The sequence below is a fragment of the Lepisma saccharinum genome, chromosome 30, assembly GCF_977018435.1.
Source record: "Lepisma saccharinum chromosome 30, izLepSacc3.1, whole genome shotgun sequence".
Taxonomy (NCBI): domain Eukaryota; kingdom Metazoa; phylum Arthropoda; class Insecta; order Zygentoma; family Lepismatidae; genus Lepisma; species Lepisma saccharinum.
In genome coordinates this window covers 36,406,662-36,653,673 of record NC_139258.1, presented here as the reverse complement: position 1 = coordinate 36,653,673, position 247,012 = coordinate 36,406,662, and the positions used below count along the sequence as shown (strand labels likewise).

The following is a 247,012-nucleotide window of genomic DNA, read 5'->3' as shown; positions in this document are numbered from 1 at the left end:
GTTTGACGAAATATTGCTGAAATTTTGTGATATCTTTGCGAATAGTAATGTTTGTAGTGATTTGAGGTACATTTTATTGTCAATATTTTTTCCATATTTCTAACTTTAATAAATACTTACTTTTACATATTTAAGGAAAATATACTTAATTTTACATATTTCAACAGGTTTAATTCACAAATTGTTCATATTTCATAATTGTGAAATTGTTCAATAATAAATAAATTATGTGGCTCCAACAGCATTTCAACTCTTGGCTCCAGCACGTGTTCTTGTAGAAATTGCATAGAGGAGGCTGTCATTTTTGCTGCTTAATGCGATGCATATTGTTTTCTGTTAAAATTGCCATGCTTTGATGGGTGACTAAGTTCATAGCAGGGCCGGCGGAAGGGGAGGGCGAACCGTGCCACCGCCCAGAGTGGCAAAATTTGAAGAGAAGAAAAAAATAAGCCTATTGAAAACTGTGGTCGAGCGAGATATTCTTTTGCACTTAATAGTATTGAAATAGCATAAGAAGTCTCATTATTTATTTTATGGTTGAGTCTGCTGCCACGCACGTGTAAGCAGTAAGAATAAGCTTCAAATTTGCTCCTGCCATGTAATTCATCTGCTAAGAGGATGTTACAAATCTTAAGAACAGATTGAGACAAGAGAAATGCAAATTTATGATTAGTGGGAATGAATGTACAGGTAATTTAGAACCTTTTTTTTAGAAAGCATTTAGCGATATTATTTTAATGCTAACAGAACTTAACCTAACTACGAGAGCATTTATGTTTATTATTAGAAGAATGCTAAGTGACATAATCTTAAAACATTTTTGTGAAAGTAATCGCTACAACTTCACAGTATGTATTACAGACTTAATTGCATACATACGAGGGTCACTATTTATATTTTGAGCCTTGGCAACACTGATTGAAGTTAGGCGCAATTTGACGTTTGCACGGAATCGTCTGGCATTATTGACCATAACGTACTTCAAATGTTTTGTCAATAGCTTGATTTGTGTTGTTTGTGTTGCGTTGGAGATTGCGCGACAACAATAAAATGGAATTAACTCGTGAACATTTTCATGCGATGATTTTTTTACGATTTTCGATGTGGATTATCAAGACAAGAGTGCATCGATCAACTTACTTCCATATTTGGCGATGAAGCCCCATCCTTTGCCACTGTGAAACGCTGGTATAACGAATTTAATCGTGGCCGCCATTCGCTCACCGACGAGATTCGCGAAGGTCGTCCAAAATCAGTTGTTGTTCAAGAAAACATTGATGCTGTGCAAAACCTAATACTGCAAGATCGTCATGTGACATACTGTGAGATTGAGGCAACCATAGGCATTAGTTCCACCAGCATATATAAAATATTACATGATCATTTAGCTGTGAGAAAGGTATGTTCTCGTTGGATCCCACACAATTTGACAAAAACTCAAAAAGACGCTCGCGTCAATTGGTGCAAACAAATGCTCAATAAATACAATCGTGGTGCTTCAAAAGACGTATATAAGATTGTAACAGGTGACGAATCATGGATATATGCATATGAGCTGGAACGTAAACAGCAGTCGACTGTATGGGTGTTTCAAGATGAACCCAATCCAACAAAAGTTGTTCGCGCTCGAAGCACATCGAAACAAATGGTCGCCTGTTTTTTCGGGAAAACTGGTTGTGTGGCAACTGTGCCTTTAGAGGAACGTAGAACAGTCAACTCTGAATGGTACACAACAGTTTGTTTGCCAGAGGTCTTCGGTCAAATACGGAAAACAAACAAACGCCGTCGGATCATTCTTCATCATCACACATCTCGTCTAACAACCAACTCTATGAACAGTCAAAAAGTCGAATTGATGGGTCATCCACCGTACAGTCCTGATTTGGCACCCAATGACTTCTTCTTGTTCCCGAATGTCAAGAATAAATTGCGTGGACAACGATTTTCGTCGGCGGAAGATGCCATTGATGCGTTCAAAAACCATATTATGGAGGTGTCTCAAGAAGATTGGAAAAACTGCTTTGACAAATGGTTCGAACAAATGCGAAAGTGTATTGACCATAAAGGAGAATACTTCAAAAAACAATAAAGCAGTTTTCAATGCCAGATTCCTGTTTTTTCATTGTTAGGCTCAAAATATAAATAGTGACCCTCGTAGCATGATGAAATCACGATAAGACAAAGGACGAGTCTGCTGCCACACACATCTTTTTTGAGGTTCCAGCAGAAAAAGAACGTGGCAGCAGACACTACCTTATTTTATATTTTGATGTTTTACTTAGGAATATATTGATTTTCAATTTCCCGTTCAAAATGGAGCGGCATCTGCCGCCACCACCCAGGGAGGCAAAATGACTAGCGCCGGCCCTGTTTCATAGCAAACGAAAAATCCGCGCAGCTTATTGTCTAGTGGCAGTATATGTACATGTTATTGTTGTGGAAGCCGGCATCGTTTGTAAATGTACAACAAAGGCAACCGACTGTCGCCGATCACAGAGAGGATATAATAATACTGCTTGAGGAGGAGTGTTGTGGTCCAATTGTCGCGGTTAAACACTTTGGCATGCTATTATCTGCCGTTGCAGTTCCGTACCAGTGTATACGGGTTTTGGGAGTGAACAGTTAGAACGCCACCAGTGCATTAATGCAATGAAAAACAATATATTTTTTTATTTTGTTTGAAATCACTGAAATAAGGAATCGTATGAAGAAGTCTTCTTTGCAGCATTTTTGGTAATTTTACGTATGTGTTAGTTCATATTTTGCAATTTTTAGTCCATATGTATGTAGCTACATACAAAGCCACTTATTAGTACATATTAATCCTAGTCCTGGTATAATGCATGACGTTTAAAACTCAACGTTAGATAGACCTGAATTGTCTAATTTTCTTGTTGTACATAACAGCTGTGCATCGGCGCACTGCAGCGATTTTTCTGTCTGCTCCATTAGCAACACTGCTTCTTTAGTTCTGTCGCGCATCGCACGGCAGAAATATCTGTGCTGGACTCTATATAAACTTCACATTCACCTCATTCAAGCGCCAAACACGCATCCTAGTAACATATGATTGTGATCGAAGCGAGCAAGAATATCTTTAAATCCATTCCTTTGAAGGCTTTCAAGATTATTAATTTAATGGGATGTCAATACTTTCTTAAGATCCCGAGATATTTAGTCTTTTCCAGCTTCCCCTTTGGCACGTTCGGGGTCGAAAACGTGTGGATATCATATCGTTAAATGCAGTCCCCAAAATTTTATTTTCGAACTCTCTCTCCACTACAGAAATCTCTTGACAATTTGAGATTTCACCAAAATTTCCATGCCGATTTTAGACTTACTGTTGATATTGAAGAGTTGATTACGCCTCCTCCAAAAAATTAATTCTCAGTCTCCACACATGAATTTCCGCAATAGTCTGTCTAAGACAATAGTAATACACAAGAATTGGATACCCCCTCAATTTAATGCTCAATCTGCCTCTAACTAAAATACCCGCAATAATCTAAGACCTAGAGTTGGATACTGTTCCCCCCAAAGTTTAATTCATAATCCCCCAGAACCCCCGTGTCAATTAAGGCCTAATATGTAAGAGTTGGATATTTCTCCCCCCCCCCCCTTCGAGAATACCCCTAAACACTTTCTTTTCTTCATCTAATGGATTAAATATGGTGCATTTAAGGTGTAAAATTTTACATATATTTTGGAAAAAGATATAAATGTTGAATTTTATATTATTTGAAGGGACCCCCCCCCCAAAATCTCGATAGCGCAACCTGCGCCACAATTCCCCTGACCTACTGACCAAATAAACATACGATACATATGTTACAAATTGTCAGAAGTAACATACATGAAGAACGTTAAAATTTGAACAATAACAATGTTAAAGCAAATATGATACTATAATGTAAAAATAACATTAAAAACAAAATTGTTGATGCGCAACAAAGAAAATAATAATAAAAGCAATTTATGAGTGATCAGAGAGGAAAAAAATGTTTTGTCGAAACCTGTTTCATCTCTCTATTTGTAGATTAAGTTGACTTTTTTGTAGAGTTGAGCATTCTTGTAATTCAAACGTCCTCAATGCAATAATGGCATTCAGATGGCCGAGTTTTTTCATGACGTCCGCTAGATTTGTAGAAATTGTGACAAAACCCGAACTGTTCCAAACTCCCTTCCCGTGAACAAACAAGGACAACAATAATTTGCCACTGGAAGAGTATCCAGTTAATCATTTTACAGAGTTGTAGTAACTTTTTTTTAAATGCTTGTGTACGATTTCGTTTTTGTTTTTAATTTGGTTAGGGTAGGTCTTGGTTTGCTGTCTTTTCTGTAAAGTTCAATGAACTAAAAGCTTTCGTCTTCAGCCTGTCGGTCATACAACATTCTCAACCCTACTCTCGCAACATTCGCTTTCTTGTCGTGCCTCTGCGTGCGCCTGGTCTTGGGGCTGTTGGAACAGGTGGATGCGAGCTGTTCCCTCGGAAGCTGTTTCGCAGTATTTAGCCAAAGCATTTGGCAGCCAATTAACTGTAGAAGATTTTTCCAGCTCGTTATGAATGTCAGACGCAATTTTGCAATGAGATTAGGAAAGTATAGACTTACTACACTCAAAACTATCACTACGATGCAATTAAACTTAAGCACATAGCAAAAACTCGAAGGAAAATGAATTCGCTGTCTCTCGTAGGGAACAGCTATAGAGTTCAGCTTCCATGGAGGGGGAGGTGGCTGGGAAGTGGGACCATGAGGATCATTTACCTTCGCGCGTTGTCGGAAATACTGGGCGTCAGCACTATTAGAGGGTGGAATGACGAGGGTAGGTGAAGTAAACAAACGTCCAGTCACGGTGAAAGTTTTCTTCGGCATGTTGATTTCGGGAGAAAGAAGTGTCCTTATTATGTTAATATAGATAATTAAAATAGCTTCAATGGGCGATAAGTAAGAGGGAACAGCCTGTTCCCTCTGTTCCATGGAACACTGAAAATCACCTTAACTGATCTTTAATTACACTACCCAGCATGATTTTTGCGGCAAAGCATGTCATAAGTGATTTTAAGAAAATAAGGTCTCCTGATTTTGGAAATGTCATTGGTTTGTTTGTATCACGTCTAGTTTTCATGTTGATTGCCATTTACTGTCTGAAAGTGTGTCATTGCAACTCAGTATTGCTTTGCAATAACAGCGAAGGAAAAGTAAGGCCCTTCCATTTGGGATAGGGATGGTTTGGCACGAGCCCCAGGATCATATCAGTGACTGCTACTTTTGCCTGTGTAAAACAGCTGGATTTAATGAGAAAAACAAGGACAGTATTGTGTACCCGAATTTAAAGTCTGCGATGAGACCCTTTCCTCATGGACCAGAAATTCCAATACCTTCACCTACTACCAGTTTACCTGACTCTGAAGCTTCCTCAAATTCCAAAAACAAGCAAGTTGATATCCACCAGCCACAGAAGCAGTAAACCCAGAATTGTTTAACCAGGTGGAATTGAGTAGTGTGATACGAGACCTTGGTCTCAGGAAGGAAGAAAGTGAACTGCTAGGGTCACGATTGAAAAAAAAAAATCTTGCGCCTGGAACTACCTTTTCTTGGTATAGACATAGAGATAAGGAGTTCAGGAAGTATTTCAAGAAGGAAGATGAACCTACTGCTGTGACATTCCAGGACTGATAGAACAGCTGGTGAGTGAAGATTACAAGCCGGAAGATTGGAGACTGTTTGTGAATTCCTGTAAAAGGGGGCTTAAAGGCTGTACTACTTCATAACGGCAACATTCTAGCTTCGATACCTTTGGCACATTCCTTTTCACTAAAAGAAAATTTCATCACGATGCAAACTGTTTTGGACAAAATCAAATATGACAGCAGAGCTAGGGACACACACTGGTCTACACCTACCTGGCCCAAGAGACAAGTGTTGACACCGGGTGTAAAAAATGTTACAAATGCTGCCTTAGTTGACCCACAAGAAGTTATTTTGCCACCGCTACACATCAAACTGGGAATCATGAAGCAGTTTGTTAAGGCCTTGGACAAAAGTAGCCCCTGTTTTCAGAACATTGCAAGCAAGTTTCCACATTTATCAGATGCAAAGGCATTTTTGATGGGCCACAAATTAGAAAGTTTCTGAAAGACCGAAACTTTGAACAGACGATGAATGCCATTGAGCTTGCTGCATGGATTTCAATGAGGGACGTCATGACGAAGTTCCTAGGAAATGTAAAGGATGAACAGTACGAAACAATAGTGAAAATAATGTTGGATCGCATGAAAGTGTTGTGGTGTAGAATGAGCCTGAAACTGCACTGCCTTCATTCTCATCTTGATCACTTCCCGGATCAAGTGGCCGCGGTGGCTCAGTTGGTAACGCGTCTGACTACCATGCTCAAGGTCCCGGGTTCGATCCCCGGCCGGTTCAAATCCGGGAACTTTTCTAACGATGGAAGCGGCCCCGGCGCCCACCCAGCGTCGAATAACATGGGTACCTGGGGGAAACCCTGGGGGGTAAAGGCGGTCAGGGGCGTGATGCTGATCACATCACCCCCACTCACGACCGGATCAAGAAAGTGTGGGGCGTTACCCCCACACCCCCTATACGCCTTCATGGCGTGGTGCTATGCACAGGGGTGCTATGCACTATGCATCACTTCCCGGAAAATCTTGGGGCTGTTAGTGAAGATATGGGAGAGAGGTTTCATTAAGACATCAAGGAGGCAGAAAGAAGATACCATGGGAGGTGGGATGTACCAATGATGGCCAACTACTGTTGGTGTTTCAAAAGAGATGGCAAACATGCAGCAGTCAGACGCTGGGCAGCCTGGTGGTCATTCCAAGGGAACATCTTGGACTGTTCACATTAAGGTGAGTACTATTTTTCCCTGCAATAGCATTTTCTGGTGTTGTTTTACACAGTGGCGAAGCGTGGTGTTGCTGGAAGGGTAGGCACAGGCGTGTGAGTTTGTGTTGTTATGGGTGCGACTTTTTTAAAATGTGACCTTTGAAGTTATTTTTCAAAATGTAACAACATATTATTGCATCTATCAACGAACCTGAATAGTAATTCTTGATGTGTGCTAACTCGTAAATCGTATTTCTTGATTTTATTGTAAATTGATGCTTTAGATGTAATTCGAGTGGCAGTCATCAATCTTCTGATGACCATTCTGTCTTCCTATGTCCGGTAATAGGTTTTTATGCTTATTTTTGTAGCATTCCAGAGTAATACAAGTCATTATTCCCCTTTCTCACTTCACACTCACAACAATGATATTCAACCCCCGTAGCGGAATGGTTAGCAATTCACGCTACGATGCCAGGGGTCCTGGGTTGGAATCCCGGCCTGGGCCTGGATGTTTCTGAGTGTCAGTTCATCAATTTCATCATATCATCACTCATCCCCATCTTCGCAAATTAACCAAAAGTGACACCAAAAGCGAAGTGTATAAACCAAATCAATTTGTCTGTCTCTCAGGAACTCACGTTTGTAGATGATGCTATATTTTACCATTATGCTAAACCCAGGGTGCTAGGTACCAACGAAGTTCAAATTTTACTACGTTTAGCACATTTATGCTTGGGTTGGCATCACTGCATGAGGCCGGACTCACTGTGTCCATTTCAGGTGAACGTGCCCCTAAAATTATGCTATCCCGCATGAATCACATAGAATGTTATGGGACCAGCTGAGGCCCTCGGAGAAGTGGCTCGACATGCGACGGTAGAACCCCTGGCAGGGATGGAAATTTGTGGAAATTATCGTAAGGCCTAGTAAACATAACGTTATAGGTAGAAATGGACAACGGATTTGTGTTCCGCGACCCAAAATTAGTTAAGATCACTTATCACACCTTTTGCGGCAAAAAATAAATTTCAAAATGCTGGGTAGTGTTATTTTTATTGAGAACTATTTCCAGGTCATCAGTAAAGTGTTACAATAATGGTTACCAACTTTAAAATAATTGGATTATGGTTCGCAACTACCAAAAAAATCTTTGCTTATCTCCATATTTTCAGTTATTCCTATACATTAATGATTAATGAATGTAAGATTAAAAGAAAACAGGTAAAACAGAACACAAAATATCACCTCATTAATCTTAATTTGAATTCAAATATTTTTACATTGTTTTTCTACCATGGTAGGATAATTGTGAAGTTAAGAAATGATGAAACCTATTAAGAGAAATGATTGGATTTTAAACTGGAACACCTGAATCCATAGGGATGTAATGCCAACTTCTATAATGCGAGATATCTGATTTCAGAGGCTTGCCTACTATCGGATTAAAAATTATAGATACTAGAGTTTGGACTCCAATTACAAATTAACCAATAGACCTACATAAAAACGAGTTACATCAAAATTTAGCTTATTCAATTCTGCGTTAATCTATGCTAGCCAATTGTTTTTCAAGTATGCCTTCTATTTTTTATCATCCTGAGAACAAATAAGGTCCATTTTTTGAGTTTTGCAAACGATCGCTATCTTTGAAATTCTGTAAATCAAAAACGGTTTGTCCGATCATTATGAAATTTTAGTAGGGTGCAGGCAGATAAGTTTTAAACAAAATTATTAATTTTCAGGTTTTCAAAGTTTCTCAAAAAACCGTTATTTTCAATTTTGCCAAACAACTTTTCTTGGTATTGGGTAGTCCTACAAATACAATATTAGTATTGTTTTAATGCTCTTTGCATTTGTTTTTAATTCAGTGGAGTAAAGTTGTTCATGGAACGTGGCAACATGGCACACAGCGATGTCCGTTGAATAGCGGAAACTGCTGGTGGGTGCTGCAATTCAATGCTTGCTGTGTTGCCATGTTCCATGTACAACTTTATTCCGCTGAATAGAAATCTGTATAAAATCGGTTTCGCACTGTGATGCATTTAAAAACCAATGCAAAGAGCTTCAAAACAAGACTAATATTGTAAGACTAATACCAAGAAAAAGTTGTTTGGCAAAATTGAAAATAACATTTTTTTGAGAAATTTTGAGAACCTGAAAATTAATAATTCTGTTTAAAACTTTTCTGCCTGCACCCTACTAAAATTTCATAACAATCTGACACCCGTTTTTGATTTACGGAATTTCAAAGATAGCGATCGTTTACAAAACTCAAAAACTGGCCCTTTTTTTGTTCTCAGGACAATAAAAAATAGAAGGCATACTCTAAAAACAATTGGCTAGCATAGATTAACGCAGAATTGAATAAGCTAAATTTTGATGTAACTCTTTTTTATGTAGATCTATTGGTTAATTTTTAATTGGAGTCCAAACTTGAGTATCTATAATTTTTGATCCAATAGTAGGTAACACAGTTTATATACTAAAATCTGGCTACAATCTCATTTATTTCTAATACTGTTTTTGAACAGTAATTATGCTTAATTAATTCTGTCCCAAGTTATTCAGCAGAAAATTTTAGGTTTTGGTATATATCCTATATATATAACACATGTCCTATATATGACAGTAAAATTCAATTGAACTCCTGATTTCCATCTGGGTTTGAAGTTTTAGGTTCCCCATTCAATTTAACTTAGTAGTTGTTTGTGGGTTTTCAAAATATAATCATCAATTTTACCAAATGAAATTGGTGGCTATATATCGAAAATGCATGGACCAATTAATCTAGTTAAGTTGAATTGATTTTCTTCATCCACTACTCCCTTGCCCCTGTCTAATGCATCGATAAATATGCAATGTCTCTGGGAAGTCCTTATGCCCTACACTATCTCTACAGGTGCATCTGAAATGAAATTGTATTAAATTACTTCATATAGCACATGGCATTATTGCCCAATCATGATTTCCTTTTTAATGTTTCCATGGGAGAGATGCATATGTGCATGAGTGTGAGCTTAATCAACCTTTACCTCAGTGTTAGTGTGCACACATAGACAGAATTTTTTTTCTGAGAGGTGCCCAGATTATGCTGTAAGCATATGATATAGATAGATCATGGCAGGGTGTAAGGGGTGATCTTTCCACGTAGTACACCCTGGACTGCATTTGCAGACTAACGAGGCTCTGGCGTCAGGACCTACAGCCAGTATAATCCTCTGTAGGGCTGTGTGTGTTATCCTGTGTCTTGTCCTTATGTGTGCTGAGTGCCCCTTCACAGCCTCAGCTTTGAACAGAAGTAAGAATATTTTAGTACTCTGACATTACAGTTAAGTTATAATAGTTATGGTAAGGGGCTGCACCCCATATAATGTGATGGGTGCAAAATAGCCTAAGCACTGATGAACCCAAAATTTTAAATTCATTCAATATACATCATACCACTGGAAATATAATGCGCAAATTTTTCTACATGTTAATGCAGCCTCAAATAATGTATATAAACATGTGTGTGTGAAATATTCACATCAAGACAGTAACAAGGGCTTGTTTTAGGGTATATTTGTGGTCAGACAAATCAATCGTGACTAGGCCTTTAAACCACTGTACTCCACCAGGAAATGAACCCAGGACCCCTTTGATTATAATATGATAACATTAGCAGATTTTTGCGAGATAGAAGTAGTTCTAAGTTACTTTTATTAACAATGATTACAGAAAGGAATAAGCTTGACAATTCATTTCGCCAGGTGAAATTGCCACAAATATCGAAAGTTTTTTACCTATATACCCTCCCTTGTGGCGTCAGTACTAAACTTCAAAATAATACAATGGTATCAATATTTTAGAAATACTTTTGGGAATTCCAGGTTGAAATGGCCACCATTCTTCTGTTGAGCAGAGGTTGCAAGTGAGAGTTTACATTTACGAGCATCCTTACTCATGATAGGCAATTTACCAAATGCAAATTATGTTTTGTTAAGGCTCCACCTCACGTGAAGAGAAAACAACTCATGTCAGCCATTTCAACATATGCACCAACACCAAAGTGAAGGGGCATCAAGGCTCCGCTCACGCGCACCCACAACTTTCTTGAAATGTTACAAAGGAAATAACGCTTGGAGAATTATGTCATGTGCTGCCTTGCCACACAAAGTAATCTAATTTCATTACTTTAAAACTTTAAACTATCATCTGTATAGATAATTTATAGATATATGTACATCCTGGACACACTGTACATGTTGGTTTGACTGTTATGCACATACCCTCCACTGTCTTGGTGCGGACAATTACTTATTACTGCAACAAACTCATGGATTAGCTCACAAATTGACAATATCTCCTCAAAATCATCCCATCTCAAATCAGGTGGGTTGTTATTTAAGCACCATCAATTTCTTTGAAAAAAATATATGTATTGGCTGTGTGTGTTACTTTGAAAGAAAGTAACTGTTATTCATTTTGAAATGTAACTCAGTTTCCATTACTTTAAAACATAACTATACTCATGAATGACTACAGGATTTTTTCCAAGTGGAGTGAAAAAACAATACACAAGTGCAGTCACAAACACACATGCCTTGATGCATGCATGCACATAATATGTGATGCAAAGCTGAACTATTATTTCACAGATTGCATAACAAGATGCAAATGAACAGATTGTAAAATTCAATATCTGGGCAGCACTGACAGAAAACAACTATTTTATTATAAAATTAAATAATATGACAAACGTACACATTAAACAAAAACTGTTCTACACTATAAAGTGATAAACACCAACATGGAGTTTGAAACATTTTGTATAAATTTTACGTACAGAAACTACAAATTATCTACTTGTGTATCATTCCTGGTTTTCGACAAAGAAAAGTTACAATGTTCCTATGGCAGTTGCTACACCAGGAAAATGTCATTGCAATATTGTAATAAATCTACAGGATGTCCAACAAGTTCTTCATTATAGGTTAAATCATAGAACTTGCTCAATATGACCGTCTACAAGTTCTAAACATGTATGGAAGGAACTTTATATTATTTCCAATGCAGTGTAGCATATTGGCGGTGATTTCAGGACACGTTTGCTCGATCTGCATTCGTAGATGTTGCAGATTACTAATCTTCACTTTGTATACCTGTTGCTTAAGATAACCCCACAAAGAAAGGTCAAGTGGATTTAGGTCAGGCGACCTGGGAGACCATTCCCTGGGTCCTCTGCATCCTATCCGTCGATCAGGGTAGTTGTCACTTAATGTATATCGGAGGTTACGTTTGTTCACTTCTCCATTTACATAAAAGTTTGCCTCATCGCTGAATAGCACTTTTGTGAGGAATATGTAATCTCTGTCTATCTCATCAAGGAACCACTCACATATCCATCCTATGGTTCAGATCATCCTCAGACAGATTATGAAAACTTCGAGCTTATATGAATGGAAATTCTCTCTTTCAAGAATATGTCTGGCATGTTTAATTCCTTACTTGTCTGATGTAGGGACTGGGTGCACTGGCTGGAACTTTGCCACAATTGCTTCACGAATTTCATGGGAGGGGAGGAGGATGGATGTCCATATCCTGGCAAATCATTGTCTGATCCCGTTGCCTTGAACTTCTCCAGCAATCGAGAGACTGTACTTTGTCTCACACCTCTGCCCGGATGACATCTGTTAAATTCCTGTGCCACTACTCTCTGTAATCAACCCTCATGTCTGCACAGTGAAATGAGCTCAATATGTTTGTCCTCCATAAGCATGATTCACCTAAAAACAAATAAATGCAATTTTTTTGTGATTTTGCCTATGATGCAGAACATGTCCGACACCTGTATATAGGAACACTGATCATTTGCATCATGGTTTTGCCACATACAATACCAGTGGCATGCCCAGGATTTTCAAAATGGGGGGGATTATGTATAATTGATTAGTAGTCAACCTCCATTTTGCCATCTTTTCCTGCCTTTGACATTCTTTCTTAAGGAATACTGGGCCAAAGGGGTGTTTATGAACCCCACCAACACCCTTTGGGCATGCCACTTTACAATACCAGCTTTTGCTTGCCTGAAAAGTTGTTAATGAGGTACATTTTTTTAACACCATTTACGAAATGCATGAACTTTTATTTTTCAATTGTCTCCATTTATACAGGATGGAAGTATTGCAACGAAAAGCAACATTATTGTCTCTTGGAATGCAATACTGGAATTCATACACAGGATAAATAAGGACACCTTGTAAAAATTTTCTGCTGTGGAAATCTGGTAATTGGAGGAGCTTCTACAGAAGGTCGATCCGCGTATATGTGTCCGATTTTGAACCGTCACCCCTGTGCACAGAATCGACCGATCCAAGCGGTTAAAAGCATGGGAGGACGGTTAGAGCCTGTAGTATCGTGGCACTATCACGAGTGTGTGTTGTGTGCATCATGGCTCCACAGGTGAACTGTTTTTGGGAGGGGTACGTAGTTGCACTTTTCCACGCCAAATATTCGGTGTCAAAAATTCAGAAACAGTGCAAAGAACATGGATGTGCCTTGGGTTTGATGACCATCAAGAACATAATCAAGCGGCATAAAACCCTCGAGGTTCCAGCTATTCAGTCGCCCACCAGGGGGACGAGGAAGGGAGCTTGCACTGCAGTGATGCCACCCGTGTCTTGGAAGCTGCATCGAATGGCACTAAAGGAAACCTCCCAACGCAACGTGTGATGACCACACGACTCCACGTGGCCCAGTCAACTGTGAACCACACCCTGTGTGATAAATTAAACCTCCGGAAGGATTTAAAAGCCGTGAACATTTCCTCAGTGAGGCCTATCGGTGTAAGGTCTCATCACATACATCTCGTTCTACTAAGAACTTTCTGCCACATATGGCGACAGACATCGGCATTCGGGGAAATTTCATTTCACGATGTACTGGTGAAGTCACCGGGTGCGAGTCCCATGAATTTCTGTGGGTTTGGTCTACTGAAACGGGCACTTTCCTCTCATCGTGTCACCACTCTCCGGGGCCTGTTGGAAAGCCTGTCAGGAGGAATGGCAGAAGATTCCACTTCCTGTACTTCATCGTAACCTCCTACAATGGAAGTTATGGTGCAGGGCTATTGCCAAGACACACGGTGATCACATTGAGGCCAACCGATGGTGATCCCGTGGATTTTCATAAGGTTAGTGCTAGTCCAAAATCGGACACATATACGCGGTTCGACCTTCTGTATATCACTCCCTACAGCAACAGCCATGGTTTCAGCAATATCAAGAAGTTTGTGAAAGCAGTTGGTGGCATCTGAGCAGTGATTTTCAAGCATATCCAACATATCTACTTGAAAAGATCTAATGACTTTACTTTGCCTGTAGAGAATCTGCAGGTAGTTCTAAAATAGCACTATTTGGCCATGGTGTGCACTGTTTCTGTAAATGCACCAGATGGTACTGAAGAGTGTAAGTAATGAGTACTTGTCCACTTAAATATCTACCGGAAGCCAGATGTTTCAGACAATCCACTATTTCCGGAGAGTTCTTAGAAATATTCTTACACTTTTGTTCTTTGCAGACGAATGTGTTACACAGAAGAGAGGCTCATTAGGAATAAGGTTACTTTCACAAAAATAATTAATGATATTTGCATTTTCAATCTATGGCAACCATTTGTGTAGTTAATAACAACATTTAGTTTATGGCTAGCATAATGAAAAATGAAACTTGAGTTGCAATTGCCTATGCATTAAGTTCCTGTGCTGCCACGAAACCAAGAAATTCTTCTCAACCTTTGGGTTCATTTAGAGATGAATCCATAAATCTAATTCTTATGGACAGCTGCTCTATGCCAGAAAATGTAGAAGCGCGTGAGGCTTATTTGCTACCACCAACAGTGGTTTCGGCAGCTAACAATGATCATAACAGAGGCCACATTTGTTGCTCACGCATGTTTGCTTCAAAAACCACTAGCAATAGAATGGAATACAAGAGAGATGCAAGGAGTAGTACAGTCAAACAAAAAGTGCTTCTGGTAACATACAGTGGTGAACTGATGGTCTAAAGAAGAAAGCAAGCAATGCAGTACTCCGAAAAGGGGTGGGGGTTAAATAAATTATACAGCCCATTGCCTTAGTTTTTCTAGGAAAGATAGAGCATTTTAAATAATAATAATAATATATCACCCAACTGCTCTCTCAACAGCCATGCTTCTTAGTTCAAAATTCTTGGTCACGTTATTGATATAATAAAATACTTTCTATTATTTACAGCTTCCCCTACACAATTTGAAATAGCCATGTGAAATGGAAGAGAACACTCACTTCAACCACTCGATCTTCCACACAAATGCAAAATGTTTCGAAAACCTCCCAAAGTAACAGAAAAGTGATACCAACCTCGTAAAATTTAGTGTTCATGGGAGAGTAAAAGAACTGACATTAATTAAGCTTTGGAATAATAGGTCATTAAACAGGAAGAACATGTATCATATTTAAAAATAGTATTTCGAGTTCGATAGCATTTAGTTTTTGCTCTTTGCAGGTCTCAGAAGAGAGTTTCATTGATTTCTTTACGTAAGTTTTATCGAAAAACATCAGTTTATTTAATTTGTTTGTGTAGAAATTCGCGATACATATCATGTAAATTATTTGGTAGTTGTCAACACTGGTGTAATTTGAGATGACTGAGGCATGAGGGGGACAACAACCAGCTGTTCTGTAGATTCCAGCACTCTCCAGTGTCGGGGACACCATATGTTTGTCTTCTTAACTAGGGCTACCATATTTTGAAATGCGAAAAAGAGGACATTTTCTTCGAAAGCCACCCACACCATCAATTTATTCACAAACACGAAAACATTACATAAATCACACAATTTGAGAACTTTCTAGCTACATTGGAATCAGGAAATAATGATTTTATCAAGCTTGATGTGCAGTCCATCACTTTATAACTTTTGTGATGCTTAACAGTATGAAACACGAAAGAACCTTCTGCAGCACTTACTTTATCTTCATGTTCACTGCCAGGTTTCGTGAAAAACTGAGTCAGTTTTGTAGATGAAGCTTCACCTCTGACGGCTCTTTTGTGCTTTTCGCACTCCACGTGTGCTTGCAAGTTTAGCCCTCTTTTGTTAGCCACAGCCACATGAGTACCAGGTTTACAAACCATACACTCGCCTTCAAAATCATCTCTACCACGTCTAAAGCATGAATACTTTTCTTGTAACTCGTTAGTAAACTTGCACTTTCTTTTAGGCATATTAGTAGCTTACACCGTGTTCGCAAACTCTAACTTCCACTTCGAAACACGAACAAACGAATGACGCAGAAATCACATCGACCGGAACTTGAAACTGTAACAACAAACGACTAACGCTTAGCGCATCATCCAGTACCGCCAACATCAGACGTTTAATGATTCGAAAAGTTGTAACTTCGTGATCTCTGACCTATGATGATTGGATAAAAGTAAAAATCCCGGACATTTTAACAGAAAGTAAAAACCCACCCGGACGCAAATTTTAGGGTCTGAAAAGAGGACATGTCCGGGAAAACCAGAACGTATGGTAGCCCTATCTTAACCCCTGAACATCAACATTATTGAGGTTTTACAAACTGTGAAGCTTAAAGTAATGCTTTAAAGTTTGTCTACATGGAATTTGGAAGAGTTATAATAATTTATTTCAATAATTCTTTGATTATAATAAAGCAAATATTCATCTTTGAGATCATGTTAACACTTATATGCTTTCTGCTAGTAGCGCCTGCTTTCTGCTTGGCTCGGTTGTTTTCGAAGACAAGCCGAAAAGCTCCGAAAAGCAGAGCTTTTATTAGTGGTTTGGGGACCGTACCTTCACCAGCATCTACCCCCTCGCCATATGATACTTCAGGAACGTTAGTTTCCCACGTGGTGGCTGCAAGCAGAGAGTCTGCTGCTTGTCAACGGGCTGCTGAGAGAGTTGGCGGCAGTAAAATTTCTCGAAATCCATTGCGATAGAAACTAAAAAGGGCACTCAGCATTAAGTACATTAAATAATATGTTAATAGTGCAACCAGTGCTAACATAGACAAACCATACATCAAATTAAAAATTACATCCAAAATTATATTCCAAGTAATAAATGTTATGTGTAAATATTGCCATTTATGAAAATGTTAATTTTGAAAATAAACTTCTGTTAGCTCAACAGCTTATAAAAATTATCCCATTTAAAAAATCCAGAAGGATGGAAATTGACCCCCTTGCCCCACCTTGTGAACAGTCATAACACTACTTTATTTTATTCTCATTAAGCTATACTGAACTCCACATGTTTAAATTTAAAAATAGAGATTAAGAAAATTTGAAGTATACCTTTAGACTTCAAAAAATTACATCTTACTAAACATTTACTAAGAATAAATGCATATGTGAAGATTTTCTTATTTATATTAACAAATTATATTTTTGTTCATTACCATTATATAATTTGCATATATGTACCATTAAGTACATTAAATAATATGTTAATAGTGCAACCAGTGCTAACATAGACAAACCATACATCAAATTAAAGATTACATCCAAAATTATATTCCAAGATTATATATATAATTTTTATCCATTTGCATATTCCAATATATGCAAAAAAGCACATGTACAAGTATTTCTTAATTCCTTAACAAAAAATGTAACTGAGCTACAGGTACATATTTAAAAAAATTAATTAGTAACATTACCATTACTCAAAAAGTTATTGTCACTTGTAATGCAGTTACAAGTAATCTTTTACTTCTGAAAACTGGTTGTAAACAGATTAATTATAGAGAACTGTATAGTTCCTTGATATAATTATGTTTTCCTTCTATCTCTTATTTTCATTCCAGATGAAGATGAAGAACTACCTGATGAGTTGCCTGCTTGTTACTTTCCCCCCAAAATTGAATAGAAGTGTACTTACTATTTTACTATAATTTGTATAAGTACAAACTTTAAAGTTGTTTTATTGTAGTTATTTTAAACTGGTAAAAATATATATTAAAAGTATGGTAGTTGAAGATTAGAAAAAAAATAATAGGCTAAGAGAATGTCAAATTATTATTTTGCAGTATGTAATATAAGGCTTACTCTCCCCAATCCTAAATTTTCATTCTCTCCTCTCACTACAAGAATATTCTTTTACAACTTTGCAAACTAAATGTGGATTAAGTGCAGTTGTGCATCAATGAGTAAAATGTCAAAATGTTAGAATTGTTGTCTACTTTGAGTAACAATTAAAAATCCACACTAAACACAGAAAAAATGTTCATGCAATTCCATTTTTTAATGTTTTCTTCTGTAATTATTAAGTATGAATCAAAATGAAATTTTTACTCCCCTAGAGTATTAACAATATGAAGTAAAAATCCTGTGTCACAGCAACCCTTCAAGGACCAAGGCCTGCAAAGAGAATTTACTTTGCTTGTCAGGGCATCGAGTCCCATTACAAGTTTTTTTTTAGGCTTTTGAGCCCAGTCTGCATTCACGTAGCTCTCTAGTTACTCTGAGAATGCTAGAGAGATCCTTCAGAGAATCGAACCCAGGACCACTCACACCAAAGTTGGGAGCTCAACATAGCATTTACCAACATCACTGATACTGAACCTACCTGCTGTAAAATGATCTTCAAAAATGATTCACTAAATTTATTAATCAATGTACACATATATATTAGGCATGGAAAAAGAACATAGATATTAAATATCTATTTAAAAAATCGCAGGAATTAAATTTTCATATTCATAAAATCAATAACAAAAAGACAGAATAATTCACCTAGTGAAAATAGTGGAATGGTATAATTATTGGCAAATTTGCAAGTTAATTGAAACAGCTTTATCACCTAAACTGCTCCAGTAACAAATTAATCTGTCATATCTATGTAATTTTCCATGCAAGGTTTGCATTGAGTTGCTCTTCTTTTCAGATCTGGGGCTGCATCATTTATCGCTGATGAAGATTCAATAAACTAGGATGCGAAAGACAGAAAGAATAACAGCAACAGCAGGAGACATCGTTCTGCAAATGGACAATGATAAGTATTCAAAACTTATTTCTTTACATTTTTAATTATGACATTTTACCCTCCAGAGGTAATAAAGTTCTATGTTAGTTTTAATATTGTATTTAGTTATTTTCAGTTAAATTTATGTAGAGAAAAGCTAACTTTGGCGAGTTTAGAGTGGTAGCAAACCACTCACATTAGTATGTGTTGTACTTTTCGTGTATCTTTCATTCTAATTTCAGGGTGCCTGTCCGACAAGAAGTTAGTAACCTGTTAACGTCTGGATGCTTCCAGCGCTCACCTTGAGAGCGGGGTCTGCTATAAGGGCTGGTGGGAAGGGGAATAGTAGCCGATCTCTAGATGAACACTGGGAATAGTTCATCTGGGGGTTGGCAGTGTTGCAATGTCTCCTTTTCAGACAGACACGTTGCCATCTTTAACTTTATTCTGTTTATTAAAGTTTGCTTTCTTTTTTCAGGTTAAGTTCTACCACTGCGACTATCTTCGAGTTCTGGCTGAAATTTGGTGAGTATTTTTTTTAATATTTTGTTATTCTTATTTCAGGGTGTCTGTCCGACAAGAAGACAGGTGACCTGTTAACGTCTGGGTGATTTCCGGCGCTCACCTTGAGAGCGGGGTCTACTATAAGGGTAGGTGGGAGGGGGGAGAGTAGCCGATCTCTAGATGAACACCGGAATAGTTCATCTAGGTGTTGGCAGTGTTGCAATATCTTGTTCTCAGACAGACATGTTGCCATCTATCAATCTATTCTGTTTATTGAAGTTCTTTCTCTCTTTTCAGGTTAATTTCTACTACTGGGCCTATCTTCGAGTTTTCGGTGGAATTTTGGTGAGTATTTTTTAACATTTTGTTATTTTTATTTCAGGGTGTCTGTCCGACAAAAAGACAGGTGACCTGTTAGCATCTGGATGATTTCCGGCGCTCACCTTGAGAGCGGGGTCTACTATAAGGGTATGTGGGAAGGGGAAGAGTAGCCGATCTCTAGATGAACACCGGAATAGTTCATCTAGGGGTTCGCAGTGTTACAACATCTTCATCTCAGACAGACACATTGCCATCTTTAACTTTATTCTGTTTATTAAAGTTGATTCTCTATTTTCAGGTTAATCTCTACTACCGCTGTGCCTATCTTCAAGTTTTTTCTGGAATTTTGGTGAGTATTTTTAATATTTTGTTGTTTTTGTTGTTACCGTCTTTCACTTCATGCTGTGTATTACAAGGTTCTTCTTTTTTGCAGGTTGAAAGAGTATGTTTGTGACAGAGCATCATAGGAGGAACAATGGTGAGTATAATGTAAAGTATTTATGTAGTACTTTAGTTATTACATATGTTTACAAATGATCACGTCACAATTACAAGCAGGCAACTCATCTTCCACATGAAGTGAATTTGGAACTTTCTTCCCAACAAGTATGCAGAACAGGTAACTACAATTACGCCTGATTATAAATTTGATGTTGTATAATCTAGTAAAAAATTATTGTAAAGGTATTGTAGTTTGACTGTTTGCAATTACTTAAAACAATAATTAATTTCTCTCCACATGCAGGTTTTGAATTCTCTTAGATTTGTCAGGGTAACATTGCTTGCCATTTGACTGTGAGTATCATCTCATGTGATGAAATATCACAATGTTACACCACGCTAATGCATTAACAATCAATCTTGAATGTCTGTGTTTTTTTAATCAACATCTGCCATAAACGCTCAATAGGTACAATTACAAACACACACATGTACTAATCAAACCAATTTGGTACATGCCAGAGGCGAAGATATAGTGCAAGCAATGCAAGCACTGCTTGCATAATTCGAATATCATTTAATGTACTTAATGTTCTAACCGTATTTAGTTTCCATCGCACTCGATTTCGCGAAAAAATGCGGCCGCAAACTCCCCCAGCAGCTCTGTAGCAAGCACCAGCCTCAATGCTTGCAGCCGTTCTGCGGGAAAATAAGGCCTCCGAAGGAGTCACATGGCGAAGCGTGAAATTTTGGTGGAACCCGTCCACAAAGCTTCTACAAAAAGCTGTGCTTTCCGAGCTTGCGTGATTCCCGAAAATAGCCGAGTTCAACCGAAAGCAGAAGGATTCATCTATGGGTACGTTGCCAGCAAAAAACTAGTAACGAATATTTGTCTTCATGAACACGTAAACAAGATCGCAAATATAATAATAATTGTTAGTCATAAAATAACTAAAAGAAGTTATTATCACTGTTCTAAATTCCATATATATCATATTATATTACAAATTATTTTAGATTTCGCGAAATATAAAACGCGTAAAAAAAGTTGACATTGGGAGTTGGGGCAGTGGAATTTCTGCACCCCCGTGAAGAGTTTTCTCAGGGAGGGAGGGAAGATCGGACGGACCTTGGTCCCGCACCCTGCTTCCTGGTCGGTCCAGCTCAAATTACGCCAGAAGTGATGACCACTACCAGTGTTTGCAACTGCCAAATTATTTACGCAGTAATTCAAGTGAGCTCTTTCACAAATTTTACAATCAATAAATTGACTGCTTTTGAATAAAACTTGGGGTGAAAATAAAGCTATCTGAGAAAGAACTATCTACTGATATTTGTACATGGCATAGAAGTAAATCGTATACATTCTGCATTTTATGAGCACAAGAATATGTTTTAATGATTGATTGATTGATTTGTTGTTTTAAGTCCACTTTATGCACAGTAAGGCTAATCGGGACTGGACCTACAGTTTAAAATGGGATCTGAAACACTTGTGCCTCCACCGGGTATCGAACCCAGAACCCCTTGATTACAAGGCGACGACACTACCACTGCGCCATCGGGGAGGCCCGAATATGTTTTAAGTTCTATTATTATGACGCAAGTGGTGTTCCCAGGGTCTTTTTACGGTCCACATTTTGTCATCTTTTCCTTCCTTTGACGTTTTTTCTTAGATATACTGGGCCAAAAGGGGGTTATGTCTACCATCCACCCCCCCCCTTCACCCCGGGCACGCCATTGAATGACACTTTATTACTTAAATATTAATGTACATACTCGTTCTGCTGAAATGATTCTGATTCCTCCGCGTAATTTTTATCTCCAAACTGATATATCTTTCCTTTGTGACGGATAAAATTAAGGAAATAGGTTGGTATCACTTTCTGTTGTTTCAGAGATTTTCAATTTGATCTTGTGTGGATGCTTGCATTTGCAGTTGTGGAAAGCACGTGGGATAGTGTGAGTGTTTGTTGCTTCGTGTTTTGTGCTGTGAATTTATCGGAATGAACGCGTATTTAGGAACGGTTGATGTGAAGTGCGGGTGTATTATTGAGCAATTGAAAATTGCTTCGTTTAGCTCGAGAGAGATAAGTGTTAAAATGAAAATCGTGGAAGGGGGTCGACCAACACCAAGAGTTTGAAATTTATTGTGGTGAGTACATCGTCTATGCATGTGTTTCTTTGCTTTGAAATGAATTTTTTATTGTTTGTGTTTAACTTTTTATTTAGTGTTTAAGTTACTCCAATGCGGTTTTAGGGTGCCCAAAAATACTAAATTACATCATGCAGCGTAAAATAAACAAATGATTCCCATTTTTTTTTATCTAAATCGGTTTGGTCACCGTTTGACCATATTAAATAATAATGAACAAATAAAGGTACTAATAAGTAAGTAAGAAATTCCGTCTCCCTTTAGTCGTATGCGGAAAGTTCGCATATGCAAAACGTTTAATATCATATGAATAACGTTACCTGGATTTTTTTAAAAAAGTAAATGTGACGTTTGCGGATCATATGGTTTATTTTTAGTACAGTCACTTTATTACGATATTTTGACAAATCCAGCGACTGGGTAAATGAGGCTATAAACCTTGAATCTTTCCCCTCGGCATGTCGTTGTACTACATGTTTTGTTGTACTGAAACATTGCTTGCCTCCTTCGTAAGACTACGCTTCGCTACTGGTACATGCTATACACCATGGTGCAAATTGCAAGGAATTGGCAATATATTATGAATATGAAAATAACATTTAACAGTTTTAGACAACTTTCAATAACAAGCAAGCAATTGAAACCAACTATAGCATGGAGCACATTAAGTAACTGCACTTTAAAAATAAGTATGGTATTACTGTAAACAATTACAACTTGTTTTTCTCACCATATGACCTCATACAGTTTCATGCATTTGCGTCTTGTCGAGTTTATTTCCAAAAATGAGCGAACTTGAAAATTGTTAATATCTGTTAAAATACAATTGCAGATTTTTGAAGGATCATGTCAATTTATGCATTTTATCTGCAATATGAGTAAAGTCTTACAGTTTTTTTTCCCCTGGAGATCTCAACTACCAACAGTACCTCTTCTACTTCTCCCAGCTGACTGGCAGAGGAACATGGCTGGGGGCATGAGCGTATCCACAGGGGAGGGGGGGGGGCAAGAGAGGGCAGTTTGATACTCAGTGGAGGCATGTAGTGGATGGGATCCCACTTTATACTGTAGGTCCAGTCCTGATTAGCCTGTCTGTGCATAAAGTAGACCTAAATCAAAAACTTAAAAAAAAAAAAAAACACATACACACACACATAAATGAAGCCGTTTACATGTAACTTAGTTTCTGAACCAGAGGGGAAATAAAGAGGCTGCGGGTGCAGACAACATTGGTATCATGGAAGTTAGACTACAGTAATACAGTAATGTTAGGTGTCCGGACACAATGTATGGATATGCCCGTTTCATACCTATCAATAGGGACCTCCCTGATGACACAGTGGTAACATCGTCACCTTGTAATGAAGGGGTCCCAGGTTCGATACTCACTGGAAGCACATTGCACAGTGGTTTGGATCCCACTTGAAACTGTAGAGCCAGTCACGATTAGCCTTTTGTGGATAAAGTGGACTTAAAACTCAAAATGAATTATTTATACCCAACCAATGCAATAAAACGGCGAGATGGAATGAGATTTTTTTTCTGCTACTGAACTATCATCAAGGCTTTTGCTCCCCTCCCCCTAATCAGAGGGTCTGCACATGCCTATGGCTTGGGGATATGTTTTTATATTTCAGCCACTGCTGTGCCCCTTGAACATTCTCTACAAAAATGAATTCTCCACTGACCACCACTACCCCTAACAAGAAAGGAAAGTGTTGCTGAGAATGATAGGGGCCTTCAGAACAACATCCACCTAAGCACCATTTGTAATAATGTGACAAAATAGCAATAAAAAGAGCCACAAATCATTGGTTTAGGAAAGATGACAAAGACAAAATTCAGAAGCTTCTGGGAAGATACACTTTTGTGTATCACACTGAAATTATATGACAATGAAAGGAAACAGGATATATGTATTCCTCCCAACCACACAGGAAAGACTCAGTATGACATATATTCAGCCTCTTTTTGATCAAGGCATGATTCATTTCCTGGCAGGACATGGACTGTATGAGATTCACCTGTCTAAGATAAACAAAAGTGGGAGTGCATGTTATCAAAGAGAGATTTGCCAGAGCACAAGCTTTCACTTGTCCATGTCACAAGATAATTCTGCTGAGACAAGAACGACCAAATTGAAATGTAAAATACTCAATTAGAACATTTGGTAAATTTCTCGTATCGGACAAACGGATTTCTTCAAATTTACAGGAGAAATTACTTACAGAATGCATTTTCTTTACTTGTGGAAGTTCGGGGAAGTGGTTTCTCGCATCGTTCATTGAATTTTGCCGGTAAATCATCTATTTTTCGATATAAATGTGTGACCGATGCACAAAAGCTCTTGCGTCCATTTGCTTCCATTGATGATGTAATCCTGGTCAGTGTTTCCAAACACGTGTTTTTGTAACTGATGAAGATACGTTTCCGCAAATGGTTTGTGGGGCTATGTGTCAATGGTTCGTGCGGCTATGTGTCAATGGTTCGTGGGGCTATGTGTCAATGGTTCGTGTGGCTATGCGAGAATGGTGTGTGGGGCTATGCATATTTTTTCTAAACCAATTTTTAACTATTGTAACCTAAACGTGACCCTACCTAACCTAACCTTACCGGAAATGGTTCGTGGGGCTATGCATCAATGGTTTGTGGGGCTACAAAGGTATTTTTGGGTGCAGTGGGGTGGAAACACTGCATGCCGAGTATAGTAGTGAAACTGTGATCGCCATTTTGTGTGTTACCGAAGGCAAAACGAAACGAAGAAAACTTACTCAATATGTCTCAAATAGAGCTTATTTCCGTGAAAGAAGTGAAATGTCACCTTCAGCAATGTTTCTCAATGCAAAATACCTAAGTACGAATATTCAAATTAAATGAACTAGCAAATTTCAGCCGTTTGTCCGATACGAGAAATTTACCGAACATTTTTTAAGAAAATAATCAATAAACTTACTGGCCTTACATTAAGTCCGTTTTATGCAGAGATAGCCTAATCATCACTGGGACTACAGTTTAAAATGGGATCTAAACCACTGTGTTAGTGGTACAGTCATGTTCAAAAATTCTGTCGCATGGATTTTTTCTAAGTCCAACGTCTTACAAAATTATGTTGGTAGCTCTGAAACAAGGAAGTGTTGTGAAATATACGATCCTCCAATCAGAGTGAAGTTCGATTCGGAGGAACAGGAGGCGTGACTCACGGTCTTGTCCACAGGAAGTTCAACCAATGCAGCATTTCCAAATACGAGATAACGTCCCCATTGGTTAAATATTGTTTCAATAATGCGAATCGGCAGAAAGATTGCGCAAAAGTTTACTTTGTCGTTTTAATTGCCTTTAATCGTTTCAAATTAGTATTAAATTTTCCCAATTATAGTTCACGAGCTTAATATAATGTATTCATGTATGTGTTTGACAATCATATATCACTCATTAGAACAATTTTCACATTGTTTTCACTACGTGAGATGACATTTCATTTACATTTACGATAAAATAGTGGTTTGGGTGTAATAACAGTTTTCATTAATTAATTTAGAGATGCATTTTTATTTATTGAGTTAATGATTAGGTTAATTCGTTATTTCTCGCGAAAAGAGGGAACCACAGCTGAAAGAAAATACACAACTTGTATTATTGAGGTCAAGAGTTCGTTTTAACATCACTTTTTGCACACATACGCTAATCACGACTCGGGATACATTTAAATTGGAATCTGAAACATTATGCGACCTGACTGGAACTCGGAAAAGGACACACTGATTACAAGACGTCGATACATTACCACTTGGTCTGGCGAACGCCAATAATAATGAGGGGTTGTGGGAGTGGGAGACGGGTGACGGAAAGTAGAAAATAAAAAGTATTTTGGGGGGTATTTAATGTTATGTTTATACACATACAAACCTAAGAAAATATTTATTTTGATACATGTGTGTGGGGGGGGTGGGGAAGGGGGAAAAGAGAGGGACAGAAAGATATTGGGAGAGATGGGACGAGGAGGTGATTGTGGAAAATGTTTTATTTGACGTTCAGTAATAAAAACAATCAAATCAATGATGATTATCTTATAAATACCATATTTAATGTAAATTTGTTTTAAAAATGGGGGCGGGGAGCTGTTTGTTTTACGTTCAGTGCAGGATAAGAAGTGGAGACACATAGTGGTTCGTATCTCACTTTAAACTGTAGGTCCAGGCCCCATTAGCCTATCTGTGTATAACGTGGATTTAGAATTCAGTAGAAAATAACGTCGATCTAGTATTTTGGATTTTAGATGCCTTGAGACCACTAAAATTTCCAATTCTTATAATAAGAAACCTGTCCTCATATTACCATTTTGAAAGACAGAGAGTTAGTTGTATAATCTTTCGTTGTTAGTTTCAAAGAAGACTAATTCAAATAGTAACAATGGGAACGAATCAAGATTACGAAAAGTTTTTGCCACCGTGGGGATTTGAACCTACGACCATTAGAGTGACAACCCAATGCGATAACCACTACCCCACGAGTTCGTTCCTTCTTACGGCATGATTATGAGTTAAGACCAATTCGTTCAATATGCATTAGAAATATAATCCCCACCCGCCTCTTTCTAAACAACACACCCAAACGCTCCTTTGTAGCAAATGAAATAAAGGTGGTATGAATGTCACAAAACATTTAAGCAAAATATTTACGATGCAATCGTTTTACATTTGGCACATCTCGTTACAAAATCTCAGCACATCACCATTCACTAGTTATACGAATTGAATATTGATTCACTTCACAGTTCAATGTGCAACAATAGTTTCGACTCATATCATGTGAGATGTAAACTCAATTCAATTCTCTCATTGTATGTAACTTGTATGTTGAGCTCATGTAGAAATATCAATTATGAGCTCTAAGCTAAATTTGACGCTACAATCGCTTGATCAACTCTTGCGTCTCGCTGCCAGACATTCTACGTTCCTGTTTGCTCCAGGTCGCTTCTGCATTTCATTATCATTGTTTTTACCTCTGTTTCATTCTCATCGTCGTTATAAACATACGTAATTTCTACTGTTTACAGTAGACAGAATCTACTGTTATCAATTGTAGTACTCTACTGTGTCTCTCGGAAATCTAATCAAAATCAATGATTTCCTACTGAACACTTTCAGTAGGCCTAATGTGTAATTACAGTTGAGGAACTACAAGTGAAATATTCTCTTCAGTACTACATGTAATATTGCATGTAGTGTATTTGAATTTGAATTCAAAATTTTGGGTGCGTCAGCACTTAAGCTATTTTGCACCTGTCACTTTATACGGGGTCCAGCCCCTTACCAGAACTGGTTGGTTGGTTGATTTGTTGTTTTAAGTCCACTTTATGCACAGTAAGGCTAATCGGGACTGGACCTACAGTTTAAAGTGGGATCCGAACCACTTGTGCCTCCACCGCCCTTACCAGAACTAAAATAACATAACTGTAACGTCGTGTTGTAACTAACATATCAAAATATTCTGAATTCGGTTAAAAGCTGAGGCTGTAAAGAGGCACTCAGCACCCACAAGGACAAAACACAGGACAACACCGAAAATTATACTGGCCACGGGGCCAGTCGCCAGAGCCTCGTTCGTCTGCAAACTGAAGTCCAGGGTGTACTACGTGGAAGCAACAATTGGGTGTACATACTTCGTGGAAGGTCATCCCTTACACCCTTGTAGTGTGTTTAGCTCAGCATGTTAGCTGTTAATATAACTTTTTATTCCTCCTCACTAACAATTTGTTTTTATATCTATTTAAAATTTAAACCAACCTCACTTCCATGTAGTACACACTGAACTGCATTTTGCAGACTAACGAGGCTCTGGTGACTGGACCTACTGTTAGTATAATCTTTGTAGGACTGCGTGTGTGTTGTCCTTGTTTGTGCTGACTGTCTGTCGCTTTACAGGCTCAGCTTTTAAGCCAGGTAAGGATATTTTAGTTTTCAGACACGCTTTTATTTTTGTCATGATAAGGGGCTGGACCCCGTATAGCGTGACGGGTGTAAAATACCCTACGTTTTTAAGCACACAAATTGTAATTCAAATTTAAAAAATCTTAACATAGATGTTTCAAAACACCTATTGATCTACTGAAACCAGTACAGTACTGCAAGTGAAATTAATTTATTCAGTATAGTGTATAATATGTTAAGTTTAATATTTTGGCTGTAAATATTAATTTCATACCCCCTTATTATTTTTTGTATGTATATTTTTTTTGAAAATCTGAACACAGTAGATGTTTCAAAACACCTATTGATCTACTGTAAACAGTAGACAAAAGTTTCATTGGAGTAAGTAGAAAAGAGTCATGAAATAATACCCAAAGAAGTCAACCATTATGAATTAATGTTACATACTTGTTTTTATTTCACTTTCCAAAACCTAGGAGCTCGAAATAATACATGGCATGCGATTTACTAGACAGTCTGCTTTTCTGTGATTGATTTGTCGTGCCCAGTCGGGGATTACTTCCGTTCAAGGTAAAAGGGGAAGGGGTAGAAATCCACCACAGTACCATGAAGTAACATGTTCACACGCATCCAATACAACTGATAAGGGTCCACCTGACCTTCGAAGTGTGGGGAAACACGTTTCACGCTGGTTTCCAGAATGCTGTGGCTAAATCTGGAACTAACGGTGGAATAAGAAATAGTTTGTAACATTTAACAATGACATTTCGCATTTACAAAATATGAGATATGTAGACTTTGATTTATTTATTATAGTAGACGGTAGAGAATTACTTACCACGAAAGTCAAGTTCTAAATTGCAGACATCAAAATCTACTCCAGGTTGTAAAATACATTTGTGATAGACAGCAAATAGGTTAATAAGGTTTACAAGATTGCTAACGACTCTTAAGACAAACGTTCAACGAAGGTTATTGGGTGAGAAAATGGGAAATTGTTAAAAATAGCGGCCTAGTTGAGTGAAGATCGAAGGTTCGAATCTCTTATAGAACCGGCTATTTTTTTACACTAATTTTTGGTGCATAATATATTTAATGTATTGTCGACATTTATAAGAAACAAAATATGAAAACTCTCCTCCTCCGTAACGGTGCGGTCTAAGACTCTGTGCTTTGGACTCTGACTGCAGCGGGACGGCATGGATTCGAGTCGTCCTGGGTTCTCGGCCTGTTATGTGTATAGGACCGGTGGCAACCCACCATCGTGAGGAAATTGGGGAGCTACGAGTAACTGGTGTAACCTGGTTTCAGATATCTTCTATAACGGCTGAGGGTTCGACGTGCTGACCAACGTCACCTCGTTGCCAGTTGAAGATAACTCTAGGTAGGATTGTGGAGGGGAGACTGACAGTCGGGAGATAGCCCATGGCCCTTCGAGGTTTTAAAATATGGAAACTATTCCTTCCGTAAATCTAATTTCTCGTCATTGTCAGGTGAGATTTCTTTTCTGTATGACTCCTGCAATACTAATTAGTTCCTAAGTAGAATAATGAGATGGACAGAGAGATATTAAATTATGAGTTCACTGTTTAAAAAATAAGCATTAACACATTTTTATATTCACATACCTCTTTATAAATTCCTGAGCACGTCACTACAAATGAACCAAACTAGTGCACTAGAGCCTTGGCTTGGCGATACCTATGGGGTATCCTACAATTACAGTCAAACCACAACCTCAATTCTCAAAGCTGTAGCCTCTCCATGTAAAACGATTGCGTCGTAAATATAGTAGATTTTGCTTAAATGTTTTGTGACATTCATACCACCTTTATTTCATTTGCTACAAAGGAGCGTTTGGGTGTGTTGTTTAGAAAGAGGCGGGTGGGGATTATATTTCTAATGCATATTGAACGAATTGGTCTTAACTCATAATCATGCCGTAAGAAGGAACGAACTCGTGGGGTAGTGGTTATCGCACTGGGTTGTCACTCTAATGGTCGTAGGTTCAAATCCCCACGGTGGCAAAAACTTTTCGTAATCTTGATTCGTTCCCATTGTTACTATTTGAATTAGTCTTCTTTGAAACTAACAACGAAAGATTATACAACTAACTCTCTGTCTTTCAAAATGGTAATATGAGGACAGGTTTCTTATTATAAGAATTGGAAATTTTAGTGGTCTCAAGGCATCTAAAATCCAAAATACTAGATCGACGTTATTTTCTACTGAATTCTAAATCCACGTTATACACAGATAGGCTAATGGGGCCTGGACCTACAGTTTAAAGTGAGATACGAACCACTATGTGTCTCCACTTCTTATCCTGCACTGAACGTAAAACAAACAGCTCCCCGCCCCCATTTTTAAAACAAATTTACATTAAATATGGTATTTATAAGATAATCATCATTGATTTGATTGTTTTTATTACTGAACGTCAAATAAAACATTTTCCACAATCACCTCCTCGTCCCATCTCTCCCAATTTCTTTCTGTCCCTCTCTTTTCCCCCTTCCCCCCCCCCACACACATGTATCAAAATAAATATTTTCTTAGGTTTGTATGTGTATAAACATAACATTAAATACCCCCCAAAATACTTTTTATTTTCTACTTTCCGTCACCCGTCTCCCACTCCCACAACCCCTCATTATTATTGGCGTTCGCCAGACCAAGTGGTAATGTATCGACGTCTTGTAATCAGTGTGTCCTTTTCCGAGTTCCAGTCAGGTCGCATAATGTTTCAGATTCCAATTTAAATGTATCCCGAGTCGTGATTAGCGTATGTGTGCAAAAAGTGATGTTAAAACGAACTCTTGACCTCAATAATACAAGTTGTGTATTTTCTTTCAGCTGTGGTTCCCTCTTTTCGCGAGAAATAACGAATTAACCTAATCATTAACTCAATAAATAAAAATGCATCTCTAAATTAATTAATGAAAACTGTTATTACACCCAAACCACTATTTTATCGTAAATGTAAATGAAATGTCATCTCACGTAGTGAAAACAATGTGAAAATTGTTCTAATGAGTGATATATGATTGTCAAACACATACATGAATACATTATATTAAGCTCGTGAACTATAATTGGGACAATTTAATACTAATTTGAAACGATTAAAGGCAATTAAAACGACAAAGTAAACTTTTGCGCAATCTTTCTGCCGATTCGCATTATTGAAACAATATTTAACCAATGGGGACGTTATTTCATATTTGGAAATGCTGCATTGGTTGAACTTCCTGTGGAGAAGACCGTGAGTCACGCCTCCTGCTCCTCCGAATCGAACTTCACTCTGATTGGAGGATCGTATATTTCACAACACTTCCTTGTTTCAGAGCTACCAACATAATTTCGTAAGATGTTGGACTTAGAAAAAATCCATGCGACAAATTTTTTGAACATGACTGTACCACTACACCATTGGGGAGTCCCTGGCCTTACATGGAAGAACACACACAAAGACCACTCATAGGAATACCGCCACAACGAGAATTGTAAGTTGCACTAAGAAGATTTACAAGACCACAAAATGTCAGGTCTGCAAAGGAGGAACCAACAAGGTAAAAGGATGCAGAGCACCACCAGAGGGCATCTCCAGAAGAAAGTATTGCATCACGTCAATGGGAAGACAAGAAGCAACAAATAGAAGAAGAAAAACGAGGTCAGCAAGATTGGTGGATACCAGGAATTAATGAAACAACTATTTTTGAACCAATATGTAACTGCATGTAACAATCTGTTTCCTACACTATTATAAGTTGACATAAATGTATCCATAAATAAACAAATATATGCTTCTTACATATATATATAATCTTGTATCACTTATGTATTACTCCTGTATCATGTAAACAAAGTCTCACTACACCTACACACACTTTTCACTTTCCACCCATAATCCATATGTAATTTCTTTTGCAACTTAACATTATACTATGAGCTATCTCATTTCATACTCAATTACTAGTTAATATAATTTTATACAACTTAATATCATAATATTTAACCATGCCCCTAACATTCTTTTTTTTTTTAAGGATTATAAATCAGACCTGTTCAATCACTGTTATCATCACACTATTATTGTATTGTATCTATTTATTTTTACAATGTATCACAACAATCAATAAATAAAACATGCACAAAAATGGGGCAACCGATAAACTGATGCCCTGGTTTATATATAAAGGCATCAGGGCATCAAATGCATGGGAATATGGGTTTCTTCATTTTTAATATTATTATTATTTTATCTTTCTTGCAAGAATTGAATCAATCACATAAACAACATTGTAACCAACAGTCTTGCCAACTGAGACAGAAGGGATATTAAGTGTTTTTGGTTTTGAGAATATGGAAGTGACGTTTTATGAACTGATGGAAGAGTTTTCTGCACTGTGGAACTTCCTACTTGAGGAAAAATGTGTAAGAGAAAACAACAGGGCTGATTATTTTACGGTTTCTGTGCCATTTGGATTTTGATGGATGCAACGTTTTTCAAAACCGGTTCAATTGGTAGCATATGGTAGCCACATGGCTCTTTAAGCCTTATCAAGATTGTGAAATAGATATGGTCTGAGCTTCTTTTAGGTTTGTCCGAGCTGTAATCTAATGCTACAATACTCTGTGGAGAAGGCGATGGGCAGAGGTCGGTGAAATAAGATAAGAACTCCTGCAGTTCCTAAATAGATAGCCTGACATATTTCTGTGTTGTGGAGGAACCAAATATCCTTTGAAGAATTCCTGGTCTTGCTCTCTCTGCATCCCTCCCACCGATCTATGTCCACAACATCTTTCTCTGGAAAATGTGAAGCTTATGTAAAAGCAGCCTTTGTTCAGATGTGCATTTTGGCAGATGATCGAGTTGAAGTTTGGTGTTGTGTTGGCCAGTTATGGTCAGTTATCTGGTGCATCGATAACTAGTGAAAAACATTGTGTCTGTTGACCACCATGTTGTATCATTATTAATATGTCAAATTTGTTTATGAAAAGATGGTTTCAAATTAAGAGCGAAGGAACAACCAGCACAAAATACATCTTTTTGTAGGTAAGCAGTAAAATAAAATTTTCCATGATCATTTACATGAAAGGAAGCTATCCATACAGCACATACATATCCAGGAGACGTCTAATGGATGTCTTCTGGATCAGTGGCGCAGGAACGGGGGGGTACAGGGGTACATTTTACCCCCCTAAATTCTTGAAGGGGGTACTGTACCCCCTAAATAAGTAAATCGAGTTGTACCCCCTGTACCCCCTCCCTTGGTAATTTGACAGCAGACGCAAGGTGCTACTGTTAAAAGAACCTATTTTCAGTTTGCCCAATAAAAAAGTGTATATTGTTTACAACTTATAAACATTATCTTCCTTACCACAGAAATTCAAACCATTCTAAACTTATTCTACTATTGAGCGACCTCAAGGAAAAAGCCTTGGACGAAAAGCCCCCGCTCAGCTTTCCCTTCTTCCATTCAGCTCGGGCCATAAGGAAACATGGTCCACTCTGCCTCTCCCCTCCTCGCGGGAGTACGGTGCACAGGAGTCGCGGGTTTGCGGAGGTTGTTTTGCGTGTGGTTCCACCATACATTGTGGTTGCTACTAGTTAGTTCATTGACCTAAGTTCTTGGAAACCTCTTTAAGGAGATGAAAATTGTTTAAAATGTGTGTGGAACGATGGAATCAGATTTGCTCTCAGAAAATCACGCTCCAGACAAATGCTTCTAAGGGGGGGGGGGGGGTTACACTTTTCTAAAGAAATGGTCGCATCGACTCGAAGATAAGATACAAATCTTCATCAAAAGGGTATATAACTGATCCCTTTTTCTTTTGAATATTTGAAATGGAATTTTCCAAAACTAAATACTTACACGAACGAGATGAGACACTACAGACCAACTTGGGGGGGGGGGGGTACAATGTACTGCTGTACCTCATCTATATTTTTCATATCTTTGTAAGGGGTGTTCGGAAAACTATACTTAAACCTAAATATTAAGAGATTTTGAGAATAGAGTCCCGATTAGCCTATCTGAGCATTAAGTGAATCTAGAATAAGTTTTAATGACTTCCGACCGAGTGGAAACCGAAACAAAAATTAACACAAACAAGAACGAGAAGGACCTCGCCACACAGGAGACGAGATGAGGCTGTGACAATTTTCGACTCATCGCATCGCGATATCATTCCTAGGTGAAATGAAATTTTTCCTAAACATTTAAACAAGGTGCAATTTGCGATATTATCAGAGGGGGGGATTATTTTTACCTATGTATTAGATATACATATAATTGGACATTAATTGCTTAAAATCTAATTTTGGTATCGAATGCAACACAAACACAACGCCATTTTAAGTTAAACCCTAAAGTCAATCTGTAAGAAAATTACATTAGTCAGATGAATGCACGAGATAAATGAAACTCACTGCAGGTTCTATTGGTAGATTTTGGATTGGATTCGCAAAGTCTTTGAGTGAGATGAGAATGTTTAATTGATTTATTTGGTTTATTTTTCTTCGCATTTCTGCCACTTTTCGCTAATCGCAAAGATGAGGATGGGCGATGATATGATGAAATTGATGAACACTCGCATGTCCAACCTGGGACTTCTGGCGTCATAGCGCGGTAAGCTAACCCCTCCGCCACGGAGGCCAGCGAGGTGGCAATGTGTTTTGGATTTTCTTTGTAGATGCGAAAATCTTTTACTGTGACGCGCACATGCTTTTGCTTACATTAAAGTTTACCTTTTCACATAAACGAGAAATTGACATGTCACCCTAAAACACACGCATGTATCTGCATTTAATACTACTACATATGAAAGGAAACCTTGGGCGGTTCTACATATTGTCCACCAAAGATTGAAACGAAAAAAGACAAAACATTTTGAGCGTATGCCTTTCGTTGCTTCCTCTGACATCTGAATGATTTCGGTTTTGTATATGTAATGACTAATAATAGTACTTTCAGTGCGTGAAGAGTGTCATGTACAGCTAATTATATAACAAATAAATGCTTTGTCAAATGTTTCACAAATATTTCAAAGTTAGACTTCTTACGAGTTGATCGGGAACCATCTCAACTCAGTTTCTTTCTCTTTTAATACAACGCCCTACAGATGTCTGAGTAAATACTAAATACATGGCTTCTAAAAGACATTGGATGTGGTACACATCTGCCATAAATTGTTTAAAGATATTTTTATGCGTAGCTATGGGACTTTAATATTACAAACAACTGAAGTGGAACTCTATAAGTATGATATATTCAATAATGTGGCCTTTATATCCAGTGGGTGGGAGATGATTATTCCTGGTTGGGGTGGCTCAAGATCCTCCTCACCCCCTTTAATCTCAACCTGCATTAAAATGAATAGATGTATCTTTGTTCGCAATTTTCATATTTCGAACTCCTGATTTTCCGTTCCGCTAAATTCAAATAAGGCCAGAACGAAGTCCAGAGCTTTATATGTTTCAGAATTGTTATCTGGTTTTAAAATCTGTTTAAAAAAAACAAATTCTAAGAAAAACAAAGAAAAAATAGTTATGCAAATTGTGCATTAAATAACAGGACATTCGTGTGTGCTGTTCTAAAATAGAATATTTCCCATGCCTTCACATTATACCTAAGTATCAAGGACGTATTTAGGAGGGGGTCCGGACACTCTCCCGAAAGACTTACCAAGAAGTAAAAGTAAATAATCAAAATATAATTGTTTAGCATTTGTTATATAATTGATGGTTATTTCCGCTGAACTTATTGGAAGGCAAGGAATTTGGCTCATACGGCTGTGAAGGGTTCCAAAAGATTTATGCACACAACTAATGATAATATCCATAAAATATTAATCAGAAACTTTACTTTTCATTAATTGGATCTAACTCCTTGTTTGTTATTCAATAAACATTCAATTATTTTTCCATTTGACATTAAATTCCTTGCAAATCTTGGCAATCTTAACTACACATAAGCTAGATAATGAATATATGCTTTTATATCTCTATTCTTTTACTATCTTTTACCTATTCATGTAATAACAACAATACAATATTAATTAACTTACATATTTAATTAATATTTTAATTTAACTAAATATAATTATTATAATTATAATAATTTATTGTTATTATTATTGTAACACTTGGTTGGACCCCCAAAATGTATTTCTAGGTGCAGTAGTATGTGTGTTTATATATATGGGAGGCTGAATTTTGTACCCCTTCAAATGAAAAACGTTCCTGCGCCACTGTTCTGGATATCCATGCTGAAATTCTGGATATCCATAGGATGTCACAGAATGTCCAGTAGACATCCATAGGATGTCCCCTGGATATCCATATGTCCGTCCAGGGGACGTCTATAAGATATCCAGGAAAGACGTGTTTTGGACATTCTCTGGATCATTTTTGAAGATGTTTGGACATCCTGTGGATCATTTTTTGGATGTGTTTTGGACATTATATGGATGACTTTTAGACATGTTTTGGACATGAGTTCACTTGATTTTCTGGATATTTTTATTTCATTGTGGATAAGGATATATTCTGGACTAAAATTGTACCTAATCTGGACATTATGCTGATATTTTTCGCACATACTTTGGATTTGAAAAGAACATTCCTGGACTAGATTTACACAAATCGAAGACCTCGAGTACACATATGCTTATAACAAGCACTCTGCTCTCTCTCTCTCTCTCTCTCTCTCTCTCTCTCTCTCTCTCTCTCTCTCTCTCTCTCTCTCTCTCTCTCTCTCTCTTTCTCTCACTCACCCACACACACACACACACACCCCACCCCCCCCCACACACACACTCACACTCACTCACTCACCCACCCACTCACTCACTCACTCACTCTCACTCTCTCTCTCTCTCTCTCTCTCTCTCTCTCTCTCTCTCTCTCTTTTACCCACACAAATTCACATACACACGTGTCTACACATCCCAAAAGTACTTTGTATTCACACACATAAGCATAGTAAGCAGCGCTTATTCTTCATTGCCATGCAAGCAGTGCTGGATGTACAAGCCGCAAACCCCGTAGTGCAGGGGGGGGGCATGCAAGCTTTTAGAGGGCCCTCAGCCATTGACATAGTAGAGGGTTTGTAGATGCTTATGTAAGAAAATAAACGTAGTTACTCATGGGGGTACAGACAAAAATACAATATAGAAAACAAATTATTTCAAGTATGAGCCTTTACAGTTTTGCATACCATACAAGGATAAAAAGAATTAGTGCATTTTCCTACACCCTTCATCCTCTCAGTCTACTTTCACATTCATGCTGCTTGGGGATTCACAAGCACCGTCTTTCATTTCCATTCTTTCACTACACTTGCACTGTTACCTGAGTGATTCCTAAATTTTCTCTGATTTATTTATATATTTAGTACCCCCCTTTCACACATTTTCGCTTTCCCCACTGAGCATCTTTGCTCTCTTTGCCCAGACATAGTGTAGAAAAGTTCCCAGATTCCTTATTTGCACCTTCTCCCCTCTCGGTCTCTCTCTCCTAATAACGGTTGTCAATATATTCTCAATGTTAGCTTTATTTATTTCCCTGATATATTTTTTTCTTGCCTCCCCTGTTTCTTTGTACTGGAGGAGAATGTGAAATTTCATCTTGTCTTCACCGCATAGCGGACATTATACGCTCCCGTCCTCCCGTTTAAGTTTAACTTGTGTCCATCCACCCAATCTGAACCAGGCCAATCCTACAGGTAAAGGTAAAGTTAAAGCTCCCTGTGCCATGAAGACACATGTATGTGGGGGTAGAGCCTCATATATTTTCGATGTTGGCCATCTTGGAGGTGATGTGATCAGCACTATGCTGCGGCCGCCTTTACCTCCCCGGGTACCATTTAATTTGAGGCTGGGTGGGCCCTAGAGCCGCTTTTTGTCGGGGCAAAGCCGGAAAAATTCCCCCGGGTTTCCGACGTGGCAGTCAGACTAGAATCATATCAGGCTAGAATTTCACAAGAAAAGTTGTGGTGAAGGTTTTTTCAAGCTATCTTTAATCAGAAAAAAGTTATGACTGCATGATTGTAATGAATGTATCATAATCCTGGTGTGAAGAAACAGTGTCATATGTACATCACATCACCCCGTTTTCATTTAGAAATTTTGAGTTGAATCAATATGGCGAACGTCCGCTTGGAACACACCAATCTGGTTCCTTCTAAGCTTAACCTGTTTCTATCATGACCAATTGTACCCAGCCTAACTCGCTTACTTTTTATAGGGGGTGTTAAGGGACTTTTGAATCACTGTGTGTGTGTGTGTGTATATATGTGTGTGTGCCAATGCCAATGCCAATGCTTTATTAACATGTTTTTTGTAAGTATCGGGACCATTGTGCCCTTGACTTACTATCATGTTCTTACAAAGTAGTGTATATAAGACATTTTTCTTGCTATAACCCGGGTCGACTGTCGGCTGGGATTTGGACAATAGTTCATCTGTATTATTTTACTAATTACAAATTGTTGAGTTCCTTGTTATAATTTTGCATTGACAGAGGAAGGAAATAATCACTATTATTTTTCAAACCATACAATAGTTCGGTGCACTGATGAAAAGTTCTAATCACAAACTACATTTTGCACATCACTTTAAGACACAAAACATAAAATAACCACATAGAATAATAATGATGATAACAATATATAAGTAACAAAAAGTAACAAAAAATCACAATCGGTGCTTTTATAGCTGCACTATCAAGGAACACTAATCTGCTTCATTGAAAACAGTACTTTGAAGTACTCATAAACAGAGAGTATATGTAACACATAACATAATAATACAATAGCATATTTTGAATTTAGATTTGTTCAAAATTTCGGGGCATGGAGTGGGACATCCGGACCTGTGGTCGAGTTCCAATGCCCCGAACCGCTGGATTTGGATGCTGTTGGATCTGGCTCCAGAAGTTGTAACACATGGCATATATAGCAGATTGAACATAATCTAGTTCAAGATCCTCATGGATTTGTAAGATACGAGTATCTCGGCTATGGCCAGTAATAAGTCGAGCAACATTATTCTGTATAATCTGCAATGTCCTTATGACTGAAGGTCGGAGATGACCCCAAGCTGGTGCTGCATACAGGAGTGTGGGACGTACCATCATCTTATACACATGCAAGCGAGTCGTCAGTCCCAAGGTAGGATTTCGGAAAACTGGGTACAATTGTCCAACTCGATTTTGTGCTTTTGCTGTTGTGTGTGTGTGTGTGTGTGTGTGTATATATATATATATAAATGTGTGTGTGGGGGGTGTGGGTGTATGCATTTGTGTGTAAGGGTAGGTAGGTAGGTAGAGGGGGCCATTGATAATATTTTGCAGGGGGCCCAAGATTTGTAGATCCGGCACTGCATGCAAGGCAACATCCTCATGCAAACTGCCGTTGTGTTCGAGATGAGACACAAAAGAAAGCCTCATGGCAACTTTCAAACCTGCTTGGCGTGCATGCGTGACTCGCTGAAAAGACAATGGGCCTACGGGCAATGCAATTCCTGTGGGAATTCTGTACGATTTATTACTGCATAACAGAGTTTGAGTGCTAACATAATTGAGACTAGTCTATGACTGAATCTTTACATGGATATCAAAATATTTATGTGAAATTTCTGATAACAGGTGGTCATAATACCACATATCTCATGAATATACAGAACGGGACATCCACAGGACGTCTTATGGACGACCACAATATCCATGGATCTGAATTGGACATTGTGAACGTCCCTTGGAGATGTGTGCTGTATGGGTTTTGTGGTAAAACCGCCAAAATTAAAAGCTGAATAACAAGGTGTTCGATTTCCAGAGAAGCACATACATCATCCTTCATTCATGATTATCATATCCTTTAGCCCTTGCGCAAACGTTAGAAACATATGCAATGGAAATCACCCCTGTGTGAACATATACATTTAAAACAGATTTCTAACGTTGGAAGCGGCCCCGGCGCCCACCCAGCATCGAATAACATGGGTACCTGGTGAAACCTGGGGGGGTGAAGGCAGTCAGGGGTGTGGTGCTGATTACATCACCCCCACTCACGACCGGATCAAGAAAGTGTGGGGCGTTACCCCCACACCCCCTATACGCCTTCATGGCGTGGTGCTAAGCACAGGGAAACACTTTACTTTTTACTTTTTAAATATTGATCACACAATACTGTAACACGTTGCACTGCATCTCGTGTCACACAGGCTTCTTTTTTTGGGGGGGGGGCAGAGCAGATCCTACAGAAGGGCAAATCAGGCAGTCGCCCAAGACCTAGCATTTCAGGGTGCTCCACACCAGATAAAAATAATTGATTATGCACAATTTATTGCAGGTTTATATGGCCCTGGTGGTTTCCATGAATCAACTAATCTGATTTTTCATAACTTCATGGATTGTTTTGACGTATTAAAAATATCCAGAATTATTGAGAACATACTGCAAACAAGTACTTAATAAAAATCGTGTTCAAATATTTCAATCAAAAATTATTTATTTTTAATTTATGTTTATGATTAATTATAGAGTGAAATCAGGGAGTGGTAATTGTGATAGCTCAGCTAAGAAAAATCATAGAAAGCTTTGGTAAAAAACATTGTTTTCAGTACATTTCAAGCATTATTTAATGTTCTGTGCCTTTTTGCATCATCTTTAATGAAAATGGCTGAAATTTAAGGCCAAAATTGATATTTAATTTTGAACAAAAGTCAAAGTTTAGATTTTTTTAGTAGGGAAGTAATATAGATAAAACATATGCATCCAAAGTTTTGGCAGAAAATATTTGAGCTCTGCTACTGGTTTCTCCTAGTTAAAGCTCTTTGAAAATGCTCGATTTTAATTTTTTTTATATAATTTCTCAATCTCTGATAAAGAAAACTAAAAAAAATGATATTTGCAGCATAAAGTGTACTCCAAGAAGTACCTGTAAGAAAAATCGAGATTGATATTCAATGGATAACAAAATTACAACAGGGAGAAATTAATCAAACTCCTTCAAATTTATGTTATTACTTACAAAGAAATATTTACTTTTTAATAAACTACCATGGAATTATAATTACTGTATTTATTAATTACATAATGTGAATGGCATGTCTGTTAGTAGCTATTATGAATGAAAAGATTTGTAAGGCATAGATTTGTCTGAAGAGGTTAAGACGTGAAAGCGGAGACCATTAGTGGAAAGCTGCAACTACTCCAGTAGCCAGTCTTGATCCCTTGATTGATCTGAATTTCCGAATTAATGTTTTTGGCAGAACTAGCAAAAAAAATATTAGGGTTCCAGGAAAACGTCAAATCTGATATCTGACTTTTCACAAGATATCTTTCTGATTGTGTGTACAAACATCTATCCTTAGAAAATACAAATTACATTTAATGTTGAGAGAATTAATAACCCCTTTATCGTCATTACCAGAACTCCAAATATAATTCCTTAGCAGGCCACTTGATTTACATCATAATTCAAAATGTTGATGGGATGCAGCTTGGAAAGTAAGCAAGACACCTACATCTGTGTGGTATTTCTAGTTGTGAAGGAAAGGGATTCAATTGTAAAAATTGCTTGTGTTAATACTTAATGGAATCATTTTATAAGAAAATCAATGAAAAAAATAGTTTTTTTTTTCTGTGACTTTTCTAATGTAAAGAAAAAAAGATTTATAAGAGAGAAAGAATGCTAGCACAAGAGGGAGGGAAGGAAGCACTAATGGTATTACGCAAGCAAGTAAACCTGTCCAGAGAAACCTCTGCCGTATACATCTTTTAATTCATAATAGCTACTAATGGATTTACTATGCCAATTGCATAATGTAATTATTAAATACAATAATTTTCATTGCATGATAGTTCATTAAAGGCAAATATTTATTTGTAACCAATAACGTAAATATAACTTTTTTTCTCAATTTCCACATTATCCAGGGACTATTAATATCGATTTTTTTTACAGGTACTTCTCAGAGTACACTTTATGCTGCAAATATCAAGCATCGTATAAATATATAACACTGCAACTTCCACAGGAACAACCAACAGTCACAGCACCATGGCGAAGTGCATGCTAAGATGCCTGCCTCAAATGAAGAAGCAGGCAGTGTATTATGGTATTAGCAAGCTCACTACTCTCTCTTGTTCTCAACATAGTTGTCTTACCTAAGTACAATAGTAATGAAAAAATGTAAACTCAATAGGAAGCTAATAATAAGCTTCAAAATGGCTATGGAAATTGCTGGGATAATGGAATCCATAAAACTAGGTGGGGAGTAAAAATAAGACTAAATTGCAAGTGATAGTGAAATTAGATATTCAAACTAATATGAATGAACATATAAATATTACATGGAGGGATTATCCTGTTTTACCATAAAATATATTATGTAACTTTCTTATATTTCAATTAATAGGCTTTGAATGAAACAGTGGGCGATTACTTTCTCACTACTTTTCATCCAGAAATATTTATTGTCTTTCAAGAGGTAAATATTAAATCTTGAGTATACTTGCTCCACAAGAAATTATCAAGCTTAATAAATGTAAAGTTATGTGTAGTCTATTATTAGCAAGCAGTATTAATTTGACATTATCCAATTTCTAGTGCTTTTAACTACACTTATTCAAGCATTAAATACCTTATAAGGTAGCAAGCAAAAAAAAAACCCTCCCCGGTTTTGGCACCCCTGCCTGTAAGAATGTTCCTGTTTTGCTAGAGACAAACAAGAAACCGCAAACGTTTCTGGTTTTATTTCTGACCCTTCGGTGCACTAGGTGTTATAATGTCCTGGTCAACAACGACGACCCTGTGTGCTTCTCTAATAACCAAAATGCTGGCTGAGAGGGTGTTCCATCTTGCTTCACTTTCCTTTTGCTTTGCAACAAATGTCAGCAGTACAAAATAAAGAACAGAAAGTGTCATGAAATTTATTTAACTAATTAATTTAGAACTATTGATACATTTGATGATACATTTTCTTGGCCACATGTAACTGAATCTAAAAACAAATTTGAAAGGCACAGTCTGCACTGTGTATTTGATTTGATTTAATGTTCACTTTATGCATAGAAGGATAGTCGGGACTGGATCTACTGTTTAATGTGGGATCCGAACCATATGTCTCCACCAGGTATCCTTCATTGCAGCGTGACAAAGTTACCACTACACCATCGGGGAGGCCCTGCACTGTATATCTAGACATTAAGGAGATTTCAGGAACAACCTCATATTGTCATGATATCTGCACAAACAAAGTTGTATGAGCATCAGGCAAGCATTTGACATAAGATGGTCTCAAGCTACAAAATTTGGACATGCCACATTTTATAAGAAGATTCTTTCATTGTTTCTTCAGGGTCAAGCAATTGAAAATAAACAATTTGAATTTGATTTTGAATTTTATTTTCTTCCATTGACCCTTGATTAAAAGGGCATGGAAAACGTCAAGATACATAATGAAATAATAATTAGTTAAGTACATCATAACAAAAAAGAAGAAACATTGTGTAGTACATTACATCACTACACCAAAGTAAAAATTAAAAAATACACTTCATTACACTACAATAAAAATAAAAACACATTATCATTGTTGCATGATTGAAATAAGAATACAATTAAAATACATATTTTTTAGTACATTGGCCTTGTATTGTCTTGTTCCATGAATTCTCTGATACTGTAGAGAGCTCTCTCTGTCAAATATTTTTTTATTGTTTGTATTTGTTTATCTTTTGGAGATATCAGTTTTATGTCATGAGGCAGCTGGTTGTAGAATATTTTTCCGGCATTCATTGGTGATTGTTTTGAGATATTGAGTCTGTGTTGGTTCTGGTAATAATTATCTTTCCCCCTTGTATTGTCGTTGTGTAATTGCTTATTTTTAGTCATGCTTCCAGTATTTAGAACAAACAAAGTATTTAGCCTTATAGATGTATAGGGAGTATATTGTCATTATTTGTTTCTCCCTGAATAACTCTTTTGTAATACTGCAATACCTCCGAAACAATTCTGAGTGAGCTACAAGATACCATGTACATATTCTTGATAGGCTTGTCCATTCGTCTGTTGTAGTCAACAATCAATAACCGTTAAGACAATCAATAACCATTAGTTAAGACAAATAATAACCGTTAAGACAATCAATAAATCTCAAGTTCTCAGAAACAACTAAAGATGAAAACAAAGTTCACGGACAGAAACTCTAGGCTTAAATGAAGTTAATTTAAACCTCACACAATATAAAAGATCTCGATCAGATTGAATGTCGTATTAATAACTTAAAACAATCTAAAGTTAAACCTAACACTGTGGATGAATGGTTATCATGGTGCGATACGACTCCAGTGGTCCAGGGTTCGAATTCCGGCTTCGGAATGGGTGTTTTTGTGAATATTCCTTCAACAATTTCATCGAATCATTTCTCATCTTCATCTTCGCTATTAGCCAACAGCGGAAGAAAAACGAATGGGAATAAACCAAATCAATCAATTAATCAATCGATAAATATCTAACCTTCAAAATCGACGACGCACATAAATCTAGGAAGAGGGAATTTGGTTCTTTTAAAATTAGGCACACACAGGAGATGTACTACGTAGATTTTTCAGCGAGAAATGCAGGCTTGACCAGTACTCGAACCCGTGTCTCTGGCATACCGTGCCATTGCTCTACCACTGTGCTAGCCAGGCCGGCATGGTAGAACAATGGCACGATATACCACAGACCTGGGTTCGAGTCCTGGTGAAACCTGTATTTTTCGTTGAGAAATCTACGTAGTGAATTTGGTGTTCCGAAAGATATAAAGTATTAATTTAATTGTATTTAGAAGCTTTTCTTGATTTGTCTGTCCATTTCTCTGCTGATGGCACTCTCCATTCGATATCAATTGACTGCTAAAAGCTATGGTTGACATTTGGGAGCCTTTTGAAAGGGTCACTCCTTACACCCCAAGAAGAAAAGAAAAGAGAAGCGAAGTGAGAAGAAGAGAAGACGATAAAAGATGGAAGAAGAGAGGAGAGGAGAAGGAAAGAGCAGATAGAACATGAGGATAAGAGAAGAACGAAGTGAGGAGAGGAGACGAGAAGAGACAACGGAAAGAGAGGAAAGAAGAAAAGAGAGGAGAAGATAAAGGAAGGGAAGGAAAGCAAACATTCGCACATAAACGTTTGACTTTTGCAAGGTTTTAAGGCATAAAAATTAAGCCTTCAGCTTCTAAGGTTAATTTTGGCTTTGGTTGGTACAGATCAACGAGGAATTACACTTAGGTGCTAAGTTAGAAAGCTGAAAATAAATGATCTGTTCTTAGGTAAACTGAAGGGCAAATAGTCCATACGTATTTCTACTAGAAGAGATGGAAAAGTTGAAGCGCCGTTGTATTGAACAGCCGCCTTCGAGTATTATCGACACTCCATTAGAAAAAAAAACGAAAAACATTACACCAATTTAATATTTGAAATCCTATTTAGGTAGAAAAAAATATTTCAAATAAACTTTTGACGCACAGCTGTTGATCCTTGTTACCTAACTCTATCTTCTGGTCCAAGGTTGAACTTCCGTCATGTGGGAAACTTCCAGGGCCCTGTAATATACTTTTGGTACAGGTAGATGTCGGTTTAAAGCCCCACAACTGCGTCAAAGTCTCTACCATCTGTGAGGGCCTCTATTTTTAAGTTGGAAGAGGGACGCAAGGCCGTTTGTACCTTACAGCCTTGCGCCGGAGAACCAACCAACTCAAAGCAGTCGATTGTATTGCAAAATCCACGTTTTCATGTTCAAGTCAACGGGTCTTGTAATACAACATAAAAATAAAACAAATCTTCGATTTGAGTCTGCAAATACTAAACTATATAGATCTAAAGTCATGATCTTGCACAAAACTCTTGGAATATCACTTGATATAGTACAAACTTGAGTTACCTGGCAGACCCAAATGGAATAATTGAGAGTGCACTTACACAATAAGTTGCAGACAACATTTGCCTGAAGTGACACAGGAGAACATCATGATGGTCGACTGTGGACAGTTAAACCAAAAATAAGGATATCAATATATGTGCCAGCAACTTTCCCATTGCTGGATATGAACTGAAACAATTAGGATAATATCCAATGCACATTCGGAATTTGAAACAATAAATATGGAGAACAGATTGACTGTAAACATACTGTAGTAAGCTGGTCACTGTTACCCCAGTATAAGAACAGTGGGTGCAGAGTAAAATGTAGGACCTTCCCAATAGGGTGGTGCTCCAGAGCTGACGAACCAATCCCAGTTCGGAGAGCCTTCGTGTACTATCACACCTAGGGGCACGTGAAGCCTCTCATAGGTGGAACTTCCGACGAGGACTCCGAGCCGAAAGGGAAGGGTAGGGGGTTCGAGTCCCCCACATCGCCTGAATGGGAGAGAGCTCCTTCCCCTCCCCTTTCGCACTGGGAGGAGTTCCAGAGCTCGTGGATAGACGGCGATTGGCAGGGGGAAGCTATACGCTGTGAAAGGTTTTTGGCCAAGTTTCGTCACTTTTACAGGCATATGCTTTTTGGGAACGGTCCTACAATTTTACTTTTCACCCGATACAAGAGGAATTTGTCCCTTTCCCCTCCCTCATGGGTATCTAATTGTGGGAAAACTTGACTGTAACCTCTAGGATTTGGTAGAATCCCTGAACTATACATCGTTGACAAATGATTGATTAAACAGTGATTCTTTTAGGGCAAGAAATGTCTGTTTTTCCTCCAAGTCACTTCAGGCATACCCTGTGTGCTGTCTTTTAAAAATTATTACTCTGACGGTTTTGTACCTGCTTAGGGGACTGTCAGCTCCACATGGACTCGATGCGCTGAATAGACACATACATTGTTCCTCAAAGTTTTCTTTAACTTTAGAATAACATTAACACTTTACATAATCGCATTCAGGCAATTTGCTTAGAAATGCAAATTATTTAACTATTCTCTGTGTTCGTTTCTCACCTCCTAATCTAATAAATTAATTAATTAACTAGCTTAATGGAACTGAAATTAGATAGTTGTTGATATCGATGTCCCTGTTCGAGCGAAAATATTTCGAAAACAACGTAACATCACTGACCCATAAAGCTATACTTATAGACTATCCTGCAGCTCCTAGTGCCTCTTGCATTGGAAATCGCTTCTATCCGTACTGTTCTTGGAGGCCTGCCATTAACTCAGGATTAAAACTAAACAAAATATGGTTACCTTAGATAAAAGTAAAATAAAATTCTGTCGTCTCTACCGTGTGATGTGTCAATGTAGTTGCATAGGTATTAAAATGTATTTCAACAATACATAATTATTGTTGAACGTTTCAGTATTGTTTTGCTCCATTATTTGGCTATTTTTGACATTTTTCAAACTCTGGGTAGATTATATTTTTTGAGCGTAAAGTATGCAACGCTTGAGATGCAATTTTGAGCATTTTTTTAAAAAAAAAAACTTCCTAAAGTACAATTAGGAACCATGAATTATAGTGGTATAAGCTGAAATACAATACGTGGAATGGAAGGCTGTGAAATAAAATAAAAAGTACAATACGTGGAATGGAAGGCTCTGAAGTAAAATAAAAAGTTTTCTGAATGTTAATTAAGCACACTGTATTACAAGAAACTTTTAAAAATTTGAGAGATTTGACATCAGCGACGTTGCCAGAGGGTATCGGCTCAGAGTTCTTCTTATTATTATTAGGTTTAAAACATTTTGTTATCTGTTATATTGTGTTTGATATTATTATTACATAATCAATCTTGAACCTGGCACCCTACAAACAGGGTTACGAACAATATTTTGTGAAATGAAAGAGAGGATATTTTTTATTATTATTTTTCGAAAACTTCTTTTCTTGTTTTTAGTTAATCTGTTAACTTACATTTTCCTTTTGGTATCTATATTTTTTAATGTAATTTAAAAAAGAAACATAACTGCAAAGCACGCTAAATCATATGGACGCTATACGACACCACGTTGAATCGGGCTTCTTGGCGTAGTGGTCGCTACGACTACAGGAGTCCTGGGTTCGAATGCCAGTGACGTCCCTTCATCAATTTCATTACACCATCACTCATCCTCATCGTCGCGAATAGCCAAAAGTGGCAGAAAAGCTACGCTACGTCCCTTCCGGACGCCCATGTATCTGTATATGTAGTATTTTACATCTAGCTTACTGCTCCATGCGCAATTTATTCTATATGTATAATAATATTGACAAGGGATAGGTGGCAGAGCAGTCCTTTGCTGAACCTCGCCCGCTTAATAAAGAAAAAATTATTATAATAATAGGGCTAATATCTAAAAGAAGTTAATGTCCGGGGAAAAGAGGACGTGTGTTAATGATTCTTGTAATTATTTCCCCTTACGGAGTCAGCTGCATTTTTGGGGGCTGTGGCCCACCCTGAACCCCATTTTTATATTTATAATAGCCGACCTGCGTGGCCGAGTGGTTATCACAGCGCGTTACGACGCCAGATGTCCCGGGTTCGAATCCATAGGCATGGATGTTCTTTGTGATGTCTCTTCATCAATTTCACAAGTGGAACCTTGAAAACTCAAACCTCAAGATCTCTAATTCCTTGATAAGTCGAATTTTTTGTAATCCCCTTGAATTGTCCATAACACTCAATACTAATTTTACCTCAACAACTCGAATAAAACCTTGATAACTTTTATACAGTGTATGGGATGCAGGCCCGTAGCAAGGAAGGGGCCAGGGGGGCTGAGCCCTCCTGGAACTACCATCAGCCCCCCCTGGCACTAAGGTCAGCCCCCTTGACATTAGGTAAAGCTATTTTGCGTAATTCGTTTACAGTGAAAAGTGAAAATGTAGACAGGAGATATTATTTCCCTCACAACTTTGATGAAGGATAAATTCAGGGAGCATGAACAGCAGCTATTAGATGCGTTCATCTCATTTATAAGAAGTCTTAAGTAGCGGCAACTATTTAGGAGATGTCTCTTCTCTAGACTTCAGAAAGTTTCTTCACAGGGGAGCTTCTTTATCTGTACCTTCGTTGCCCCTGTTGCAACCTCCCATTTATACAGAAATTCCGCATCTGCGTCAAAGGTTAACAGCTCCCAAGTTTTGGGAACGAAGGGGAGTTATATTGTTTCGTCTGGGGAGTGGAATGTACAGTAGACCCTATGATTGAATATTGTCCATCTCTTTCTGTGTAATATAAATATCTGTATCATCAAACGTATGGAATGTGTAGTGAGGGATGATTTCAGTGGCAGCCAATTAACACTTCAAGTGATATTTTAAATGATATAGAAAAATGTAGTATTTGTGTGACATTTCTAAACTTTATGTAACTTAATGACCCCTTCCTCCCCACAAATACACACCTAATTTACCTTCATTTAACGTTGTTAAACTTTTAAAAAATGGACTTGATTTACAAAGCCCCTGATAACCCGTGAGCCCCCCCTGGAGATCAATTCTGGCTACGGGCCTGATGGGATGCCGTTGAAGCTCAATAACTCGAAGGTAGGCTATGAAAAACCTCTATGAGTCGAAGTTAAATTCTAATCACCTCTATAAGTAACTCTTAAGTTTTAGTCGCACGGACCTCAATAAGTCTAAGTGTAGGGTGCGTACGTACAATGTCAGGTGATCAACAATCGTGTCGGGACTTGAACTCCCCCACCCTGCCTTGTATGTAACCATCATTGTTAATGTGCTTACTGTGCGGGCCGACGTTCAGAAGGGTAAGTAAACTTTAGACCTCTATAACTCGATGCCCGGTGGTGGAACAAGTGGTTCGGATCCCACTTTAAACTGTAGGTCCAGTCCCGATTAGCCTTACTGTGCATAAAGTGGACTTAAAACACAAACTCAACTCAACTCAACTCTATAACTATTTTCGCCCTCAATAACTAGAACCTTGGCAAGTCGAAATCCTTGATATCTCGATTTTTTTTTATTTTCCCCCTCAAGTTCGAGTTATCAAGGTTCTACTGTATCACCACTCATCCTCGCAATCAGCCAAAACTGGCAGAAAGGAGAAGTTCAATTAACCAAATCAATCAATCTCCGCTTTCGCAATTCTTTTTCTTCTTTGTCAATTTCATCTACAGCATTGTGTTCCTGCCTCCAAACATTCTATTAGAGTACTGCAAGGTACCAATTTCGCTCGCTCGTCCTCGATCGAGTCTGTCACCCTCCAAATATCATTTTAATGTGAAAATAATCGTAGACACATTGTATGTAATATATCCATCTTGGTTGTTTCAGCGTACAATAATATTATATTTGATATACACGAGTTCATTGCCCACGTCGTATGAAATGGAATTATTCTGTTTATCACTGTGTATTGGTAAGATAGAGTAAACTACATTTTAACATGGAAATGATTTCTATGTTCACTGTTTCAATTTTACTGAGTCTTTTACTTCACGGTCGATATTTGAGGGCCCACTGCCACAGACAAATTAAGGTTATACGTATACTACTGGGCTTCGAGTGTATACCGCTCGTTTTGCCTGTTCGAGCGTTATTCCCTCGACCGAAGAAGTTCTCAATTCCGTACGCTATCTAGCGTCGTCCGTGCGAACTATTTGGCGCTCGAACGAAATCCTCTTCCTGCAGCATTCTAATCTGTGTCGTCACCACGTAATGTTTCCTGATGCCTTGAGCTCCTTTCGCTCATAAGCTGTCAGAGGGTGAAGGACAGACATAAACGTACAATCAAGGTTAGCTCTCCTCTGTGTTCCTTGCAAAATATTTCCTTGAGGTCTCACATAAAACACGTGACGAACCAGCAGGTTTATTGTGGGAACGGTGAAAGCGACAAAGGAATGCAACAATTATATGGCGGCGGAGAACAATGGACGAATATGTTACTCCATCTTATCATTTGGAGGCTTCATTTTCATCCGACGTGTATGTTGTAATGACTAGCTGTTATGTAAACAACCATTGTTTACAAGTTTAGATTCATAAGTGATATGTGCCTCCCCGATGGCGCAGTGGTAGCGTCGTCGCCTTGTAATCAAGGGGTCCGGCGTTCGATACCCGGTGGGGGCACATAGTGGTTCGGATCCTACTTTAAACTGTAGGTCCTGTCCCAATTAGCCTTACTGTGCATAAAGTGGACTCAATCAATCATAAGTGATCTGTACACTGGTATCTTTACGATTTCATTTATGGTGCTAAAGTGTTTTTGTGCAAATTTATTCGTCTCTAGTTAAGTGGGGGCCTCCCCGATGGCGCAGTTGTTGCCTTGTAATCAAAGGGTCCCGGGTTCGATACCCGGTGGTGGCTCATAGTGGTTCGGATCCCACTCTAAACTGTAGGTCCAGTTCCAATTAGCCTGACTGTGCATAAAGTTGACTTAAAGCACTAACTCAATCAATCAATCAATCTAGTTAGGTGGGGTAAGGAGGCTCTGAGGGGAAGAGCCAAAAAAATCAAAAGAGAAGAGATTTGGCGCCCTGTGAAATCTTTGAACGTCCCTTCTATGGGAGGGGTCTGGATGAAATAAAAGTAATAGTGTCTCCAGGTTTTTATTATACAGGGTGACAGAAAAAACGGGAAATTTTGAAAAGCGTAGCTCGCAACACTGCGTAGTTGGCAGCACTTGAGCATCAGACAACGCAACCTTGCCATTTAGTAATCATGGATCAGTGGAACGGTCAACATCGTGCTTTCGCCATAAAATTGTTATCTCTCGATTTGGTGACATTCCCTGGCCACCAAGATCCCCGGATTTGTCCGTATGTGATTTCTTCTTGTGGGGCCACCTTAAGAGTCAGGTGGGATGGCACGAATTTCGTCCTTAATTCATTGCTTCAATTCATTCCTTGTTCTTGGCCGAGTGGTGAGTGGAGAAGGTTACATAATTTAGAACTACGTAATTTGTATTCATGTCCAGATATTATTAGAATAATTAAATCAAGAAGACTTAGGTGGGCAGGCCATGTGGTACGAATGGGAGAGGAAAGAGGAGTTCACAGGATTCTTGTTGGGAAACCCGATGGTAAGAGACCTGTAGGAAGGCCAAGACGAAGATGGAGGGACAACGTTGAGATGGACCTAAGGGAAATCGGTAGGGATGGAAAAGAGTATATAGAACTTGCTCAAGATAGGGACAGATGGAAGGCCTGTGTTGCTGCAACCATGAACCTTCAGGTTTAAAAAGGCTAAGAGAGTTAGTTAGTTAGTTACATAAATATTTCGGAAGCGCGAGGCCCCTCAACCCTTAGCTTCCCAAGTCGATTTCGCTTGTAAAAAGCCTTCCTTCCCAGCGTGTTTTCGCCGCGAAATTTGAAATTCTACATTGCTGGTAATATTTTTTTTCTTGGAAACTAAGTTGGTTGGTTGGTTGATTTAGTGTTATAAGTCCACTTTATGCACAGTAAGGCTAATAGGGACTGGACTTACAGTTTAAAGTGGAATCCGAACCACTATGTGCCTCCAGTGGTATCGAACCCGTGACCCCTTGATTACAAGGCGACGACGCTACCACTGCGCCATCGGGGAGGCCCTAGGAAACTAGGTATCCTAGAGTTACGAATCATACGTGGTTTTGTTCAGAATGGATCAGACTATAGGCACAAATAATAAAAATGGCAATTGTATATTACTGTTTAGAAGAAGAGGAGGAAGAAAACGAAATAAATTAAACTTTTTAAATAAATTTGAAAAAGGGGGGGCGAGGACAGAGCCAGGACTGGCTGGTTGAAAGTAATGCACATGGATTGCACATGTGTAGCAGTCTGGTAGAGAAAAATATCCGCCTGTCTTCCATAGAGTTGGATATTTTTTTTTTCAATATTATCCAACACGCCTCGTACATACAGGAAAGGAAGCAATTCTGCACCGCTGGAAATGAAATTACTTCTGATACTCAGAGATCATGTATAGTCATGTAACAATAATAACATGCACTGAAGAACATTATTGGACCTGCAGGTAGTCAGAAAACTGACATCTTGCATGACGTTACGTCATGACACGTCATGGGATATAGTACCATGCGGGAAGGAAACTACCTGTATGGGACATACGTTGTCCCATACGGGAAGCGTATTTACAAACCCTATAGTGCTGCAGAACCTCCAGATAGATTTGACTTCTGATTGGCTGTCATTTCGGAAGTTAATAGACTACAGTGTTCCTTCAAGTTAACGCTAGATGGCATGACAGTGTAGATTTCAGATATCCATCCTAATAAAACATGAAACTCCTTTAAACGAAAGATGATTTTTAGAACATTTTTAGAATTATTGTTTTGAAAGAAGAAAAGGCAAAACTCTTCTTGAAGTGAATGGCTTTCCTATTTAAAGTCACATCATTACAAACATTGTAACTACTTATGATCACAGAAACATAATTATTATTCAACAACATTATGCTTCTAATTACTCACTGCTTGGTACAGTGGGATGAGTATTACCGTGCAAATTGTCCACCACCATGTTCGTTCACTTTATTAGACCCAATAAGAGCTTCGATAATTAAAAGAAAACTCAAAACAAGCTGTTGACAACTTCTGCACCAGCATACATAAAAATTAATCGCTTAAAAACACACAGAATGTAAGAAAAAAATAATGAAAATAATCATGGACAATTTGCACGGTTATACTCATGGATCCCACTGTACATTGTTGTGTAGGACAGAAATTGTATTTTTTAGCATAAGTTATAAAACGTCTCCCATAATGCAGAAATTACATTACAAGCACTTTCAGAGATATTCAACATTATTATTTTACATAGGCTTCATTTTGATTTTATCATCAGAAAACAATGCAATACCATTTTTAACATTTTTTCCACACAAATATATATTTCTTAACATTACTTCGACATTTTGATTACAAACTTAGTTGAAATAATCACGAGTCTAATTTTTCCATACTTTTCCTGTAAACAAGCAAGCAAGGAACGGTGGACACTGAACATAAACACTTCCGGACGCGCACCGGGAAGTAATCAAAGCGCGAGGTATTGTGTGATGGCACGCGTTTGTTAGAACCTGTCCCGTTTCCCGCGCTAGGGATCGCTCGACAGTTTCGGTGCCAATGAGAAACGAGGAAAAAAATCGTCTGCTGGACAGCGAGGAGCGAATGGAAGCCAGAAGAGAGGCGCTTACGTAGACGCTGTTGCCACGTTGAGTAGTTTAATTGGCTGCCTGGCTTTGACTTTCCCCAGCAAAGAGAAAAGCCAGCGATCAGCTAGCGCGGGAACCGGGACAGACAATTAACAGTTCCTCTGGTTTAACTTGGGCATAGCTCTCATCGTTAGCCTTTAGTTCTATTAAGGTGTTCTTCGCCTTAGCTTTAGTCGGTGAAGGGTGTAGAACAATCTCTCAGAGTGTTGTTATAGGAAGATGTACGAAAGTGCTCGAGACATGGCGCATATGAAGGCATTTTCGTCCCGTAACGTCTCGCTTGTTTACGCACATATCTCTAGCATGTAGACAATTATATTTACATTGCAAAACGAGTACTAGCCCATGTTATAAGTGTTGTTCAAAGTTGTTCACGCGCTATCTCGGCCCAGAGACAAAAAAAATTCATTGCGCTGAACAAAATTTTCCATGGTTTTAATTGGTTACTCCCATTGTAATGTTATTCCAAAATGAAGATTTCTTTCAGATGAAAATTGTCATGACTCTCTGCAAGGTTATGTGTCACAGACACTTGTGGAAATATCCTCCATGAATCGACCCAGGTTCGAACCCCGCCTGGGTTCATTATCTTCTTCGCGATTAGCCCAAAGTGGCAGAAATGTGAAATAAAATAAACCAAATCCATCAATCAATGCGTCGACCAATATTTCTAATAACTTGGCAAAATTTCGGGAGAGAGCCAGGTCCGATTCATGTCTGGCTACGCCTGTGGCCTCGGGTATCGATAAGGGTTTATTATATAGTAATTTACTTAGAGTATAAAATTACATTCCTCGAAGGTCAATATTTAATAAAAATGCCAGAACTCCTACCAAGGCCGCCCGCAGGATTTTTTCTCAGGGGAGGCAGAGTCCTCAAAGTGAGGAGGACGTTGGGGTGACGCATTACTCCCTAGTTAAGACAATTCTCATAAAGCATCATATATTAAAGACCACTTAATTTGCTGCCTTTCATGGCACACCTCGTCCATGTTATCACGCTACAATTTCACCAATCGAATCTTTCTAGATATCTCAGGATGGGGAAAGTGCCCCCTGACTCCCTCTGCGGGCGCACTTGGCTCATACAAATCTGTTGAAATTGCGATTCTTCGCGAATGGTGGGAGTGAGGGGTTAGAATTATAGTTCTCTACATCCAAGGCCAGTCAATCTGGTAACAAGTGTCCTACCTGTAACTTTTAAAAGGGCGCTTCCCATCGAGTGATCAGTGCCCACGATCGCATTTGTTCTAAGTTCTGAGTTGATACAGGTAAATTGTCTCTTCTTAGATAAACTTGATTGATTGATTTGGTTTATTATACTTCGCCTTTCTATTACTTTTGGCTAATCGCGAAGATGTGGATGAGTGAGTGATGATGAAATTGATGGATGGACACTCACACAAAGAACACCCAATGCCAGGCCGGGAATCGAACCCCTGCCGTCGTAGCGCGCTGTGATAACCACTCCGATACAGAGGCCGGCCTTAGATAAACTGAAAAACAAATAGTTCATACGCATTTCTGCTAGGAGAAGGAAGAACTGAAGCGCGTTGTCTTGTGCAGCTGCCTTCTCCTCCCACTCGAGTATTACCGACACACCATTGGCTGTTGCAATGTCGTCAATGAAGTAGGAAAACTTCGATTAATTATTTGAAATCTTATTTAGGTAGAATAACATTTTGCAAATAATCTTTTGACACAGCTTGTTACCTAATTACATCTTCCGGTCCGAGGTTGAACTTCCTTCGTGCAGTAAACTGCTAGAGCCCTGTAATGACACATATAGTTTTGGTACAGGTCAAAGGCGTGGCGTGCATGCAACCGGTGTTACGGCAGGTAACAGAAAAATGTAAAGAAATTAAAAGTTTTTTTCTCAATAAAATAACAACATTGTTAAATAAGTTAACCGACAGCGTTGCAGTTGAGTGCATATTGCAGATGACATTTTTTCTGCAGCCGAGAAAAGCGAAGAGACAGGCCGTTCCGGTACCCTCAAGAGGCAACAAGGGAGAAGAGGGCGCCAATGCAAGGGAACGGCGGGGAAAGACTTGAGGAAGCAAGTGTGCTAGGGGGTTATTCATATGCCTGTTTAGGGGCCCTGTTGCCGCTGCGGCCTACAGGATCAGCAAGTGTTGTCACATTGGATTTCCAGAAAAAAGCTAAATCCCGCCTAAATCGGAGATACTACTTCTCTGAAGCAACAAGAGCTAGACTGCAAAGCCAAAGCTGGATTTAATTACAACTGAGACCGTTTAGTAATAGACGAAAAGATAAGTACTTGATGCGATTCTTGATTTGGACAAACCTTGCTCCAAAAAACTAAGTTGGCAACAGTAGTACGTACATCTGGACTTCCCTTCCACCGCTGGAGGAGGGGAATTCTGTCGTCTGCTCAGCGCAGAAACGTCAAACTGACCCGAATGTGTGGTTCTTCTTCCTCTTTCCACCTCTTTGCAAAGAAACAGACATGGTTGAAAAGGATCGACTACTATTCACTGGATTTTCGCGGTAACTCTCTCATGAGTGGTAGTTCTTTCTAGGAGTGATTGTGGCTAAATAAATCATTGAGCGGATTGAAAAAAAAATCCAGATGAAAGGCATGTTTTTTTGGAGGGGGGGGGGGGGTAGGGTGGAGATGATAACTTCTGATGACCGGTAACACTTTTGAAAAAGTCACGCCACGCCACTGGTACAGGTAGATGTCGGTTTAAAGCCCCACAACTGCGTCAAAGTCTCTACCATCTGTGAGGGCCTCCTTTTTTCAGTTGGAAGAGGGACGCAAGGCCATTTGTACAGTTGGGAGCTGAGAAGACTGCAAGGCTGAGGAATGCGAAACTGACCTGCCTGTTGTCGCCTTGTGCAGCCAGCTCGTCTTCCCTTCAGGGTGGCAGCGACATAAATAAAAAAGGCATAGTACGAAAAAGCATTGCAAATGAATGGAACATATTACATAGTAACAAGTGAAAGCAATACTAATAATGGAATAAAACTTCACAAATCAAAGCAATCTGCTTCCAACGTGACTAAGAAAGTAAGGGTGTGTGCGTGCTTTTTGTGTATTTCCTAGCGTCTTGTTAATGCTTCTTTCCTGGACATGGATCAATTAATTTTAACTTATGCAGGGTAGTACATTTTCTCCCTCGTTTGTATTTACATTTTGGTATGTAGCATCGCTTTTCTGCAACTTTCGGATTATGGAACATGAAGTTGTAATGTCTCAGCCCCATTGATTTATCCACCAACTACGCCCTAACACCCATGGGCGTCCGCAAGGGGGGGGGGGGGCAAAAGGGGGCCACGCCCCCCCACCTGCAAAATGAATGTGTACATAAAAATTATATAATTCACACATAATTTCATTTCAATCACAGTAATTTATGTTAATTATTATAAATTCGTTGAAGAAACATGATAATTTCAGGCTGAAACAGTGTTTTTTGAGGAGGCATCACTATTTTAGATGAAAATATGTGTTCTTTGCCCCTCACTGGAAAAAAATACCTTGCTTGCCCCTCCCTGGAAAGAATCCTGCGGACGTCCATGCTAACACCCCACACAATTTTTATAAAAGGACAAATTTATGGTCATTTTGTCTCTAAGTATACCTTTTCACACACATAAACACAAACTTACACCCCTCAAATAAAAAATAAATCTGAATAAACCTTTGCTCAACCCCCGAGTCGACTTTCCCTCTTTTCGTTGCATGTTAATTCTATTGATAGTTAACCTTCAGCGACCTAGTTTACTAGATATAGTCTGCTCTATACATATACATTTACTTATACACACACGCCAGAACATTCAATCCATTTTTAAAACAAATTCATTTCGGAAAACACGGAAGAAGTGTGAATTCCTATGCCGTTGCTGGTCTTTGAGATGTCCCGTGGCTGACATCATCCGTGGAGGTTCAAGAATGGTTCCGAACTTTTCCGAACGCCAGACTGCACCTCACACTGTAAGTCCCGATTCCAATATCAGATTCTCACCCTTTCCTACAGGGACTTCTGCATGTCTGGCAACACTGAAAAATTGAACACCAAGTCGAAGCTTCCCTCCCCACACTACCTCCCCGTTCACCCCCGAACCTCACCCCGCACTGGCAGTCTTCTCAGCTCCCAACTGTACCTTGCAGCCTTACGTCGGAGAACCAACTGCAATCGACTCACACGAGTTGACTGCATACGTATATAACAAGATCCACACTTTCACATGTAGGAATGGAGATCTTGTAATACACAAATTTTCTCTTCACTTTGAGTCTACAAAGACTAAAATGTAAAAATCTAAGCTCATTATATTATATAAAGCAGAAAATTACTTAATGTAACCGACAAACTTAAGAAGCTACTTCACAGACTCAAAGTGAAGAACTGTCTGCTTACAGTGCTAAGTCAGACATATATATGTTTACAACTACTTCATAATGAAGGTAAAAAATGTTATAATAACTCTAGAAGACTAGTTCAACCAGAGAGGTACAGCCTAAATCTTGGTGTCGGGGGTCCATAGTACTTAAGCATGAAATAGCTTTAGTTCACCTTGCTACCCTTCAAAATACATACATCACAATTGGTCAGGTAATGTAGGTAAATGTTTTAACGGCTTTATTAGGTGTTTTTAGTAAATTACAACCATTTAATTTATCAAGAGTAATGTCTGAGGCAAAGTTCGCCTGTTCACGTTCTTGAGCCACCCAACAACGTGTGGTGTTCAGCTTGTGTTTTGAAGTGTTTGTAAATGAGTAGGAACATTTAGGAAGAATAATGTGATGCTACATTTATAGGAATATCTGGTAAACTGTATGAAAAGAATGTGGTAGTGTAGAAAGGTACCAGTATTTGCCTGAAGTGACATAGGAAAAACTCAGGGTGATGGACTCCGGATATCAATATCTGCCAGCAACTCTCCCAAAGAACCCAATTTGACCCTAACATTTAGCTTTGATGTCATACTCGCAAGTTCATATTTGGAACTTATAACATTAAAATAAATACATATTGACTGTAATCATATATTGTTACCCCAGTATAAGAACAGTGGGTGCAGAGTAAAATGTGGGACCTTCCCAACAGGGTGGTGCTCCAGAGCGGACGAACCAATCCCAGTTCGGAGAGCCTTCGTGTACTATCACACCTAGGGGCACGTGGAGCCTCTTCTAGGTGGAACTTCCGACGAGGACTCCGAGCCGAAAGAGAAGGGTAGAGGGTTCGAATCCTCACATCGCCTGAATGGGAGAGCACCTCCCCCCCCCCCTTTCGCCCTGGGAGGAGTTCCAGAACTCATGGATAGACGGTGATTGGCAGGGTGGAAGCTATGCGCCGTGAAAGTTTTGGACACTTCCACAGACGTATGCTTTTTGAGAGCGGTCCTACAGTTTTACTTGCTATCCGAACTACCAGAATTTGTCTCCCAGCCACCTAAATCGCGAGCTGGAGAAATCCTATCCACAAGAACAAGATCAGAACCATTAGGCTATCTTGGACTCCTTTAACTATACATCGTCGAGTATAAACAGAGATTATTTAAGCTATCAAGGGAATTTAAGAAAATTACGTTTTTATTACTTGAAGCAGATTATATAGAATTATATTTCCGTTCAGAGAAAAATACTGCTCGTCAAATGGGAATGTTATATATGGGACAGGAAATGACCCTATTTAATCCAAGTTACTTCAGGCAAACCCTGTCCCTATGAGTCAAGATTACTCTGAGCAATGGAAGTGCAGATAAACTGATTAACTATAGCTACCGTAATCAATCCTGTTTAGGAAGCGAGATACACTGGCTATGAGACTAGATGCATCGACTAGAGTTGTTAAACATTAATAATTGCAATTAGAGCAATTTGTATGTGCTACATATAAATTATTTTATATTATTCTTTGTGTTTCTTTCTTTCCTTATAATTCCATGCACTTATGTTTGTTTATAAAATGTACCTGTATAAAATTGAAATTATCGTAATAATATAAACTCTATTAAACCATAATTTTACATTTGCATCAGTAACATCGGTCAAAGGGATCCTAGAAGGCGGATTTATAAAATGCCGAGACTAGATCAACTCAAAAATAACAAATACACAAAGCAGCAAGTCGCATAAGACAGTACATACTGCAACCGGCTTAATGGAACACAAGTCACGCAGTGTCTTCGATGGACAATATCCGGATGGGTGACCGTCGCAAATAAATCTAGTAAATCACTTAGGACAAGGGAAGAAGAAGAAATACAAAAACTTAATAATTAATTGTTACCTTAAATAGAATTAGATTATAATCCTTCACCCTTGTGTTTAATCTTTCAGACGAATGTTACTATAATAGGCTTCAATAATGCATATAATTATTGTTGAATGAATATTGTTGTGCTGAAAAGATGAGAATCTTAGACCACGTCCACGCTGACAAAGACTGTACGTAATATTTTCTACCCATTATCCCCGGCAATGGACATATGAATTTTTGTCTGACATGGATAGCTTGAACAAATGTTCTGGCCAATGAATTGGGGCAGTTTCTTGTCCACACTTTAACAATGAGAAATATATCCTTATTCTTCTTGGTTGAATAGTTATCGTCTTTTAAACATGTGAAGTGATACATTGTTTACATCTCACGCGGCCGCCATTACATCTACACGTGACTAGAGGCAGGCCCGTAGCTAGAATTGATCTCCAGGGGGGTGCTCACGGGTTATCAGGGGGGCTGTAAATCAAGTCTATTTTTCAAAAGTTTAACAGTATTAAAGGAAGGAAAATTATGCGTGTGGGGGGGATGCGTGGGGCGGGGAGTAGGGAGTCATTAAGTTATATGTATATTTTTGAGACCATACAAATACTACATTGTTTATATCTTTTAAGATATAGCTTGAAGTGTCAATTGACTGCTACTGAAATCATCCCTTACTACACACTCCATACTACTATTCATGATACAGATATTTATATCACACAAGAAAAATGGACAGTATTCAGCATTGTGCCTAGCGAACATACCACCCCCGGGCCGAAACAATAAAACTCCCCTTCGATCCATGTTGACTTTTGACGCAGATACCGAGGGATTTGCATGACGACGTGTCCAAGTTACAAGTTTCTGTCTAAACGGGAGGTCGCAACTCGCAACAGGGGCAGCGAAGGTACAGATAAAGAAGCTTCCCTATGAAGCAACTTTCTAAAGTCTAGAGAAGAGAATATTCTATATACTTGTCGCTATTTAGACTTCTTGAACGAATGTAATAGCTGCTGTTCATGTTCTGTGAATTTATCCTTCACCAAAGTTGTGAGCAAAATAATATCTGCTGTCTACATTTTCACACTTCACTTCAAACAAATTACACAAAATAGTTTTACCTAATGTCAAGGGGGCTGACGGCAGTGCCAAGGGGGGCTGACGAAAGTTCCAGGGAGGCTCAGCTCCCCTGGCCCATGCCTGACTACGGGCCTGCCTAGAGGTCGCTTCTGATTGGTTATGCTACGGAAATGGAACGGGTTCTATCCTTGAGAAATGCCATGAAATATCCCATGGCATCTGAAATGCTATAAAATTTCCCACTTTACACGGTAGCTTTTTGGTCATGGCATAAGTGTTAAGAAAAATGCTAGGAAAATACTTTCGTCTAAAGCGAGCCCATGGCTTCAAGACTGAACTGCGACACCATTCTCGAAGTATGCTCGCTTCAAGTACGGTATTGCATCTTTCGGATACGGCCTTATAATTTCAATGCAACGAAAGCAAAGTTGTGTTATGGAAGAAGTTCCTAGAGGCCAGTTGACCTTTCCGTTTTACGTTTAAAAGTGAAGGAGGTTCCTAATATGCGAAAACGTGGTTGCCGGAGGTAATAACCTGTCAATGAACCTGTTCCTGTTCTATATCAGCAGCTTTCCTATCGAGCTTTGTTTCCTCCAGTCAAGGAAAGCATCCATTTAATCGTGACTTCTTCATTACCTTAATGTTTATACAAACACATCTCGATTCGTTCTTTGCACGGAAATGCAGAAGTGAAAGTACACAGGGAAGGTCATGTCTGACACTCCTTGTTCACAACTGCTGAAGATACTTGAAAATACTTCGGTCAGCCTTTAGAAAGCTACTAAATTGTTGTTATAATTTCTGTAGCCTATTGCTTTTACGTAGCATTTCTGCATGCATATTGCCAGGCACGTACCTAGAAATATTTTTCGGGTGTTTCCGAACCAAGTGTCTCATAATAATAATAATAACATTAAACTAATTAAAATAGTATTAATTAAAATACCCAAATTAATTCATATTATATTTTTTACATGAATAGGTAAAAGGACGGTATAAAAATAGTTATGTAACATTATTCATTATTTAGCTTACTTGCTGTTAAGATGGGCAAAATTTATAAAAAAATATATAAAAGATGAACACCTGCCCTGGCAAGGAAACTAATGTCAAATAGATAAAGAATTTGAATATTTATTGAATATAAAAAAAGAGATGTTAGATACAGTTGACGAGAAGTAAAGTTCCTGGTGATATTTTATGAATGATACGTTGTAAGTAGTAATAAATCTTGCATAAATCTTCTTTCGTACTCTCATTGAAAGTCGTGTGATCACAACATAATCCTCTCCTAGTAAATTTGGCGCAAATACCCTCTATTTAAAAATGAAAGTATAGTAGTGTCATTATTTAATTTAGTTATTGTACTATTTCATTATACGAGGCGCATCTAGAAAGTAAGTTTCCCTATTTTTTTCCCGTGAAAGTAAACATATTGAGCCGTGTAAATTGCGCATGCGCATCAAAGCTAAGACGTATCAATCATATGCCAGGCGGACAGATCCCGCCCGGCGCCAGTAGCGAGGCAGCAGTGGTCCAAAGCGGAAGCTCGTATTCCTTCTCCCGCCGAATGCCAGTAGCGAGGCAGCAGTGGTCCGAAATGGAAGCTCGTATTCCTTCTCCCGCCGCATGCGAGATTCGGTCGGTGATAAAGTTCCTGAATGCACAAAGCATTGCGCCAATTGACATTCATCGTCAGCTCTGTGAAGTCTATGGGCCGAACATTATGAGTAAGCAGATGGTGCGTTCGCTGGTGTCGGCAGTTTTCGGAAGGTTGTCAAAGTGTCCGTGATGAAGAGGGCAGTGGGCGTCCGTCCCTCATCACTGATGATCTGGTTGAGCTGGTGCGGCAGCGCATCGTAGAGAACCGTCGCTTCACGATTACGGAGTTGAGTAGCCTTTTTCCGCAGATATCGCGATCCGTGTTGCATGAGATTGTCACGCAGCGCCTGCTGTTCAAAAAATTGTATGCCAGGTGGGTGCCGAAAAACCTGACACCCGAACACAAAATGAAACGTTCAGGAGCAGCACTGACATTCCTGCAACGGTACCATGATGACGGCGATGATTTCCTCGACAGGACCGTCACGGGCGATGAGACGTGGATTTCGCACTTCACCCCGGAAACCAAGCAGCAGTCAATGCATTGACAGCATAGTGGATTTCCGGTCAAGAAGAAATTCAAACAGACGCTGTCGGTACAGAAAGTGATGTGCACCGTGTTTTGGGACAGGAAGGGCATTTTGCTCATTGACTTCCTCCCCAGAGGTGAAAAGGTGAACGCTGACCATTACTGTGAAACACTAAGGAAATTGCGATGTGCCAGAAGAGAAGGCCGATAGATTCTTATAGTCATGGCCATGTTTCCCCTGTAATATGGCGTATCTTGGACGAAAGATTAGGGATGAACTTTCTAAAAGTGTTCAACATTCCCATGTATGAACGTAGCTGCGAAGAATTCTGTGGTACTGGACAGTTAACCACTGCGTCCCAATTCTTCTCAGATGGAATAATTCCATCTTTACTAATAGTGTATCCGAGATACTCAACTTGAGAGGCAACAAATACACATTTCGTTAAACTTGCTTTTACGTTATGTGCATCTAACTTTGATAGTACAGCACATGTTCTATTGTAACACTCACGTTCCGAAGTTCCACCGATGATTACATCATCAAAATAAAAGGAAACACCAGGAGTATCTCCTAATAATGGCATGCTTACTGCAGGTGTTGTGCTCCTCCATGACAATGCTCGTCCACAAACGGCTCGGCGCACAGCAGCTGTTTTGACGGAATTTGGCTGGGAGTTGTTTGATCATCCACCTTACAGTCCTGATCTGGCTCCCAGCGATTTTCACGTTTTCTTGCACCTCAAGAAATTCCTGTCCTGCGGTGAGCGTTTTGGCAACGACGAAGAGCTGAAGACGTCTGTCACACGCTGGTTCCATTCACAGGCGGCAGAGTTCTACGACAGTGGAATCCAAAAGTTGATACCACGATACGACAAGTGTCTCAATTCTGGTGGTTGCTATGTTGAAAAATAGCTGAACCTTTGCTGTACCTGTTGCCAATAAATGGTTTCCTGAAACGGTGTTGGTTTTTTTTAAAAAAAATAGGGAAACTTACTTTCTGGATGCGCCTCGTATATTTAAAAATGAATGTTATATTGTATTTAATAGTAAGATTGCAATGCAAATTAGTTAAATAAAAAGTTCTAATTTAGAGAAGTGACAAGGAAAAGGAGCTGGTGACAAAACATAGAATAATTTCAAGCTTATCTGCATCCTATCTGTATCTCTGTGAACTGCAATCTATTCCCTTTCTGTTTATGGCAGGTAGATATACCCAAGTCTAATAATTGATAATGAAGAATGTGTAATTCCTGGATTGTGCGCGTGTATAGGATATTATCGAGACATTGTCTTTGTCTCGTCTCGAGTTTTTAAATATCTGTCTCGTTCTTGGTCTCATATTGATTTATAAACTTTCATCTAGATCTGTCTCGTCTCGATTTATAAATATCGATACTGTTCTCGTCTCGTATATATTATACCCATAGACAGCATATGCCACAGTGTGTCACCACGGTAACTTTAACAACGCAGATAGGTAACTGAGGCAAACAGGTTTTCTTGACAATGTTTTTCTATTTGACGCCTTATTTTGACGCTACGAACCCTCAAAAAACGTAACCGCACTCACAATTGCCACCAATAGATTCACTTTGCAATTACTATGAATAAATATGTGACTTATCTATGAATATTTGCTTGCTGAAGAAGTCCTATGGAAGAGAAAATTTGGTTTGTGTTAGTCTCAATTGTGATTGAGAACTTTTAGACATAAACTCTCGTTCTCATCTCGATTTTCAGGAGGCCATTTTGGTCTTGGTCTTGTCTCGTCTTGATACCAACCCCTTTGAGTATTATAGTTTCTTACGACAGAAACTTAAAATATGTGTTTGTACGTATTTTACACGTTTATAGATACTTTGCGGTATTTTACAAGCGAAGTAGAAAACCTTTTTATTCGTCAACCTTGGTATTGAGTTAGATTCCCAATACAAGCATATTGCACAGTGATTCGGAACCCACTTTCAACTGTAGGTCCAGTCCACATTAACCTATTCGATCAACGTGTACTTAAAAACCATGTGTATACGTACAGAAAAAGCTTGTCTCCTTTCAGACTTTATCGTTTCATTTTACTTCCTAAAATAAATACCGAAAAAGCACTTTCAATTAGTAATTTTATTACTCATTTCCTCAAAATGGAAACTAATTGAGATATCATCACAAATACCGTTCCCCTTCCTTCGAACTACTTTGGCGTAAGCTGCGTTCCGCTTCCCATAATTATCAGCAAACCTAGTAATTTATCGCACGAGTAAGCCGAGGAACACCGTAATCTTTGCATCCTGTTGGCATGTTATGCGGAACTTACTACACAGAGATCTCATCCTACAGCAAACATGAGAGAGATGCATTGCAATTACGTATATGTATCACAATGCAACGCAACTGGGACATTCTATCATCCTAAAAATATAAATGATAAATGAGACATTGTGTACTTCGTGGGTGATCTGAAGGAACCCTTTTCGTTAGTATTCTATATTTATTTGTTCAAGTGTATGTTGTTCAGTTTTGAGTAGTTTCCGGTACAGTATGAAGTTCATTTTCCGTTTCGAAGCCTCAGAAAAAAATATTTTGTTTACCCTGTATGTATGCAGACATGCAGCACAAATTCATGGTTGCCACTGTCATTTATTTTTCTGTTGGATAACATAAAGATCGATAATATTCTTCAGAAACAGCATGATGCCAGAAGGTACCGCCCAAGTTCCTGGGTTCGAGCCCTAGCCTTGGGGCTAGTGGTCTTTGTGACGTCCCTCCATCAGTTTCATCTAATCATCTCATTCTCATCTTTGAGATTGACCAAAAGTGGCAGAAAAGCGACGTAAAACAACCAAAATACAAATACAGTCATGTCCATTCATTATGTTGAACGCCCTGCTTTATTTTCTTACATTAAATAAGGTCTTCTTACAATTTGTCTAAATGTCTTCACACTCCGGAGGTGGCATGGGTCTCACAGCCCGTTTATAGAATACTAAAACTTTTGTCCAACAGAAAAGTAAATGTCAGTGGCAACCCTGAATGTATGCCGCATGGATGTGGATAGAAAATGCAATTTTTCGAGTGCTCGTAGCGTCAAAACGTGGTCTCAACGATCAAAACATTATAGACAAAAGTTTATTGTCTTGATATCTTCTAAGAGACGTAAAAGTTTATCGATGTTGCACGTGGACATCTTGCATGTAGAATTTGATTCGCATTTGACATACATGAATTATTCATTGCTTTGAAGGGGGTAAATTGATGTATTCAATACTTTTTTAATGCAACTCAAATGTTATTATTAACTATTACTCCAGTATGCTCATTCTAGTGATCCCTGGGTTCATTCATGATATAGTCCTAAAAGTAAAATTAATAGGAATAAGAATCTGAAATTTTTAATATAATTTGTTCTTTATTTTTATTAATTCTATAAAGGGGGTACACCATCCCTCAACTATGAACAATTACACAAACTATCCCACCCGTATGCTACCGTTACGAGCTACGGTATTGCGCCAAAATTACAATAACATTGATATTTATGAAGATTTTTGGAGGATGTAGTGGAAAGTTTGGAGTGTTGCTATGTGTGAATAAATCACTGCTTCATTATCATCATTTTGACCATAGACGCATTCCACACCTATTCTCAAGACTGGAGCAAAGAAGATTTTCCCTCCCGCGCGTAAGCAAACAACAACAAATAAAGCTCGATAAGTAAATTAAGTCCAGAAATAAGTCTTAGCTGCGCAACTTTTCCAGCTAAGTAGCAGCCGTCATTCCGCACATTCGGATTTTCAGCGCTGACTTCAGCGCTTAAGCATTTTCATTCGGATATTCACCGATGGATTCAGCGCTGAATCCATCAGATTCCACCTCTTTCACCACAAACAGGGTCTGGTGCAAGCGGTGGATTTTAGGAATTGTGGGTAATTGTAGTCTGCTAACGATAAGCTACAATGGCGTCGATGAGAACGATGGAAGTGAATTACGGGCCAGAAATCTACAGAATAAATGTGTGTGTTCTGCCATTGCACTTGTAAGTAGAAATAAACCTTCCTCTTCCTTCGTACTATCTTTAGTTGTTCTTTTAAATTCATTCAACAACGGTGTTTCCAAAAGAACCGAAGCAACAGCCGAAACTGCAGAGAAAGAGCAAGTGTAGCCTCCATTTTGAAACAATTTGTGATGAAAATTCGAACGTTAAGTGGCGGAATAGGCGATGACGTCAACTGAAACTTCAGCGCTGAACTCAGCGCTGAAAATCCTAAGGTACTGATAGATCTGCCCTGTCCTGGGGCCAGATCAATCCAACCTTGAACATACTAGCTATTCCTACGGAGGTTAAGAACCTCAATCAGGAGCGAACAACTGTCTCTGTCTAAAATACGTAGGTTAGCTTATTGCAACCGGCCAATTGAGCCCTGTTATGGCCCCCAGAATCGGAAGGGGAACGTCTTCACGTTTTTAAGGAAGACATAATAGTGAACTTTAGTAAATTTTACCTTTTAGTAAGAAATGGAAATGTACTATACCAAATCTGTTCTGGTTTACCAGAATATACCTATACAATTAACAGAAACCATATAACCAGATTTTTTTTTCGATATTAGTATATCAACAGACAATGTTAACATATAACGCACATTTCAAAGTATGTGGAATAAATTACAATTCACGCATAACCAAATTCACGAATCAAGAAGAAAATAACATAAACAAATAACTCATTTTTACTACTAATTCTTCAATTACTAACTTCTAATCCATCCAATATATATAAAGCCCCAATCCCACCACTCACTCACTCACTCACTGACATAAATGTTCTCCATGAAGGAAGCCCCGGAGGCGAAAAACGCCCGATTACGACCCCCCATGAAATCGTCCCAAAAGGCCGAGAAAATTAAAAAATCTCTCAATCGGCCCTTCCTTAAGGGTGAAAATGCCCTTTTCTCACGTCCTTAGCAACCGTTGCCACGGGCATTTCTTTTGCACACATTGTTTCCTTCAATTCCTAATTGTCCAGCTACATTATATTTCTCACAGATCAATAGCACACAGATGAATGAACTCATGGTTTTGAAAAGGTGCCTGAAACAAGTGTGAAATCTACATAATAAGGAGTTTCAGCCCAGATACAATTACGTATATATTGTTATACTCAATGCGTAAATATCTGCATCGTGCTTGTTTCAACTAAATGTTTTGGGGGTATAATGACATGCAATTCCTTAGAGCTTGCCGTGCTTGTTGTTCACCATGGAAACGGACGTTGCTAGGGAACTTAAAGAAAGTTTATTTTCACCCCGAATGCTACTGTAAGGGAATTATGCTAGAGTTTTCGATTGATTGATTGATTGATTTGGTGTTTTAAGTCCACTTTGTGCACAGTATTAGAGTTTTCGAATTTTAAAATGTGAGCTTCAGAATTCATTGCAGAGGAGAGATAGAAATTTGCGAAGAATGAAGGAAAACATTTCTTTATTTCAATTAAGTTTAAGAATGTAAAACTGACTACAGAAGTAAAATGTTACTTTTCCAATTTAGTGTCCTATTGAATTCGTTTACATAAAACATCTAACTAACTATCCTGAAACTGTTATTACTTACCCAGCTCATTATTAAGAAAGAAACCAATAATATTTTGATTATTTGTATAGTGGAACCACGAGCAAAACAACCTGCGCAGACCCGCGGCTCCTGTGCACCGTACCCCCGCTAGTAGGGGAGGGGGAGAGTGGACAATGCTTCCTTATGGCTCGAGGTGGAGGGAAGAAGGGAAAGCTGCGCGGGGACTTCTCATCCCAAGGTTTTTTTCCTTGTGGTCGATCTATACATATTACAGCGCATACACACATAAATTTACGTTCAAAACTTTCGAAATAAGCGAACCACGTCGGCGAGCGCACGAGACGTGGCCACAGGCCACGTCGAAAGTGCGCGAGTCCAATATATATATAGCCCCAATCCCACCACTCACTCACTCACTCACTGACATAAATGTTCTCCATGAAGGAAGCCCGGAGGCGAAAAACGCCCGATTACGACCCCCCATGAAATCGTCCCAAAAGTCCGAGAAAATTAAAAAATCCCTCAATCAGCCCTTCCTTAAGGGTGAAAATGCCCTTTTCTCACGTCCTTAGCAACCGTTGCCACGGACATTTCTTTTGCACACATTGTTTCCTTCAATTCTTAATTGTCGAGATACATTATATTTCTCACAGATCAATAGCACACAGATGAATGAACTCATGACTTTGAAAAGGTGCCTGAAACAAGGGTGACATCTACATAATAAGGAGTTTCAGCCCAGATACAATTACGTATATATTGTTATACTCAATGAGTAAATATCTACATCGTGCTTGTTTCAACTAAATGTTTAGGGGGTATAATGACATGCAATTCCTTAGAGCTTGCCGTGCCTGTTGTTGTCCATGGAAACGGACGTTGCTAGGGAACTTAAAGGATGTTTATTTTCACCCCGAAAACTACTGTAAGGGAATTATGCTAGATTCTTCGAATTTCAAAATGCGAGCATCAGAATTTATTACAGAGGCAAGGTAGGCAAAAGAGGGGAATGACGGAAAACAGTTATTATCCAATTACGTTCGAAAATGTGAAAATGACAAAAGAAGTAAATATAACATTTTCAATTTAGTGTCGCAATTTAATTCGTAAATGCAAAACATCCAACTAATTATCTTGAAACTGTTATTACTTACTCAGTTCATTATTAAGAAAATAGACAATAATAGTTTGAATATTTGTACATTATTAGAGCCCATACACACATAAAGTTACTTTCTAAACTTTTCAAACTTATACATATGTTCCCCATCATCCAATACAACATGCAGACATTTTAAAAGTCATTAAGATCTATGAAGAGCCCCATCTATAACATGATTGCGACCACAACGTGGCCGAAGGTCACGCATGCGAGCGTACAAGACGTGGCCTTGGCCACGTCGAAAGTACGCGAGTCCAATATATATAAAGCCCCAATCCCACCACTCACTCACTCACTCACTGACATAAATGTTCTCCATGAAGGAAGCCCCGGAGGCGAAAAATGCCCGATTACGACCCCCCATGAAATCGTCCCGAAAGGCCGAGAAAATTAAGAAATCGCTCACTTTGCCCTTCCTTAAGGGTGAAAATGCCATTTTTTCACGTCCTTAGCAACCGTTGCCACGGGCATTTCTTTCGCACACATTGTTTCCTTCAATTCTTAATTGTCGAGATACATTATATTTCTCACAGATCAATAGCACACAGATGAATGAACTCATGGTTTTGAATAGGTGCCTGAAACAAGAGTGACATCTACATAATAAGGAGTTTCAGCCCAGATACAATTACGTATATATTGTTATACTCAATGCGTAAATATCTACATCGTGCTTGTTTTAACTAAATGTTTAGGGAGTATAATGACATGCAATTCCTTAGAGCTTGCCGTGCCCGTTGTTGTCCATGGAAACGGACGTTGCTAGGGAACTTAAAGAATGTTTATTTTCACCCCGAAAACTACTGTAAGGGAATTATGCTAGACTTTTCGAATTTCAAAATACGAGCATCATAATTTATTACAGAGGCAAGGTAGGGATTTGACGGAAAACAGTTATTATCCAATTACTTTCAAAAATGTGAAAATAACAAAATACGTAAATATTGCATTTTCAATTTTGTCGCTATTCAATTCGTTTATGCAAAACATCCAACTACTTATCTTGAAACGGTTATTATTTACTCAGTTCATTATTAAGAAAATAGACAATAATAGTTTGAATATTTGTACCTTATTAGAGCCCATACACACATAAAGTTACTTTCTAAACTTTTCAAATTAGCGAACTTGTACACATGTTCCCCATCATCCAATAGAACACCATCTAAAACATGATTGTGATCACAACGTGGCCGAAGGTCACGCATGCGAGCGTACAAGACGTGGCCAAAGGCCACGTCGACAGTACGCGAGTCCAATATATATATAGCCCCAATCCCACCACTCACTCACTGACTCACTGACATAAATGTTCTCCATGAAGGAAGCCCCGGAGGCGAAAAATGCCCGATCACGACCCCCCATGAAATCGTCCCAAAAGTCCGAGAAAATTCAAAAATCGCTCAATCGGCCCTTCCTTAAGGGCGAAAATGCCCTTTATTGACGTCCTTAGCAATCGTTGCCACGGGCATTTCTTTTGCACACATTGTTTCCTTCAATTCTTAATTGTCTAGCTACATTATATTTCTCACAGATCAATAGCACACAGATGAATGAACTCATGACTTTGAAAAGGTGCCTGAAACAAGGGTGACATCTACATAATAAGGAGTTTCAGCCCAGATACAATTACGTATATATATTGTTATACTCAATGCGAAATTATTATCTACATCGTGCTTGTTTTAACTAAATGTTTAGTGGGTATAATGACATGCAATTCCTTAGAGCTTGCCGTGCCTGTTGTTGTCCATGGAAACGGACGTTGCTAGGTAACTTAAAGAATGTTTATTTTCACCCCGAAAACTACTGTAAGGGAATTATGCTAGACTCTTCGAATTTCAAAATGCGAGCATCAGAATTTATTACAGAGGCAAGGTAGGAATTTGAGGGGAATGACGGAAAACAGTTATTATCCAATTACGTTCAAAAATGTGAAAATTGAAAAAGAAGTAAATATAACATTTTCAATTTATTGTCGCAATTTAATTCGTAAATGAAAAACATCCAACTACTTATCTTGAAACGGTTATTACTTACTCAGTTCATTATTAAGAAATTAGACAATAATAGTTTGAATATTTGTACCTTATTAGAGCCCATACACACATAAAGTTACTTTCTAAACTTTTCAAACTTATACATATGTTACCCATCATCCAATACAACATGCAGACATTTTCAAAGTCATTAAGATCTATGAAGAACCCCATCTATAACATGATTGCGACCACAACGTGGCTGAAGGTCACGCATGCGAGCGTACAAGACGTGGCCAAGGGCCACGTCGAAAGTACGCGAGTCTAATATATAAAAATGGAGGTATGTGTGTGTTTGTTCCGGCATAACTCTCGAAGGCCTGGAGCGATATCAACCAAACTTGGTACACGTATCACTTGCAATCTTGAAAGAAATACTGTAGTGGTATGACACCCCTGGCAGCCCTAGGGGTGGGGGTAGGAAGGGGGTGACGTAAAAATAATCGAAGACGACCGATATTAGTGTGGAATCCATAGTTTTCAGTGTCTCTAAGATGAATAGTGACACTCCCAATGCCGTTCAACTTCAAGACACTCCTGGCACCCCTAGAGGGTTGGGGTGGGAAGGGGGTGACATGTAAAACGACCGATATTAGTGTGGAATCCATAGTTTTCGGGTTCGCTAAGATGAATAGTAACACTCCCAATGCCGTTCAACTTCAAGACACCCCTGGCACCCCTAGGGGTGGAGTGGGAAGGGGGTGACATGTAAAAATAATCGAAGACGACCGATATTAGTGTGGAATCCATAGTTTTCAGTGTCTCTAAGATGAATAGTGACACTCCCAATGCCGTTCAACTTCAAGACACTCCTGGCACCCCTAGAGGGTTGGGGTGGGAAGGGGGTGACATGTAAAACGACCAATATTATTATGGAATCCATAGTTTTTGGGGTCGCTAAGATGAATAGTGACACTCCCAATGCCATTCAATTCCAAGTTCATTTTACACTATAGTTAGAATTCATTATTTTCCTGTCTAATAGAAGATTTGGATAAATAATTACCCAGGCAACACCGGGTAATCAGCTAGTTAATTACAATTAAACTCTATTAACCAACTTATAACTGATCATATTCTATAAAGCCTATATTAACAAAATTAATTACCGTTCTGGCTCCTAGAATGGGTTAACATAAATTTAAATGTTTAAAACCTCACAAACAATATCGTACTACCATGTTTTTATAATAATATAATAATAATAAACAGGAAAGAAAAGAGAAAAAAGGCGGGTGAATCGTTTACATTCAGAGAAACCGACGTCCTGGTATATTTTAAGGAACCAGGACAGTAAGCGCATACCCTCGAATGTATGCGGGTGGAGGCGGCCTTACTTCGGGAGTTCCCCTCCTTTATTCATATTCCTACAGGATTCCATCTCAACTAAAACAAATGTACAGTCACCGGCAATACAAATGTAACACCTAGATCCTGAGGTACTCGCTTCTCTGCAAGGTGTTGTGTGGGTTGCATAACTCTACGGCAAAAAAAGGATTTTAATAGCAAATCTTCAATGGCAACTTCTACCACCGCCATGGAGTTAGACAACACACATAACTCCTTGCAGGGAAGCAAGTAATTATTTCAAGATCTACAAAAAAAACCGCCCACCGCTCAGGAGAAGATCCCTGACGGAAGTCAAGTGACGTAGTGGCAGACGACTCCACTATTAGGGTTGGGGGAGTGCACCCTGGGTCAGAAACAATCGCTGTGATCTCGCTGTAAGCTTTAAGGCTTTACGCTCAAATCACGGTCCGCGTACGGTCAGGGGAGTATCCACATTAGAGGTAAGGTATGATCATCGTCAATGGTGTTGATTTCTTGACAGAGTACACCTACTTATTATTTTCTTATTATTTTAAATAAAGAGCCTGCCGATTGTACTAACTACAATGTTTAAGATATTTTCAACGACGGAATTGGCTGTTACAGTAGGCTACTAGCGTTCGAAGCAAATGGAAAAGAAAAAAAGAATTGCGAAAGCGGAGAACGTTTATTTGCACTTAAATGTGCAAAGCTACAAATGTCAACAATGGTAAACATTACTTTGTCGGTCTAGGTTTGGCATGAACATTCTCTGGCTGATTGTTTCATATCGACACTGTTGATCATTTCTTTTATTCGAACGTTTCCAACACAACACGGCTAAATAATGTATAACTACCATAACTCTTACAACACCACGAAAAATCCCAAAGAAATCACAATTAAACACCCACGCACAAGCACTTCCCCGACAATGACCGCAGCGGAAGACTTCCTGCTACCCATAAAATCTTCAAATAGACCGGTCTTCCCCTGTCCCTCTGCACGCCCTCTCCCCTCATTTGGGGATCTTCTCGTGAGCCGTGAGCTTTAGTTGTCCCATTTTTATTGCAGGTGACTATACTTAAAAATTTACAGGCCGGCAAACGCATTAGGGAGAATAATGAAACTCAAACAGCGTCGGAAGGTACAAGTAACGAAATCTTTGAAGTTTTATTATTTTAAACGTTCACTTTATGCACAGATAGAATAACCAGGACTGTGCGTACAGTTAAAACGAGATCCTCAGTCAGGCATTGAACTCAGACTGCCCCCTCACAATATATTCCCGCCCGCCTTCTGCATCCCCATCCAGTTTTTCCTGCGCAGCACATGAATATTTGAAATAAATATTCAATTAGTCCATGAACTTGCACATGGTTAGATTTCCAAATGGCGTATATTTCAGAATTTTGGTTTCCACACAACCAAGATCCCGATTAATTCCTGTCCAGTGGCGCCAATTTTTGAAAAATAGATTTGTTGTATAAATTTATACAATACATAACACAAATCATAAGCCCTTGTCCTCCATTATTTTCGTAATAACAACATGTCCAAGGGTAGTGTAAACAATATGGAACATTGACAAGGATTTTATTTCTAAAATGTAATAACAATACGAGGCAAATTATTGGGTAGGCTAGAGTTCCACAAGCACATATACTACGTTGGCGCCACTGTTTCTGTGCATAGGTGAATTTTAAAAAAATGTATAAGGAACATTTATGTGCGTAAACTTATACATTTTCTCTTAAATGTTGAGCTTTAAGTCTGGTAGAGATGTATCCAATCGATGATGAGTTCAGGCAGGCCCCTCTCAAAGACATTTAAATAATTAAATGTGTTAATGTGATGTGCTCCTGCTTCTACAGGAACATGAAAAATAACAAGATCTATTGGGAGAATATGAATACCTTAAGGTTGAAACCAGAAAGCAATCTTTTTAGAAGTGTCTAAAATTTGTCTACATCGGCAGAAAAAAAGTGAATGCGGAAAGATAGTGTCTTTATAAAGGATCAGCCACGTTTAATATAATCCTAAATATTACAATTAAAAATGTGCATTACTGCTTTTCTCCCTTTCTTTTCCATTGAGAAAGCAATAATTTTGTATTTGAATTGATTTTATTAAGTCCGATTTATGCACAGGCAAATCGGGACTGGACCTACAATCCGAACCAATGTGCAATGTGTCTCTACAGAGTATCGAACCCGGGATCCCTTGATTACAGGGCGATGAGGAAGCAGTAAGTGCTGGTCGACTGAGAAAGGCCTGTCCTCTTTTACGCCTGTGTCTGGCATCGCCATACCTCTACGAAACTCTCTATAAATACTGTGCCCCTACAGTCAAATTGCTCACTTCCCCACCAAACCTTTATCTTCCCTCCCCCGTCCCCAATACGTATAAAAAGACAGCAATAATTTACATATTCATTTGAATAGAGTAATTTACATACGAAAAGTGCTTCAGGAGGCGTATACCTTTATGAATAAACAAACAATGGGAGGTGAATGGGGAACACGCAGCTGTATGAATTATCGATAACTTGTCGTCAAAATTAACAGTATCTTGAAAACAATAAAAAGAAACTTTTAATACACGAGTCAGGTCTGAAGTAAATTTTCATTAGCACCTTTGCCTATTCATACATCCGAGTTGGGAAGAACAAAGAAAATATTACAGGAAACTGCGCATTGGAGGGAAATAATGCCTGAACAATCACGGCCAAGGGAAAGATAGCGTCATTGCCTTGTAATCAAGGGGTGGAGGCACAAGTGGTTCGGATCCCACTTTAAACTGTAGGTCCAGTTCCGATTAGCCTTACTGTGCATAAAGTGGACTTTAAAACAGCAACTAAAACCAACACAAACCAAACAACCAAGGGAAAAAACAACAACGAATTGATGTCAAGTTCGAATGCTTCAGTGAACCAGTGTAGAAAATAAATAGTTATTATCGTTCTTTAAAGGTTGTAGTGAAGTTAAAAGCCTTGCTATTTTCAGTTACTACACGTGAAGGTAATTTCGATGATATTTTGTTTACAGATCCTCTCGATTACAATCTCACGTATTTTCTTATCAACTCTTAAGCTTAACAACTTTAGTGTTTTCATTGTTCTTCTTCCATTCTTGTATTTGCTCTCTTTGTCACATCAAGCACATTTTTTTATGTTTATAGTTCGTTCATATGTAATTGTCCGTTTCAAGCTTTTCTAAGCATGAAGACTTGATGAGCAAGGAATTTCAGAACACAAAAATGGAGGATGAAGCTTGAAGGTTTGATATTTTACGAATATCAAGTCTTCTTAAGGCCTTCATATTCGTGAAATTGGCTCGTCATATCCCATGAAATTTTACAGTCGCTAACAATTCATTCAGTGTATCATGCCGTTATTTTATTGGTTTAAATTTTTTACTCACGGCAGCTTACAAAACTGACCAAGAGCGTCTGTCATTTGGTGAAGTCAACTCCTCACATGTAATATTCTTCTCTGATCCATCTTCTGTATTTATAATCTTTACTTTCCTCAAAGCAGCGGCGGCTCCAGGATTAATCATCTAGGGGTGCTGAGAGGGTGAGGGATGAATTTTGGGGGTACGATGTTCAAAATATGGAAAACATTAAACATGCATGCATTTTTTCTCGGGGGGAGTAAGATTTAATTTCTTTCCAGAAAATTATATTTAACCTTCATTATTGTTGCCATTGTTATACAAATCTTAAAATTGAAATTCAATTGAAAATACTTTGGCGTTGGTGCGAAGTTCAGGCTTGAGTCCACTATTTAAATAAAAACTGGATTCACCTTATATCCTTTCCATAAACATCTAACATTTTGTTTATAAGCAGTTCGTTGTCTTTTTGTACTTTTTGTACTGTATCAAATCCGGGACTCCTTGATTATAAGGCGACGATGCTAGCACAGCGCCATCGGGGAGGCCCACAATACGAGTATGTTCTGATATTTTTCCATGGATAGTACTACTACTACTAATAATAATAGCAATAACAACAATAATACTAATAATAAGCATCCGTGGCTATTGTTCTATTTTTTTCTCTATTCTAGGCACTAAAAATACCCAAATAGGTAACAAAAGGCACTAAAATTTAATATGTAAAACGATCGATATTAGTGTGGAATCCATATTTTTCGGGTCGCTAAGATTAATAGTGACACTCCGAATGCCGTTCAACTCCAAGTTCATTTTACATTATAGTTAGAATTCATTATTTTCCTGACTGGGATAAAAAAAATCCCCGGGCAACGCCGGGCAATCGCTAGTATATCAATAAACGTTTCCCATTATAAAGAATAACTCTTGAATATAACAGTGTCTGAATCATTTAATAGACTTGGATTTCGGTATGTCGCAGGTTAAATTTATGAATATGTTGAAGGGCTTTTCATGGTTTAATAATGGATTATTAGGCCTTCCCGATGGCGTAGTGGTAACGTCGTCGCCTTGTAATGAAGGGGTCCCGGGTTCGATACCCAGTGGAGGCACATAGTGGTTCGGATCCAACTTTAAACTGTAGGTCCATTCCCGATTAGCCTTTCTGTGCATAAAGTGGACTTAAAACAACAATTCAATTCAATTCAGTAAGATATACGTACACGTATGCTACATGTGTGGGGGAGGGGATGCAGGAGGGAGATGCGGTGAGACAGAGGACGAGAGTGTGTTAGTTGTGTATATCTTGTAAATATAAATACATGAACGTAACTTGGGGCCTAAGTTTGGGGGGCAAAATCAAACTTGTGACCTAACTTTGAGGAGTGGTCAGAATCAAATTTGGGACTTAACTCTGATTGGGGGGGGGTGCAGAATCAGACTTGGGACTTAACTTTGGGGAGGGCAGAATCAAACTCGGAACTTTGATGGCAGAATCAAACTTTGGACTTAACTTGGAGGTGCAGAATTAATAAGTTGTCCATCTCATAAAAATAGCATCCATAACTATTTTGCTAAATAGGTTACATTTGGGCACTCGAAAAAAAAATACACTTCAGTACTTTTCTACTCAGACCCCAAGAGGTTAACAAAAGTATCGTTAACTTTAAAATTTAGTAACCTTAAAATTTTGGGTAGGGGGCAATTGCCCCCTTGTCCCCATCAAGTTATGCCTGTGTAAATATTATAATGTTATGGTAGCTTCTGCAATTTTGACTTGTCTCTGTTGAGAGTAAATAAAAAAAACAATTACAGAATGTAAAAAAAAGGTCCTAAATTGTGTTCAATCGAGTGACAACTGTGGACTGTCGACAGTCTTTGATGTGGATTTCTTCTGCCTTTCTGTGAGGGTAGTACTTAAGGAAACGAAGGCTTATAATAGCGGAACCGCAAGAACCACGAGCGGATGCGTTTTTCTTTTTGGTCTCACGAAAACCAATTCTTCCGTGCAATCCAGTACGACCTTGTCGGATGCGTGAAGGGGCGCTGAACCGTAACAGGATGCCGATGGTTGCCTTCCACTAGCCTTGGACAACCGCGAACCAATAAGAACTAACAGAACCACGGGCGTCGTTATGTATAAGCAGTGGGATATTTAAACCTTCTCGTATAATATCTATTAAACTAAAATTTTAAATATACAGAAACAGTAAAACTTCCTGTAGTATTATATGGATGTGAAACTTGGTCCCTTAAATTAAAAGGGGAACATAAATTAAGAATATTTGAAAATAAACTCCTTAGAAAAATATTTGGACCTAAAAGCGATGAGGAGACAGGTAAGTGGAGAAGGTTACATAATTTAGAACGGGATAATTTATATTCATGTCCAGATATTATTAGAATGATTAAATCAAGGAGACTTAGGTGGGCAGGCCATGTGGCACGAATGGGAGAGGAAAGAAGAGTTTACAGGACTCTTTGGAAACCTGATGGTAAGAGACTTGTAGGAAGGCCAAGATGAAGTTGGAGGGATAACGTTGAGATGGACCTAAAGGAAATCTGTAAGGATGGGAAAGATTGGATTAATCTTGCCCAGGATAGGGACAGATGGAAGGCTACTGTTGCTGCACCCATAAACTTTCGGGTTTATGAATACTAAAGAGTGAGTTAGTGCGATATTTTAAAAATTTCTATTGGGGCAAATTATACTACTCTTGAAGCATCGAGGGAAGAGACTATGTAAATTATAAGTATAATTAGCTCCCCCCCCACCATACAGCCAAAAATTAGCAACCAAAAGGGAAGATGCAAAAACCAGAGGGGAAATTCCCTTCACTCCCTTCAAATTCCACCGTGTTCATATGTAAGATATTGGCGTATTATATGGTGTGTACCCCCAAAGACTCAAAGGTAACGTATCACCGCGCTACGACACCAGGGATCCCGGATTCGAATCCAGGCCTGGACCCAAAAGTCGCAGAAAAGCGAAGTAAAATAAACCAAACCAACCAATCAAAGGTAACGACGCGAAGGTGCAGTGTCCTGCTGACAGTACAACTTGATATCTTCTCTTTTCTTAGAAATTATTATTATTTATTATCTTAATAGGATTGCAATTAAGCCATACAATATTTCCTTTGAACAATATTAACACAAATAATGGCTTGATACTCGCTGAATGTCCAAGATGACGAATATTTGTATGGAACATTTAACATCAGTAAAGTGTACTCGCGTCTCAAGTAAATTCAAGAGCACTTCTCAGTCATCACGCCGCATCCTGTTAAGCTGCTAACATGAATATATTTATAGGTACGTCTGAAACACATTCTGGAAGCAATTTCCATGTAAAAAAAATAATAAATTTGACAATTGCCTACAGAAATTAAGTCATAAAAATAATAACGATAATGATAATATATTACGGTTATTAACAGTTAACATTTGACTTATAGCCTATACACATTTCATTGGTCTTCATTAGAAACAAGATAGATAACGGTTAATGAATTACGATCTTCCATCTCATTGCATGCATGTAACAAAAGATTTTATGTTTCAAATGAGGTGTTGTGGATAAGAAGCGCGAACTCAACAAACGTACATTGTGAGGGAAATGCGTTTCAAGTTGTCAGGCACAGTGCGAACTCCAAAAAACGTGGTAAGAGTAGATCGGAATGTTTCCTGCGTGATTTCCAAAGTAGTTTGTTCAGTTTTCCCCTTGCATCACAACTTTAAACACATTGCCCTCACAATGTACGTTTGTTGAGTTCGCCCTTCGTATCCGCAACGCCTCAAATGTTAGTTACTATGTATACAGCTCTCATGGACTGTACGATACGCATTCGTTACATAACTTGGTTATGATATTAACTCTCTAGAAAAGTGTTCGGGATCCGCCACTGTTTTTTTAATTCTGCTTCTCTATTCTGCTATTCTACTCCTCTTCTATCTCTAGTAGAGGAAGTGCCCGGGTTCTGCGCCCTCTTGTGAGGAGCTGAAGTGAGGAGCAGTGTTGCCAACTCCTCACTCGAAAAAATCACCAAGGTTTTTGTTTTTGGGTATAACCTAACCTAAAGCAAGGAGCTGGCAATCTTGCTTGAGGTATTTTCTCGCAGTGTTGCCAACTCCTCACTCGAAAAAATCACCAAGGTTTTTTTTTCTTGGTCTAACCTAACCTAAAGCAAGGAGCTGGCAATCTTGCTTGAGGCTTGTCTTACAGTGCATAAAGCAAGGTTGCCAACCCACTGGTACTTTTGCCATAGCCTTTTACAAGAAAAAAAAGAGAGGGAAGAGTTAAACAACCGACAGCTTACCCACAGCCTTTTTTGCTCTAACCTAACCTAAAGCAAGGAGCTGGCAACTTTGCTTGTGCAATCAACCCGGTTGACCGCCCTCAAGTGGAGATCAGCGTTGCCAACTCCTCACTCAAAAAAAATCACCAAGGTTTTTTTTTGGTCTAACCTAGCCTAAAGCAAGGAGCTGGCAACTTTGCTTGAGGCTTGCCTTACAGTGCATAAAGCAATTTTTGCCAACCTACATATACTAAACAAGGAGAGCCGGCACTGCCGTAAAAGAGAGAGAGATGGGTGGATGGCAATGCAGTATGTGTGTGCGTGTGTGTGTATAATATGTAGCATTATTAACTAGAGTGTGTTGGCAATTTACTTACAACTAAAAAAAAAATAGAAATGCCAACGTTAGTGTAAGATGAAGAGAGAGAGAGAAAAAACTTATAGCTGGGAACAGTAATGAGCGAATGCGCCATATCGTAATTTTCCAACTCCGTATATCACAACCTTTGTAAACCCCTCTCTCTCGGGGGAACGACGTGCCGCGCACACACACACACGCACACACACGCACGCACGCACACGCGCATATGTATTGTAACACAAACAAACAAACAAAATAATAATTGTTGCTGGCCCCTATAACCTCGCCAGGGTGCGTGGTGCCCAACCAAAAATGTAAAAGTTTTCTAACGGCTGCGGTTATAGATTACCGCACCTCTGTAGAGTTTCACGTGTTTTTTTTTCTCAAACTTCTTATATATTTTTTTAAATTTTTTTACAGGGTTTATTAAAGTACATATTTGAGGAAAACAACGCCACCCATATATAAATAAACCCCTCAAACTAACACTAATTAGAATTAGCCTACAAAATTTTTCTCGTAAGGTATTTTTTTTGTAAACACTCTACCACCAACAGATCACATATAAATAAACATACCCCCAAAAAAATGCGCTCCATGAAAAGTTGCCCTGTGTGCAAGATAACCATATCAAGCCAAAATTTTGCAAGACATTGTCGTACCTGCGCACCTGGTAAGCGTGTAACCGCTAAAAAATCATGCCCCAGGTGCGGTATACCTATTACTATTAATAATTTAAAGAGGCATATAACATCATGCAAAGTTGTCGTCGGAGCACCTGTTCCCCAACCGTCGACCAGCTCGACCAAGAGGAAAGCGGAAGCCGACTCGCCACCATCCGCCAAACGCGTCAAGTCTGTGGCGAAAGCGAACCAGTCTGCTTTCCAGCGGTTGTTAGAAGATTTTGTCATCACTTCGGAGGGCTCATGCGACGTGCGTAGCTTTTTGGAGGAGAAGCGAGCAGAGATTATTTCCATCCTCGGTGATACGCTTGCAACGCACTCCACCAAATTCTACGCATCGCTACGTTGCCAGTACAAGAAGCCGTCCGATGAAATTTACAGCTTCTGCCACAACACCAAGGCGAAGACGCTGCATCTGGCGGATGTCGACAACCTCGAGGTCATCTACAACCAGTTTGCCGATGAGCTGGTGGCAAAACAGGAGGAACATCAAGCTAAAGGCTCGGGGGGTTCGCTGTGTGGCGAGCCTCACGAACTGTGCGTCAAACTTTGTAAGTTCATACCTCTCTCCGCCTCCAGCTACGTCCCCTTACCACCTACTATTACGGCAAAGAAGGCCGTCCTGAACATTCAGAACAGTGACGCCAAGTGCTTCGTATGGTGTGTTCTGGCAGCGTTGCACCCAGTTGAGCCAAAAAACCATCCACACCGAGTTAACCACTACCTACCCTACGAGTCAGAGCTGGAAGTTGCCATGGCTGGGATTGACTACCCGGTAGAGGTCCCGGACATTCGAAAGTTCGAGGCTCGCACGCGGTTGGCTATCAACGTTTACGGTCTCACTGACGAAAATGCGGTGTACCCCATCCGGGTGAGCGACGTAAACGTTGATGGTGCGCAGGAAATTCACCTTCTGCTCATCAAGGACGAGACCCATCACCACTACACTCTTATCCGTTCCCTCTCCCGGTTGGTGTCGAGCCAACAGAGCAAAGACAAAACCCACGTCGAGGTGTGTCGCAGGTGCTTGTCAATATTTCATAATCGAGAACAGCAGGATTATCAGCGCATCAGAGGCCCCAACATCGCTGCAGAGAAGCTTGCCAGCCACAAGATCTACTGCAATGCCAACGAGCCGGGTGTGGCAGTCTTGCCCAAACCTGGCACTGTGGAGCGTTTCCACATGCACGGTGCCATGGTAGAGCATCCCGCTATCATCATCGCGGATTTCGAAGCCTTCCTCAAACCCCTGTCCACTTGCGATCCTGACCCCGAAGTTTCTTCCACCACCCCTTACCAACTCCACGAGGCCTCGAGTTATGCCTACGTTGTGGTGCGACGTGACCAGCACATTGCTCCCGAGCCCTACGTGTATCGCGGTCCCGACGCAGCCAAACACTTCCTCGAGAGGATGGTTGTCGAGGCCAACGAGATAGGGAAGGTACTGTTGGCCCCCAAGTCTATGCTCCCACTGTCCCCCGACGATCAGCGTAGACACGACGAGTCCATCGCTTGCCCTGTCTGCGTCAAGGAGTACACCGCCAACAACCGTAAAGTCCAACACCACGATCACTTTAACGGTAGGTATGTTGGTCCTTGGTGCAACGGATGCAACCTCATGGCCCGGGACCCGCGATTTATCCCTGTGTTTTTTCATAATGGCTCGGGGTACGACTTCCACCACCTGATCAGGCATCTTGGATACGACAACAAGGGAATCAACGTTCTTGCCCAGAACGAGGAGCGTTACATCAGTGTGAGCAAACGAGTGTCGATCCCAGGATCACACTCTACCGTCGAACTTCGCTTCCTCGACTCCCTGAGGTTCCTCCCGGCCAGCCTCGATGCTCTCGCAGGGAAGCTTAGCGACGAGCAAATGCTCATCACCTCCGGAAACTTTCCGAAATTGGACGCCGGCCTCTTCAAGCGTAAGGGGGTCTATCCCTACGAATATATTACAGACCCTTCCAAGTTCGCGGAGACGACGCTACCTCCCCAGGCGAAGTTCTACAGTCAGCTGCGAGGCTCGAACATCACCGACGAAGAATATCACCATGCCCAGTCCATGTGGCGCGAGCTGAGCTGTCGAACTCTCGGGGACTACCACGACGCCTACCTCAGACTTGATGTGACGCTCCTCGCCGACGTGTTCCAGACGTTCCGTGCGACCGCCATGAAGATCTACCAGCTGGACCCTGCCTACTTCTACAGTCTCCCCGGACTGGCGTGGTCAGCCATGTTTCTGGTGACGAAGATCGAGCTGGAGCTTCTTTCGGACGTGGACATGATGCTGTTTGTGGAACGTGCAGTGCGGGGTGGAATGGTCCAGGTGTCGCAGCGACACTCGCGCGCCAACAATCACCACATGGCCACCGGTTACGAGCCCTCACAGCCGTCCAGCTATATTATGTACACGGACGTCAATAACCTCTACGGGCACTCCATGATGCAGTCACTCCCCTTTAGAGGCTTCGAGTGGGCTGACCCTTCCAACTTCGACGTCGAAAGCTTCGACGATTCGGAACATGGGTTCTTCGCCGAGGTGGACCTTGAGTTCTCCGAGAAGCTGCAGGATTTGTTCAGCGATCTTCCCCCTGCACCCGAGTTCAAGTGTCCACCCGATTCCAACCAGAAGAAGCTCGTCATGGATTTCGAGCCCAAAGAGCGTTACGTCCTACACTACCAGAATCTCCGGTGGTTGATGCAGCGAGGGGTCACGGTCCGCGCAGTTCACCGCATCCTCAAGTTCGAGCATTCTCTGTGGTTGCGTCCATATATTGAAGTCAACACCAAACACCGCACTGCAGCCACGTCCGAGCTCGATAAGGATTTCTTCAAGCTTATGAATAATGCGGTGTTTGGCAAAACTATGGAGAATGTACGGAATCGCATGGACATAAAATTGGTAACGAGGAAAGCACAATGTCGCAGGCTCGTAGCAAACCCGTTATTCAAATCGAGGACCATTTATAACGAACAGCTTGCTCTGGTGCATATGAGGAAGAGTGAGGTGAAGCTCAACAAGCCAATTTATGTTGGTGCCTCAGTATTAGACCTGAGCAAGCTGCACATGTTCGAGACGTACTACGACATATTACGTCCACATTATAGCCACAACATCTCGCTTCTCTACACGGACACGGACAGCTTGGTGTACCACGTCCACTCAGCCGATGCATACAGGGATATAGTCACGGTACCAGCTTTGGTTAACCTCTTCGACACCTCGGGCTATCCCCAGCCGAACCAGTACGGCATCCTGCCCCGAAACAAAAAAGTACCTGGCAAACTCAAAGACGAGAAGGACGGTGATGTAATTCTCGAGTTTGCAGGTCTTCGCGCCAAGGCCTATGCCATCAAAGCCGAGGGCAGCGTTACCAAGAAGGCCAAGGGTGTCGGCAGACAGGTGGTTCGGGAGCATCTCGCATTCGAGGACTTTGTCGATTGCCTCAAGACCAGGTCGTCGGTTCTAAGAGAAGAACAGCGCATCCAGAGCGTCGACCATATCATCACCACAAACAAAGTTAGAAAAATTGCGCTGGATCCCAACGACGACAAGAGGTGCGTTCTCGAGTGTGGTATTCACACATTGCCGTGGGGGCACTATCGCTTAGCAAAAAGCAAAACCTGCAACATATGTCCATCTTCAACAGAAGATTCATAAAAACAAAAACAAACAAAAAAAAAAAAACATTTTGACTGTCATTACAAAAAACTTTGACTGTATTCTTAAATAACCAGCATGCCTATGAATTTGTTCGGTTTCAAAAAACAGATTATTATGGAAACCATACCAGATCATGAAGTCTTACCTTCCGTGTTACCTAAACTCAACGGTCTGTTGATCATTCACCTCAACAGCATTTGGACGAAACTGAATGACGATGTGGGCAAGATGTTTTATGTTTTTAATAACAATTTAGATTTCTACGAAATTCCGATCGACGGGAAACTTCAAATCACCGTGAATCCGGAAAACGCAGGCGAAATCAAAATTTCTACCGGCAAGAACATTTTTCGAATCAAGCACGACAAGATGCTTTCTAACATTACGTACGATGTGTCTGCAGGAGATTATTTTTACATAGAACTCCTCGGAGATTACGACAAACTTATTCCTCTCTTCGTAGAATTACGAATCGTCTATCCTATTATAAATAACCGTTAACCAAAAATGCCTAACGACATTTTCGGCAACACCAAGCGTGTAGACCATGCAGAAGAGATTCTCATGTTGGACATTCGAGTTAAGAAGTTGAGGACCGATTTGATCGCTTTGCAGGAAACCTTAAACAAAAGTTTAGAGTCGGAAATCGCTACGCTCCAAACGCAATGTCTCGACCCCATTCTGAAAATCGATTCCGAACTGAAGACGCTGATAAAAAATTATGTCGACGTACCTTCTTACGACAACGTTCAAAATATACAGTTGAGCGTGGATTCGCTTCAAAATGATTTGGCCAAATTACAGCAATTTCAATCGAAAAATGAAGATTTGGAAAAATTGAAACTCGAAATCGAAGAACGAACTTCCGCAATAGAAAAGAATTTCTCTGAACTTCAAACCGTTGTGAACGATATAGACGCAGAACGCTTGCACGTCGTCGTTTCCAAATTACAAGAAGAGTTCACCAGCACGTTGGAAGAAATTAAATCCAAGTTGCAGACTTTGGAAGATACAATGACGAACCTACCATCGTCGGACGAACTGCAGGTCATCGGTAAAAGCGTCGCGAACATAAAAATTCAATTGGAGGCCTATCAAGATTTCGAACACATTCAAACCACCATCGCTACGCTTCAGGCGTCTCTGGAATTGATCAACGAAGAAATTAAAAATATTCACGCTGAAGCGAGAGCGTTGACGAGCATTCAAGACACGTTGAGCACGGTTCAGCAGAAGATCGAATATTTAGAAAATTTGAACGTCGAAACGAATCTCGCTCATTTTCATCACGTACTCGACAACATACAGGGTGACTTGGAATCGTTACGGACAAGCGTGCCTTCGAGCGAAGATTTGGAAAAATTGAAAACGGCGGTGACGGCACTATCCGATTCGAGCGACATCAAAAATTCATTGAGCGATCTCGAGAGTAAAGTGGCCAATCTCCCCACCTCCAAAGAATTGCACGCTTTGAAAAGGAACATATCTCGAATGCTGAAACGACTGGAAACGGAAACGGCGAACGTGGAACAGATTCGAGACGAAATTAGTTCGCTGGTGTCGACGCTGCCCACTTCGCAGAGCGTCGCCGACCTTCACACGCAGTTTACAGAGATGCGAAGCATCGTGAACGATCTTACCGAGAAGAGCTCGAAATTGAATCAAGTCGAGAACCTTCAGAACATCGTCGTCAACATCAGAGATCAAGTCGGAGTGCTGGAATCCACGCAGGAATCGACGCTGGCTTCTTTCGGTGCCAAGTTGCAAGAACTCAACGAAAACTACAAGCAGTTGAACGTGGAAGTGAAAATCAAACCGTCGTTTTCTGCCGTAACGGATACCATAGTCGAGCATTTGCTGCCCATCGAAAATAAACTCGGACAAGTTCACAGTAATCTGCTCGGCGTCGACACTAAATTCGCTAAACTGCATTCTCTGCAAGCCATCGAAATCAACAGCGTACCCAATCAACAGAGAATCTCCACGTTCGTCGAAGGCAACAAACTGTACATGTTGCATCCTTATCATCCGTACTACAAGTTTCTCCTCGATGGCACGATTCAGATAAACGAATTTTCGTACTGGTCTCACGGCAGAAAAGCTAGCGTTCCTACCATGACTTTGATATCGAATCGTGGTGTCCAGAAAGCAGGAAACATTCCTCTGGCACGTTGGAACGAAACGCGCAACATATATGAAATACACGAAGACGAAGATCTCACCGTTTTCGACGTGAGTGCCGGCGATAAGCTGATCATTCAAAACACGAGCGAAGTGCCACCCTCTTTGAATCCCATCACGCTTGTGCTTCTCTTGAAACGTAATCTCTAAGAAAAAATGTCTAGGCAAGCCATCGTCGAAGAATTGCATAAACCTGCACGCCGCAACTACGAACGTTTGGCTGTGGTAACCAAGGGCATCGACGACCTCTGGCAAAGCGACCTCGTGGAGATGAGTAGCGGCAATTTGAAAAACATACATAAATGGAACAAGGGCAACAAGTACCTCCTCACCGTCATAGACACGTTTTCGAAATTCGCATGGGCTCTACCTTTGAAGGCGAAAACGGGATCGTGCGTCGCGGAAGCATTCAAATTAATTTTTCGCGAAAGCGGTGGCAGACGACCACGGTTTCTGCAAACAGACAACGGTAAAGAATTTTACAACGCCGTATTCCAAAAGTTTATTCAAAAACACAAGATTCGACATTATTCGAGCTTCAGTCACATCAAAGCCAGCATCGTGGAAAGATTCAATCGAACCTTGAAAACACACATGTGGAAACGATTCACGCTTCGGGGAAATTACAAATGGGTCGACATCCTGCCGGAACTCGTCGACACCTATAATGATACGGCACACAGAACGATAGGCATGAAGCCAGTTGACGTTACCAAATCCGACGAGCAACGTTTAATTTCTACCGTTTACTGCCCAAAGTACACTCCCACGACAAAAAAAGCTAAATACAAAATTGGAGACCAGGTGAGGATCAGCAAATTCAAACGCACCTTCGAGAAGGGATTCACAAAAAATTGGAGCACGGAACTCTTTACGGTGGTTCGAGTTCTACCCGGAAACCGACACACGTATATAATAAAAGATAGTAGCGGCGAGATTTTGAAAGGAAGATTTTACGAAGAGGAACTCTCTAAAACAAAACACCCCAACACGTACCTCATCGAGAAAGTATTGCGTAGGAAAAGTGACAAACTGTTTGTCAAATGGCTGGGACTTCCAGAAAAGAGTTGGATCGACGCGGACGAAGTGATCTTGTGAGTATGTGGAACGTGGTGAAGCGTCTACCGGATCCGGAAAGTCAAACGAAGAAAAAGAACGGCAAGTTGCTTCCCGACAGCATCCGCTGTCTGATCGTAGGTCCTTCGGGGTGTGGGAAAACGACACTGCTCGTGGACAATTTTCTCCTCGCACCGAATTGGTTAAATTGGAAGAACAGGCACCTGTACGTGTTCTCGAAAAGTTTGGAGCAATCCAAATACCAGCAACTCATGAAACTGTACGATGGTCTGGACATTGCAACGTTCGCATCGGAAATAAAACCACTCGACGATTGTCGTGAAAATTCAGTTGTTGTGTTCGACGACGCCATCCTGGAAAATCAAAATGAAATTCGCAACTTTTTCACGCAAGGTCGTCACAAAGGAATGGATTGTTTCTACCTAGCTCAAACGTTTTCCAAAATTCCAAAACAGTTAGTACGTGACAACGCTAATTTCATATGTTTGTTTCGTCAAGATCACACCAACCTCAAGCACGCGTACGATGACTACGTAGGCGGAGACATGAACTACAATCAATTTTCGGAAAGCTGCTGCTCTACTTGCTGGAACGGTGACGATTTCGGATTCGCGACGATCGACATGACGAGGAAACCCAACGACGGAAAATACAGAAACAAAATCAACGATTTTCTAAACGTTGCAACGTTGTGAGAAACGACGTATATAAATAACGTCATGACGAAACGAAAAATCGAAGACGAAAATCTCAAGCTTCGCGATTACCTCGCGAAACGCTTCAAAGGTTGGAAATCCGAGAATCGCGGATTCTACGAAGAGAAGAAACGTCAGGATCAACCTGTGATCGATGCCATCAGCGGTCTAGGTAAAGAAATTAAAAGTGTCACGGAACAAAATAAAAATTTGATTAATGAACTCGTACCGCTCGCAGCTAAAAGTTACGCCGTACCCACGCCTATTTCGAGCATTCCTTCGACACCGTTTGAACTGAAGGATGCACCGGCACGACACCGAGCTATAGGTAGCACGTCGTCGTCTTCGGATAAAATCGAGTTGGGACCTTTGGCGCGAGACTACCTGAGTACGGGGAAATTCGACAAGGATGAAGTGTTCGGATTGTATCCCAGCATGGAAACCAACGAAGGCGGCGGTGTGGTGTGGAAGATTGGGAAATCGAGGGTGACCTTCGAAGGCAACGACATTAAAGTCAATTTAGGCGAGAAGGATAGTTGGAACAGGTATCCGGGTACGGTGGGACTGTGGGAACTCGTTGCCAAAAAGCAGCCGAAAGATTACACCGACGAAGATTACCAAAGTTACAAGGAAATTCTGATCATGACGGATGCGTTGTACCAGAACAACGACGCCTCGCAGAATAGGGTGAAATCGAGCAGCGGCGAGAAGTACAGGAATCTCATCAAACCGATTTGGAACCAGGTCAAAACAGGCAGCGGCGTCAAACGCTACAACACGTTACCCAAAGAATTCGTTTGGGTGGACGACGTTAGGAAGCTCGTGGACCGATTGTTGGTGATAGCCGGCGAAGAGAATGCAGGCAACCGTAATTTCTACAACGAGAAGGTTGGCATCGTGGACATGATCAGCACGAAACTTTCCAACTTCATCGTGAACGACGACAAGGGCATAGGTTACCTGATCAAAATCATCAACACGCTGCCTCCGAAATTTTGGAACGTGGCCGAAGGAAAGGGACTCGTGAACGACATCATCAACAAGTTACCTTTCGAGATGCATCTACCTGGCTACCAGTACTGCGGACCGGGTACCAAACTCGAGAAAAGATTGGAGAGAGGAGACAAGGGTGTGAATCCGTTGGACGCGGCATGCAAAGATCACGACATCGCCTACAACACCACGCAGACGGATCTGGACGCACGTCACGAAGCAGACAAAAAATTGGAACATGCAGCTTTCGAAAGGTTCGTGAGCAGAGACGCATCGCTGGGTGAACGGGTCGCCGCACTGGGTACCACCATCGCCATGAACACGAAACAAAAATTGGGGTGGGGTATATAAATAACATACAGTAAAAAAAAAAAACATGGCTTGCATAACTGATTTGCCACCCGAGCTACTATCTAAAATATTCAAAAAGGTAGTTAACGGAGATGTAGGGAAACTTGTAATCATAGCAAGAACGACGCCGGAATTTCGCATCCCTTGTGAAATGGTTCTCAAGGACCATCTTCGGGGGATCAGCGGCCTGAGGTGCAGTGATCTCAACATTCTGCTTTCGGCTGCAGGGGAAAAATTGAACGAGAGGTCGGAGGAACTGCACGAGGCGATGCAGGGAAGAAGACGGTATACTGATGATTGGTACAAGTCTATGCAGGAGAAGGAAGATATCATTACGCACATCATCGCGTTTTCCGAAGCACGGACTTTCTTCCTCTGTTAAAAAAATAATAATATATATACGTGCCAAAAAAAACTTGATATATAAATAACACACATCGTGAAAAAAAAATAATCTTCGGTATATATAAATAACACACATCGTGAAAAAAAAACAATTAAATTTCTCTCTAACACTCTGAAATTTTTTTTGATATGACGACCGAAAAAATAAGTGATCTCCAAGCATTAAAACAAATGCTAAATTTGTCAGTTGAGTATGTAAAAATTCAGGAATTGGAAGTCGACAAACCTTACACGATAACTTCCGGTTCAATCGTTTCTACCCAGTATGGTCCCAAGGTACGCCTGTTGCTCAACGCACAATACAGTCTATTTTTACCAGATCGATACGCTAACATGTTATCTGACGAGAAGCTATCTATTTTAATCGAGAACAAAACTCGAATTGTGTACAAGGGGACAAAGGAACTTCTTGGTAAGAAAACGAAGCACGTAATAGAATTTGTGTAACGACTGCGAGGCCTTGAAAATATATAAATAACATACCGTAAAAAAACTACACAAGAAAAAATCTCAGAATATATATATAAATAACATACCGTGAAAATAACACATAGAGCATCAACATGAAGCCCAAGGGTGTCGTGTACCAGATACCATACTCCAATCTTAAAAATCTAGGTGCCCTCGATGGGTTACTCACCAAGAAACAACGCGAGAAGAAACGTTCTTGCTTGTCGAAAGGACATGGAATGAAATTGCTGCTCAGCACACCTCAATTGAAAAGATTGCAGCGTTCGCGGAAACAGCAAAAGATCGGAGGCTTCATATTCAGCATCCCGGCCATCCTGGCAGCATTGGGGGCCGTTGGAAGTTTGGCCGGCGGAAGTGCCGCCATCGCGAAAACCGTCATCGACTCGAAGAAGAACAAGGCCGAGTTGGAAGAACAGAAACGTCACAACCTGGCCATGGAGAAGAAGGGGAAGGGCGTGATGAAGAAGTTTAAAAAAAAGAAACAGAAGCACTCACCAACCGAGACATTGAATCTCTGATCGGACCGTTACGAATCAAACACTTCAGAGGAGTTTTCATGTCCGACTCGTTACCTTCAACCGTCAAAAAAAAAGAATGCGGAGTAGTCAACTTGGACGGTCAAGAAAATCCAGGCACGCATTGGATATGTTACCACAAAAACAACAATGATAAAGCATTCGTTTTCGATTCTTTCGGAGGTGTTCCACCTACAAATTTAGTCTATTATCTGAAAACGAACAAAACCTCTATATACTACAACGACGAACGCATTCAAAATTTCGGAGACGTGAACTGCGGTCATCTCTGCCTTTCCGTGCTCGCGTTTCTCTCTAAAATAAATAACCCTACGATCGAGGATTTCCAGAAAGCATTGTGGAACCTCAAACAGCATCACTAGGATGGGCGTGTTCCATCTCACGAGCGAATCTTCAATCTTGAAACTCACGCTGCACGACGACATCGTCTATCCTAAATCCGTGGCTCTGCGTGCATTCTACAGCATGTACCTCATACCCAATGTTACGCAGCACAACAACAAAATTAGCGTCGGAAGCGAACACATCGTCGTCACGCCAGGACAATACAATCTTTCCACTTTGCAAGCTCAATTACCCAAAGGCACATACCTTTCTCAAAATTCGGTCACGCACAGAGTGGAAATCCTGTCCGCGACGGAGACCGTGGACCTGGGCACCATGGGAGAACTTTTAGGTTTCGAGAACGACACCAAACTCGAAGCTGGCATCAAGCACGTAGCAACCAACATTCCTAAATTCTTGGCCATAGAGACTCTGAACGTACACTGTAACGTGGCGGAAGGCATGATCACGAAATCTTCGGACGGATTGTTAGGAAGTCACAAGCAGACGGGAATCATAGCCACGTTCAAACCAAGTTCCGAGTTCATGGAACCGATCATCTACACGCCCTCTTCGCCGATCTATTTTCCAGTATGTCGCAACCGCTTAGACGACATAGAGTTGGTGGTGACGAACGAGAAAGGAGACGTGGTGGATTTCGCAGGTGCCACTACGACGGCCATCGTGGAGATCAACGTATAATAAATAACCATACATAGTGAGAATGGAGCAAATCGAAAGTTACGAATTGCAATCTTTCCCTCCCAACCGTCGCACGTTCGCCAATCTGAACGAGGCGAACAGGGAGATCGAATACGACGTGGACGTAGGCGACGGGTTCGTTCATCCTCACAGAGCGGACCTCTACCTTCAATTCGACGTGGTGAAGAAGGAAAGCGGAGACGCGTTTCCTGCAGCAGCAAACTTGATACTCGTGGACAACTTCGTGCCTCACCTGTTCTCGCAGGTGGAGGTGAGGAAACACAACACCGTCATCGACAGAATAGATTATCCAGGCATCACGTCGACGGCAGTGGGAACGTTGAAATTATCCAAAACGGACGCAGCGTACTACCAGGCCGGGGGATTCGAAGCCGGGACCAAAATATCGACGAGAAGTCACACGGTGCTCTTTCCCATGCGTCTGCTGCCGGGTTTCTTCTCGAACTACAAGGAGATCATGTGGAAGGGAGGACTGAGGATCACGTTTCGAAGAGCGGCCAACGACAACGACGCACTGATGCGATACGCTACTTTGGGTCCGGACGGCACCACGCCGATAGCCAACACTCTACCCGAAGCGGCCAAGTGCGTCATCCGGAGCATGGAATTGAGAATGCCGGTGGTGGAATACGAAACGAACTACGCCCTCAAGTACAAAGCGGAGATCTTGAAAAGTCCGCAGGTGTCGATTCACTTTCACGGTTACCAGTGCGTGCAGAAGGTGGCGTCGGGAAGTCACATGGAATTCGACGTGACGACGCAGTTCAACAACATACAGTTCGACATGCCAGATTTCGTCGTAGTGCTCTTTCAGACCGGGAGGGACAAGAATCAGGAAAAAGATTCCAGCAAGTTTGACGACTGCAAGATCAAGAACGTTTATCTGAAGAACGGACGCAACGAAGTGTTCCCGCGCGAGAATTACAACCTCGACGTGACCAAAAACGATTACCTCAAACTTTACGAAGCGTTCTCGGCTTACAAACGCGTGACCGAGGGAAGCGTGGACATGTACTACACGCCCAGCGAATTCAAAGCACGGAGGCCGATGTTCGTCATCAACACATCTAAGAGAAAGAAGGTTGTGGTCAACGATCGAACCAACATCAAGGTCGTCTGCGAGTTCCACGATGCCTTGCCCGAGGATACCCTATGCAGTGTCATCCTGATTGCAGAGAAGTCCTTCGCCTACGACGTGAAGAACGAGAGGGTCACAGAGCAGTTTTAACAAGTTTTTAACATCTATTTTCTTGCACAAATAAGTAATTTTTTGTACTAGCACAATCAGTTACAATGGCACAATACGAATTTCACTAGTTCAGATCAGTTACAAATGTCAATTTCATTAGTTATCAGTTACAATATCTTTTTTGCACTATAGCACGAGAGACAATCAGAAAATTTGCACAAAAAAATTTGTTGTTGTTTTTACACGTGAAAATTAACAATAAAATTTCTTTTTTATCGTTTCAGATGCTGTCGAAACATCAAAAACACATACACACACACTAGAAAAATAAGCATGCAACTTTATTTGTAACACGCACATACATTCTCCATCTTCATCAAGAAAATATTATAATAAACATAATTATTTTTATCTATATCTCACAATAAAACTCTATATCCAAAAATATCACAACATCAAATAACACTAGAGTTGTTAGTACACGTTGCATGCATTACGGAGGTCCTCTGTAGGGTTTCATGGAAGTTTGGGGGAAAAAAAAAAACACGTGAAACTCTACAGAGGTGCGGTAATCTATAACCGCAGCCGTTAGAAAACCTTTTACATTTTTGGCTGGGCACCACGCACCCTGGCGAGGTTATAGGGGCCAGGCATCCTAAAAAACAACAATTATTATTATTTTGTTTGTTTGTTTGTGTTACAATACATACGCGCGCGCGCGCGTGCGTGTGTGTGTGTGTGTGTGTGTGTGGCACATCGTTCCCCCGAGAGAGAGAAAGGTTTACAAAGGTCGCGATATACAAACATTGGCCCCCGGGAGTTGGAAAATTACGATATGGCGCATTCGCTCATTACTGCTCCCAGCTATAAGTTTTTCTCTCTCTCTAGCCCTTGCCAACTAAAAAAAGTGTAGGTAGGAGTTGGCAGCACTGCGAGAAAATAGAAATCATGCCTTACAAGAAAAAACCATTAAGGCGATTTTTATTTGATGACGTTGAACCCGTGCAGTGTTCCCATCCATCCATCTCTCTCTTTTACGGCAGTGCCAGCTCTCCTTGTTTAGTATATGTAGGTTGGCAAAAATATGGCAAAAATACCAGTAGGTTGGCAACCTTGCTTTATGCACTGTAAGACAAGCCTCAAGCAAGGTTGCCAGCTCCTTGCTTTAGGTTAGGTTAGGCCAAGAAAAAAACCTTGGTGATTTTTTCCGAGTAAGGTGTTGGCAACACTGCGAGAAAATGCGACTTATGCCTTACAAGAGCAAACCATTAAGGCGAGCCTCAAGCAAGATTGCCAGCTCCTTGCTTTAGGCCAGGTTAGACCCAAAAAAAAAGCCTTGGTGATTTTTTCGAGTAAGCAGCTGGCAACACTGCCAGATCAGGGGGCTCTTGCCTTACGAGAGAAATCCATTAAGGCATGAGCCCCCTGAGCCCCAATAGAGGGCGCTCAACTGTCTAAACTGGACTACTATCTCTCTTTCTCTCTCTCTCTCTCTTTCTGCCTGTTTTCATCTAAATTTTCCTTTTCTTCGTCGCTTTTCTACTACATTTCTCTCTCTCTCTCTCTCACTTCTGTCTATCTTTCTTCTCTCTTCCTCTGACTTCTCAATTTCTCTCTTTTTCTCTCGTTTTATTTTTCTCCCTGGCTTTCACTTTCTCACTTTCTGTCTTCGTTATTCCTATATCTTTCTCCCTCCCTTTCCCTTGCCTATTTCTTTCTTTCTCTACCTCTGAGCACACGTGTATGTCGTCTCGTTTCTTTATTCTTTCAAACGTATGTTTTCTTTTTCTTCCTCTTTCTCCCTTTGTGGCTTCCTTTATTCTTCTCTTTTCTCTCATTTTCTACGGCTTCTTTCATCTCTCTTTTTCTATTTCACTTAAAGCACTTTCTTTCTTATGATGAGAATTTAATGTCAAGGGATGAACGATATCGGAAATTTGATATCGCGATATATCGTCAAGAAAATATCGTCACAGACCATACGATACGATATTTTTTCCGTATCGTGATATCGGCGATATATCGCCGACACGATATATATTCGCCAAAATATCGTGACGATATATCGTCTAGTTGATATCGCCCTCACGATATTTTTCAATGTCGTGGACGATATATCGCCCAACACTAGTGTCAATCAATATATTTAACTTAAGGATGGAAAGTTCGGAAATTGTATGTGATCGCCCATGTAAGAACTACTCGTATTATAATCTCTTCTCTCTCTATATATAAAAATGGATGTATGTGTGTGTGGGTGTGTTTGTTTGTTCAGCAAAAACTCTTGAACGCCTGGAGCGATATCAAGCAAACTTGGTACACGTATCACTTGCAACCTGTAAATAAATACTGTGGGGGTAAGACACCCCTGGCATCCCTAGGGGTGAGGTGGGAAGGGATAATATGTAAAAATAATCGAGAACAATCGATGTTAAATTCCGCACAAACAGACATCCGTGACTCTATGCAATCCGCACAACGATAGTGTTTCTCGGGTTGTCTAAAATTCAGGCTGGGTTGCGAATGGAATCCATAGTTTTCGTGACACTCGCAATGCGGTTCAACTCCAAGTTCATCACCTATCGGCATGGGGGTGAGAGGGGGTGAAAAATAAAAAGCCACAAATGACCTAGATTAGTGTCGAATCCATAGTTTTCGGAGTCGCTAAGCTAATTGGCGACATTCACGATCACATTTAAAATTAGTTACATTTTACACTATAGTTAGAATTCATATTTTTCCTATCTAATACAAAATTGGGATAAATAAATACCCGGGCAGCGCCGGGTAATTAGCTAGTATGTTCATAAATGACCGTGCATGCATACATTAATTCCATGTGCACACACCCACACACACACTTATTCGTTAATATAAAACATTGATCTTAGTCTTAGCTATAAAAAGATTTCCTTACGGCGTACTGTTGCGTACTGCCAGAAAAAAGCAGTATATGTGTGTGTGTGTGTGTGTGTGTGTGTGTGCGTGCGTGCGTGCGTGCGTGTGCGTGTGTGCGTGCGTGTGCGAGCGCGCGCGTATGTGTTTTTTTTATATGTACACACACACAAAGCAGAATCCCCGTTGGCGTACTGGAAACGTCGTCGCCTTGTAACCAAGGGAAGGGATACCAACTGGAGCCACATGTTTGGATACAACTTTAAACTGTAGGTCCAGTCTCAATTAGTATATCTGTGTACTTAAAACGAACTTCAACAAAGGACATGCAACATAAGTTTGCATGATTTAAGGGAAGGAGTTAAACTCTGTGACTTTATCCTGCTGCCAGCAGCGTCCAATCGTTTTAGTACTGTTTGCAACAAAAAATAAGTGACAGTGGCAACCATGAATCTGCCCTGCATGGTTGCATACATACAGGATAAAAATGTCGTTGTTGTAGATTTCGTAGTGACGAAACGAGCCTTTAACGAGAATAACGATGCTAAGAAACGTTGCTCGTTGAATGAATGTTAAATGATTTGGTTTATATTACTTTGCGTTTGTACCACTTTTGCTTAATTGCGTAGTTGATGATGAAATGGTGATAAGACGAAATAGATGAAGGGACAATCGTAAACACATATGGACAGCACACGACACAAATCCTATAGAGGATGGCCATCTGTCCAGTCGCCAGAGCCTCGTTAGTCTGCAAAATGCAGTCAAGTGTGTACTACGTTGAAGTGATATGACATTTGGGTATCCTGAGAAAGGGTCATCCTTTAGAACCCCCGAAAAGTTCGTCTTCATGTCTTGTTAAAGGTTATTTTGTTTCACGGTCACACCCTGTATAATATACATAAAAATTTTAGTGTCTCCTTAGGAAACAAGGCATTGACCTTGTTTCTTTTTGGCATATTGGGGATTTACGTTACAACTAAACTAATGTCTCTCAGAATGTTGAAATGTATAGTTGAAGTCCTGATTCGAACACTGCACTGTTTAGACATCCAACACGAACTGCGACCACGTTACACTTACAAGGTCTCCACATTGTATAAAAAAAAAGCACAACATAATAACACAACCTAGCAAAGATAACCGTAACCTCACGTTATGAAATCTCTAAAAGAAAACTGAATTGGCAACGTCTCATTTACTCTAGGTGGACTTGAACTTATGGAAGAAATATAAACTGTAAACTGGAACAGTAGAATTAACACTAAGCACGCTACCTGAATTTTTTTCTTATTTTATTATAATACTATCTGATTACCCGGCTTTGCCAGAAAAATAATGAATTCTAACTATAGTCTAAAATGTAACTAATTTTAAATGTGATCGTGAATGTCACCAATTAGCTTAGCGACTCCGAAAACTATGGATTCGACACTAATCTAGGTCATTTGTGGCTTTTTTTATTTTTCACCCCCTCTCACCACCCCCCCCCCCCCAATGCCGATAGGTGATGAACTTGAAGTTGAACCGCATTGGGAGTGTCACGAAAACTATGCATTCCATTCGCAACACAGCCTGAATGTTAGACAACCCGATAAACACTATCGTTGTGCGGATTGCATACAGTCACGGATGCCTGTTTGTGCGGAATTTAATATCAGTTGTTCTCGATTATTTTTACATGACACCGTTTCCCACCCCACCCCTAGGGGTGTCTTACCCCAAAAATATTCTTTCCAGATTGCAAGTGATACGTGTACTAAGTTTGGTTGAAATTGCTCCAGGCGTTCGAGAGTTATGCCGAAACAAACAAACATACACACCCACACACACATAAATCCATTTTTATATACAGGGTGACAATTAATTAACTATATGAAAGAAAACCGTCATAATTTCTGAACGGTTCGCGTGATGACGTCTAAACTGCGTGGCTGGCCACAGGGCATGATGGGAATTCGTATGCGCATGCGCACGCAACGTGTTGATGTCGGCCATTTGCAAGTAAAATTGGCGCATTTGGGGGACTGAGAATCCGCATTTCTCAATCGAGAAGTCTCTCCACCCTCAACGGGTGACGGTGTGGTGTGCAATGTCCAGTCATGGAATAATCGGTGCGATATTCCTTGACGGCACGGTGACTACTGCACGATACGTGACGGTTTTGGAAAATGATTTCATACCCATTATCCAAAGTGACCCTGATTTCGACAAGATGTGGTTCATGCAAGACGGAGCTCGACCCCATCGGACCATGAGAGTGTTTGACGTCCTGGAGGAGTATTTTGGGGACCGCATTCTGGCTCTGGGATACCCAGAGGCCACTGGAAGGGGACTCGCTTGGCCGCCATATTCGCCGGATCTGAACACATGTGATTCATTTTTGTGGGGCTATGTTAAGGACAAGGTGTACAGAAATAACCCCAAAACCATTGCCGAGCTGAAAACTGCCATTCAGGAGGTCATCGACAGCATCGATGTTTCGACACTTCAGCGGGTCATGCAGAATTTTGCTGTTCGTCTACTCCACGTCATCGCCAGAGATGGCAGACATATCGAACATGTCATAACCTAAATCCGAATGTCTGTAGTGCCGTTTAAATGTGCAATACAGTTTGTGTACTACGTGGTTTGTCAGTAATTTCTATTTTATTTCATATAGTTCATTAATATAGATTAATTAAATAATTAATATAGATTTAATTTTTGAAGCTAATCAAGAAGGCATGGATAGTGATTATACACTGTCCCGGTTATCTGGAGCAAGCGAACGGAAACAAGTCCCTGCGCAAGTAGTGACGCGAGACGGCACTACCAATGAACACCTGAGAGGGAAAGGGATTGCGTGGAAGGAGGGAGCTACTGCAGTTACCAGCCTTCGCAGCAGCGTGCACTGCTTCTCTGCCCACCCGATTCTCTACCGCAATGCGCGGCTTTCCTCCACAGATTCTGGGGATAGAGTATAGATGAAATCGACGAAGGGACACATGAAAAGAAACATCAATGCCCTGGACTATATTCCAACCCGGAACCAATCGTGAGTTATGTTACAGCGCCCTCAGCCACTGCTGTGACTGCCGTATTCATTTTCCGGGTTGTACGGAAAGCTGTATCCTATTCAATTGTCGCGTGCTACTCGATTTCTATCAAGTACATTTCAGTAAGTAGAAAGATTTCCCTATAATGCTGTAATATTAGTTTATTTCCTTGCCGCACATTATTTCCTTCCGACTCCAATCTACCTCAAAACTAGCTTCCACGACCCTAATTTGGTTCACGAACACTGCACTATCCGTGAAGGTTGGTAAGAAAGCTCAAGCATTATTCTTAAGGCAGAATCACACGGATCTGGAAATCCAGTATGCCCTAGATGGCGCTGAACTCGCTACCTGGATGGAAATCATGGCCGCCGGGCTGGCTTCTTGACTGGTTTTGAGGAATAGGCCATGTCCTATATTGCAACTGGCTTTCCTCAAGTGGATTCTGTGGAACAGCCAATCAGAGTGAAGTTTGGCCATGTGATGATAATCTGTGAGTTTGCGAAAGGAAAGTTTTTTGTCTGTGGTTTCCGAGTGTAGGTTGTATTTGTTCTCTTCTCGATAAAATAAAAAGTAACAGAGATGATGTGCATTCGTGTTCAGTTCATTAATATTTAGCTATTTATGCATTTTTTCTTTTTATGAATGAATCCTGCGAATATGCATACCCGAGTTCATTAAAAAGCTTGTTCAGTACGAATTGATTACCATATTTTCTTTCGAGCAAATTTCTAGTCCACACTTTTATTTTTCAATTCTTAATAACAGCAGTAATTCCCCTACATCGTTATTCAAATTGGTTGTTTAACTAAAGGGTGTTTTTTTTAAGAGTAATAGAACTTTCGATAGGGATAGCTGTCATTTGTTTTGTTTTGATGACATGTTGTTTTGTCATTTCATATCAGTGAGCATTGGCAAATGATCATGGAAAGACTGACGCCGCAACAACGTTTACGAATTGTGGAAATATATTTCCAAAATCAATTTTCTGTTCGCCAAACGTATTGACCACTTCGGAAATATCGGTGCTGTCAGTGAATTGGCCTCCCAAGATCATGTGACCTAACGCCACTGGATTATTTTCTTTGGGATATCTAAAGTCTCTGGTTTATGCTGATAAACCAGCAACAATTGACGCTTTGGAAGCCAACATAACTCGTGTTATTAACGACATACGTCCCCAATTACTTGAAAAAGTGGTTCAAAATTGGACTGATCGAATCCGGTTCATCACAGCTAGTCGTGGTGGACATATGCCTGAAATTATTTTCAAAAAGAATGTCAGAAAGTTATCTTTCAAATAAAATCACAATTGGCTTCAAACTTATTTTTGTATGTGTTTTATTTGAATTCAAAGTTCTATCACTCTAAAAAAAACACCCTATATTTAGCAATTCATCTGCTCTGCGCAATGTCTTATGGGAACAAAACGACAAGCACGGTAACAATTATGGCGTGAGGCGAAAACTTTGTCAAATCGGGACATAGCCTTAGGAACTAAAAAGAGTGTCAGAAGAAGCGGTTAGGTTGAGAAAGTTGAATCTTCGATTACACCGCAAAAGTCGAACTGGAACGCGAAATCGGCAAAATGCCGCTTCGAGGAAATTTGATTTCGCTGACGGAATCGACTACACTCGCAGAAAGTCGTCGTGAATGAAACTCGGTGTGTCACTGGTCAGGAGTTAAGACCTTCAGAAGAACACACCGTGATGCGTGACGTCATTCTTTCACAGCCCTGTACCTCGTGGAAATGTTAAAGAGCCTTGCTCCAGTGGTGCCACTCGCACTGCTCGTGACTTCCGCAACGCTAAGAAAAAAACATTACCTACGCCTCTTTTATCTGTCTCGCTGTCTGGCGAGCAGCGTATTCAGAAGGTCATTTAAGAACCATGAATTCAGTTAATCCTACTTTACGACCATAGGTCTGGCTTCTGATTGTAACTACCAAGCTACGAGCAAGCCTGTTATCTGATACACTGGACTAACACGAAGGTGGTGATGTAGCGAACACGTTTTCGAATTACATTATGTAAAGAAAAAAAAACCTTATTTATGTAAAAACCTCCTGAAATCAAAAGTTCTAAAATAAAGTAAGTACCTTGAATACAGTTGTAGATTTGCATGCGTATATTGGTTGAGTTGGTGTTTTAAGTCCACTTTATGCACAGTAAGGCTAATCGGGACTGGACCTACAGTTTAAAGTGGGATCCGAACCACTTGTGCCTCTACCGGGTATCGAACACGGGACCCCTCGATTACAAGGCGACGACGATATATTGGTTGAGTCGTGCATAATATTTCAGCAACGAAGTATCAATATTTAATTTCATCAGATGTTGATAAGTATATCTTCAGAATGTGTTGTCTAGTCTATATGATTTCTTCTTTTCATCTATCATCTACGAATCGTTGCAACTACCTTTATCAACTGTAGCTTATATAACGGTGAAAATATGTTAATATTTATGAAAGTACTTTCTTCCATGCATGCATAAAACAGATGTAAGTACCGTGTAAGTCCGTAGCCAGAATTTTATTTCGGGGGGAGCTTTTCCCTTATCAACAGCCGCTATTTAAAGGCGATAAAGTGGGGGTAAAAGCCCTGAAGATAAATTTCTCAGTATATTAAAACTTATTATACAGGATGGACACTCACGAACATGCTTGCCCAGGCCGAGATTCAAACCCGGAATCCCTGGCGTCCATGTGCTAACCACTCCGCCACGTGGTCCGGCGGTTCTATAAAAGAGATTGGGCTACTGGCTACAATGAGAGTTTCACAATCAATATCAGAACAATTTATGCTACAAACTGCACCTTATATAGGAACTTCAATGTCCATTTAAAATCATCAGTTTAAAAGTTTCTCCTTTGGATACTTATCATGAGATTCATCGCAACTGACAAGTGTTGGATTTAAGATATAATAACGGCCGATACATATTCGTTGATATCAATCGAATAGAATTGGAAGGCAAGCTTGCGTATCTTTCTCTCCTCTGATACAGCAGAACAAACTAATTTCTCTTTCTTCGGTATGTTGCTTGAAGCGTATTTCGTACAACGAATCTAACGACATACATAATCATTACAGCGAAGTAGATAGGAAGCCAGATAAGGATACTAATTGTTGAATTGGTAGCTCTTAGCTGGAATTCCCATGATTCACGAAAGAGTGGAGCCTCACGGAGCACTTAGTCAGCCAAGCCGAACTTCTTACGTTCCTGAGTAATAAACCAATCACTTCTTGCGCTGTCCAATACATGGTTTTCTTCAGTAGACACTGGTGTTAACTGAGCTTCCGTAAGTTTAGCCGCACGGTTGTTTAGGGCGCGAATTAACCAGAAAGGGAAGGGTGATTCGTCCTTTAGATCAGTGGCGTATTCTAAAACTTTGACCTGGTTTACCGAAACAATTCTTATTTATTGTACACATTTATCACCCGGAAACGGATTTATATGTATTATGTACATATTTATATGTATGAAGCTGGAATCAGTTATATTTTGTATTATCTTTGCGCATTGTGGCATGTAGACTCAGTTTATATTTTCCATATTTGTGCATGCATTAGATTTCGGCTCATATTTGACATATTTTAGTTACTTTTACATATTATTTTCATATATTTCAGAACATTTCTCAACATATTCGCGCAATAACTACATGTCCCCGTGTGACCGAAAAAGTTGGGTGAATTTCTTGCGAATAACTGCTAATTTTGAAATACACTCCCATTACTTCTTGCGATATAGTTTTAGTCAATATAAATCCATCTTAAAAGAGAACAGAAGGAAATTCACGTTGGAACAATTACAACAAAATTTTGTTATTCGTTGTTTTGGAAAGAGAAAGTGAAAATACATTTTGTGTTGTTTTACGATTAATGTCAATGTAAGCATACTGCATTTTATGTAGCTCGTGTAGTGTCTTATATTATGAAATAGGTAAATTTTTACAATTTTAAGTCCATATTTTGGTGAAAATAACTAAATATGTATTTAGCACATTCTTACTACATATACATCCGTTCCCTGTTTACTATACACCTCATCTAAATAGCCAGCTGTACTAGAAATTAAACACTAATGCAAGTAAAAAGAAACTAAATCCGACAACTTCAAATGTTCTCGGAATTTCTATATTTTCATAAAATTCCCTCTTTACCTAAAATTGGACTTAGATTTCCCTGCCAAGGGAAATTTCCCTTCATGTAGCAACAATGACTGTCAAGCGCGGCAGAGAAAGCAGGAAGGAACAAGCAATGTTCTCCCACCAACGCTGTTTGAAGCGATATTCCTTGCAAAGAAGGCAAATTTTCATCTCTATAAGAGATATGGTAGCTGTTCAAATATTGTTAAGTTATGCTTGTTCATGAAGCAAGTATCGTTTCGTGCTTTCAAATATTGTTAAGACAACGACATACACGCGCGCGCAGACAGAGAGAGAGAGAGAGAGAGAGAGAGAAACAGAGGGAGGGAGAAAGAGGGGGCGAGAGAGAGAGACGGAGGGATGAAGATAGAGGGGGAGAGAGACAGATTGAAGGGGCGAGAGAGAGAGAGAGAGAGAGAGAGAGAGAGAGAGGGAGAAAGAGACAGAGGAATGTATAGAGAGAGGCGGAGAGAGAGATACAGAGGGAGGGAGAGAGAGACACAGAGGGATGGAGAGAGAGAAAAAGAGAGACAGAGAGGTAGGGAGAGACAGAGGAAGAGAGAGACAGAGGGATGGAGGGAGGGAGGGAGAGAAGAACAGACAGAGGGATGGAGAGAGAGGTAGAGAGAGAGAGAGAGGGAGAGATAATTATATGGAAGGGCGAGAGAAAGATATAGAAAGGCGAAAGAGAGAAAAAATAGATAAGCAAGAGAGAAAGAAGTAAAGAAGGCAGAGAGAGAGAAAGAAAGATAGAAATAGAAAATCGAGAGAAAATGGAAAGAAGTTTAGGAGAAAGCAGGCAGAGAGAGAGAGAGAGAGAGAGAGAGAGAGAGAGAGTGAGTGAAAGGGAAGAGGAGTAGCAGAAGTCGATAGAGAGAAAGAATAAAGAAGAAACTGACATAAAACGTGAAAGAAAACAATAGAGAGAAAGAAATTGTCCAGAAGGGAGGAATGCATGGGGTTCTAAAACCGAGAAATGTTGAAAAGCTAGAAAGAGACCAAAACGTTGCAAATAAAAGAGAGAGAGGAATGAGAAGTACGTTTTTTTCATTATTCTAAGTGGATTCAAGCGAACACAACAAATCTAGTTGAAAAGTACCTGAACCTGTCTTCCCAGAAAAAGCACTACACACACACACACATACATATTTAGAATTACAATTTAGAGGAAAATAAAATCCATAATCAGTACAGACAAACAGTGGACTAGTGAACGTGAGGAAACGTAGTTTTTATTGTTTTCATAGTTATTCTTAATAATGAGCACTTCTCTTCCCTGAAAGAAACAGAGAGGGTTTCCTTCAAATATATGCAGTTCATGTTTCCCTTCCAACTAAAGCAAAAACTACAGGGTGTCCCAAATAAAAATATACCGAACCCAAATGTGTGGATTTTATTTGTGATAATAATTGGTCGTTTTTGTTTTGTTCATTGGTAGTAGCACGGTAGTGAATATTGTTAATGTTATTTTGGTTATTTACATGTGACAACAGGTCAATGGGGAAGAAGATATACCGTCAACGAAGATGGTGTTAACATTATCCCCTGCCTTGTCTGTGTGGGACTTCTTCTTGTGGGGAGCACTTAAGGGCCTAGTGTATTCCTATAACGCTAGAACCATTGACGAACTTAGGTTAACATCATATCAGCATTTCAAACATAATTCAGCATCAGCTGCAGAACACATTCCAAAATATGCTTGAAAGAACGGACCTGTGTCTACAGATGCAGATGGAGGTAGGCCACATCCAACATCTCCTGTACTGGCATATGTAGATGTGCACTGTAAGGTAGGGATGGCCAAACGGATCCGGATCCGAAAAATCCGGATCCGTTTGGATCCGGATCCGAGAAATCCGGATCCGGATCCGAAAATCCCGGATCCGGATCCGAGAAATTCGGATCCGGATCCGAAAATTCCGGATCTGGATCCGGATCCGAAAGTTCCGGATCTGGATCCGGATCCGAGAGTTCCGGATCCGCGGATCCGGATCCGAAATTTCCGGATCTGGATCCGGATCCGAGAGCTCCGGATCCGCGGATCCGGATCCGGGTCTGAAAGTTTCGGATCTAGATCCGGATCCGAGAGTTCCGGATCCGCGGATCCGGATCCGGGTCTGAAAGTTTCGGATCTGGATCCGGATCCGAAAATCCGGATCCGGATCCAAGAGTTTCGTATCTCAATCCCATTATAATATTACCACACCTTAGTCCTACAAGAATTTTTTTCAAGTGTTGTTCCTAAAATACTTTGCTACGCATCGGCTAACACACTCGTGCACAAATGTCCGAAGTGATTTTGTAAATGCCATTGAAACGAATATGTATTCATTCGAATGTATTGGAAATGAAAACACACATAAATGTGAGACATTCCATTCCAGGATGAAACCTTTAACACATATAACAAGATAGAAATGTTATAGAAAAATTATACAATTGTTCTACAGTTACAGTTTTACAAATTAAAATAAAACATTATAATATATGTAGTGTTAAATAATTACAAAGTGTAAGACTAACAAGGGAGGTTATCTAAAGGTCCCCCTCCGATTTCCATGAAACTTGGCAGGTGTATAGTGGGGCCCAATGGAAGAAATACGTGTTTTTTTGTTTCAGATAAAAAAACGGTTTTAGGGGGCAAAACCCCCTCAAATGTCAAGATGAGGAAAAATTGAAGTGAGGATCTGACCCTGTGTCCCCCTCCGATTTCCATGATACTTGGCAGGTGTGTGTATAAACGGGCCCAAATGAAGAAATACGTGTTTTTTTTTTGTTTCAGCTAAAAAACGGTTTTAGGGGGCAAAACCCCCTCAAATGTCAAGATGAGGACAAATTGAAGTGAGGATCTGACCCCTGTGTCTTTCCGATTTCCATGAAACTTGGCAGGTGTATACTGTATAGTGGGGCCCAATGGAAGAAATACGTGTTTTTTTGTTTCAGATAAAAAACTGTTTTAGGGGGCAAAACCCCCTCAAATGTCAAGATGAGGACAAATTGAAGTGAGGATCTGACCCCTGTGTCCCTCCCATTTCCATAAAACTTGGCAGGTGTATAGTGGGGCCCAATGGAAGAAATAAGTGCTTTTTTGTTTCAGCTAAAAAACGGTTTTAGGGGGCACAACCCCCTCAAATGTCAAGATGAGGACAAATTGAAGTGAGGATCGGACCCCTGTGTCCCCCTCCGATTTCCATGATACTTGGTAGGTGTGTGTATAAACGGGCCCAAATGAAGAAATACGTGTTTTTTTTTTGTTTCGGCTAAAAAACGATTTTAGGGGGCAACCCCCCTCAAATGTCAATATGAGGACAAATTTAAGTGGGCATTTGATTTGTGTGTCCCCCTCCGATTTCCATGAAACTTGGCAGGTGTATAGTGGGGCCCAAAGGAAGAAATACATGTTTTTTTTTTTTGTTTCAGCTAAAAAACGGTTTTACAGGGCGAAACCCACTGAATTGTCAAGATGAGGACAAATTGAAGTGGGGATCTGACCCCTGTGTCCCCCTCAGATTTCCATGAAACTTGGCAGAAGAAATACGTGTTTTTTTGTTTCGGAAAAAAATTTGTTCTAGAGGGCAACCTCCTCTCAAATGTCAAGATGAGGACAAATTGAAGTGGGGATCTGACCCCTGAGTTCCCCTCCGATTTCCATGAAACGTGGCAGGTGTATAGAGGGGCCCGAAGGAAGAATTACGTGTTTTTTTGTTTGAGCTAAAAACTGTTTCAGGGGGCAAAATCCCCTCAAATGTCAAGATGAGGACAAATTGAAGTAAGGATCTGACCCCTGTGTTCCCCTCCGATTTTCATGAAACTTCGCAGGTGTATAGAGGGGCCCAAAGGAAGAAATACGTGTTTTTTTGTTTCGGCTAAAATACTGTTTTAGGGGGCAAAACCCGCCTCAAATGTCAAGATTAGGACAAATTGCCGTGGGAATCATCTGACCCCTGTGTCCCCCTCCGATTCCCATGAAATTTGACAGGTGTATAGAGAGGCCGTATGCCCCCTGTTTCTTCCTATGCCATATTTACGTGGTTTCGGGGACTTCAATTTCTCCTCATCTTGACATTTGAGGGGGGGGCTCTATACACCTGCCAAGTTTCATGGAAATCGGAGGGGGAGACTTAGACCTCCCTAGTAAGTAAGTGTATTAATTAATTACAAACCGCGCACGCGAGCACACACACTATATATATATATATGTGTGTGTATGTATATTATATATATATGTATATTAGCAGGTAACAATATGTTATAAGCACATTCTTACTTTCCAAAGAAGCGCATGTGGGATGGCAAAACGGATCCGGATCCGAAAATTCCGGATCCGGATCCAAAAGTACCGGATCCGGATCCGAAAGTACCTGATCCGGATCTGAAAGTACCGGATCCGAAAGTTTTGGATCCGGATCCGAAAATTCTGGATCCGGATCCGAAAGTTCTGAATCCGGATCCGAAAGTTCTGGATCCGGATCCGGATCCGAATCTGAAAATTCCGGATCCGCGGATCCGGATCCGAAAGTTCTGGATCCGGATCCGGATCTGAAAATTCCGGATCCGGATCTGAAAATTCCGGATCCGGATCCACAGATCCGGATCCGAAAAATTTTAGGATCCGGATCCTAAGGATCCGGAACCAACCGGATCCGGATTTCGGATCCGCCAGGATCCGGATCTGGCCACCCCTACTGTAAGGTATTATGGCACATTTCCTTACATGTTGCATTTGTGGATACTTTACAGAAAAACGTATAAACACAGTATTATAATTGCCTTTGATCTGGGTATACTTATTTTTGGGACACCCGCAGGCACGTATCTAGAAATATATTTCGGGGGGGGGGGTCCGAACCAAGTGTGTCAATAATAATAATAATAATAATAATAATATTTAAATTAAAATAAGTTATATTTAAATAAAATATCGATTAAAATATGTAAATTTATTAATATTGTATTATTAAACGAATACGTAAAAAGATGAATGGCCTGCCCCCGTGGCGGAGTGGTTAGCACACCGCGCTACGAAGCCAGGGGTCCCGGGTTGGAATCCTGGCCTGGACATTGATGTTTGTGAGTGTCCATTCATCAATTTCATCTTATTATCACTCATCCCCATCTTCGCAAATTAGCCAAAAGTGGCACAAAAAGCGAAGTAAAATAAAGCATTTCAATCAATCAAAAACGTAAAAAGCTGGTATACGAATAAAGATATAACATCATATATTTATTATCTAGCTTGCGGGTACTTACGATCGCCAAAATTTGTGTCAGATTAATATCAAATAGATAAAGAATTGAATATTTATCAAATAATAAAAATTTTTACTTCCCAAAGGGACTTACAAATCAGTCAAATTAAGCTATTTATTTTTAAAAATGTGGCAGCTACTGCTATGTCCCTCGTGATGCCAAGCGAAAGCGGGTTCGGCTGGTGTCTTATGGCCATCCCCTTTCCCCTCCGACCACTTTGTTTCCCGCTAACACTTCTTCAACCCTCTGCACATGTGTGAACTTGGTTGGGCCAGCTCTTGGAGGGCTCGGACCGTTGCCTCGCAAGGGTACGAAACAGCTGGCGATGCCGCGTGGAGGTTGGGGTGGTCGTCAGCTTCACCGATTGCGAGATTAGAATTAGAATTAGAATTAGAATTGCTTTATTCATGGGCGAAGTTCAGCCTGTGGCTGCTCTACCACTTAACCCGCAAAATCTACTACAATAAAACAGACAAAATACAATTACTACTATAACATACGAATTCCATTACATTTTCACTTCTAAATATTTCAGTAATTAACACACTAAAAAGATTTTTTTAAAAAAAACAATTTCGAATCTCTTTGTATGTGTTTCTTCTGAGGGTAGTGCCATGGCACGGCGGCTCTGCCCTTCGAGCCGCCACTGCCCTAAATATGTCCTCTGGACACCCGGTAGAACGCTGCGGTTGCTACTCGGGGCGAAAATCTACTACCTAAGCATTACCTTGCATATTTGAACCACTCCCTGGAATGTGCATACACAGTACATTCAGAATGCAGTGGTAACGCAAATAGTAAAGTAAGTTTCGGAGCTACATCCACTAAAAGAAGAACGAAACTGAAAAATATCGGTACAATTAAACTATTTGAACGGCCTTCATGCTATTACAATCCTAACTCTACCGAACTGGGTTACTGAAAATATCGATTATGCGAAAAAACAGATACCGGTATTTGAAAATATCGAGAGCCCGGGTATTCTCCATACTGAAATATAGATATCTTCTTCTTTAAAAAACATTTCGGTATCCTCTGTAGGAGGTGAGGTGGTTCAGTCTTGCTTATTGCCCCAAGGGATACAGGTTCGATTCTCGGAACGACTCTAGTTAAGCAGTGAGTACATAACATTAGATTAGCCAACAATGGCAGGAAATCAAAGTAAAATAAATCAATTGAATCAAATATTTTACTTGTCGACCTCTGTAGAGGACTGGTTATTACAGCTCGCCAAGACCCCAAGATTTCTGGGTTCGAATCCCGACCTGGACATGAGAGTTCTTTGTGAGCGTCCCTTCATCAATTTCATCATATCATCACTCATCCCCATCGCCGAAATTAGCCACAAGTGGCATGACTTCAAGCAGCCAATCAGATTTCATCATAAGAGTCTCCTCAAAGCGAATTTCCCTTTGGAAATATGCTAGGTTGATACATCTTGTTCAAGGCTGTCAGCAGTGAATCATCTTATTAGAAGCGTGTGCATCAAACAAGCTGTGTAAATATTAGATTCGTGATTGATTACACTGTTTCTATATTAAGTAGCATTGTGTAAACATCTGTTCGTTGGGGAAGAAGCTGATTAGGTAGGCATTGTTCACATTTGCTCTGCACTCCACGCAGTGGCGGCTCGTTGTCTGGCTCTGTGGGTGTGCACTTCAGTCCATCGTCCAGAAGTGTTATACCACCCCTGTGAAATACTCACACCCGTTTTTGCGTACATAATGAAGCTTAATATATTGGCAACCCAAGATTTGATCACCTTTCACTGAAAATGGGCTATGATTTTTTTTAACACGAATTTTCTTACAAGTTTCAAATATTTCTGAAATTATCCAGTCAATCACGAGAAGAGCGATATTATTGTGCAGTACGTAATTCAGCATTCGATAACCTGACAAAATCACTCAAAACATAGAAATACCGATCTACAATATCAATACTATTGTCGATTTGCAAAATATTTCGTAAAAACTTTCTCCCCGGCTCTGCTGATATTAATGAACAAGGAGAATAATAACATTGGCGGACACCAAAGAAGCCGATCCAACTACCACATGGAGGAAATCAGTTGTAATCTATCTAGCTGTTGTTTATTTCTAATGACAGCCTGATCAAACCAACCAAATCAACCGAAATCAAGAGAATAGTAAATGTTAAAGAAAATAACAGTACTCACTAAGTTCACACTGCCCTGCTTCGTAATCGTACTTCAGAATTTTCCTTCTCTTCCGCCGTATCCATATATTACTGCAGTTGCTACAGGCTTTGTAGCTAACTTCCCTCCAAAAATTCAATAACGTTAAGTCTGCTTTCGCTATGTACAGTTTTCCTATTCATAATGAAATCAAACCCTTTGCACTGAAACAGGAACGACCTTTTGACAGCGTTAAATAATTTTGTAACGCAGTAACAGCCACACAATGCAAAACAGCTGACTATTTGATGCACGCTGCGTCCCCGCGGGTTGATAATTCGGCTATTGCGCCACAGAGACCGTTTATTTTGACCCAGATGCACGAAGCAAAGGTATGCTTAAAACACCCGTTTTGTTTTCAGTTTCCCTCCCCCCCCCTCCTTTTCTTCCCCTGTTATGCTCGGGACAATATACCATGGAAATTTCCCTTTCATAAAATAAAATCCCTCAATTTGCGATGATGTATGGGTTGCATCGACTGCGTCACACGATCTCCAATGGAGTGGGTTTGCAACACTACATTTTCTCGCACACAGATCGCTGCGTTCACAGCCTTCCTAAATGATGCAACCTCCTCTCACACGGCGCTCAAGCCACACCCAATCAGCGTCCTATACGCGACTGCTCCAAAAGCGTCATAGCGAGCGAAACTACCATTGCGTTCCAGCCCCGATCGCGGCCTGGTCTACGCGGGTTGATATCACTGATCGCAGACTTCTCCACCATCTCTCTTGGTGGAGCGGCGTGGGAACACTTGATGTTTCGAAGGAGATAGAGTTCAATAAATAAGTATAATAATAATTATTTGCATTACAGATTTATTTGGGTGTGCACGTGCGAATGTGCGAATAGGCACACGGTGTATGTAACATAGGTCTTGTACAGTCACGGACACTTTGGGTTTTAATGATCCCATTGAAAATCAATGGGCTTGTTACAACTCAGAACTCTAAGGAGCGCGAGCAGTTGAGACAAAATTGATCTAATGAAGGGAGACTTCAGATTGAAGCGACAAGCAACACGCGACGGCGAGAGTTAACAGTGGTGATTCACACCGAAAGGCAAGCTACTAATGACACAGACGCCTTCAGTCTAAAAGCGGGCATTCATCGAGCATACAGACGGAGAACACAATGCTCGCCATTGTGAAAGCAGTCCAGTCTGAGCACCACGTGTAGCTTCGGTTCGGAAGGTTTCATTCATTACTTCATTACCGAGGGTCTAAAAACCAGGGTCCTTAAAGGTCCCAGGAATTTTAAATAAATCCAATTCCGGTCCAGGTCAGAAAATCAGCACCCGTAAATGGGTTCTGGACCGTAAAGAATCTTCTTATCCCTAAACTTATTTCATTTCGGTCCAGAAGCCTTTTCTCCGGATCAATTTAAATACGGTCCAGGGACCTTCTTTCAGGATCAATTTAAATACGGTCCAGGAAACTTTTTCCGGATAAATTTAAATACGGTCCAAGAACGTTTTCTTTTCAATTAAATAATACACAACTTGGACCGAATTTAAATTATGCGAGAAAATGTTCCGGTCCAGTTGCGGAGCTTTAACAACCCTGCTGAAACTCCCCAAGGGAGAATTCACACCGAAGCGACAGGCGGCACGTGTCGCTTGGGAACGAACCAATCAGCTGCAACGTTTCATGCCGTAGCGGCATGACAGGTCGCACAAACCTGCGTTCTATTGGTGAAGTCCTCAAATTACACGTGTCCCCTTGTCGCTTCGGTGTGAATTCCCCACAAGCGACACGGGCACCTTCAGTCTAAAGCAAAATCTTCACCGCGCACGCGCATTCGCGAACCACAGACTGATGCACGCTATTAGGACAGTTAAGCCCCTATCACACGGAACTGGATTTCTAGTTAGAATGCCCTAGTTGGCGATGAACTGACTTTCTGGGTAGTAATCATGGCCGTCTGGCTGACTGCTTGACTGGTTTTGAGGAATAGGACATGTTCTAATTGCTACTAACTTCTTCGACTAGATTCTGTGGAACAGCCAATCAGAGCAAAGTTTGGCCATGTGAAGATATTCTGTGAGTTTGTAAAGTAGCCTTTTTTTTGTCTGTGGCTTCCGAGTGCATACAACACGAAAGGCATGTTTACAATTGAAAAAGCTAAAATATTCTTCCATACGTGTATAGCAAACGTTGTAAAGTATGTATTTAATCAGCGCCGTTCTTCTCTACCTAAAACCATTTAATGCGATGCGATATTCCTCTCGGTTGGATAGTTATCGTATTTTAAAAGTGTGAAGTGATACGTTGTTTACATCTCGCGCGGCCGCCATTATGGGAACGAAAGATTAACGACAAGTACGGTGTAACAAGTACCGTGTGAGGCGAAAACTAGCAAATGGGTAGCCAGTCCAGCGTCAACTAGAGCATTCCAACTAGAAATCCAGTTCCGTGTGATAGGGGCTTAAGAAAGACACGCAAGCGACAAGCAACACGCGCACCTTGTCGTGTGGTTTTGGTTCGATTGATGAATTCATTGATTTTGTTTATTTTACTTCGCTTTTCTCCCACATTTGGCTAATTGCGAAGATGGAGATGAGTGACGATATGATAAAATTGACGAATAGACACTCACAAACAACCATGCTCAGGCCGGTATTCGAATGCGGGACCCTGGCGTCGTAGCGCGATGTGCTATAACCACTCTGCCGTTTTGGTTCGAAAAGTTGCATTAATTTCTGAAGGTTTGTTTCAAGGTTTCGCTTGATGCTTGTTGCCTGTTCCTTGTTGCTTCGATATGAAAGCTCCATTGTGGAGTATAAACTAGGAGAATAACAACGTTTGCCTCTAGCTATTGTAGGGGAGGGGGGGGGGGAAGGTGCAAGTCATCGCCCGGAGAATGAAAATAGCTACGGCTTTGGCATGGCCACTACATGCAAGTGACTTGCAAAAATAATTTCTATTTTCTTGCAGATCAAGCGAAGCGACGTTAGGAAAAAACCTATTTTTGCAATATTTGTTGCAATACAAACATTGGAGGTGCATCTCCTTAGATAAAGCGGGAAGTAGGTCAAGTGTACTGAATCAATATGTTTGTTTTCTTTTTAAGCCCAAGGCATTCGGAACGACGTGAGTCAAGTAGGTCACTCTATGTCAGTGTGTCTGCAAGGAAGAGAAAGGAACTCATCCTTATGAATCTGCAGTTTGTCGTTGCGTTTGTTAAATGTGATCATCACGGAGCATTCTGCTGGTAAGCAGGTTTCCGAGTCAACACCCTATCATACGATATTCATAACTTTCATCTTCATTACTCCATCTGCCTTGTTTCTTATCAAACATTCCATTTCTTCCCCTCCTTTTTTCCCCTACCACCAGGCTCGTAGCTCTGGGGGCTAAAGCCCCCCCCGGAAATCCTACAAATAAGGTAGGTGAACCAAAGGTGGCCCAAGTTATGCTTCTAGGGTAATTTACAAATCTCTAATGAGAGATAAATTTCTGAAATTAAAAGAAATAACTCCCATAACTAATTAACAAGGTGTACAAAATGGATATTTTGTAACATTGCTTGTAACTTTAAAAAAAGAAGAATAATAATTACAAAACCGTTAGAGACTTGATTTTGCCATGCCATTCAAGCAGTGCCTGTTTGTCCTTCGAAGAACGTCAAGAACAAATCAAGCAATTATAGATGTTTTCTGTGTACAGGTATGTTTGTAAATGTAATCATGCCCGTATGTGTGTATATTTCTTTATGCATGAGTATATATATGCGTATAGTTATGAATGTCTGCATATAGATATGTATCAGGGGCGTATATTCTGGGCTAGCTAGGCTATCTGCGAAGCCTGAAACATAGAGAGTGAAATACATAAAGAAATATTGCTTAGAAATTATAAATAAAAAATACTCATTTCAATAAGGAGGTCAGCAATGGAATTTCATAAGGGTTGGCAACCTGATTCCTTAGGAATTGGCAACCTAATTTCTTTGGAGTTGGTAACCTGATTTCTAAAATGTTATGCAACCTAGCTGTTGTTGGCATGGCAACGTGACTTCCTTAAAGTCTTCAGGAATAAGCAAAATGAGTGTGTCGAACCATGTGTCATTGTGAGATAGTCCACATCTTGGACTCAGCATACGCCACTGATATGTATATATCTTGTTATACTTCTGTAAATGTCATTTTTTGATTTATGTTTTCTATCAAATTTGTGCTAATATTCTTTACGCAATGATTAATGTAGTTATGCTCTCTTTCTTCTTCTTTTATTTGTATTCTTCTTTTGTTTTATATTGTTGAAATTGTAATTTTTTAATTGTTTATAATATATGCAAGCCTATTATAATTGGAGCCAAAGCTCTGTTATAGGTGAAAATAAATAAATCTGTTCGCAAGGTGGTCCATGTGTCCCAAAGGTGGCTCACGGTTTAGAGTTGGCTTAGAAAATGATGCTTGTGCATATTTATTCGTGTTTATTCACGTTTCTACATCTTATTAGAGAAAATTGTTGGTGTCAAACTTTTGATTGTTGATATGCATTATATAGAGTAACGGCGAATAGCCGACCTCCGTGGAGGACTGGTCTGCCCAGTCCCTACGACGACAGGGGTTCCACAATAACTTAAATAAAATGGCTGCTGGCAGCCCGAGACAGTTCGTTTTCTGCATGGTGCACCTGAGAGAGACTGGGTATATTAATGTAGTGTCATTTGTTAGATGTGTGTAATACTAATATGATTTTCGTAACGTGGTTCACCTTAGGAACACGGACTACTTTTGACTCACCCACATCATCTAATTTAAATAGTGTATAGTGGTCATTAATTTTAGTTCCTTAGCAGGATTAAACATCTTGTATAATAAGTTCTAATATACTGAGAAGGTACATCTTCAGGGCTTCTATCCTCCAATATTTTCGCCTTTAGTTGGCGACTGCTGATTAGGGATGGCTATGGGCCTGCCTTCCACGCAACCCTCTGTTGAAGTTGTCGGTGTTCCTTCCTTTTATGTCCTATCTAGTTCCTTTTCCTTCCATCCATCACTTTTAAAATATATTTCCTTTAATTCACACCACATTCACTTAACTCCCTCTATGACAAGTTACTCTCTAAAAATAACTGAGTTACATTTATAGTAACTTTACTTAAAAAGTAACCCAGTTTGCAGTTGGTCGAAGAATGATACGTAAATAACCACTAAAGAAATTAATGATTGTAATAAGTATTTTTAGAATTTATTTCCCGATGGCGTAGTGGTAACGTCGTCGCCTTGTAATCAAGGGGTTCCGAGTTCGATACCCGGTGGAGGCTCATAGTGTTCGGATCCCATTTTAAACTGTAGGCCCAGTCCCGATTAGCCTTACTGTGCATAAAGTGGACTTAAAACACAAAATCAACCAACCACCCAATCAATTAATAAGTATTTTTAACCTTTTCCTTTAGTCATCGTTACTACTAGTAACTTGTACTACTGTTACTACGAATAATAATAATAATAATAATAATATCTTGGTATTTAGTGTTGAGCACAGCAATGATCAGATTCGGTTTGAATTTTGTTATTTGGCGTCGCTTTTCTTCCACTTTTGGTTAATTGCGACGTTGAAGATGAGTGATTATATGATGAAATTGATGGATACTCACCAAGAACACCCATGGCCAGGCCAAGATTCGCACCTGGCCACTCAGTTACAGCAACACGTTATTAAACTTATCTATTGCAGTTTTTATCACTCCACCGCCTTTGAACTACTACTACTACTAATAATACGGTACGTGCATTTGCTCAAAAATACTAAAAAAAAGGTATAAGGTTTCTAAGGAATTATATATATGATGACTTGCTTTATTTTACTTCGCCTTTTGTGCCACTTTTGGCTAATTTACGAAGATGGGTATGAGTGATATATATATATATATATATATATATATATATATATATATCCCCCTTAGAAACCTTATATATATATATATATATATATATCAGCAGATTTTCTAACCTCCTCAAAGGAAAAGTATTTCATTCGTGCAATTTTTATCTCAGGATATATTTTAAAATATTTTCTGTGTAGGAGTTTAGAACTACAAAAAATTTGTTTTAAAGAAAAATCTTCACTCTAGTAACATAGGAGTGGCAAAACGAACCCAACAGTGGTTGACCGGACCGGTCGAGGAGAGGAAGAGTGTTATGAGGTGGTCCTGTACGAGGGTCAACAGAGGTCACGGTCATCTTGTTTGGAGGGTCAGGCATTACGTTCGCTTAGCAATAGCTAAGATGCTTCAATTTATTTAATTTTTTAAACGTAGTTCCTTGATAATGTTTATTTCACTGTTTCTATACACACAGGTTTATTTTCGCAGAGGGGGCATTGTGAAAGTGGATAACATATCTATTTTCTAGTTATGGAAGGGATAAACTATAAAATAATTTGCAATTATCGGTCTTAACCTTTGTTTTAACAGTTGTTCAAAGACATAAATGGTGTTTGGTGGTCATTTCAAAGGGAATTAGCATTTACCACATTGGTTTTCCCAATTTCGTTTCTGCTTTAACTTGAAAATTTTAATTTTCTCGTAATTTCTGGAAGGGCTGTAGCTCCTTTAACTCCCCTGTGCCTACGCCAGTGTCTACACATGTACAGTATTTCGATCTTGCATATTTCTTGACGAATAATAGCCTCGTGCAACTTCTATCTGGCTTTACGCAAGCTGTACGTGCCACTTGAAGCTTGACGGTCGCTCTGACAGGGTCGTTTTTCTATACTTAACGTGCATCGTGTCATCTCGATCTGGTATTCAGTCACACACGCTCAGTGAATCCTTTTTAAGGAGCTTTCAGACTGACACGACAAGCGATACGGCGGTGGTTTCACACCGAAGTGACAAGCGACACGAGCTCCCTCAGTATACAAGCAACCATTTAGTGTACATGCGTGAACAACAGACCGAAACGACACGATGCACGGTATGGAGAAAATGTCACTGAGCTACACAAGTAGCTTGTCGTGTCTCTTTCGTTCGAGAAGTTGTACATACTGCGAAGGGTTCGTTCGCAAGCAAGTGCGAGTATATTCGGTTCGGTCTGAAAGTCCGCTTACAGATGGTGGTGAATTGTCGCCACCTTTCACACCGGTGTGAAACTACCGTGTCGCTTAGATCTGAAAGCTCACTAAATTATGCCATAACTTCCCGAAAGATCTAAGCAAGCCTCCAGACTGAAGCGACACGCGACAAACGACACGGCAGTTTCATACCGAAGTGAAAAACGACACGCGGTCCATCACTCAGCATGCGCAACCAACAGACCGAGGCAGTGGGTTCGAGGGGGAGGGGTTGCCTTCACCCAACCTTTTGCCACTTTCGCTCCCGCACTATGCTAAACCTTATCTACCAAGGGAAAGTAAACTGTCCTTGCCCCCCTCCCACAATTGAAAACCCTATCACTGCCTCTGTACTAGTGTTGCCCACGAGACGAGACATGTCCCGTCTCGTCTCGTGTCTCGTCTCAAAAACGAGACGGGACAGGCTTTTTAAAGTTCGAGACGGGACGAGACTGACCCCCTGTTTCGTTCGTTTTCGAGACGAGGGACGAGACGGCTCCTGAAAAGTCTCGTCTCGTCTCGAAAGTCTCGAAAAAATGTAAACAAAATAACTAATCAATTGCAAATATTTATTTATTCGGAATAAAGCATTTTCTTTGGAAACCCAAAACAGCTTCTATTACATGAATAAAGATCTGTAAGATTCCTCCTCGAAAAATCCTAATTCGTCACACGTTGTCCGTAACGAATTTGCCGAGACTTTAGACTGGTGTCCCAGCTATCTTAACTTGCAAAATCCCTGTATCTTTCTATTGACATTTCCTCAGAATACCTTAAATCTGGCAACTATCTGCTACCCCAAGAGCTCTCTTCCATTCATCCTTGCGGAAAACGATCCGTAGGTAGTCCTGCCATTGTTTACTACGCCCCTGTTCCAGCCATACTGGCGACAATCGTCATAAAATTTCTCGCCCAAACAGACCCTTCGTTCATTTGCGACCCTCTTCTCAAAATCCACACCAGCCTCGAGTTCCGGTTGCAAACTCCTAAGATTTCGCACTAAAAACCTAGGTAAAGGTAAAGTTCCAAGTGCATATAACACAGTGCCATGAAAGCACATTTACAGGATGTGGGGGAAAGGTCCTTCTGGAGGGGAAGTGATCAGCATCACACTCCGACCGTTTTGGCCCTCCAGGATTGCCCCCATGCACCCATTGATATGAGGCTGTTGAGCCCCGGAGCTGCTTTATGCGGGGACACTGCGGAATAATTCCGATCTCTATTCACCCACTCCGGGAATCGAACCCGAGTCTCCTGCCTGGCAGTCAGACGCCCTAACGACTACACCACCGCGGCTCTAAAAACCTAGTAAAAAGATAGTGCAATTAGATACTCAGCTTTGACGTAACGAACATAACAATGCCTGAAGTCATAGGAGTAATAAGCGACATGCGACAGCAACAAGTGTCGCTTGGAAATGAATGGCAGCGACTAGACCGGCAAGCGGCACGTGTTGCTTTGTCGCTTGCGTGTCGTTCGGACTGGGCCGTTTTTTAATAGCGTGCATTGCGTCGCCTCTGTCTGTTGGTAGTGAATTCTCAATGAAAGCTTGCTTATAGACTAAGGGAGATTTCACATCGAAGCGACACGCGACCCGTAACACGTGTTGCTTCAGGATTTCACCAATCGAACGCAGGTTTGTGCTGCCTGCCATGATCCTACGCTGTGAAACGTTGCTGTTGATTGGCTTGTTCCAAAGCAACATGTGTCGCGTGTCGCTTGTCGCTCCGGTCTGAAATCTCCCTAAAGGAGCGTGTCGCTTGTTGCTTTGGTGCGAAAACCCTGTGTCGCCTGTCGCTTCAACCTGAAAGCTATCTTGTGGAAATTTCACACTGAAGCGACAAGCGACATAATCCCCTTCAGTCTGAAGGAAAGCATTCACCCCGCATCCGTGAACAACGGACCGGAGCGACAAGAGACACGTGCAGCTTTTCGTGCGTCTTCTGTTCGAAAGGTTGCATTGACTACTGAAAGTTCGCTTCCAAGCAACTCGTGTCGCTTGTCGCCTGTAACTTTGGTGTGAAGAAATCTTCCTCACAGGAAACTCTTCGAACCGAAGCTGCACGTCTCGCTTGTCGCTTGCTTGTTGTTCTGCTTAGGACGTTTTCTGGATACCGTGTATAGTCGCGAGGATTGTTATCCGTGCATGCGCGATGCTTGCTTATAAACTGAAGTGTTCCTGTCGTTCGTTGCTTCAGTGTGATACTTCTGTGTCGCTTGTCACATTGACCAAGCCACAGGAGAGAAGCGACAAGCAACATGTTTCGCTTGGATACGAACCCTCAGTAAAAGGAACATTCCGAACCGAAGTACCACGTGTCTCTTGTCGCTTGCGTGTCGCTCAAATTGGGTCGTTTTCTTAATATCGAGCGTAGAGTCGCCTCGATCTGTTGGTACTGCCCGTGCGGTGAGTACTTTTATCATAGACGGAACGGAAGGAGATCCTGTCGCTTGTCACTTCTGTGTAAACCCCCGTGTGGCTTGTCGTCTGTCGCGTGTTCCTTCCGTCTGAAAGCTCCCTTTGTTGGCATAATATCCTGCATTACTTTTACGAGACGAGACGAGACAAAACGAGACGGGACGAGACGAGACAGAACCCTTCGAGACGAGACACGAGACGGGACAAACGAATATTTTCGAGACGAGATAGCATTTCCACGAGACGAGACAGACCAAAGTCTCGTCTCGTCTCGTCTCGTGGGCAACACTACTCTGTACGGACGTGATAACCAACCACGTGCAGCTAGCCCGGGTTCAATACCAGGTGGAGGCACATAATGGGGTTTCCACTTTAAACTGTAGGTCCAGTCCCAATTAGCCTATCTGTACATAAAAGTGGACTTCAAAAAACTCAAACAAACGTGCAGCTAGCTATTGATTATTTGATTTGATTTATTTTACTTCGCTTTTCTGCCACTTTTGGCTAATCGCGGAGATGAGGATGAGTGATGATATGATGAAACTAATGAAAAACCGCAGAAATCTGCGTTCGATTGGTGAAATCCCATGTCCAGGCTGGATTCGAACCCGGAGTCCCCGGTGGTCGTAGCGCGCTGTGCTAACCACTCCGCCAGTGAGGTAGGTGTGCAACCGTGTCACTCCGGTAAGAAAGGTTGCATTTATTTCTGAAGGCTCGCTTGCATGTCGCTCGAACTGGCCCGTTTTCTCGATGGCGTGTATCGTGTCGCCTTGGTTTTTTTTTTCGCGCATGCGTGGTGAATGTTTTGGAGATTTCACACCGAAGCGAAATGCCGCACGTGTCGCTTGAGGATTACAGCAATTAAACACAGGCTTCTGCGCCTGTCATTGTCGCTACAGTGAGAAACATGGCTCTTTCCCAAGCGACGTGTCACGTGCTGCTTGGAAGCAAGCCCTCAGTAATGAACGTAACCTTTGAAACCGAAGAGAAACGGCAAGCTGCACATGTCACCTCAGTCTGTTGTTTGTGCATGCGCTGTGAATTGTTGCTTATAAGCTGAAGGGGTTCGTGTCGCTTGTCGCTTCTGTGTGACATCTCTGTATCGCTTGTGGCTTCGGTCTGAAAGCTTCCTAAAAAGATAATGTTAATTGCCTTAAAATTAAATTGGCTACCACCCTCTCCCGTTAACATATCCTTCAGACACTTAAGGAGAATTCACACCGAAGCGACAAGCGACAGGCGATACGTGTCGCTTGAGGATATCACCAATCGAACTTAGGCTTGTGCGGTTTATCATGCCGCTACGGTGTGAAACATTGCTGCTGATTGGCTCGTTCACACGAGACACGTGTCGCCTGACTCTTGGGTGTGACAGTGATTATTCGTGAAGCTAAATTAAAGTCATCAGCCACTATATTCTCAAAGTATAGATTGGCCATCTTCTGTGGCACAGTGGTCTAACGCCCTACGAAGCTAAAGATCCCAATTATTCGAACCTTGGTAACTCATAAAATATATTTTTGTTACATCAGTTCATCATTCATCCTCATCGTCGAGATTAATCCAAGACAAAGTTTGGAAGCAACATAAAGACAGTACTCTTTCGGTACATGGGCTAGTAACTCGTTGCTGAAATTGTAATTGTACTTTGTTACTTTGTGTTACTCAGTGGCCGAATTGGAAATAAATTACTGCCGGTATGCTCGTATGTACAGATCTGTCTTTTGCTACAATCTCTTTTTTCTTTTTATTTCTTAAACAATACATCGATTCTCATTCTCCCTCTTTTATCACTACAAACTGTACTCATATTTTATTTGTATCACGCATGATTGATTGATTGATTGACTTGGTGTTTTAAGTCCACTTTATGCACAGTAAGGCTAATCGGGACTGGACCTACAGTTTAAAGTGGGATCCGAACCACTATGTGCCTCCACGGGGAATCGAAGCCGGGACCCTTTGATTACAAGGAATCACGCATGAATTGTAACAACTAATAATGCAGAAGTTCCCAAGACAAGCTGCGTAATATGAGTGACGGACGTGTCATGTTTTAGTAAATAGGTAGGCCTAAATAATAAACAAATAAATACACTAATTAGTACGCTTACTAATAACTGGACTAGCCTATTTTAGCAGTGTTTCCTAGTTTCTTGTAGACGAGGATCTTGCTCTTCATCCTCGAAATGAGTACATTGTTGGCCCTTGAGTAGCTACTTAAGCGATCAGCTCGAATAAATAAGTACCAATTTTAAACATTACTGCCGGTATACCTTTTGGCATCCTAATTTACTACCGGTATGCCATACCGGCCCAATTCGATCACTGATGTTATTTTATTTGGCGTCACCTTGAATTCAGATCCGAAGGATTCATTTGCCAGGACGAAACACTGCGTACGCAAGGGGGAGCTGATGAGGCTACAGCCCCTCCACCTCCAGAAATTTTGAAATGAAAGTTGCAAAGAACTTTGGGAATAACCAAAGTGGAAATACAAACCTCCCTTAAAATGACCCTCGATTGTTTTTTAACAACTTTTAAAATGAAAGTTTATAAAATGGTAATGACGAAATATTTTTGTAGTGTATTCTCCTATAAAGCAGCTACGTAATATATACCTTTGTAATTCCAGTCCCCTCCGAAAAATAATCCTGCGTACGCTACTGGGACGAAACATGCTGTGATGTGCTGTGAATGTAAAGTTACACAGAGGAAGGATCAAACAACATAAATGAATGGATACAAGAAGTAAAAGGATAAGCGAAAGTAGACTTCAAATTACAAATTTGCATTGAAGACTGCCGGGTGAGTTCTATTTTTATCTCCTGCGCAAGGTAAATGGAATGAAGAAACTATCCAGGTAAATTAATAATTTGCACGGGCTACAACATTTACACTACGGAATTAGCTTGCATACAACACAATTCAGCAACTAACAGATCATGAAAAATTTACTACGTGTGCTTCTTATTCCATATCAACTCAATAAGAGCATGCCACAGGTTCTTAACACCCGAGTCGAGACACCTCCCATCACGTTTACAGTTTGTATATTGCGTGTTATAGCGCGACCCAAATCAAACAGCGTGGCGGGTTAACCTTACCATTCGAAAACACTTTTCGACTGCAGACTTCAGACTCGACCGACTTCCTCCAGCTGTTTTTGACGTAGGAACTGTGTTGCTGTCAAGAATCCCCGTGCTTTAATCGGAAGAATGTTCGGATGAAGGAAATCGCCGGTAGCTTGAACAGAAAATGCGTACACACGTAACGGGCGGCCAAATTCCTTCGACATCCTATTACTAGTCAAGTCTCGTTTGTGGCCCTAGGCTACAAGCATGAGTGCTGACGATGCATGCAAGTTGTGTGAAGGCTTAGTCTGCAGTGCGAAGGAAACGATGATCAAAAAGTTGATTACAAACGAAGTGTGTAACAAAAAGTGTAGTGCTACGTAAGGGTAAACAAGACCGCAATCTTTTTTGGACCTTATTCTTATTTATATTTTATGGAATACAGGAATCAGGTATGTATCGCATTTATGATTTCATTATGTTGCATTGACACTGACAGGTTTTACGTGTACCTTAATTCTTGTGACCAGTGACGTACTTCAGAAATACGCTAATTGTGATAAATAACATATTCACTAGCTTCTGGATTAATTACAATATATCAAATTTCACATGGCAGTGCTGCAGTAACGCACTGGAAAATACGAAAATATATTATAACAATAAGTAACACTACTATTATATTGCCAAATTATTATTACTTTTGTTAATAAAAATGTTGTTATAACGAAAACAGTTCAATAGCCACCTGCTGAAAACATTCCTGTTCAAGGATATATTGCCACTAGCGCAATGAATGAGAGTTGTCACACCATTGGCAAATTTGTTAGGATGTTTTGCACGAAATGTATAGAAAGCTCATTGTTGGGTATATTTTGCAAAAACAAACAATAAAATTACTATAAATAGAATAAAAATATGCGATATTCGATACGTGTCCTTCATAATAAATTATACATCAATTTATCGTCACGAACTCGACTAACTTGTCGTCGTTCCCCAAAGAGTGGTAGTGGTGAAATGCAACCTGTCCAGAGCTTGATGCGGGTCTCCTTTATCGCACAACGCGCTACCAACTTCGTGTTCTGACGTCATGTGTAGAATGAGTATGATGTTACGTTAGACCTGTTAGGTTTAGGTCTCTTAGCAAAAATACACTGCGAATGTATTTTTTACGATAAGAGAACTAAACTTAACAAGCCTAATCTACAACTTAGACGTTTAGCCTGAATAACAATGAAAGTATTTCGCGGTGACGTAGAACTCAAACTTGCTGGTCCGTTGTGCGATAAGGTAGACCCGCTCGATGCTTCCGAGTCGAATCGCATACGAGCGACTGCTCTGCCCCCTGAAAGTCGCTACAGAAACTACACAACTCACAGAAAGAAGTACTTTCTGCAACAGAATCTATGATATATATATTTTTGATGTATTTATTACTTTAGGCAAACTCCAATTGTGTTTGTGGCATTTAATGTTATAAAAAGGATATTCAGAAAATGACTGTAAGTAGTATTAAATACTGTTCGTAGTTTATTTTGAAGTACCAAGTAAAATAAAAATGGTCAACGTCATTGTAGTCAAAGGTCACTTCGTGCTGTCTTTCAGTGACAACTGTGATTAGTTTAAAAACTGATAACAGACACATTGATTGATGACACTTGCTAAACGTTATTCTACAGTATAATATGAACTGCTGAAGTACACCATATTCTAATAATTATGGACGATAGTGGCGTTGTTATTACAGGTAAATTCGATTATATGCATTCGTCACTTTTTTTTATTATACATGTTTCAGTAAATCGAATGTGTGACATATGTTACAGAGATTATACTTAAACCACCATCCGCAAGAAATGCCACATGACTTAATTGATACTTACATTTAAGTAAACATTACCCAAAAAAGCAAGGTACATTTAATAACAACACTTAAATTAATATGTTACACACATACATGAAAAAAAAAATCAGTATTTACTTAATTTCAAGTATTCATATAAGTATCAGCTTAGTATCACTAAACCACACGTTACCTTATGTGGTAAATATTTTATTTGTCTCATATGAGCATACACTTACCAAACAGGACCCAAAAGTATTACAGTGAACAATAAGATGAAATCGAGGGTGTAGAAAGGGGCACCGGAGCCTTGTAATGTTTCAGAAGAGTGAAATATTTAGATGTTACGAAAAATCTGATCAAATAGAATAACAGTGTTTTTTAAAATTAAAAATATTTTTAAAACCTTTATATGTTTTAAGAAATTCTAACAACAAAAGGTTTTTATTAAATGTGTATGCTTTAATTCTACATCAGTAATACCACAACAATAAATATCAAATTTTGTTTCAATTGGGTCTGTGTTTTTGCATGTGTAATTTGTTTATGAGGTAAATATGCTATATCGCCCGAACGGATTTCTTCAAATTTACAGGAGGAACTACTTACTGAAATCAGTTTCTGTAGCATTGTAGAAGTTCTTCGAGGTATTTTCTTTCGCGGAAACTGAAAACTTCACCATGGAATGCTGCAGAACAAGAAATAATCACTTTTTATGTGAGGAACTTGCATTTTCTGTAAAGTGACAACATTATGCCGTTGTTTCCATTATGTACCTGCAGATGGCGCGAACGTCGAAAGTCACGCGGTCTTGCCAGTGTTTCCAAACGTGCCTTTTTTTTTTACGAGATTTTTTTCTTTTTAACTATGCTTACCTAACCCAACCTAACCTAACCTTGCCGGAAACAGTCCGTGGGGCTATCGTGAATGGTTTTTGGGGCTGTCCGTCAATGGTTTGTGGGGCTATCCATCAATGGTTCGTGGGGCTATCCGTCAATGGTTCGTGGGGCTATTGTGAATGGTTTTTGGGGCTATCATGAATGGTTTGTGGGACTATCGTGAATGTTTTTTTGGGCTATCCGTAAATGGTTTGTGATGACATAATGAACACCAAAGTAGGTATTTTTTGTTGAATGTTGAAACACTGCATACCCACTCCAAATCGACAAGCACGATGCGCGATGATCCATGACGAGTGCATGCCATATTGTCTGTTACCCAAGCGGAACAAGGAAGACAAATAATGACTCGTAATATGAAACGTTGACACTATTTTATGGAAAAAGGCATAACTTCACTTTAAAGAATCTTCTGCAATGCAGAATAGGTAAGTATCAATGCTAAAATTAACTAAATAAATGAGTGAGAGGTGTTCGGGCAATATCACATAATTACCGTTTATTATACTTGCTTGGACCCCAGAAAAAAAATGTTGTACCTATCTGAAAATTGGGTAACAGTTCCGTATATCGGAAACACATTTCGGTAAGACTTCGGTATGGTCCCAACAGATTTCTTCAGTTTTACACAAGAAACTGCTTACGGAAATGAGTTTCTGTAGCATTTAGAAGTTCGTGGAGGTATTTTCTTTCATCGTGGAATCTATTTCACCGGGAAATCATGTATTTTTCAACAGAAATATCTCTCCAACGCACAATTTCTGTTGCTTTCATTTGCTTGCACTACGTGAACCAAATGTTGCGAACGTTTGATGACAACTCCCTGTCGTTGTTTCCAACCACGCCGTTTTTTTTGCAAGAAGATTACAATTTTAACTTTGTTTGCCTAACCTTGCCGTGCATGGTTTGTGGGGCTATCCATGAATGGTTTGTGGAGCTACACATGCATGGTTCGTGGGGCTATCTGTGCATGGTTCATGGGGCTATCCGTGAATGATTCATGGGGATTTTTCGGTTGACAAAGTTGGAAACACTGCATACCCACTGATGATCTACCACGCTAGTCAAGGTGTCTCGCCATATTGTGTCTTACGGAAGCGCAAAACAGGAAGAACAATAATTACTCGTCATGTCACAAATTGAAATTATTTTTGTGAAAAAAGCTAAATAACACCTTGATGAATCTTTCACAATGCAGCATAGGTGAGTACAAATGTTAAAAATGACGAAATAAACGAGTGAGAGGTGTTGGGACCATACCGAAGTTTTACCCACATTTCTTCATTTTTACAGAAAAACTACTTACGTAAATGAGTTTTTCTAAGGTTTCCAACGTTCGTGGAGGTATTTTCTTTCATCATGGAATTTATTTGACCGGGAAATCATGTATTTTTCAAGAGATATATCTCACCGACGAACAAGTGCCATTGCTTTCGCTATGTGAACCAGATGCTACATATGTAAGATGATGTAATCCCCTGTCAGTGTTTCTAACTCCTCCTTTTTTTTAACTGGGCTTGCATAACCTAACCTTATTGGAAATGATTTGTGGGGCTATCTGTCAGCTACCCGTGCATAATGTACAGTCAACGGCAAAGATAATTACTTTTTATTCTACATCCTGTGTTGTTTTAAAAAATGAAAATATGTTGGTTCAAAGCAGATATTGTTCTTTGATTATTGTAGTCATTATTTCAATTCATTGTCATCATATTGTGTAATTCAGACCGAATGATAATGGTGGTGGACAATTTGCCTACTGTTTCTTTCGCCTTTGGGTGTACAATTTGCACACGTGACTAACACAATAGTAGGTATTTTTCAGTAAAGAAGGTTGGAAACTCTGCATACCCACTATGGTAGTCAAGATGTGTCCGCCATATTGTGTGTTAAGGAAGCGAAAGAAGGAATAAGAAAAATTACCGTCTATGTGAAATATTGTTTGTTTTTGTGTAAAAAGCATAACACAATTGGTAAGTACGAACCATGCAAAACACAAAATATCCAATTTTAATGTGTTTCCGATATACGGAACTGGTACCGAAAATTGTGGTAGTTGGAAGATTGTGATCATGTCATTTCAATTGTCACATTGGGTAACTCTCTTAATTGTGCTATGTCTAAATTCTAATTTCTGCATACATTCACTACATGAATCCACTACATATACATGCTCATGCTACGTGGCCATAATGAATATTGACTGTGTCCTTCTTGCCAAATGATTTTTCTGTCCCATATACTTCCATATGCGTGTTTTACTGAGAGTGACTATTCATCAAATGTTGCCTAGATAATGGAGTAATGCTGCCATTTTTTAAAAACATATAGCATTATTCACATTTGGATTCTCTTCAAAAAGAAAATTCTGTGTCAACACCATGTAGGCTACATACCATTTTTAATCTTACATAAGTAGGTTAGACAGGCTTGGTTCAATTGCCTGAGTATTTTCACACTTTTTTCCTTACATATTCAAATGTGAAAACCCAATTCCAGCAGCCAAAATTTAAGACTGACAATTCTGCAACTTGCTCTCCAGAATAAAAACTCTACAATTAAGTCCTTTCCAAATGTTCAAACTAGAGTACTGCAATGAACATTTTTCGCTCGTGCGGCAGATGGTTCACACGGGCAGTGCTAGATGGCATTCAGAATTGATACTTCTGCTCGAACGAACGAAATATACTCGAATTCTCGAACTCTATTAGAACACGTATTTCAGTCATTTCTCTACTTGTACTCAAATATGCATCGTGAAGTAAAAGACGAAGTGAAATTGAAAAATAAGTTAACATAGTCAGTCATCATCTCCATGTTAAAATGCAGTTTTGTACATCTTACCGAGATATGTGAAAATGAAATAGATGATTATGTGCTGAAACTGCCTAGATTTATGTTTCTATGATTATTGTAACATTAAAATGATGTTCGACTGAATGTTCACATTTTATTATTTCTCAAAATATGATTATCCTTTTCGGTAAGTGAACAGTAATGTACACGTACTTGTTGCACTGTGATACAATATTCGTAATTGCTTAGGCAGGTCTGTCAGCATATGTATCCATTTTACATTTCGGTCTGTAGATATTATAGTGGCCACGGTGGCTCAGTCTGTAATGCGTCTGACTACCATGCTAAAGATCCCGGGTTCGATCCCTGGCCAGTTCAAATCCTGGAACTTTTCTAACGTTGGAAGCGGCCCCGGTGCCCACCCAGCGTGGAATAACATGGGTACCTGGGGGAAACCCTGGGAAGTAAAGACAGTCAGGGGCGTGATGCTGATCACATCACCCCCCACTCGCGACCGGGTCAAGAAAGTGTGGGACGTTACCCCCACACCCCCTATATGCCTTCATGGCGTGGTGCTAAGCACAGGGGTGCACTTTACCTTTTTTCCTGTAGATATTGCATAGCTTCATATTTGTTGTATTTGAGTCTCATAATAATATACGGAATTATTATTTAGAATTGTAATTACATAGAGTGGTTTCCTTCCATTGATGTATGTGCTTTGGGTTGACAATGCTGCTTATTAGGCTCTGAAATATAGGATATTGTCAATCATTCCACTACGAGTGTGGTATGCCCGAGCATGGGAGATTCGAACGAGTTTGAGCGAGCGAAAGTGATCCTATGCAGTACTCTAGTTCAAACACACTTATACATGTTCTACAAACTCCAAATATTCATTGATGCTCATGTCGAAAAATTGCAACAGTTTTCTCAACCTCTTACAAACCTTCTGAAAATCATCTTGCTTTTGCGACTGACAGTTTTCATCTGTAATAAAATTTACCACTTCAATACCATAGAAATTCAGTCACTGTAAGATCAAAGCCTTCATGTAAAAAAAAACTCACACATAATATATTAAATAAAAAGAATCATCACTCTTGTAATTAGAAAGACTCTAACTTGAAGATCAAGTTAAAATTTAAATTCCTGTGAATTTTACACTAATATTTGATTGACATTTTTATAAAAGCAATACTACTTGTTGCATACGCAGATAGAATTGGAAGTTGTTAAAGCCAAAATGAAAGTTTTTAGAAGCTTTGAGGTTTATAATTTGTGTCACTCTTGTGATATTTTGTGACCAAACAAGATATTGAGGCCCAAATTCCTATTTCGATTTCATCATGCTACGAATACAATTTTTACATGGTTCGATTTCCTTCTGTTAACACACAGTGTGGAGTTTTACTGATTACTTAAGATTTTGTCCAATATATGCTTTCGTGGTTAGGCAGGTCAGGTTTGGTTCTCTTAGCATTTAAATAAAGTCCCTAAATGCATTCTACCAAGGTTCCGATTTACTTCAACAATCATTCCCACTAATCTACGATACTTTCTGTTGCTTCTCAATGAAGAATACCTTGTCCATGTGAAGCGCTCATGCTTGTGTAAGGTAATTTTTTAGTTATTTTTTTCCAACATGTGTAAGGGGCGACCTTCCACATAGTACACCCAAATGTCAACCTCACTTCCACGTAGTACACCCTGGACTGCATTTTGCGGACGAACGAGGCTCTGGCACTATGGCCAGTATAATTTTGTGTGTGTTGTCCTGTTTTTTGTCCTTCTGTGTGTTGTGTGCCCCTTTACAGCCTCAGCTTTTAACTAAAGTCGGAAAATTTTAATGTTCTAGTAACATTACACTGCATTTATTCTATTTTAGTTAAGGTAAAAGGCTGGACCCCGTATAATGTGATGGGTTCAAAATAGCCTAAGTGCTGATGCACCCATAATTATAATTTGAATTTGAAATCAACATAAATAAATTCTTTTTTTTTTAAATCCAAACAGTGCTCGTTACTTTAAGGAAGGTTCAAATTTCATGTGAAAATGATTTCCAAAATTCTATGATAATTAGTCTTTCTGCTCTTTGAAAACAATCATAAAATGATCAGAACTGTTACCGATATGATGTGCTGTGATAGTATTGGAGAGAACTCATTATTTGCAACACTGTTACAAATAACTGTTACTTTTATAAGGAAGTCTTAACTGTACCAGAGGTACTTTTTTGCAACAGAAGTTACTAGGCTATATTGCCGCCCCTGTGGCGGAGTGGTTAGTACATCGTGCTACGATGCCAGGGGTCCCTGGTTCGAATCCTGATCTGGGCATGGATGTTTGCGAGTGTCCATTCATGAATTTCATCATATCACCCATCCCCATCTTCACAAATTAGTTAAAAGTGATGCAAAATAAAGCAAATCAATCACCTGTGTCTCTGCAGTCTAAGGCTCAAGCTTTTGGCTCTGACTACAGGATGCATTCAGGTTTGAGTCTCCCGGGGGAAGCGTAACAACTTTTCCTGAGATTTCGGCCTGCTTATTGGACTTGTGGCCACCCACCGTGAGAAAATTGGGGAGATACGAAACAGTTATTGTAGCTCGTTCATGGAAGTCTACAACAACTGAAGGTTCTTCGTGCTGACCACACATCACCCCGTAACTAGTTGGATAATGTCTCACCTCTGATGGGAGTGAGACTGACAGTCGGTAGGTAGGCACTGGCTGTTATGCCACATATTATTATTATGTACCATAAACAAACTGAACACATGTAAATCTTCATGTATTAATTTTATTGCAGTTAATGATCATTGCTTGTGGGTAATTTGTTTGCAAGAAAATTTCCAGCAGAAAATAACCAAAAAAAAAGTAACTTAGTAACTTTTCAAATACCAGTAATTGTAACTGAGTCAGTTTTCAAAATGAGTTAATGTAACAGCTAGTATGGTGCATGGTCAGAAGTGTTGCCACCTCAGAAGGAATTCCATTTGCACATTTCAAATCTACATTTGTAGCAAAATTAATTGACACTCCAGAAACTTAAATCAGTGTTACATACTTGCAAAATTACAGAGGTCTAAAAATTTTCACTAGATTTAGAACATTACCAGTGTTATCACCAAATATCATCCAAAAAGAACAAAATACAGATTGCAGGTTTTCTACAGAAGTACAAAAAAGCATAATATATTCCACTACTTTTTAATGATACAGTATTGCCACAAAGCTTTCCTTCCAGTATTGTATCATCTTCATGTTATTTACCCTGCTCCCCACTATACCCCCTGTAAGAAAATACATTTTGCATGTTTTATGAAGATTGTGTTTCACATGAACTAAATTCCCTGTTGCTTTTAGCTTCTTGTTATAGAGAAATAATGAAAGGTTGTGAATGAATATATTTTATTGTAAAAAAATACTGTGAAACTGCTCCGGGATACAAGGAATTGGACAAACAAGTTGCACTTTATAGTTAAATGTCTCAGTTGTTGTGGTTTCTGCATCTTAAAATAACTTATGTTATGTAGAACACTGAAATTTGTTCATTTTTTAAAAACTGCAAAATTTTTGAACGTGTTTTGTTGGTCACAATTTCTCATATTGGGCCTTGTAATTTGTATTCTTGTATATAAAGTGTCATAGATCATGACTTACTGAAGAATAGGTAATTGTGCTCTGAATTCATCCTTAATCCAACATTATCTTGCACATTTTTTCATTATTTTTAAGTGTCATAGAATTGTTGCACTTACTAAATTTTAGTGATGGGACAGATTAAGCAGTACTCTATCGGTGCATCAGTAAAATTACTGATTATTTTACTAATCCGATATATCTATAAATATCTTATAATTTGGTGCAAAATTTTGCCATTTTGTTATAATTTTCAATGCCCTACTTTTTCAAAAAGTAACTGTCTAAATATGCAACTTCTTTTGCACTGCAGTCACCCGGAAACAAACATTTATTAAGGAGGTCAATGAACTAATCAGGTTATTCAAGGTCCATTTGGATTTATATATCGGATCGGTAGAATATCAGTTATAAGTATCGGTATATTTTATATCGGTATTGGCCAAAATTTCATATCCCTACTAAATTGTTGTCTGAGGTTTTAAAATTGTGTTATTTGTTTCAGGAGCCAGTTCCCTCATGAGATCCGCAGTAAGTGTGATCCTGTCCAGCCCACCGCCAGACACTACCATGTCATATCCTGACTACCAGCAAAATGCTCACGATCATCAGGCACTCCTCGTGCTGGTCAGGCATATTGGTGAGTAACGTCCTCTGTCTTGTTTTCTTTATACAGTGTGTTTCATAATGTTCCTTTGTGTTACGAAGATGTATTACATGTAGTGTACTTTATATTAAGTGTGTCATGGCACACCTAGTCATGATAATTCGAATTTTGCCACACATGTACCGACATGGACATGTCAAAAAGTAGGATACATTGTCCCACTTGTCAAAAAGTAGGATACATTGTTCCAGAAGGTAATAGAAATGTATTGCTAGAACGGTGATGGTGAATAAAAGATCGAGATTTCAGCACAAAAATTGGGCACATTTTGGGATCAAGAGTGGCATATAAAATGGCATTTTGGTGTTAAAATGGCGAATAAAAAGATTAAAAAACTACACATTACCCAAAATAAACATTTCCTGTGTACTACCACATATATGTAGCTATCAGAGTATTCCTGTGTAATTCAATTTTGCTTCTCAAATATTTACAGCAGAATTAATACATTTTCTATGAATTGCATAACTGGACTTCAGAAAATGTCACAACAATAAATAAACTCTAAATTTCGTGTTTATAAGTTTATTTTGCATTTTGCAATTCATTTCATGACTGTCCTGTCAAAAACGAAATTGCATAGCTCTATGTATGGTACAAGAATTCACAGTAAAAATATGTAATACTAGGACATGGCATATATCCAGGTAAAAAGTAATGATTTTTGAAGTGAAAAATCCCAAAACTTCAATAACACTACTAGATGAGCTTTCAAGATACTTATCCAAAGAGCATTACTTTTCCTTCCCAGAAAAAGTATTCCTGCAAATTATAGGTGTGAACAAATGAAAGAGAGAGACATGCAAGACACTTATCAACAACTATGAACAAACAAATGATCTGTAAAGTTAGAATGAATTAGGTATTGTTATGGAATTATTGGTAGTGAATTTCCTAAAATTTATTTTATTTACTCAACGAACAGCCTTATATGATATACCCCTTGATTTCTATTTACTAGGAATGGGACAGATTAATCTGTACTCTATCGGTATTGGCGAATATAGGCATATTGGTGTATCAGATTATCGGTAAAATTACCGATTTTTTATTTTTTTTATGGATAATCCCCATGCCCTACTTTTTAGAAAAGTAAATGTCTAAATATGCAACTTCTGTTGCATTGCAGTCACCTGGAAACACATTTAATAAGGAGGTCAATGATCCATTCAGGTTCTTGAAGCACCATTTTCAATTTTCTATTGATACTTTATTGGTATCTGCCAAAATTTCATTTTGGTCCATATCGAGTATTTACGAGGGTCACTATTTATATTTTGAGCCTAACAATGAAAAAACAGGAATTTGGCATTGCAAACTTCTTTATTGTTTTTCGAAGTATTCTCCTTTATGGTCAATACACTTTTGCATTCGTTCGAACCATTTGTCAAAGCAGTTTTTCCAATCTTCTTGAGACACCTTCATAATATGCTTTTTGAACGCATCAACGGCGTCTTCCGCCGATGAAAATCGTTTTTATTCTTGACATTCGGGAACAAGAAGAAGTCATTGGGTGCCAAATCAGGACTGTATGGCAGATGACCCATCAATTCGATTTTTTGACTGTTCATAAAGTCGGTTGTTAGACGAGATGTGCGACAGCTGGCATTGTCTTGATGAAGAATGATCCGACGGCGTTTGTTTGTTTTCCGTATTTGACCGAAGACCTCTGGCAAACAAATTGTTGTGTACCATTCAGAGTTGACCGTTCTACGTTCCTCTAAAGGCACAGTTGCCACATGACCAGTTTTCCCGAAAAAACAGGCGACCATTTGTTTCAATGTGCTTCGAGCACGAACAACTTTTGTTGGATTGGGTTGATCTTGAAACACCCATACAGTCGACTGCTGTTTACGTTCCGGCTCATATGCATATATCCATGATTCGTCACCCGTTACAATCTTATATACGTCTTTTGAAGCACCACGATTGTATTTATTGAGCATTTGTTTGCACCAATCGACGCAAGCGTCTTTTTGAGTTTTTGTCAAATTGTGTGGGATCCAACGAGAACATACCTTTCTCACAGCTAAATGATCATGTAATATTTTATATATGCTGGTGGAACTAATGCCTATGGTTGCCTCAATCTCACAGTATGTCACATAACGATCTTGCAGTATTAGGTTTTGCACAGCATCAATGTTTTCTTGAACAACAACTGATTTTGGACGACCTTCGCGAATCTCGTCTGTGAGCGAATGGCGGCCACGATTAAATTCGTTATACCAGCGTTTCACAGTGGCAAAGGATGGGGCTTCATCGCCAAATGTGGAAGTAAGTTGATCGATGCACTCTTGTCTTGATAATCCACGTCGAAAATCGTAAAAAATCATCGCACGAAAATGTCCATTTTATTGTTGTCGCGCAATCTCCAAGGCAACATAAACAACACAAATGAAGCTATTGATAAAACATTTGAAGTACGTTATGGTCAATAATGCCAGATGATTCTGTGCAAACGTCAAATCGCACCTAACTTCAATCAGTGTTGCCAAGGCTCAAAATATAAATAGTGACCCTCGTATAATTTGACATGATTAGAGACTTGTATTTCTTTCTACACAAAATATTTCCTATTTTTGCCTATGAAAATTATTGGGTTTTAAAGCAACAGAAATTTAGCATGTTGACAGTTTATAAGCTTCACCCCATCAGTACATATATTTTGTTCTGCTTTTCTTAGTATCTTAAGAGCTTAATAAACACCATTGAATGATTACAATATTAATGTACTTTCACCAAAAGTCTTTCTGATATCTACAACCTACTTATTTACATTGTTCTATAAATTATTTCTTTAAAGTGATTTAAATAATAATTGATTTAAAAAAAACACATGGTTTATATCTTGATTTAAATGCAAACAGGCAAGCATCAATGGAAACACCCATGTAAATCTTTTTCTACCTTTTAGTTTACAGAAGTATAAACCGTAAAATATGCTTTGAAAGCTACAAAAAAAAAATCCCATTAAAGTGTCTGTGTATATCCTTTTATTACAATGTCCTGGGAGTTCTGACTTCCATTTAATATGATGTACAAATATTACAATATACGAGTCAAGTGACTCAGAGATGAGACACAATCACTTTATAAGTGCATATTTACACATGCTAAAGGTAGATGCCCAGTTGGAGGAGAGAAGTCGGAAATGGAAAACGAAAGCAATCATGGGAAGAGGAGCATAATTAACCCTTAAAAACATGAATTATTATGTGCCAATTTTTTTTATTATTTATAGACTAATATCAGTAAGCGATTTTTAATCATTTTTAGAAAATTTTCATTCTCCCTTTTTGAATTATGCCCTATTACCATATGGTAACACTATGCGTTCACACCTACAAATTGATTTTTTTAAAAACTTCAATTTTTTTTATTAACCTTAAAATTACTTTAAAAATATGATTATTTATTTAAAAACTGTAAATATCATAGATCCATTGTACATTAATCTCACATTATCTGAGCTAAACACGCTTCAGTAACTATTCAATACATATTATTACCCTATATTCACATAGTGGTTATCACTCCTCAATATTCTCCTTGGAAACATATGAAACATGGACTGTTAATTCCAATACCATATTTGGCATATCCAATACGAACACTACTGGTGAACAACCAGCAATAACCACACATCTTTCAAAAATTTTGTCTGTGGGTTGCAAAGCTCCTTAGGTGGAACACTAAATGTGTTTTGACTGATTTCCCATCTAAATTCAAGCTGGGAGGAGAATTTTACATCGGAAATCATGTAGCACATGAATAAGAGGGAGGGGCTTCAGCCTTTCTAAATTTGTTTTCAATGTCAGTGGAGTTTTCTTATACTCTTGCCTTGATAGATGTCAAAACGAATTAGGTATCCATAGAAGGTTTTCAAGCACCAATCTTTGTTTACCAAATCTTATAGGTTTACGTCTAATAAATTGTTAAGGAATGTTTCCCATCATAGGTGATCATAGACTCAACAAAACTAAGCTACTGAACAGGCACAAAATGTACCATGAAGTGGTCATTTATTATTATTTATTATTTTAAAATTACATTTAAAATAAAATAAATATAATAAATTGAAAAAATATATGCTGTGGTAGCTCAGTCGTTAGGGTGTCTGACTGACTACCATGTGAGAGACCTGGGTTTGATCCCCGGAGGGGGAGAACCAGGATTTTTTCCACCTGTTCAAGCAGCTCCTGCGCCCACCCAGCATCGTATAAAGTGGGTACCTGGAGGAAACTCTGGGGGGTAATGGCGGCCAGGGGCATGGTGCTGATCACATCACCCCCACCTTTGGCCGTGATCAAGAAAGGATGGGGCCCTAACTCTACACCCCCTATATGCCTTCATGGCATGGTGCAAATAAGTATATCATGCAAGAGATTACAAAAGTCTTTATAATTTAATTTCCTTGCTTTACATGCAATAAAAAGAGTAAGAAATAGGATAAACGAAGTAATTATTGAAAGTAGCATGGAGACTCCTGTTGCTACTGTCTCTGCATTATGAGTAAAAATCGAGCAAGTTATGTGTGCCTCAACGATGGCGTAGTGGTAATGTCATTGGCTTGTAATCAAGGGGTCCCGGGTTCGATACTTGGTGTAGGCACATGGCACATTGGTTCGGATCCCACTTTAAAATGTAGGTACAGTTCCGATTAGCCTTTCTGTGCATAAAGTGGATTTAAAACAACAAGATCAATCGAGCAAGTTATGCAAACTCTTCAACAGAAAACATCATAGGTTTTACATTACATGTGTATACTAAATGTTGCAAGCATTCAGAACACCATAATGAAAGACAATCAGATAAAAATAGCATACGTATTTCCTTTCCAGTGCATGACATTTTGAACAAAAGAATTAAAGATCAAAACAAACACATCTTCCACAACAATGCCATCTCCTGGACTGAAACTAACGGTCTCAAACACAAGCTTTATGCATCCTAGCTATTCCTGGCACTAGTTCCGCCTACACGCTCAATGTAGACAAGCCTCTACCAGTAAAGCGTCTGAATGCTGAGTGTTACCATATTTTAATGCTATATGTTTAAGGGTTATGGAGACACTACACAAAACTGTGTACGAAATCCTGTGAGAAATTAGAAAAAATAATAATTTCCTGTACTGCTAAAAATGAGAACCAATATGGAGGAGCTCATGGATTAAATGTTTTGCTGAAATGGTGTAAAGTTTTATTAAAAATATATCTAATATTTTTGTTGTTATTAAAATACAAAATGCACCCATTTGAATATATGAGCATTGGTGTAAGAATGGAACATGTTACAATTATTTTTGCATTATGAACAACTAAGTTCAGGTGTTTGTGTCAGGGTCTAATTTTAATTTTTTGAAGCCTAATTCAATACTTTTAGGGTATAAAACTTATTTCTTATAGCCTAAAATTCCTATGTCTGATTATAACATGAAAAGTTATGCACATAATGACCTATAATCTCACTATGTCAACATGTTTATCAGACTAGTTACGGGATATACGAAAGCTGAATGTGTTCTTTTGATTGGCAACCTTAGATCAGTGAAAAACATACTTGTACAGATGATTTTGGTTCATTGAAAAGGAGGTTTTACATTCACTCTGCTTCTTAATGCAATTGGGTGTTTTGTAGAGCGATCTGTTTGAGATGTTGCAATAAGAAACAAAAGCTTAGAAAATAATCCACCTTATTACCAATTATTGGTATGTACATGTAGGAAGAACAATACTTTTGTGTCCAAACCAGTTATACATTGAAACTCTTGTCATTAACAACAGGGTACAGTAATCTACTACTAGAGGTCATCTTCATTTCGTGGTCTTTGTGCGTTCATAAGTGACTTGACATAACCCCACGCAAAATGGTCTAGATGTCAATCCTGGAGAACAGTAAAAATTTCACATAGTTCACTCTTCTCATCGTTGTTCCACTATATGTGTTTCTCATACACTATGTGCTTAATTTTACATTTATATTCTTTAAAGAGTTTAAGGACAGGTATTGCCACTAGATGGGGCAGATTAGTTGATGCTCTGCTCTTTTGATATATAAATATCGTGTAATTTAGTGCAAAATAGTCATATTTTTAATCAATAAAAGGATATAATTCATATATATATCCTGTTTTTAAGTAAATGCCCAGATATTATGGCTGAACCAGCACTGATACTAATGATATTGACATCAGAAAGTTTCGTTGAAATTTAATCATGGATAATTTCTGTAGTCTGGAGTGTGCAAGAATGCCATACAGCACTTTCACAGCCTAAATAATGAATTTTCCATTATTTTTGTAACAGTATTGTCTGGGAGAAATGGATTTTGTGTTTAAATTATTCATAAGTGAAATTAAGAGTATTTTAAAGCATGAAACTGTTAGTTGAATTTGTGCAGTTCCAATGGAATACTTGTACAATATATTAAAATTTATAAATAGTCGGAATTGCAGATTTAAAGTATTGATAAGAGTATCAGCACCGATATGGACATTGGTTCAAAGTAGTACCAGCTCAGCCCTACTAAATGTGTAGTTTCTTCTTGTAAGGCAAAATTCATTGCAGTCACCTGGTTACATGTATCAATTAAGGAGGTGCTTGGAGAATTGGAATTTTCAAAGAATGCTTTTTAATAGTTGTGGAATTTCTCTGCATAACCAAAGAGCAATATTCCTCTTTGATTATTATTCTGCATTGATACATTTCAGGCCAACAATTAAGACAGAAAAGCTTCAACAAAGTGTTTGAAAGGATATCTCGCCTCAATCATGTTAAGGTCTGCGATTCCCAAGGAGTGACCAGAGGAGTGTGGGCACGCTATGTGAAGAGTTACCCAGTGGAAAACAATGACTGGGGTGATTTCCAGACACATCGGAAAGTTCTTGGGCTCATATGTGTGGGTAAGCATCTTTTGTACTATATAGAAAATAGAGTTCTTGTCAGGGCTCGAAAAATCCCGGTCGCCATGGTGACTACAAATTTCAGCCTGGCGACTGTGATGTTATGCTATAATATGTACGAAATTTTGAAGATTCTAAGTTCAAATTGCAGTACAGCGTAAGTTAGCAAATTATTTTCTTTTTAAATCAACGTTGTGAACATTCCAGAGAATCAGTAATAATTTCTTACTCTTACTCTCGAATGATTTAACGATGATTTGAATACCGTGATGCTCAGCTTCTTATACAGAGTGTTTCAAAACTTGCACAACCCAAACTTTGAAAATGTATATCATGAAAACTATAAGAGATATTTACACCGGGTTTTCTGCATTACAAAGTCTCATTCATTGAGATATTTTTCAATGCTTAAAATTATCAGTTTTCTCCATACAGAAAATTTAGATAAATTAATAACTGGTGGAAGGCAGCGTTAAAATTTTCCCAGCAATGCACTTTTGAATGAGAAAAATATGTAAGAAATTATGGAAGGGTCATAATTAGATGTCTGATGCCATGTTAATCTGTCATTTGCGACCAATATTGGTCATGTGCAACATTTGATGGATTTTTTATTGGCGATTTTATGGGTTGAGGAAAAAAGTGCCATTTTTGGGACATATATGGCAATGCTAGCAGGTCGAAATATTGTCAACAGACGCACGGCACATGTGGTGTACTGTATTTCAAAGGCAACAGATGCCGTTGCGGTAGCACTGGCAGAGAAGATTCCATGTAGGTAAAACAGCGACACCGAAAAATCAGGCGAGGCCAGGCTAACTCAGTAGCTGTGTTTAGAGCAATGGCACGTTATATCAGAGATCCGTGTTCGAGTCCTGGTTGAACCTGCATTTCATGCTGAAAATTTCTATTGTAGAAAATCAATTCTCAGATGTTTTCAGCAAATTAACATTTTTTTTAAAAAAAAAGTAATTGCTTTTATTTGGATACATGCTAACATAAATTTACTAATGCAGTGATAGCGTCCATGATTAGTTTAGTACAGAAAACCTGGTGTAAATACCTCTCGGTTTTCATGATCTACATTTTCAAAGTTTGGGTTGTGCGACTTTTGAAACACACTGTAGTATGCACAATTGCTAGTAGGTAGTTTCCTGACACCTGATTTTCAGAGCTGATGTCTAGCTTTGAAGAACATTTTTCAAGCACTGGTTCTTGCCCACTTAACTACTAAGCAAAATCTTATTTTCCTTTCAGCTTTCCTAGATCTGTGTAGAAATTTAAGCAAAAAGTGCAAGTTTCGCCAGGTCTCTGACATGCTGTGTCATTACTTTCCAAACTGAGCCACTGTGCTAGCCCTGACTTCACCTCACTTTTCACCTCTGCATGCATTTTACTAAAGGTTGTCTTATGCTTCGCCAGTCATGCAAGTGTCACTTTATTCCTAATTTGTCACTATTGTTGACTTGAATTCATGAAATGAGAGAGAAAATGAGACATGCAAGAACCAGAAATTTTAAAAATTGACAGTTTTAATTCCATCTGAAAACTCAAGCCAGTTTTTTTTACTTTTAAAATAGCAGGTAATTATTTACTACATATAATAGATAAAATAATAGTCTCACACAATCACATGCTACATCAGGATTATTTTATTATTTTTAATCACCACTATTACACAAGTATACCATTTGTGTATTTTGTCAAGTTATTATGAACTTACATAAAATTGTGATCCCATGTAACCAGATAGTTACCCAATGGTCTTTAGTTTGATTCCTGGTGGGAGCCCCAGAATTTTGGTCTTGATCCAGCAGTATGAGGACAGTTGCAGAGCTACTTAACCTCTTGAATCCCAGCCTGTAGACTGAGCAGAATCCCACGACCATGCTATGCGGAGAGCATTAGGCAACACCTAGCGATAGTGCAAATCATCTATCATGTTGGTTGCTAATTCAATAATTTTTGTAATTCAAATGATTAGATTTTTTATTGTGATTGATTTGGTGTTTTAAGTCCACTTCATGCTTAGTAAGGCTAATCAGGACTGGACCTACAGTTTAAAGTGGGATCCGAACCACTGTGCCATGTGCCTCCACCAGGTATCAAACCCGGGACCCCTTGATTCCAAGGTGACAACACTGCCACTTTGCCATCGGGGAGGCCCTCAAATAATTAGAATTCACATTGTTCAGTACCCCATCAGACACATGTAAAGGGGTGTTGAAAAACAATTAAACACAAGAAAAAATGTGAAAATCCAAACTATATTGAAAAAACTGTCAATATCGGATTTAGCATACTCCATGTCGACTCTCTTGTTAGTAGTCCATGCAGACAAATATTTTACAACATGCGAAAAAATGCTTCAATACATTTGCCAGATCTTGACAGTTCTTCAGCCACGATGGCAGGATAAAAATCGTAGTTATTTTCAAACTTATAAAATGGATTTTCACGTGCATCACTGAAAGGATCGTTCACATACGTTCAATCTCCGACTGACTTTGCCTCGTCTTCCGCATTGGATATATCGTAATATTCAGACTCACTACAGTCACTCCTCTTCTTCCGGAACATAATCCGATGAACTACTATCCTTCTCCTCCATATTGTTCTGCTTTTGTTTTACGAAATATGCAAGAAAATAAAAAAACACAGGTCTCCTCAATAGCAGGGTTATGTACTTTCAGCAACAGATGGCATAACAAGCGTGCTTTGCTCATTGCTTGCGATAGTCGCATGCTCAAATGACGTCACAGCAACGTGTAGACTTTGGTCCTTCCCGACCAGAGGCATTCGTACGTTTTCTTGGCCATTACCATGCAAGAATATTTCCCTTTCGGCCAATAGTACCAGGTACATATGGGCTGTATGTAGTGGTAGGAGGGCATGCAGGCTCGACTACGTACGGCTCGTACGTAGTGGTAAAGAAGTAGCAGGCTTTGATCTAGAAATTAGTGATGGTGAAATTTGATACACTAACATATTTCACCCAATGAAAAACTGCTTTGCAAACCTTGGTCCTCATATGGATGTTATGCCATCGAGTTTCACTTAAGTTTTCATATATATCACATGCTCTTCTATATTTTATGTGCATTTTATTTATTTATTATGCTGTGCACATCAGGCAAATGCTCTTTTACAGTGCACATGTGGAGGATGTTATGAACAGTATTTGCTCCCATTTTTATTTACTTGCTATGTGTGTAATTACGAGGTGTATTCGGAGAGTAAGTACCGAAAGGGTGTAAGAAATAAAGTAAAATAGTTTTGTACCTTATTTTATTTGCATTGCATTCTACAGACCTTAAACTACTTTTCTACGTAGTTTCCACCATTTTTCAAGCATTTGTCATAGTGTGGCACTGGTTTTTGTATCCCATCATCATAGAATGTTCCCGCCTGTTATGAAAGCCATCCATGCACTCCTGCTTCGACGTCATCATCCCCGTCAAAACGCTGACCACAGTTTTCGATATTCCAGGCGATCTGTCGCAATTTCATAGTGAACTGTTTTCTTGAAATTTGTGGAAATTCCATGGAAAGTGACGACATTGTGAAGCGTCTGTTTTCACGAATTTCCACGTCGACCGCACGCACCAAATCCTCGGTCACAACAGATGGCCAGCCGCTCCTTGGCTCATCGTGAACTGTCTCATGACCTTCTTTAAACATCAAAAATAAAGACCTCTCACAGTTGATGGTGGATGTCTACCGGTTTCACATTTCATGCATTGAGAAAACGAATCGCAGACCAGACTTCACAGTCGGCAGGCCGATTGATTTTCTTGAACATTTCAAACCTTCATAAACCTACGAAGAAAAAGCATGACCTTCTCCCACGACTGCCTGTGGCTTATTAACGGATGAAGGACGTCAGCGAGAACTCACACGGTTGCGACTGCAACGCTACAGCGGCAATATTTGCAAACGGTACTTACTTTACGAATACACCTTATAATTACATACTTATGTTCTGTTCTCAGTTTGTGTGTGTATAATTTATCTGGCCAGATCATAAATTAGGGTGTGTGATTATATTTTTGGTTCAAAATGTTTTTATATCTAACTTCCTTGAATGCAAATGGTTTATTTCTTGTTTTCAACTTCCTCGTTTAGATGGAAATAGGATAGGATCAAATTAATGTATTAGAAATGTTTGCTACACCAAGTATATTCCATGTCATTTACATAGAAAATTACCTCTCCAACTCTGCATGTGTATGTGTGAGCGTATGGATTTAATTTTTGCATTCGATTTATGAAATAACTTCTGTATTACTAATTTAGTTTTTGTTTTGGTTCACTTTTCAGGAAAATGTAACTCTCAGCAGGAGTTGAATGAGCTGTGCCGTATTCATGAATCTCTCAAAGTAAAGTACTCATCAACCCTATTTGATTCTCGTTGCATCATATTTGGCCTGTATCCAGATGGCACCCCATGCACCCCAGTCACCGGTTCGACACCAGATCTTTCACCGGAGTCTGGTAGTGGACCATCCAGCATGCCTCTGGTTGTGGACTCGGATAGTGGCGTCTACGAGCAGACAGTACCCCCTCCAGTTCCGGATACACAGGATAATAGTGAAGAAATTGGAGATAAGCTATTTGTGGAAGATATTCCAGTGTTACCCACGAGTGGTCAGAGGATGATATGTGAAGAGCCTGTGTCAGGACGAATACCCAGCAGTTCATCTAGTGGCGACAGCAGTAGTTCCCCAGTCAGTGATAGAGCCCCCATGTCCCCGTTGTCAAGTGTAGATCAAAGTCCCGACTCACCAACAAGCAGTAATACTGATAATTTTTCACCGGCTGGTGATGCATCTAAGACATTAGCAAGTGGTCCTACGGAAAATGGTACTAGCAGTGGTGCAACAGAGAATTCAGTGAACGGTGTTCCTCCCCCTAGTGCAAATTCAGTGACACCTGAACCGACGTCAAATGGTTCGCTTTCCTCTAGCTCAAAACAGTCTTCGTTAGGAAATGTAACTCCTTTTACAACACCATCAAACTTTAAAACTAGGGCATTATTCTATCCCAATGTAGAAATGTGTGAAGACTTAGAATCGGATTTACAAGAATTTCTCTCGTCTTTGTTCTGGGTTCTAGAATCCAAAAGGTTGGAACGTAGCAGGGAAAAAGTGGAACGTGTGTCTTTAATTTATGCTCCCTTCGAAAGAAAAGACTTTGTAGGTTTGGATTTAGATTCAAGAACAAATAGAAAAAAGTGTGTAGGTCGAATGAAGAAGCATTTGGGAGATCTTTCTCTTCAGGCGGGCCTTCCAGGAGAAGCCATCAACTACTATGTGTCAGCTGTGGACATTCTCAAGTCAGTAAATGATTGGCTGTGGCTTGGAGGTATGTATGCTACATATATGATGAATACGTTAAAAATAGTGATAAATAGAACTTGTATTAAAAAAAGAGGTAAAGTGCTCCCCTGTGCTTAGCACCATGCCATGAAGGCATATAGGGGTGTGGAGGTAATGCCCCTGACCTCCTTTACCCCCAGGGTTTCCCCCAGGTACCCATGTCATTTTGATGCTAGGTGGGTGCCGGGGCCGCTTCCAACATTAGAAAAGTTCCTGGATTTGAACTGGCTGGGGATCGAACTCTGGACCTTTAGCATGGTAGTCAGATGTGTTACCGGGGTGTAAGGGGTGACCTTCCACGTAGTACACCCAAATGTCAACCTCACTTCCACGTTAGTGCACCCTGGACTGAAGACTAACGAGGCTCTGGCGACTGGTCCCATGGGCAGTATAATTTTGTTTGTATTGTCCTGTTCTTTGTCCTTATGTGTGCTGAGTGACCCTTTACAGCCTCAGCTTTTAACAGAAGTCAGAACATTTAAATATTTTTAGTTATGCAACATTAGAGTTGTTATTTGTAATGGTAAGGGGCTGGCCCCCGTATGATGTGACGGGAGCAAAATAGCCTACGTGCTGACGCTCCCAAAATTTTAAATTCAATTCAATTCAATCAGATGCGTTACCGACTGTATATTGCATGGATATTTTATAGAGGCTTTTCAATATTTGTACTGAGCGCACACAAAGACACCAGCTTAGTAATTTATGGAATAGTAAAAGTGGTGCATAGGCATAGTGGTCTAATCAGTAGTGTGCCATGCATGAGACCCAGATTCAATTCCCAGGGTGGTTGATGTAAGGTTGGAATTTTTCCGGCCTGCTCCCCACATAAAGCGGCTGTGGGGCACACCCAGTTTGAAATAAATGGTTACCTTGGGGGGGGGGGGGTAAAGGTGACTGGAGCGTGGTGCTGATCATGTCAGCTCTAAAATGGCCGTGATCAAAAATATGTGGGGGGTGCTACCCCCAACATCCCCTAAATGTGCCATCTATATGCATGAAGAACCTTACCTAAAAGTGGTGTAGGATTAAATCCAATAAATCTTACTCTTCAAAATGCTTTTAATTCTTATAGTGACATTTCATTCTAGTTGCTAGAAGAATTAAAACCACTTTAAAAATAAGATTTATTGTATTATTTCTTAATGTGCAAGAGTGGTATGTGCATTTTAAAAACCATACTGTATGTACAGTACCATAATTGGCTTCCTAACATACAAGGGTTATTTTTTAAGTAAGGTCCGTTTTGCAATAAAAACTAAGTAAGTAAATGTTTTTCAAAAAGCATTTATTTTCTGAATTTACATACACTTCTCTATTTGCTACGTAATTTCCTTGACAGTTTAAACATTTATCGTAACGAACTACGAGCTTTTGGATACCCTCCTCATAGAACTCTGCCGTCTGTGAGGATAACCAGTTACTCACGGTCGTTTTCACTTCTTCATCAGTGTCTAAATGCTTGCTGCCCAGAAGGCCTTCAGATGGCAGAAGAGGTGGTAGTTGCTAGGTGCAAGGTCTGGACTGTATGCGAATGATGATCTGATCGAATCTTTTGGCTGGGAGGTATTCTCAGTGATAGAAATGTAATTTTAGGTCTGTTGTGAATCTAAAAGAATGCTCCTTTCATAAAAATGAGGAATATATCAACATGTTGATTTCAAGATCATTTAGTGTGATCTTTGATATTGAATTTCACAAAAGTGTGATTTTTTTAAAAAAATCCTGGGAATAATCTAGAGAGGTTGCTTCTCTGTTCTCTTAAGTTTATTTTGGGGTTCCTATAAGTAAGTGTGAGACTCACTGTAATGCTAAACATGTAACAAGGCAAGTAAGTTTGGCTCTTGAAGTAATGATTTCTCAACCAACCAAAAGCCTCCGTGGCTACAGGCAGTGCAGATTTCTGGAGACATGCCTACATACACAGTCCGACAATTAATTAATGAGCCTGATTTTATATTGTGAAAGGAAACAAAATAATTGCACATTGCCTGTTTATTACTCAGAGTACATCCCTCCTGCATCAATACAGCAATTGGCACAGTTGGTCAACGATCGATACAACACCTGCAAGTCTTCATGTGGTATGACTTGAAGATTGGACATCACAACCTGTTGGACGGTCCTGTGTTAATCAAAACTGCGTAATTTCAGGAACAGAAAATAATCACAGGGGGATAAATCTGAAGAGTAGAGAGGAAGATTCAACACCTTCAATTGTTTTTGGACCAGGAATACCAAGACAAACACTGCTTCCTGGCACCATGCATTATCATGGAGCAAGAATCAACTGCCTGCCTCGGAAACTGAGCTCGAAGAAGGTCAGTTGAGCTCTGAGAGGGTTAGTTCTCTTTCATAATCATTCAGAGCACTACGATAGCAACAGCCAATTACAGTTTCATCCTCTGGAACAAATACATTATGAATAATGCCTTTGCTGTCGTAAAAACCACAATATTGTCTTCACCTTTAATTTTTCGACCTGCATTTTCTTATCTCTTGGTAAATTTAGCGACTTTTATCCTGCGATATGTCGGTTCGTACAAGAACTGTAGTGAAAATATCCTGTTTTGTCCTCCACAACAATAGAATTCAAGAAATGTTTATTCCCGCAAGCAGTTTTCAGAATGTCTTTAATGATACTTGATGTTCACTCGCTGCTTCACAGCTATTACGTGACGACACCCTTGCACCTCTTTCACAACATGGCGGCATAATTCCCAGCATGCCCATTGTAAGTTCATGAGGTGTTGCCACATTGTGGTTATGGACCACACTACATCATGAATGCGTTACTTCACAAATGGAATGCACACGTGGGACAATATAAAATCAATCTCATTACTTAATTGTCGGACTGTGTATGTCACATATGTTATTTTCATTTCTCACAGTGCATCACAATAACTAGGGCTAAGAAGTTGATGACAGACCATATTTTTTTCTGGGCTTTGAAGACAATGCTATAGCTGATAGTACACTACAGTCCTGTTTAACCGAATTTATGGGACCGATGGTGCTTCGGTTGAACGAAAATTCAGTTAAACCGTAATAAAGGTTTTTTGATATACGTACAGTACGGACATTTTATTATGCACAGTATTTTGATATACAGTACATACGTATTTCAGCATGTAAGCAGAAACAAAAAGCTTACAATAATACGTAGTCATTTAACTTTGTTGGTGCTCCTGTGTAAAACACAGTCACACACGAGTAACTGCTTTTTTTAGCGATTCAGTGAACCCGGAAATTCAGTTAATCAGGATTTGGTTAAACGGAACTGTAGTGTAGTCCGTTTCACTTCATTTAGAACCAGAAAACCATTTTTATTTTATTATTTTCCTGTAGTTTACGGTTATTACAAACATAAGAAAACAGTTTTTCGTTGTGACATTTCAGAACACACGCTCCCTTCATCAGACATTTATTTTGACTAAAGATACAGTTATAGCAATGGTTAGCAATTTTTTAAACAAAAATAATCCGTTATATAATGGATGTTGTCATGTTAAATTGTTGTAATATAGCAACTTAACTGTGAAAAGAAGCAGTCTGTTTTATTTTTATTTCAGATATAAAAAAAAATTGATCACATTATTTTTTATTTAAAATTATGAATCCTAAATATCATCAGGTAATTCAAAGTCGTCATTGTTTTCCACAAAGTCTCTTGATGTTTTTTGTTACATTAAATTTTAAAGATGGTGGCTTACTCCATTTGTGAAAAAGAAAACTCCATACTGGATCTATGTTACCATTTTCATTATTTAATTTATTTCATTGTTCTTCTGCAATGAAGGAAGCTTCCCAGATATTCAACTCTGTTTCCCATCTATCTTTTTAAAACCCTTCTCTTTTTAATCAAATGCTTTTCTTCGATGATGTGAGCTGACAAACCTGTTCTTGAGTTTAGATTTATAATGTCCAAATCGTGTTTATGTCATCTTATTGCCATTTTTCTTGCTGTTTGTCCTACATAATCCTTTGAACATGAACAACTTATATTATATATTCCTGTGGTTTCCACATCTGGTAGAGAGTTTCTCATTTTGAATTCATTAAATATATATTCCAAACTTCCAATGCGTACTTACAAGAAAAAATGTTTTTATTTTGCTTTTTATTTCCTCTCATTTTCCACCCTTTTTTATTTTTAGGTCATTTTTCAGTATATTTTGCTATTTTTATTGCATGTTTTTATCATCATTCGTTAGCATAACTTGCATGTTTAATTTCTCTAACATGGAATTTTTAGCAAGTACGCTATTGATTGTAAATATGATCAGTGCAAAAGCACAAACTGAAATCTTAGCTAATGAATTTTGTGGAATTAACTGTGGTAAATTTACTTTTCTTGAAGCAAACTTGAAAGGCTTTGGGTGAAGCCTACTTTGAGTTTCACATGTTGGCCACTATTATTGCTTTAATCTGTGATTTTAAAGTAAAATTAGTCACAACATAAAGAAAATATAATCTGATGGACATGAAACAAAACTGTATTTTCAGATGCTGACTGAATCATGCAAGGCCCACTGTGAAAGGAGGTGAATGACTTGCACAGAGAAACCTTGCGAAGTATTTTATGTAACCTTGAAGTAAAAATATAGAAAACTACATTAGCACTTAATTGTTTTTTTCCCTTTGCTTCGATAGTTTAAACCAACAAACAACAGATTTTATCAAATTATTCAACTAGTCTCTTGTAATTTATGAAAGAATCGAGCTTTCGTTTTAAGAACGAAAATTATTTTTAGGCCATTCTTTGAAATTTTAAGGTCATTTTTTGAGTTTTTGTGGGTCATCAACATTAACAGTCTGAACTCATGGTGTCACCTCAACTCGACCACCACACAAGCAGAAATACCTTTTGAGGAAGGGGGCAGAGGGTGGCTTGTGCCAGCTCTGGGACAATCAGCAGCATCCAACTTTGTTCTTGACTTGTCACTATCACTGATGACAATGCAAAAATTGCTTCCTGATTTCCTCAGCTTGATAGATGCGCAAACCTAGTCTCAACATACCGTGTTTACTGGAATCAAGTCATGGAACATCCACTTATCCAACTTCTTTTATATAGATTGCTGCCAGACACGGAACCACAGTAAAACCTAGTTAATCCAGACTAATGGGGGGATAAGTTGACCGGTTTAACGAAAATCCGGATTAACTGAAATAACCTAAAAGAACAGTTGAAAGTGCATTAAAACTCCGTTTATAGCAACAAAACACGTTTATTATGGTGTATTTAAAGGGCATAGGCCTAAATACACTATACAGTACAGTACAAAGTCAGCGGAAAACAGAATTTCATCAGTGGTTGACTGCCTTTTCTTTGGGAAGTTCTCTTGTTGAGTAGTAGCCACATTTAAAACCTTGCATTCTGCTTTTTTTCACCTTCTGCGTGTCCGGATTAAGCAAAGTCCGGCTTATCAGGGCCCAGATCGACAAGGTTTTCCTGTACAGCTTCCCGGCATTCACGTGAGCATACTACTTGGGGTCTCCTTAGGTTGAAATGCTTTTAATATTTATCACTGCATCTGAAACAGTAAGTTTGATTTGTACCAGATCGTTTACAGATATTATTAAGTGTTGTATTTCAGTCATAGATATTGCTTATTGTACTATGAAATTATTTAATGTGTCTAATTAAATTTTGTTTTCAGGTGCTTATGAAGGACTCTGTGCAGCATCTGTAGTGACGTTATACCCAAATCTTTTTCGAAATTCTCCTCTTCATAGAAATGCATCCTTTCAAGAAAGTAGTCCAGGAAAACAAAGGTACATCTAATTAATAACTTAAGCTGTTAAGTGTGCCTTCCATACTCCCTAAGTTTGCTTCCAATGCCTTTAATAAAATTGCTAGCAGAAATTACGATTTTCATATTTTCACATGAAAGATGATTCAACCAAGAATCAAACTGGGCCTTTGGCATTCTATGCTAATGTTCTACCAAACTATCCTTTTCAGTCAATTGTTAATGATATTATTGTTTAGAATAGAGTCTGAAGCAGACAGTGTCATCCGCAAAGTAAGTTCCAATGGACTGTTAAGAAAAGACCCTAATAAATTTACAAACTAAATTATTCACCCCATAATTAGAGGCATGCATATTTCGTTTTTGACTAAAACACGAAATGAGAAATAACACATTGTAATGTTAATTTTTCAGAGAGGTGCATTTTCCTATCCTGTTTTGTCAGGAAATGATGCGAAGTGAGCTGCAAAATGGGAAATAGACTCTTAAACATGAAAATTAGAGTTTATTTACTGACACGACACTTTCTGAAGTCAGAATTATCCTGTGAGTTATGCAATTCATATGCATATGTTTATTTTGTGTAATAAGTGCAGTTTTTAAATCAAATTTGGGATTATATTCACAATTTTAAAACCAAAATGTAATTTTATATACCACTTTTTCACCTCTATAACAGCAAAATTTTATTTTATTTACCGCTTTTGAACCTGAAATTGACTGTTTTTGTACTGAAATTATGCTTTTTTATTTACCAAAAATATGTAACTCTACCCGTAATAGATCAAAATATCTTTACTGTAAAAAGTTTCTTGGAAACAACAGACATGGAATTACATTCATTGACTCAAAGAATCTTAAGTGAACATACTTCTGATTATTAATGAACCTCTACATGGGAACCCTGAGTGAATTTTACAATAACAAGTTTATTGAAGACCTTACTCCACTTGCCAAAACCTCCTCGAATCTGAACTTCAATTCCACCAACCCCGTAACTTTCTTGTGGACTCCGTGAAATGATTGTTTCGTAGGCAGATCCTTCTAGTATTCTTTCCTAAAATGTCGCTGAACAGTTACAGGAGATTATGTTTCCCACAAACACAACGCACACATTGCCTTTTCCTGCACCATTGCCTTTTTCACTGTTTTACTCTTTTGCCGCAATGCATGATGATACCGAGTGTTGCCAAGTATATAGAATAAATTTTTTAAGATGTTCTTCATGTTCATACTAATGACCTCCACTTGCATAGAAAGTTTTTTTATGGGATGAATAATATCTGGACACACTGTATATTGCCATTTGGTGTACTTACCGAGCACTACTTTTTTTGAGTAGAGGCACTTGTAGTTTTGTAACCCTTTATCATAGAATGGTTCAAACCACATGACAATGACCACTTACCATGTTAACATTGTGGAACTGTTGCCCAACAGGGAGGAATTTCCAATGCAGGAACATATAAAAATGCAGAGAAAGTGAGACAATGGTGAATCTTCTACCCTCTATAATTTTCTCTTCAGCCGTGTGCTCCACATTTGCACATTTCCACATCCTGCATGAAGAGTCTTTCACATCTCGATACTACTGAATCACCAATAGCATGTGCTTCATACACCTCACAAGGTTAACAATGAATTTCAGCCTTTTCATGTACCTCACATTCAAGAAACATTACAGATCACTAGAAGCACATATTTATCGTAAATAGAAAAGCAAAATTTTGGTACAAAAACAGTCAATTTCGGGTTCAAAAGTGGTAAATAAAATAAAATTTCAGTGTTGTAGCGGTGAAAAATCAGATCAAAAGCAGTATATAAAATGACGTTTTGGTTTTAAAATTTTAAATATAATCCTAAATTTGATTTAAAAACTGCACTTATTACACAAAATAACACATTTCTTTTGATTTGTAGTTACTAGAGTATTATGTTTATTCCTGTATAAAGGGATTTCTTTTTTGCTTCTCAAATATTTACAGCAGAATTAATCAATTTTCCGTGAATGGCATAACTCGCAGGATAATTCAAACTTCAGAAAGTGTCACGTAAGTAAGTAAACTAAATTTTGTTTTTAAGAGCCTATTTCGCATTTTGCAGTTCATTTTGTATCATTTCATGACAAAAAAGGGTAGGGAAATGCACCTCACACCTTTCAGAAATTTGAAAAATGAGCATTATGGCATGTTATTTCACATTTTCTGTTTTCGTCAAGAACAAAATATGCATACATCTACAAATCACATTTCACACATGACAGGTTTCACTATTTCTTGAACATTATAAACACACAGCACAATGCACAAATGATGTCTGTTCCTTGCCAAAGGTTTAAAGAAACTCGTCACATACTCTTATCATGACAGCAGTGCAGCAGCAGCAATATTTGCAAATGGAAGTTACTTTCTGAGAAACCCTTGTAAAATATTTCACACGACATGACTGTCAAATAAAATCAGTTTGTTTCATATGAGGAATGATTGACATGACATGAATGATCAACATATGGAGCATTCCATTGTCATAGGAGGGACAGGTAAACTACATTTTTGTAACAGTTTCTGTGCAATGAAATATGAAACTTAACACTGTTGATTAAACATAACCACCCTTAAAATACTTTCGCAGATTTGTAGCTACGAGTGAACAATTGTGTGTCACTGGAAAGACGAAACACTGCCTCTTCACTTAACAAATTTATTTTAATTTCTGTGAATTGTCAAATAATGAAAAGTAAATTCTTTAAGACAAAGAGAGAAGGTAATTTGACACGCATCTTCTGCCTTTAGGGCTTTTTTATGTTAGTCAGTTACAACCTTTATCGGACTTCTCAAAGGCTTCTAAGGGCTAGTAGGACCAAGCCCTTGTGAGGTCTGTGGTGCAGGATTTACTTTTAATTATCACCTATGTAGGTTTGAAATGAAAGATCTTGAAGACCTTTTATTCGAAGATTTATTTAAACTTCCGATGTTATACAAACACTTTTCCAAACAGACAATTCACCCGGTATAACTTGTAGGCCTAAACCTATTAGTTATACCGAAGTTTATAACCCTGGTCTTTTGATGATGCAGGAGAATGCCTTATTCAGAGTTGGGTTTGTGGAATATCTGCCAAATGGAGTACAAGTACACCAGCCAATCCGAAGATTGAAGCAAGATATTACCCAACGTCCCCTGAACCATCAGCCTTTCGGCAACCAGGAGAATGTCCCGTAGACTTACAAAAGTCTAGCTCTTTTATATCATATTGTTGTTTACAATTTACCATGGTTACTACATAGTTGTTTTATATTTCCATAGTTTCAACATTTTTTTCTGATTTAAGTTAAACAATTCATTTCCTATTGTAACATTAACAATAACACATTTTTCAAAGAAAAGATTCCAACATACGAGGTGTGGCAATTAAATAACGAGACTGGTGTCATAACTGTGATGTATTGCAAGAAAGTTACAATTGACTGGTATCCCCTTCAATATACTCCCCTCCCCTATCAATACACCGCTGCATACGTGTCTTCCATTGTTCAAAGCAATGCTGTAGGTCATCAGATGTCACACTGTTCAACAACTCTGCCGTTTTTCGTTTCACCTCTTCCACGGAGTGAAAATGTGTTCCCTTCAATGCACTTTTCACTTTTGGGAAGAGATAAAAGTCACAGGGGGCCAGGTCTGGGGAATACGGAGGATGGTCGAGCACAGGAATGCGCTTGGCGGCTAAAAACTGCTTCACAGAAAGGGCATTATGGGCAGGCGCGTTGTCCTGGTGGAAGATCCATGCATCGTTCTTCCACAAATCTGGTCTCTTCTTCCTTATTCTTTCCCTCAGTTTGCTTAGCACTTCTTTGTAGTAGGTCTGATTCACCGTTTGACCCTGAGGCACCCATTCAATCATGATGATACCCCTGATATAAAAAAAAAACAATGAGCATTGCCTTCAGTTTCGACTTGCTCATTCATGCTTTTTTCATTCATGGCGATGTGGGAGTCTTCCAGTGCATGGATTGACGCTTGGTCTCGGGATCATATTGGAAAATCCATGTTTCATCACATGTGATGACACGTGTTAGCAATTCTGGGTCTGCTTTGAGTCGTTCCATGATGTCACAGCAAATGGTCTTTCGATTGTCTTTTTGGTCCTGAGAGAGGTTTTTCGGAACACTTTTTGCACACACTTTTGTCATGTTTAAATTCTCATGCAAAATTTGTCTTACTGTCTCTTTGTTAATGTTCATCATGTCTGCGAGCATCCGAATGCTCAGACGTCTGTCTTTCCGCACAAGTTCATGAATTTTTTTTTAACATTGTCGTCCTTTCTTGAACTCACAGGGCGGCCGGGACGTTCATCCTCTTCACCCTCCTCCCTCCCTTCTGAAAATCGTTTGTGCCATTCGAACACTCGCGCACGTGACATAGCATTATCACCATACACCTCTTTTAACATTGCACAACATTCCGTCGGTGTTTTTTTTTTATTTCACCAGAAATTTGATGTTAATGCGCTGCTCAACTTTATTGTCCATGATTCCGGCACTACTACAGAACACTGTCCTCTTCAAGCAAGCCTGCAAAGAAAAGAAAAGCTTTCAGAATCATGAAACAAACAGTGGGTGCGCATGAAGGTTCAATATCAACAACACATCAATAGCTACCTCCCCCCACTATCCTACGCGGCAGGAGGTGCGCAGTCTCGTTATTTAATTGCCGCACCTCGTAGATTAATACAATACAGATTGAATAGTTCTGTGCTTGAAAAAGTATGTGTTGACAGGGGCGACACATAGCGTTCCCCCAGAAGAAAATAAAATTAAATGTAAGTGAACGTTATTTAATTTTGATTTATAACTTTTTCTCCTTTTTTGTATATTTTCATTTTTTTTCACTTCTTCTTCTTCATGATGTGAGGCGATGTTTCATTTGGAATCGTCTTCTTGGACTTCATTCTTCATCTGCACTTAGCTTCTGGAGAAAACAGGAAATGGTTTTACATCTTGTTCAACACACTCCTTCGTAAAACTTCTTGACGTCCATTAGCCAGGTCTTCCATCCATTTAGGTCTTCTAGATTCTTCTCTTTTGGAATGGGAGATGGATTTTGTAAAGGAAATACAGGTTGTTCTGCAATTATCTTGCAGATTGAAGTATTTACAAGTCCCTGTTTGTCAGAAAATAATGGGCAGTGTAGTTTCTCCTTATCTTCTTGATTCAGCAACCCTGGAGCGAAGGCCTTCTTTCTTACATCTTCCTCGGCGGCGGACCTATTGTCTGAATGCGATTCCCTTTCAGCCATCGATAGTTTAACACACAAAGTCTTACCATTAATTGCTTCAAAACTATCTTCTTGGTCATCTGGAATCAAACTTTCTTCAACGACTTGTCCCTTCACTGTTAAATATAATTTGTTGGCACCTGCATCCAAATTGACTCTATATCTCTTGAAGAAGGGATATCCAAATAACAAATCTGCCTCTAAATTCTTCACTACGTAGACTTGATCTTCAAAAGTGTGTCCTGCAATTTCAAAAAGAATGGTTCGGCATCCTACAATACGAGACCTCTCATGTCCAACAAAATCCTTTAACCTTATTCCTGGACATCTTTGCAGTTTCAAGCCTGGTAATCTCTCTCGGAGCTTTACCCAAACATTACAATTCATGACGATGCATTCACTTCCTGTTTCCAAAGTACATCTTATTTTTAATCCTAAAACTTCTATTAGAATTTCTGCCTTCTTGCTGCAATTCCCAGTTACTTCAAAAACATTAAACAATTTCTCTTCTTCAGAATTTGGACAAGAATTTAGATCCAGATACAAAACATCTAAATTCTCATTGGTAATAAATTTGTCTTCTTCGCTCTCACAAACATCAAGATTGTGTCGCGTTGTAGAAAGGAGAGCTTCATCTACAACGACCTCTGGTTTAAATTTGCTCGACTGGTAGAGGGAATTTCCCAAGAAGGTGCTTTAATGGCAGAAGGAATTTCCCATACAGGTGCTCTAGGGTTCAACTTCACGTTCTTCTAGCTTCTCGATTAAACGTGCAAATTTCTGATCATCTTCTTCCTTATCTTTTAATCTCTGCTCTTTTTCAGCTTCTTTCTCTATCTGTCTTTGCATCCTCTGTTCAGCTTCACGTTCTTCTAGCTTCTGGATTAAACGTGCAAATTTCCGATCATCTTCTTCCTTGTCTTTTAATTTTTGCTCTCTTTCTTCTTCCTTTTCTTTTAACCCTTAGTTCGCCGCCGTAACACATATGTTACAAAAAAAGTATGTCCCTTGTAGCCGCTGTAACACATATGTTACAAACAGCTTTAGATACAATTATCGAGGGTTTGCCACACTTATATTTGTATATTGAGGTTGAAACACTGACAGTTCGTTCGGGAACATGTTTTGCAATCGTGTTTCGAAAATTCCAAATCCCCCACCCCCTCCTTTCTCGGAATATGTCACGTGTTTGGGCTCACCCAAACACGTGTTCGCTCTTCAGTTGACAGACACAATAAATGCTTGGTATTTACGATGCTGTTTTTCTCCAAGCTTCCAACGCTGTGATTTAGTACTGATAAGGCACACATTCTTCTTTGTGTTTAGACCTGGTGATCGAGCTGAAGTAGTGGGGGGGGGGTAGGGCAAGGAGAGAGGGGATTGGATGAGGTTTGGCAGTGTCAGCTTTCTGTCGCCTCTATGTTAGAAATGCAATGAAGCTTGACGATAGCCAGAGGCCAAAAGCATGAGTCTAAAGCGTGCGTCTATCCAGAAGTATAGACAAAAGAAAGGATTGCAAAGGCTCCGTCCCTCCTCTGTTAGGACTAACAAAGGCCTCACCATAAACACTTCGTATCATATAACATCTCATCGATTTCCCTAACGCACAAACGTTTCCTTCCGGACATATTTCCACAAAGAGCCGAGTCAAAAGGGAGAAATAGATTCACAGTAGCTACACAAGAGGCAAGTGCGAACGAAAAAAGCAAAAGTTTGGGTTTTCTCCCCAAAGTAGCTGGAGAAGAGGGGGCAAACTCCAAATTTTTATGATTTTTTCATTGAAATTTGGGGGATGCAGCCCCCGCCCGTAACCCCCCGCGGTTGGGGCATCCAAATTTTACATGGTTGCATGCACTGATGTTCTGCCTGCAAAACAAAAGTTATCCGAAGTAGATTGGTCCCATAGTGTCAGTTATAACAATTTTATGAATAATATGCAAATTGGCTAAAATTTGCTAGAGTATTACGTTTTGCCTTATTATTCAAATTGTATTGCACCCACGAACATGAATCAAGTTTCATTCTGTTGCAGAAGGTCCATTCTTTGAAAAAAAAGCAAAAGTTTCGGTTTTCTCCCCAAAATAGCTGGAGAAGAGGGGACAAACTCCATATTTTTATGATTTTTTTCATTGAAATTGGGGGGGATGCAGCCCCTGCCCGTAAGCCCCCCGCGGTTGGTGCATCCAAATTTTACATGGTTGCATGCACTGATGTTCTGCCTGCAAAACAAAAGTTATCCGAAGTAGATTGGTCCCATAGTGTCAGTTATAACAATTTTATGAATAATATGCAAATTGGCTAAGATTCGCTAGAGTTTTACGTTTTGCCTTATTATTCAAATTGTATTGCACCCACGAACATGAATCAAGTTTCATTCTGTTGCGGAAGGTCCATTCTTTGAAAAAAAAGCAAAAGTTCCGGTTTTCTCCCCAAAGTAGCTGGAGAAGAGGGGGCAAACTCCATATTTTTATTTTTTTTCATTGAAATTGGGAGGATGCAGTCCCCGCTCGTAACCCCCCCCCCCCCCCCCCGCGGTTGGGGCATCCAAATTTTACATGGTTGCATGCACTGATGTTCTGCCTGCAAAACAAAAGTTATCCGAAGTAGATTGGTCCCATAGTGCCAGAGTTATTACGATTTTTCTCCATTATGTATACGAATTCAAATTTCCCGCTCAAAGCCTCGGCGACACTGGGCTTACTTTCGTCAGACCGTGCGGCGTACTAAGGGTTAATCTTTGCTCTCTTTCTGCTTCTTTCTCTTTCTTAAAATCGATCATAAAGGAGATCATCATTTCCCTCCAACTATCATCTGTTGGGGTTGGTGTAACATGTTTTTCCACGCACTGTCTATATTTAACGTCTACCTCTGCTGCTATGTCAGATCCTGGGGTTTTATGTGCGCAACTTTCATGAACGTATCTGCTACAGCCAGAGCATGGTAATAAGGTTTCCTCCTTCTTTTCTTCATTCGTACAGCAAACGAGCCTCTCCTTTTGCTGCCTGGTCAAAGGTCTCTGGGAACCTATCATCTTTGCTTCTTCTGTTTCTGGAATAGGCTTCTTCTTCAGTTTCTGGAACAGGCTTCTTCTTCTGTTTCTGGAACAGGCTTCTTCTTCTTCTGCTGGGCCACGAAGATCCACAGGTGGTTGCTTCGATGGTCCTGGTCACGGTCGCCAAAAATCACTGACACGCACCTTCTGCCTTTAGGGCTTTTTTATGTTAGTCAGTTACAACCCTTTATCGGACTTCTCAAAGGCTTCTAAGGGCTAGTAGGATCAAGCCCTTGCGAGGTCTGTGGTGCAGGATTTAATTTTAATTATCACCTATGTAGGTTTGAAATGAAAGATCTTGAAGACCTTTTATTCGAAGATTTATTTAAACTTCCGATGTTATACAAACACTTTTCCAAACAGACAATTCACCCGGTATAACTTGTAGGCCTAAACCTATTAGTTATACCGAAGTTTATAACCCTGGTCTTTTGATGATGCAGGAGAATGCCTTATTCAGAGTTGGGTTTGTGGAATATCTGCCAAATGGAGTACAAGTACACCAGCCAATCCGAAGATTGAAGCAAGATATTACCCAACGTCCCCTGAACCATCAGCCTTTCGGCAACCAGGAGAATGTCCCGTAGACTTACAAAAGTCTAGCTCTTTTATATCATATTGTTGTTTACAATTTACCATGGTTACTACATAGTTGTTTTATATTTCCATAGTTTCAACATTTTTTTCTGATTTAAGTTAAACAATTCATTTCCTATTGTAACATTAACAATAACACATTTTTCAAAGAAAAGATTCCAACATACGAGGTGTGGCAATTAAATAACGAGACTGGTGTCATAACTGTGATGTATTGCAAGAAAGTTACAATTGACTGGTATCCCCTTCAATATACTCCCCTCCCCTATCAATACACCGCTGCATACGTGTCTTCCATTGTTCAAAGCAATGCTGTAGGTCATCAGATGTCACACTGTTCAACAACTCTGCCGTTTTTCGTTTCACCTCTTCCACGGAGTGAAAATGTGTTCCCTTCAATGCACTTTTCACTTTTGGGAAGAGATAAAAGTCACAGGGGGCCAGGTCTGGGGAATACGGAGGATGGTCGAGCACAGGAATGCGCTTGGCGGCTAAAAACTGCTTCACAGAAAGGGCATTATGGGCAGGCGCATTGTCCTGGTGGAAGATCCATGCATCGTTCTTCCACAAATCTGGTCTCTTCTTCCTTATTCTTTCCCTCAGTTTGCTTAGCACTTCTTTGTAGTAGGTCTGATTCACCGTTTGACCCTGAGGCACCCATTCAATCATGATGATACCCCTGATATAAAAAAAAAACAATGAGCATTGCCTTCAGTTTCGACTTGCTCATTCATGCTTTTTTCATTCATGGCGATGTGGGAGTCTTCCAGTGCATGGATTGACGCTTGGTCTCGGGATCATATTGGAAAATCCATGTTTCATCACATGTGATGACACGTGTTAGCAATTCTGGGTCTGCTTTGAGTCGTTCCATGATGTCACAGCAAATGGTCTTTCGATTGTCTTTTTGGTCCTGAGAGAGGTTTTTCGGAACACTTTTTGCACACACTTTTGTCATGTTTAAATTCTCATGCAAAATTTGTCTTACTGTCTCTTTGTTAATGTTCATCATGTCTGCGAGCATCCGAATGCTCAGACGTCTGTCTTTCCGCACAAGTTCATGAATTTTTTTTTAACATTGTCGTCCTTTCTTGAACTCACAGGGCGGCCGGGACGTTCATCCTCTTCACCCTCCTCCCTCCCTTCTGAAAATCGTTTGTGCCATTCGAACACTCGCGCACGTGACATAGCATTATCACCATACACCTCTTTTAACATTGCACAACATTCCGTCGGTGTTTTTTTTTTATTTCACCAGAAATTTGATGTTAATGCGCTGCTCAACTTTATTGTCCATGATTCCGGCACTACTACAGAACACTGTCCTCTTCAAGCAAGCCTGCAAAGAAAAGAAAAGCTTTCAGAATCATGAAACAAACAGTGGGTGCGCATGAAGGTTCAATATCAACAACACATCAATAGCTACCTCCCCCCACTATCCTACGCGGCAGGAGGTGCGCAGTCTCGTTATTTAATTGCCGCACCTCGTAGATTAATACAATACAGATTGAATAGTTCTGTGCTTGAAAAAGTATGTGTTGACAGGGGCGACACATAGCGTTCCCCCAGAAGAAAATAAAATTAAATGTAAGTGAACGTTATTTAATTTTGATTTATAACTTTTTCTCCTTTTTTGTATATTTTCATTTTTTTTCACTTCTTCTTCTTCATGATGTGAGGCGATGTTTCATTTGGAATCGTCTTCTTGGACTTCATTCTTCATCTGCACTTAGCTTCTGGAGAAAACAGGAAATGGTTTTACATCTTGTTCAACACACTCCTTCGTAAAACTTCTTGACGTCCATTAGCCAGGTCTTCCATCCATTTAGGTCTTCTAGATTCTTCTCTTTTGGAATGGGAGATGGATTTTGTAAAGGAAATACAGGTTGTTCTGCAATTATCTTGCAGATTGAAGTATTTACAAGTCCCTGTTTGTCAGAAAATAATGGGCAGTGTAGTTTCTCCTTATCTTCTTGATTCAGCAACCCTGGAGCGAAGGCCTTCTTTCTTACATCTTCCTCGGCGGCGGACCTATTGTCTGAATGCGATTCCCTTTCAGCCATCGATAGTTTAACACACAAAGTCTTACCATTAATTGCTTCAAAACTATCTTCTTGGTCATCTGGAATCAAACTTTCTTCAACGACTTGTCCCTTCACTGTTAAATATAATTTGTTGGCACCTGCATCCAAATTGACTCTATATCTCTTGAAGAAGGGATATCCAAATAACAAATCTGCCTCTAAATTCTTCACTACGTAGACTTGATCTTCAAAAGTGTGTCCTGCAATTTCAAAAAGAATGGTTCGGCATCCTACAATACGAGACCTCTCATGTCCAACAAAATCCTTTAACCTTATTCCTGGACATCTTTGCAGTTTCAAGCCTGGTAATCTCTCTCGGAGCTTTACCCAAACATTACAATTCATGACGATGCATTCACTTCCTGTTTCCAAAGTACATCTTATTTTTAATCCTAAAACTTCTATTAGAATTTCTGCCTTCTTGCTGCAATTCCCAGTTACTTCAAAAACATTAAACAATTTCTCTTCTTCAGAATTTGGACAAGAATTTAGATCCAGATACAAAACATCTAAATTCTCATTGGTAATAAATTTGTCTTCTTCGCTCTCACAAACATCAAGATTGTGTCGCGTTGTAGAAAGGAGAGCTTCGTATCGTACCCAAGGTATTGGGTAGGATGTATAAAGTCTTAGCATAGCAGGTATCAGAGAAAGGAATGCTGAATAAGTAATCAGGCAAAGGTCGGGTGATTGACTTGGAAGTCGTATGTGGCATGAGTGTTGGAATTGTCAGGAGGTGTGATCAGTTGACGAGAATAGGAGAGAGAGTAAGGACTACGGATTGTGAGAGAGGAGCAAAGTGGGGAACGACTATTGGACGATGGTGTGTGACAAGAGACAAGTGATAGTTGAGAGGACAAGCTAGGAACAATCTCCATATATTTGTAAGGCAAGTAATATCCTTTCCTTAACCAATCCATATCGGTTCAGTCATGGAGAGTATGAAACCCATATCTAATCTAAGCTAATTTCTATCGCCATTCCTTTAAAAGGTAACCTCTTGCATTTATCACATTCAGGCCAAGCGATTGATAACCATTTGAGAGATGAATGAGGAATAGCTACATCACCCAATTAAATCTAGAGGTTCTTGGTTCGATCCCAAACGCAGCATGGGAGTTGCGTTACGTGGTGGAGGCTGCTTAGGGCTTCTCATCCATTTTTTGCAAATGCGATGAGAAAACACTGCAGTACGTGAAATACTGCGATTTTCATCTATTTCATCCCGAAATATGATGAAAATAATAGAGCCTTCTAGCTTTTCAAATTACGTACGTGCGATATGGCGCCGGAATTTTCACTTGTTAGCGCTTCACGTTGTGTTAATTATCAATTGTTACCAAAGATCAAGAAAAGAAAGCAAAGGTAGGCCTAGCAATATGCTACGCGGTAAGGCGCAAATAAATAAGAGTAGAGTTTTAACTAGGTTATTCGGCGATTGGCTTGTGAAAAGATGAGAATTAACATTAGGATGTTGCATAAAGCTTGGTTAAATATTTTAAAGATGTGTTCGGTACTGTCGTCACTCTGTTACGCGATTGTTGAACCTAACTTATCAAATTTTTGGGAGAGTAAACAATTGAATTGCTGATAATGTCCTGTCAAAGCTCGCATAGGGGGCGATGGCGCAATGGCGGTAACCCTCGATTTCAGCGTTCGCATTTTTCATCTTCATCGCCGCGAACATTTTTGGAGCAACAACAGGGGCGCGATGATCCAAATAACCATACTAATCAGGTTGTAAATACAAATCATTCTCATTTTCGTCAGAACAGAAGCAATTTCAAACGAGTAAGACCTGCATATGACGGGGACCTAGGTGTAGGACCTACGGGGAAAACTCTAACGGTGTCTACTTTTCCTTCTGAAGATCTGATTTACATCAATGTGAAAGTAGATGGGGAAATTCGACAGTTCATCCTGGATAGTGGAAGTCAAATTTCGGTAACTGGAGATAAGAACATACCAGTCAATGCCAAGCGATTTAATATAAATACTGCGATTAGAGGGGTCACTAATAGTCAACTGACGGTTAAGGAAATTGTGTTACTACCATTTTCTATACATAACCAAACATTTGTTCATCCATTTAGAATTGTTAAGGATTTTAATCAAATTACTATATTAGGAAATGATTTCTTGAAGGGACAAAAGGCTAAGTTAGATTTTGAGGAAAATAAGCTTACATTGCATAGATTCGGTACACCTCCTAGAAACCAAATTAAAAATGAGAATAAGAAAGCTTTTGACGTGTCAATCAAAGTTTCCCATTTATTACAGCATGTTTTGAAACCAGAATATGTAGCTGCTAAAAAGATAAAAGTGAAACCCAGGACACATTTGTGCGTTCCACTGAAATTGGCTAATTTATATGACAAAGATAGAACCCTCTTGGAACCGGACCTACAGTTTCAAGAGAAAACGGGATTGATGGTTGCCAGAGCAATTATTAATCCGGATTCGAATCTCATTTGGATCACAAATCCTTTAAATTATAATGTTACAATTAAGAAAGGCACTATTATCGGGAAAGCTGAAACATGGGATAGGCCAATCATGAGTAACAATAATGATGAGAATAAGGATGAAATTGGTGAACAGGCACAGGTTTTCGCGACGGAAGAGTCAGGGAACGTCAGTGACGCACGGGCGGACCCTAGTCGGTTTGATGTGAATCCGAATTTAGAACCCCAGCAAAAGGAGCAACTTTTGGCTGTTTTAATGAAATATCCACATGTTTTTGCGTGGTCAAAGGATGATATAGGTAGAGCGACGAATTATAAACATAGAATTCAACTAAAAGATGACACAGAATTTCACTTAAAATCCTACCCGATTCCAGTTCACCTTCGTGATGAAATTAAAGATCAGATTGAGACTTTATTAAAGCAAGGTGTTATTTCTCCTACAAAATCACCTTTTAACTCTCCAATTATCCTTGTAAAGAAGGCAAAGGGGGGTTATAGATTATGCCAGGATTATCGCAGATTGAATGTATCGTCTGTATTTGACGCTCTGGGGGTAAATAACATCAATGAAATATTATACAATATGGGGGGCAAGAAATACTACTGTACGGCAGACTTGAAGAGCGGATTCTTTAATATTCCTCTCACCGAGGACAGTAAGAAATATACAGCATTTACAATACCAGGAATGTCACAGTATCAAATGAACGTCGTGCCACAGGGCCACGTCAGTTCATCAAGTGCGATGACTCGTTGCATTCACCTTGCTTGCTCAAATTTAGATCCCAATCACTTTGCACATTATGTGGACGATTTATTTTGCTTCGGAAATACCTTTGAAGAAATGCTCGTAACTCTGGAGAAAATGTTACAATGTTTACAGGCCGCGGGATTGAAACTTGCAATAGAAAAATGTCACTTCGGATACACTGAGATTATTGCTTTAGGACATAAAATTTCAAAATTTGGCTATCGGATCAATGACAAAATCATTGATTCTATCAAGAAATATAAGACACCGACAACTGTGAAACAAGTTCGCACATTTCTCGGATTAACATCTTATGTCAGGAAGTTTTTAAAATCATATTCCGAGATGGCACTTCCCTTGCAAAAATTGATAGGAAAAAAGAAGAAATTTCTCTGGGGGGAAGAACAGCAAACTGCGTTTGAGAGGTTGAAAGAGGCTTTACTTACAGCTCCTGTATTAATGGCATATGATCCATCCAAAGAAGTAAGGGTATATACGGATGCAAGCAGTAAGGCTATTGGCGCAGTGATTTTACAACCGAATGCGAACGGTGATTTTCAGCCTATTTCCTATTGCAGTAGAGTGTTAAAAGACCATGAAACTCGACTTTCAACCATCGAGCAAGAATTGTTGGCAATCATATACGCATTTAAGTCATTCAGATTCTTTTTACTGGGGAGACATTTCGAATTATTTACCGACAATCAAGCAATCACATTCATTCGCTCCTCAACGCAACTTTCAAACAAATTATTTAGATGGTACACGTTGATGGCCGAGTTCGATTTTACGCCAATTCACTGTAAGACTACACAAAATATGGCGGATGCTATCAGCAGAGAAACAGAACATGATCCACAGGGAGAAGACGAGGAGCTTCCAGAGCCACGTACATTGTTATTGTTAGATGAGACAATTGATGTTGCTATACACCAACGAGAGGATTCTTTTTTTGGAAATATCATTAATATTTTGGAAGGAAAAGAAGACGAGGGGGGCAACAACCCACCCAACCCCTCCCTGCAGAGGCAAGCTTGTTATTATATTATGGACAATGGACTTCTTTATAGACAACATAAACTGGGAGCTACGACTAAGAAATTATTATGCATACCGAAGTCACTTCGCAACACTGTCATTGAGACATTGCATAGTTTACCAGCTGGAGGAGCGCATTACGGCTTCACTAAAACATACAAAAATGCACTAGATAGGATTTACTTTCCATTTATGAAGAACCATATTCAGAAAATGGTCAAGGAGTGTGTAATTTGTCAGCAGAATAAGCGCATAAAAGGAGCGCCATATGGAGAACTTTTAACGTTCAACTCCCAGAAACCATTCGATAGAATCGCTTTAGATTTTAGCGGACCGTATCCACCAAGTGGTTTGCTCCGCCATAAATATATACTAAGTGCAATCGATCATGGTACTCGATTTTTAATTGCTCAATCAGTAGCAGATACTTCAAGTGAGACAGCAGCTAACTTCCTTTTTGAAAATGTAATTCTACGCTTTGGTTGTCCTTCTCGTATAGATACGGACAGAGGTACTTCATTCACAGCAAGTTTATTTAAAGAACTATCGGAGAAATGTGGAATCCATCTGAAATTCGCTCCAGCAGCTAATCACAATTTAATTGGATTATTGGAACGATCACATGCTATTTTACAGGGACTTATGAAAAACTTCGTGAACTCAAAACACACAGACTGGCTTTTATACTTGCAATCGGCCGTGTGGTCATACAATGTTAATTACCAGGAGAATTTGAAGAACAGTCCATTTTTTCTTCTTCATGGATTTACGCCTAGATTAGTCTGGGAGAGCGGACTACATTTAACACCCAGTGTGAATGTAAACAACGAGATGAGATTCAAGATTCTCGAAAAAGCACGAGCAGCAGCTTATGAGAGTCTACAGAAACGCCACCGACAAGCAAAAAAGTACTACGATAAACGTCATCAGTCCATTGAATTTACGCCAGGAGAATTGGTTCTAGTATACGATGGCAGTCATCGTGTACACACCGCTAAATGCTTTTCGGGAGTATATAAAGGACCTTGTAAAATTATAGCGAAAGAAAATCCCAATGTTTACAAAGTGGAATATAAGACAAAACGGGGACAGACAGTCGTGGACTCAATTTCGGTTCAGAGGTTGAAGAAATACTATGCTTCGGAACACGGTAGCGGCGATGAGAATGTAAATGGTGATGATGAGACTGAAGAACAGGAACAGTCAGGAGTGAATGAGTGAGAACATACCTTTTACCCTGTACGTAACTTCCTTTTCAGTACTCTGATGCACTAAATAAATTTTACATCTTGCAAATATATTTTTAAACTAACAAACACTAAAATTATGTGAAATATTATTGTTTAGCCCTTAATAATTGCACGGAAGTGTAAAACTAGTTATTACCACACTAAAATCATTAGTTATAACACGTAGACTTCGAGGTTTCATAATAATGAACAACAAGTACAGTAACGCGCAAAAATAATAATAATTAATATTATTGTATTCACGGATAGTGAACAAAGGGAATGGTGATGAATATAAATTGCGCGCAAGGAATTTTCCTCAGATTTCTGTAGGCCTGCAGAGAACTGATGGAAATAATCTTTTGTGAACTACAAAAGATAAATAGTGTAAGTCAATAATAGACTTTAGTATTTTTTATGAATAAAATGTGTTAAACACATTCGGTAAGGAAAATGAGAATTAAAATTCTCTATGATTTAGCGTGGTTAGTCAAAATAGGGTTTAAACAATTGCACATTTTAATATTTCAATTTTTAAATATAAGTAATAATTACAATTATAATTTTAATAACTAAATAAATGACAGAAATATGAGATTATCAGTTTTATAAGATTTAAATAACGTTAAATAAAGAGAACAGTTATAATAAGAGCTGACTAGGCATACAGCCAGTAAATTATTCAATAAAACGAGTAGCAGATCAATAATAACTAAATAAGAATTGCGAGAATAAGAATTATAATATAGATAATAATAATACGAAGAGAATAGTGAATATTTTGGTTCTTGGATAATTATAAAGCTTAAATAAAATGTATCACATGGAAATAATATAAATATTAAGATTACCTTTATAATTATACGCATTTTACATTGAGATTAAATTTTTTGTATATCTTTCTTATATAACTTTACATAAAAGCTAGATTTGAAATCTATGAAGCGTAATAAGTCAATTAAGAGCATAGGAGAAGTTACAGCTACGATCGTGAGTTATCAGCAGCCACTTGTCACATTTTATTAACAATTTAACGACACAGTCTGAGATGAATTACGACAGTTTTGAAGAAGTAAAGTATCTTTCATTAAACACGTACATTACATTGATCCATCTAATTTGGGATATTTCATTCCAAATATCACTCTACAATTATTGAATGTTATAATCAAGTTGCTTAGAGTACTTCCTAAGATATTTTCCCGTATTGTAAAATCCCACTACCATAAAATTTCCCTCACATGTATTTCACATTCTGAAAACGATATCGAAAATCAGCTTCGAACGTCTTCATGGTAAATTATCTGTCGTCAGCAAAAGGATAAAGTTCAACCGGGGTGCAACGGAAATGTCCTTCCTCCTTAAGCAATGGGGAAACTTGAGTTACATTCAGAAAGACAGAACAACTAACGAAATATGCAAGTTAGGCATTCTATTCGTTTCTTGCGGCAACGATATCTACCTACATCGGCAGGAGCAACATTCTCTCTTGACATGAAGTAACCAACACGTTGCAAATTAAACAGCAGATATCTCACATTCCACATTAGCCGGGGAACTGAATAAACTGCCGGCAGAGCATTCTTTCAACTCAGGTTATCAGCTCGAAAGATACGAGGGAACATGGAATTTTATGTCTGTTCAGAACGCTATTTCTTTGTGAGACAACATTTGGAATCTATATTGCAATTAACTTTTCATTTTATATCATTTAATGTTAGGTGCATATACATATAGTTACACACTACCAATTGTCAACTTTCATTTTTTTTTCTCTCCATATTTTTTTTGTATACACAATTGTATATTATTTTCCTTGAATATTCTTAGGCTGATTGCAATATCATTAGGGCGGAAAGAGTCTATAATGGACAACGAGATTTCGGATTCTTAGAATATTATCTTATGTATTTCAATTTATGTGGACAATATTAGCAAGTGCAAAGGAAATTTTACAATTAATCTTTATTAATGACGATATTTTATCAATATTATACTAACAGAAGGACGATTGATCAGCACATTATCTTTTTAGGTAATATTTAAAGTATTTCATTTCATTCAATTGCTATTGATATTGATTTCAGTAAAATTAAGCATTCATATATTTTCACAAATCAATTATGATTTAAATTTTGCAGTAGCATACACTTATAAATTCTCAAGAGTATTTACAATATTACATTCAATTCATATGTAAAGTTCAATTTGCTTTTAGTAATTATTAGTCGTTATATTTATTTATTTTCTCTTCTCAAGATTCTAATTATATTTGGTGTGTAAAGGATGGCATTAATTAGAATTTGGGTAATTTATAGTAAGAGTAAATGTTATGACTGAATCGGTACTCCTTTTCAAATTCCATTTCCTAAAATGTAACAACTCTCAACTACAAGATTTTTCATACTTGTAATATTTACAAGCACTATTTTTTTAAAAATAAGGGTGACTTAGAGGCGCCCTTGTCTCAACAAAACCTCTACACATACCGACATATTAAGTTCTCTCACACACACAACATTACACCAACGATCAGGAGGAAATGCCTGTTCGGTATATGAAGCAAATTTCCTTTCCAAAACCTACCTGAATTGCCTCACAGATAATTCAAATTTTAACGGTGAAATGAACATTTTAACAATATTATGAAACCATGTTAACAGTCCTCAGTTCAACTTTTTCACAGATGTCAACGTCAAGAGATGATCACCAGCTAAAACCTTGGAGAAATAAGAAATCAACACGAATTACACCTGAAGGACGGAGAGAAATTATTTGTCCTACGATTTTTTTTTGAGAATTTCTCAAGATTTTTATTTCTGAGATTTTTCTTTTAATTTTTCGACACGTGGAAACATGAATTACAATTAGACCTTTCATCCATTTTAATTACGCAGTTCAGCAAAATCAGTTGATAAGCACCAAATCGTTTAACATGGATCTCCTTCATTCTATTCTAATTAACTCCTACTAAAGTCAAGTAGTAGTGAGACCTGATATTCAACGCTGATAATACATACATCGATTTGAAGGAATATTTACATACAACTAAATACTTCACATTCACAATTCGACGATATGCAGTTCTCTACTGTACATTTTTCTTCAATGACAATATTTGTAGCTGCAAAGTTAATGCATCAAAGTGAAAAACATTTTTCACGGCCACAAGGAACTAATATATACATATATACGTGGTTTGGTTCAAGAAGAAACTTCATTGCTATACGCAGAGACTATTAAGTGATGATAACAAGAGTAAAATTATGGTATTTTACTTGAACTCTTTATGAGAATCAGGATAACTCAAGGATTATTTTATGGACAAATGTTAGTGCTGTGATTTTATCTATCGAACACTAGTATATTCTTATTTTCAAATACATAAATTCATGTACATATATTATTATTCAAGGACAGTTATTGATACAGTGTATATATTTTGATTAACTTCAAATTTTCTAACTAAATATTTATTGTGATAGTTGACATATATTATACATAAAAACGACAGCGATCTTTAAATGATACAATGAAATAAGAGACGGTGAAATTTACATCGATAATGACATATGTGTGCAAGTGTAACTCGGATGAGTATCACAAACGTTGCTAATTTTGTAAATATTAACTTCCAAATACACAACAGTGTTGTACAGTGTCAGTGCTTGCAGGATCGATTACACTACTTCGCTAGTGTGTCATTGAGATATAAATTTTGACAAGATCCATTCTTGTAGAACAATGCTTTTATAATTTTCTCACGTGGTGTCAGAGTGTTGCATGCTTATGCACGGACTTCGCTACGTCATCATGTAGTATTGGAACTCAGATGTGTAGCGTAAGCCTCTCAATGAATACGCGCACGAGCAGATTGTCAAGTTAGCATAACAAACTCACGTGCCAGTGTTTACCTTTTATATGCTTTACGCAGACATGTATTTTTTTTCTTCTCTTTATTTCTATCCGGACTCGTGATATATCTATATTTTCAGGACCTATATTATTCCATTTACATATATTCTGGGTAATGGTATGTTATTACAATATTTTTAGTACACTATATTTTATAATAAAAAAAAAAATCTCTCCATAGAAAGGATCGATATGGAATACAACTTTAAATCTTTCATCTTTAGGTGAAAATCAAAGGATTTTCTTTAGGGGGTAGAGGAGCGTATCGTACCCAAGGTATTGGGTAGGATGTATAAAGTCTTAGCATAGCAGGTATCAGAGAAAGGAATGCTGAATAAGTAATCAGGCAAAGGTCGGGTGATTGACTTGGAAGTCGTATGTGGCATGAGTGTTGGAATTGTCAGGAGGTGTGATCAGTTGACGAGAATAGGAGAGAGAGTAAGGACTACAGATTGTGAGAGAGGAGCAAAGTGGGGAACGACTATTGGACGATGGTGTGTGACAAGAGACAAGTGATAGTTGAGAGGACAAGCTAGGAACAATCTCCATATATTTGTAAGGCAAGTAATATCCTTTCCTTAACCAATCCATATCGGTTCAGTCATGGAGAGTATGAAACCCATATCTAATCTAAGCTAATTTCTATCGCCATTCCTTTAAAAGGTAACCTCTTGCATTTATCACATTCAGGCCAAGCGAGTGATAACCATTTGAGAGATGAATGAGGAATAGCTACATCACCCAATTAAATCTAGAGGTTCTTGGTTCGATCCCAAACGCAGCATGGGAGTTGCGTTACGGCTTCATCTACAACGACCTCTGGTTTAAATTTGCTCGACTGGTAGAGGGAATTTCCCAAGAAGGTGCTTTAATGGCAGAAGGAATTTCCCATACAGGTGCTCTAGGGTTCAACTTCACGTTCTTCTAGCTTCTCGATTAAACGTGCAAATTTCTGATCATCTTCTTCCTTATCTTTTAATCTCTGCTCTTTTTCAGCTTCTTTCTCTATCTGTCTTTGCATCCTCTGTTCAGCTTCACGTTCTTCTAGCTTCTGGATTAAACGTGCAAATTTCCGATCATCTTCTTCCTTGTCTTTTAATTTTTGCTCTCTTTCTTCTTCCTTTTCTTTTAACCCTTAGTTCGCCGCCGTAACACATATGTTACAAAAAAAGTATGTCCCTTGTAGCCGCTGTAACACATATGTTACAAACAGCTTTAGATACAATTATCGAGGGTTTGCCACACTTATATTTGTATATTGAGGTTGAAACACTGACAGTTCGTTCGGGAACATGTTTTGCAATCGTGTTTCGAAAATTCCAAATCCCCCACCCCCTCCTTTCTCGGAATATGTCACGTGTTTGGGCTCACCCAAACACGTGTTCGCTCTTCAGTTGACAGACACAATAAATGCTTGGTATTTACGATGCTGTTTTTCTCCAAGCTTCCAACGCTGTGATTTAGTACTGATAAGGCACACATTCTTCTTTGTGTTTAGACCTGGTGATCGAGCTGAAGTAGTGGGGGGGGGGGTAGGGCAAGGAGAGAGGGGATTGGATGAGGTTTGGCAGTGTCAGCTTTCTGTCGCCTCTATGTTAGAAATGCAATGAAGCTTGACGATAGCCAGAGGCCAAAAGCATGAGTCTAAAGCGTGCGTCTATCCAGAAGTATAGACAAAAGAAAGGATTGCAAAGGCTCCGTCCCTCCTCTGTTAGGACTAACAAAGGCCTCACCATAAACACTTCGTATCATATAACATCTCATCGATTTCCCTAACGCACAAACGTTTCCTTCCGGACATATTTCCACAAAGAGCCGAGTCAAAAGGGAGAAATAGATTCACAGTAGCTACACAAGAGGCAAGTGCGAACGAAAAAAGCAAAAGTTTGGGTTTTCTCCCCAAAGTAGCTGGAGAAGAGGGGGCAAACTCCAAATTTTTATGATTTTTTCATTGAAATTTGGGGGATGCAGCCCCCGCCCGTAACCCCCCGCGGTTGGGGCATCCAAATTTTACATGGTTGCATGCACTGATGTTCTGCCTGCAAAACAAAAGTTATCCGAAGTAGATTGGTCCCATAGTGTCAGTTATAACAATTTTATGAATAATATGCAAATTGGCTAAAATTTGCTAGAGTATTACGTTTTGCCTTATTATTCAAATTGTATTGCACCCACGAACATGAATCAAGTTTCATTCTGTTGCAGAAGGTCCATTCTTTGAAAAAAAAGCAAAAGTTTCGGTTTTCTCCCCAAAATAGCTGGAGAAGAGGGGACAAACTCCATATTTTTATGATTTTTTTCATTGAAATTGGGGGGGATGCAGCCCCTGCCCGTAAGCCCCCCGCGGTTGGTGCATCCAAATTTTACATGGTTGCATGCACTGATGTTCTGCCTGCAAAACAAAAGTTATCCGAAGTAGATTGGTCCCATAGTGTCAGTTATAACAATTTTATGAATAATATGCAAATTGGCTAAGATTCGCTAGAGTTTTACGTTTTGCCTTATTATTCAAATTGTATTGCACCCACGAACATGAATCAAGTTTCATTCTGTTGCGGAAGGTCCATTCTTTGAAAAAAAAGCAAAAGTTCCGGTTTTCTCCCCAAAGTAGCTGGAGAAGAGGGGGCAAACTCCATATTTTTATTTTTTTTCATTGAAATTGGGAGGATGCAGTCCCCGCTCGTAACCCCCCCCCCCCCCCCCCCCCCCGCGGTTGGGGCATCCAAATTTTACATGGTTGCATGCACTGATGTTCTGCCTGCAAAACAAAAGTTATCCGAAGTAGATTGGTCCCATAGTGCCAGAGTTATTACGATTTTTCTCCATTATGTATACGAATTCAAATTTCCCGCTCAAAGCCTCGGCGACACTGGGCTTACTTTCGTCAGACCGTGCGGCGTACTAAGGGTTAATCTTTGCTCTCTTTCTGCTTCTTTCTCTTTCTTAAAATCGATCATAAAGGAGATCATCATTTCCCTCCAACTATCATCTGTTGGGGTTGGCGTAACATGTTTTTCCACACACTGTCTATATTTAACGTCTACCTCTGCTGCTATGTCAGATCCTGGGGTTTTATGTGCGCAACTTTCATGAACGTATCTGCTACAGCCAGAGCATGGTAATAAGGTTTCCTCCTTCTTTTCTTCATTCGTACAGCAAACGAGCCTCTCCTTTTGCTGCCTGGTCAAAGGTCTCTGGGAACCTATCATCTTTGCTTCTTCTGTTTCTGGAATAGGCTTCTTCTTCAGTTTCTGGAACAGGCTTCTTCTTCTGTTTCTGGAACAGGCTTCTTCTTCTTCTGCTGGGCCACGAAGATCCACAGGTGGTTGCTTCGATGGTCCTGGTCACGGTCGCCAAAAATCACTGACACGCACCTTCTGCCTTTAGGGCTTTTTTATGTTAGTCAGTTACAACCCTTTATCGGACTTCTCAAAGGCTTCTAAGGGCTAGTAGGATCAAGCCCTTGCGAGGTCTGTGGTGCAGGATTTAATTTTAATTATCACCTATGTAGGTTTGAAATGAAAGATCTTGAAGACCTTTTATTCGAAGATTTATTTAAACTTCCGATGTTATACAAACACTTTTCCAAACAGACAATTCACCCGGTATAACTTGTAGGCCTAAACCTATTAGTTATACCGAAGTTTATAACCCTGGTCTTTTGATGATGCAGGAGAATGCCTTATTCAGAGTTGGGTTTGTGGAATATCTGCCAAATGGAGTACAAGTACACCAGCCAATCCGAAGATTGAAGCAAGATATTACCCAACGTCCCCTGAACCATCAGCCTTTCGGCAACCAGGAGAATGTCCCGTAGACTTACAAAAGTCTAGCTCTTTTATATCATATTGTTGTTTACAATTTACCATGGTTACTACATAGTTGTTTTATATTTCCATAGTTTCAACATTTTTTTCTGATTTAAGTTAAACAATTCATTTCCTATTGTAACATTAACAATAACACATTTTTCAAAGAAAAGATTCCAACATAGATTAATACAATACAGATTGAATAGTTCTGTGCTTGAAAAAGTATATGTTGACAGGGGCGACACAAATTGACCTTTTAATATTCTAGTGGAGTTGAAGGGGAAACAGTTAAAGGAGAAATTAATTTATTTTTGATATCATTAGTGGGACACAATACAAAACACAAGTAAATCAGAAAGTTCAAATAAACTAACAATATTTAAAATACCTTCTAACTTAATTATGTGTAATGATTTTTTATGCAAATGACAATTTTAGGTTATTCACTCACAAGATAGGATAATGTTACAGCATTGCATTTAATTGTAAGAATTGAGGTTCAGGGCCACCTTGGCATGCCCCATTAGCATTAGTACAAGAATATCTAACCTAGAAAAGTTAATTTTAAGAGTTGGTGTATTGTTTTTTAACATTCTGTTCCAATAAATTAAATAAAAAATAAGGTAAATGAATCTGTCTTGCATGCAGTTCAATGACATGTAAATTTTCATATAATCTATACCTCACTGTATTTATATGTACTTGTTTTGTCTATTTCCTTTTTCAGGTTAAGCTGTATGACAACTAGTTCATTGCCCAATGGTGTTGCACCAGCAGAAATGAGGCAGGCTGTGCATAATTGTTTGACAGCTGATGAAATTGTAGAAAAGTATAGAGAAGCAGTAGTGCATTATAGTAAGGTGAGCATTTTCTTGGTACATTCAAGTACTGTACTTGTTTGTTCTTGTTGCACACATATATTGAATGAATTTTTCCTATCTTCGTTTTCTGCCATGTCACTAATCATTAAGACTAGAATGACTGATGATGAAATAGGCAAAGGGTATTCAAAGCAGCATCCACGCCATGACCAGGACTTGAACCTGGAATCTTCAGTGGCAAGATCATGAGTCTACCACTCAGCATACTGCATCACCAAGGCAGCTTTGCATACGTGAATAATATATCATGGGATAATTTTTTCTTTACTATGTATATGCATGCAAATCTATATTTGAAACACTAGTAATATTTGTAAACAAATGAAAGTTTCTACGTTATCATTCCTTCTCAATATTTCACCACCGTTACATCACTTAATCATTTGCCAATATGGTTGGGGGGGTTATATATCAGCTTCTTACGCTACTACATTGATATCAGTATCATATGAGCCTTAATTTTTATTATTATCAAGCCATGAATATTTTTAAATCAGTTTATTTAATAATTTAAAGTAGGTCAGAGCCAATACTGATGCCGATGTATAGGTATCGGGGGTGTCTGTATCGTAAAGTATTGGTTGGAATTTATTTACCGATACTGGCCGATACTTTTGAAGTTCGATAATTCAAAGTTTCTTTCTATTTTGTACCATTTTTGTGTGGAAAAAACTTACTTTTGTGATTACATAAAATGTAATTTCACATTCTCATGTGATTCATGAATATTTTAAAGTAAAACTCTTCGTAATTATATGCTTATAATTAGAGTGAAACACTATATGAGGGTTATTTTTTAAGTAAGGTCCGTTTTGCAATAAAAACGAAGTAAGTAAATGTTTTTCAAAGAAACATTTATTTTCTGAATTTACGTACACTTCTCTATTTTTCTACATAATATCTTTGCCCGTTTAAACATTTATCATAACGAACTACAACTTTTTGGATACCCTCCTCGTAGAACTCTGCCACAGCCAGTTACTCACGGTCGTTTTCACTTCTTCATCAGTGTCTAAACGCTTGCCACTCAGGAAGGTCTTCAGATGGAGGAAGAGGTGGTAGTCGCTAGGTGCAAGGTATATTTGTGAATACCATTTGAAATTGCACGTGAGCGTGGGAATGAGTGCGCACACAGGCTCCCGCCATTCTTTGAGCAGCATCATGGCAACTGTGTTTTGGGACAGGCAGGGTTGTGTTAGTGGACTTTTTGCCGCAAGGAACAACAATTAACTCTGCTTCCATGAGTAACTGGCTATCATCACAGGCGGCAGAGTTCTATGAGGAGGGTATCCAAAAAGTCATAGATCGTTATGATACGTGTTTAAACCGCAAGGAATTTATGTAGAAAAATAGAGGTGTATGTAAATTCAGAAAATAAATGGTTTCTTTAAAAACATTTACTTACTTCGTTTTTATTGCAAAACGGACCTTACTTAAAACATAACCCTCGTATTAATCAATATTTTGAACAACTTTTAATTTTTAAATTTCTGTGGGAATCAATGAGAGTATCGGCATAGTTCCAAGTAGTATCGGCTCAGCACTAATTTATTTTGTTTTCCTACAACCTTTGCAACAAGTATAAAACTTTTAACATGACTTCAAGATTTTGTGGATCCCTTGGAAAGGCATGGCAGCCTTTTGGTGTTACACGGACCATAAGGTTAGAACACCTTAGTACTTTTAACAACTGATACATGGTGATAATACCTCCAAGTAATAATTTTGTTTCTTCTTACAGTATCAGTATGCTGGTATCATTGAGACAGAAGCTAGTTTTAAAGCAACCCGTGTGCTTGTTGAACAAGGAAGAAATCTACAAGCAGCTACATTTCTGCAGAATGTAGTGTTCATTAATTTGCAGCTCAGTGAAGAGGAAAAAGTAAGTTGAGATATGGCTGTCTGCACTTTGTATATTTTTTAACATTCTAATATTTGAAAGTGCAACTGGTAAGTATGATATCATAATTTAGTAACTTTTTTCTCTGTACTTCAAACATTAAATTCATCGCAAAGTCTGGATTGAAGCATATGAAATAATAGATGATATATATTTGTGGACAACATTGGGAAACAGAGCCTGATTTCTTATGAAACCAAAACATGCAAAGTATGTACGTAGGTATGTAGAATAGATTGCTTTTTTTAAAAAAAGATTTCATTGGATTAATTAGAAATTTCCTCAGGGCCACTACTTTAACTGTTGTCCCGCAGGGATTATTTTGAGAAATGTCAGTAGTGAAGAACAAAGTATCCTCGAAGCGTTTCATTTTTGCTCTGTGATTTGTATGGTATAAAACAAAGTTAAGTGAAAATCAGGTGACAATTCTGTCACAATCAGCAATGAATGTCTCAGCTTTTGCACAAATTATATTTTATTAGAAATTATTTATTCATGGGCGAAGTTCAGCCTGTGGCTGCTTGTGCCACAAATATATATCTGCATTACTCAATGAATATTAGAAATGTGGGACAAATACTGCATTTTATGTAAAAATACATATGCTAAACAGAAAATGTGTAATATTCATCAAAAATATGCATATTGTTCCTAATATTGTAATTTGCCATTTTTGCTTGGCTACATGCAAGGGAAAAATATGTAATTACATTAAAATCTGGGCCTTATTGATAGAGAAAGTCAGAGATCAGAAACGTTTGATTGATTGAATGAATTAAAATTGTTGGGTGCATCAGCACCCAAAGGGAAATATCCCCTTATTCAAGATTAGAAATGCTTGACTTGAAGATCAATTATTAATGTCAAATACAAAACTGTATGTAATTCAGAAGAAAATAAATATCTTTTAGTGGAGGCAGAAAGTGGAACAATGTATATGACAAATTCAGATGATGAATAGACATGAGAAATATATGTGATTTCACTTGCTGTGAGTAGTCTGAAGACCAATCATAATTTCATATTTGTCCAAATAACTTTTTTTGCCTGCGATTGTGTTAAATTTATTGTTTAAGTTTATAATTTCATTGTCTTTTTATATTTTAATTTTGCTGCTCAAGCTGTAACGTACATCAGAATGATGTAGGTTACATAGGCTTCCCATTTCTTTTGTTTGGAAAAAAAATATTATGAGGCATCCATACTCTGGTGCATTTTTTTTTTTTTGGGAACAGAAAATAAGTTTTATGGTGGTTGCATAATAATACTACCGTAACAGGTTCCCCTGTTCGTTACGCTACAATGAACTATTTTATTAAACGTTTTGCACAAATCTTCCAATTAAAAGACATAGCAAGTAGCCTTTAAACAAGCAAATACATTGAATTACATAAGTCAACCCCTTTTAATCTTATTTAATATTGTAGGGTGTGGATAGAAAGCCTCATTTATTTATTTTTTAATTCCAGATTCATAGGTTTACAACCTTATCAGACCTTTATACCAGAATTGGTTTTCATCGGAAGTCAGCATTTTTCAGGAGAATGGCTGCTACGCGTTATGTTTCTTCTCAAAATCCACGAACAAATTGGAGTCAGTGTTACCAGCTAATGCTGCAGACTATTGGAGGTCACAGACTGTCTCTTGATCCGACAGAGTTTCCTTCAGGTATGCGTAGCATCTAGGAATTTTTCATAATACATTTTAACTTTTAGAAGTTGTTGATTTATTCATAGTGTGTAATTATTGTTGGGGAAAATGTTCTGTATTTCCACATTGCAATATGGAAAGATGGAACTTCTTCCCTACAATATAGCCGATTCATTAGTTTGTTGTAGATTCCCTTCCAAAAATGAATAAATGGTGAAATGGGTATTAGCTGTTGGCTACAAATTATAAACAAATTGGGACAAATTTATTTGCAAGGGTTTTTTAAAGACATGCTTCAACTTTCAATCTCGCCTCCCAAAAGTTTTGAGTCAAGTTTTGGCCGAGGTGTGGATGTTTTACTGGGTTTATTATTTCATTTTTTCCATCTGATCGTCATTGATTCACATTATTGTAATCAACCTAAACAGGTAGGAAAGTAAAATTAATGTTTAGCGGACGGCTGGGGTAACATGTTTACCAACCAGGATAGGTTGTATATCTGTCATACGACTTCCACGTGGCAGCAAATACCACCTCATTTCTTCAAAACGACACCTGGTATTTCAGCTCTGTGTTTTTTTTTTGATTTGTATACATATGAAGGTATGACATACTCAAATTATAAAACAATACACAGGGTGTACCAGTAGTATGGTGCAAACTGAAATGTTGAAATGTACACAATAGTAGAAGCAAAAAAGTCTCTGTAAACACAAGCCAAAATTTAATTCAAGGCATATTTTTAACCCGAGAAAGCCCATGACTTTATTTCTGAGTTTTGTGATCATATTAACAGGGTTTATTGGTTTTGCAACGAAATGGTATAAAATGAAGAAAAAATAAAGATTTTATTATCCTGCTCGAAAATACAGGGGTGTCACCTGTAGGTGACATTGGACATTCAAGGTACGAAAATGAACATAACGTGAAACTTATACCATGGAACGTCTCTGTTTTATACCTCCCTTTTCATTTTTATGTAACACAGATGATATTAACAATGTCAGAACTTGACATAACACTTTACACTTTTTCCTGTTCATGTATGTGCATGAAATTCGTATCAACAGTGAATGTGTGACGTTCACAAGTCAATCATTTGCACGATCACGTTTAGTTCATAAATATTTGAAATAAAACGCGAAGGTGAAGATACAACTTCTATAGGTCTATATATTAGTGAAATAACTAAGCAATATGCAGTTCACTATTACCTATATTTCCATTTTTGTCAGACACACTACCACATAATGACTATTGATTCTCGTTGCTATAGCAACGTTAGAATTCCAAATATCTCGTTTATACAGCGTAGAGTGCAATGAATAACATAAAACATAATTAACGTTGTACAAAGTAATAATTATACATTTTTTTAAACGTTAATATAAAGTGATTTGTATAATATGAAATTAATAATTTCAATAAACATATAATTATATTGTGCGGATTCACAGGACCGTCACAAATGCTACAACCGCACCTCATACATATTATCCGTGTCCTCTTGTGGCAGTGTTCACATCTTCTTTGAGAACACACTATCTGTACATGTTCTGCAATGTTGATGTCTGTCTGACTTCATTTGGTACACGCAAGGACACAGAACCAATTTGGGGACTTCTGTATGGAGGGTTTCCATGTAAACTGCAGTATGATTCCACCAGTGATCGTCGGAAATTACAATATGTCACATTTTTGCCATTCACTTTCTTGAAAATCAACCATGCATTGTGGCATGCTGCATCTATTCCAAAGGCAAACAAGGAGAACCACCACTTTTTACCCCTGAAACTGACCCTCAAGGAGTGAATGTTCTGGTCGAAACGATCGATACCACCCATGAACATGCCCTCCCGATTCGACTAGCATCAATTGTTGTCTCTTCAATTGTTGCGGTCTCTTGTGAATCATGATAACCCCTTGTGACAACTTCCGCCTCTGCGATGAGCATTGCTTGACATCTGTGCAATTCTCATCCCCACAGTCTTCATCTGTGAATCCATCATCATCAGGTGGGAAAAGAACCTCATCAATGTCATCATCATTTTCTTGAATAAGTTGTAATGCTTCATTCAAATTCAACCTGAAATGTTAGTAGATTCCAAGTTCAAAAATTTATATTATTATTGTTTTATTAGTACTAGACTGTAATACACATACCACAACATTACAGTGTATATCAGAATAAGATACTATAGCATTGTTTTACCCCCAAGGTTTATCATGATTATTGATGAGGAAAGCATTTTCTTTGTGTTTATTTTTCAAGTCTCAATGTTTTTATTCTTGTTTTTACAATAATTATAAATCATGACTCACTGGAGGACTAAAATTATTAAAATCATATTTTATTATTGTTATTATTTTTACATCATTGTTACAATATTATATTGTAATTATATTATTACTACAATTATAATTATTAAAATTAACGCTAAAATGCAATTATGTTCTAGTCCTTTATACATTTATGACTTCCAAAGCCCAATGTCACCTACAGGTGACACTACAAATTTAATCAACAATTACACCAACTAATTGTTCAGGGAGAAAATTTATATTTACCAGACATAAACCTTAAACCTTAAAGAGTAAGTAAAAGTAATAAACTTCTAATCATCTTACCATTTTGATGTTTTTGAATATCCTTCTCCAGGAGCAAGTGAGGCGTCGTCCTTCCTAAGGGCAGCCATCTTTACTTCAATAGTTCCAGAAAGTTCCACAAGATGTCCCTCAGTTCAAAAGTGCAACAATTCAGTTGAGAAAAGTGAATGAACAGTTTGACATAGAAAAAATATATGCCCGGCCACAGCATACAATAAAAAAAAAATATTAAAAAGCTGTCACCTACAGGTGACATTGGGCTTTCTCGGGTTAAAGTAAGTTCCGTTTCGATATTACATAAACACAAGGACACATGTTGTAATAATTTTATTTTTACATGAAAGCATGGGCCTACATCTACTTTTCAACATAATTCCCCACCTTCATTAAGGCACTTATCGTATCGTACGACCAGCTTCTAAATGCCATATTCATAGAAATCGGCCGCCTGATGTGATAACCACTGCTGCACAGCCGTTTTCACGTCGTCATCTACATTAAAGTGCTGACCAGCAAGGTGCTTCTTAAAGTGCAGGAACAAGTGATAGTCACTGGGTGCTAGGTCAGGGCTGTAGGAGGATGATCAATTTGTTCCCAACCAAATGACTTGATGTGATCTTGGGTTCGATGCGCCGCTTATGGACGAGCATTGTCATGAAGCAATACGATCCCTTTACTGAGCATGCCGAGCCTTTTGTTTTGGATTGCACGACGCAGTTTATTCAAGGTTTTGCAATGTCACAATTTCATACAGAACACTGCATGACACTTCTGGAAACTCCATAGATAAAAATGCAATCGTAAAGCGCCTGTTTTCGCGTACGTTTGTACGGCCATCTTTAAATGCACTCACCCATCTTCTTACCATGCTATCGCTCATAGCGTTGTCTCCATACACTTCTGCAATCTGCTGATGGATTTCTGCCGCTTTCACGTCTCTTGCACTTAGAAAACGAATGACAGCACGTAGCTCACACTTAGCAGGACTTTCAATCGTCTTGAGGCACCGCACCTGAACAACTGTCTACTCTGCCGAACGGTTGCATACTGCCGTCTGTGGCAAGCCCATAGATGCAGGTCCTCATCGTGCATGTGTGAAACGGCGAGTACAGCACTACAGCAGCCTAATTGCAAAACGGAACTTACTTTTAAAATATGAGTCATATATGTACAAATATGGAAAACAAAAACTGAATTTTTTGAGTCTACATGCCATGACGTACAAAGATAATACAAATAACTGATTTCAGGTTCATACATTAATATGTATTTACATATGAATTCGTTCCCTGCTTATCACCTTTTCTTTTTGTTCTGTTTTACGACCTCAATGGAGATTGAGCGTCAATAACTTTTTTAATGTTTTTCTGGGCTCTCAAAAATATATATATAACTGGTATTTCATTATATGTATGTATTAAATGTGTGATTTTTCAGTTTGCTACAACTGAATGATATTTTGAAAAGTACACTTTGGATTGTTTGTTTACAGATGAACCTCAAGGTTGGCCCTCGCTTCAAATACAGCTCCTGCAAGAGTTGGTTGTTGCGGCTAGACGAATGGGAAACCCTTCACTGGCAACACGACACATGACTTTCCTTATACAAACAATGTTTGAACATTTTTCTTCTACTGAAAGAAAAGACTTTGCCATGCAGTTACAGGCTTTAACTTCTCGTTGTGAAGGTGCTCCCGTTCCACTGGTGCTGGATTCAGGAATTGTTATACCTCCTGCTAATCTTATTAATATACCTCAAACCAGGTAAGTTATGTCAAATGAATATTTACTTATTGTACAAACATATATTCTGACTTTAGGGGTTGTAAATTCAGGGTGGCTACTCACCGGTAATTCCTTGAATTCTGGGAATTATGCGTGAATTATTGGCTCTGGGAATTATGCGTGAGTTCTACGTGAATTTTTCTCCGTTGACGTGAAAAATTGCAACTTTCATTAATCCAAATGAATTCATACATTTACAAATGCCCCGAGGCAAATTTTTGACATTTTATCTTTTATTTTATCGAAGGTAAAAGGAAGCTGCGTGGAAAATAAAACAGAATTCTCTCAATCCGTTCACTTTGTTAGTGTTCTTTGCAGAACAATCTATCTGACAGATGGAAGATTATTGCAAGATATCGTGAAGTTGATGGGTAAATTTTAGTTTGAAATTCTTAAACAATTAACAATTTTTCGTAGATCAGTATATCCGTTTGTAGATGTATTTCGAGTCCCAGTAAATGAAATGGAAAATGTAAACTCTGCACCTTAACTTGAATATTTTAAATAGTATATATACCATTTAATTGAATTGGATTAGAATTTGTTGATAATTTGGAATCGCACAGACCCTTTACATTGTTAATATATTTGTGTGTGGATGGTGAGAGGTGGTAATGTGTAAGGTTGAAATTGAGAAAACATCTGCTTGTACCCTCAGATTTTTGGAAAGTTTGCCTTGAAAACCGGGAATTATACTTGCATTTTTTCATGATTCTAGAGTGGCAACCCTGAAATTCAAATTGAAGATAAAGAATTATTATTCCTTTCAATATCCGTGAATTTTGAACCCTTAAACACTGAAGCCGATTTTCCCTGTGTAAGTGCCAATGCTGAACATTTTTTTCAGCAAGGAATTTATATAAAATGTTACATCTAGAAAACTATGAATGCTGTAGTTACAAATTATACCTCAGTAGAAACTAGACTATAAGCATTTGGTAGAAGAAAAGACAATTTTAATTTAAAGTACGGGCCTCCTCGATGGCGTAGTAGTCGCGTTCTCGCCTTGTAATTAAGGGGTTCCAGGTTCGATACCCAGTGGAAGCACATAGTGGTTTGGTTCATTTTTATACTGTAGATTCAGTCCCAATTAGCCTTACTGTGCATAAAGTTCACTTTAAACACCCAAGTCATTATAAAGTACATGAATAAGACAAAAATTATTATTTTTTTTATAAAATTTGAACTTTTTCAGCCAAGCAAATAGGCCACGCCAGCACATGAGGGTTGAAAATGGTACCTGCTTATTGCCTGATATGTGTTAATTCTCATGGCAAAAATTGTACATTAGCTGCTGATATTTTCTGAGAAAAAAATGTAAAAGCTGTGCTTGTTTTTGGCAGGAAATTAAAAAATTTCCCCTGTAATGCCCCACACCCCCTATACGCCTTCATGGCATGGTGCTATGCACAGGGGAACACTTTACCTTTTTACCTTTTTTTACCCCTGTAATGCTAGAATCAAATTAAACTTTACTAATTACTACTGATATACCTCAAGGCTCATGTAGTACTCAAAACATGTATCTCTGAACATTACGTGAGTCACATGAAGCTCCAAAAATCAAAAATTCTAAATGTGACATATACAGTCTGTTCAAAAACTCACGCACCAGAGATTTTGAGCGTATATAACTTTTGTACAAGAAGCAACAGGGACATGAAACTTACATTGAGTATTAACTTTGTCTGTGTGAATATTTTTCAAGCATTAAACAAGAAAACCATGCTCCACATAACGTTCGGTATGCGGGAAAAGTTACTAAGGTGTCAAAAAGGATTTGTATGAAGTTAAAGAAAAACCTGGATAATAGGCAGCTGTGGAATCGTTTGCAATAATTTTCAATTTGTATCGATCTGTATTGGTACTTATCGAACTGACAAAAGAATTATAAATTTTTATGCATTTTATGCATGACAAGTGATTTTATGAGGTTTATTATTGCATATTCATAAAAAAAGTATGTTTTTTCGAAATTACATGGTGTACTGGCAACATTGGTCATGTCAGAGGGCAGGACCAGGTGTGCCCAACATCTGACTATGTTATTCAATCAGTACCCAGATGAAATGCAGAAAGGTGAGTAGGTTATGTTTTTGTACGATAAATTTCATATTTTTTATTTCATCTGGTTATTTATTGAATACTAGTAACTTTTTTCCGCATACTGAATATTCATGTAGAGCATAGTTTTCTTTTGTAGTGTTTCAAAAGTATCCACACAGACAAAGTTAATACAGTAGAACCCTGATTTTACGTTCCTCAATTTTACATTTTTGCTTTACACATTCAATCTTTATGGTCCCAACAAACCAAAATATTACAAAATTTTCCTCAATTTTATTTTTTCCCGCATTTTAAGTTTTTTCAGCATGGTCTCCTGAAAAACGTAAAATCGAGGTTCATCTGTACTCAGTGTAAGTTTCATGTCCCTATTGCTTTTTGTACAAAAGTTACGTACTTTCAAAATCTCAGTTGCGTGACTTTTCGGACACCCTGTATTTGATATGCCGGCGTTACCAACCTTATGAAAATGTGACATATATGTCACATCCGGCATTTAAACATTAAACATATTTTCAGAAGTTCACATAACCACTGAAAAACATAAATATTGACTCATATGTGATTCGGTACTGTTTCCACAACCTTCCTCCAGGTAGTTAAAAATGCCCTAAAAGTTGAGTCCTGAGCTGATAAAATTTTCAACCAATACTGATAGCCAGAGTTAGGATTTTTAGGGGAAAATTTCATTGGGAAAAGGTGCTAAAATAAGACACAAAAAGGGACAAAAAAGGTGCTGATTGGGGCAAGAAAAAGGTGCTGATAATTATACTACTTATTAAAACTTTCCCTCCTATTTTATTAGTCTAAGCTATTCACTCGAAGCTGTGTACACATCACACACATAGGTTATGTCACAGTTATTCACCAGAGTCTGGGAAAAACACAAAGCTGTTGTACCTTACAACATTAAGCATTTCTAAATTTTTTAAAGTGTTTGTTTCTTTTCGGAGATAAAATATCTTTATATAAGCTGAAGCTTCTCTCTACATCCACAGAAACAAGTGGGGCAAACTTAGTATTCACTGGGAATGGCAACTCTGTGGAAGTGGCAAATTCCACAACGTCCGGATTCTTGTCAAGACTAGCCTCAAGTTTGTCTCTGGCAAAAACATCTAACAGCTCCCTCACAGTAGTAAAGATATCCCATTGTTTTTTTTATTTTCGACGCCTTGTTCTTCTAAGCTTTTGATGGCTGTCGACATGTACTTGTAGGAATGTACACAAAACAGTTCTTTTTGCAACTAATCTATCTTGTCTGGGAGGAGAAGTTGCTGTGCCTTGGAAATTGAACCTGCACCGGTTGAATCCAGGGAAAGCACAAACTCCTTAATTTTTTCAAAATTTTCACACAGAAATGCAGCACACTCAATCCATGATCCCAGAGAGTAATGATGGGGAAATGTGGCAGGGGCAGGCAGGTAGTTTCTCTGTAGGGAAGAATGCGACTCGGGGCCTTAAGGAGTATTATCTTCAGATCAGATACAAACTCATTTACAATGTTGTATTCATTCCTAATAGATTCAGAAACCCTGTGAAGGGCATGAGCCAAACAGGTTACATGCTTTAACTTAGGGAACAACAGCTTCAATTGGTAAAATGCCGAAAGCATGTAGGGAGCCTGGTCAGTAACTACAACAACAACTTTTTCGAACTGAATTCCACTGGGCCACAGTTTTTAACAGAAATCCATAAATGACTGCATCACTGTACTGGCGTTGGTTTCCTGCAACTCATTCATGTTTAGTAACATGGGCTTAACTTCCTCACCTGTCAGAGGAAAAACCAAAATGTTCAAAACATATCGTTGCATTGAGTCTGTCGTCTCATCCAGAATGACACCTATATCGCAATCTGACACTTTCACCTTAATTTTACGAACAGTTTCTTCATACACAGGTTCAATATAGTTTTTCCTTAACGTACTCTCATCGGGCACTGACAACCGTGTGTACTTTTCAAGGAACCCTTTCAAGGCCGGATGGTTCACCTTGTTGAGTGGAAAGAAGCTTGTGTAAAAGATGCACACAAGTCAACATTAAATTCCTTGAAATTTTGGTTCTTGGAAGAACACTGCTCAAATGCATTGCGTAAGAGAGGCTGCCGAGATTTACGTCCTTGCAGATTCTTGTTCTTTTGATGCTTAGAGCTGGAAATATGTTGCTGGATGCGATCTCTCTGGTGTTTTTCATCTAATGTGATTCCCGTATCACAAACCGTGCATCGAATAACAGTTCCATCACTTTCTATGAACTCGTTCTTAATTCTTGAGCCAGACTGAGAAATCGGGATCTGGGCACTTTAGGCATGGTAAAGTACATGCACTGACAGGATCTAACAGAGTGAAAAACCAGGTAAGGAGCTTACTTCCACAAACAATATCTGTCCACTGCGCACACATGAAACGTGAAACCCACCACTTCAGAAACACATTGTTGCTTCACTGTTTCCAAGACCAAACTGCGTTTCCTTCTTCCTCCTATCTTAAAAAAAAATAACGGCGATCTGGTGCATATCAGTAGCGGTCTTTCCATTGTTGATTTCAAATAGGCAACAATCAAGCAGAGTTTAAATACATTCAATTTCAGTTAACAATGTGAAAACATCTTAAAGAGAAAAGTGTCGCGAAAAAAGAAAAGAAAAAATTTCAATGATTTGCTGAGGAAATATATTTAACAACACCAGTAAAAGGACACAAAAAGGGGGAGGAAAAGCGATTAAGAACACGAAAAAGGGGGGAAATAGATAAATGTCCCAGAAAAGGAAGGGAAGGGGAAAGGTTATCAAAAAAGGGGGAAAAAGGTGCTGGAAAATTAGCTCCATTCTCACGTTGAGGCAACATTTCACACACTGAGTCCTTCCAGAGAGGTCTCACTTTCACTACAAAAAAAAAGGTGCGCACCTAAAAATCCTAACTCTGCTGATAGCCAATACTCTTCCGATTCTCACCAATATCAATGCTTGAATAGTTGTTCAAAATATTGAAAATATGTAAGTGTTACACTGTAATTATATGCAGCAATTTACCAGAGTTTTGCTTTAAATAGTTCAAAATTACATTAGAATTAATTAATTAATTAATTTTGTGACAAAATGACAGCTGTTTCAAAACAGCTGTCATTTTGTCACAAAATTAATTTTTTCATATAATACTGGTGCAATTTAAATTAATATTTCAAATTTTGCATAAGTTCCACAGGGTATGTATTAGTCTGGAGATCCTGGAATGGTCAAGCATTTGTCAATATATCAACCACCACCGCATGGCAGTAATTAACATGTCATTTCTCTAAGACTGATCGTGATATTTCAGTTCTGTCTCTTCATTTGTATACATTGGAGGGTACGACATTCTTGGATCACAAAACATAACAGTTATTATTTATATTTTTAATGAATGCTTTGTGATTTTTTTCCAGAAAAATGTACGTTTCTGAAACCTTGACATATGATTTGCTTTGTTTCCTTTCAATGACAGTTGCTACAAGATGGCAACTAAATCAGGGACTTGTTCTCTCCCTCGTTTTTCATCTTAGCTGACTCAGTGGCCAAGCATGTTAAGCTATCGACTTTCAATCTCACCACTGAAGTTCTAGGTTGAAGTCCCGGCCAGTGCATGAGCTTTCCTTGTGAGTGTCCCATCATTAATTTCCTTTAATCATCACTCATCCTCATCTTACAATTAGCCAAAAGTGGTTTAAATAGCAATGAAAGATAATATTGCAAATACATTTTAAAAAATATGCATGAGTATGCGAGTAAGACAATTTTATCACACAAAACACTAACGTTTGGTTGACAGAAAAAGAAGTGATTTTAAAAAGCATGAATACAATATCAAGGAGAAGGCATGGAAGCACTTGCTAAAACTGACAGATACTAAACTTTCTTTGTCTATGTTTCATCTGTGATATCACGATTTTACAACTCCCTTACACCAAAAATGGGCCTTATGAACAGACCTTTCAAAGCAGGTGGTGGTGAACAGGTTCATAGACTCGGGTTTTATATTGTTTCAAGTGGAATTCAAGACAATCGACACAGTTGACAAGAATTACAACAAATTTAATGTGAATTAAACTATTACTTATTAGCAAGTAGTCTCAAATTTAGAATTTAATATAATTTCTTTTTTGTTTCCACCTTGTAGGAGTTTTCAGCTCCAGAACTTAGCTCCGCATTTACGGCCACAAAAAATTGAAAAGCAAAAGGAAGACTCAGGACCATTTTTATTTACACCAATTCATTTTGGGTCATTAGAAAGGAAAGGAACAAAGACATCAAGCAAAATGGGTTAGTATTAAAATGCTAGTCAATTTTTTTTTGCAGATTGCTTCATGTGATCACCGTTATTTATTTCATTAAGCTCCACTTTAATAAAGTAATTTACATCTCCGTCTTGGTCTTGTAAACTTTTCTATTCTCTTTTGTGTGTGCTAAAGGGTGTTTCATAAAGTGCGCAGTTTTTAAATCACTTGTCATTTTTTTGTTTGAAGGTTGGCAACACTGTTCTTATCATTTTCATAATCTCTGATCACTCCGATTAGTACTTGAGAAATTTCTTGGCATTTGTTGAGTTTAGTTGCCATGGAGCGGTTCAGTATCGAGCAGCGCGTCGTTATCTTGAAAACACATTACAGAAACGGGGGAGTCTTATGCACAGACAGTTCGTAATCTTCGCGCGATCTTCGGATGTAACAATGACTCCCTGCAACAACAGTTAGGAGGTTGGTGAAGAAATTTGAGATATCCGGGTCAGTTGCAACCATAAATTCGCCTGGGCGAAAACGTAGTCGTCACACAGATGAAAACATTGCAGTAGTGCAAGACAGTGTGAATGTTAGCCCCGCGAAGTTGCTTCGCCGTCGTTCACAACAGTTGGGGATAGCGGTATCCTTAGTGCAACGAATACTGAAAGAACACGTTCATATGCACCCTTACAAGGTTCAGTTGACGCAAGAGATCAAAGCAACCGACCATGTGAAACGAAGAAATATGCCATATGGACATATGCCAGACATCATTTTTCACTTTTAAATCGCATACGGGTATATGCTGGACACTTTTCAATTATTAATTCGTAGTGAATGTGTAAAATAATAAAAATAAAAATGCCAGCTTTCATGCAATTTTAGCTGAGTTATTGCATTTTCAAAAACTGCGCACTTTATGAAACACCTTTTACATATCCTGTTCAATGAATTGTCCATGATTTATTCTAATATCAGAGGATGAATACAGTCTATTGAGGTCAGTAGTATGCAATGTGTGGATTGTGGAATATTAGCTGAAGAGTGCAGTAGTATTTCTATTACTTTATTTATAACATTTCAGTTTGTGTAAAATTTTCATTGCATTCATTATCTTTCATGTGATGATGTAATTTACTATCATACCTTTTAATCCCTAACATGGAAAGTAATTTACATATTAATGCAGTGTTGATAACATCATTTGTGTGCATGTTATAATGCTACAGCAGTATGCATTTTATTGATGCATCAATATGCTTATATCATCCAATACCACCAGTATGAATTATTCTGTCTCATCCCTAATTTTTAACAAATTGTCTTCTCGGAATGCTGATATGTAATACATTACTTGTTTACTGAAAAGCTGCTTCAATTTTTGTTTCAGAATACTATTGGGTTGAAGGTGATGTGTGTGAAGTAACGGTTAAAGTGTTTAACCCCCTTCCATTTGAACTGAAAGTTTCAAATATGGTATGTATGCCCATTTTTTTAGAGGAATTATCTTTGTTACTTTTTTCAATGTAGAATTTTTATAGTAGATTCTTATTTATCACTAGTTTCATATTTTCAGGCGAAGAAATGTGTTAAATGTATTTCTATTGCATTATCTTTATTTCCTGTCATGTAAAATTCTGTGTTGTGTGTGTGTGGTTATCTAGGCTTGGGAAAGTTCTGGGAAACAAGGATGAAAAATATAAAATCCACTTAAAATTACCATAATTTTCCATCTGTAAAAAGTGGTTATGCAAACATTTAAGAAGAACTTAGATCAACCTGAATGTGTGTCTTCATACATGTAAAATGTTCCAAATATATTTTATTAACCATCTTGGATTGGGTGCTAAGATGTGAATGAGAAGTTTGTGAAACATTACCTGTTAAAAATAATCAATGTGCTTTGTATGTGTGTGTGTGAGAGAGAGAGAGAGAGAACTAGATTTTAGCAAAATAGTTAAAGCAAGATATATATTTGAAATTTTCTTGGTGTGTTTAACCCTTAAACGCCGAGGCTGATTTTCCAGGTATTTGCACTAATGCCGAACATGTTTTCAGCGGGAAGTTTGAAATTCTGATGACCCTGCCTGACTCAAATAATTCAATTCATCCAACTCGCTTTGTTATTCTGTCATACCCTCCGCAGCAACTTACCTAAGTAAACACGTGATGCAAGGCTGACAGAAACAAGGCAAGTCATTCAACAATACTTCCTTTGTAATCCTATGGTGCAGTTTTGTGAAACAGCAAAGAGCAGTCTGCTGTTTTCCAACCTTTTGTTGGAGGCTAGAGGCTTTTGACTTTCTTTCCCTGCTGCCTCCCCTCTCCTGCTACCCCCAACTATGCTTGTGGCACCAGGAATGTTGGAAGATCCTACTTCTATTGCCTAAAGTGTGTTTTGAAAAACCGAAAATGAGATAGAAGTGATGTTTTCGTAACCAATTCAAATAAATTGCAAAAAAGTCACAATTTTTTGGACACCTCCCCCCCAAAAAAAAATAGTAGCAATGAAATTAAACTTTATTAATTGTTAATTACATGCCTATAGACTCATGCAGAACTCAAAACATTTATCTCCGATCATTATCCAAGTTACAGTATGTTAAAAGTGTAACCTATTGCTAGAAAAAGTTGCTTGTGACACTGTCACAAGCCATCCTTAAGGGAAATACTTGCTGTAACACCCATGTCACAGCCCGTCCTTTTAGGGTTAACATGAAATACCTTAATAGTAATTTTTTTATTAATTTTTCATTTCAGAAACTACTCACTGATGGGATTGTGTTTGAAAGCATCCCCTCATCCTTGTCTCTGCCAGGTGAATCTGGGCCACACCCTGTGAACTTAGCAGGAATACCTAAAGAAGTTGGAGAACTCCATATATTGGGTAAGCTAGAAAATATTTCTCAGAATTTGATGATGTGTGAGAAGTGACCATTTTCTTTCATTTTATACATCTACTGAAATAACAATATTTACATACCATAATATAAAGGTTGCAGCATATCATACCAGAAACTCAACGTTACTATTTCATTGTTGGGAGTACCAAATTTTGAAACTGTATTATGTAGTGTAATGAAGGTGCCTATGATAAAATGTCATGTGGTAAAGATTGTACAGTAATATGTGGCTCTTGTTTTTAATATATTTTGATGGTACTGGTTGAAAAATAATGCAGTTATTGATGATTATATACAAAAACTAAACTACTATTTAAGGACTTATTTGGAAAATAAACATCAAAATTTTGCATCATGGTTGGAAGGGCGATAACTCTTGGCGCTCAGTTTAAACATTAATTGGGCCTTTCGGCATGATGGTTTAGTGGATGTCTTTAGTCTTGAGAGATTTTTTATTAACAGAATAAACCAATTGTTGCTTCAAAGTAGTTCCTTTGATTTTGCCTATGTGCAATTTGCTTATTGCATAACAAATTATGAATAACATCTAAAATTCTATTAGCAAAGTAACACCACAACCTTTAGAAACTAGGTTATGTTGTTCACAGTACAGAGGATTCTAAGGTGGTTTTTATGCCTTGCATATTTATCTCAAGTCTTTTATAATTTCTGAAGTCTAAATTTTCACTGAATACATACAGTGGAACTTCGATTTTACGTTTTTCAGGAGACCCAGCTGAAAAAACTTAAAATGAAAATGCAGGAAAATATAAGCCAAGGAATGTAAAATCGGGGTTCCACTGTACGGGGTTTCTAATACTTTCGTCAATTGTTCTTATTATCATACAATGTTAATTGGACATTATTCATTGTCTGGTGCTTCTATTTTACGTATTCTAACACCACTTTTTGAGAGCGCATCTCTTCTGTCTTCAGGCAAACATAGGTCGCTAACCTTCCAAGAAGTGCCCATGTTTTTTAAAGTAAATATGTGAATAAAGATAAAGTTCCCTGTGCATGTAGCACCATGCCATGAAGGCACATTTAGGAGATGTAGGAGTAGGACCCCACACATTCTCAATCTCAGCCATTTTGGAGGTGATGTGATCAGCACCATGCTCTGGCCATCTTAACCCATCTGCCCTCAGGAACCCATTGATTTGAGGCTGGGTCAGCCCCAGAGTCACTTTATGAGGGGGACAAGGTCAAAAAACCTCTACCTTAGATCACATACCCCGGGAATCGAACCTGGGTCTCCTGCATGACAGTCAAGTCAAACACCCTACTGACTAGCCCACCGCAGCTCCTAAATATGTGAATCCATGGTTAGTTTTCAAACAAAACTCTTTATAGTTACCTCTTGAATAAAGCATTCCAAGTTTTTCATGCAACACCTGAAATTTTATATTAATTTGATATTAATATTTAATCAGTATCTGCAAAAATTTCTTATTTGTCCATCCCTAGTATGAGGGTGAAGCAATAATTTATCTGCAGTGCAGTTACTAGATGTGGCTAGAAAAAAACCGGATCGATGCTGCTGTCGACGAACGGCAAGCGCGTCAAGGTCAAGTGGTGCATGAGTGTATAACGTGATATGCTGCCTATCGACTGTGTGATTTCCAAGGGTGCCCGGCGATCAGTTCCGCTGTAGCTTGTGGACGAGGTGAACCGTACATCTGTGCTCCGTCGGAAAAATTTTAAGTGTGAAAGTGGAACAGCGTATCAATGTGAAGTTTCTTATGAAATTCAGAAAATGTGCCACAGAAACTTATGGTTTGTTGAAGGAAGTGTACGGAGATAAGTGTTTATCACGCACGCAAGTGTTTGAGTAGTTTCAAAGGTTTAAAGAGGGACGAGAAGTGACCGTGCATGACTTGCGTCCTGGACGGCCTTGCACGTCAAAAACGGAATCAAACATTGCAAATGTCGGTGAATTGATTCGATATCCGTGGGATTGTGTACATTAATTGTACTTGAAGGTCAAACTGTCAACCAACATTATTACATTACTGTGCTGACGACACTTCGTGAGCGAATAAGACGATGACCTGATTTGTGGAAAAGCAAGTCATGGATTCTTCATCAGGACAATGTTCCAATCCAAACGGCATTGTCATTCAAGGCTGTTTTGGCCAAGAATGGGATCCCAGTGTTAGAACATCCAGCCTATTCACCGGATATCGCTCCGTGCGACTATTTTTTACTCCCAAACGTCAAATCAGAACTGAAAGGAATAAGATTTATGACCGTAGAATCTGTGAGAACAAAAGCGACGGAGGTCACGAACATGGTTTCAGAAAATGATTTCCAGCAATGGAAGATTCGTATGGAGAGATGTATCGATAGTGCAGGGGAGTACTTTGAAGGGGTTAATGTTCGTTTTGTACAAAATAACCAATAAAAGATTTTGTAGCAACAATCCGGTTTCTTTCTAGCCACACCTCGTATATCTGTGTTTCTGAAGTTGCTCGGTAGTTTAAAGGTGTGTCAGGGGCTGAAACCCATCAAAGACTTTAAGCAGAGTATGAGAACAGTGTTTTGATGCAATGGACAAATGGACTAAAGTTCAAAAGTGGTCTCACATGTGTTGGGAGTCCCGGCATGGGCATCTTTTTCTTTCTTCATGCCAGTCTATTTGTAAACATCCCATTGTGCCATAAGAAACACGCTGTTTCCATGCTGTGCTGAAAGTTTTTGATGGATTTCATCTCCATGTTATGCCTTCAGACTGCAAAATATGAATAACGAAAGGGTCACATTTAGTTCAAATGGAGAGATGAGTGTTATTGTCAATGTCACAGCAGTCACAATTCAACACACCAAGCAACTTTACATGTGTGCAGCAGTGAGTGTCAGAAACCACACCTATTGATGCATGCAAAATAAAATGACAGTGCAACTATTCACGCCCTCATACATTTAATTTTTTTCCTTACACCTTGTGCAATAATTACTTTTTTGTCTTGGGAGTCATGTTTTTTTATTAAATTTTAGAGCAATGTCAAGTTTCCGTATCCAGGCAAACAATAACTATCATTATTTTTTCTTTTGTAGTCTATGGTTATTACAAGCATAAAAACAGTTTTTTTCATTGTGACATTTCAGGAGAACACAAAGCTCCCTTCATCAGACATTTATTTTTAGTTTGATTAAAGCTACAGTTATAACAATGGTTAACTTTTAACAAGAAGAATCAGTTATACAATGGATGTTGTCAGTGTTATTGTTGTAATATAGCTACTTAAAAGAAGAAAAAGCTTACTATCTCTCTCTGGAACTCGAAGGTTTATGGCTGCAGCAACACCAGCCTTCCATCTGTCCCTATCCTGGGCAAGATCAATCCAATCTTTTCCATCCTTACCGGAGGTGTAAGGGGTGAACTTCCACATAGTACACCCAATTGTCAACCTCACTTGCATGTAGTACACCCTGCATTTTGCAGACTAACGAGGCTCTGGTGTCTGGACCCACAGCCAGTATAATCTTCGTATGACTGGGTTTGTGGTTTCCTGTGTTTGTGCTTATGTGTGCTGAGTGCCCCTTTACAGCCTCAGCTTTTAACCCAAGTATGAATACTTGAAGATTTTACATACACGGCATTTAGAGTTATTTTAGTTATGGCAAGGGGCTGGACTCCATATCATGTGACAGGTTCAAAATAGCCTTAGTGTTGATGCACCCAAAATTTTAAATTCAAATCCATCCTTACAGATTTCCTTTAGGTCCATCTCAACGTTATCCCCCCCCCCATCTTTGTTTTGGCTTTCCTACAGACCTCTTACTATCAGGTTTCCGAAAAGAATCCTGTAAACTCTTCTTTCCTCTCCCACACGTGCCACATGGCCTGCCTCCCTAAGTCTTTTTGATTTAATTCAGTCATACAATAGACGAGGAAATTAGTTTTGCTTCATTCCAGTATAAATACTGTTTTAGTTCACCATTTTTTTATTATTATTTTATTTTTTCAGGACATTCAAATCACGTTCTTGGAGTAAAATCCAATTGTAGATTAAGACATATGAGAGGTCTACCTCATCCACTGTATACTGTTGACGTTATTCCTTCCCTACCTCAGATTCAGGTAACTGCATGTTTTAATTTCATATTGCTAGGTAAAATTAATAGTAGTTGTACAATTGTTATAATAATTTGTTTAGTAATTACAGTGTTTTTGTATGCTGCCTTTGGTGATGCATCTATGTAGAGCACATGTTAGACTCATTAGCATGTGGCATTAGACTTTATCTCTTTTATTATTGTTGAATAGACATTGCTTTATATCAGCTATAAATGTGGTAATAATTACAATACAAAGTTATAGTTTTGAAAGATGCTTATTGTGATGTACATGGAACATGTCAGAGTTTTTAAGTAATTTATTATCATTACTATGTGTATCGATAACTTACTAAAGTAAGCATATTGCATGTTTGGAGAGTTTAATGGTGCTTCTTAGGCACACTTACAGAAGCTTTATAAATACATATGCAGTATAAATGGATTTTCCAAGTTAGTTCTGTTTGAACCTTGATTTTATCAGACAGGGTGCTGTGAAAGGTATCAAAATGACAGAAAACATTTGCAATGCGTGAATATGTTGCCACGGCATGTAGTCAGCAGAAGCTAATTGACTTGCATCCTAATCGCAAAAAACATGTGGCACTACTGTTCTTTTTCTCCATGTAATTAATTAATTGTAATTTCAGGTAAAGTATATGTTGTAGTATCATATTGCAGGGTGTCTACTGACCTGGAATTATCTTGGAATCTACTTTTGTACCTGGATAGCCTGGAATTTAACCAGAAACCTGGATTTTTCTCAATATTACCATTTTCACTACATATGTTCACTTTACTTAGGGGCTTATGTTTTGTGAGTATGTGGATGGCGACCACGGGGATACCTCAGCAGAGTCTGTCACTGCCTCCACTTGAATTTTGGGGGGAATGCTGCGATTCAAGGGATTTATTTGTTAATTTTGAGAAAGTCAGTGAAAGCTTGGTCCTGGGTATGACCAAGTATGTATGAGTATGAGTAAATTTTGTAAAAATAAAGTTACTGACAATTCCCCATCCAAGAAGAATATGCAGTAACATGTAATTATATAAATTAACATATGCTTAGAATTTAAATTAATTTTTAGAACTTTTGTAGTAAAAACAAAATTTAAAATATATACTACTACCAAAAGATATGAATTACATGGCAGTTAAAGGTGAGAACTCAGCTTGCTTTTGTTAGTTACTGCAAATTTTTCTCAATTGGCCTTCTGGTAGGTGTTATTAACAATAACAACTTTCAACTTTTCTTTGTTTAAAAAAATATAGACCTGGAAAATAATATAAATAGACCTGGACAAACCTGGAAAATAAACTGGAATTTAAAAACACACATTTAGTAGACACCCTGTATTGTAACTAATAATTCATATTTCAAGAAACTGTAATTGCATTGAAAATTTTATGCGGTGTAATACGTACTGACATTTTTAGAATTTCTTTTTCTTTCTCTACATCATTATTTTTTTTCTTCTGCCTTATTCTGTTCATTGGAGTGGCTTTTGCCACCTGCCACCTTTCGTAGTGTCCACTGAGGTTAATACAAGGGAGAGTGAATAATTATCCACACTTTTGCTCTAATTTCAACATGTCAATAAACTGTACATTTTGCATTTTGCATTGCTTTATTGTAGGGATGGGCCAATATGAAATTTTGGCTGATACCGATAAAGTACTGATATAAAATGTACCGATAATCGATATTCTGCCGATGTGATATATAAAATTCCAAATGAACCTTGGAGAACCTGAATAGTTCATTGTCCTCCTTAATAAATGCTTGTTTCCAGCTGACTGCAGTGCAAGAGAAGTTGCATATTTAGACATTTGCTTTTTTTAAAAACTACGGCATGCTGATTTGATAAAAATTATAACAAAATGGCAGAATTTGCACTAAATTATAAGATATTTATAGATATATTGGATCAGTAAAATCAGTAATTTTACGGATAAACTGCCTATATCAGCCAATACAGGTAGAGTACTGATTAATCTGTCCCATTCCTACTTTATTGCATATTTGGCCTTCATTGCTCATTTCTTCTTCTCATTCGTCATCGCCTTGTAATCAATGGGTCCCGGGTTCGATACCGGGTGGCACATAGTGGTTCGGATCTCACTTTAAACTGTAGATCCAGTCCCGATTAGTCTTACTGTGCATAAAGTTGACTTAAAACACCAACTCAATCAATCCTTTCCTCATTGTCACTCAACTCTCCATTTGACCCAAACAAGAAGAGCAAGCAGTGATCCATGGTCTGAAAGTCTGCCAGAGGCCGAAATCCACTGAAGACTTGCATCACTTCATCAATGTCACTTGTCATTTTGTCAGAATCATGGCACGGACTTGCTTAATGTTGGGGTCAGTAATAAAAATAATAACCCCCACCTACTGAGGTGGGAGATCATCCAAACAGTAATGGGGTGACGTGTGGTCTTCACGACGATCCTCCAGTAACTTTTGCTGGGTTACTCTATTCATTCGTAGCTCCCCAATTTCTTCACGATGGTGGGTGGTCACCGGTCCCATACACAGGCCGAAATCTCGGGAGAAAGGTTGTTACTCTTGCCCCAGTAGACTCGAACCTGTGCACATCCCATAGCTGGAGCCCAAAGCCTGGCGCCTCAGACCGCTCAGTCAATCTTGTGGTCAGTAGTGAATTTAGAGCATCCTGCTTCTTCATGCTTAAAACAGGTCCCACCATCTTTCAACTTCTCAATCCATTTTGAACACCCCTCATTGTAGTATTTCTTGTATGTACGCATTGCTTGCATTGTAGAATTATTTTCCTGTAGTTTACGGTTGTTACAAGCATAAGAAAACAGTTTTTCGTTGTGACGTTTCAGGGGAACACACGCTCCCTTCATCAGACATTTATTTTCATTTTGACTAAAGATACAGTTATAACAACAGTTAGCAATTTTTTAAACAAAAAGAATCTGTTATATAATGGATGTTGTCAATGTTACATTGTTGTAATATAGCAACTTAACTGTGAAAAGAAGCAGTCTGTTTTATTTTTATTTCAGATAAAAAAAAATTGATCACATTATTTCTTATTTAAAATTATGAATCCCAAATATCGTCAGGTAATTCAAAGTCATCATTGTTAAATTATCTAAATTTAAATTAAATTAAATAATGAAAATGGTAACATAGATCCAGTATGGAGTTTTCTTTTTCACAAATGGAGTAAGCCACCATCTTTAAAATTTAATGTAAGAGAAAACATCAAGAGACTTTGTAAAAACAATGATGACTTTGAATTACCTGATGATATTTGGGATTCATAATTTTAAATAAAAAATAATGTGATCAATTTTTTTTTATCTGAAATAAAAATAAAACAGACTGCTTTTTTTCACAGTTAAGTTGCTATATTACAACAATGTAACATTGACAACATCCATTATATAACGGATTCTTTTTGTTTAAAAAATTGCTAACCATTGTTATAACTGTATCTTTAGTCAAAATGAAAATAAATGTCTGATGAAGGGAGCGTGTGTTCTCCTGAAATGTCACAATGAAAAACTTCATTGTAACATTGTACTTTCCCCATATTGTGATGCAAACATTAGGTGGTACCACTGGTACACCTTCAGACCACAAGAAACAGATCACTGCTTGCTGTTCTTGTTTGGTGTAAATAAACAGTGGCATGGCAATGTTTTCTCTTCATCAACGAGAAAAGAAAATGAATGATGGTATGCACTAAGACAACAGATTTACCCTGTATTGATGTACACATGCAGAAAGCAATACAGCTGACCTAAAGAAAATTACAGTCAAAGTGCAGATAATTATGGACTCTCCATTGTAGAATAATAGAAAAGAAAACGTTAATGGATAATGTAAGCACTTGCTACTTGTGTAACTACTAATAGTACCATTTCCAGCTGCTTTGCTGATGCTCATTTGCTTATTGGTTACTGCTTCTTGCAGGTTTCAACTTCCATGCCCAAAAGTGCATCGTTTAGCTCTCTCGGTGATAGTTCTCACGTTGTGACGAGTGCCAGTGCATCTCTTTATACAGGAGAGAGGTAGGTTTGCAAATGAAAATTAATCACATTAACTGGTAGGCATCATGCTTGTTCATATAAGTTGCTTTTGTATAAACTGATGTGCATACAGGCCTGCCAAGCCATAACTAAAAAGCTGGTCACAACTTTTACGTAAATGAGACGAGATGACTATTTTTTTCAGTGTTGGTACTAGGGCTGAGCAGATCCTGCTGCTGATTTATCGGTAGCGGTTGAATGTTATTTACCAATACCAGCTGATACTTTTCCGGGGTTTTGATTGCTCACAGGATCCAAAAAAAATGCCATAGAACACTTTCACGGAGTCTTAGTTATCCTGGAAGTTATACAAAATTTGAAGTTTCCTTTGATTTTGTAACATTATTATTATTGGAAAAAAAAAACTATTTCGTGATTACATAACTGGTATTTTTATATTCTGATATAATTTTTGAAAATTTTGTAGCAAAACTCTAGTAAATTGATGCTTATAATAGGAGTACAATGCGGGCTCACTAACATTAATCAATGCTTGGAACAACTTTTCATTGTTCAAGCGTCGGTATCGTTAACTGTCGAAATCTGCAAGAGTATCAGTATTGGTTGAAAGAAGTATCACCTCAGCCCTAGTTAATATATGTTATACGTATTACGATCAAATGAAAACTGCAATTAATTTTTTTCCACTATTTTAATGCAGGGATAATGTTTGAGTGTTAATAATTTACTATATAGTCCCCTCCCAATTCAATGCACTTCCGCCATCGGATAGGTAGTGCTTCGATACCGCGCGATAAAAATTCTTTCGGTTGACTGTGTAACCACTCGTGTACCGCCGATTGGACTTGAAGCTCTGCCCTTCAAGGCGCTCCTTTAATGGACCAAAGATGTGGAAATCAGATGGTGCCAAATCTGGTGATTATGACGGATGTGGTAGGCACTTGAAGAGTAGGTCATCAATGGTTTTCATGGTTGCACGAGCAGAATGAGGACAGGTGTTATCATGCTGAAGCAAAACACATGCACTCAGCAATCCCCTTCGCTTTGTGTGTATCGCTGGCCTCAAATGTTTCTTGAGAAGGTAGGTGTAGGTGGCACCAGTCACTGTCGTACGTGGTGGCATGTAGTGTTCCAGAATAGGACCTTTCTTATCCAAGAATAAAACAACTCGATGAGCCTGACCCGGACGGGGTGCATCAGTCAATAAAGTCGTACCTTCTGCGAATTTCATGCACCAATCGTAGACTTGCTGCTGTGAGAGACAGGCATTCCCATACTTCGTCTGCATTCTCCGATGAATATCAACCGGATTCACACCTTCACTCCATAAAAATCGAATAACTCCATGCTGTTCCTGCTTGGTGCAACTGCATAGTGGTGCCGCCATCTTGAATCAGCTGTTACTCACATCCAACCCCACCTACCGGCACTGCTTCGTACTACCAACTCGGAAAGATGTCAAGGACTGTGTCTGCAAATTTCCAAATGCCTAGAAAGAAAATAAGCTTTTAATGGCCCTTTGCGGTTTTCATTTGACTCCCTCATAGTGTATAGTTATAAATACAGTATTGGCCATATTATTGGACTCATTAGTTGAAAAAATGAAACACAGATAACTCATTTTATATAGAGAAATTTGACATTTCATGTTTTGTGATACACATTGCAAGTACTTTTTGAGGCCATTTTAATCATTGTTTGTGTACAATTCCTTTTCACTCTTTTTTCCTAAACTTCAAACCTCGTGACTTATGAAATTACATGTTGCTCCAAAGATACAAATATAGAACACCCTTACAACAACCAGAATTAATATTATTTCCTTTGTTATAACCAAAAAAATAGCATAAATAACACAGTAAACAATGTACGTTTTGTTCCAAGCATTTTTGGCGAATGTGGAAAGAATCTTGCTGCCAATCTATTCTTGGGACACAGTAAAAGAAAGGATTGTGGGAAACAAGCAGACAAACAGTTTAATACCATAAAAAGTTATTATAATCGTCAAATATATTTAGTTAGAACACTTTGAAGACAAGGAAATGTGCTTCTTTTTTACAATGAATCCAGTTGTTACGTTACGTCGTTCGCCGGCCTAACAGCTTGGCTACGAGAGGGGTTTAAATGTAAGAAGGGGGAATAATCAATGCTCCTTTGTCTTTCATCTATTTATTATGTACAGGCCGAACAGGTAAGGGGGTGAACATGCCTGATCCAGGTTTGAACTACTAAATACTGATACTTAAATTACTAATGTCATCAATGTACCTGATCTGGTCTGTCACCGTGTGGTCCGTTGACTGTGTGTACTTTGGGCAATGCCCAACCTTAACCCTTGCATGGATGCACTTCACGAGTTGCACCACTTAGACCAACCACTCACTTTGCCCGCTATCTTCACACTCTCTGGTGATCTCGTCACCTGGGAGCTGGCTAGCATTTATGTGATGACAAAGAATTTTATTTCCGGCTCGTGATGCAATAATTTGGCCAATACTGTATATACATATATATGTTTGTATTGGACAGAACTTTCCATGTGGCACACAAATATCTTACTACACCCTCAACCTACTTTGCAGTGTTATTTGTATATTTTTATACATATTCTTGTTCTGGATGCCTTTGAAGATCAAATGATTGTTTTGGTATTGAAATAATAATAGCCATGATAAATTCAAATCTGTTTAGGTTTACCCTTGTGAATTGCAGCACAAATTTTACAAAAAACTCTTTAGGTTATTATACACTGTTATATACTTTGTCATACTTTGATTGTTATAAAATTCAGTGAATGATTAAAGCGAGTCACCGAAATTGATACGTGAAGAAAGTAATTGTTTGCAAAAGACACACAGAGTATCATACATTTGTTTAGCTATTCCTTGAATAAATTTCACTGAATGAAAATTTAAATAAAATTGTGAGTAACAAATTCCATAATTTATGTTCCAGCCAAGAATGTACCGTTTCACTCACAAATGTTGGTCATGAGCCAATAGAAATGTTGGAAGTATGCTTGCAGTCCCACTTGGATCGTGAAACGGAGAGAGAGGTCTTCCAGTGGAGTCAAGAAAATCTTCAGTCCCAGTTGCCCATCCTGCCTGGAAGCACAGCGAGTTTAACTCTCTACTTATTTGCTTCTGGCGAGTTCTTGGTTCCTGTACGTGCATTAGATGAAGGTCAGAATTTAGTCATTTATTTACTTTTTGTATTTTTGTTTTGTTACATTTCATGGTGGTGTACAATATAGGACAAAGACATTAGTTTCAAAAAAGAGGGAACACTAAACTCAGATGATGATAATAATAACCCGTGGCACAACAGCCCATTGAGAGTCCGGGCCTACCTACTGTTTTCATGACCAGGTTATGCTACTCATTCGTAACTCCCCAATTCCTCACGATGGTGGGTGGCCACTGATCCCATACGCAGGCTGAAATCTCAAGAAAGATTCCCCAGGGGACTCGAACCTTTGTGCTGGAACCCAAAGCATGACACCTTATACTGCACCGCCACTGGGACGGACAAACTCAGATATAACTCAGATATTTAGATTAAAAAGTTGCAACACAAAGCAGTCTTGTATCATTCAGCTGAGCAATTAGAAACTTCTCTCTACTTATTTATATTCAGTTAAGAGGAGTTGGATGGAGAAACAAGGAAGCAGTAAATATAATAAAGTGTGACCCAATGTAATTAGAATATTTTTTATGACTTTATTCTTTCCGACAACTCATATTCCAATACCTCCTACCTTCAAATCTGTTTTCATAGACGGCTATGAGGACAGTGATATAAAGTTGCATAAGCATACAGAATAAATTATGTTCACACCCAGTTGGGAGCTTCATACAAACAGCACAACATAAGTTGGTTTATAAAAAATATGAAGAATATTAAAGAGAATTTGATTCTTGACATTCTTGTAGTTTTGTGTTTGAAGTAAAATAATCAACCTATAATATATACTAGGGATGGGACCGATTAATCGGTACTCTATCGATATAGGCATATCGGTGTATCCGTAAAATTACCGATTATTTTACCGATCCGATATATCGATAAATATCTTATAATTTAGTGCAAAATAATCAAGGGATCCCAGGTTTGATACCCGGTGGAGGTACATTGTGGTTCGGATCCAACTTTAAACTGTAGGTCCAGTCCCAATTAGCCCTAATGTGCATAAAGTGGTCTTAAAATGTCAACTCAATCAATCAATTAATTTAGTGCAACATTCGGTAATGGTTTCGATTGTTTTATGATTTCTCCTAGCTCAAAGACTAATTATAGAATTTTGGAAATCATTGTCAGACGAAATTTGAACCTCCTTAAAGTAATGAGCACTGTTTGGACTCGAAAAAAAGTTATTTATGTTGAAAAAAACAGCTTGAAAATTACCTTACTCACTTCTCATGGACAACATATTCTCCGTCGACAAGCGACATTAAATATCGTAGAAGCATGGAAATGAATGTAGAAGTAAATCGGAACCTTAGTATAATGCATTTAGGGACTTTATTTTAATGCTGAGAGAACCAAACCTAACCTGCCTAACCTAACCATGAAAGCATATATTGAACAAAGCCTTAAGTAATCGCTAAAACTCCGCAGTATGTGTTAACAGATGTACATCGAAATCGAACATGTAAAAATTGCATTTGTAGCATGATGAAATCGCCATAAAACAAAAGGAACTTGGGCCCAACATTCTGCCATCTTGTAATTTTTATGGATGATTTCCATGCCCTTCTTTCTAAAAAAGTAAATGTCTAAATATTCAACTTCTTTTGCACTGCAGTCACCTCGAAACACTCGAAACACACATTTATTAAGGAGATCAATAACATTTCAGGTTCTTGAAGGACAATTTCTAATTTTATATCGGATCTGTAGAATATCGGTTATCGGTATTGGTAAATTTGATATCGGTACTTTATCGGTATCGGCCAAAATTTCATATCGGCCCATCCCTAATATATACATTACTGGACAATAATGTATTGCTCAGTTTTATGTGAGCATCCAATGCAAAACTTCAATTCACTCTCTATGGACTTCATTGGTGTGAAGTTTTATTCCAGTGGAATCTTCATTTTACATTTTGCAGGGGAAGACAGTGTAATTCGGATATCCGAATATCCAGATAATTTGGATATACAGATAATCTGAAATAGTATGGATATCTGGACAATTCAAATATCTGGATATTTTGGATAATCTGAATATCAGATATCCAGAAATTTTGGATAATCCTAATATCTGGATAATTTGGCAAAATATCCAGATAATCCAAATATCTGGATAATTCAGATATCTATCCAGATAGAAAAGTATCCCATATCTGGATTTGCCCATCCCTTGATTGAACATATCACATGGGGAAAATGTAAATTCCAGACACATGAAATTAGGTTCCACTGTAGAATCTCATGAAATGATATATGTAAAAGTATTCAAAGTCTATCTTTAGAGCTACATACAGTATTTATGGTGAATATAAAAGTCAAGATTTAAGTACAAGAGATTGGCAGATTGTAGGATCAAAAGTGGTATATAAAAATGACATTTTGGTGTTTTAAAATATACTAATTACACAAAGTTAACATTGCCTGTCTAATATCACATGTATGTAGTTCTCAGGTAATTAGTTCATTCCTTTGTAAAGGCATCCACTTTTGTTTCCCAAATCTTTACTGGACAAGGTGTACCGGGTTTGATACTCAGTGGAGGCCCAAGAGGTTTGGATCCCATTTTAAACTGTAGGTCCATTCCCAGTTAGCCGTACTGTGCATAAAGTGGGCTTAAAACACCAAATCAATAAATCAATCAAATCTTTAGTGGAGAATTAATCAATTTTCCCTAGATTTGCATAATACACAGGATAATTCAGACTTCAATAAGTATTGTGTTCATTTCACAATTTGCAGTTCATTTCACATCATTTTGTGACAAAACATACCTCATCTTTCAAAAATATGAAAAATGTTATTTCACTGCTTGTTTTTATATATGTTGAGTAATTGTTAATTCATAACGTTTGTGTGTTTCAGCATTAGAAATGAGTAGCCTTGTGTCAAGTAGTCAGCCTGCTAGTCTGATGTCTGGTCCCAGCTCATTGCCATCTCGACTGGGCTCCCTCACTGCAAGTAGTGGTCGTCGCCATACAAGGAGAACAGATTCCTCTGCATCATATGCATCCTTTAGGTAAAGTAGTTTACTTTTAACACAATCCTTTTAATAGTTGTTCAGACATAGTTCTAAGGAAAAACACCATAATATGAACATTTATAACAATGATTTTAGAAAGGGGAGAAAGCCTTTAAGCTCAGTTGATTATATTGTACAGGGCGGTGCGTAACTGTGGAAAACAACAAATAAACTCCATCCTCAACAGACCTCTAAGGCCCAAGGCCTGCCCGAGCAGCATTTTCATGGGGTGACCGCTGTTTTCGGGCTTTGAGACCGGAACAATGTTCCCCAAAGCTGTACCCTGACTCCGGTAACTGTGGAAACTCCAGTCTAAAATGAATACAGGTAGGATAACGTGAATCAGACATGAAATAAAAATTATGCCCTTTCTCAATAAATAAATTACAGGAAATAATTTATAACTGAAGGCATACATAAATGCATTTTCTCAAAATATGCTGAATATTGGTCTCCAATAGATGCTTGTTGCAACGGTGGTGGCACATAGTGGTTCGGATCCCACTTTAAACTGTAGGTCCAGTCCCGATTAGCCTTACTGTGCATAAAGTGGACTTAAAATACTGACAAACCAAACCAATGCTTCTTTTGAGTCCACTTCATTACTATACGGCATATGGTTTTAAAAGCGATATCGGGTGGGGCCAGGGAGAGTGTGTCCTTGGCGACCAGCCAATGGCAGGAGTGCAACGTTGGACAGTTAGGGAACTGCGGCACGCAAGTTAAACACCATGTCCTGTATTTTTCTTGTGCGCAAGAAATTTTTATGAAATTTTCCACTTTGAAGTTCATTATAAAATGGGCCAAGACATTTTGAACTGACTGTTCAAGTCCCATTAATTTCTGTCGCCTATAGCCGGAGTTATTGTTTCTCGAAGAAACACTGGGAAACAAATCGTCTCTACACGCACATACAATTACCCTTTCATTTTCCTTCCGTCTGTTTTATTTTGTTGCAGTAAATAAAATAAAATTTCGGTGTTATAGTGATGTACGTGTGTATATAAAATGACATTTTGGTTTTAAAATTATGAATATAATCCTAAATTTGATTTAAAATTGCACTCATTACACAAAATAAACACATCCCTTCTGATTTGTAGTTACCAGAGTATTAAGTTTATTCCTGCATAAAGTGGTCCATTTTTGCTTCTCAAATATTTACAGCAGAATAAATCAATTTTCTGTGAATTGCGTAATTCTCAGGATAATGGGCCTGTTCATTGCCAAACTTTTCCGGTGGTGGCGCCACTACTGTTTTGTCCCTAAATAATTTCGTTCGTCATTTGGTTGCCCTAAGCTTTACATTGGAGCGCAATGGGATGGCTATTCAAATGTTATTTTCAATGAAGGTAAGAATTTCTCGTGTAAATCGATAATAAAAATGGGTTTAGTAAAGCTTAAAGATTATGTAGCCAGTCATAAGTTTCCGAAAATTACGTTCTCCTGAACCTAAGAATTAATATATTAAAGCGCAAAGAAATAGTTGCGAAAATGAGCTAAATATAATAGTAAGTTTATGCACAAAGAACACTGAACTTGACATCATTTGGGTCGTCTCTAGCTGCCATGGGTCGAAAATACAAAAATTTAAATTTTTACACTATGCTTTCCTTTTCTTCTGGTTGTGAGCATGTGTAATTCAACAGCGGGTAGGAATTAAAGAAACTTGCAAAATTATAAAGAAAAATGTATTAACTGCGTAAACGCATGATATACAGGGTGTCCCAGAAGTGTCTCCCTGATTATAAACTTTATTCATATCCGCTATTTGCAAGATAGAGATGTGAAAGTGGTGCCAAAATGTTGGAAAACTAACCAAGTTTTTTTGTTGCAGTTTGAGTAACGTGGCTGTAGTGTAGCAGTGTCTGTGCCCAGAAAACCGGAAATGTTCACAAATCAGGAAAAACCTCAGCATGTCCTCTGGTATCACTAGACCCGGTCATCAATAATAGTGCACAGGAACTTTCAAATGTCCAGAATTCTTTCGTCTAGAATATCTGCCATCAATAAGTTGGTATTTAAAAAATGGAATTTATCTTCATTCCCAAATCCTGTCGAGTCCAAAAAACATTGTATGGAAAGATGCCACCCGATGTCAAGAGCATTAATTCCGGATTCCTTGGCACTGACACTGCTACACTACAGCCACATTACTGAACCCTGCAACAAATAAACTTGGTTAGTTTTCCAACATTTTGGCACCACTTTCACATCTCTACATTGCATATAGCGGATATGAATAAAGTTTGTAATCAGGGAAAGACTTCTTGGACACCTGGTATATTATTATACACTATGACTGACATTATGCCCTATCCGATAATTTAATATTATACGTATGTTTTCATTTTATTAAGCAGATATTCTCCCCTCGTATTTTCATCCTACTTTTTCTTGGTAACAACAATTTTAAAATTATAATTCCTGTAAATAGTATAGCCCTAGAGGTTGCGAGACATGAAACAGAAGAAAAAATATTTTTTGTAATAACTATTCTTGTCGATAAATGTGTGTATGTAAAACAAAGGACCATATTTACTAGCTACGTGGAATAGTATATTATCACGTGAAAAAAAAGTCAGTTATTAAGAACAACTATAAAAATAAAAGTATCAGTCGCGTGGAATTATTATGCATTATTCTTTACTGGATTCTCAACAATAGATCACTTAAATTGTGAAAATTGCAAGTGACGTAAAAAGGTGCTGTGCAAATTTTAAGGCTTCTTTGAGTTTCGATATCTTTTCTGTTGTTGACGATCGTCTTTTCAAAACTCTTACATTTACAGTACTGATTATTTAACTATCATGTTCAGACATTATTTCTGAGGTTAAGATGATATAAAACTTGCAATTTAATGTAATAGCAGCACTAGTGGCGTATACTAGGTTAAGAACCTGGGCTATCGCACCATATCATAGTGTTTGAATGGACAAAAATTTGCTGATGGGGGTGTTTTTGTTTTTTTAACTCAACTTGGGGTGGCAGGTTGAAGTGATGTGACCCTGTGATTAAAAATATACCTCATAAATAAAACATGGAAATGTACACTGTCATTAAGAAAAGGATTTCAAGAATTTCGTTCTTATTTGCATAAATAAGAGGCCCATATTGTGAAATATTATGTAGGCCTATATACGAGAATAAAAATAAACTTTCAACCTACCTATTTTCACGATTTTAAGTTCGGGTACTCCTTGTTGGCGCAGTAGTAACATCTTTGCCTTGAAACTAAAGGGTCCCAGGTTCGATACATGATGGTTTAGATACCACTTTAACTGTAGGCCCGATCCCCATTAGCTTATCTGTTCATAAAGTGGACATACAAGAAAAATCCACAACCATTTGGAGCTTATCGTCATTCGTAAGCCGAATAGACAGCTTGTTAATTATATCCCTCATATCAGTTCACTACACAACACACAGCACATATCATTCACAAAAATACAATCCACTCACTACTGTATTCACATGCTGCCTCTAAATAAATTCCGTGCATCAAGACCACTCGACGCGATCTAGACTAGAACCGGTCCTTGTCATTTCGGTAATTTTTAGATGCACTCATAAACCATTCCCGCTCAGCCAACAATTTTCTACTCCCCAATGTATCTCTAGTTTTTTGAAGGTCAAGGACCTCATTTTCAACTCCTCTGCAAGCGTTCAATGATGTTCTTGTTCCTGCCATATGACACACTTTCCCCTTGTCTGTGATCATTTGGCTTCAAACTTCCCCATTCCTGGGAAAATTACATCCTGGGAAAAAATGGTTTGCAACATTGACCCAGACTGTTGAGGACGTTCAGAGGGGTTTTTTTCCCCACCATATGCAACCCTGTTCTCTCTCCTGTAACAGTTTGACTCCACAATTCCCCGATCCTGGGGAAATTACATGCTGGGAAAAATTGGTTTGCAACATTGATGGGAGCCCTGTCAAGCTTACCCGTCACCCCCAAGGAGTTGCCCACCAGCTGGGCCAGCCATCTCGCGATTTCAAAGAAAGCGGGGAATGTTTTGCAACTTCTAAGAAATAGGTTCATTTACTTATTGAAATGAAAAATTTTATGCACATTTTCTGATAGATTTTTTTTCTGTATTTTATTCACTGAGTCTGGGCTTTGCAGATAGCCCCGAATATACGCCTCTGAGCAGCACGTTCGACATCAAATTCCCCATGTATTTAAATGGGAGAACAAATGCCGATCAAAAGCGTGGGGACACAACAGAGCTGCTGCCACCTACAATAGTTTGCTTTGACCAGGCCGATTCAAACTTCAGAAAGTGTCGCATTGGTAAATAAACTTTAAGTTTCGTGTTTAAGAGTCTATTTTGCATTTTGCAGTTCATTTAGCATAATTTCGTGACAAAACAGGCTAATAAAAATGCACCTCTCACCTTTCGGAAACATGAAAAATTAACATTACCATGTGTCATTTCACATTTCGTGTTTTCGTCAAAAACGAAATATGCATGCCTCTAGTAAATGCAAAAATCATATCAGATTTATGGGTGATACTACAATTAGGTTACTTTTAACGTGGAAAGCAAGAACTGGGAAGTCTACATGGGTGTATAATATGTTCATTGTATACTGATATCTCTTTATTCAATTACTGAAGGATCTCATACACCATGCTAATGACTTGAGTGTTGGCCAGGTCATTGATAAACTAGCCATCTTTGGTACTTTTCTTCAGGATGTTGGGTTAACACCACTTTTGGGCTTCTGATTTCAAAACATTCAACAAGTAAATTGTAATTTTATTATTAGTCTGCTGAATTATACTTAGTTCATGCTAATGATAACCAATTAATACACTGACCTTCATTTCGGAACAAAAGTATTCGTAATCCCATTAGTCAAAAAAGTATTCTCCAAAGCATATGGTTATTGATAGTAACTAGTGTTGCCTTTTGTGCCATTTATTGAAAACTACACATGATATTTTAGTTCTGTCTTTTTTTGTTCTTTAATATACATACGAAGGTATGACATACTCGCATTACAAAACAATATATCCATTGTTACTATTATTAACAAGTGACGTTTAAAAGTCCTTCATTTCCTCTTGGTATTATGGGATAGATTTTATAAAAAGGGGTGTAACTTCTCAATCACTGCATTTTTTTCTGATGTATTTCACTTTTACATGAAATAATGAGAACAAAAGAACAACCTTAAAACGAGCGACAATTAGGGGTCCAGTGGGGACATGGGGGCAAAGGCCTAATTATTTTCCAAAATTACAGCATTCGGAAATGTTGCATAATTTCCAGTTTCAAAGTTGGGGCACATGTTTACTTCCTAATTTGGTCCATCCTGTGAAATTCTGGAAATTCTTCCCATAACACACAACATTTGGTGCTCTTGTATATTATTATTTTTTCCCAAGAAGTAGCAGTCTCTTTTCAACGAAACTGTGAATGATTGTAGGAATGTACCACTGCTACGTAATACATTTTTTCATTCACTTTGGTCTATTGTGAGGCCATAGGGACATACCAAATACCATTTTCTAATTTTAATTTTTATTCTTCTTTCTTTAACACAAATTAAGAACAATGTATAAATTTCACCACTGCTGAAAGCCCTGTCATTCCAAAGAAAAATGGAACCTATCTAATGTATGTATGACATTAGTTCTTGAGCTACAATTTTTTTTTTTTCGTTTCTTTCTTCCAAAAAAGTCTCATCTGGAGAAGGTTTGCCCTTGTCTGAGGCTCTGTCCACTAAAGGTTAAATAATATTGTAACTAGGTAACAGCAATGAGTTTTACCTTTGATAAACAAACTACATATTTAGACTTCAGAAATTCAGGGCATGCAAATTATACCTCTAATCATAAAAATATAACAAAATGGCAGAATTTTGCAGTCTACAGTCTGGCGAAGGGAAATGAAACTAGCTGGAAAGTACGATTCCAAACGCGAGAGGGGAAGCAGGTAGAACTCACCAAACCACCCTGTGGCATTTTGCTTGTATTTGTTTGCTTGCTTGCTGTGTTGTGTTTGTGATGTCTCTTACAATTCGTAACAAACAGGTTCGAAGTGGAACAAAGAAAACTGTCATTTTGGTCCCTGTTGCACATTCTACAAAACACCTCGATATAATACACAATGCCACATACCATTCAGTTCCTACATTTTATTTGTAATACTATGTATAATAATAGTAATACTATTATTAGTGAATACTAACCTGATTACTGCTGTGTACATTTGTGCTAATTATAATATTTACTCAGGAGATCAATTTAATTGAATGATCAAAAAGAAAGTTACAAGTTTATCTACTAATGTGACTTGATGAATACTTGCCTGATATATTCTGTCTGCTTATATACAGTATATGGATGGCTATTTTTTTCATTCTGTACCCTTACATAATTCGTAAACATCTCTATGTATTTTGGCAGCGATATTACTACGTTTGAAACTTCATTGTTGTTTCCACAGCAGACCATTTTTACGGAACGCAACCCGCTTCCTGACGAAAGTGCCGTCACCCCTATTTTGCCAATGAACATGCATGCGTACAGCCAGACAGTAGTTATAATATATCAGATTAGTTGTAAGATGGATATATACAGTGGAATCCCAATTTTATCTTTTTCTGCATGTATTTACCTTCTTGGTCCCATTAAGCCAAAGTAATTTTAAAAATTTCCCACATTTTTAATTCTTCAGTCATCCCCTGAAAATCATATAATTGAGGTATCACTGTATAGTCATAGAGGACTAATATATACCAAATGTGGACTGATAACGTTAATTCTTGTTATGTTTTTTTTTTTTATTACCCAAGTATGTACTTGTCATATTGTTTTGTTTAGTAACCAAAAAATGAACTACAGGGTGAGTAAAAAGTCAGGTTACATAGGAAGTTTTCCTTGGCCCGTGAATGGTTGAATGTTCATGGATCTGTCACCATGCTCCCATTGAGTGGCCACCACAGTCTCCAGACTCTTATGAAGGAACAATGCATTGTGTAATGTGCAGACATGATTATGCCAGACGTTCTGCAAAAGGTTCTGGAGAACTGAAAATGTCGCGTTCACAAATGCATTGATGTTCAAGGTGCACACATTGAAGATATACTATAAATCCCTATGTAGACTATTGACTCATCCTGTATTTTTAAAGGAGGTGTTATTATTATGTATTAATTAATTGTATTTTTTCCTGCAGATCTGGCTCAAGTACAAGGTCAGGCAGCAGCTTAGGTTCATCAAAGTGTCCACGTCTTTCAGAACTTGCTTCTCCATTTTCATCAAGGGTAAGCATTTTACATGCAATTGAAATAGTATTCATGCCTTCTTACGTTTGTTATGCTAGAGTAAGTGGTCAGCTTAAAATTCTACAAAGTAAAGGGTTCTTGGTTTGAACTGTGGGCTGAGGCATAAACATTCCTTCCTGCATTATTCTTATCTATTCCATCTAATCATCATTGGGCCTCCCCCATGGTGCAGTGGTTGTGTCATTGCCTTGTAATCAAGGTGTCCCAGGTTCGATACACGGTGGAGGCACAAGTGGTTCGGATCCCACTTTAAACTGTAGGTCCAGTCCCGATTAGCCTTACTGTGCATAAAGTGGACTTAAAACAGCAACTCAAACCAAACCATCTAATCATCATTGATCCGAAGTTAGGAATGAAAATAAATTCCACTTTTGTGTGTGTTTGTTTATTTAAGCTGATCCTTAGTGACAGATATTCTACATAAGATTGTTTTATTTTTTGTTCATGTATTTTCAGTATTGTTCGATATTTTTTTTTCTTTTAATATAAAGTGCAGTTTGTATCACTTAAAAACTTGGTTATTAGCATATTTAAGGCGAAGGGGGACAATTACGCACCAGGCATGCATTTATTCCAATATCGTCGGAATGAGCAATGCTACTAAAACGATCTCCACCAGAAATGAAGAGTATGAATTTCTCCGCATGTGGCAAGTGGAAGCAGGTTGCTAAGTTGATTATTAAGCCTTATACGATTTTTGAAAAATATGATGAATTAGTATTTACCGAATCCCATGTATTCCTTATGGAACATCAACTTCAAGTTACGGCTCATCAAATGGGAGTTTCGACTTTTCCTACTACTATGACATAGTTCAACGTGTCCTTTTTCTGTCCATGTACTTTTCTACGTCATCGGATGTTTGATATCCCCGAGAGAACGAATAAAATAATGGTCCCATAAGCCTAGTGCATTTCTCCTTGCCTCCTACGGCCATTCTGGCAGTGTTGCCAAACCTGATGTGCATAATAGAGCTAAATTTCACCATTAATATAGCTAAAGAGGACTTTCAAGGAGCTAGATTAACGAAGGCAGCATAAAGTGCCTACTAGGGTAATTTTAGTTTACCGTTAACTTTAAAGTGATGGCAATTTATTCTTAGTTTTCACCACTTAGATTTTGCGGCATCACCCATCTCAATAATCGAATGATGTTAATATAAAATCGAAAATAAAGGGTTCCCGGATAACAAAATTGTCATCTTCATCTTAGCCACAGCGCTATATATAAAAATACATGGGGAGGAAAGAAGAGGTGGGTGACGCAGCCTATAGCTATACGAATATCACGTCACGTGCAAAATGTACACTCATGGCAAAAGTTTGGTATTTATGGGCCGGAGCCAGTGGTGGCATCATAGTGGGGCAGAGGGCGGGTGCCACAGTTCACAGTCAAACGAGTGCACGAAAGAGCCAGATCTGGTTCCAAAAGAGCGAAGTTGGCAACAGTGATCAGCAGCTGCCCCAGCGAGAAAGACTTAGGGGAAATTGTCCCTCCTCACCTTAAACACCACAAAATGGTCTGGAAACTTATTTTAAGATTGCGTGGAAAACCTAAAAAAGTCACGGAATTTGTTTTCCCATATGTGTGGGAATCCTGAGTAATCTCCTTTATTTTTATGTTAGCACTGTTCATTATTATTATCTTTTTAGACTATTGAAGGCCTTCTGAAAATCAAGTACTCTGGTGGCCCAGGCCTTGCAGCAGGCTACTGCCGAGTATGTTCCATTGCCATTACCTTAGAAGTTCTTCCTTCTGTGCAGATCACCAAGTGGGATGTTTTACCTGCAGAAACGTAAGTAGAGTACAACGGTACAAATCATCATATGAGAACCAGAGGAGCATAATTCCAAAAATGCTGTTTTCAGTTTTGTTTAAATAAACTCCTCTGAAGAAATCTATTTGGAGTCAGATCGAAATATCTTCACTTCTAATCCTTAGCAGTAATGTGGAGTCACGTATCTCCAATTTACTGACTCTTTTTAATTATTATATTATTTTAATTATTTATTATAATTTTAATTATCAGGCATATTCCTAAGAAAACATAATTTCCTCTTTCCTGTGAATTTGATAAATTGGAGTTATGTCCCTCTGGTTCTCACACGACAGAATGTCTACATGTTCTTGTGTATTAACTAACTCTCTGGCATTCCTAAACTTGAAGGTTTACTGGTGCAGCAACATATGTTTACCACCTGTCCCTATCCTGGCCAAGAGCGATCCACTCTTCACACTTAACAATTTCCTCCATCTTCATCTTGGCCTTCCTGCAGGTTTCTTACCATTCACGTTTTCCAGCAAGAATGCTGAAACCTTTTTTATTCTTGCATGCTACATGACCTGCTCACCAAAGTCTTCTCAATTTGGTTATTCTAATAATGTCAGGGTAAGAATATAGAATGTGCAATTGAACCTTCTCCACTCACCTGTTGTTCCATATCTTTTAGGATGAAATGTTTATCTTAATTTATGTTCCTCTTTTAGTGTAAGTAACCATGTTTCACCTCTACACAAAACTATAGGCGTAGTTATTGTCTTGTAGTGTAGTTCTTTGAATTTAAGTCATGCCTTTTTTTGGGTTTTGGATATTGAAAAATTAGGTGAACCTTGGATTCAATGGCATCTTGGATTGAAGTATATATGTACACATGAATATAGTGTAATAGAGAATGGAGTATTTGCTATTTTCAATATTTTGTCAATGTTTTATCAAAATATTAGTATTGATTAAAATCACACTTAACGAAATTTTCTTATGGTAGTATGGTAAATGTAATAGTTTTTCTTGTATGTACGCATTGCTTTCATTGTAGAATTATTTTCCTGTAGTTTACGGTTATTACAAGCATAAGAAAACAGTTTTTCGTTGTGACGTTTCTGGAGAACACACGCTCCCTTCATCAGACATTTATTTTCCTTTTGACTAAAGATACAGTTATAACAATGGTTAGCAATTTTTTAAACAAAAATAATCCGTTATATAATGGATGTTGTCAATGTTACATTGTTGTAATATAGCTACTTAACTCTGAAAAGAAGCAGTCTATGGTAACATAGATCCAGTATGGAGTTATCTTTTTCACAAATGGAGTAAGCCACCATGTTTAAAATGTAATATAACAGAAAACATCAAGATACTTTGTAAAAGCAATGATGACTTTGAATTACCTGATGATATTTGGGATTCATAATTTTAAATAAAAAAATAATGTGATCAATTTTTTTTTATCTGAAATAAAAATAAAACAGACTGCTGCTTTTCACAGTTAAGTTGCTATATTACAACAATGTAACATTGACAACATCCATTATATAAGGGATTCTTTTTGTTTAAAAAATTGCTAACCATTGTTATAACTGTATCTTTAGTCAAAAGGAAAATAAATGTCTGATGAAGGGAGCGTGTGTTCTCCTGAAACATCACAATGAAAAACTGTTTTCTTATGCTTGTAATAACCGTAAACTACAGGAAAATAATGGTAAATGTAACAATGTAATTGTACGGTATTGTTCTAATAAAGTACCAGGATTACCTATATATAATTAGGTACGACGTACATATATTTTAATTTTTAGATTCTTTGATATTATTAGAGATGATGTGTATTGTGCATTCTGTAATAATATTAACCTTTGGCAATTTCTTGAAAGTATATTTGGAAATATAATCTTTAACCCTGTAAGTAGACAACCAGGAAGGAATATTTGTGACTTTAAGTAGGGACTCTGATTTATGGTAAATAAAAATAATGAATTTCGCATTTAAAAAGTTACAATTTCGGTGTGAAAAAAGATGATTTTGATGGAAAAGCGGTAAATTAAAGTCGAAGAAGTAGTCTGCACCTACCTTTTATCAGTTAAAGTGTACACTTAACATACCCTCTGCATTGCATGGTTTTAAATTGTACCTCAGGTTGGTCATTATATTACCATAAGCTGACAGTCAACATTACTAACAGGAAACCACAACACTTGCACAGCTAGTGACACAAAGCTTTCGTGATCTTCTTCAAGTGCTAGCAGCATATTAATTAAATTCAAAGATGCACCTGACTCTTTCACATCACTCTTTACCGTATCCTGAAAAGCTTTGTACCCTCTCAAAAAATCTAATTGTGAACATGCTTTTAGAATAGGCACATTCTTGCAAATGTCGTACAAGTCTTCATTGACAATATTTCTTGAAGAAGCGCACAAGAAGCACGTACATGAAAATCCTTGAAACTCGTATTTTTGTGTGTCACGAAATGGAGAGAGAGACTACATACAACCTTCTGTAGGCCTCTGATTGGAACTTCCTGGACCGCGAACTTTGGCTGGGAAAAAAATGGTCCTACCGTAACATTTGCGTTTTAGCTATAAAAACATAACATTAACAGATGAAAACTAATTTTCGTATTTTCTGCATGACAGCAACGTATTATGCATTACGTTGGAGCGAGATAGCCTGAGTTGTGGGAATGGAGAAATGAACGAACGGAGAAGAAACAGACTAAATACTTATCACCGATACCGTTTGCACTGAGCGACTTCATGCTTCGGATGATGTAAAACTACTTTACGCAGTCATTGTCACCTGTAATGAAATGTTGAACTTTCATTAGCAAAATAATATTCCAATGGTTTATTATGAAAGAAGGTAAATTAATGTGTTTTTTTTTTGTTTTGACAACTGAATTTCGGTGTTATTTTGTGAACTTTGACACTTTTCATTTCATTTCGCATTTTGATTTGTATTTCAGAGAACTTCGTGAATAAATTGGAGCCGAAAATGGTCATAACTCACATCCACTTGACTCGAAACAAAATTATGCACACTTTAAAGTAATTTTGCATTTAATGCATTCATGAAATTTCAGTGTCGTTACTTATAAGACACAAGTACATACACAGACTTAAGTAGTGATTTTCTGGGTCAAGCCAGAAGTTGGTTTGATAGCTTAGTCTAGAGCATTGCAATGAAATGCCAAAGACCCAGGTTTGATCCTTGCTTGAGCCTCAGATTTTCACTAACTTTTCAATAAATTAATTATACAAGAAAATGTTGGGTTCTGAAAGTTGTCTCAAGAGATATGCATGGCATTGAAATGCCAAGAAAATAAGAATAACACCGTAGAAACAACACAGAATATTGCAAAGAGTTTTGAAAAGACATGCGGAAAAATATAATGGAATAAACACCAAAATTAAATTATGATGCTCTGTATTATTTTGATCAGTGATTGCCCTCACAATTTACTGATGAAAGTATGCAAATATATAGATTTTAATGTTTGTATTCACAGTGTAAGTATTAATGTTTATCATAAATATACATAGATTTTTTCTTAGTGTTCCATCTCGGATACATTTTTACTAATTTTATGAAATTGAAATGCCTATTTATCAAGGACTTATCACTAATTAACAAAGTTAGGGACAAATAACAGCTGTGGGGTCAATCACTAACCCCCTCCCACTTTTTGTGACACTTAAGAAATTATGTATGGTAAGAGTAGATTTAGTCAGGCAGTTTGATGTTTCTGGGAAGACCGATTTTTGTGCTTGAGGTGCAGTCTTATTTTACCAGGAGGGGAGTTAGCATTCGTATCTTTATCTTACTCAAATTACTTCACACTAAACATAAAACACTTAAATTGCATTTCTGTTTTTTGCTGTGCAACTCCAAATAATGTTTTCTCCTCTTTCTAGAGCTTCACAATGCTATCTGGTGCTTGATGTCCAAAACATGACAAGTCAAGAACTTGAACTTCACTACACACCATCAAAACGGATTCTTATAGAAGGAGGTGAATCGTGCCGCATACCTGTACCTGTTAATAGATGCCCTCTCAGTAAACTAGCCAAGGTAAGTACAAGATGGATGCGGTACAATATTTTTTTCTATGTTGTGATATTAGCAATATATCATCTCCACAATATGTATCTTGTTGGAGATCTCGTATATCATCTCCATAATATGTATCATGCTGCCAATATGTATCATCCCTTTTCCTGTGCTGCATTTTTCCATCAAAATATCGTGATGATATATATCGCCAACATGATATACGTTGCTAAAATATTGTGATGTTATATATTGCTGACATGATATATAGGGTGTATACAAAGTGACACATTGTAATTATTGATAACTCTGAAACTAATTAAGGTACAAATGAATAGGTGGCAGATAAATTCAAAAAGTTTTATGTCCTGTATCAGTACACTTCTATATGTGCTCCTTTTGTCGTGCGGAAAATGTCAAGACGATAATATTTTTCTTCCCATATTTGGGTCAGCATGCAGACATCCACAGTGGCTATCACATTGTTCATCAATGTTCATTACTTGTGTCTTATAAACAATGTCTTTCACATATCCCCCAGAGAAGAGAATTGAATGGGGTTAGATCGGGTGACCTTGGGGGCCAAGGAATCAGACGATCACATCCAATCTATCTTCCTGGAAAGCATTCGTTCAAAACATGACTAACAATGATACCCCAGTGAGGTGGTGCTCCATCCTGTTGCAGAATGATGTTCGAGCTGAAGCTCTTCAATTTGTGGGAGTACAAAATTTTCCAACATGTCGAAGTAATTAGTTGCTCTGACTCAGTTCCACGAAAAAGAAAGGGCCAACAACACTATTATGCATAAGACCACATCACATATTCACTTTTGGGGAGTCTCGTTCCAATTCACGATAGACATGCAGGTTCTTGGATCCCCAAATGCACACGTTATAGTGATTCACCCTTCCTGAAATGTGGAAGCAAAGCTTCGCCAGAGAACATTATGTGTTTAAAAAATCCCTCATATCCTCTATTCTCCTTTTCATGTCAGTTGCAAACTCCGTCCTTTTAATCTTATCATCTAGTTGAATGGCTTGCACAAGCTGAGCCTGATTTACATAGAGCCATAATCTTTACCGTAAAATCTGTGAACTGTCGAAACAGGCATTTCCAATTCCCTTGTCCTGTTCTCACGGATTTCCAAGGACTGCGTATGAATGCTTGTCGAATGCATTCGACATCTTCATTGCTTGTGCTGGTAAATCCTGAATGCTTCTTAATCAAAGACACTCCCCGTTTTAAAAAGAAAAAAACTTTTCCAGTGAAGGATACTGTTTCTAGAAGGAGGATCTTTCTGGTAATGTGATCTGAAGTTTCTCTGCGTTTGTGTCATCGATTGTTTCCAGAAACCAGCACACAGTTTGAGCTTTCTCATGTGGAGTCTCCATTTTCTTCAATTACTGTAAAAATTTCCCTTGTCTATGGACTCACTTGTAATCTGGAAAGAAACTTTATGAGTTTTTCTATCAATTAATACCAATACTTTGCATGTGTCTACATCTAGGCTGTTATTATTCAGAACTGAAATGTGTCGCACACTTTGTTATATTCTGGCCACCATATACAGGGTGAGTTAAAAGTCAGGAACCATAGTGTTTTTCACTTCAGCTTATATTGTCTATATGATATGCTCAATATGTTGGACCCTCTTCAGCAAGGCACATGTTCAGATGACGCTCGCACTTCAGGACACTGAGGATTGTGGCAGGCTGTATTTGTGCAGCATGTTCGGTTATCCTCCCTTGCAGATGGTGTAAGTCGCGCATATGGGTGGAATAAACCATTGCTTTCAGGTGGCCCCCATATGTGGTAATCCATCAATGCTAGGTCAGGAGACCCTGCTGGCCACTCATTGGGGCCTCACCAACCAATCCACCTACCCGGAAACTGGTCATCCAACCACTGACGTATGGTCCTATGGTTGCTGACTTTTGACTCACCCTGCATATCAAAATATTGTGATGATGTATCATCTAGTTGATGTCGCCAGGGTGATATTTTTTCAACATCGCAAAATGTCATGTTAACAATATATTGCCCAATAGTAGAGAGGAATTTCTAGATGTGTTTTCTGTAGGCTGAACTTTACACAAAAATTGCTATTTCATGAGTCCCTTTGCCCCTATGAGTAAATTCCAAACAACAAATCAGTATCTACTGGGCCCTAGTAAAATGCAATGTATGTATTTTGTATTTAAAGGAATTTAAAAACTGCCATGCATATATTTAACAGCTGTATCAAGATGGCCCCGTATCCGCAGACGATCAGGCAGAAGTAGATCGGATATGTAGTGAACACATAGCAGCATTAGTAGATTTACGTTGGAACCTGTTGTCAACCGAGACGAAAGGCAAAGCATCGTTGCAAGGGATTTCCTGGACACCAGCCATGTTGGACCTTGTCAGGATGTCTCCTGTTCAGTGGGGTGAGTAGCAAAGACATCAGAAACACATTGAAACAACTGTAATATGATAACAGAAAACATACATGTTATGGTAACCTATGCATTTTTCTGAAAATTGACTAACATACAGTAAAACCTTGTTAATCCACACTAATGGGGGTGGGATAAGTTGACTGGTTTAACGAAAGTCTGGATTAACTGAAATATCCTAAAAGAACAGTAGAAAGGTAGAAAGTGTATTAAAACTCCATTTATAGCAACAAACACGTTTATTATGGTCTATTTAAAAGGCATATGCCTAAATACACTATACAGAACAGTACAAAGTCTGCGGGAAACAGAATTTCATCACTGGTTGGCTGCCTTTTCTTTGGGAAGTTCTCTTGTTAACTTCTAGCCACATTTAAAACCATGCATTCTGTTGTTTTTTTTCCCCCGTCCGGATTAAGCGAAGTCTGGCTTATCTTGGTCTGGATTAACGAGGTTTTACTGTAATAGGATTAGTAAAAGGTAAAATTCCCCATGCATATAGCACTGTGCCATGAAGGCACATTTAGGGGATGTGGGCCCAACACATTCCCGATCTCTGCCATTTTGGATGTGATGTGATCAGCACCATGCTCCAGCTGCCTTTACCTCCCTGGGTACCCATTTATTTGTGGCTAGGTGAGCCCCAGAGCTGCTTTTGTTGGGACAAGACTGGAAAAATTCTGACCTTGGATCACCCAACCCGGGAATCGAATCTGGGTCTCCAACGTGGAAGGTATACTACTAGACCACCATGGCCCATAATAGGATTAGACCAATATCAGTTTTTTTGCCAATACCAACAAGTACAGACATGAAATGCAAGTTTTTTATCAAGAACTAGATACATTTGCTTTCAAGTAGTTTCCTCTTTGCCCTATAATGCTGTAGCAACTGCAAAATTTCCCCAGATTTTACATTTTCCCCACATTTAAAATTCTTTCATCTGTGGTACTCTAAAAAACGTAATACTAAGGATCTACAGTACTCAGGGTTCCCACCCACCTGGAGAACCTGGAAATGTCGGGGGAAAATCATCTAATTGATGAAATCCTAATGAAGTTCATTGAAGGACTAGAATGTGTCGTGCCTGTTGATAATAATAATTGCAACTAAGAAGTTATAGTTTAAGAAATATAATGAAGGTGAGGATGATATGGCTACTTAGCCTTTAGCGTATAGATGGTTTCGCTCAAAACCTAGAAAGCATTACCGTTGAGGGAGGATGGTTGGTATATCGATCAGCAGCTCACGGCAGCGATTAATGCACCATTTCATGAAAATTATGCATGATATTTCAGTTCTGTCTTTTTTGTTCTTTTGTATACATATGATATACTAAAATTACAAAACAATATATCCATTGTTACTCTTATTATTGAGCACCATTTGGAAAAGCCCTTTGTTTCCCTTCGTTAACCCTGTAATATTATAGGATAAATTTATATAAATGGCTCTAACTTCTGAACTACTGCATCTTTGTGAAAAAAATAAATTCTACATGTAAGAATGAGTAAAAAGCAGCATTTTAACCAATGTCCAACAATTAAGGGTCCAGGGGGTATACAGGGGCAAAGGCCTAATTTTCAAAATTTGCCCAGACCACGTGGCAAAATTTGGATGCAATTTCTTGAAAACTATACACTATATTTCACTTCTGTCTTTTTGGTTCATTAGTATTCCTCTAAAGGTATTACACACTCGAATTACAAAATAATATGTTCATTATATTATTAACAAGTGCCATTTGAAAGTCCTTTGTTTCCTATTGGGATAAAGGGCTATTCTAAATTACTGCATCTTTTTGAAAATTTAATTTCTACATGTAGGAGTAAAAAAGAAAACATTGTTTTAAGAAATGTGCGACAATTGATAGTGTAGAGGGTGAAACGGGACAAGGGCCCAAAGTTCGAAATTTTCCGTAATTATGCACAATATTTTGAATGCTGTAATTTCTGCTGTGCTTCCCTCTAAATTCACTCCATCCAAAATCCATAGGACCGATGTTAGAATCAAAATTCCCGGAAATTGTTTCGTAAGCTGGCCACCCTGCCACTTTATACAGTGTTATTTTTTTTTTTAGCCAAGAAGTGCCAGTCTGATTTCAACAAAACTTTGCATGGTTTTAAGAATGTACCACTGCTACATACTATATTTTTTCATTCACTTCAGCCTATTGGGGGTGGGAGCGCAGGGTCATGCAAAGTGCCAATGTTTTTTTTTTGTTTTTTTAAAATTTATTCTTCTTCCTTTTAAGCTAATTTTTGGTAGGCACAATGTATAAATTTTACCTCCGCTAAAGACAGTTTTAAGAAAGAAAACTGAACCAATTTCATCTCTCTACGACAATCAGCTGAGCTACGATTTTTTTGTACTTCGCAGCAAGTTTGAAAAACATGTGCTTGAGAAGGCTGTGTCTTCAATGGGAATACGTTTGTACAAGGCTTTGGCCACTGAAGGTTCAAGTAGGAGTTGACTGTGTAATGAGTAGAGGCAAGCATATTTCATTTTTGACAAAAACACGAAATGTGAAATAACACATTCTAATGTTAATTTTTTGTTTCTGAAAGGTGTGAGCTGCATTTTTGTACCCTGTTTTGTCATGAAATTATGCGAAATGAACTGCAAAATGCGAAATAGACTCTTAAACACAAAATTTACCACTTATATACAAAGGTGACACTTTCTGAAGTGTGAAGTATCCTGTGAGCTATGCAATTCTTGGAAAATAGATTAATTCTGCTGTAAATATTTGAGAAGCAAAAATGGACTCCTTTATACAGGAATAAACTTAATATTCTGGTAATGATTTAATGTGCTATTAGAAGGGATATGTTTATTTTGTGTAATAGTGAAGTTTTTAATCAAATTTGGGATTATATTAACATTTTTTAAACCCAAAATGTAATTTTATATACCACTTTTTCACCGCTATAAAGCAAAATTTTATTTTATTTACCGCTTTTGAACCCGAAATTGACTGTTCTCGTATCGAAATTTTGCTTTTTTGTTTACCAAAAATATGTGCCGCTAGTAATGAGTACTCTGGAAAACTCAGGGGATTCTCATGGAAAATACATTTTGAGTTAACGTGGAAACTCGGGGACTGATCTGAAATGACTCTACTTGTAATGCCAGGCTTTCTCGTATTTTTTATTAATATAGGTAACATTAGATGCAGAATATCCATAGAACATTTCAGTAGTTAAACATCTGCTGCATTCAGGCTTGGATCGTATTTTGATTTTGTTTGTCTGCAATTTTTCAGAGGTGACTGTGAATTCTCAGGCAGTAAAGCCACAAGAAGAAGTTCCATGCCACCTAGGAGAGTGGTTGCAGTTGGGAATAACGGTTCAAAATTTCCTGGATCGGCCACTTCGCAACATGATACTCAAAATACAATACTACCAGGATCATCAGAATGGCGTGAATAACTACAGGTTAGAGACACGATTGGCAAGTACAGGAGCAGACAGGGTGCAGCTTCCTGAGGTGAGTATTTCTGTCAAATTTAATACTTAGATTGCTGGTGGTATTTGACTCTGTGCAAATTTATAGCCATGATAGCAATCAAATTACTCATGTATCAATACAAACATGGACCTTCAGAACATTATTTTTATATAATGGGATCAGTGAATGATTAACATTACCTGCTTATGGAGAACCATTTTCAGTAACATTCGGACAAAATCCTCTTTTTCCAAAACATGTCTTATATTTTGGGCAACACACAGTTGAAGTAAGAAACTATGCAGTGTGGCTACTCACTAGGAATTCTTTGAATTCCAGGAATCATGCGTGAATTTTTCTACGTAGATGGGAAACACTAACTTTTTATTAATCCAAATCACATTGCATTTATACATAGTTATAAATGCCCTGAGGCAAGTTTTTCACAGTTTAGCTTTTATTTTTATTGAGAAAGGAAAGGAAAGCTGCGTGGTAAATAAAACAGAATTCTCCCAGTCCGTTTACTTTGTTATTGTCCTTTGCAGAACAAACTATCAGACAGATGGATGGTTATTACAAGATAAGATATTTTGAAGTTTATTAGGTAAATTTGAGTTTGAAATTCTTATACAATTAACAATTCCTCGTAGATTAGTACAGCCCACCGCTCAGGAGAAGATCCCTGACGGAAGTAAAGTGACGTAGCGACAGGCGACTCCACTATTAGGGGTGGGGGAGTGCACCCGTCCGAAACAATCGCTGTGGTCTCACTGTAAGCTTTAAGGCTTTACGCTCAAATCACGGTCCGCGCACGGTCAGGGGGTATCCACATTAGCAGCAGTAAAGGTATGATCATCGTCAATCTGGTGTTGATTTCTTGACAGAGTACACCGATTTTTCTATTATTTTAAATAAAGTGCCTGCCGATTGTACTAACTACAATCTTTAAGATATTTCAACGACTGAATTGGCTGTTACAATACTGGCGTTCGAAGCAAATGGCAAAGAGAAAAAGATAAAAAGAGTTGCGAAAGCGGAGAATGTTTATTTGCACTTAAATGTGCAAAGCTACAAATGTCAACAATGGTAAACATTACTTTGTCGGTCTAGGTTGGGCATGAAAATTCTGGAGATGATTGTTTCATATCGACACTGTTGATCATTTCTTTTATTCGAACGTTTCCGACAGAACACGGCTAAATAATGTACAACTACCATAACTCTTGCAACACCACGAAAAACACGAAAAATCCCAAAGAAATCACAATTAAACACACGCGCAGTAGCACTTCCACAAAGACAATGACTGCAGCGGAAGACTTCCTTGTACCCCTAAAATCTGCAAATAGACCAGTCTTCCCCTGTCCCTCGGCATGCCCTCTCCTTTTGGAGATCTTCTCGTGAGCGGTGAGGTGTATATCCTGTAACATTTGTCACTTTTGTTTGTAGATGTATTGCTTATCTAAGTATGTGAAATGGGAAGTGTAAACTCTGCACCTTAAATATTTTAAATATTGAATTGAATTGAATTAGAATTTTTAGATACATTGGAATCACACAGACTGTTAATATATTTGTGTGGGGGTGGTGAGAGGCAGTGATGGGTAAGATTGAAATAGAGAAAACCGGGAATTATACTTGAATTTTATCATGGTCCTAGAGTGGCCACCATGATATGTCTTTTGGTTTGGGAAACAGAAAATGAAGTTTGAGAAATATTGGCTTTACACAGAAATTTGTTTAATAAGTTCATTACAATTGAGACTGCTTCTTATGTAAATTACTGTAGATCCTGGCAAAATATAATTTAAAAATGTGTTCATTAAACCTTATTTCTATGCAATGCATTTCTACAACAATGTCACAGAAGTATACATTTCTTACACAAGGTGAGTTTCAAATACGAAACAGGATAGGCGCGCATTGCAGTGGTCGGTCTCGAGTTGCTAGAAAGATGAGTGAGGCATGGCGGTGGCACAGAGAAGGCAATGAGAGGCAGTGCGCTGCATGGAATCTGAGAAGAAAGATTTGCTGCAGTTGTTCATAACATGAGACTCATTTTCTTTTGTATGTAACAGCGATGTGAAAATACGTGCATTAAAAAGATGCCGATAGGTGACGTTTGCAGTGTTCCATAATAAAAACAGAACAGTGGTTCCTTTAGTGCACGTTTTCAAGTTGCTACTGGAGAACAGAAAGGGGAAAAGTTACACACTTGACCAGATAGTAAAATTTATGCGGGAAGTAGATGCTAATCCACATAAAAGTTAAGAATCAAGCTTTTAGATTCATTAATTATATATAAATATATTACAGTGGAAGCTTGATTTTACATTTTTTGGCGAACCAAGCTGGAAAAAAATACGGGGAAATATCAAATCGAGGGCATATGGCTTATATGCCTACATTTTGGGAGAGTGTATTCTAGTTTGCCTATGATGATCTACGAGGGCAAGTCAATAAGTAGGTCACAAATGTTCATTTAAAAAAATACTAATACTAAGCGAGATATTGACCTGAATACAGTTTTTATTTTGCAATATAATCTCCACCAACATCGATGCACTGCCGCATAAAAGTCTGGGCTGCTATACCAGCCACAGTCGCATCTCGTGTTCAACATCACCATGCATTTGCTGCCAGCCGTATGCACACTTTTCAGAAATTCAAATGATCATGCATTACGTTGCAGACTAAACCTTGAGATCACCATATTGCAGTTGCTATGCTGTCTATCGTCACTTGCCTGTCAACTCAAATCATCTCTTCCACCCGTACCATCTCCATGTACACTCCTCAAGCACGGTCACCATTTTTAAAGTGATCTCCCCATGAGTGCAACTGCTAACTGAATATCATCAAAGCTGGATCATGCTGCCACCTAATGACACCTTTAGAAACTGCTCACTAGTATTTTCGGCTATCGCACATCAGTTTGTGACATATCTACTGACTTCCCCTCATACAAACTAAAAAACTCCATGAAGAAACAGCCTGAGGAGGGCGAAAACCTGCCAGGTGGCTTTACATTGATGTGCGGTCAGTGCGTTGTTTGACTTTCGAGACCAGAGTCTGCCAGTATTGCTTTCAAGTAGCTCCCTAAATGTCCTCACAAACCTGGGTCAGAATCGAATTTTTGGAACTGCCACCAGGATTCAAATCTTCGAACCAAAGACAGAAATTCTAATTGTTAGGCTAGGTGGGAGCTACCTGGAAGAAGTCATTGAAAGGTTTATTCTAGCAATTATCCACCCCATACTCCAATCCACCAGCACCTCAGTATGGTAAAAATGGAAGAGGGCATACATATCTCCCCCATCTCCACCCTTCAGTCCCCTATGCAACCATTCCTTCTTCTCACATTACCCCCCCTCCCCAACCAACACACACACACACATACAAGTTTCCTTTCTTCAAGAACACACCAGTAGAACCCGTTCTCTTCTCCTTCTTGAAACTGAGGAGGGAGGAAGTTTGTTTCGGACAGTTCAATGGTTTTGCATGTGCAATAATATAACTGTATACTCTGAACAGTAGGATCTCATGTTATTGGCTCTGGTTGACGTGACTAGACTTGCATTGCGGGTGCAGTGCAGAAATCGAATACCTTTACAAGCACACAGCATCTGGAGAAATTTATGTTGCATATAGGAATTGCAGTAAATTTGCTAGAAAATTTAAATTTTGCATGGTTTGCGAAGATTATTTTAATGAACACATGTAAGCAAATTACTAACTTTTACCACGAAACTTACTTGTAGAGGTACTATTAATTTCGGTGACCCTGCCACTATCCACTTGGGAACTTGTTGCTTCACTGCTTGTCTGGCTTCTGTTTCCTGTTGTTTCCGTGTGTGCAAGGAGCACTGGTGTAGCCAGTTCATCTGCTACATTTGCTGCATACACTGGGTTTGAGTTGTTGCAATAGCAGGGAGCAAATGCCTTGCCGTTGTCAATGTTCAGTTCAAAATATTATTTTGTTTATGAGCATTTTCTGTTGTTTTTAGATCGTGTTATGATGAAATAATGTACCTTTCTGTTACCTTAGCCTGAGGGCTAGATGCAAGTGAATATAGCACCCAACTCTTTTGAAGCCGAGTAATTTGTTATTCTTCGAATTTTCATGTGTTCTTGTGCGTGTAGAATGAAATTTGCTTTGTAAGGTAAGTGGTGAAAGTGTATATTCAAAATAATTATTGGACCTGCATATTTAATTGAAAAACACAAGGTTCGAAAGCAAACATCATGATAATAAAGGTGACTTGAAAAGTTTCATTTTTGGACTGGTAAACCTGGAAATGTCGTGGAATTTCATAATCAAAAAATCATAGCAACCCTGGAGATAGAAAAGGATAGAGGAGAGGAAATGCTGCTTAACATTTGAATCTTCTGTCTCAAAATTCAGTAATATTTAGTGTTGTGCGATGTTTATCATCACGATATTTTGGCAACATATATATATCAAGGCCACCATATATTGCTGATATATATCGTCTCACGATATGTACCGTGTCACCAATATGCTTCGTCTCCACAATACATATCGGATCAGTGTTATATATCGTTTGACTTGAGTACCAATCAATGCCGTGGTTCAGGCAAGGGAATCAGCATAATGTGGAATGTTTATTTATGCCTCTTGTTCATAGTCAGCCAGAATGTATTTATGCCTCTTGTTCATAGTCAAGCCAGAACGACAAATGGATTTTCCACGCAAGCCACTGTAACTTAACTTTTTAGCTTTCGCAGATAAGCCTAATAGTTAAACCATTAAATTAGGCACACACAGGAGATGTACTATGTAGATTTTCAGCGAAAAATGCAGGCTCGACCAGGACTCGAACCTGGGTCTCTGGCAATCCGTGCCATTGCTCTACCACTGAGCTACCGAGCCGGCCTGGCTTCCCCTGCATTTTCGCTGGCGCTGATTTACCTGTGTGAAATCGTCTCTGCAAGTGCTACTGCAACGGGATCTGTTGCCTTTGAAACACTATAGATGTCAACGTTGCCTGATTCCTGACATCTCTACGCTGAAAATCTACAAAGCCTAATAGTGTTTAGTGCACATGTCTATCATACATAGTTGACCAGAACGACGAATTTCAGATTTTCTGCACTAATTAACAAATTTTGCAAACTTTATTTAAAATAATATTGTGACAGTGGAAAGAACATTTTTGGCAAATTATTTTGGTGGCCACGATATATATCACTGATATCACGATATGGAAAAAAATATCGTATTGTCTGTGACTATATATCGCGATGAATAATATTTGATATCACCAATCACAAGTAATATTGCAGAAAAAATATTTTCATGGAAAAATAGCCATAGTATTTTATAAATAAATTCATCCACATTTCATCATTGGACATGCCATTAGGTGTAGGATCCCCAAAATTACATTGGTTTTTCACATTTCATGTCTAGGCATGTCTCGAAAATTCAACGTACCCCCCAAATGTGCCTACATTAGCTGATACTCACAGAGAGTACAGACACATCTCTAACTTTTGTATTTCAGCTGGCCGAACAAGGAAGTGTGCATCATGAATGTGGCGTTGTTTTCTTCACGCCTGGACAGTACAAAGTGGACATCCAGTGTTCATCAGAAGACCAAAGGACAGGTGCTTGTTATGAAAATATACCAGATGCAGGACACACTTGGCGATACATACCTCCCGTTGAAATATCTGTTATGGATACATGAGTAGAACTTAGAACTGAGTCATTCCTGAAGGCATCGCAGACAGTGGTATTCGTTTCATGAAAAAATGTCTTCCGTTTTATTTAAAGAGTTATTGTATTTAATATTACCGTAATTTTTTTTGTGAAATATGAGAAATATGTTCGTGCTGTTGACTGCAGTTAATTTGTCTTTCATTTTGAAAATATATCTGAACAAAAGTTGAATTTTTCATTAATATTTATCGTTCTTAGATAAATTGTTTCAGTGTTGATACTTCAATTGCATTGTTTCTTTTTTGTATGTGGACACATTCTTGAATTCTGTGTGTCAGGTCACAAACACGAGATGTGTAGTAGGATAGGAGTTGTACATATTTACATCTTTATTAAGAAGTATAGTCACTCCAGATTAAAGTTCATTCACAAGTAAAGAATTTCTAATATTTTTTTTATTGTAGCAGTCTTCACTCATCTACACCTACATATCCGTGTTCAGTTTGACTTCAAACTAGGACTTTCAATTTGAAATTATTTGAAAAACTAGTAGATGTTTTTGCTACTTTTGAGGGTTCTGATACATTTGAGATTTTTTGTAGAAATACTGGCTTAAACTGTAAATTAATATATACACTGATAAAAATGCAAGCATAATGTTTAACCTTTAGATATAAAATCAAATTCCATGTGATAATGGAACAGTTAATAAAATATATTGACTGAAGTTGACGTAAACTCTTCCATATAATAATACTGTTAAAACATATTTTGTAGATCTTTGATCATTTTGTTTGCTTCATACGCATAAACACATTTCAGATCACACACTCCTTTCATCAGAAAATATCTGATGCAAGGAATATGTTACAGAATAAGTGTGTGTGTGTTTGCAGCAACTGCAAGTTCCTCTATATGTTGCTCAAAATAATTTCAATATATCTATTTTATGTCATCCTGATTGAACATAAATTCACTACCACTCACAGTATGATATGATTACAGTATATTCCTATGTTCATTCATAAAACGTAATTAATTCTTCAATGTATTTAATTTTTCTACTATTAATTTCAATGGCCTCAATCATCTGTGGTAGAACTAGAAAATGTAAGTACATTTCATTCCTTTCAAAATATTCCACTGGGTTTACAATGTCTTGATTTATAATGTTGCACTGATATACAGGATGTCCGGCTTAGACCTTTAACATTACAAAAGAGCATAATTTTGCAGAGAAACACAATTTTTATTAACAAAATTTACATTTTGGTAGAAAAACTCATGCATTTTTTTGTCCCAGCACCAGCACTTCACACAACCTTGATATGAGCCCCCCCTCCCCTGTGGCACGGTAGATGTCGAACCGATATTCCAATTCCGCCAGGTATTCACTAGCATTTGAGGGGTCACATTGTTAATCGCCTGACGAATTCTGTTACGCAGATCTTCCAAGTTCTCGACAGGAACTTGATGAACCAACAAATGAAAATGTCTGGGGGAAAGATCCAGCGAGTGCGGAGGCCAAGCAATTGGTTTAGAATAGATCCTCTTTCTATCCATCTTCTAGGAAAATGCTTATCGACAAATTCTCGTACAATGATAGCAAAATGTGGCGGGGCTCCGTCTTGTTGGAAAATGGTTTCTGGAGGCATTTGAGGCACAGCGTAATGCTGAAGCATGTCTAAATAATTCGTTCCTCTCACTGTTTCTTCAGCAAAGAAGAACGGGCCTATTATCTTCTCTTTCATTAACCCACACCACACATAACTTTTGGCGAGTCTCTCATAATTTCACGAAACTCATGTGTGTTAACTTTGCCACATGTGTGGAATGCAGCTTCATCAGAAAATCACACCTTGTCCAGAAAAGCATTGTTGTTGTCAATTTCGGTTAACATTTTGTCCGAAAACGTCTGTCTTTTAGGCTTATCATCAGGATTAATTCGTTGATGTAACTGGATCTTGTATGCCCATAGATGTGACCTTTTGTTCACAATGTCATGGATAGTAGACCGAGGAATGTTGAGCTCTAAACTAGCACGTCTTATTAATTTTCTTGGACTTCTTGTGAATGCAGTGCGAATCACTTCAATGTTTTCGTCTGATACCTTCCACTTCGCGTACTTCAAGCCCACTGACACAACACTTCCAGTTTCTCTTAGTTGTTTATCCCACTTAGCAATACTCAAATAGGAAGAACATTGTTGTGACGTTGAAGATTGATTTTACGCCGAAAAGCACGTACAACAAGCTTCACAGATTTGTTTTCTGCCAGTGAAAGAATGCAGAACACTTTCTGCTGAACCGTCAACTCCGCCATTTTGGAATTTATGTGTTACACGAAGTACTGGTGATTCTCGCAAATGGCCATAGTTGTCAGTCCCATACAAACAATAAGTTTCATTTGAAATTGAATGTAACTAAAGTTATACTGTTTTGTAATGTTCAAGGTCTAAGCCGGACACCCTGTATTAAGAAGTCCACATATTTCTGTGGAGACATGTGTCAACACTGAAATAATTATGTATTTGACAAAATTAAAACAAGTTAGTGCATTATTTATAGAAAAACTACACTGCATCAAATTTATTATGATTTTCCTTTCATAATATTTCAACTATTGGACATAGTCAAAATATTGTGAAAGAAACCTGCAATAAATGTGCTAAAAGTGTATTAACTTTTGTATAAATAATGGAATTGTGATAGCATAAGGTGTAAGTTATGCATTGCTTCTCTGAAATGAGTAGACACTGCATGTATTTGTGTGTAAGCTATGATTGGTTTTACAGAAACAATACTTTTGGAAGAAAAGGTTAGTAATAAAAGACATGTCTTATCAGAACAAGTTCATAGAGGAGGTGCATGTGGAATATAGCAGAGAAATTTATTGACATTTAGAGTTTATTAATGTGCAGTACATTTGTGGCATTTCACAATATCTAAGATACAAAAGTGAATTGTAATGTTATTAGGCAAATGTTTTGTTTAATTTTCTCATTATGTCTATGCATATTTGCAAAAAATTACTATTTAGACTAAATTTTGAAAGAGCAGAACAGTTAGTCGTTTTTCATATTTATTGTATAGAATACATTAGTCTTCAAGCAGTATACAAGTTATAAGCAAGAACAGTGGAACCCCAGTTTTATGTTGAATGTTACATTTTCATGCATTCTGTGTTGATGGTCCCAAAATAACAAATGTTTCCAATTTTATTTTATTTTTAGCTTTGTCCTCTAAAAATATAAAATCTAGGTTCCACAGCAATTAGTAGATTTTTTTAAACAGTTATTTCTCATGTAGATAATATATTCTGTGCAGTACTGTTGCCCATGTGATATAGGACAATATCATTGTATCATCGATTTATGAATCCTGGCCTGAAGCCAACAAATATTGAATAGAGAAAATTTCCAATGTTATTTTTCAACTTGAATGGACTGCAAACATAAAATTACAAAGGATGCAAAATATAATATTGAATCTTTTCATGCATTATAAGGTTTACACTCTTCACAGTAAGTTGTCTATAAGTTAGACATAACTTGAATTGTTTAATCCTTAAGGGACATTTTTCTAGAATTGGAGTGTGAAGTTGACTGTGGAACAGTGGGGACTGTTTGACTGATTTGAATAATTTTATAATGTGGAAGATGTACTTGATAAGACTGCAGTAACTGGGAGGAATGATAACTTGGCTTCAACTACATAAAGGTGTATTCTAAAGATATCAAGAGGGGCAGATGGACTTCTAATCTTACCATCTTATTCAGGCTTTCACACAATTCTTGAGGCATTCAGTTTTGCCAAAAAAAATCAGTAGAAGAGCAGTGAAATTGATTGCTTGTTTGGATCTATGAGGGGAAGTCATTAAATAACACAAATTTTATTCTAAACTCCATGGAGATTTATGCACAATGAAAATTTGTATTTCGGGACTCAAAATGGTTCTTTAGCAACGTGACATAAAGGTGTCGTGATGACCGAGCAGTATGTGCCTGCTCAGTAGCTCGTACAGCATGCCCGCTCCATTGTTGACTTGCACCATAGAAGAGCAACAAAGTGTTATTAGTTTTTTGTGGTCAGAGGGAGTGAAACCTTCTGAAATCTACAGCAGAATGAAGTTTCAGTACAGAGACAATTGTTTAAGTTAGGGGAGAGAGTATGAATGGGTGTAAAGATTTAAAGACAGAAGACGAAATGTCACTGATGAACACCAGTGTGGGAGGCCAGTTTGCGTGGCAACTGAGGGAGTGAAACGACAGATCAACTGGCGAATTCTTTAATTTCATACACTCTTCCATGACTTAAACAATTGTCTCCATACTGAACCTTCATTCTGCTGCAGATTTCAGAAGGTTTCACTCCCTCTGACAACTAAAAACAAATAACACTTTGTTCCTCTTCTACGGTGCAAGTCAACAGTGGAGCGGCCATGTTGTACGAAGTACTGCGCAGGCGCATACTGCTCGATCGTCACACCTTTATGGTGTATTGCTGAGGAACCAGTTTGAGTCCCGAAATACAAATTTTCATTGTGCATAAATCTCCATGAAGTTTAGAATAAATTTACTGTTATTTCATGACTTACCTCATACATTGGTAAAGTAGATTACCTTCCTAACATTCCACCACCAAACTAATTTCTTTATAATATTTGAACTTCCTGTTCCTTCATCACATAGGATAAAATGCGCAATCCTACACTTTACAACTTGAGCTATAAATAGCTTTTCGCTTTGCTTGTAGAAAAATATATATTATAAGGCTGTATTACCATTAGGTTTTTACATTGCTTTGTTCTAGCATATGCAAGTGAAGTTGTCCGTGTGCCATGGTTTGTTACTTCCCTTTCTCTGGTAGTAGTCATTGAAGTAAGGAAAAGACTCAACGCAGAAGTTGTGTAACCTATATTTTGTAGTGGTACAGGAGAATGTGCCTTATGAAAGAAAGAAATTGTCTCTTTATTATAACTATAACATGACATCTATTGTTTATTTTGTATAATAGTCAAATCACGGTACAGACCAGGTGGTAGATCATACACATCATATCAATTGTTTATAGTATATGATTGTAAAAGTTTGTAAGATGTAAAGATCTATACAAGAAATATGTATATATAGATAAAGGTTATCAGTGAGAATGTATGTATTTGTGTGTGCATGTGCGTGTAAAATATGTAAATTGCATATATTCCAAAAAGAACTGTGTACATACTGTGTAGATACAGTACTTGTTATGTATATATATGTGTGAATACAAATATATTAAGATTGAACTTCAGTACAAGCTGCATTATTCTAGCACATGTATTCAGATAGTCACACGAATTCTGTTTGCGGTTTGGCAGTACTCATGCTTTTTTATACATGAAAGAAAATGATGTAAGAATATCAGTACCATAATACTGAATCATTGTATTGCACTTGTAAATTAATTAAATGCTCATAGCTTAAAGTGTTTACTTTATTCCATATATTTTAGAAGAGAAAATATAGGGTTAATCAAAAGTATGTTAACAATTAAAAGGGACAAACTATGCATTCACAAAACACAACATATATGCAATATGATTTACAGCACGGCCTCAGCCTGTTTTCTATTGTGATAAACAAACATAAACAAGCGTGCAACAGTAGCTTTTATTCTGTGCTTGAGGTCGTCGATATCGCAAACTTTTGTTCTATAGACACACTCTTGCACAATACCCCATAACCAGAAATCACAGGGTGTCAATCAGGGGAGTGTGCAGGCCACTGCAATGGCCCACCTCCACCTACCTATCGTCCTGGAAGTGTATGGTTGAGAAAATCACAGTTCCATCAAGCTTGCGACAACTCTCTAGTATTCATCTGTCACCCATTACATATGTCTTTCTGCAGGGAAGTTTACCTTGAAAACCTAAACCAGCAATCCAGTCTTCACAATCGATAAGTCGTAAATGGCTTGGTGGGTTTTGTTCTACAAATTGTTCTGCCAACTTTTGGCAAACTATGGTTAGAGAACCAATCCATTAGTGTTAACATAATTTTGATTAGCCCTGTATATTCAATGTAAAGTACAATTTTTGATCTGCAGAAGATCAGTTGTGTGTTATCACTTGGTTCCCACACACCTGGAAATCGCAGGGAATTTAAAGAAAGTAAAATTCCCAGGGAAAAATCATCTTATTGGTCAGGCACAGAGTCCCAATGAATATGCTCCTGCTTGTTGATAATTACAACTAATAGACACTAATAATAACAATCGAAGATATATGTTTATTTTCCATTACATATTAATTAATATTGTGTCCATTTGTAAACTTCTGTTTCTCAAACTTGTTTAAAATTAATTGTTCTATATACAGTGAAATCGCAGTTATACATTTGGTGATAGTACATTTTTCTCAGTACGTTTTTCGGGTGGTCCCTGCCAATTCCCATAAGGCTGCGTACTATTATATTTCAGTTTTACGATTTCCAGGTGTAACATTTTTTCCAGTTATATGTTCAACGAGTTCAGTCCCAACAAGGAAAAGACTTCAGTTATATATTTTTAACTGTGCTTACTCGAAGGAATGCTGCTCTTGGTGTTCCAAGATTTCCGTGATTATAACTTGTGCCACCCGTTCCCGTACAGATTTTCTTAGTTAAAACCACTGGGCCAGACTCTGGACTTGGAATTCTATTTTTGTCGCTTGCATCAGAGGGCAGGAAATGAGCAATCTATTATACCAAAAACTGAAGTATCTTAAAAAGTTTTCCACATATTTTATTTTTATCCGTTAGTATCGACTTACTTGCGAGTAAAGTTTTAACTTGATTGATGCATATTTGGAGGTCGCATTTTTCTTTCCTCTCAGGATAGATTCCCAAGCTGTTGCGTTTAAATTAAAGTGTTTTCCACATAGGATATTTTGTTCTCTAGTTTTGACTTACCTGTGTGTGTGAACTCTTAACTTAATTACTGGTATCTTGGGAGCTCGCACTATTATAAATATATTTAGATTTTGAATGATCCATTATGTCATCATCTACTGTGAGACTTTTCCAGCTAAATGCATTCAATGTTGAGCATGTTGAAGCAAGAGATGGTAAATTATTTGCCACATTCTCTTTATGTCCAGCAAACAAGGGATGATTATAAAGGAGTTCTGCTCCTCTGTCCTTTATCTTGGTGGAGGAAGAAGTGGAAATTACTCGTATTGAGCTGGTGGAGATCACCATGCTGTATGAATGAGCAAAGCTATCTATGTGTTGAAGATAATATTTGAGCATCCATTGCAATTGACCCAAGAGAAATCTTGGTTCTGCTTCTTTTTTTTGATGATCAAGTGACACGGAAACAAAGGAGAAAATGTCAGAATTTACAACATCCAAGGTCTTCACCACACACGACATCTGCAGATCACAGATGAACTGGACAATCTGAAGTTAGGGAAATTTGTGACAGAAAGACCTCTTTATTCTTTGATGTATTTATGGAGGAAGCTCAGACAAAATCTGAAACCTTTCTGCAAAAAGCATCCATCACAGGATCTCACAAAGGAAAGTTGTAAAGAATAGTGCAGCAGCTTGAGGCATTGCCCCGATCCAAAAATATAATGGAACTCTGATAATAGATGAACAGAAACAGTTCTTATTCATAAAATAACAAATCACAGAAACAAGCTTCCTATTCCATCAAAACCAAATTTAGTGTCATATTTTTCTAAATGTACAAATCTTAAATATGGGATACATCCAACTTAATCAGATAAAAAGTTTAAATTGGGGTGATGTTTGTTTGAAGTAAAATTTCAAACTTTTTTTTTTTAGTTACATGTCAAGAATTAAAAACATCCTTATATTTTTATATAACTCGTATATCTGAATTTGTGAACCACCCTAGCAATGCACCCTTGAACCATCTGCATTCTTGAAGGGGGAAAATGTAATTTTCACTCATGTTTGTTCCAGTTTTCAACTAAAAAGTCAATATACACACGAACCATGCTAATTATCTGTGTACCTGTTTATTTTGTTTGATTAATTTCAGTGGCCAATGTCACCATTCACATCAGAACTCGTTATCTGCAGACCAGAAGCCTGCCAAGTGGATGGTAACAGTGGTCACCGAAATTAATTGAGCAAAATAAACAGGTACACAGATAATTAGCATGGTTCATGTGTGTATTGATATCTTCCCGCATCTTAAGTCCTATAAGATGAATAAAAAAAAACAAATGTTGGGAAAACATAAAATGTTGATAAAAAAGACTGTAATATGGAGATAAAAGTAGTATATTTTTACACAAATCGCAAGCATATTTCATATATTTTGTTTGTTTTGTAGCAGAAAATGGTTGTAATTGTAAACCAGAGTGTAATGTAAGGTCTCTTACTTCTTCCTCAATTGAAATACAGGATGTCACCATATTGTTTATGTAAAATACAGTGTCTTATGTGCAGATGTAGACTAGTGTGGTTTACACGTAGATATAACACCCCCATCTTCAATGATTGTACTTCAGTAGCTGTGAGCCTTAATTTAATTTGTCTTTTACCTTGCTTTTCTGCCAGTTTTGGCTAATCTCAAGAGGTGGGGATGAGAGGACAATTGGAAAAACACAACGTACAAGCCTCAACACAAGCCCCACAGAATATTATACTGTCTGAATCTAGATGACAGAGATATTGACATTTAGGTACTTAGAATGGAATACTTACACACTAATAATCTATATTTTGAACAACATTTTATTATTGTAATTTTCAAGCATCGTTATCGGTATCTGAATCAGTAAGACTACCGGCATCGGTTCAAAGTAGTACCGGTTAAGTCCTAGTAATTTTAATTTTTACAACAACGTTCAGGGAAATAATGGATTGTGTGGTTAAATGATTATCTCATGTGCAGTTTTGAATAATTTAAAGCAAAACTCTGTTAGATTGATATGCTATAATTGGAAAATCTGTACATTAAAAGTTATAAATATTCTGAAGTACAATGTAGAATTGTTACAATTTCTAAGTATCAGTATCTGTGGATTGGTAAGAGTGTCAGCAGTGTTACATCATAATCAGTTCAAAGTGGTAACAGCTTAGTCCTAATTGTAGCATTACATTTTTGGAGAGCACTTATGCCATCTTTAGGTGAACTACTATTTTCTGGTATTTTGCTGATTGATACCAAACCTACAATGGACCTGCAGATTACTACTGTATTAGTTGAAACATGAACATTAATGCCACAAATGTTTTATTTGCTTAGCTAAATCATATTTTTGGTAATATGTATAACCAAATTGATATAAACAGAATTCCTGGTTCATAAGAAATCATAATCTCCCTTCCCACTTTATCCAGACTTAGGACTTGGCAGATGCTCTTTGTAGTGTATGCAACTCATGTTGTAAATACTTTCATACTAAAAAATGTAGTGTTATTCAGCCACACCTCATAACGATTTTTTCATCACATACATAACACGTGTCTCTAAATTTGACATAACATTATCAGACAACAGAATAAATTAAAAATTAAATGGATAAAACCATCACTGTTCTACTTGTCATTGACAATTGATATGATTATGTAGTGCTCATCAATGTGGCTTAATCATATTTTTCCATGTTACTCTTCTGGTGCAGAGTACTTTAAAATATTTTTATTGTTGAAAAATTAACATTGCTAAATTAAAATTCTACAAGTAGCATCTGGTGTGGTTAAAAATTATGATTTCATGACTGAAAATACTAAAATAAACAAAACTATATTTTTTATTGCAATGCAAGAAGCTCATAATAGAAAATTGAATGTTACAGTAAGAAAAATGTTTCCCTCCAATCCACCAAAGAAACTTGTACTTATGATGTAATGAAATTACAAGTTAAATTGAGTAATTTGAATTAAAGAGGAATTTACTTTTCAATTATGTTAATGTTTTAATAGACTTTACAAATGTAAACACTAATATTCAAATGAGGACAAACCAATATCAAATATGGCCAATACTGATAAATGTACAATGGATGTATCGAGAGGGCGGGCAAGGGGGAAGGGACGTAAGTAGTGAAATTTCTCATTTCTTTCACTTTTTTTTCAAATAATTCAAAATAAAGCATTGCCACTCCATTTCCCCCCAGCAAAAAGTTTTGTTGGTTTTGTTGTTTTGTTCTGGGTAAAAGTCAGGGTATGCCCATGAAATGTGCTGATGTAATAATGTTCTTTGAAACATGCGATACCTCCTTCATTACTGTATGAAACCTTACGATTATCATAGGTTTTGCCTTCAAAATTAAACTATATATTTGGGTATTTAGAAGAACATGAAATATGAATTATATGTTTATATTCACAAAAATAATACAATATGTTGGAATTATTCACTAAATTACAGGCTATTTATAGAATTATTAATAATTTTATTAACACAATGATAAGGCCATCTCAATTGATACAATACATTATAGTTTAATCTATCTTATCCCCAAAGTAGTGGAAAAATATTTAATATTCAAAACCTGGTAAACACAGTTTAATATTTTTTATAGTGTTCCTCATAAATATAATAAAATAAAATTAAACATTTTTTTTCTTTTGAAAAATAGATCTTTTCGAATCAAACTTCCCTGCAAGAAAGAAAAGTATTATAACATATATTTTATATAATTTGGAATTAATCAGAAAGACATTTAGGTATTCTTACTTAATTTAGAAGAATCAACACTTTGTAATTTACCTGTTCTTAATTGGTTTAGAATATTAGAATATATGTAAAAAATGTTTAACATTAAGTCAATAATTGGTTTCAAATTTTGGGTATGTTAGGATGTTTCAAGGATATATTAAAAGTAAGCAACACAGCACTGGCATTCTGCATAATCATTTTAAGGTAATGTCAGACTAAAATGACAAGTGACAAGGCACAAGCAACACTTGTCACTTGGAAACAACCTTTGGAAATAAATGCAACCCATCATGCAGAAGTAACACATTAAAATGCACCTGTCACTTGTTGCCTGCCTATCACTCAGACTGTGCTGTTTTCTCATTAGCATATGTTGATCATGTATGTGCAGTAACAAACTGGAGGGGCCTGTGTAACATGTTTGTCACTTTGGTGTGAAACCCACATGTTGCATGTCACTTCAGTGTGAAAGCTCCCTAAGAGAGCAACCGTTTCTGAAATGTGAATTTTAATGAGGTGTGAACGAGGTGGCTACCTCATGTCCCTTGTAAAATTCACTTTCATATGTAAAGTTCAGAAGAGAACAGAAGATATACAGAGGTTGTTTCCGATCTATGGTGACGATTTCAAACTGCTCCTACCTTAAGAGAAACCATGTCACCACCATCGAGAGTGCTCTATTTGGTGGCCCTGCATCTTGGCAATTTGCCGACAGCGAAGTTTCCACTGAAGGAGACTGGCACGAAGTGTAGTAATGCCCAGCCTCAACCACTCCTCCTGACAGGCTTTCCATAGCCCTTCAATGGTGCGGGGTCTCCTCTGAGACAAGGCTCGTTTCAGTAGGCCAAAGGAGCAAAAGTCCATCGGTGAGGCATCAGGTGACTTCACTGGAATGTCTGTGAAACGAATGACACGAATTCCAGTTTCTTCTGCCATTTGTTGGAGGAAGAGGCAGGTTGAGCGAGATGTGTGACTTGATGCCTTGTCTTGATGCACCACACACGATTCTGATCCCTCCCGTAGAGATGGGGAATGTCATGGCGATAAACTGGTGTCAGGACGTTAGCCTGATAATAATCAGAATTAACCTTCATATTTGGCAACACAATTGCCATTGTACGAGTATCCAGCAATGATCATGAAACCTGTTCCAAAACTTTCCTTACATTCAGTGAACCATCTTTGAAAGTCCCTCAAACCTGTCGATCAATAAAAAATTGCACGTGGCTTGTGACAGTCATCAAGATAAACATATGCCTCGTCCAATGTAACAAGGAACTTCCATTTTTCACCTGACAGGTGCCGCTCATAAAGCTTTCGACAGTTGGTGCGACGTTCCTGGATGTGTTTTGGCAAGAGCTTATGAACAAGCCCCTTGCGTCGCTTTTCCAAAACCAAATCGTGGTCAATGATGGTGTGCACTCTGCGGTGATGTTTGTAGCCGGTTTGCGATACTTCTCTGTGTGGCTGGATTCTCCCTGGTGACCAGCACCCTAACATCCCGAATTGTAGCTGGTGTGCGGCTAGTGGCATCCCGGGAGTTGGCCTGTTTCTGCCCCACAGGAATCATCATCTTACCTGCCCCTTTCAACACCTGTGATATGCCATTTCTGGACAGAGTGAATCCACACTCCTTGCATAGTTTTATAATTGCACTATTACTAGTTTACATCGGCAAGTGCAGTTATGTAACCCTCCCAATATGCACTGATTTTCGGCGGCATTCTTTCCGATATGCAATGACCACACCTGTCACGCACAGTCAACGGTCTAACGTGCCCACACAACTAGCAGCTTCGTTCTCTTCACGCTTGGTGGTGCTGCGAAAGGTGTTCAATTTCATCACCATAGATCAGAAACAACCTCTGTATAGAA

The 247,012-nt window shown here is 38.4% G+C and overlaps 1 protein-coding gene and 1 non-coding gene across 4 annotated transcripts; one reads left to right on the top strand and one right to left on the bottom strand.

Annotated features, from left to right (window-relative positions):
* The first annotated feature begins 125,616 nt into the window (after positions 1-125,616).
* On the top strand, positions 125,617-239,925 carry brun (trafficking protein particle complex subunit brun). Of its 3 annotated transcripts, none has more exons than XM_083115507.1 (22): positions 125,617-125,772; positions 135,011-135,145; positions 141,885-142,076; positions 146,397-147,440; positions 153,121-153,235; positions 178,160-178,292; positions 180,055-180,195; positions 181,683-181,881; positions 185,963-186,233; positions 192,469-192,611; positions 193,959-194,044; positions 195,329-195,455; positions 199,443-199,555; positions 203,480-203,577; positions 206,512-206,738; positions 209,613-209,766; positions 216,961-217,048; positions 218,722-218,864; positions 222,764-222,920; positions 225,139-225,331; positions 228,606-228,829; positions 234,319-239,925. In XM_083115507.1, the coding sequence occupies exons 2-22, from the start codon at positions 135,025-135,027 to the stop codon at positions 234,502-234,504; spliced, it is 4,155 nt and encodes a 1,384-aa protein (XP_082971633.1). In that variant the 5' UTR covers positions 125,617-125,772; positions 135,011-135,024; the 3' UTR covers positions 234,505-239,925. The 3 variants fall into 3 exon arrangements, with proteins under 3 accessions (XP_082971633.1, XP_082971632.1, XP_082971631.1); XM_083115506.1 differs by lacking the exon at positions 125,617-125,772 and adding an exon at positions 126,688-126,825; XM_083115505.1 differs by lacking the exon at positions 125,617-125,772 and adding an exon at positions 126,945-127,070.
* Positions 233,614-233,684, bottom strand: TRNAS-GGA (transfer RNA serine (anticodon GGA)). Its single transcript has one exon. It is a non-coding gene; the product is annotated as a tRNA-Ser (tRNA).
* Positions 239,926-247,012: the final 7,087 nt, after the last annotated feature.

Excerpts from the sequence above, each read along its gene's own strand:
- brun (XM_083115505.1), top strand. The coding sequence starts at position 127,043 with ATGGACGATAGTGGCGTTGTTATTACAG. Across the intron at positions 142,077-146,396 it reads TCTTGGGCTCATATGTGTGG|GAAAATGTAACTCTCAGCAG; the intron begins GTAAGCATCTTT and ends TTCACTTTTCAG. Across the intron at positions 147,441-153,120 it reads TGATTGGCTGTGGCTTGGAG|GTGCTTATGAAGGACTCTGT; the intron begins GTATGTATGCTA and ends TTTTGTTTTCAG.